The sequence below is a fragment of the Tamandua tetradactyla genome, chromosome X (assembly GCF_023851605.1).
Source record: "Tamandua tetradactyla isolate mTamTet1 chromosome X, mTamTet1.pri, whole genome shotgun sequence".
Taxonomy (NCBI): domain Eukaryota; kingdom Metazoa; phylum Chordata; class Mammalia; order Pilosa; family Myrmecophagidae; genus Tamandua; species Tamandua tetradactyla.
In genome coordinates, this window is record NC_135353.1 from 135153470 (window position 1) to 135441827 (window position 288358).

General features: G+C 38.6%; 2 protein-coding genes, 1 long non-coding RNA gene and 4 pseudogenes across 4 annotated transcripts; 2 read left to right on the forward strand and 5 right to left on the reverse strand.

Annotated features, from left to right (window-relative positions):
- Positions 1-1550: 1550 nt before the first annotated feature.
- Positions 1551-67496, reverse strand: XK (X-linked Kx blood group antigen, Kell and VPS13A binding protein). The gene is made up of 3 exons (XM_077145932.1): positions 67101-67496; positions 58895-59157; positions 1551-6445 (listed from the first exon to the last, which is right to left on the reverse strand). The coding sequence occupies exons 1-3, from the start codon at positions 67343-67345 to the stop codon at positions 5619-5621; spliced, it is 1335 nt and encodes a 444-aa protein (XP_077002047.1). The 5' UTR covers positions 67346-67496; the 3' UTR covers positions 1551-5618.
- Positions 43087-43185, forward strand: LOC143672317 (U6 spliceosomal RNA; annotated as a pseudogene).
- An 8600-nt stretch (positions 67497-76096) lies between the features above and the next one.
- LANCL3 (LanC like family member 3) lies at positions 76097-178237 on the reverse strand. The gene is made up of 5 exons (XM_077144831.1): positions 177665-178237; positions 97333-97456; positions 94051-94248; positions 85771-85978; positions 76097-77529 (listed from the first exon to the last, which is right to left on the reverse strand). Exons 1-5 carry the CDS (start codon positions 178235-178237, stop codon positions 77370-77372), a joined length of 1263 nt encoding a protein of 420 aa, XP_077000946.1. The 3' UTR covers positions 76097-77369.
- On the forward strand, positions 85978-93893 carry LOC143670190 (uncharacterized). 2 transcript variants are annotated; one of them, XR_013169294.1, is made up of 4 exons: positions 85978-86046; positions 86473-86612; positions 88105-88226; positions 93628-93893. It is a non-coding gene; the product is annotated as an uncharacterized LOC143670190 (long non-coding RNA). The 2 variants fall into 2 exon arrangements; XR_013169295.1 differs by lacking the exon at positions 93628-93893 and adding an exon at positions 92001-92127.
- On the reverse strand, positions 134555-135355 carry LOC143671484 (non-structural maintenance of chromosomes element 3 homolog; annotated as a pseudogene).
- A 60663-nt stretch (positions 178238-238900) lies between the features above and the next one.
- Positions 238901-240253, reverse strand: LOC143672093 (ferritin heavy chain pseudogene; annotated as a pseudogene).
- A 25139-nt stretch (positions 240254-265392) lies between these two features.
- LOC143670510 (ferritin heavy chain pseudogene) lies at positions 265393-266206 on the reverse strand (annotated as a pseudogene).
- Positions 266207-288358: the final 22152 nt, after the last annotated feature.

Sequence of the window (288358 nt, forward strand, 5' to 3'; positions counted from 1 at the left end):
GATCCCATAACAAAAATTTACCCTATATAATAACTAATAGCTTTTGAGCACTTATTGTGCAAGGATTGTTCTGAATAGTTAACATATATTAATTTATTAATAATAAATTAGAGTAGTAGGTAGGTACTATTATTATCTCCACTTTACAGATGAGATTAAGGCACAGAAAAATATTGTAATGTGACTAAATTTATACAGCTAATAAGAGGCAGACCTGGGACATGCACCCAACTTCATTCTTTTTTAACACTTAATAATATTTTATTGTGTGTATATACCACATTCTGTTTATTTATTCATTGGTTGATGGACACTTGGGTTGCATCCATCTTCTGGCAGTCATGAATAATGCCACTACAAACATCAATATGCAAATATCTGTTCGAGTCCCTGCTTTCAATTCTTCTGGGTACATACACCTAGAGGTGGGATTACCAGGTCATATGGTAATCTATACTTACTTTCTGAGGACTTGCAATTTATTCATATATTTAAATCAAGATAATCCCATAGAAGAGAATTGAGCTTAATTCACACGGTTGGAGGAAGTTTTGTGAAAACAAATGAAGTTATTGGCATAATTGTTGATATGGAATATAGACTCGATCAGATAATTGTATCAATAATAAATTTCTTGAATTAAACAATTTATGGTGTTATTTAAGAGAATGTCTTTGTTCTTAGGAAAAACATTGAAATATTTAAGAGTAAAGGGGTGTAATGTCTACAACTTAACCTCAAATGGTTCATGAGACAGAAAATGAGAATGGTACAGGAAGGATTACAAAATATTAATAGGTGAATCTGTGTGAAAAGAGATAGGCATTTCTGTGTTATTCTTGTGGGTCTTCTATTAGTTTGAAATTATTTCAAAATAAAATATTTACAAATACAAAGCTAAGTAATTTTATATTGACCTACTTAAACCCTATAATTACTGACATTCAGTTTTCTCAAGGAGTTGATTTAACACCAAGAGATCTTGTTCAAAAGACTTATTCTATAGTTAAATTTTTGCAAATTGCAAGGCCACCTTCAGAAGAAAAGAAATTATTGAAAGATACCACGTCTTTCTCATGTTCCAAAATGATCCCTTTAACGACTGTTATTTTTTCCCCCAACCATGAATGGTCATTGTCATCTGATTATTTGTTTATATCCAGTCAACCATTTGGTGTTTCATATTTCTGAATCATTAAACTGTTTATGTTTATCTAGAAGAGTTTTATACGTCTCTCTTTTTTATATCACACAGTACTTGATGGACAACTGAGCAGTACCCTAGTATCCAGGAGTGCAACTTAAAAAAATAGAATAAATGCCTATGAACAATAAGAGGAGTTCCCAGGGATTGGTGTCTCACAAGACAGAGCTCTAGCCCTCTGAAATTTCTCATTCTACAGAAGAAATTTCCCAGTGGGGTTACAAAACCCTAATTAATAACAATCAAATCATTTTCAAATTTCTGGTTTTAAAATAGTCCCTGAAGTCAAAAAGTAATGTAAGGACCGCATAAGAAATTAAACATAAGGAGAAACTGAAACATTAAGTTACCATATGAAGAAACATAAACAATATTTATTAGAGACAATGATTGCAGAGAACCAGCCAGTAAACCCTCGTATCTACAATTTATTGGCTGAAAGAACTGACACATACGCTCATAACCATAAGTGCTAATACCTTAAAGTGGTTTCCAAGGAAAAGCTGCATTGACAATTAATTTTAATATTTATTTTCCCATTTACAAGGCTGAAAAGATTAAAACCACATTCAATTAAAATCTAGCAGGACCAAGGATTCAAGATGTAAAGCACAATTATCCAAAGATACTGCTGTGTAATTTATACAAGACAATATAAAAATGATAAACTCATTTGCATCAGAAGCACTTTCTCTGATTTCAGTGGGTCTTTTTCCTCCAACTACAATGTGTTTGGGTGTTAGCTTTTGCGAGCAACTGGTAGTACGACACCGAGATAACTGCAGAGTTCTTTCCAAGAGTTAGTTAAAACACAGTTAACTCTTGCTCTTCCATAAGGCCAAAGGTCCAAGTATCCACTCAAGACCTCACGTGGATGACGCTACTTGTTTCTTTTTCAACAGTAAAAAAATAAATAGTGGGTGGGCCACGGTGGCTCAGCAGGCAGGAATGCTTGCCTGTGATGCCAGAGGACCTGGGTTCGATTCCCGGTGCCTACCCATGTTAAAAAAAAAAAATAGTAACCTGCTTCTGAATTTGAAGAACTGTAATAACTCCTTACATATGCATGGCACTTTAAAAATGTCTTCAAAGCATTTTCACACTTATTATTTATCTTTCCAAAACCTTGTAAGGGAGGTTGGGCAAGCATATTCTAAAAATACGTCGGGTGAGGAAGCTGAAGCATAGAGCAATTAAATAATTTGTAGGGCTGGACAAGGAAATATCAATCTCTATACTGGGCTGTCTCCAGTAGTGAAAAAAGTCTAAATATTTTTTATGGTATTTATTTCAATATATTTTGAGGAAATAGTCCACTCCTATCCAGCCAAATGACAGAGATTTAGTTGGAGAGCTGCATTGACAAGTTATGACATGCATTTAATTAAAGTACTGAGATTTTTAAAAATGGGTATTATAATGAAATACACATTTTAACTCCTAATGTACGAGGGAATTTGCTGGTTTGTCTGTCTTTTGGACAACACAGCTTTGCGGTCTGAACTGTAATTTTTGCCATTTCTGAGGTATAATTTATAAGTGATTTTAAAACAAAAATCTTCAATTCACCGTGGCATTTTGCAGAAAAATAACAGTGTTTTTCTCGCCCAAAATCAATGGAGATACATGTCCCCAGAGTTTGGGTAACTCTATATCAAGGGTTAAAACTGACAAAATATCCAATTAAATTATCGAACTTTTCTGTTTTTGTACACGTATAGATTGGGCTTTGAAAGGCTGACAAATCATCACTGTTAGTTTGGTTTGTGGTAACTCAAGATGCTTCTTTATTTTCTGTATTAAAGTGAATTAAAATATACTTGGAGGTTCAGATTTTGTCATGGTTCCTGACACAGGCTTCTAAACTGAGGCTGGGAAGAACCAGTCTCCCATTCCTGTCTAAATCTGACCAACAACTTCTGCCCAAACTCAGCATTTTTAACCTATCCCCTGACAGACTGACTGTCAGAGAATTGGATGGACCAGAAAATTCAGCCATTAGGGGTCCTTAGATGGTCAACCTTGATTGATCTGTAATGTGTAGCCTGGGGGGGGTCCCCACTCCTCACTTCCACAGTATGAGTTGTAGGCATCTCAAGTGGAGAAGTGATGCCTAACATCAGTCATTTTAAAGCTTCAAGGCAAGAATATCTTTCTCACAAAAGAGCTTGAAAACGCCTGGGGTCAAAGAACACAACTAATTGGTCTGACATAAAGAAACACTTGAGATGACTTGGCTGCTCTTCTAATTATTATCAAACCCTTTCGTTAATTAAAAAACAACCAAACAAGGATGATTTAATATCTTAACTTTATTTTACTCATAGCTGTTACATGGTTTCAAAGATGTTTTTGTGCATTACAAGTGTGTCTCTTTGCACATATGTGAATATATATGTGGAGAATATATGTTGTATGAAGTATCCTTTTGATTATGCATGTTCACTAATATTTTAGACCTATTAAAAATAGGGCATGTGGTTGATGAAGTGCTAACAGGGACAACATAACTAATCCTGAGTTTTATTCTTATTTGATGAAAAAAGAAAAAAAAAATCTGTTGCCTGGCTATCCCCACAAAATTACACCACAAATATTGATAGAGGAAGTGAATTTCAAATGAGGAAAAAACATATAAAAATAAAATTCAGGCTTGGGAGCATATAGATACATTTCTATGGAACTGTACAAAAATATTAAGCAATATGTGTGTCCTGGGAAAATATATTTACTGCTTCATTGATCCCTGAATGTAATGGAAACTGATCATCAAATTGCATTTTCATCTATGTGTATGAAATTGCTTATGAATTCAAAACTAACAAGAGCTAAAAGGGAAAATTACCAAAAGTGAGATGGCCAGATAAATATGTTTTATGAGTTAATTACCACTCTGGTAACAACATAGCCCGTAATTACAGCCTCCATGGAAACTTTTCAGATTTTGCTCTAATCCTTATTCCAAATCATAATTTGATAATAGTCAACTGTTTTCAGGTATTTCACTGTCAAGGTTTTACTGGTAGAAATAATGGCTCTCAACCCAGGCATTTTTCCAAGACAACTGAAGATATGGTATACTATTCCCTTTATGAAACAATTAGGATTCCAGATGTGAGGAGAAATTATATGGGTGTTATGAAGGTGTAAGAGGATAAAACTGGAGATTTTGTCCGAAATAACTCACAATCACTTCAAATGAAAATGCATTCAAGGAAACACAAAAATCTTCCCTTTATTTTATCTCTTTCTATGATTTAAAAAAGTTTCTGAAGTCAATCTCTAACGGGGGGGGGGGGGGATACAGCTGGGGTGGGAGGAGCAGACAAACCTTTCTCCTTCAAACAATACAATAAAAGTTAAAATGTCCTATTGTCCTGCAGTGGATGAGAGATTTCTGTAGAGGTTTCCAGAAAAAAAAAAGTTAGTCAAGATAACTCTTTTCTAAAACTTCCAAGAAAGCGGTGGGGGTGGGGGATGAAGTGAAGACTGTAAGTTTTATTTCCTTACTTTTAAGGAAAGCAAATCCTGGACAGCTCCATGAGAAACTTCCCAGAATCGCAGGCCTTCTTGAGAAGGTTTAAGTATTTTTTCTAACAGATTCACATCTTTAACCATTCTGTGAAAGTAAGAATTCTGCTTATAGAAACTTCCAAGGAAAGACTTTAAACATCCCTCTATGAATCACTTTGACATTTTAACAACTTTCCTAATCCAGAATTTTTTTCATCATATCTACTACAACTTTCCAAAAATTTCAGGGCTTACACAACCAAATTTAGAATTCAATTTTGCATCCATATATCCTAGGGAATAAAGTCTCCAAATCGAGGCTCTTCAATCAACTGAATCTCAGACGTGGCATGCCAAAGTGGCTACGGTTTGTTATGTACAAAGGGCCCTGATGAGATGAAAACATCTATCTATCCCAAAACTACACTCAAACAGCCCTCCCTGTAAACTCTGAAAGGAATAATGTTGATGACAAAACCCCAGTAACCTTCTCTGATCATCAGGATAGCTCTTTGGTAAAAATTATGCTCAGGGATACTAACCAGCAGTCTAGAAAACTTGAAAACAAGAAAGCCCCTCTCCTTGTTCTATCTAATGGATCTAATCAGCCCAACTTAAACTTCATGGATTAATGTTCAACAGTGTGAAAACAGTTTATAGTACTTCGTTAGTGAAAAGGTCAATAATGCCTGAAAAAATATGGTAATATGTGAATTGTGGTGACTTGGGCTGCCCCCTACAACACTCAGAAGTTTCCCTGGCTTACAGTTTGCACACACCCAGGAGTTCTATAAAGGCGAGCAGCTCACAAGCTCACCTGTGCAGGGTTCATTACTTGCACGAAGAACAGGGATCAACCTAGAACACAAGATGCCTGTGCCCCAAGAAACCCAAGGTCCTGTTAAGCAGAGCATAACTCACTGGGGTTCAAGCTCTGGCTGGGCATAGAACTAATTTTACTGCTGGATGGTGTCTCATCTCTGTCTTCAGGTGACTTTAGGCCTGATTTTTCTGCCCACTCATGGGATTTATGTCGCCTGCAGGCATGGCAGACACACCTGAGCCATACCCGAAAGCCTTCAGAAACACTGGAGGAAAAGAGCTTTTTGCAAGGGTGGAAGAATTGATAGAACACGAGCATGAAGAGAATGGCTGCGCAATACCCAATAAGCAGCTGCAGAATCAACAAGGGTGCACACACATACATATAGATGTCAGTCTTGAAAAGGTACCACATGAGGAGGAGTAAGGCATTCTCAATGAATCTCAGCATATAGTACACCAGCAGCCGGTACCAGTTCTGGGACTTGCTGATGAGGTCAGGGTTGTTGATTTTCAGCTGTACAGCTGACCAGCAGAACATGTTGATGCCCGCATAGAGTAAAGTGAGGAAGCATAACGCAATGGTGGTGCCCACCCGACTGAGCGCCTTCTCGATGTTCTCGGGGAATGGGGAGCCACTGCACCAGAAGAGGACCCAAGGATACAAGAAGAAACTCAAAAAGTTTATGAGTACGATGACCACCACCCAGACCTTCAGGACAGAGGTGAAGAGTACCAGAACCACGACTCGAGTGGCAATCTCAAAGCTCCTCCAGAGGAAGATGCAGACATAGGCCAGTGGCTTCACTTTGACCTCGTATTCATCATACTTGATCTTGATAGCTAGGATGTTGCAACGCAAAGCTCCGTACACAATGGACAACAAGGATACGGTCATGAAGATGCCTGGGGAGAAAAGAAAAAGAGTACTTTCGAGTCTTACCTCCACCAAGAATCTTCCTATGGAAGACACGCCATCAGTTCCTTGCCCATATTCCTTGGGCCCTTTTTAAAAAAAAAAACATTTTTTTTTTATTGTGAAATGCAACCGAAAAAAAAGCTATACATTTCAAAGTACATTTTAACAATTAGTTTTAGAACAAATTTCAAAGTATTGTATGCGTTACAGTTTCATCATTTCAGGTGTTTCCTTCTCATTGCTCTAGGACACTGCAGACTAAAAAGAAATATCTGTGAATATAATGATTCAGTATTCATATTCATTTGTTAAATCCTAACTTCTCTGTTACAACCCCTCCTCCTTTGATTCTTCTCCTATTCTTTAGGGATATTTGGGCAATGACAAATCTAACTTCCTCATGTTGAAAAAGGTGTCGATATCATGGGGTAAGGGGATGTAACTGCTTGACACTCTTAGAGGGAACGGTTACTTTGGATTCTAGAGCTTATCTAGCTTATCTAGCCTAGGAATCATCTGGAGGTTTTAGGTTTCAGAAAAATAAACTTAGTGAGCGGAACTTTTATACAGTCTCAGATAGAGCCCTGGGTATTCTTTAGGGTTTACAGGAATACTGTTGGTTGAGGCTTGGCGTACCAAGCAAATAGCAATTGGCAATATCTTGCAATCCCCAGAACAGCCTCTTGACTCTATTTGAAATCTCCCAGCCATTGATACTCTAATTTTGTTACATTTGTTTTCCCTCTTTTGGTCAGGTAGGCATTATCGAGCCCATGGTGCCAGGGCCAGGCTCATCCCTGGGAGTCATGTTTCATCTTGCTTGGGATACTTACATTCTTAGATGTCATGTCCCACGTAGGTGGAAGGGTAATGATTTTACTTGCAGAGTTGGGCTTAGAGAGACACCACATCTGAGCAACAAAGAGGTTACCTGGAAGTATCTCTTAGGCATTATTGTAAGTAGACTTAGCTTCTCCAATACAGAAATAAGTTTCGTAAGAGCAAGCCTCAAGATCAAGGGCTTGGCCTATTAATTTGGGAGTCCCTAATGTCTGATATAGTATCAGGGATTTCCCAGGTGGGAAAGTTTAATAGTTCCATATTTTTTCTCTAGTCCCTCAAGGGATTTTGCTAATACTTTTTAATTATCTGCCCAACATACTCTGGGATGCATCCAGGTATTACATTAAGCTGTACAGAATTGTAAGACCTCATTCCCAATTCTGAACTCCAAGTGTTTAGGTTGTTTAACTGAACTGGTCAGACAGGTTAAATTAGAATGTGTGCTACAGAAAATTTAGGTTTTAGACAAAATAAACCTCTCTTCCTTTGGTCTCACACAGTAGATAAGTTCTAAAATACAGACAATATCATCCTTTACCCTGTATTCTGATTGACCTTAGTCCCAACCAGATCAGCTTTGGTCTTATCTCTAATTGAAGCCTGATCTCTTTTTTTTTGCTTCTTTAACAGTTGCTGTATGTAGGAATGCTGACTTTCAGAGTTGCATAACTTCAGCTCTGAGTTTAGGTGTCATACAGGTACCCAAAGTTCCAGGAAAATACCAGGTTATACACAAATAGCACAACATCTCAGAATTTAGAAGTAACACTTAAAGCTCAGGAATAAATGTGACTGATTTAAGAGCTTACAATATAGGACCCAATTTTCTTATAAGTATCTTCTAAAAGAGACCATACAATATTTGCCCTTTTGTTTCTCGCTTATTTTGCTCAACATAATGTCCTCATGGTTCATTCACCTCATTACATGCCTCATGACTTTGCTCCTTTCTGTAGCAGCACAATATTTCATCTTATGCATACACCACAGTTTGCACTTCTGCTTCTCAGTCAATGTACCCTCTGGCCACCTCCATCCATTGGATGTCATGAATAATGTCACCATAAACATCAGAATGCAAATGTCTATTTGAGTCCCTGTTTTCAGTTCTTTGAAGTATATTCCCAGGAATGGAATTGCCTAATTATATGGTGACCCTATATTTAGTCTCCTGTGGATCCACTACATTATCCTTCAGAGGGGCTGCCCCATTTTGCTACTCTACCAACGTAGATATACTTCTCTGCCCACATTTTCTGTTTACTTGTTTGAGTCTGCAGACTTTGTTGACATATTCATATAGCATACATTATATTCAAAACAAAATAAACAATGTTTCACGGTATCCTCACTTAGCTGTACTATCATTACTCCCAATTTTAGAAATTTTCATTGCTCCAAAGAGAAAAATAAGAGATAGACACACCCACACCAAAGAGAAAATCCCCAATTCCCCTTAACTCTTGTCTCATTCTTCAAATTATTTACCCGAATACTGCACTACTAGTGATGTGCTCTTGTTAAATATAGACCATAGCATGCAATAAGTAGTTTCTCCCGTATACTCTTCTACTATTAACTCTTTGTACCTGTGTCATACTTTTGAAGTACTTCATGCAAGAACTTATTTATATTTGTGATAGGTTCAGTTGTCAACTTGGCCAGGTGATGCTGCCCCATTGTTCTGTTGCTGTGGACTCAAGTCATCAGCATGTGACATTCATTTATGGCTGATTACATCTGTAGTCGACTAAGTGAAGTGCCTTCTGCAATGAGTGACATTTAATTTAATTAGCTGGAGGCTTAAAAGAGAGAGGTCAGAAGGAAGCTCAACACAGCACAGCCCAAGCAGCTCAGCATACCTCCTCTCAGCACTTGCAGCTCAGCCCAGATGTGTGGAGATACAGAAAGGAATTATCCCAGGAAAAGCCACTGGAACCCAGAAGCCAGGAGAGAAGGCCAGCAGACGACAACATGTGCCTTCCCATGTGACAGAGAAACTCAGATGAAAGCTAATTGCCTTTCTTCTGAAGAACTATAAAATTTTAACGAAATAAATCCCCTTATTAAAAGCTGATCCATCTCTGGTGTGTTGCATTCTGGCAGCTTTAGTAAACTGAAACAGGTTTGTAACGCTAATCGATGATGTACATGGCTCAAAAACAACCCCTTTCAGTCATATTCACCTTTAATATAGCACTATTACTTATAAACCCACTAATGAACTACCATCACCTTTATCTATTCCCATACTTTTAAGTTCAATCTCGTTAACTAGTCTGTACGTATTAGGTAACCATTCCCCCTTCTCTAGCTCCCGTCTATCTCTAGTTCCTTCTATAGTCTACATTTTAAGACTCTGAGTTTCCATTTCAAGGAGGTTCATAGTAGTGAAATCATACAGTATCTATCCTTTTGTGTCTGGCTTATTTTGCTCAGCATTACGTCCTCAAGGCTCATCCATCTTGTCATGTGCTTCAGGATGTCACTGCTACATAATATTCCATCATATATATATATATATACACACACACCGCTTTGTTTACCCACTCATCTGTTGATGGGCACTTGGGCTGTTTCCATCTTTTGGCAGTTGTGAATAATGCCGTTATGAACATCAGTGTGAAAATGTCTGTTTGTGACACTGCTTTCGGCTCTTCTGGGTATATATGGGGTAGTGATATTGCCGGGTTGTAGTACAACTTGATATTTAGTTTTCTGAGAGGCCGTCAAACTGTCTTCCACAGTCGCTGTACCATTATATATTCCTACCAGCAGTGCATAAGTGTTCCAATTCCTCCACATCCTCTCCACATTTGTGGTTTCCTGTATCCAGAAACTATTATATATACATTTTATAATGGCAGCCATTCTTAAAGGTGTGAGATGATATCTCATTGTGGTTTTGACTTGCATTTCCCTTATAGCTATCGAAGATGACTATCTCATGTGCTTTTTAGCCATTTGTCTTTCCTCTTCAGAAAAATGTCTATTCATATATTTTGCCCATTTAATAATACGGTTGTTTGTTCTTTTGTCATTGAGCTATATGATTTCTTTATATATACTGGATATCAGACCCTTATCAGATACATGGCTTCCAAATAATTTTTCCCATTGAGTTGGTTGCCTTTTCACCTTTTTGACAATATACTTTGAGGCACAGAAGCATTTGATTTTGAGATCCCATTTATCTATTTTTTTCTTTTGTAGCTTGTGCTTTAGGTATAACAGCTGCACCTTCTATTACTAGGTCTTAAAGATGTTTCCCTATATTTTCTTCTAGAAGTTTTATGGTACTGGCTGTTATAGTTATGTCCTTGGTCCACTTCAGGTTAATTTTTGTATAGGGTGTGAGACAGGGGTTCTCTTTCATTCCTTTGGCTATGGATATCCAGTTCTCCCAGCCCCATTTACTGAAAAGACTATTCTGTTGCAGTTCAGTGGACTTGGGGGCCTTGTTAAAGATTGACTGACCATAGATTTGGGGGTCTATTTCTGAACTCTCAGTTCTATTTCACTGATAAATATGTATGTCTTTGTGTCAATAGCATGATTTTTTGTCCACTGTGGTTTTATAATAAGCTTTAAAATCAGGAAGTGTGAGTCCTCCCACTTCATTCTTCTTCTTTTTGTTTTTTTAGTATATTTTTGCCTATTCAGAGCCCCTTTCCCTTCGAAATACATTTGGTCACTAGCTTTTCCAAGTCTTTAAGCAGGTTGTTGGAATTCAGATTGGTACTGCATTGAATCTGTAGATAAATTTCGGTACAACTGACATCCTAATGTTATTTAGCCTTTCTATCCATGAACACAGAATGTCTTTCTACCTATTTAGATCTTTTATTTTTTTAAGCAATGCTTTGTAGTTTTCTATATTTAGGTCCTTTATATCCCTAGGTAAGTTTATTCCTAGATACTCAATTCTATTAGTTGCTACTGTGAATGGAATTTTTTTCTAATTGTCTCCTCAGTGACGTCATTACCTGAGTATAGAAACACTACTGATTTTTGTGCATTAATCTTGTATACTGCCACTTTGGTGAACTTGTTTATTAGCTCAAGTAGCTTTGGCATAGATTTCTCAGGATTTTACAAGTATAGGAACATATAATCTGCAAATGATGAAAGTTTTTCTTTTTCCTTTCTGGTTTGGATGCCTTTTATTTCCTTTACTTGCCTGACTGTTCTAGCTAGAACTTCTAGCACAAAGTTGAATAATAGTGGTGACAGTGGGCATCCTTGTCTCATTCCGATCTAGGGGGAAAGGCTTTCAGTCACTCCCCATTGAGTATGATATTGGCTGTGGGTTTTTCACATTTGCCCTTTATCATGTTGAGGAAGTTTCCTTAGATTCTTGCCTTTTGAATGGTTTTATCAGAAAAGGATGATGAATTTTGTCAAATGCTTTTTCAGTATCAATAGAGATAATCATATGATTTTCCCTTTCACTTTGTTAATATGGTATATTACAGTGATTGATTTTCTTGTGTTGAACCACATTTCTTGCGTTGAACCTTGCTTGCCTGGAGTAAACCCCACTTGTTTGTGGTGCATAATTCTTTCAATATGCCATTGGATTCGATTTGCAAGTAGTTTGTTGAGAATTTTTGCATTCATATTCATTAGGAAAGTTGGCCTGCAGTTTTCCTTTCTGGTAGTATCTCTATAGCAGTTTTGGTATTAAAGTTATGTTAGCTTTATAAAATAAGTTAGTGTTACTTTTTCCTCAGTTTTTTTTGAAGTTTGAGCAAGAATGCTATTAGCTCTTTTTTGAATGTTTTGTAAAATTCCCCTGTGAAGCCATCTGGCCCTGGGCTTTTCTTTGTGGGAAGATTTTTGATGACTGATTGAATCTCTTTATTTGTAGTTGGTTTGGTGAGGTCTTCTATTTCTTCTCGAGTCAGTGTAGGTTGTTTGTGTGTTTCTAGGAATTTGTCCATTTCATCTCAGTTTTCTAGTTTGTTGGCATATAGTTGTTCACTGTATCCTCATGATTTTTAAAAATTCTTTGGGGTCCATGGTAATGTCCCCCCTCTCATTTCTGATTTTATATTTGTATCCTCTCTCTTTTATTCTTTGTCAGCCTAGCTAAGGATCCATCGATTTTATTGATTTTCTCAAAGAACCAACTTTTGGTTTTATTGATTCTTTCCATTGTTTTGTTGTTGCTGATGTTCTCCAGTTCATTTATTTCTGCTGTAATGAGAAATTAAATTGTTACTTCTCTTCTGTATGCTTCGGGGTTAGTTTACTGTTCTTTCTCTATTTCCTCCAGGTGAGCAGTTAAATCCTCAATTTTTGCTCTTTCTTCTTTTTCTTTTTTCTTTTTGTTGTTTCTTGGGGGGGTTGCATGGTCTAGGAAACAAATTCTTTCTTCTTTTTTAATATAGGCACTTAGGGCAATAAATTTCCTTCTCAGTACTGCCTTGCTACATCCCATAAATTCTATGTTGTATTCTCATTTTCATTCATTTCCAGATATTTACCGATTTCTCTAGCAATTCTTCTTTGACCCACTGATTAAGAGTGTGTTATTTAATCTCCACATATTTGTGAAAGCTATGGTTCTTTTGTGGTTATTGATTTCCAGCTTCATTCCATTATGATCAGAGAAAGTGCTTTGAATAATTACAATCTTTTCAAATTTGTTAAGACCCGTTTTCTGCCCCAGCATATAATCCACCCTGGAGAATGTTCCATGTGCACTAGAGAAGAATGTATATCCTTGTGTTTTGGGGTGTAACGATTTATATATGTATTTTTCTCTTTCGGAATCTTAAATATATCATACCACTACCTTCTTACATCAAGGGTGCCTGCTGAGTAGTTTGAACTTAATCTTATGTGGCTTCCCTTGTATGCGGTGAATCGCTTTTCTCTTGCTGCTTTCAGGATTTTCTGCTTCTCTTCAGCATTTGACAGTATGATTTGTATGTTTCTTGGAGTGGATGTATTTGGATTTATTCTATTTGGAGTTCATTGGGTTTCTATGATTTGCATACTTATGTATTTTATAAGGGTTGGGAAGTTCCACCCAATTATGTCTTCAAATAATCTTCCTAGCCCTTTACTCCTCTCTTCTCCTTCTGGGACACCAATGATCCTTATATTCACATGTTTCATGCTGTTCATCATTTCCCTGAGATCCAATTCAAATTTTCCCATCTTTTTCACCATTTGTCCTTTTGCATGCTTGAATTCAGTTGTCCTGACCTCTACTTTGCTTATTCTTTCTTCTGCCTGTTCAAATTTGCTGTTGTGTGTCTCTAGTATGTTTTTAATTTGATCTATAGTAACTTTGATTTCCATAAGATCTCCTATTTTTCTATTTATTCTTTCAAATTTTTCTTTATGCTCTTCTAGTGTCTTCTTCTTACCCTTTATGTCTTTAGCCAACCCACTGAACTAATTTAGGAGATTCATATGGACATCTTTGATTAGGTGGTTCAAATTCTGGGTCTCCTCTGGTGTTTTTGTTTTTGTTTGGCAGAGGCAGGCTCCAGGAATCAAACCCAGGTCTCCAGCATGGCAGGCGAGAACTCTACCACTGAGCCACCGTTGCCTGCCCTCATCTGGTGCTTTAATTCGGTCATTTGACTGAGCCATACTGCCTTGCATCTTCATGTGCTTTGTGGTTTTTTGCTGACTTTGAGGCATTTGATTAACTTGATAAAGTTATTTTAAAAGATGATTTCTCTTGCTCGTCTAAGATTTTGTAGTTGCTTGCGTTTTCATTGAATGTCTCTTTTGCACTTGGTTTGTAGGTAATTCCCTGCTAAACCGAGGCTGGGACCTCATGCAAGAAGTGCAACTCTTAACTGGAGATCTGGTAAAAGCTAGCCAGAAAGGCAGTTTGCCTGGCTGCACTTTCTATATCTTCCCAGCAGATGGTGCTCTTGGACCACCTCGTCTCCGCAGGCCTGACTTTCCCCAATTAAATCAGCTGGCTGGGCTGGGACCCACCCAGGTGCAAAGCCAGTGGAAGCCAAAGGTCTTGGTGCATGCTGAAAGCCGCTAACCCCGGGGCTGGGATTTGGGCTGTGTGCATCTCGGTGGAGAATCCCATTGTGGGCATGATGGGTCTGGTAGTCCCCAGGCTCCTGCATGAAATGCCCTTGGGCTGTGGGACTGAGTATTTCAGCTACCCCTGCCCACAGCCAGCCCGGGAATGCCTGGCAGTGCAGCAGGCCCTTGTTTTAAGTGCCCGGGTTGACTTACAGCTGTCAGTATCTGCACCTGTGTCTGTAATTAGACGGCTGCTCTGCCTAAGTATCTGGCAGACTGAAGTGCAGAATTAATACCCCTGGGAGAGTACTCAAACAATTACTGATGAGAGCTGGAGTATAACTATTCTGGGGTTGAATAACTCTTAAGCCATGAGTTCTATACCATTTCCAATTCTTTCTTCGTAGGATTGATTTCTAGTCATTCACTGTAACAGTTGTCTGAATAATGTACGCTTTATTGATTATCTTTCCATCCCTCTCTCACTTACCCTTTCCCATGCTGGTGTTTCTTATACTCCCTCACATACACACCACAAATTGCACACACTCAAATCCTTGTCTCTGGGTCTGTTTTGATGACAACTCAAGCTAAGATAACTTCCTGATCTGACCTCAGTCTGTCTGAATAGGCGCAGTCCTACACATGATGCATTTGTTTTCTTAATTGGCTTACATTCTTCTGGGGAGTCAAGCCCAGAAAATGGCTCAGTGTGTTCCTCTCTAGCTACAGGATTTTGTTACTTATATATTGATTATAAAATGTCACTTTCTTTACTCATCTTGTTAAGTTCTTTAATTCTGCAAAGGGCTGAAGAAATGAGAAACCTCATTGTTACTGAGAGATGATCTGTCTAGGACTGAAAGGCCTTAGCTTTTCAAGAAGTCTTAACTCTAGCTGTTTATTTCATAAAATAATTCATAGCTAATGTTTTTTTTCCCAGTTTTAAAAAGCAGCAGTTTAGAGAGGAAAGAAGTGGCTCACTGAAATGGATCATGGTACCATGTTTAAGGGTACAATATTGCTGGCCTTGAATTCTATTATGTAAGAAATGTGCTGCCAACTGTGTGGCCAGAACTGAAATATAATCACTTAAAACAGACAGCCACTATCTCCAAATATTGGAGCAAGGAGAGACAGGATGCAGGGCTTTGAGACAGGCACCAAGAGTCTGGTTCTGGTTTTTCTCTTGTCTTGCCAGTTTATGGGGGGAAAATCACAACCTCTCTGGCTTTTGTCACCGATGCAATTGAGATAATGATACCTTCCAAGTCTGCTTCTTAATGTCCATGTAACACTGCCTACATAATATAGTGGTCTCTAACTAATTATACAAATACAGGGAATAGGTAATTTTTCCCCTTAAGTTCTGAAACAATTGAAAAAGATCTATATCGGACAGGTATAAAAACTCTGGAATCTTGGCAATTATTTGCCTGGGAGAAGCTCAATTTTACTCAAAGCATTAACTTTTCTCACAGCTTTTTGATGCTGATTTAAATTACTGTCCTTATTCACTGGAAAGACTAATTAAATTTAGAAGATAGAAATACCATCACAAGAGTGGCCTGAGTGAGAGGTAACGGGTTTTTCCTGAGCTATTAATTTACTCGAGCAATTTAAAGCATACATATTAGGCATATATTTTTATATTTCTGGTCACAAATTTCCACACCAAGTTTTCTCCCTTTTAAGAAAATTACTTTAAATGCAGAAATGAGCTAAGTATAAATTATTAAAATGTACAATTACATACCATAAACATACACTATTTATATTACCCTATTTCTGGTATTTTTACTCTAAATTATTTACTGCTTTTAACAATACAATGACCCAAATAATTTTTCAAAGTATCTATCCACTTTTCTTGTTAGGTTAATTATTTCTAAATTGTATTTTTTTGTTTATCAAGAAAGTTAGCCAATTATTGCCCACTTGGTACTTAGTAGCAATGAACCACTGAAGCCTGAGAATGCAGAGAAATTATCTTGAAATCACTGACTTCAATCATCACTCCCACTGTTGGGTGTTCACTGCAAAATGTCACAGATAGAAAGGCTGCCTGAGAGGGTGATACACTTAGGAGACAAGAAGCTTTTACAAAATGCTCAGAATGTACATTTCTCCACCTAGAATTAAGCTGTTATATAAAGATCGAATAGAATACTGCACATGCAATACCTACTTCAGATTTAAACAAAGAAACGCTCCTGGACACCGTCTCCCAAACTTATCTAACAGTCAACACCAACTGGGATCAATTTGCAGTGCTGCTCAGTTAAGTGGCACTTCACAGAAGTTTAACATCCCCTAATAATCCTTTTCTCATTTCTTTAATGTGTATATGTGTTAGGAGATGGATTGTTTTATTTTCATCTTTTATTACAAGGCAAAACCTTGCTTTATTTAGGTAAAGCTACAAAGAAGGCCTTGGCGATATTTCAAAGTCTTGCCACACTCCTAAAGCTTCCTCTCACCTGATTCCAGCCAAATGAACTCCTTCCAAATGAACAATCTTCCTACTTCATGGAGAAAACAGTTACCAAAGGCATGAATTTTGTCCATTTTCTAACTTGACGCCAAAAACTTAATCTCTATTTAAAATGATAGAGAACAGCTTATTTCTCAGATTTCTTCTGAGGAAGAGAATTCTATTTTTAAGAAAAGGAGATCAGTTTCTCTGTTGCTTTGGAAAGATAAAGGAGGCTGCTCCAAAGACGGAGGATGGTAGGTGTGTTTTCTTTGTAATGTGACTACTCTCCATCGACCCATATCTTCAGTAAAGTAACTGATCTCATGAAATGCTTGGGTAGCATAGACTTTTCATAATAATTAGTGAATGATTTCAAGGGGGAGCTGAGGTAGGCTGAAGGGATTTGGACAGCAGTGGCAGACAGAAACTGGGGGAAATAAGCACAATAAGCTTCTGGAAATTGGAAGCTTTTACAAAAAGCCCCACTGTGACCCTAGTACACACCAAAGCTTTTGGGTGGGAATCTTAAGGGCTAAACACTAGGCATAATGATGAACCATAAATAGACAAGTGAGAAACACTACTTTCTATTTCTATGGATATGCCTATTCTGGACATTTCTTTTGTATGGAATCATACACATATGTGGCCTTTTATGTCTGGCTTTTCTTCATTTAGCATAATGTTTTCTAGGGCCATTCATGATGTATCAGTACTTCATTCCTTTTTATGGCTGAATGTTATTCCATTGCATAAAACACGTCTGTTTACTGGTTGATGGACATTTGGGTTGTCACCATCTTTCGGCTATCACAAATTGTGTTGTTATGAACAGGGACTATTTTAAGAATTTTGCAAGCACTAATCACTTAATTTTAACAATTCTGTAGAGAAGATACTGTTAGTATCAGATGAGAAAACAGAGGCACAGAAATGTTGCATATTCTAGATATCACCTAACTGGCAGAGCTGGGACTTGAACCTAGGCAGTCTTTCTCTAGAGTCTTGATCTTAACCAGTATGCTCTTCTACCTAAATAAGTATAATTATCTGTTTCCCTAGCAGTGGTCTCACCCCCACCTTATTCTTTGTGGGATGCACGAAGCAGGGGTCTGCTACCTTTGTAAGTTATCATGGCTTCAAGGAGTCTGGAGAATCATCCCAGTGTACTTTGTAGAGGTGTTCAGTTCTTACTTGCTTCCACTGAGCCCAAATTTTATATCTGCTTTTTATTACAGAAGTATTTTATTTATAAAGTCCTTCTGAAATCACCCATCTGGGAGTGGGTGAGCTTCACTATGCTAAACTAGTTTTTGAGAATCGCCCCAGAATGATAGAAAAGAAGCAGGGCAGACATTATCTTCCCTACTAACTTGTCCACCTCCTTCCTTATCATCCTGCTTCAGGCAGAGAGAGGGGACATCAGTAAGTTGAGCTAGAGAAAAGAAAACACTTGCCCTTGATAGCCAGATCAAGGAAACAATACCTGGACCTGTGCGTGGATTATCTAACAGCAAAATGGTAGCAGAACCCAAGAGGTTCTTCACTGCAGTGCAGATTCTTAGCTAGGACAAGGAATGGAAGAGTGGAAGACACTTCTAAAATGCAGTTAATCATGTACAGTGAACTTCGTAAATAATCAGGCCTGGCCACTAAGTCTATGCTGTCCTACCAACACCTACTTATTTCACAGAGATGCGGGTTAGGAATCAGAGGGTGCTCCACAGGATTCTCCAACCATAGGCTCTAGAAGGAAACCTGAAAAGCCAAATATGCAGCGTCACCATGGTTCAGTAAACTCAACCCACCCCTGACAGCACACTCTTGTGTGGAGGTGGTAGGAAGTGTGTGACTTCCTTTTGAGTATCACTAAGTAACTTAGGCTGGCTTGTAGCTACAGACTCCAGAAAATATAATCAGAGCCGGCAGCTGGCAAAAGCCAAGCCTGAATGAAATGGTGGTACTAAGGAAGCATGTTTTACCAGTTTACAGATGAGTTCAATTTAGGGGGAATGGATATGGACTCACCCTGAAGTCTTACAAACACCGTATAGACCACTGTTTAGATTGCCATAGTAATTATATATACTGAGTATATATCACTGACAATCTATTTGGTGCATAAAATCACTAAATGGAATTGTCCTTAGGCGTTCAAGTCAATAAAGTAAGAAATGCACCAGGACTTTCATCTAGTGTCATATATACATACAAGCCATTTATTTCTCGAATTTTCAATAGTCAAATAAATCTGTCAGGGTACAAGTTGATGAGAGCAATGTGGGATTCAAACCACAGGCATACTGCAGAAGTTAGAAAACTTCCATACTGGAGCAAAGTCAATACAATACACCTAAACCAATCTTGGAGTAAGAAGAAAACAAATTACTGTAAAATGTTAAGTAACTAGAACTTAAAGCAACCACAAACTTCTATTAACCTAGCATTTAGCCAACTTGCCAATTAACCAAGGTTCCACCAATAGGTAAAAGAGACATATGTCAAATGTATATCCCTTGTAGAATACAAGCTTGACAAAGACAGTGATCTTGTTTTGTTCACTGATACCTGGCACCAAGTACAGCCTAGAACATAGAAAGTGCTCAATAAATATTTATAAATTAATTGATAACAAGGATTATTAAAGAAAAACACTGTATTCAAACTAGTGTTACATATCTACATTTACCAAATCATATACTATAAACATATTTCAAACACTGCACCATTTTCAATTCTTGGGGGAAGTTTCTAATATGTAGGAGATCTTTTCCAAAGAAGGACAGAAAAATAAATGCATTTTTAAAAGGTTTTAATAGTAAGGCTAAAAAATACCCAAGCAAAATAGCATGTCTGATTGACCCATATTTAAATAGAAAATTAAATGACCAGAAATGTGCACTCCTTTTGGACTTTTAACCAAGTTTCATAGCACTTTGTTCCACCAGTCACTTTTATTTTGAAAGAGAAAAAAATCAGTTAACTAACACTCTACTCAATGTATTATCAGCCTTTTTAATAAGCACTAACTAAAATAATTAAACTGACCTTATAAAAGGTTTAAAGATGAATAATTTTTTTTTAAATCAAATAATTAGTGAGTTTTGTGGATTCTTTCTAGATATTCATCACACACACATTTCCTCTAATTAATCTTGGTATCTGGCTCCTGGGCCATGCACACAATTGATAACTTCATAGCCTTAAGTACAACTCAAGAGTAGCCAATTTGAGATGTTCTAAGGTCATGAATTTATGTCTTACTTTCTCCTAAACATTATGAATATCACGGGCCATTATAATAACCCTGTCTTAAGATGCTTTAAATTTATGTTTAATATTATTTTCCCTACAGAAAATTCAACTTTATTCTGTTCATTGAGTCTAAATTACTTATAGGTCTTTTAAGGCACAATTAGAAATACCAGAAATAGCTTCCCATCTGAAGCAAGCATTAAAAACTATACTTATCCCTAGAAACAGAAGATTGTACTCACTAAATCTTCTTTTTCAGCCAGCTACATGCTGAAAAATTGCAGCATCAACCTTAACAAAGAAAGGTCAGCAATACCAATGACTATTATCCACATTAACATAGTTAAGTCAGCTAGTTTAGCCCTTTCCACAGTTTCTCTTCTTGCCCAATGGCAAATCTTTAGCATCAGCCAAACTTTCATTCCCTTCGTTGAACAGCTATGGGAGATCTTTGACTGCAGAAGATGAGGAAGGATTGAGTTTGACACCTGAGAAACAAAATTGGAATTCAATTTCATTTTTTAAAAAATAACCTTCAATATGTCCACATACCTGCCACCAAACTAGGTAGTATTAGATATGTGCTTAAAGAAAATTATTTAAGCACATATGAAGTTTTTCTTTAATAAGGCATTAAAAAAGGTGTGTGTGGTAATGTATGAGGGGTGCTATTATTTCTGCATATTTTTCTCAAATTCAGGTTTCTACCTTGAGACGGTTTAAAATTATTCACACAGAAGTTGGTTCTTTGAAAAAAATCAACAAAATTGAGAAACCCTTAGCCAGATCGATTAAGAAGAAAAGGAGAATATAAATTACCAACAGCAGAAATTAAAGAAGGGATGTCACTATAGTCTTATAGACATTAAATGTATAAAGGAACATTATGAACAACGTTTTGCCGATAAATTCAACAACTTAGGTGAAATGGACAAATTCCTCGAAAAATATAACTTACCAAACTGACACAAGATGAAATTAAAACTTTCAATAGCCATGTGTCATGGATTGAATTGTATCCCCCCAAAAGACATGTTCATGTTCCAACCCATGGTGTCATGAATGTGAACCTATTTGGAAACAGGATTTTTGAAGATATTGTTAATTGAGATGAGGCCAAACTAGATTATGGTGGGACCTAATCTTACATGACTGGTGTCCTTATAAGGGACACTATTGTATATATTAAATAAATTAAACAAAAATGATTCATCACTGGTTTGCATCAAGATCAGAGAAGGAGTGAAAAAGGAATGCAAATCGAAGCTCACTTTAATCTCTTTTTTTTAAGTTTGCAAATTTCATTAAAATACATTAACTTACCAATGTTATCCAAAAAACAAAACAAAATTAAAAAGCAGACACATACCCCTTTCAGACTTGCTAACTTGTCTCAAAGGAAATCCTCCATAAGTAAAGGATAAACAATAGAGTAAATTAACCTCTAGTGAACAACTCAAAACCAATGCTCATGAAGGGTCTAGCCCACATGCCAAAGTTGTCAGCACATTTCAATTTACTTTCCCAATACTCCTGTGAAACCTGTGTTGATATATGCAGCTTATAGTTGAAGAGACAGAATGTCTGCACAAGCAGCTTGGTCACACATCTATTTGGTGGCAGAGCAGGCCACCAGCCCAAGCTCCTGACCCTAGACCCAGAGCCTTTAAACAAAGTAGCACCGCGTTCCAGTTAAGAAGCTGACTAGAATGAAAGCGTGCCTCCCAAATGTCACAGCCAGTGATGCCCCAGAGCTGTGAAGAAACCTCCAGGTCAGAATGTAACACTAGAATCATGGGGGCTCAACAATCCCCAACCACCCAACAGTTTCCTCCCATGTGTCATGACCATCCAGAATTCTCAATGAGTTCCCCTTCTTTTCATGAAAATTCATTCTGCAGCATACTTGAAAAAGTGGAGATAGAGGTGAGGGAAAAGAGAGAAAAGTGAAGTGAGAAGGGAGAGAAAGAATAAAACCTTTTAAATATTCAAGGTGCTTTCATATTCATTATTTGCCTTACCCTAAGGAGTTAAGGAGGGAGGTAAGGAAGTAGGCAAGGAGGTAAGCTAAACAATCGAGGCCACTTCTACTTGATAAAACAGGAACCTGGAACTCAGGAAGCTATACAAATCAAAAGGAGAATGGAAACAGTGTTAGTGTTATAGTTGTACAGTAGAATGGTGGTAGGCAAACTATGTCCTGTTTTTGTATAGCCTGAAAACTAAGAATGCTTTTTACATTTTTAAAGGATTGTAACAATAAATAAACAAACAAATGAAAATGGAGAAGAATATGCAACATGGACCATATACAGCCTGGAAAATTTAAAATAGTTACAATCTGGCCCTTCATAGAATAATGTTGTTCACCTTGCAATTGAACACTCTCCAGCCACAAAAAAAGAATGAATGAGCACTACATTCATCAGCATGCATTGTTTTCAAAAACATAACACTGAGTAAAAAACACAAGTTGCAGAATGAGATTTGCAGTATGACACCGTTTTTGTAAAGTTTAAAGACCTGTAAGTACAACATACAACGTTTATGGATATAGCGAATATTACTGAAGTTATAAATTACACATAAGGATGATAAACTCTGAATTCACGACAAGGAAAATCACAGGGTGCCCCAACTAATACTAGCAAAGTTTTATTTCTTAAAAAGAAAAAAAGAGAATTTTGAAGCAAACATGTCACGTTAAGATTTGGTAAATGGGGTGAGAAGGTACATGAGTGTTTTTATATTATTGTCTACTGCTGTCTAGATTTTAATGTTTTAAAATACTGAGATTTTGAATTAACATAAAAAGAAAAAATATCTGAGGTTAATAAGTATGCAGATACAATAAACATTTGTATGTGGTTTTCAGAAACATCACCAGGAAAAAAAATTAAAAAAAAAAAAACCCAAAGCTCTCACAAAATCTTGTGGACAAGTCAGAGAAATCAAGGCAATATATTGGTGAGATTGTAGTGAGATGGATTTACAACTGAATAATCAATCTGCATTCATACACCTCACCACTCCCTTTCAGGCTTAAATGACATTTCTCCAAGGTTACGCAGGACTGTGGCTTTCTCACATTCTTGTCAGCTACTTGGATGAAGACAAAAGCTAGGACAAAACTGGAAAGACAAATAAAGGAATAAAGATTCAAAATGATCTGAACAGGCTGATACCTTGGGCGTGAACCTAAGAAAAGGAAATACAACAAGAAAAACATTAAGCCTTACATTCAGATCTTTAAAAATATACTGCACAGGCACAGGATGGAAAATTCCTGGCTAAAACACTTCCAGCATGAAGAAGGATTTGAAATAATTTACTGGACTATCCTTCAATATAAATTAACTGTGTGATCTACATGCTCTAAAAGGCACAACCTTCAGGTACACAAATAAATAAAGAGAAAGAAAAACAGTCCTGTGGCTTACTGCGTTTTTCAAATTAAGTCGGCAATATCATATTTGCATTTTTATTGCCATTTCATTGGCATATCTTCACACACCAAATAACCCATCCAAAGTCAATGGCTCACAGTACCATCATATGGTTGTGTATTCATCACCACAATCAATTTTACAACGTTTTCATTGCTTCAAGAAAAAAAAAAAATTGAAAAGGACACCCAAAACATCCCATACCCTTTATCTTCCTCATTATCTATTATTTATTTATTTGTCTTTATTTTATTACTCATCAGCCCATATACTGGATAAAGGGAGGGTCACTCACAAGGTTTTCACAATAACACGGTCACATGATAAAAGTTAGATAGTTATAGGATCATCATCAAGAATCCAATCTACTAGATTACAGGTATTTCCCTCTAGGTATCCGAATACACTAGAAGCTAAAAAGGAATATCTATATAATTAATAAGAATAACCTCCAGAATGACCTATCGACTCTATTTGATATCTCTTAATCACTGAAAGTTCTTTCGTTTCTTTTTATCCTCCTTCTGGTCAAGAAGGCTTTCTCAATCTCAGGATGCCAGGGCCAGGCTCATCCTTTGGAGTCATGTCCCACATAGGGGGAGGTAGTGAGTTTATTTCCAGAGATCACTTAGAGATGCCACATCTGAGCAGCAAAAGAGGTTCTCTGGAGGTGACTTATAAGCATAATGATAAGTAGGCTTAGCTTCTCCTTTGTGGGAGGAAGTTTCATAAGGGCTAGCCGCAAGGTCAAGGGCTTGGCCTATTAAACTGGTAGTCCCCAATGCTTGCAAGAATATCAGGAACTCTCCAGGTGGGGCAGTTTAATGTTTCCACATTTTCCCAAATCCCTCAAGGGGATTTTACAAATACTTTTTAATTTTCTGCCCAAATTACTCAGGGATCACATTTACATTTAAGAAGAAGAAGAAAAAAAGACAAGCCAGATTGTATCTCAAGTACAGTGACTTCGATGGTAAAGCCCACAAAGCATGCCATAAGAGAAATTATTACAGGATCTGGAGAATGGAAAAGAAAAGGAGACAGGATAATTTTGTTATGATTACTTGTGCCATATGGTGAGGGGGAGAAGATGTGTTTGTATCGCTTTGGTGGGGGAAAAATCAGATCTAACCACCAAGCTGAAGATTTAAGGAGGCTGATAGCCATTCAATGCTAGTGAAAAGGCTCTACTTAGCAGTGCCAACTGGATGGGGTATTATCATGAAAAGGTTTCATTTCTTTTCCAATCTCCGCACCACTTCGCTTTGTTGAAATCTTCTTTCCTAAACCTAACATCCGACCCATTGTTTGTCAGCACTTTATACTATAAAAAGTCTAGTCCTAATATACACTTAAAACTGAATGTATATTGGGTGGGCCATGGTGGCTCACTGGCAGAGTTCTCATCTGCCATGCTGGGGAGACCCAGGTTCGAGTTCTGGTGCTTGCCCATGTTAAAATATATATATATATATACACAAATTGAATGTATATTGCACTTCCAGACATGGAAGCAAACAACAAAAAAAGCTGTCAGAGCCCTACAGCTGCCGTGCTGGCCTGACTGGGACGTAGAGGTCACACGGAAGAGAGCCATTCTGGATACAGCCATGCTAGACTAGACAACCCCCGGTTGACCTACAGGCTGACTGTGTACTCATGAATAAGTTCAGCCAAGATCAGCCTAGCCTAGCCTGGCCCAGACCAGAACTGCCCAGATGACACATAGACTATTAATTAATAAATGTTTATTGTTTAAACTGATAAGTCTTAGGTAATGTATTACTCAGTTATAGCTAGCTGATACAGTGAAGACCTCTCATTCCCTTTCCAAGCATATGTCACCAGTCTCTACTCACTCCAGGCTACTTCTTCAAGTTTCTTTCCTATGGAAATCTCCAAATGAGAAGCAGGCCTCAGTTTCTATGCTCATGAATGCTCTGAAACTCCAGAAAATGCACACCAAGCTACCTTGAGGGCAATATGAGTAGGATGGGCCTGTGGGTTCTCAGTTTAGCAAGTCAAGGGGTGAGGTGCTTGGCTAACCTTGTTGCAAGAAGCATCCTACATCTTGAAACCCTACATTACGTGGCTTCTGGAAGGGAGCAAACAACCTCTTACCATACATACTGTATTACAGAAGCTCTTATTCACCCCTATTACTTCCCCCAGGTATTTCCTTACAGAATCTGAGGCTTTAGATGGTTGGGGCTGACTGTGGTAGGGCTGGTTTACCTCTTTTGGAAAATCCTAAAAGAATGAACCTGGTCAATTCTTGGAGACATATTCTCTTAATGTGGTATATTCAGCACCTAGATCTTATGTCATTTCTGGGGGAAAGAGAAAAGTCCCATTTACCTGCTTATTATATAAGAAATAAATTTTTGTATGCTATGTGGAGGGGTCATATTTCATTACTTTTCCATGAATTACAAGGAAGAATTTTTATCAATAAAAGTGCTTTGTCAATGGAACAGTGAGTGCTGAGGGCCCTATCATTGGATATAAGCAGGAAAGGCTAGTGGATCACCTTTCGGGGACACTAAAGAAGGAATTCCAAAGAGTGTGAAGTTAGACATGATGACCTCTTAGATTGTTTCCCACCTAACAGTCAACAACTCCATAAGGAGTGTCAGCTGAAAAACAAACAAAAAAAACTAGCAATGGGTCAAATACTCAAAAACTTGGGTCCTGATTGCGGCTTTGGGACCATAGACTTTCTAAAGCTTAGCGTTGCAGATGCTATGGCCTTCCATTTAATTGGTATTCCTTCTCCCTTCTTCCTTGAAGGCAAAACCCTAATTCTGATTGGATTCTCACCCTCCCACATGTTCTAGGAAGATGAGTTCAGGCTTGGCACTTGGAGTTATCAATATTAGACTAGATCATACTTTCCTAATAATTTTATCACATACAAACAGAAAAATGATATTTTTGTGGCACATTGGATTCAGTGGGTTAAGTGAATGAAGTTGACCTATCCATCCTAGGTTCTGTTAGCTGCCTTGTAGAGTCAAGAGTATCAATACATTAGACACATCTGTAACTCCACTTTCTATTCCTGTAGCTAAGGACTGGTTCAGCATGGGCATGCAATCGAATTCTGACAAATGGAACCAGAGTAGAACTCTGCTGAAGAGAAATGTGTCCCTCTCCAGTGAAAGAAGTACAAAGGAAGGAATCTCGCTCTTCTTCCTGACTTGTTTATGCCTACATACAATGTCCAGGCATATGACAGCCAGTGGACATTTTTAAACATGGCCTCCAAAATTCTCTGGCACTTTTCTTATCAAGAGGAGGAGTCTACGACTCCTCTTTTTGAATCCTAGATCTTGTGACTGCTTGACCAATAAAGTAATGAAAAAAATGAACCTTCTACTTTCTGGCCCAGGGCATTATGTAACAGGAAACTTCTACTTCCCTGTCTCTGGAACACTCACTCTTACTTCTAAGACCTAATCACCATGCTCTGCGTCAGCCAAGGAGAGGCTTATGTAGAGAACTGAGGCCCTTGCTCTCAGTCCCAGTTAAGCAATGAGTACCAAACCCATACCAAATTGTCAGCCACGTGAGTAAGCCACCTTAGAAGTGAGTTCTCCAGCCCCCAATTAAGCTGCCCAAGTTGATGCCATACGGAGCAGAAATGAGCTGACCCTGTCAAGAACTGCCTAAAGTGAAAATTGGGGCAAAAGAAATAACTTTTGTTATTTCAAATCACTATGTTTAGGGGTGGTTTATTATGTAGTCATAAAACAGGATACATACTTCTCTTTGTAATCCTAAGTAGAGACTCCAATAACAAGCCAAGGAAGGCAGACAAAAAGATGGGAAGTGTCTGGGTTCTTGATGACAGTATTATGCCAATAAATTAGACAACCATGGAATCACACTGTCTCTGAACTTATTGCATGAGATAATATAATTTTTCAAATTTAAGCCACTTTTAGTTGGGTCTTCTCTCACTTGCAATTGAAATAGCTTAACCAATACATTCCGTTTCATCATCTATAACCATGAGATTAACATAACTGTTCTAATTCACAGAAATACCTTCTGTGGTAACACTTAGTCTTCTCTTTTCTTTTTACTATCACTGAACGTATACTAAGCACCCACATTTTCCAGAACTGGGCATGGAGAAATGAGCAAGAAAAAGACCCAGAGCTAGCCCCAGTAGCTCAGTGCCTGACCACAAATGCTCATTGTAGAAACATGAAAAACAGAGAAAAATGAAAAGAAGAAAAAAATCACCCATAATCTCACTATCCTGAGACAACTAATTACCATTTCGGAGTATTCCCTTTCAAAGTTTTGTATTTTGTGTATGTGTGTGCATGTTTAAAGATGAGAACAAACATGGAAAAATTCTGATGGTAATTGTGGCAGAAGTTTATCAGCTTATATCATGAAAAGCACTATACACGAAAAAAATATCCATCTACTCCCCCATCCTCATATGTCTCTAAGAATGGATGAATTAAAGTTTTCATCTTTAGATCAGTTCACAAAATGCATTTGATCCTAAGAACAGGTAATAAATAAAATTAAATTTTATTTAGAGGCAAGTCAATGTGTCTGGCCAAAGCAGGTATCTGGGCTGGGAACTGAACGAACAGAATATGACTGTATTATAAAATTATAGCTACGAATTGTAACCTACTAGGCTTTGTACAAATATAACAGAAGTGAAACAATGGGAGTGGATTATTAAGAGTACTTTGCTAGAAATCCAAGAGACAAACATTTCTGAAATTCATACATCCCATACTAATCATCACCTTCTATCCACTCAACTCATGTGCATAAGAACTGCAATAACAGCTTTCTATTCTTATCAAGAACATAAACTGTATTTCCCCCCACCCAGCTAAGAATCTATGGGGCAAAATTCCTGCATTATCTTGTACAAACCTCAAATGTGATCAGGCCTGGGCTTAAAAATGTTTGTAGTAAGAAGTTGGTCATCCTAATGAGAAGGCCACTTTATGACTCTCACTTTCTACTTAACGTTGACATTGTGGAAATAAAACATGTGCTTCAATGGAAAATTTTGTTGTTTTGAGGACACCAATCAAGGTTATCTGATTCAAACGTTGCATTGTCTTTGAGCACTTTTGCAACATGTAAGTTCTAGGTCACTGATAGACACGCAGTGTCCTGTCCCATACAGGTTCAAATGCCTCTATTCTCATGCTATAATAAGACCAGTTTTCCTTCCATTTACACTTCAATATTACTGATCAATATTGTTGCCTCTTCTTTGAATTGTTTTTAACTGACTAAAATATCTGCCCATCCCTTTATGAATTAAAGAGAATCTTTAAAAACCTGCTCATTTCATATCTGTATAAGTGTCATGATTTTACCCTATTTAGATTCCTGGCCCATGCACTTCCCAAAACAAACAAGCAAAAAATTTAACAAATGGTGCAGCATAATGAGATACTCACATGGAAAAGGAGTGAAATGTGACCCTCCCATACAGCATACAATAGATAGATAGATAGATAGATAGATAGATAGATAGATAGATAGATAGACAGACAGACAGATAATTTCACTAGGAGGACTGTGAGAAGATGATAGAGTAGGAAGATCCAGGAATCAGTCCCTCCACCGAAACAAGTATTGAGCTAGCAAGGACTGTCTGAATCAACTATTTTGAAACTCAGGAGTCTAGTGGAACACTGTGCAGCTTCCAAGGAACAACTAGAGGAAGAGTGTGGTAAATTGCAATCAATATCGGTGAATTTCACCATCCCTACAGCAGCTACCATCCCCTATTCCCCAGGCTCCTGGCAGGCAGTAGTGGGGACTGCAACCCACGTTCTGGCGCAGCTTGCTGGTGCCAGGGTGGAATATAAAAACCCGTTCCTGGGCGGTGCAATGGTGGCTCAGTAGCATAATTCTTGCCTGCCCTGCTGGAGACCCGGATTCGATTCCCGGTGCCTGCCCATGCAACAAAACAAAACAAAAAAACCGATTCCCCTAAACTCTGAGGGCATATGGCCTGATTGCTTTTGTGGATGTTTTGTAGAACATCACTGCTTTTGTAGAACTACTTTTGATCACTGGGGGACAGCACTGGGGGACAGCTCTGAGGGCAGCTACTGTTCCAAACCCCCTCAGGCAAAAGCAGCAGAGGAATCTTAAAAACAGTAACCATTCCTCAAAACAGTTAAAGGGCTGCAGTAACTCGGTGAGTGCCAATCAAGAACATACAGCTTCGGAAGCCATAGGACAAGCTCTTGATGCCTTTAATGACCACTACCCTTCCCTCTCCCCAGTGTGGGGTGGGGTCAGCCTATGCTCCCATTGTGAGTCCTTAGCCCTGTTCCAGAGGGAGCAAAGTAAATCCTATGTGCACACTGGTGTGCCTGTATATCAGTGCTAATCTATCTGGAAGCAGTTTGAAATACTGAATCAGGCAATTTGTCTGACTCGCCTTCCTAGAATTTGTACAGAATGCAGAGAAGCAGCATGCAGACAGCTAAAGCATTAAGTTAGGCAACAGATCACCCAAGAGGATGCAAAAGTCTATTTCAAATGGAGTAGAGGAGGCATTCATTCAAACTCCTTTAAACTGTAAGCACATAATTATCAAACTGTACCATGCCAAGGACAAGGAGAAAACTCTGAAAGATGCAAGAGAAAAGCAACAAGTTATGTACAAGAGAATCTCAATAAGATCATGTTGATTTCTCACCAGAAATCATGAAGGCAATAAGGTAGTGGTACAAAACATTTAAAGTTTTGGAAGAAAACTACTGCCAACCAAGAATTTTATGATCAGCAGGATTTTCTTTCAAAAATGAGGGGGAGATGGGTGATTCAGTGGTAGAATGGTCACCTGCCATGCAGGAGACCTGGGATTGATTCTCAGACCATGCACCCCCGTCCCCCCAAAAAATGAAGGGAAAATTAAGATATTCCAAGATAAAAAACTAAGGAGTTCATTACCACTAGAACTATCCTATGAGCAATGCTAAAGGGAATTCTTCATACTGAAAGGAAAGGACACTAGACAGTGGATCAAAGTGGCATAAAGAAATAAGTTTCCAGAAAAGGTAATCACTTGAGTAATTATAAATGGCAGTACTATTGTATTTTATTTTTGGCATATAACTCCACTTCTTTCTCCTTAGAGGTGATAAAATGCAAATGCATAAAAAGTAATGATAAATCTATGGTTTTATAACTTGTAACAATAATAATATATAACTTGTAACAACTACCCAAAAAAGTTAGGGTGGACAGGTATAGAAACAGTATATGTGTATACTGTTGAAGTTAAGTTGGTATCAAATCAAATACGATTGTTATAGATTTTAGGATGTAAATTTCAACCCCATGGTAAACACAAAGGAAATAGATGGAAAGTACATTCCTAAAGTAATGAAAAGGGACTGAAACTAGTACAAACCAAATAATCAAATAAATATAAAAGTAGGCATTAACAATAGAGTTGTGGGTCAAAAAGGTTTAAGACTTACAAAGACAAAATAGCAAAATGACAGAAGAAAGTAGTGTGTTATCAATAGTTACTTTAAATGTAAATGGATTAAACTCTCCGGTCAAGAAGCAGAGCTTGGCAGAATAGATTAAAGAAAAAACATGATCCAACCAAATGCTGTTTATAAATGACTCACCTTAAATTCAAAAACACAAGGAGGTTGAATGTGAGAGGTGACATATATATATGTGTGTGTGTATGAAAGGATGTATAAATACATCCTATACATCCTGTATAAATAGATATATGGTGCAAATAGTAACCAAACAAGAGCTAGGGTAGCTATATCAATATCAGATAATACAGATTTTTAACTCAAAAACTGTTACTCTGGGGTGGACAATAGTAGCTCAGTGGCAGAGTTCTTGCCTGCCATGCCAGAGACCTGGATTTGGTTCCTGGTGCCTGCCCATGCCAAAAAAAAAAAAAAAAAAAAAAAAAAAAACTATAAAAAACTGTTCCTCTGGACAAAGGACACTATGTACTGACAAATGGGTCCAATTCAACAAGAAAACATAACAATTATAATATATATGCACCTAATGGCAAAGCCCCAAAATAAATCAAGCAAATATCGACAGAGTTGAAGGGAGAAATAGACAATAGTAGAAGATTACAATACACTACTTTCAATAATGGATAGAACATCTAGACAGAAGTTCAGTAAGGAAACAGAAGACTTGAATCATGCACATGGATCATTTTCTAAGATAGATGATACATTAGGTCACACAAAGCAAGTCTCAAAAAAACTCAAAAATATTGAAATTATATACTGTATGTTCTCTAACCATAGTGGAAAGAAGTTACAAATCAATAACTGAGAGAGAAATGGAAAACTCACAAATATGTGGATATTAAGCAACAGTCTTAAACAACCAGTGGGTCAAGCAAAAAATCACAAGGGAAATTAGGAAACATCTTGAGTTGAATGAAAATGAAAATACAGTTGATTGTAGATGTAATGAGGCTTAGATGCAGTCAACTTGCTGATTTAAATCCATGATATATCCTCACAGTTACTATGAGCCCAGTGCTTGCTTGGCCAAACAGCTGGATACTACACCCTGGCCAGGTTGACACATGAACAGAAGGAAGTAACAAAGATTAGAGTGGAAATAAATGAAATACAAAATTTTCAAAAACAAAACAATAGTGAGAATCAACTAAACCAAAAATTCGTTCTTTGAAATGATGAATAAAATATACCAATCTTTAGCAAGACTGACAAGTAAAAAATAACTACAATCAGAAATAAAAGTAGGGACATTAGTACCAAACCCACAAGAATAAAAAGAATGATAACAGAATACTACAAGCAACTATATTCCAACAGTTTTATAACCCAGATGAAACAGACAAATTACAAGAAACACATAAACTACCTCTACTGTCTCAAGAAGAACTACAAGATTTCAACAGACCAATGACGAGTAAAGATTGTATCAGTCATCAAACCCTCACAACAGGGTGATGTCATAAACATGGCAACATAAGACATCCCCTAGAAAATTTCCCCTCAAAAACAACTAATGAAAGGACAAATCTTATTAGCTTGGAACTCTGAGGATGACAGAGGCTGAAGAAGGACCCCACAAAAGAAATATTCAAGGAAAAGAAAAAAAAACACCCCCCCAAAAGGTAGGAGATCTATAACCTGGACCCACCAGTAAGGACCCATGCCCCTCACTTGGTCCCATGCAGCTTAAGAGCCACACAAAGGCACCATAGCCTGGGTACCTCCTGCCATGGATGAAGACCATAATGTTACTCACAGCAGCAAGTTAGAACCTAACGCATATCCAGGCACAGGACCCAAGTCCACAGAGGCCCAGGACAGGGCACAAGTGGCTGACTAGTACATACATACAAGAGGGTTTCCAGAAAAGAAAAGAAACCATGGCAGAACTGGTGCACACATTCAGCTCAGTCTCTGATTGCTGGACCACATAAGCAAAAAAACCCAGACTTTTAGGGACTGACCTCTTCTCTCTTGCTAGTTGGGATACCTGAATGGAAAAGTAACTGCAAATAGAAAAGCCTCATGGAAAAGAAAGGAGGGAAAATGAATTGCTTAAGGCAAAAGGAGTCACATAACTGAAAAGTGTAATAAAATGGGAGCACTGAGTGAGGGAGAGAAGTTTAAAAAAATTATACGAGCTGGGGGGAAAAGTTCTGCACAAAAACAAATAGAACATATCAGGGTTTCCAGAGAACAAACAGAGGAAAGGAAGCTTTCTCCTGAAGGTAAAAAAGTTGCACATGAAAGGGCAATCTTAAGAGTTATACTGCATATCCAGGAAAAGAATCAGGTGCAGAAGACCTGAGAAAATTGGAAAATTTACATATGGGCTACCCCAAAGGTCCAGTATAAGTTAAACTAAGCATCATCAAGCGGTTTAACACATAGTCAAGCTACAATAAAACTGGAGGCAAGAGACAGAAATTGATCTTCAGATTTACCACATCAAAACAATTAGATACCCTGTGTGGTAGTTAGATTCAGGTGTCAACTTGGCTAGGTGAAGGTGCCTAGTTTTATTGCTGTGGACATGAGCCAATGGCATGTGAACCTCATCTGTCGCTGATTACATCTGCAGTCAGCTAGGAGGTGTGCCTGCTGCCATGAATGACATTTGATTTAATTAGCTGGTGCTTAAATGAGAGAGATCAACATAGCACAGCAAATGTAGCTCAGCATACCTCATCTCAGCACACGCAGCTCAGCCCAGGCCTTTGGAGATGCAGGAGGGAATCACTCTGGGGAAAGTTATTGGAACCCAGAGGCCTGGAAAGAAGGCCAGCAGAGATCGCCCTGTGCCTTTCCATGTAAGAAAGAACCTCAGCTGAAAGTTAGTTGCCTTTCCTCTGAATAACTATATGTTAACTGAATAAATCCCCTTTTATTGAAAGCCAATCCATCTCTGGTGTGTTGCATTCTGGCAGCTAGCAAACTAGAACACCCTGACACCAGCAAAAAATTGCAAGCCATATTAATAAAAAGGAAGATTTGGTTCAGTCAATGGAACAGCTTAAAACTTCAGAGGAGACACAGATTTTGGAACAACTAATCAAAAAAGTTCAAACAAATCTCCAAAATCAATTCAAGGAAATGACAAAAAATATGGATAAAAATAAACTAATGGGGAATACAGAGCTAAAGAATATAAAGAGGACAATGTGAGCAAAAAAAAGAAGAATTAGGAAGTTTAAAATGAAACACAACAGAAATTATGGGGATGAAAGTCACAATAATGGAGATTAAAATACATTAGAAACACACATCAGCAGAAGATGATAAATAAATAAATAAATAGGCAGAAGTAAGAATCAGTGAAATAGAAGATAGGACAATTGAAATCATACAATCAGAAAAGCAGAGAAAAGAATAGAAAAAACTGAGCACTTCTCAAATTGGAGTGAGAGGATGAAGTGTACCAATATATGCATGATGGGAGTCCCAGAAGGAGAAGAAAAAGGAAAGGGGGTAGAAAGAGGAAATAATGGCCCAAAGTTCCCCAACTCTGATGGAAGGCATAAATATACATGTCCAAGAAGCACAGCTTATAAACCCTAATAGAACTATTCCAAGATACACGCTAATCAGAATGTCAAATGCCAAAAACAGAGAATTCTGAAAGCAGCAAGAGAAAAGTGATTCGTCCACACACAAGGGATCCTCAATAAGAATAAGCACCCATTTGTCATCAGAAACCATGGAGGTGAGAGGGCAGTGGCATGATACATCTAAAGTACTGGAAGAGAGAAACGGCCAGCCAAAAATTTTTATCCAGCAAAAATGTCCTTCAAAAGGGAGGAAGAGTTTAAAACATTCATAAACAAAACAAACACAAACAAAATTTGAGAGAATTAATGAGCAAAATGCTTTCCTATTAGAATGTCTGAAGGGATTCCTTCAGGTTGGAAGGAAAGGAAATGACAGAGAGAGGCTTGGAACAGTGTGAAGAAGTGAAGATTCTTTAGCAAAGCTAACAAAATGGGTAAGTGCAAAACATAGTTCTGTATCCTCAATACACAACTGTACTCTTTAATTCCCCTAAGTATTAGAATACAATTGAATAAGAAATTGCCATATTTCCTAATAATGGACATACAAAATATAAAGAGGTGATGTGGGACAAAACAACATAGAGAGGGGAAACAGAGCAATATGGGATCAGAGAACGTGTATGCTATTGAAGTTAGGTTGGTATCTTATCAAATCAGTAGGTTATAGACATAGGTTACATAATACAAACTTCAGGGTAACCACAAAGAAAATATTTTAAAAATATACAGAGACAGAGATGAGAAAGGGATCAGTCAGATACATGTCAAAAGATCAACTATATAGAAAAGGAGGTTGCAATAAAATAAAAGAGAGACAAAAAAATATGAGACATTTAAAAACAAGGGATGGGCGGGTCACAGTGGCTCGGTGACAGAGTTCTCGCCTGCCATGCCGGAGACCTGAGTTTGATTACCAGTGCCTGCCCATGGAAAAAAAAAATATTAAAAACAAGGGACAGGGGCGGGCCGCGGTGGCTCAGCGGGCAAAGTGCTTGCCTGCCATGCCGGAGGACCTCGGTTCGATTCCCGGCCCCAGCCCATGTAAAAAACAAACAAACAAACAAAATACAATAAAACAAGAAAATGTTTAAAGATGTTTCCTTTCCTTCCTTCTATCCTTCCTTCCTTCTCTCTGTCTTTCCTTCCCTTCCTCCCTCTCTCTTTAAAAAAAAAAAAAAAAAAAAAAAACAAGGGACAAAATGGCTGAAGTAATTACTCCCTTTAAAATAATAAGAATGAATATTAATGGATTAAGCACCCAATCAAAAGAAGATTGGCAGAATGAATAAAAAAGCACAATCCAACTATATGTGGTTTACAAGACACTGTAGACTGAAAGACACACATGAATTGAAAATGAAAGGATGAAAAAAGATAATCCATGCAAATAGTAACCAAAAGAGAATGGGGGTACCTATGCTAATATTGGACAAAACAGACTTTAAGTCAAAAGTTGTAAAGAGAGACAAAGAAGGACATTACATATTAATAAAAGGTCCAATTTATAGCCCTAAATGCTTACATTAAAAAAGAAGAAAGAGCTAAAACCAAAGACCTAACTGCACACCTGGAGGAAAGATAAAAAGAATAGCAAACCAATCCTAAAGCAAGCGGGAGGAAAGAAATAAAGATTACAGCAGAAATAAATAGAGAATTTTAAAAGAATAGAGCATTAGCAAAATAAGAAGCTGATTCTTTGAAAAGATAAATAAAATCGACAAACTTTTAGCTAGACTGACAAATGAAAAAGAGAGAGGACACAAATAAAATGAATGAGAGGGAGGACATTACTATTGACTTCGCAGAAATAAAAAGGATCATAAAAGGATACTATGAACAACAACGTGCCTAAATACTAGACCACCTAGATAAAATGCACAAATTGCTAGAAACACGCAAATGACCTAGACTGACTCTAGAAGAATTAGAAAATCTCAACAGATGAATTACAAATAAAGAGATTAAATCAGTCATCAAAAACCTCCTTACAAAGTAAAGCCCAGGAATAGATGGCTTCACAGGTGAATTATACCAAAGAATCTGAGAAGAATTAATACCAATCCTCCCCAAACTCTTCAAAAAATTGAAGACGGAACTGTACCTAACTCATTCTATGAGGCCAATACTATGAGTAATACCAAAGCTAGATAAATATTTGGCAAGAAAAGAAAATTACAGGCCAATTTCTCTTATGAATACAGATGCAAAAATCCTCAACAAAATTCTAGCAAATCGGGTGCATGGGTGGTTCATGGTAGAATGCTCGCCTTTCATGCGGAAACCCGGGTTTGATTCCTGGACCATGCACCCAAAACAAGCAAACAAACAAAACAACAACAACAACAATTCTAGCAAATCAAATCCAACAGCACATTAAAAGAATTATACAGCATAATCAAGTGGAATTTGTGCCAGAATGCAAGGGTAATTCAACATAAGGAAAACAATATAATACACCACATTAACAGAATGAAGGGGAAAAACCCCACACAATTCTCAACAGACTCAGGAAAGGCATTAGAAAATCCAGCAATCTTTCTTGATAAAAACTTAGAAAAATAGGTATATGAGGTGTGATGGTCAGGTTCATGTGTCAACTTAGTCAGATCATGGTGCCCAGTTGTTTGGTCAAACAAGCACTGGCTGTCTGTTGTTGTAAGGACATTTCATGAACTTAAATCATGAACATGTTCATTGCATGCCTGGCTGATTACATCTGCAGTTGGCTAAGCGGAGTGTCTTCTGTAGTGAGTGGTGCTTAATCTAATCACCTGAAGGTTTTTAAGGAGAATTCAGAAGAGAGAATCTCTCTTTCTGCTTCAGTCAGCTAGCCTCTCTTGGGGAGTTCATCAAAGACCTTCATTGGAACTGCCAGTTCATAGCCTGCCCTAAAGATTTTGGACTCCTCCGTCCCCATGGTTGCATAAGACACTTTTAATACTCTCATATTTACAGATCTCTCCTGTTGGTTCTGTTTCTCTAGAGAACCCTGACTAATACATGAGGAAAATAGTTAAATAAGGAAACTTGATAAAGGGGATGTATGAAAAACCCAAAGCTAACATCATACTCAATGGCAAAAGGCTGAAAGCTTTCCCTTTAAGATCTGGAACAAGACAAAGATGCCCTCTGTCACCACTGTTATACATTTTACTGGAAGTTCTAGCTAGAGAAATTAGGTAAGAAAAGGAAATACAAGGCATTCAAATTGGAAAGGAGGAAGGAAAACATTCACTATTTGCAGGTATCGTGGTCCTATATAGAGAAAGTACCGAAAAATCTACAACAAAGCTAGAACTAATAAAGGATATCAGCAAAGTCGTGGTGTACAAGATGCAAAAATCAGTAGTGTTTCTATACTCTGGCAATGAGCAATCTGAGGGAGAAATCAAGAAAAAAGTTCCATTTACAATGGCAACTAAAAGAATCAATTATCTAGAAATAAATTTAACCAAGGATGTAAAGGGCTAATACATGAAAACTATAGAACTTTGCTAAAAGAAATCAAAGATCTAAGTAAATGGAAGTATATCCCATGCTCATGGATTGGAAGATTAAATATTGGTAAGGTGTCAATTCCACCCAAAATTATTTACACGTACAACACAATCACAATCAAATTTCCAACAGCCTTCTTTGAAGAAATGAAAAGCGCCAAGCTTCAAATCTATTTGCAAAAGTAAGGGTCCCTGTCTTGGGGTTTGTTCATATGAACTTAACCCTGCAAAGGACAGGTTAAGCCTACTTAAAATTAGGCCCAAGAGTTACTCCCAAGAGAACATCTTTTGTTGCTCAGATATGGACTCTCTCTCTTAGCAACATGTCAAGCAAATTCACTGCCCTCCCCCTCTCTATGTGGGACATGATTCCCAGTGGTGTGGACCTTCCTGGCAAGGTGAGACAGAAATCTTAGAATGAGCTGGGACTCAGCACCAAAGGATTGAGAAAATCTTCTCGATCAAAGGAGGGAAGAGCGAAATGAGACAAAATAAAGTGTCAATGGCTGAGAGATTCCAAACAGAGTCGAGAGGTTATCCTGGGGGTTATTCTTACACATTAAATAGATATCACCTTTTTAGTTAAGGTGTAATGGAGAGGCTGGAGAGAACTGCTTGAAAATGTAGAGCTGTGTTCCAGTAGCCAAGTTTCTTGAAGATGACTGTATAATGATACAGCTTTTGCAATGTGACTGTGTGATTGTGAAAACCTTGTGTCTGATGCTCCTTTTATCTACCTTATTGACAGATAAGTAAAACATATGGATTAAAAATAAATAATAGGGGGACAAGTGTTAAAATAAATTTAGTAGACTGAAATAGTAGTGATCAATGAAAGGGAGGGCCATGGTATGAATGAATTTTTTTCTGTTTTCTTTTTATTTCTTTTTCTGAATTGATGCAAATGTTCTAAGAAATGATCATGATGATAAATACACAACTACGTAATGATATTGCAAATTACTGATTATATATGTAGAATAGAATGAGCATATGGTAAGAATGTTTGTGTTTTGTATGTTGGTGTATTTAATAAATATAATTAATTTAAAAAAAAGTAAGGGAGCCTGAAGAGTCAAAACCATCTCAAAAAAGAAGTACAAAGTTGGAGGACTCATACTTCCTCACTTTCAAACTTATTACAAAGCTATAGTGCTGAAACAGCATGGTACTGGCACAAGGATATATATAAAAACGGAATCAAATAGAGTTCAAACATAGACCCTTGTATCTTGAGCCAAGTGATTTTTCAAAGGCTGCCAAGTCTACTCAATTGGGAAAGAATATTCTCTTCAGCAAATATCCAGGTGCTGGGATAACTGGATGTCCATTTGCAAAAGAATGATGGTGGAATCCTACCTCATATCATATACAAAAATCAACTCAAAATGGATCAAGACCTAAATATAAGAAGTAGGACTATATAACTCCTAGAAGAAAATTTGGGAATCAACTTCGGGATCTTGTGTTAGGCAAGTATTTCTTAGATTTTACACCCTAGGCACAGGCAACAAAATAAAAAACAGACAAAAAGGACACATCAAAATTTAAAACTTGTGCATCAAAGGACAAGTGAAACAGCAATATACTCAACAGGAGAAAATATTTGGAAACCACATATCTGGTAAGGGTTTAATATCAAGATTATATAAAGAAATCCTACAAGTCAACAATAAAAAGGCAAACTACCAAACTAAAAATGGACAAAAGACTTGCATAGGCTTTTATCCAAAGAGTATATATAAATGGCCAAAAAGCACATTAGCTATTAGGTTACATAAAGCAAAACCAAAATAAAATACCATTTTACACCCACTCAAATGGCTACAATTAAAAAAAAACCAGAAAATTACAAGGGTTGGAGAAGATGCAGATAAACAGGAACAGTAATTAACTGATGGTGTGAATGTAAAATGGTGCAGTCATTCTAGGAGACAGCTTGGTAGTTCCTCAGAAAGTTAAGCATAGAATTACCATATGACCTGGCAATCCCACCTCTAAGTTCATACATATATACCCCAAAAAAATGAAAGCAGGGACTCGAACAGATATTTGCACACTGATGTTCAAAGGAGTATTATTCACAATTGCCAAAAGATGGAAATAACCCAAGTGCTCATCAACCAATGAATGGATAAATAAATTGTGTTATATACATTCAATGGAATATATTCAGCCATAAAAACGAATGAAGTTTTAATACATGTGACAGCAATGATGAACCCTGAAGACTTCATGTTGCGTGAAATAAAACAGTCAAAACAGGACAACTATTGCTTGATCGCCTTGATATTAAATAATTAGAATAAGCAAAGTCATAGAATCAAAGTCATGGGTTACCAGGGACCAGGCTGGAGAATGGAATGGGAAGTCAATGCTTGAGTTGTACAGAGTTTCTATTTAGGTTGATTTTATTTGGATGATGGGTGATGGTAGCATAAAATTGTGAACGTAATTAGCAGCACTGAATTATATATGTTAATGTAGTTAAAAAGAGAAACTTCATGTCGTGTGTATGTTCCTAGAATAAAAATTTGAGAAAAAACACAGGACTATAAAAGCAAACAGTGAACCCTATTGTAAACAATGGACTATAGTTAATAGTACAGTTATAAAAGTGTTCTTTCATTAATTGTAACAAATGTACCACATTAATGCAAGATATTAACAACAGTGCGGTATATAGGAACTCTGTATTTTATGTAGTCTACACATGACTTTTCTGTAAACCTACAACTTCTCTAATAAAAAAAAATGTAAGCCGGTAAATTCTTTTTAATAACGATCAAGACACTGCTAAAATAGAAAACAGTAGCTAAAAAAAAAAAAAAAAAAACCCTCTTAACAATACATTTCCAGGACCAGATGGCTTCACAGGGGAACTTTTTCAAACATTTCAAGAATTAGCACCAACCTGCTCAATCTCTTCCAAAGAGTTACAGAGGATGGAACATTCCCTAACTCATTCTATGAGGTTAGCATTACTCTCATACCAAATCCAGACAAAGAAACCACAAAAAGAGGAAATTTCAGACCAATATTCCTTATAAATATAATTCCCTTATAAATATAGTTGCAAAAATCCTCAACCAAAATACTAACAAACCAAATCCAATAGCACATTAAAAGAATTATACACTATGATCAAGTAGGATTTATCCCAGGTATGCAAGAGTGGTTCAACTAATGAAAATCAACTAATGGAATACACCACATTAACATAATGAAGGGACAAAACCACATGAAAAATTCATTTAACAAAACCCAACACATGTTCTTTTTCTTTTTTTTTTTTACATGGGCAGGCACCAGGAATCGAACCCGGGTCCTCTGGCATGGCAGGGGAGCATTCTTGCCTGCTGAGCCACCGTGGCCTGCCCCCAACACATGTTCTTAATAAAAAATTCAGAAAACAAGGAATAGAAGGAAACTGCCTCAACATGATATAAAGGGCTTATATGAAAAATTCACCGCTAACATACTCAATAGTGAAAGACAAAGCATTCCCTCTAAGATCAGGAACAAAAAAAGTATGTCCAATGTCACCACTATTATTCAACACTGTTGTGAGGTAAGAGAAGAAAATACAAGGCATCTGTGCTGGTTTGAAAGTATTTCACACCCTAGAAAAGCCGTGCTTTAATCCTGATCCAATCTTGTGGGAGCAGCTGTTTCTTTTAATCCTGATTCAATATTGTAGGTTGGAAACTTTTGATTAGATTATATCCATGGAGATGTGACACACCCAATTGTGGGTGTGATTTTTTTATTAGGTGGAGATGTGACACTGCCCATTCCAGGTGGGTCTTCATTAGTTTACTGGAATCCTTTAAAAGAGGAAACATTCTGGAGAGAGTCAGAAATGACAGTAACGACAGAAGCCTCAGAGCCGACAGAGCGAGCAGATGTAGACACTTGGAGAACAGAAATTTCAGAGAACAGAGACATGGATATCTGGAGATTCTTAGGAGTCCAGCAGACATCATAGTGAAATGTTAAGCAAGCCAGAATCCAGAGAGAGCCAAGGGAAGCCAAGAGATGAAAGCCAGCCCCAGAGAAGCAATGTGAGGGACCCCACAGGAACTGAGGCTCAAAGCAACAAAGCTCGGGAGCAAGGGACCAGCAGATGCCAGCCACGTGACTACTCAGCTGACAGAGATGTTCCTGACACATCAGCCTTTCTTAAGTGAAGGTAACCTCTTGTTGGTGCCTTAATTTGGACACTTTCATTTCCTGAGAACTGTAAACTTGTAACTTAGAGAATTTCCCTTTTTAAAAGCCATTCCAGTATTGGTGCATCGCATTCCAGCAGCTTGCAAACTAACACAGCATCCAATTTGGGAAGAAAGAAGTGATATTTTCCCTATTTGCAGATGATATCACCCTATATACAGAAAATCTGGTAAAACCCACAACAAAGCTACTAGAACTAATATTTTCAGTAAAGTGGCAGTGTACAAGATCAACATGCCATGAATAATCTGAAGAAGAAATCCAGGGAAATAAATCTATTTACCACAGCAACTAAAAGAATCACATATCTAAGAATAAATCTAATCAAGGATGTAAAGGACTTACATACAGAAAATTACAAAACATTGCTAAAATAAACGAAAGAAGACCTAAATAAATGGAAGGACATTCCATGTTCATGGATTGGAAGACTAAATATTAAGATGCCCATTTTACCCCAAGTGATTTACAGATTCAACACCATCCCAATCAGAATTTCAACCGTCTTTTTTGCAGAAATGAAACAGCCAAACATCAAATTCATATAGGAAGGGGCCCTGAGTAGCCAAAGTCATCTTGAAAAAGAACAAAGTTGAAGGGCTCATACTTCCCAATCTTAAAACTTATTTCAAAGCCAATGTAATCAAAACATTATGGTGCTTGCTTTGGCAGCACATATACTAAAGTTGGAATGATACAGGGCGGGCCACGGTGGCTCAGCAAGCAAGAATGCTCGCCTGCCATGCCAGAGGACCCGGGTTTGATTCCCGGTGCCTGCCCATGTAAAATTAAAAAAATAAAAAATAAAGTTGGAACGATACAGAGAAGAGTAGTACGGCCCCCGTGCAAGGATGACATGCAAATTTGTGAAGCGTTTCATAATTTACACAAATAAAGAAAAACATGGTGTTGGTATAAGGACAGACTTATAGACCAATGAAGTCAACTTCGGAATTTAGAATAAATCCTTACAGCTATGGCCAATTGATTTTAACAAGGCTGCTCTATTAGTTTGTTAAGTTGCTGGAATGCAATAGACCAGAAATGGAATGGCTTTTATAAAGGGAATTGAACAAGTTACAAGTTTACAGTTCTAAAGCTGAGAAAATGCCCATATCAGGGCACCAACAAATTACCTTCACTCAAGAAAAGCTGATGCCATCCAGAATACCCCTGTCAGCTGGGAAGGCATGTGGCTGGCATCTGCTGGTCCCTTGCTCCTGGGTTCCATTGTTTTCAGCCTCTTTTCCTGTGGGGGGTTTCTCACTTTGCTTATCCGGGGCTGACTTTCATCTCTTGGCTTCTCTTGGCTCTCTCCAGGTTTTGGCTTGCTTAACATCTCATAGGAAGACACATGGCAATGTCTGCTGGGCTCTCTGCACATGTCTAGGCATCTGCTTTCTTTTTCAGCACTCCAAGCGTCTCCAAACATCCAAACATCCGTGTCAGCTCTGAAGCAACTGTTCTCCAAGCGTCTGCATCTGCTCTGAGACTTCTTCAAAATGTTTCCCCTTTTAAAGGACTCTAGTAAACTAATCAAGACCCATCTTGAACAGGCGGAGTCACATCCATCAAATCAAAAGGCCACACTCACAATTAGGGAGGTCACATCTACATGGAGATAACTAAACAAAAGTTTCTGCCCCACAATATTAAATCAGGATTAAAAGAAATGGCTGGGTCAGTGTGATGGTGTCTCAGTGGCAGAATTCTCGCCTGCCATACCGGGGACCCAGGTTTGATTCCTGGTGCCTGACCATGCAAAAAAGAAAAAAATCTGCTGCCTCCACAAGATTGGATCAGGATTAAAACATGGCTTTTCTGGGGTACATAATAGCTTCAAACCGGCACAGCTGCCAAGTCCATTAAGTCTCCAACAAACAGTATTGGGAAAACTGGATGTCCCCACACAGAAGAATACAGAATTCACAAATACCACCCCATTACTAACATCCTGCATCAGTGTGGGTCATTTGTTACAACTGATGAACTGCTATGAAATTTCACGTACAAATTTTTAAGTAAACAGGTATTCTCATTTTCTTGGGTATATACCTAAGAGTACATTGCCGGTTCATATAGTGGGAATTTGTTCTTATGGTTTCATCATAAAGAGATTAACATGGTTTAGAGGTATTTAAGTCTCTGTTGGGTGAAAGACAACAGAGAATTTGGTTTGTCAGTCTTTTTGCTTGTTTGCCTTTTTTTGAGCCCAATCAATGAAGAATTGCATACCCTCTGGAAGAATAGCTCTTTGATCCTATCTGAGGAGTTTTTCTGTTTCTGTTTAACTTTGACCCATAGCTAAAATTGTAGAATTGAAACTGTAACCTTGATTTCAGTATGCCTATATATATCTATGTGTCTGTAATTCAAAATGCTTTCACTTCTGATCGTATGCGTATGTAATGTGGCCTACCCCAGAGGGTATTAATACATTACATTATAAAATCTCTTACATTAAAGGAGCTTAATGGGACATCTAGATAATTGCTTATATAAATAAAGCATTTCTAATATTCCCTAAACATAATAAAACATATAGTCTCCTAGAAACCAACTTAAAACCATCTTAAGAATTCAAATTCACATATTTATGTAAATATTTGGCAAATGAGACTAGTTTCATATTTGGGGTTAATTAAAATAACCACGTCTTTTCTGATTTATCAGTGTTAAGTGTTGTATTAGTTAGGGTTCTCTAGAGAAACAGAACCAACAGGGAACACTTGCAAATATAAAATTTATGAAAGTGTCTCACGTGACCGTAGGAACGCAGAGTCCAAAATCCACAGGGCAGGCTGCGAAGCTGATGACTCCAATGGATGGCCTGGATGAACTCCACAGGAGAGGCTCACCAGCCAAAGCAGGAATGGAACCTGTCTCCTCTGAGTCCTCCTTAAAAGGCTTCCCATGATTGGATTTAGCATCACTAATTGCAGAAGACACTCCCCTTTGGCTGATTACAAATGGAATCAGCTGTGGATGTAGCTGACGCGATCATGACCTAATCCTATGAAATTTCCTCATTGCAACAGACAGGCCAGCGCTTGCCCAATCAGATGAACAGGTACCACAACTTGGCCAAGTTGACACCTGTCCCTAACCATGACAGTCCACCCCTTGTCAACTTGGCACATATATATATATATATATATCACCTTAGACCATACTTAATTTCCAAATGAAAACAAATAAGCACACATTTTTTCTTTTACCTGACAATACTCAACTGTCCTGCATATAACTGGAAACACATTAAATCTCTCCAGAATAGCGTGCAAATCCTTGGGCAACATTCATTCTTAAACTTGATATCTTACAACTTAAATAGTATAACACAAACAAAACAGCATTACAGTCCTCGTTTCTGTAACTGATCACGTGTTCGAAGTTCATATTTATCACTACCTTCTTCCACTACCCATTCCATGTTCCCTTTCCCCTCAGCAAGCACTTCAGCTGGCCGTGGTTCTTTGCCTGGTGGGGTGACCCAAACCTTCATTCCTGAAGTCTCAGAGCCATTAGTGGTCCTGCCTGGATTGTGTTGTTGCAGTTTTCCATTGATTTTGATCACAGGGCATGGTAGTACTAATAGACGCCCCAGGGGATCTCCTATATTCCAAGAAAACTCTTCTTTACCTCCATTATGTAGTTGCAGTCCTACTTCCTTCTGATAGTCAGGGTCAATTACCCCAGACAATAATGTAATCCCCTTCTTGGTGTGTTGATCCAGAGGCATAAGTAGCCCAAAGTGGCCAGGTGGCAATCTTAACTTCCAGTTCAGTGGTATCACTGTTGTTTCTCCTGGAGAAAGCACACCCCGTTTTGGAACTAAAACCTGTAAACCAGCAGAACTCAGGGTAGCAGGGACAGGAAGCAAAAATTTTCCTAGTGGATCACTAGGAGTAATAGTGAGTGGCACCACACCCATTTCCACCCCTTGGTTCCTGGACCCATGGATCCTGGCTATGGGAGAAACAGCACCATACAGCGGACGCTGATTCAGAGCATACACAGCTTCCTGGAGAACATTACCCCAGCCTTTCAAGTTTTTGCCACCTAGTTGGCACCGTAATTGAGTTTTCAAAAGGCCATTCCACCGTTCTATCAATCCAGCAGCTTCTGGATGATGGGGAACATGGTAAGACCAGAGAATTCCATGAGCATGTGCCCATTCCCGCACTTCATTTGCTGTGAAGTGTGTTCCTGGATCCGAAGCAATGCTATGTGGAATACCATGACGATGGATAAGGCATTCTGTAAGCCCACGGATAGAAGCATTGTGTGCAGGGAAAGCAAACCCATATCCAGAGTATGTGTCTATTCCAGTTAGAACAAACCGCTGCCCCTTCCATGAAGGGAGTGGTCCAATGTAATCAACCTGCCACCATGTAGCTGGCTGGTCACCTCGGGGAATGGTGCCATATCGGGGGCTGAGTGTGGGTCTCTGCTGCTGGCAGATTGGGCACTCAGCAGTGGCTGTAGCCAGGTCAGCCTTGGTGAGTGGAAGTCCATGTTGCTGAGCCCATGCATAACCTCCATCCCTACCACCACTATCCCACACTCTTAAAATCCACTGCCACACATATTCCCCTGATTTCTGTCTATATAAATTGGAAAACTCACACAGTTCTTTTGGAGTATAACGTACCTCCTCATGTGTGATACTTTGTACCTCACCTTTAGGGGCCTGTTGGGACTTTAGTCTAGTTATAGGTCTAGAAGAAATGAGGGGTGGTGGGGGTGGGTCATGAAAAGAATTAGAAATATCTTCCAAGCCATTTGCTTCAGGGCTTTCATTTGCAGTTTCATCTGGTGAAACAGGATTAATAACTCTAGGGCTAATCCCTTCAGGAGGAGGTTGGGTGGCCAATTCCTCAAGGCAGGCTGGAGGTGGGGCGGCTATGTCCTCAGGGCAGACTATTACAGGGTTATCTAAAGAAGGCTCAGCATGGTCTAGGGTTTCAACCTCACCCCCAACATCATTATCAATCCATATGTCACCATCCCATTTTTCAGTGTCCCACTCCTTTCCAATCAATGCCCTCACTTTAACGGCAGACACCATGCAAGACTGAGATTTCAGTTTACGTTGTAAAGTTGCTACTCTAACAATAAGATTCTGAGTCTGATTTTCAGAGATCTCAAGTCTACAGCTACAGGAAATAAAATTTTCCTTCAGGATACTCATAGAAACCTCTGCATCTTTCAGACGGCACTTAAGCTTCTTGTTTGAAGCCTTAAGCCCATCCCTTTCACCCTTTAATGTAGACAGTGTATCTAACAACAACCAACCAACATCTCTATAACTCTTATTCCTACAAAACTCTGTAAAGGTGTCAAAAACATTATCCCCCAGAGTCTGGCTTCGTACAAGCAAAGCATTAGGAGAATCGAATGATGATATTTTGACTATCTCCTTTGCCAACTCAGTCCATGGATTGGGAGTGTCATTCTGATTATGGGAATCAGAGTCCTTAGTGTCTCTGAGCCCAGTCAGAGTAGAAAACCATTCATAAAAACCCATTTTTAAGATTCTGTTCCTTAAGAACCACTCCCGGTACCAAGATGTATTAGTTAGGGTTCTCTAGAGAAACAGAACCAACAGGGAACACTTGCAAATAAAAAATTTATGAAAGTGTCTCACGTGACCGTAGGAACGCAGAGTCCAAAATCCACAGGGCAGGCTGCGAAGCCGATGACTCCAATGGATGGCCTGGATGAACTCCACAGGAGAGGCTCACCAGCCAAAGCAGGAATGCAACCTGTCTCCTCTGAGTCCTCCTTAAAAGGCTTCCCATGATTGGATTTAGCATCACTAATTGCAGAAGACACTCCCCTTTGGCTGATTACAAATGGAATCAGCTGTGGATGTAGCTGACGTGATCATGACCTAATCCTATGAAATGTCCTCATTGCAACAGACAGGCCAGCGCTTGCCCAATCAGATGAACAGGTACCATAACTTGGCCAAGTTGACACCTGTCCCTAACCATGACAAGTGTAATACAAGAGTACATTTTTATGCTACTTAGGAATGTGTTTCCTAAATTTATATGAGTTACTGATGAAATGAGCTAGAATTTCTTCTATTGAATGTTAAAGATTAGGAAAAACATAAATTTTTGTTTAACCAAATTGAATCTTTTTCCTAAAGAACTTGTATTTCCAAGAAATAAGTTTTATGTCAGCATGGGAAAAGCATTTCTCAAATGTGTATATAACCTCAAACCTTAGACCAATATAACATTGGATTAATTAGACATTCTTTGGATGCCTAAATCATTTCTACGAAAGAGAGAATACTGAAACATTGATTACTGCAAATATTTTTAGTTTATATTTTTACTTTTATTTGTACATGCTATGAAGAGTCTATATCTTTGGGTCTCTTGATAAGCATGTTCATTTCTGTATATTGAGAAGCTGCATAAGGGATGTGTGTAGATAAAGAAAGCTGGGTTAGTGTATTCATGTGTTTTGTTAGTCTGATAAAGTGGCAGGAAGTTCACATTATTCATCACCTCACTTTCTCTGTGAAATACATGACTGTGCTTAAGAATTATAAGTAATATATGTAAATAAGATTCTACAAACAGTCTCTGGACAATTACACATTTTTTGGTAAAAGGGTAAAAAATAGAATATTTTTGTCCTGAAGTAAAATGACTTGTTCCAGAATGGAAAAAAAGGATGGTGAAGGACAACACTGAGCAGATGTAGAAATCTGTAGAAGGTTCACAGAAAGAGAATCTGAAAAAGAACATACATTTTTGTCAAAATTTTGCCAAATCTCACTGAATTTTGATGGGTTTCTTCATAAGATTCTCAGAAAAAGCTTGTGGGTCCTGTAGAATGAAACCTTCTGACACAAACCTGGAGTGTGGTTTCCACTTTCATAAAATGACAAAGTGTTTACAGAGTATTCATCTGTTCTTAATAAGAGTTTGTAAACGTTTACTCTTCACCAGCATTAGTTTCCTATGGCTGCTATAAAAAATGACCACAAACTTGATGGCTTAAAACAGCACATATTTATTCTCTTTTAGTTCTGGAGCTCAGAAGTCTGAAATCCATTTCCCTGGGGCAAAGTGAGAGTGTCAGTAAGCTCTAGGGGAGAATCTGCTTCCTGCCTTTTCCAGCTCCTGGAGCTCCATTTATGGCTTTCCTTGGCTCCTGTCCCTTTCCACCATGTTCAGAACCATCAGTGGAGCATCTGGCTTCAGTTGTCACATTGCCTTCTTCTTCTATACTCAAATATGTCCCCTGCCTCCCTGTTATAAGGACATGTGGGATTACATTTAAGGCTAACCAGGTTATTCAGGCTCCACTTCTCAAGAGCCTTAACATAATCACACCACAAAGTCCTTTTGCCACACAAAGTAACATTCACAGACTCTGGGGGTTAGGCCTTGAATATCTTTGGGGGACATTACTCAGCTTTCCACATCACCTGCTACATAATCTGACCAAACAGCAGATTCTACATCTCACCAGAATATCACTCTGTTCTGACTTCATTGTGCCCTTATTATTTTCTTTAAAATAAAAGAAATAACAAAAGTTCTAAATTTCTGACTGTGCTGAGGACTTTTGTATGATTATTTTTTGCTTTTGTTTTTTTGCATGAACAGGCACCGGGAATCGAACCGGATCTCTGGCATGGTAGGTGAGAACTCTGTCACTGAGCCACCTCCGCACTGCCTTGTATGATTATTTAAATATTATCTTGTCACTATTATAATTAATGGAGGTATTTGAAATCTTGACAAACATACATACAAACATATAATTAATAGAGGTAGGCATATTACATCCACTCATGTATTGAAGCACAAATGATCTTATCTTGTAATCAAATTTTGCAATTTGCCCCAGGGAAACGGATTTCAGACTTCTGAAATATCTTGTAAGCAAATTTGGATTTTCGCTCTCCCAAAATGAATCCTCAATGAAAAATGAAATAAAATAAAACTTTTACAATATCCTTTACACTTAAAAAACTCTTTGAGAGTTCCCAAAGAGGCCCTAGAAAGCAAAAAAGGATTTCTTCCTTCATGTTATAGAAAGGAGGTGCTAGGAAAGATTATCTTTGCTTGTTACTTTAGAATAGATGAGTTGCATGGGAAAAACTGTTTAATAAAAAGAGGTGTTCGAAATTCCCTAGGTTAAAATTTGAATAGGGAAAATATTATTAATGTTTTCCGTGCTGTATGCTGTATGGCAAGTTCCTAGAGAAATTTCATTGCCTTTGTTGTCTACAAGCGTTTCCTAATTTTCAGCTATAATTTTAGGGTTTTTAAAAAGGTTTGCTTGCAACCTTGCTAAATTTGAATCTGGCATTTTCTAGGCCAGGACTTTTCAATTTAGGAAACACATGAAACCTACCTATGGAACTTTATTAAAATACATATATTTAGGACCTACTCAAGACTTCACTGAAAATAATATTAATTACTATATACTTATAGGCATTTTGTCCAATTTTAAAATTGGATTTATTATCTTGTTTTGCAAAACACAGAAGAAAAAACAAATTTCTTCTTCATTTGCATTGTTCTCCTTATACACTGCCACCAGACTTTTCACTCATGAAAATTACCATAAGTTACCCACAGCCATTTAAAATCTCTGCCAACTCCAGAGAGTTTTTAGTTTTCCTCTGAAGGCACTTTAGTTTCCCAGAGGGCTCTGCAATCAACTATAGGCCAGAATTCTCATCTTCTGCAAACAAGGAGTGTCTCAGAGTCCCGAGGAAAACAGTATTTCAGGTACTTCAAAGAGTAGACTCTGGGCTCTTTTTTTTTTTTTTAATCAGAGCAGTTGTGAGTTCACAGAAGACTCATTAATAAAATACACGATCCCCACATACCACCCCAGCACCTCGCATTAGTGTGGAATATTTATAATTTATGATGGCACATTTTAATAATTGTACTATTAATTAAAGTCCATGGTTTAATTTAAGGTTCACTGTTTGTGCAGTGTAGTTCCATGGATTTTTTTTTTTAATTTTCTGTTACAATCTAACATTTCTTCTTTCAATCATATTCAGATATATATTTCAGTGCTGTTAACTGCATTCACAGTACTGTACTATTGGGTAATGGTTCTGAGGTCAGCACATAATGACCTTTAGGCCATGCCAGTGGACACAGTGAGAATTTCCGGAACACAGACTCATGACTCAGGTATCCTACTATGCAGAAGAACAAGACCTGGGTTACCAAAGTCCAAGAACCTGCACGATGAAATCAGACCTTTACTCTTGACTTAACTGGCCTTCTCCAAATAAGACAGAAGGAAAAGTTATTGAGAGAGAGTCGTTGGGAGTGCTCTCCAAGATGATGCAAGACCTATAAAGAGTTTAGCCTCTTTTTCCCAGAGGAGAACATTAAACACTTTCTATCTCCAGGTCCTTTTCTTAGGATATAGCAAAGAACCTTGACAACAGGTGAGGAAAGCTGGACCATCTTTCCTGCTGTACCATTCATTGGCTGCCTGACCCTGGGAGAGTTGATTACTACCTTGGGGCCTCAGGGGCCGGCTATAAAATGGAAACCATTAAAAACAATCCCTGTCCCCTATACCCCACTTACCCATTTTCAGTAGAGATTTTTTCTAAGAAAAAGGTCATAGTCAGGCAATTTTATATATCAAGCAGTGCTTTGAAATAATTTAGTCCAACTTCTTCATTTTACAGTCAAGGAAGCTGATATGCCCCCAAGTTAATTACACTTTCTCCCAGAACCATTCATTATTTTGCCCCTTTCTGTCATTGTGCTGGTTTGAAAGAATGTGTGGACCCTAGAAAAGCATGTTTTAATCAAAATCCCATTTCATAAAGGTAGAATAATCCCTATTCAATACTGTATGTTTGACACTGTAATCAGATCATCTCCCTGGAGATGTGATTTAATCAAGAGTGGTTGTTAAGCTGGATTAGGTGACAACATGTCTCCACCCCTTTGGGTGGGTCTTGGTAAATTTCTGAAGTCCTACATAAGAGGAAGCATTTGGAGAATGAAGGAGATTTGGAGAGAACAGAGAATGCTGCAGCATCACAAAGCAGAGAGTCCAAGAGCCAGTTGCCTTTGGAGATGAAAAAGGAAAACACCTCCCGGGGAGCCTCATGAAACCAGAAACCAGGAGAGAGAGCTAGCAGATGACACCGTGTTCACCATGTGCCCTTCCAGCTGAGAGAGAAGCCCTGACTGTGTTCGCCATGTACCTTCTCGCTTGAGAGAAACCCTGAACTTCATTGGCCTTCTTGAACCAAGGTATCTTTCCTTGGATGTCTTTGATTGGACATTTCTATAGACTTGTTTTAATTGGGACATTTTCTCTGCCTTAGAACTGTAAACTAGCAACTTATTAAATTCCCCTTTTTAAAAGCCATTCTGATTCTGGTATATTGCATTCCAGCAGCTAGCGAACTAGAACAATCATGAACTCCCTCTTCCATAAGCAAGTTGGTGAATTCTTTTCTTCCTACTTATTAGAACCCAAATATCTTCCATTGCCAATATCTAATCTGCCTCCCTCCTGCAAATGATTTCCTGTAGGATTTGCATTAACCGAGGAAGTCAAGAGGTATTTTCCTCAGCGTAACTCTAAAATCTTAACTACAAGAAGGACCAATTTTCTGTTTTCATGAGGACGCTGCAGAAAAGACACTAAAACACTACCAAATGCAGGTCCTGTCTCCTGTTTTTCTTCACTATAAAACCATACTTACTCCTAAAAGAATAAAATAAAGTAAAGCAAATCCCTTATGCTCTGGATTCACACTGTAGTTCCTGGACTGGTGCTGGTCCACAAACTATTAATGGCTGGCTACAACAGGTACAGAAATTGAGACCTGGCATTTAGAAGCCTTTATAGCAATTTGGATCAGCCACAATATTTGAGTGAGTCAGGATCTGCTAAATATAGGCATCAGAGGAGCCTGGGGTTCGCAATGCCTCTGCTCCCAAAGATGCTTGCAGTGCAAAGCCAGCCTAGTTCCCGGGCCTTGCGTTCATGCCAACACCAAGCCAACTTGACACTCTAAGTTGCGCTTTATTGCTCTCTTCTTGACCTGTATCTGACACCAAACTGCCTTGAGGCTGTTTCTGCTCACAGACCTGGTTTGGCAGCCACGTGCTCCCCAACATCTGTCCTGCTCAGCCTAGTTTTAGCTTCCCCCCAGGGCTTCAACTGCGCTTGTGGATTTAACAAGAAACATGGGGTATCCTCTCCTCAGGGCCCAAAGATGAAGGAATGCTTCCTCACTGTCTCCCCTCCCATGTTTTATAAATGTGCAGAAAGGTCTAAATTGGATTAAGTTGATGCTTTCCCTAGGGCAGCGATTCTTTCTCTGCCTCCCTTCCTCCCCAGGGTGTAGGATTCCTATGACATATAGAAGGGGGATTTGGGCAGATCCTGGATTGAGACTGGATGTTGTTCAAGTCCTGGTCCCCACGTTTCCTGTGACATCCACAAGCACAATTCTTCAAGGGATGGCAGTATCACTCTGCCTCATTCTCCCCTGCCTGTTGACTTTATAGAGGGCTTATAACACAGGCTTATAAAAGCTCATCCTCCAGCTTCACTCAGAGGTCAGGGATTCTGAGAGAGGCTGGGAAGCCTGTCTCCTTACAGGAGTCATCGTGCCCATTATGTGTCAGCTACTGTGTGGACTGTGAGGTCTGAATCTTGACCACACAGCACTGCTAACCCCCCTACTTTGGCTTCTCAGGCCTGGAATGAAGTCCTCTGAGGTGCTGTCCTAGGAAGTATCCAGGAGACTATGTTTTGTGCTATAAGCCATAGACACAAGCCAAAATAAACAATTCCTAACAATCAGGCTGCTATGTAACCAGTATATCAAAATCTTAGTAATGGTTAATTCCCTGGCATTACCCACCCTAGAGGTATTCACTGTAGGTTGGACACTGGGATATGAGAAACCCACACCCTGGACACGAGGCTACTTCACTCCTGGGATGGGGGTGGTAATGCTGGTGCTATCGTGTGATCAGCTGAAGGTGGATCTCCACGGGCGGTTGTTGGGGAGAGACCTGCTTGTTCCTCAGAGCAACAAAAGAGTAAGAGCTGAGCTTGGCCAATGTGACGTGTGTTCCATGGTCCTCTATAATGAATTTCCAACTTGTGGGGTGAACTCTGTGACAATGAGCATTCTGTAAATACGAAGTTCAATGGGTACTACGTGGTAAGAAAGGTTTCCTGGATTTATACAAACACATATGCCAAAAAGCCTTTATCACAACCTCAACGCTATTTCCTCTAATGTCAGGATACTGCTGTGAGGGAAGCAAAGGCCACGCCAGTTCCTACTGTTTTGACAGATGGTATAGAGAGCAGAGACAGGGTGAGTCACCAGGTCGTAGAGAGCAGAATAAACTCTTCTATTTCTACACAATCTTGAGTAGGGTGTGGTTTGCATAGCCAGAAACCCAAGCCTCGAACAATCACTAGAGAGCCAGGCCTGGCTGTATTTTGGAGAAGCAAGCCTAAGAGCCTGGTATATAAAGAAGAAGATATATATGTAGCTATTTATCAAGGACATGCTGTGTGAAGGAATGAATAAATGAGGTCAGACAAATCTAACTTCAATCCCAGCTCCTCTGATGGAGCATAAGCACAAATTTCCTCTTTAATAAGATGGAGGTAACATTAACTACCTCACAAGGACGCTGTGAAAACTGCATGTCCATAAAGAGTTGAGCACAAAGCAAAGGGTTCATGAACAAGTTGTTAGTTTTATCAATCAACACCACTACCTGGAGTAGCAGAGAGAAGGGCACTGTAAGATCCAAACTGGTCAAAGAGCTGGTTGCAGGAACCTTCACAGAGTGGAATTACCTTGGCGTGTTCACCTGACTCTCAGCCCAAACCATCTTCCAAGTTCCCGAGACTTGATCAAGCCTCAACTGATTGCTGACTGGTCACGGGGAGTCTCAGGATGGCCAAACCCACCCCTCAAGACTGATGCTCACAAACAGAGTCCATTCATTACACACTGACAATGTGAAATAAAACTCTCCAGTGGTATATGTTTCCATTTCTATGAAACATGTACAATAGGTAAAACCATAGAGATGGAAAGTTGATCAGTGATTATCAAAGAATGGTGGAAGGAGGAATGGAGAATGACTATCAATGGGGATGAGTTTTTTTTTTAGTATGGTGAATATGTTCTAAAATCAGATAGTGGTGACGTCTGCACAACTTTGTGAAGATACAAAGGAACAAACACTGAATTGAATACTTTAAAAGGATGAATTTTACGGCATGTGAATTATAGCTTAATTAAAAAATATATATCTCCAGTGGACCTCATGACTAGTTCTCCTTTCTTTCCCTTAGGGCAAGCTCTGCCAAGGCCAAATTCATCAAAGTTTGCTCTGAGAATTAGAATCAGAGTTAGAGGAGATATAGGGTTGGAATGTTTAATGGTGTCAGATTCTGATGGTCTCTATCCAGACAGTGGATATTTCTACTGGTATGGACTGCATTATATGGTGCAACTGACACTAACTACCTACTGTCCCATTGTGGGTGTGTGTTTTTTTTTTACCAGTCACCAAGAAAACCTATTTTATTTTGTATGATTTTTTAATCATGAACTATAACATATATACAAAAAAAGCAATAAATTTCAAAGCACACTGCAGCAATTAGTCATAGACTAGATTTCAGAGTTTGGTATGGGTTACAGTTCCATAATTTCAGGTTTTTCTTTCTAGCTGCTCCAAGACACTAGAGACTAAGAGATATCTATTTCATGAATCGGTAGTCACATTCATTTGTTAAATCCTATCTTCTCTGTTATAACTCTACCTTCTCTTTTGATCTTTCTCCCAATCTTTACGGGTATTTGGGCTATGTCCATTCTAACTTCTTCATGTTGGAAGGGGCTGTCAATAATATGGGGTAGGGAGACGGATCTAGCTGATGTTCTGGAGAGTCTGGCGCCTCTGAGTTTCAGGACTTGTCTGGACGTTGTAGGTTTCTGGAAAGTAATCATAGTGCATGGAACCTTTGTACAATCTCAGATAGAGCCCTAGGTGTTCGTTAGGGTTGGCAGGAATGGTTTTGGTTGGAGTTTGGCAAACCGTGGTAAACAGCAATATCTAGATGAAGTTTGCATAAGAGTAGCCTCCAGAATATCCTCTTGACTCTATTTGAACTCTCTCAACCACTGATACCTGATTCGTTACATTCTTCCTTTTGGCAGAAAAGCATTGTCCATCCCACAGTGCCAGGGCCAGGCTCATCCCTGGGAGTCATATCCCACGTTGCCAGACAGACTTTCATCCCTGGGCCCACGGTCTTAAGAAAACATGATTTTGTTCTGGGTAGCAAGGGCCCATCCACAGACATAAAATATACACAGAAAATATAGACATAAAAAATGTACATAAAATATAGACAGAAAGAGGATAAAATTCAGAGGAGTGAAATTAGTAAAAGCAATTTTTTTAAATTTTCAATTTCTGTACTTTCTTAAAATATGTTTTTACTAGTCTAAGCCAGTGCTTCCCTGATGATAAAAATCACTTGGAGTACTTGTTTATAAAACAAAAGGGACATAGAATAAAAAGACATATCCTGGGCTCCCATCTCAGGCCCAGCAAATGACAATTTCCAGAGAAGAGGAATGGCAATCAGTATATATAACAAGCTCCCAAACAACTCTAATTATCATCAGAGAAGTTTGAGGAATATTGATTTAAACCAATGATGGCAAGCATTCCTATAACCAATATCCTGAACATTCCCTGCAACTAAGTGACCATGTGACTAATTCTTATTAGAGACCTAAAGCAAAGTCTACTAGGTAGGCCTCTGGAAAAACTTTTATTTATTAATAAAAGGAAAAGGACACCTACCCTTCCCCTTTCACCTGTCTTCCTGTCTTGAACGCAGCAAGTGCTGCAGTAACAACCCAAGAGAAAGGCCAATGGAATTGCCATCGTGAGCAGCTGAAATACAACTATTGTTGACCTCTAATTACTTGTTAGATAAGCAAAATAAACCTTAGGTTGTTGAACCATGTAGTCAGGTTTCTGTACCTTGCCCCAAATACACTCCTAACCACCAACGTTTGCCTCTGTTATACACCCTAGTCCATGTTTCATTTATAATTGCCTTTTTATCTATGGGTAACAGATTCTTTCCTCATATATATTAAGGGTTAGTCGAGACCTGCATAAATGTCAGCCATCTCTCTCTTTAGGAGGATCATTTCCACCTCCTTTTTCCATCTAATTCATGTATCCTTTGACTCTCAGAAGACTTTGTATTCTTCCAAGTTCCAGGGAGCATCTCACAGACATCCCATGTAACACTGAAATTTTTCAAGATAGATTTTATTTTCCTGAAAGAAATTCTGTCTGAAAATCTGTAATAAGAATTGGCAAACTTTTCCTATAAAGAGCCAGAGAGTAAATATTTTAGGTTTTTGGGGATATATGGTCTCTCGTGACTACTCAACTCTGTTGTGACATGCAAATACTGTGACCCAGAGATAGATTAAGACCATTTACCACTGTACATAAAATATAGACAGAAAGATGATAAAATTCAGAGGAGTGAAATTAGTAAGAGCAATTTTTTTAAATTTTCAACTTCTGTAATATCTTAAAACATTTTTTTCTTAGGCTTTTAACTTATTTTTGCTGAGCTATAGTAAAATTTATCAAGACATCTGCTTTTCATTCATGCATAACATTAATATTTGGGAGGAGTCATTTTCCCTTTGCATTTTGAAGACTTTTCACATGTCCATTGTGAGTCAGCTCAACCAAAACCTGCCTTCAATTTGACAATGTGAGAATAACCCAGAGATTAGAAGATTCTGTTCATTTAAAAGCTGATCTACCTGCTAAAATTTCCAGAAGACAGGAAAGTGGCTTCATTCACAAGTAAGCTGTCACAACTATTTCAGCTGTTTTAAAAATATCACTGAAAGATAGAGGCAGATTCCAAAGAAGTCCAGAAATAACTTTCAGCCAATACAAGCTGTATTTTATACAAGTATTTTTGGTCGCACATGATATTCCTGAATATATCACTCCCTAACAAGAGGAAGAGTCCATTTCCCTCCCCTTGAACCTGGGCAAACCTTTTGAGTGCTTCAACAAATAGAATGCATGACATTCAAGGCTGGATTACAAAAGATGATACTGCTTTGCCTAGCCCACTCTCACTTTTGAAACACTCACCTTGTAAGTAGCAACCATGCTACGAGGAAGCCCAAATTGGTCCACGTGGAGACATCAAATGGAGAATAACCGAGTTCCCCAGCAAAAGCCAACATCAACCATAAGTCATGTGAGTAAATGAGCTTTCAAGCCCCCCCACCTCTGAACCACATCAGCTGAAATTGAGCAGATCATAGGTAAACCATCCCTTCTGAGCCCTGCCCAAATTGCAGATTGATGAGCAAAATAACTCATTAAGTTTTGGACTTAGTAACTAGAACACAGATTCAAGATTGAATGCACGTGTGAATGAATTTCTCCTGAAGCAGAATGTTCCCATTTTGATGACCAAACCCAGACAGAAATCAAAACCATACATACTTCTTCCGACAGTAACATCCTGCTGCAAGATGCTTATATACAGCTGAAGGGTCAGCTGCGGGGCTGAGCCAAGGAAAGCCTGGATCACCGACGCCCGGCTGAATGCAGATCGGTGGGTGAATAGCTTTCCCTCTGCCTGGCCTACTTCCTTCTCAATCTCCTCTGAGAGGCCATTTTTGGGCATCTGCCGCTTCTTGGTGATGCTGACGTAAGGCTCTTCAGTGTGGCCTGACTGAAAATAGAGGCAGAAGACTTCAAAACACCTGGAAAAAATCAACAAGTCATTCCAATCAGAGTCAGAGTGGATTCTGTCTTTTCTCAGTCATTCCCCTTACACTTAGACTGATTTTCAAAGCTCTGATTTGGCTATTCTGAACTCATCTATTCCTCTAAAACCATATACTCCAGGGACCAGTTTTTAGCAAGCCATCCTCTTGAGATCCTCCAGTAGGCCAGTGGGAACTCAGTGACAAACAAATTGAAAGGTGACAGTCAAGGAAGCCACGTAGAGAAAGGAAAGTGGCATAGGCTCCAGAATCAAAGAAAAATCTGATTCCCCTTTCTTGCTGATTAGCTGTGCAGCCCTGGGCAAGCCACTTAACTCTTGAGCTCTTTCCCTCAGTTACAAAAGAGAATATACCTACCTTGCCACATTGCAGTGAAGGATGGAGATAATAAAATGTTCCATATTCAAAAGATGTCCCCAAATCACCCCAGTTAAAGCAGAAGCTATCTTTAACGGGAAAATCCTCCAGCACAGGGCAGCGTGCCATCTACGTTGCTCTGGAGAGCCACGACACATTACCTATTTCTCTGTTCCCATAAGCCTCATGGGCAAAATCAATCATGTCTGGAGGCTTGCCAGGCATGTCTTACTTATGGAAGTCCAAGCCTTCCCTAAGGACAGAGCCTTAACCAGTGACTTCTGTAGACTGACAAATACCTGGATTTTAAAATTTGTTTTCCTCTCTAGGTAATTATATGAATGCTGAAGGGTAGAAGAGTACTGTTGTGTGCAATTTACTTTGAAGTGCATAAAAAAAAGGTGGTGGGTATTTCTTGGGTGCTCACTGCATGATTACTTCAAGTTTTCTTCTGTAGGTTTGGAAATTTTTTATAATAAAATGCTGGGAAGAATTAGGTTTTTCCTAGTAGTACGAAAAATGTTCACAGCCTTAGGCTCAAAAATTGTTAAAGGACTTTTATCCCCAAACACACACTTTTATAACAACTTCATAATGTTCTGAGAAGGTTTAATGGCTTCATCTATTTTATTGAATGTTGTTAACTTTGTCCTCTCACCTCGAGGCAACTATGGCACTGAGAATGCATCTATAATTTGAAATAATAAAACAAAGCTTGATGTAAGAGAGGAGATACAGGAACCTCTCTGGCAAGGACAAAGTGAGCATATTTTGTGATTATTATCTTTGGTTTATTTGTTCCTGACGGAAAGAAGGCTTAGAGCACTGTGTGTGTGTGTGTGTGTGTGTGTGTGTGTGTGCGCGCGCGCGTGTGCGTGTGTGTACAATAGTGCATATAGCAGGTAGGAAGTTTGTCTGCTACATTTTGCCCAGTGGGGGTCATGGACGTTTTAATTTATTACATGAAAATTGTAAAGCAGCCTGGACCAGTCTGTTCAGTTGAATATAATGTTAATGAAGTTAGGGTCATGAGTTCAAGCCCAGCTCGTTCAACTGAATTCTCTCTGAGGAAAAACTCAGAGCTAGGACTGAAGACTGTATGAGGCCTAGCATTTTCACATTGTTGGGCTGCTAACCAGAACAATGACTAGAAAACAAGTAGACTGACCATCATTTTTATTTCTCAAATATTTGCTGAATGCAGACACACTTTAAGAATTGTGGGGAATGGTGAGAGTGGGGAGAAATTCAACTTCCCCAAGTTGAATTCTTGATATTCTCACAAGCAGTGTGGACAACCAAAGCTATAGGCTGAGCCCCCAGTCTTGGGGTTTGTTCATATGAAACTTAACCCCACAAAGGATAGGTCAAGTCTACTTAAAATTTAGGCCTAAGAGTCACCCCCAAGAGAGCCTCTTTTGTTGCTCAGATGTGGCCTCTCTCTCCAGCCAACATGACGACCAGTCTCACCACCCTCCCCCTCTCTGCATGGGACATGACTCCCAGGGGTGTGGACCTTCCTGGCAACGTGGGACAGAGATCCTGGAATGAGCTGAGACTCAGCATCAAGGGACTGAGAAAAACCCTAGAATGAACTGAGAATTAACATCAAGGGATTGAGAGAACCTTCTCGACCAAAGGGGGAAGAGTGAAATGAGACTAAGTGTCAATGGCTGAGAGATTCCAAACAGAGTTGAGAGGTTATCCTGGAGGTTATTCTTATGCATTAAGTAGATATCACTTTGTTGTTCAAGATGTAGCGGAGAGGCTGGAGGGAACTGCTTGAAAATGTAGAGCTGTGTTCCAGTAGCCATGTTTCTTGATGATGATTGAACAATGATATAGCTTTCACAATGAGACTCTGTGAATGTGAAAACCTTGTGTCTGATGCTCCTTTTAGCTACTATATCAACAGAAGAGTAGAACATATGGAATAAAAATAAATAATAGGGGGAACAAATGTCAAAATAAATTTAGTTTGAAATGCTAGTGGTAAATGAAAGCGAGGGGTAAGGGGTATGGTATGTATAATCTTTTTTTTTCTCTGTTATCATTTTATTTCTTTTTCTGTTGTCTTTTTATTTCTTTTTCTAAATCGATGCAAATGTTCTAAGAAATGATGAATATGTAACTATGTGATGATATTAAGAATTACTGATTGTATATGTAGAATGGAATGGTATCTTAATGTTTTGTTAATTTTTTTTAATTAATAAAAAAGTTAAAAAAAAAAAAGAGTTGTGGGGAATGCAACTGGATATCCCTGCCTTATTCTGAGGTCCTTGCTATCTAAGTGGGAAAATGAGACAGGTACATAATAATGACAATAAATAATGAAAAAAATTGGGTAGGTCACGGTGGCTCAGCAGGCTGAGTTCTCGCTTGCCATGCCAGAGACCCGGGTTTGATTCCTGGTGCCTGCCCATGCAAAAAAAAAAAAATTAATATTTGTATACCACTTGCAGTTTACAAAATATTTTCCCATACATTAACTCACTTTAAAAGAAAAACTACTGCAAAAATTTGTATCATAGTAATACTTATAATAGTAAAACTCTGGAAAAATTCTAAAGGTCCCCAATTTTTTTTAAATGGTTAAATAAACCATTATATATCCATTCCAAGAAATATTATGCAGTCCTAAAAATTCATGGTATAGATATAAATCTACTGATATATAAAGATGTTTACTATATTTGCTAAGTGAAAGAAGTAAATTATAATAGAATATACATATTTATAACTCCATTTTTTGTAAGAAGAAAATTACATATATACACACAGATAAATTACATATATAAAATATATACAAACACTGGAGTACTTAAGCTGACTCTTACTGACTCATGAGAGCCAACTACTAAATAGTCAGGAATTTCGTGAGCCAGTTGTTAAACCATCGGCAGCTTGAAATAAACTATAATGGCAGCATTTACATCACTGAAATCAGCAAATGCTGCAAATGAGGGGACCCCTCCAGTACGAGGGCAAGTTTCCCAGCACGCCACTCAAAAAATACTAGTAAGGACACGCAATAAAAGTTTTAATAATTGTTTTCTTTACATAGGTGAATTAGTGGTTTTACTTTCTTCTTTGTGCTTATCTGTTGTCTGCTAGCTTGTCCTTTCAACAACAAGCATGCTTTAGTTGCAAAATAAAATCAAGCTTAGAGTGTTTAAAGATATAAAAAAAAAGAAGCACCAGCACATGCTAAGAGATGAATGAATGAAATAAGGGCTCACACGTGCAAGCAATTCTATTAGTCCATTTGCTGAGGAGGGGACTGTATGGAAGGAGAAACATCTGCAGAACTGTAGGGGAAAGGAAACTTGGTGATCAACCAGAGGGGCCATACCACTTCGGATGTGGAAATGGAAGGTCCCAGAATGAGTTAATGGGAAAGATGACCCTAAAGTCAGGTACCTTCCTTTCAATCCACTGTTTTTCTCAGCTAATTAACACATTTGTCCTAGCATAGGGTTTACAAATAGTAGATGTTCAATAAATTCTTGAAACTAAGCCCCAAGACCTCCCTCCAGGACTAATTAAGAAAACAGGTAAGAAACAAACTACTATTCTTGGAATTCTGACATCCAATTCCCCCAATTTTTATGTGTTTGCTTGTTGTTTTTGCTTAAGAGGTTGTCTAAATAACACTATAAATTAGACATTTTCAACAAAATGATTCAAGGTGGTTTTCATTATCGTATAGATCAGATTTTTCTATAAAGGGCCAGAGAATAAACACATGAAGTTTTGCAGGTCACAGTCTGCATTGCAACTACTCAACCCTGCCATTTTAAGGCAAAGCAGTCACAGATATTACATAAACGAATGAATACAGCTGTGTTCCAATAAAACTTTATTTACAAAAACAGGTGGTGGGCTGGAATTGGCCTGTGAGGCATAGTTTCCGGATCCCCGATGTACATAATCAGCAAATTGATCCATTTTTTCACTTCACGCCATTTTTCAAGCATTATACAGCTATAGCTGAAGAAATTTAGTATTAGTTGAAACCAGGCAAATTGGTGCCAGCATAAATAGTTTGTAGTACCAGAGGTTCTCTAAGGTGGTTAATAAAAATACTCTTTCTAAGAAATATTCATTATGATTTCCCTATAAGTCCTGTTATCTTCATATAACAGACATGCTCTGCCAGGCTATACAAGAACCAAATTGGTTAAATAGAAAGCACCTTGTAACTTTTGAAAAGCCGCTTAATCTCACTGAGCCTCAATTCCTCAACTGTAAAAAAAGATAATGACACTTAACTCACAGGGTTTTATAGATGAAATTAAACATGTGAAAACACTTTGCAAATGGAACAATGCCCTGCAAATATAGGCAATTATTATTTTTAATTCTCCTGAAAGTTTATTATAGAGAAATGCTATGGTGACTCATTTTGCTATATTCTGTAAAGATTACTGGAACTTCTTAGCCTTTACTTTATAAACCCAGACTTTTCATTGGATCATTTTTCCTCATTATACTAGTTATGAAAAATGGAAGAAACTTCTTGAACTTATAACTTATTTATATTTATTCCTTCTCCCAAGTAATTTATAAAATTAACATAAGTGTAAAAGAATAAGCAGAAACGCTTTCCAAAATACTTTCTTGATAAGAGGTGGGAGTTTTTTTCTGGTTTTCCATACTATCTCTTTTCATTCACAGTACGACGTTCCTTAAAATAGCAAAAAAATAAATACAAGGCATTATCCAATGTTCATACCATTCAAACCCAAGAATGTGGTCCCAGCTTAAATGAGCAAGAAGTCATACAAATTGTAGCTATCATTTTAAATATAAGACTGGCATAAATGAAATATGGTTATCTCCCAATGTCTCTCTAATGGAAAAGAGGAGTGGGGCCTGGTTTGTAGTATTCAGTCCATAATCATTCCAGTAAAATGTATTACAGTTTAACAGAGCCATCATCCAGAGTGAACCCAAAAACAGGACTTCACCTAAAAAGAACATGGCTTTGGCTAGTAGCCACCCAAAAGTAAATAGAGCTAAACTTTCCAAAAACAATTTAGAAATATGACTAAGCCCCAAAGGGTAAGGCGGAAAAAACCACCATGACCCTCCTTTACTTGGGACAAATACTTTTTATCTGGGTGTAAAACTAATGTCTTAGAGTTAAGACAGAATGAGACAGCCAGCAGGAAGTAGTTTCAGTAAGATATTGGGCCATTCTAATGACAACATCAAAATGCTTTTCTTTTCAACTGGAAGTTAAGAGACTTAGAAGTATTATACGATCATGGGTTCAATATCTCCTTGAAATAAATCAGCTGCTTTAGAATGAGATTGTTCCTGTTGATGGAAGGGTTGTTTTTTGCAGTTTTGGTTGATTTTTTTCCCTAAGAAGGCAATGACCCATTCAGAACTTTCTGGAAATACATCTTTTTATAGTGTTGAAACTTCCTACATAACTAAGATATTATCTTTTAAAAGCACCAAACTTTCTCTTTCTTTAATGAAACGAAAATATTTTTTACTGTAAAAACAGAAAAATTATAGGAAAGTACATAACAAAAGAAAAAATTCTCTACTTTTCTATATTTTCAGGAGGTAATTAAGATCACTCATGGAATCCACCTTCCAGAAATAACCACACTTAACATCTTGGTATACGTCCTTTGGGTCAGGTTCACCTTTTTTATTCTGTTTTTATACATCATGTTATATCATTAAGTTTTTGGCTCAGGTTACTCTTAGAATTTGGAAACATTTTAATGGCAGCAATGATAGGATATTATCATTTAGTTGGCCAGCCATTTAGATTGTGTTCAGTTTTTAAATTTTACCAAGACGAAAATTTTTCCTTCAGTTAGACGAAACTATTGATAAAATGTCCAGCACTCTCCTCTGCAGAGGGAACACAGTTAACCCAACTCCATTTCTGAGAAACCACTTGAATATGGTCCTGAGCCGCATTTTCCTCATCTATAAAATGGTGACCATTACCTCTACCTCATGGTGCTGATTCAACAAACTGAACCCGAACCACCTAGCACAAAGAAGCACGTGAGAAATGTGGCTGTTTCTTTTAACATATGAGGAAAGTGACGTTCCGAGGTCATAAGTGTCTTACCCATGGTTAGATCGTGGTTATTTCACAACTTAATACCATCAGGACCACAGGGCCTACCCAGAGAGGGAGGGCTAGCTCTCTTGGCACCAAATGGCTCCAGGTTGTAGGACTTTCTAAACTCCCCTCTTTCCCTCTCCTTTTTTTTTTAACCTGACTCTTCCCTTGCTATCAAGACACCAGTAGCAACTTCTCACTCCTGCCAGTGTACCTATTTCTCTTCCTCTCTAGGAAATTTGTTCAAGTTTCTCGGAGCTGTGTGTAAACTACAGGTCATATTCCTGTCAGCTGGGATGGATGTCTTTAATATTAAGGGCAGAGGTTGTATAATAATGTTTTGTAAAATCTATCTTGCTACTTGACTTTGTACGTGTGTGAGTGGAGACACAGCAGGCATATTTCCTGGTAGGAAAGGATCCCGCCTCGCTGAACTTTCTGGAAGCTGAGGTGTGTCTCTGGCCTTAGTACCTCTTCAACTGTTGTATCACCTATGTCTAAAGTTCGGTATTATAGGCTTATTTCTAATCCAGATACACACCTTTTGTTTTCCTATTCTTATAAAGAAATGAAAGCAACGCATTTTAAACTGTTAAAAGTCCTTAGATAAGAAAAAGTCCATTTCCGTACTACATATTTCTACTTGGTTTGTGTTAACAAAAATGAACTTCTGGAAATGTCGCTAATAATTTTTCTTGATTTAACACCCAGAAAATTTTGCCTTCATGGCTCATTGTGCACAAACTTCAATGACTATGTTTATAAGGTAAGGAGGGCCAGAAGACATTTCGACAATCCCATATGTTTCCACACCCCATAATATTCATTAAAAAAACACACACACCAAGAACAAAGAATGATGTGTGAGATTTCAAGAGTTCTGTATGAGAGTTGACTATTTTAAATATCTGAATATTTGTATATTTGTAAATATTTGGCTATTTGCATACCTGTAAATATCTGTAATATCTGTAAAATGCTTAAAAGGGTGCCTGGCATACAGTAAGCACCATGTGTTTGACAAATAAAATGAAATAATCTGTATACTGCTCTGCTGTCCCTGTGACTTAGAAAACACTTACCAACGGTTTGTGGCTACCCAAGCCAATTCTGTCAGAGCCCGAATGACCAAAAGAGAAAGAACGCTCTTATGAAGTTGCACCACATGAAACTGCCGTTCTGGTTGGTCAAAATAGGTCAAAGATTGGTAATTTCATGTGGTACAACCTAACAGGAAAGCTGTACACACCAGCTTTATTACCATTATCCCTGGATTCTGTCGCATTCCCGTGGCTGCAACAGTGAGGCTGACAAGCAGGGCGGGCCGGCCTCGGGCCCAGCCCCCGTCCAGTCACCTGTCCCTACCGGAAGGCCGTTTCCCTCCATCCCCACCCCCGCAAGGGGTAGGTGGCAGGAAGAGGCCTGGGGTTTTATGGCCTGGGGCTCTGGGGTCCTCACGCACCTGAAGAGTGGCCCGAGTTGCAGCAGGTGCAGCAGCAGCACGAGGGGCCGGTCGCGGCTAAAATCGCGGTGCACGAAGAGGAGCGTGAGCTGCACGAGCGCGCAGGGCAGCAGAGAGAAAAGCAAAGTCAGTGCCTGCCACATGCGGTCCCCGGCCGAGCGGTAGGTGCTACTCAGGTAGAGCGCAATCGTCATCTCGGCCATGAAGAGAAACACGGACACCAGCACCGAGCCCGGGAATTTCATCTCCACGCGTCAGGGGCGCGCACCAGTGGCGGCTGCAGCCGAGGGGTCCCCGGCATGCCCGTCCCCGACCTGCTCTCGCGCTCTGCGCAGCCCGCCGAGGGCACGGGGGCCCGGCCGGCCGGCCGGGACGCTGGAGCTGGGCCCAGGGGCGGCCGATGGGACTGGGGTGGGGCGGGGAGCGCCGCCTCGCCGACACGCCCTCGCGCACCGTGCGCCGCCTGCGCGCCCGAGTGCCCGCCACAGCGCTGTGGCGAAAGTTCCCAGGCGGGCCGCGAACCCGCGTTCCCTGACAGATCTCGCACAGTGCCCGAAATGACACGGCGGGCCCGGCGGGCCCCGCCAGCAGCTTCTGGGTCCTAAAGTCCCTTCCCTGGCGTTTTCTTTGGAAACCATTCACATCCCTTTGTCAGACTGCACCAAAATGGTCCCAGAATTGGAGCCTGGGTGCCTTTCCAGCCTGGGGAAAGCTTGATTCTTCAAAAGGCCAGCTTTTCCAGTCATTAAAAATGACCAGACCACACAGATGGTTTTCAAAGTACTAGTACATTAGCATGTACCCACCACAAAAAAAATGGGAAGGATTTAAGTTTACACTGTGCAATGTAAGCACGCCCTTTCCACTTCTAAATACGGTGGTCTGAAGCGTTGTTTACAGTGGTGAAAGGGCATCAGAGATAATCTCTTGGAGCCAACACCTTCCCTCCCAGGAAAACTGTCCACGAAATGTATTCTCGCATCTAACTGTGACTAATTTAAGTGAGGCAAAGACCGCAGGAAGGAGGCAGGTTTCTAGCACAAGGCATAATACCTCTGCTTGCTGGTGTGTGCCCTGACGGTAAATACAACTCCTTTTCACCCACTGAACTGGCGACCATCTTCTAGGCTCAGCCCACCCTTGCCCTTCAGACTCTGATCAAGTTACTAAATGTTTCAGAAACTCAGCTTCTAACGGGTTCCATAAGGTGATTAGACTTTAATAATTATAAGATCCCTTTCCCTGCTGAAATGAGGTGATTTCATCATTCTTTAGGAAGATGATGTAAACACAAATAGGATGTGAAAGAACTAGGAATCCAAACAAAAAAAATGTAGAGTGAAAGAACATGAAGAACCGTGTTTCTTTGTTCGTATATGGCATGGGAAAATCTGTTTATAAGGGTTTAGGGGAGGATTCAGGCGACAGCTGAGAGGTACCAGGCCCTTTCTCTAAAAGGATTATGTGTGTCTATTTATAGAACCCAGCAAGTCACCATGTCCTGGATCAAGATACACACACGATCACAAGTACAGAATTCGCAGCAACACTCCACAGTGCATTTCTGTAATATTTTATTTGACACTGTAGTAAGCATTAAAGGGAAAATTAATTGATTAGTACCTTGGAATTATTAATTAAAGCACACTCAATATTTAGCATTAAATTTTATTTTAAGGCAGAAGATTATCACAGGTTTTCTATTAATAAGTGGACCATCCTTAAATATGGAGGGGGTCAGAGAAAGCGGGTAAATAACATCACTTTAAACACCGTAAAGTCTAGTTTCTGACGAATTATTTTCTACAGTACAAAACTAATACAGGAAGCACAGTTGGAAAGATCACAGTGTTTAGAACATTTTTAACAGCAGTTTTAAAAACAGTAAGGTGCATCTCTAAGCTTCTGATTCAGTCTTACTTCTAAAAAGATGTTAGTATACCATTCAGTATCTATGAGCAAAATTCCCCACATGAAGTGAAGGGGAAGTAATATTGACTGACTCTAGTACTTCTCCCCTCCAGGAACAGTCAATAGCAAAAGCTAAAATCTAATGGTCATTTATTTGCAGGTTTATCCTTCTCAGTCTGCACACAGCTAACCTGTTGCAATGATCATGTCTTTACGGACTATCATTTGTCATTTTGTCCTAGAGAATATATATGAGTTAGGACTCATGGTTTCTAGTTTCCCTGTCACTTTCTAAATGAATTTTGAGTAAGGATCAATTTAGTGTCATGTATTGCATTATACTTCGTTGTTAGGACTGAAATATCCATTATTTTAAATACTATGTACACAATAATAGACTTACAGAAAGTGATTATTGATATAATAATAGGTAACACCAGAATACTTTAGAATTTAGCTTTATTATAAAATATAATACTACAACATTTTGTAATACAGTAAAATATCTGACAGAATGTTCTGCTCTAAATTTAAACTTAACTGCTACAGATATGTCTTCAAAAGTGCTATGTGTATCCCTAAAGAAATATAATTACCAAGAGGGCAAAGGAACTATTTTGGGGAGAAAAGACATTTTTGAAAAAGCCTCTCATTTTGTGTGCAAGTCTTTCAAAATTTTAGTTACATATTATAGACAGCTGGTGTTAGATTAAATGCTAGTGGACATCAGTAAATTTTAAATAACTATTATTAGGTGTACTGTTTGCTTTTTATGATTTTATATTTTTAGCTCTACACTTATAAATGTACTGTAAGGAGTACAATTTTATTAATAACTAATTCATCGAGCAATTCTTCAAAATGAAACAGTACTTTAAATAATAGTACTTATTCATTCCTAGACACAGTTAGGAATAAGCAGTTATACTATATTGACAGATTATTCCTTTTTACCCCCCGCCCATATAATTAAGGAATTGCACTAATTTACCGCTTATGAAGTATATCATTAGGAAGGTGAACTTTTTTGCTCCAATGATACAAGCATATTTCCATAAATATTGTGAGTAGTGCCAAAATCTTTTTGGTGAACTAAGTTCTATTCACTTGGGAAATGTACATTCTGAAACTAATAGTACTCGCCTATTCCCCAATATATGACTTTGCGAAGTGTTTCCCCTAATAATTGATTCTACAAAATCTAAACTTTAGCTAATTTAGCGCCCTTAAATCCAAGAGATTAAAATTCATACTTCCCTTCGAAGTAGAGCTCCTGCAGATGTTCAAAGGTGGAAAAGCTGTTACCCTTTTTGGGGAATGGGTTCCTTAATCAGACAGATGCTAAAGTCCAACTTTTGTCCTTAGAATGTTCTACACCTATTCCTGGAGAGTTCATATAAAATTGATGTTATACTTTGCTTTTTCGAAAGCAAAGCGATTCTACTGCTGCTACAGTCTTCAGAAAACATCTGTGCTACTGAAATACTGAAGTCTTGAAAAACAGAGACAAACTGATCACTTAAATCAATCTGTGTATTTGAATACATCCACATATAAGGGATTGCTACAGTCAACTTGGATCCAAATTCAGCAATGGAATTTCTTTTCTTGGTAATTGCCACTTGAACACAGATTCAAAATAAAACTTTTAGGGGTAGCATCAAAGGCCCTGGTAGAGCCAAGTTGCAAGATAATTTGCTACAGATTGACAGTGGTTAAACATATTCTATATTTTCTATAAACTGATCTCTATGTCACAGCTACCTTATACACATCGCAAAACGGTACACATTAAAGCACATAAATTAACACCACACTCAAAATATAGAAAGAAAGCATCAGCAGGAACTGTATTACTCTACTTAAGAAACTGTATATATTCTGAGTTTACCCCTATACACATTCAGATGTATTTCTCCCTACCCCCCATCTTTGTAGAGTGCTCATAATTTCCAAAAGAATGAGAGGGAGGTGTGTATTTGGGTACTTTCTGAAGATCTATGTCCATTTTCCAGGCATTAAAGCCATCTGCTGGTTTCAATTTATTAGGTGGTTGTTCTAGAACAGAAAGCATATCTTAGCTCTTAGGTGATTCTGAATACCCAAGAATAAGTGTAGTCAGCCTCCAAAAAGAGTGGAGAAGGGGAAAAGACAGTTTTTCTCATGTAGAGACTCTTGTGACAATTTCTAGAATTTTTGTCCCCAATAACACAGAAACAGTGAATTCAGAATCTTTGTGAAGTCAAGACAATTAGTAAAGAGTAATACTCCGAATCAGACCCATTGTTCTAATATCTTTCATTGGAGTGGGGGTGGGGTGGTGATGTTGAAAACTCCTCTGTAGAGAGCACAAGTATTATAAGTGTACCATAAATGTGCCATGCCACATTAACCATCAATTTTTATAGTGGTTGCTGGGCAACAGTGACAATTAGGAAGCTGCAACTTCACAGAAACAGAGCTCAACAACTTCAAACAGGTTTCTTTACCCAGGAGAGTTTTCTTAAAGTCTTTAATATATTCATGCACCATATGAATCTCCAAAAGGGGGCGACAGAATGGAATTTTCCTAATGTATTTAATCACAGAATTCCCTCCCCCCCCACCCCCACTACCACAGGGCAGCTCCTGGTACAGCATTTGGGAAAACATCACAATACTCTCATAGCATGTGGTGTCATGTTTCCATTTTCCTCTTGTAACAACAACAACAAAAATTGTAAGCTATAGGAAGATCGTAATGATGGCATGTACCCAAAGTGGGATGCTAGAGTAACCAACCCATATATAGTTATTGAGCACTTGAAATGTGATTAGTCTGACTTGAAGTGTGTGCTAAGTGTAAAATGTACACCAGAAAATTCAGCACAGAAAAATGCAAAATATCTCCATATATTTATATTAATTAAGGGCTGAAATGATAATATTTTGCATATATTGGGTTAAATAAAATATATTAAAATTAATTTCACTTTTTCTTCCATTTACTTTTTTAATATGGCTATTAGAAAATTTTAAAATTACCTATGTGGCTCACATTTGATGCTCACATTACATTTTTATTTCACGGCACTAGCAATTTGTGAAACTCACAGCTGTTATCTTCTACAGATGGTGACTAATAGCTTTAACTTGGCAGAAGAAGTTTTAATGAAAACAAATGCTTGAGATAGGCAACTAGAGTTGTAAGTTACTAGCACCCTCATTATTTGCTATTTATTAGGGGGCAGTTAGCACACAATTAAGATTAATTCATTAATCAATTCCTTGTTGCATATATCCTTTCACTCAGATATATCTAATAACAAAATACTGTATTTTTATTTCATATGTGACACTGACTCTCCCTCTCTCAATCTCTCATTCACGTGTGCACACACATACATATATGTATACGAGTTGTTCCCTATAGGGACTAAAATAACCTAAGAGGGAACAAACAGGAAGTCCCTGAAAACTGTTTTCATAGCTTTTGACAATTATACCTCATGTACCTTTTCCTCTCTCTCCCTCTTCTTCCTTGATGTTGTGCTAGGAGGAGAAAAGCAAGAGGGGATAATCTGCTTTTTTTTTTATAATCTGTTTTTTAATCCATACTATTCAACTCACCAGCAACCCCCCAAAGAACAAAATTAGGATGATTTGCTTTTCAGTTTAAATAATCTTTCATATTTACTGCAGGAAGGTTAACTAACAGGTGCACAAAGGTAAAAGAAGATGCAGGAAATTCTGCAGATAAGGAAATTGGCAGTTTGTGGAGGGGACTGGGTGGAAATGACAAAGTCCAATATTTTAAGAAAATAAAAATAAATAAATAAAATGTTAAAACCCTAAAGACATCCATCAGGCCTCAATTCATTAGCACTTTCAGTTACAGAAACAAGGAGAGAAATCACACCCCCAGTATGAGATTTTATGATAATGGTAGAGACCCAGATATTTTCTGTAGTATCAATTTTTGTTTTTTACAGTGGTAAAAATAAAATGCCCGGTTTCCTTTAAGGAGGGGAAGCAAGATAAATGCAGCCGCAATTCTATTCTCATGCATGGCCGCACTCACAGTGGCCTGTCTTGGATGTGTGATCTGACTGCAGAACAGGACTACCTCCGGCTCCAGCTGACCTCCTTGGCGGCCCTTCTGTCCTGAAGGGATTCCAACCTTATTGAGGCTAGAGCTCTCAGCTGGGAACAGACTTTGATAGAAGAGATAAGAGGCAAAAGGAGGTCACATGATTAAGACTCAAGAGTAAACATCAGAATGTAACATTTAAAGAGGAGAAAGAGGACAAGAAGTTGCTGAATCCAGGTGTTTGGAGATTGGAAGTCCTGGGAAGCAATAAAACGTATGGGTAAAACTGAGCTGGTTTCGGCAGCATTTAAGTACATCTATAACTCACAGCCGCATGCTAAGCTTCAGCAAACTCTACCCCACCTCCACCATTTGCCTGTGTTTCCATTTGCTTTCCTTGCTACGTTTATGCTAAGATCACGAGGCCTTGGTGAATCTGAGGCTTAAGCATTTAGCTATCAATTTGGGGCAGTGTTGAATAAATAACCTAGGACACCAAAGGAAGACCTTAAATACAACTGAGAATATTTTTCTATTATTATATGTTACACAGTTCTGAGAGCTGAATTAAACTGAGGACTAAATTCAACCGAAAACTTTCCCAGCTCATTTTTGTTGTGCAGACCTGGTCTGCCTGCTCCTTTTTTTCAGGTTACTGCCACTGTAATCCTTTGTTTCCAACAAGCAAAATAAATATTTGCATTGAAAAGAGCTCGCAAGCTAAACCAGCTTATCCCTATCTAATAAGCTTTGTTGAACCAGACTGAACCTACCGAGGCACAAATGCTATAATCAGGATTGGTGCTAGAATATGAAAACCATACACTTGGCTTTTACCCGTATAGACCCAGACGTCAAATGCTGCATCCACGTAGGGAGATTCCATTTGGCTGAAATGATTATTTGAAGCCATAACAGCATGGTTTTCTATGCACATAATAATTTCTTAAAATGTAGCATCTCTTTTCAATATATAAAGCACCTACATATTATAGAGCCCTTTTATATACATTTTATCCTTAAACCCTATGAGGCAGGAAGGGTGAATATTATTATGGCAGTGGCCCCGGAAAGTGGCAGAACAAGGTTTTGAGATTGCCAATAGGAGTCTCTTTGCATTACTAATGTGTTTCCGTTTATTCACGTGTTTTCTGAACAAGGCTGTACAACACAAACGTGCATTTCTTGCACTGAAATTAAGGAGATTTGCTCTCTGCAGAAATGGAAACAATTTGAGGACCGCCTTGATTAAAATCTTAACATATTAAAGAAAGTTAAAGTAATAACCTGCCAGTAGAAGTGCCCCAGTTTAAGATAGACCAAGAATATGACTCTGTTTCTCAAGTTATCAATAAGTGAGTGCTATTATTTTAATAGTGTAATCAATTACCTGAAGTAATACAGGGGAAATAGATGCTGCCAGACCTCAGTTTTCTTCTGTTATCTGGTTACAAACGGAACAATGAAAAGTAAAAGCTGATGATCCAATAGGATTGAGCAAAATAAAGATGTATAACACTGAAGTTGGGGGTGGGGGTGGGGTATGTACGTATTTGCATTAATGAAACAAAGTGGAACACAGTTCTAATGGTTTCCAAAACTTTCTGTTCAGTGCAGTTACTCCACTGTTGAAAGAGTCTTTCAGTGTGTGTTCAAATCTTTCAGGATTTATAATTGTTCATGCCACGGTAATAATATTAATGTTATACTCATAATTAGGAAAATATTCCCAAAGAGGCAGTACCATGCTTTTCTATAGCAAAACTTAAGACACCCCGGTCCCACCCCACCCTGACCACTGTCGCCCCCAGTTTGGGAAAATAATAATACCTCCCCACATCTATAATTCTATATTCTTTCAGGAAAATGAAAACTTTCAACATGTTTAAATGTGAAACAATCTTATCCTTGTTTCTAATTTACTAAGGTATCATTTCATAAAGACAACACTCAAGCAAGGCCTCTGCTTGGATTTGACAAAAGGACTGCATTTTCACAAAGGTCAGTATAACAACATCAATAGTCACCCTGCGAGACTTTCAAAAAGTATGGGTGGGCAGGAAGGAGGTCCAATTTTTCTGCAGTTCCTAGAAATGAAACTGTGATATAATAACCTATAGTATCACTTCCTACTTTAGTTTATAGGTCTCAAGGGTGAAAGGATCAGCAAACAAACAAAAGTTAGTTTATAAGGAAGGGATATTTTGTTCACTGCTGTAACCCTAGCCTCTAATCTAGAATACCAAATAAATCCACTTAGAAAGTGAAAGCCTGCATCTCGGTTCGGCCCTTTAATAGATGTGAGACTTTGGAGCAATTATCTAATACACCTCAAGGGATTGCTGGACAATGAAAAAGCATGAGTTCCATAAAGCCCTGCATATTGTATGGTTGTTATCTTCAGCCTATAGGGGTCAAATGAAATGAATTTTAAACCAGATGGTGAAAGCAGGTATCACTAGAATTTCAAAAGACTAGTTTGTAGGGAATATTTTGCTTTAAGATTTTCTGGAAGATGCTTGACTATTGATGAAAGAACTTATGGAACCCAATGTTGAGAGTTAACTGAAAGCTACTGTTTATATGGTATTGCCCTAAACTGCGTATTTTTAAAGATAAACAATTGAGGCCATTTTATATGTTTATGTCTGAAGGTATGAAAATTGAACAGTAAGCTGAAAGAGGTGTGCGCTTTTTCAAAGCGATTTTGTCTTAATTTGTTCTTGATGAGTGCAAATATACACAACCATACAATACATAACTTCCTTGGGTCATTAATTCTTTGAGAATCTGATGAATGCTAAAGACCTTCTTCCCAGAAAAATGAGTATATGTACACACATGCATAAATGCGTGCGTACAGACACACACACACACACATTTCAACATTTTCAGGCAACAGAGTATTCCCTAAGTCGTCCCATAGTCCATCTATGGGTCAAGTTAGGAATTATTGAACTAGATAGATATATACCAAATATTTAATAGCTATTTAAATAATTGTAAATCTGTACAGTACACAATTTCCTCGTCATTCTGCTAAGCAAAATTGCCAGGGACCAAATTCTAGGAAAGGGGCAAAGTCATGATTTGAGTCCTGAAGTGACAGATACTCCTACAGTGTTTTGCAAACGCTGTTTACTTGAAGCAATTTTACCATCATCATGTATGTAAAAGAGGTTGGAATTTGATATGGCAGCTAGACTCAACACATGCTGTAGTCAGCTTCCAGTGGACTAGGTCTTGGAAAAGAGCTCACTCATCTCTTAATCTGATAGTGTAAAATTGAGCAATGTTCTTTTAACGATCAATAATCTGTCTCTTAGCCTGAGTCTGCCTGTCCCAGGGGACACAGTATTCCATCAAATGCAGAAATGAAACAACTTTGTAGCGGTTACCCTGTTCTTTCTCAAAAGCATATTATACAGTTCAGCTAATAGTTTCAAAAGGATTACATACATAAAGGCATTTTTTAAATTGCTAACCATAGATATAATGCACAGCTCATGTTTCAAATTTACTTGACAGCAACACTTGTTATAGTATTTGCTAGACTATGAATTTTACTATTCTAATTGAGGTTACGGAAAGTAAAAGGAACCAGGAAAAGAGATGCCTACAGCCTAAGGAATCTTTGAATTTTAAGGTTTAAACTAAGTTGTGATATGATTTCTTTAAAGTGCCCAGGGTAATGACAAAAAAAAAAAATAGAAGTTCATATGCAAATTCCATTTAAAAATCATGATTTTCAATAAATAGAGGCTTAGGACAATCAAGAGTTTTCTTTTATGTCCTTCAGCTACCTGACATTTCATCCCTCCTAGCAGTTTTCAGCTGGGCAAATATTTTAGGTTTTGATTGTCTTTATTTCTGAATTTTGGAGTGGACAGTACTCACAAATGGTCAAATTGTCTGGCCGCTGCAAACGTATTGGCTTTTTATTGCCATAGCCCATATTTCAGTTTTCTCTTCTGTATCATAACTGAAAAAAATAGATCATTTCTCTTTCCCTTTTTTCTCTGACTTCTGGTTGCACATCTATTCCCTGAAATATTAAATCTCTACGGTTTATGGAAGAGTTGTGGTGTTTTTGTTTTGCAGGTTCTCAGACTGTTCTCTCTCAAGTTTGGTATCATGTTGCCTTCACCTGCCTCATCCCTTCCTTCTGGCGGCAATGTTAAGGCTCATGGTTGTGATACCATTGAATGTGGTTTATGTGGAAACTGCCTCAGGAAGGCTCAGGAAATTTCAGGGGCCTTCTGCAGGGCCACAGTGGAAGGTGGAACCTTTTAAACGAAAATGCTGAAGAGAGGGAACTCAGCCTGGTTGGGTTGCAGCAGATCTATCAGAAAACACACCGTTCCGGAGAAGCCTTCATACAAGCTGTATATACTCTCAAGGACCCGAGAACCAGCCTTGAATTCTTCGGTAAATAAGAATTCAGCAAACCTGAGAAGAAAATATGAACAATTTTAACATGAGTGGTGCCATACCGCTGGCCTGGGGTTGTTTCTTCTGCTTTTTCTGTTAAGTTAAAATCTTAGCATCATTTTCATTCCAGAAGTATATAATTAAGTATTTTAAGAAAGCCTTTTTTTCCTGTTGAAATAAAAAGAGGATCTGTTACATAATTGCATATGTTTCACAACAAATTATGTTGGCAAGCAAATCCAACTATTTTCAGAGTTTGCAAAGAAAAGCAGTTTGGTATTTTCTGAAGATTTCATTCATTCTGTCATCTAATAATTAAAAATAACAAGGGCATAGAAAACATACTCTTATTTCTCTTGAATAGACACAAACTGGCATATAATTGTTCCTTTAAAAAATAAATATGTGTGCTTCTATGAGCATATTATTTATGAGCTAGGTTTCATTTGTATGTGACAGACAGCATAAACTGAAAAAAAAATGGACAAGATTTAAAGAATGGGTGCTTTGGGCAAGCAAGGAAGCAAGATGAATGGGAAAAGACAAGCAACGTTTTATAATCATGACATCAAGTAGCAAACAGCTACAAGACAGAGGACTATTTGCCCTGAAATAAATCACTGGTCTCTAAATTCTCTTTGATAGACTTTTTTTTATTTCTCCTATATTTGTCACAAATCTTATTAGAGTATTTATAATGAATAATATTTTTAGAGTAGTTTATAACTTTTAAAGGGCTGTCACCTATGTTATCCCTTTACTAACTTGCTCTATTCATTCTCATCTACATAAAAAATAATCACCAATTCAGAGGTTGGAGCTCATCACTTGGTAAGGCCTGAGAGCTGATACTGCAGTAAATTTAGATGATTGGAGTTTCTATGAAGGATAATTACTTAGTTGATCTTTTAGAGCTCTTGGAATTACAGCAGCTTAAAGAAAATCAGTGGGAAATACATTGGAATTCTGTTTGGGACAATTTTCTATTGATTGTTTTCCTGCACATGCTGCAATTTTTGAATGAAATTATTTATTTTAAACACTGAAATGTTGATGCATCTTAACAGTTAATTCAAAATTTGTAATTATAAAACGAAGGCAGGACTTTGATATAGTTTCAAGGAGTCTTAACACTTACTTGGTGCCATGAATTATTTGGCAGTCTGGACCCCACCTCAGAATAAGGTTTCCAAATGCATAAAATAAAATACACAGCATTCTTAAGGAAATTAATTATATTAAAGCATAGTTATCAAGAATTTTAAAACCAAATTTGTAATATAGTAATATGTGTATTTTTTATTCATGCTCTAAATAACAAGCTCTAGCAGTGGGTCTAATAACTGCTGACATTTCTAAGTAGTAATGAGAGTGAAATATATTTCACAAAATCCGTAGCAAGAGTAATGTGGCATGATAACATATGTCACTTATATTGGTGACAGAGTCCCAGCTACTGCTAATACTCCTGTGGCTTGGAATATGCTATATTTCAGTTTGAGGTTAATGGAAATAATAATGTAATATTTTCCCAAGCAATTTCAAGGACCCTAGATTAGGAACCTGTGGTGTAGTACAAAGAAGAATAGCTTTGGAATTAAAATATCCAACTCTGATAATTTCATGGTAAATGTCCTTGGGCAAATTTTTAATCAGACTCTAAAATGATGGAGTTGTAGAATTCCATAGGGTAACTTGTAAAGATTAAAAATAATTTAAACTAGATTTTGAGTATACAGCAAGCATTTGAAAAATGGTAAATATTATTTTTTCACATAAGCATATGATAGTAGAATATTTGTTAAACAGAGAAAACTATTCCACCATACTTAAAGAAAAACCTCAGTTAATTTTGTTCTCTCTTCTTTTGACCTTTTTATTCCTGTTATGATTTATTTATTACATTGCTGTAATTATAGTATGTATACAATTTGGTAGCCTGTGTTTTTCCACTTAAAAATAATATGGTATGGTACATTAATTGGGAGCAGTCTCAGATCTGTAAAGGTGTGTGACTGAAGAATTTTGCATGCACAAATGACATGATTAAATTTATTTCTCTAATCTTTCTCATAGATCAGTGCATAGTGCATATTTGAGGCTAGTGGCCCAAGTAACCTGGCCCCATTTTCTGCCTGGCTACAGAAAGAGACAGAGAAGTGGGGAAAGTTATTGAAAAATACATGATTGAATACATAGGCCAAATAGTCTCTGAATATATTCTATCATATTTTCTGTTTGACTTTCTCACTTTCTGACAGTTTAGAACTCTTACCCAGGTGGTTACATGACTAATCAAGGCAGCTACATTTAGAAAGCAATTGCTTAGGTAAAATGTGCCTGAGTTTAAACTTGTTTTTTATACTCTGGATATTTCCACTGTGAAATAATTAGACATGTTTCTGTCATTTGGGCGCTATTTATCCTATTGGCAAATGAAAGGTTTTTGTTTTTTCACTTACAAGGAAATAAAATGTAAGTTCTGATTCTTGTTTTATTAAATGAATGAAGTGTTTTAGTAAAAATATAATAATTATAATCCAGCATATGCCTCCAGAAGCCTGGGCTAATGAAATGTAACGACTTAAAGGCATTGATATAATTCTTACTCTTAGTATAAAAAGTGCGCATGTAGATATAGTTATATAATTGTATATATACATATCTACACACATAGTTGTTTTTATATTGTCTCTTTTCATCAATCTGTGCATCTGAAATGTCCACAATAAATTTATTTTAATTAAAAAATATGGTAAACATTTTATTTGTTCAGTATAATTTCTAAACAATATATAGCAATTTACAATAGTATCAGTAATGCAGAAGAACCACAGTTTTGTTGCCTTCTGATTTGCATACTGTTATCATATCTGAAAAATGTTGACTTAAAAAATGAAAATGTTTCAAACATCCATTCAAGTGCACAAAAACCAAAACAATTTGTTGTTCTAAAATATCTTCAGTCAAAATGGAAGCCAGAGTGGCAATTACAAAATTTTTTAAAAATTAAACACACTATGAGCATTATATATAAAAACACATTAGTTATAGCCAAAACCAAGCTCAGAGGAAAATTCATAGATATATGAATTTTTTGTTAATGATACTAAAGGATGAAAGATAGTCTGACTTTTTAAAATTGTAGTAAATAACAACAAACTGAAAGAAGTCAACAGTAGAAAATAAAAAGAAAAGCATAAAATAAGGAATTAGGAAGCAATGGAGAAAAAAAGAAGAATTAAAATTTAGAACCAGTCTCCTAAAAGAATAAACAATATGGACAAGATACTGCTGGTGTGGCTTACACTCACAAGAAGAAAAATCATTAAGAATTAGAAAGGGGGAGGGCCACCATGGCTCAGCAGGCAAGAATGCTTGCCTGTGATGCCAGAGGACCCGGGTTCGATTCCCGGTGCCTGCCCATGTAAAAACAAAAAAAAGAATTAGAAAGGCATACAACCACAGATACAGTGAATTTAGACTATTATAGAACAATACTCTTAGAGCTTTATGTCAAATATTTGAAACCCAAATAATTAGATGCTTCTTTAGGAATATATTCACTACCAAAATTAATTCAAGAAGAGGTAAAAACTCTGAATAATTGGATAATAATAGAAGAAATTGAAAAGGTTGTCAAATATTTATCTGTGGCCATAAATTCCAACTGCATGTTAACGAAGTAATAGGTGATGACCAAATAATGCTTATTCCACCGAGGTACACGTTGTTTGACAGTTATGTTCCAGGAACTTCCAAAATTAGGGATGCCTCCTTTCTTTGGCCTATACCATATTGTAACTTTTGAATTATAATGAAGTGGGAATTTCAGTACTCTAAGCAATCAAATGCAATGCCCAAATAATATTCAGCTATTACCTGCACATTTTACTTTTACCTATAACTGAGAAATATCAGTTGTCTGAAGGACTCTGAATCTTATAGCCAAAACTCTGTGAACTAAGACTGGCCTGACAGAATATAGAGGGGTTATTCTGATCCTTTTAAATAGACTTTTCCAGGTCCTTAGGACCCCTGATGAAATTTATCCCAAAGGTGAAGTCCCATTAGCTTAGATAAGATCCAAAATGATTGTCTTTTCCTAAATTTGAGAGACAGCTGGTCAGATATCAAACTAAGCATATTAGGGAATCAACAAACTAACAGGATTCATAAACAAAGAAGCTTCAAATAAAAGACTTGAGTCAGTATTCCCTTCAGTGCATATATGCAAATATCTTACAGGATATTTTATGTTTATTTAGCATTGGAAGGTTAGATAAGTCAGCCTGGAAAGACCTTTTTGAGAAAATGACTGTTTAGTAAAGATCTGAACAAAATGAAGGAGCTAGAAGATATATGTAGAGGATGAGTATTGTAAATGGAAGGAACCGAAACTTTAAAGGTCTTGAGGTGGAACATACCTGCCTGGCATCGAAATGGAATTGCAAGGAAATCACTGTGGTAGAGAAAACAAGGAGGAAGAAGAGTAGAGGATGAGACTAGAAATGTAATGGGATGGTAGGCTATGAAGGGCCTTTCATTCATAGACAGACTTCGACTTTAACCCTGAGTTATGTGGGAAGCCCTATCTTGAACAGAGGATTCTTATGGTCTGACAAGATGTGCGTTATCAGAAGCCAATTTAAAATATCATGGTGAAACACAGTATCATTCCTAGTAAAATCTGGAAAAAAGGTAAGGATGTCTGCTATCGCTCTTATTATTCAACCTTGTTGTGGAGATTCTGATCTATGCAATAGGAAATGAAAAACAAAAAGTAATTATACATATGAAAAAGGAAGTAAAATTATAATTATTTGTAGTTATACATGTGTTTATTTAGAAAACCCAATGGCATCTAATAAAAAAAACAAATAGAAACATTAAAGGAGTTCAGTAAGATATATTATCATGGTAATTATCAAAACTAAGATAGCTATTGACACAGTCCAGATTTATATGAAAAAACACATCTTAGAATTGGTAAACTACAATAATATATACTTTTTTTTAATATATACTTTTTAAAAATTTTCATATACACCAATAACAAACAACTTGAAAATATAATGGAAGAAAAGATTCCCCCTAATAAATGTGGTAATATAAAATGCCTAGGAATAAAATGAACAAGAATTATACCAGGCCTTCGTCATGAGATCAAAATTTTACCAAATGATATTTTTAAAGATTTAAATAAATGGAAAGGATACCATGTTCCGAATAGAAAACTTAGTATTCTAAACATGTTAATTCTCATTGAAGTAACCTATGTATTTAATGAAATGACAATCAAACTTCCATGGGATTTTTAAAAAATTCGACAAATTGATCCAAACAATTCAACTGGAGTAAATAAATGAATCGCTAAGAAAAAATAGAGATAAATGAAAACCCGAAATATAGAAGTAGATAAATAAAACAGACTAGAATCCAGAAACAAACCCACATACTTATATAAATTAAGTTTACGGTAAATTTGGAATTTCAAATTATTGGAAGAATTGATGAACAAATGCTACTGGAAACATTTGCTTTGCATTGAAATCATGAAGTTAGATCCCAGTCTAATGTCACTAACAAAAGTACATTCTAACTTCGGGTATTTATGTGACACCTGAGACTCAGAGTTAGAGCTCTGAAGCTATGAAAGTCAGTACTACCACATATAGGATCTGTTTAAAAACTTGAAAAAGTGATCAGACTTCAACTAGATATATGAATGAAGATGATCTGGATAGGACTAAGGTATCTCAGAATACAGCGTAAAGGATGATATTGTCCATATTTTAAAACTTCACCTTCTGTGAGAGACTAAAGGGAGAGATGTTTATTGTGCGCAAATTTATATTTTGGGTAGTCCATTTTCTATTTACTTGTATGGTCAGTTTGGTTGAACGCCATAAGTACATGGAATTTTGAACAGGGTGTGTGATTTTGCTGGGTTTTCCAGGTTAGTGTGATGCCCTGATAAGTCCCAGAGTAATTTGGGCAGTGAAGAAAGAAATATTTGCAAAGTCCCCTTGGGGGAATAAGGAGAAAGGAGGAAATATTCAACTTCTCCATTTGGAGTATTTCTGATATTCTCACAAGCAGTGGGGACAACCAAATCAATAGGCCGAGCCCTCGAACTTGGGATTCACCCCTATGAAACTAAATACTGCAAAGAATAAGCTAAGCCTACTTAAAATTAGGCCTAAGAGTCACCCCCACAGAACCTCTTTTGCTGCTCAGATGTGGCCTCTTTCTCTCTAAGCCAACACGGGAGGTGAACTCGCTGCCCTCTCTCCTACGTGGGACATGACTCTCAGGGGTGTAAATCTACCTGGCAATGTGGGACAGAAATCCTGGAATGAGTCAGGACCCGGCATCAAGGGATTGAGAAAGTCTTCTTGACCAAAAGGGGTAAAAGAGAAATGAGATAAAATAGAGTTTCAGTGGCTGAGAGATTTCAAACAGAGTTGAGAGGTTATCTTGGAGGTTATGTTATGGTTTATATAGATATCCCTTTTTAGTTTATGGTGTATTGGAGTGACTGAAGGGAAGTACCTGAAACTGTAGAGCTGTGTTCCAATAGCCTTGATTCTTGAAGATGATTGTATAACGATATAGCTTTTACAGTGTGACTATGTGATTGTCAAAACTTTGTGTCTGATTCTCCTTTTATCCAGGGTATGAACAGATGAGTAAAAAAATGTATAAAAATAAATAAATAATAGGTGGTAAGGGGTAAAATAAATTAGGTAGCTTGAAATACTAGTGGTCGATGAGAGGGAGGAGTAAGCGGTATGGGGTGTATAAGGTTTTTTTTTTTTCCCTTTTATTTCTTTTTTCCAGAGTGATGCAGATGTTCTAAAAATGATCATGGTGATGATTATACAACTGCGTGATGATATTATGAGCCATTGATTGTATGCCATGTATGGACTGTATGTGTGTAAGGACTGGTCAATAAAAATATATTTAAAAATTGTTCATTTAAAATGATAAGCTGCACACACAGTAATATCCTATTACAATTCACATATACACATACATATATACATATATATATGTATATGAGCATACATTTATACTTTGAGAAAAGTCTGTAATGATATAATTCAAATTTATAGTAGTAATAATGGTGAACACTTAAGCTGTGGTTAGTATGCCCCAGGCATTGTGCTAAGTGTTTGGCATATATTAGCTCTTTAAACTATCCAACACCCCAACAAGGTAGGAACCGTTTCTCACATTTTACAGATGAGGAAACCGAGACATGAAGCAAGTTAAATGACTTGCTCAAGTTCACATAGCCAATAAGATAATCACTAGGTGTATACCTCAGTGGGAATCTTCACAATGGTACAGGGACTGTTCTTTAAACTGCTACAAGTCACAGCTCAGGTATATGGGCATAAGGCCACAGCAATGGGTGTAAGAGCCCTACCCCAGTTCCCACACTTAGAATACTAATTGCCTTATAGGAAACCAATACCTTTTGTTACAACCTATGGACATAATTTCCAGGTCCCTTCAAAGTTAATGCCAATTTCATGCCATTCTGCATTCAGGGAAACCTGTGCTTCCCATCAAGTTATTTATGGTTCATTCATATTTACCCAGGTCCAGTCTACCTTGTTAACCAATCAGGGGTTATTTTTATCAAAAGCAATGTTGTATAGTACACAGCTGATGTTCCATTTTTGTCAGTTGTCCAAGGAATAAACTATAGAGGGCAATTTGCCACTATAAAAATTACAAATATTCATATATCCTTTGGCTCAGCAATTCCACTTCTAGGAATTTATCTTATCTTCCAGATATAGCAATTCATGTGCAAAATGACATGTGTACAAGGCTATTCATCACAGCATTATTTGTGATAAAATATTGGGAATAATCCAAATATCCATCAGTATGGGACTGGTTAAATAAATTATGGTTCATGCCCACAAATACTATGGAACGATAAAAATGATTGAAGAAGTCGTTTGTGTACTGAATTAGGATGATCTCTAAGATAGCATAAAAAAGAAAAGGACAGCAGTCTATCTACACTTATTTGCTTGTGTATATAAAGAATATCTCTGGACAGATAACCAAGAAACTAGGTAATATTGATGGGCTCCAGGGAAGTGAATTTAATGGCTAGAGGGCATGGTTGATATATTCCTTTTTGCACTTTTTAAAGCATGTGAATGCCTTACCTATTCAACAAGGTTAATTAGATGAAAAATTTGAAAAAAATACATGTGAAGAATGGCTGACCTTTGGGCTCTGTAGATGTATTTAGAGTTTCCTGTGAGCCGGTAGAGAAGCAAGAAGACGTAGGCACTGCCAGCCACACCATGGCAAATCCCTGGCCCCTTCTTCAGCAGGCCCTTCTGCCACGTGAGTTCCCCACACCGGATACAGGTGTCCAGGTACTGTGGTTTCTTGGAAACCAGATAGGCTTTAGCAAACAAATAGGCAATTCCTGTGAAAACATCAGACATTAAAGGTGACTTTCAGGATATAGTATTGTAAGGCAGAACTTCTCAAACTGTAAGTCTTACAAACCTTCTGGGGCATTGCTAAAATGGAGATTCTGATCCAGTAGGTCTGAGATGGGGTCTGAGATGCCACATTTCTAACACTCACCTTTCTAGGAACCACAATTTGATTGGCAAGGCTATAGAAGCTTCTATAAGGAAGACCTATATTTTCCCTGTGAGATTTGGTTGAAGTTGTTTTTAATTTTATAATAAGATTGGCCCCTGGAGAAAGAACAACATTTTAATTGAAGTACATAGATTGGTAAAATCCATAATTTACAAATGAGTTAATATTTAATGATGCATATTCTGGTAAGTATTATGCATATTTGACTATTTGAGATGGCTCAATGTTTAGACAGCTTGCCCATTCCCCCACAGAGATTCAGAATTTGTAATGTTTAAGTATATATAAACCATACGCCTTTTCTTTAAGGGCAAAACTGGGAGCCTGTCCAAGAACAACAACGCTCCCAAACAACCTTGCCAAGATTCCTGACTCCAGCTGTGAAGTAAGACTTTCCCAACTTGATTGTCCCAAGGAAAGAAATTTGCCTTCAAAACTCATCAACAAAGGTAGTATCAATTACAAAGGCAGGAACTGCAACAACAGCTATTAATAGAAATGATTTCCTTCAAGTTCCAGGTGCTCATATTCAGGGAAGAGGTTATTAATATAAAATTACTCCCTCTCTCCTGCCTAACCTACCCTCTTCCTGTAAGAAAAAACATTGCAAGCCAGAAGTTTGGTGGGTATCCTGACGAGATTATCCAACCAGGTTATCTCTGCCTTTCATTGTTTTTGACTCTGCTCAGCTTTGTAGAAACAGACGCTACCTTGTAGAAAACTGATAGTGATGTAAATAATTCCTGTCCATAGAAATGCACATTCTGTCTGGTAGAGGTTGGACTGACTTCTCTCTGCCTCTGTGGTAAAAGCTGATTTTGCAACTATTAAGCAAATTCATTTCAGTACATTTCTAATGGCCTGTAATTGTGCCTGTTCCTTGAATTATTTTTTGAACCCATGGTAACATCTTTTTGGTTCCCACATTAATTGAGCTAAATAAAACAGTTAATCTGTGCTCTTTTTGAATTTGTATGAGTCATGATTTTGCCTTCTTTTAAAATGCATCCTTTGACACTCCCTATGATGAACACACACATGAGTATGGGCTCTTACTTCAGCCAATGCTTTCCATTGATTGCTCAACCAATGATTTGCCTTTACCCACAGCATTTTCCTTTTACACTTTTAGGAAAAAATATCTCCAATAAACTAAAAGAATTGCCCTTTTTTATGTATACATTCATTCATTCATTGTATTCATTCTCTTAAAAGTGCTCATTGATTATCTACTGTATACATGGCCCTGGCCAGGGCTGGGCACATGGGTGTACGGCTTGTGCCATCCTACTCTCAGATGGGACCTATACTTGGTTTAGGTGCTCTGCTGTTACCATTTTGAAATTCTTAATAATTTTTGAACAAAGGGTCTACATTTCCATGTTGCACTGGGACCTCCAAATTATGTAGCCACTCCTCGTCCTAGGTAACATAAAATTAATGCTAAATATGACTCCTGCCCTTAAGGAAGGCACTGTCTAGAAGGGGAGATAAAAATGTGTACATATGACTGATACATTCATGTTGCTGCTGGGGCATAAAATGAATGATACTGTCAGTAATACTAAAGGGATCAGAAAGGAGAAAGTTCCCTCAAGGAGACAGTCACGGGAGTCTTAGATGGAAATAGGACTTGCTCATGACTTTGTAGGATGGTTAGATAGGGAGGGCACTCTTGGCACCAAAATCAGCAAGTGCAAAGATTTTAAGGCAGGAAGAACAAGCCACATGGAGGCCAGTGGGGTGCTGTTCTAGTCAAGAGGCCAGTGGTGTGGAAAGGTAGACTGGATTCAGATTATGGATGGTTTTACAAGCTCAATTAAGCAATTTGGACCTCATTTTGTGGGCAACAGGGAACCACTGGGAAAATACAGTAGCAGTGTTTTATCTTGTAGGTTGGTTGATTTTTATCTTTGGTTAACAATGTGATTGGTATTATAGACAAAATGTACCACAGTGATGTCACGAGAGAACCCAAGAGGTGCAACAGGGCAGACATGAGCTGATTATGTTGGCAGAAAGACAGAAAAGAAGCTAATGAAAGACACGTTTTGCAGGACTTGGTGAGTATTTAGATATTGCGCACCTACTATATGACGGGTACAGTAGTAGTTGCTAAGGTTTTAGAAGTTCCTGCCTCGAGAGCCCCTAACCAGTATTTCATTGTTGGAAAGGTTTATAAGAGGGAGGTGCACCATTTAACCTGACTGCTGAAGGACGAGGACCAGGTTAGCCTGGTGTAGTACATGCTATTGTTGCTCAGATCCCCTTTGCCTTACCAGGCAGTGCCCAATCTCCCAATCACTGTGAGAGTTGGCTTCTAAAAGCTCACAGCTGCTCCCTTCTTGGGAAACCTGTCCTCAACCAAGTGGGAGGTTAGGGTATGCACCCTCCTAGAAAGGTTTCAGCCAATGACTGGCACAGGGGTACAAGATAGAAGCAGTATTGTAGTGTAATTTGTGCCTCCTTAGCTTCCCCTTGGACTCACAGTGACACTAATCTCTGGGTGAAATATGCTCATCTTTGGCTTTCCATATGACTCTATCCTGCTTCCCTCACTCCCTCACAGGTTCTTCCTGAGAGCATACTCTGCTTCTAGACATAGGGCAAAGAGGTTGGAGAGGGAGGTTTCTAGGTGGAGGGAAGGAAGGACACACAGAAATGTCCTCCTCTCACTATCCTTCCTCGGGAATCATCATTCCTGAGAGACTACATTAGCCTCCAGACCCAGGTTTGCCACACATTAAATTCATCCTGCTGTGCAGTGAGGGACTCATCCAAAACTTTAATCTAACCATGTTACTCTCCTCCACTTAAACCTGCTAAATGGCTCCCAATGACCTAGATGCCTTAGCACATCACAGAAAGCTGTTTGTGATCTACCTTCTACTCTTTTCTCTCACCTTTTCTCCTCCACTATCTGCTTGAAACTTTCCACTTCAGTAAAACCAAATTGCCTCTTGTACCCCTTCCTTCACCATGTGGTTCCATGCCTCTGACTTTACCCATACTGCCCACTCTTCTTGGAACAACCATCTTACCTTTCTTGGCTCAGGTATCACCTTCTACAGGAAGCCCTCCCTGAATCCACAGGCAGCACCAAGAATTCTTCTGCTGGCTTCCCGTCACTCCCTATACAAACCTTAGTACTTATAAAGAATCACATTAAAGTTATCTGCTTAAATGTCCTCCTTCCCTGTATAGTGCAAACTGCCCAAGGGCAGGAATTGTATCTTGCCCATTTTAGCTTCCCTTTTTTGTGGCACAGTATTTGGCACATGGCAAGGGTTCAATAAATTGACTCTATAATGCCTCACTTCTTACCCTAACCCAGGCTGTTCTAGTTTGCTAGCTGCCAGAATGCAACACACCAGAGATGGATTGGCTTTCAATAAAAGGGGATTTATTTTTTTAAAAACATGTAGTTCTTCAGAGGAAAGGCAGCTAACTTTCAACTGAGGTTCTTATGCAGGAAGGCACAGGGTGATCTCTGCTGGCCTTCTCTCCAGGCCTCTGGGTTCCAACGACTTTCCCTGGGGTGATTCCCTTCTGCATCTCCAAAGGCCTGGGCTGAGCTGCAAGTGCTGAGATGAGGTATGCTGAGCTGCCTGGGCAGTGCTACATTGAGCTCTCTCATTTAAGCACCAGCCAATTAAGTCAAACATCATTCGTTACAGCAGGCATGCCTCCTAGCCGACTGCAGATGTAAATCAGCAACAGATGAGGTTCACACACCATTAGCTCATGTCCACAGCAACAGAACTAGGCACCTTCACCTGGCCAAGTTGACACTTGAACCTAAGTACCACAAAGGCCAACATGGACATTGGGATGAGTAATAAGCAAGGAAGGATGAGATGGTGTCGTTACTAAAACAGGCCATTAGTCCCAGGCAGCTTAAGAGGTATTGATCCTGTGGTTCTGGAGAAAAAGGGTCTCTTCCTGCACCCCGGATCATAGAATGATACATGGAAAAGACCTTGTGAAACTTCCAGACCTGCTAAATCCTAATCTAAAATAATGAAATCCACAATTAGACTGCTTAATCTAAAAGGAAAGAATGCTGGATTTATTTGCTTTTTATGGGAACCATATCATTTTGCTTTGGGAACAGTGCTTATTGTGCATTGATAAGAAATTCGATAATGACGTATGTTTGCCAAATACAACTGGGGAAAGAATTCATTATTACTTAATAAATATGGTTTGAGAGACTAAATCTTTCCAAACATGGGCTCTAGCAGAGCCTTGAGATAACCAGACTTAGCACGTGTGGTTTCACTACACTGAAGAATTACCACACGGGTCCATCCTGGGATCTGTAATTTTGCTGAGGCATAAGATTTTACTACAAAGCTAAGTGACCTTGACACCTGCACTCCACAAGCCTTTGAGGTTCTCTGTTAAAGGTACCTACACAAGACTCTTTGTGAAATGATTAAAACACACACTTAGGTTTCTCACAGAGTAAAGGAAATGCACTGTCAGTGTTACCACAGTAATTATATGAGATCACACAGTCTGGGTTTAATTTAGTGATCTTGTTTTAGTGATCTTGCAAAGGACTTGAGCCCTGTGTTTCAGAATCACTGAGGCTATGAAGGGGTCATATGAATCTGCTTGTTATACTTTAGGGCACTTAATGAGAGCAGCTATATGTCACACTGGGTATTTATAAGCCTGGGGGTTGGCAAAGTTTATGGGACATATCCATCTAGGAATGGCAGGGTCCACCGCATAAAAAGAGTCTGCGGTGATAAAAACATGGAGTTCCACCACCCCATCTCAACGTGCTCACTTTACAGATAAAGAGACAAAGGCATCTAAGAAACAAAGTGGTTTTCACAAGGTCACATAACTAGTTAGTGTTGAACCTACAATTAGGATCCAGTATTATTAGTGTCAAGAACTGTTTTTACTCTTCATAAATGATAACTGGTTCTGTCATCTGTAGAGGTAGGTTGAAGGAAAGTCAATAGGAAACAATTATGGGTCGCAATAAGGTATCATTCATGAAGTTCCACCCTGTAGATTATCTATGGCAGGTTTTTAATCATGGAATTGATTTGCTGTCCCAAACCATCTGCACTATTCATAAATCTACTTTCAAAAATATTTTTCTCAAGTGAAAATTATTTTTCTAGGTCATCTCCTGTTTTATAATTTTTGCAAGGAGTTTACTATTGTCAAGTACAGAGAGAGCCTGATAGTCTTTGACCTGCAGTTATCAGACTTATAATCACTCCTGATGCTGCTTTTAGCACATCTCTCATGAGGAAGACCAGTACCTTTGCAGTGGGGGTGGGGTTTGGAAGAAATGATGGGCCCCATTTAGTTCTTTATTCATTTATGAATTGATTTATTTTTGGTAGTCCAGTGAATACATGGATCGAATGGCTTGCTTTGGAACCGATGTTTAATCTTACAAGATATTGAGCATGACTGGTAAAGGAAAATAAATCAAGTTCCCAAAGTGACAAATCCTGTGCTCTACTGTTATGGTACATGATGTACAAAGACAGCTGGTATTTGGTATATAAAAAAAGGATGGAATAACTGCCCTTCAAGATACCCACATCAATTAACTGATCCAGTCACTCATTTTAGTTGATTATCTTCCCACTCGTCAAGGCTTTGATTAGCACATTGAGTCTTTTTAAAATAGCCTGTATTTAGTTTGGGACATCTCCAAAATTCAAGGTTCCTGGGGTGCTTGGAGGCTATCCAAAGACCATCAATGACAATGATTAAAGGGAATGGGAAATGAGATTGTTGAGCATAGCATGAAGAGATATTATTTCCAAAATGGTAAACAAGTGCTGTGTTTCTCCACAAAGGTCAAAGCAAGAAGAAATAAATGGGCTCAAATTATAACTGGCAGGATTTGGCCTGGACGTAATGCATAATGCCCTGGAACTGATACAAGCACACACAGGTGCCTTTGATGTCTCTTCCTTAGGTAAATGTGGCAGACAGAGGAAATATGGCCAATGGACTGAGACTTATATTATCCATCAACTCAAACTTTACTGGGGAACAAAGGAAATTACAGTTGTATTAAAGAATATTAATTAGATAAGGGAGAAAGAAGGTAATAAAAATCAGGCAGCAGATTTAGGAGGAGTCATATATATTTTAAGCCGTGTCATGGCATTGAAACACAGCCTTGAAAATTAAATCTACTCATAATCCAACAATTTTGTGTTATGTGGCCTTTTAAATCTATTCCCTGGCCAATTAACAAAAAATAATTGATTTATTTGAATTTTATTCCTTTCAAAGTACCCCTTCTCAGGTCTAGTCAGCAGTGTAATGGGATTAAAAGAAGAGAAAGATGGTGTCTAACAATCTTCTAAGGTCAATTCCAGAACTCACTAGAGATGGTTTCTCTTTTTTTCTAGACTTTCTATTAAGTTCTAATGGAAATCCACATTTGCAGAATTATATAACAGTACATCTGAAACATATAATGTGCATACGAGTCACCTGGGGATCTTGTTAAAATGAATATAGGGTCAGGTCTGAAATTCTGGATTTGTAACAAGCCGACAGGTTGCCCATATGGCTAGCCCAGGCACCACATTTTGGCTTTCTAAACTCCAGATCTACTGTCCAATGTAACTTGAACACTTGCAATGTGGCTAGTCTGAACTGAGATGTGATGTAAATGCAAAATATACAGTGGATTTTCAAAACTTAGTATGAAAATAATGTGAAATATCCCAGTAATTTTTCAATTAATTCTACATTGAAATGAAAATATTTTGGGTATGTTAGTTATATAACATACATTATTAAAATACATTTCACCTATTTCTTTTTACTTTTCTTAATGGGACTACTACAATGTTTTAAATTGCATATGTGATGTATTATATTTCTATTGGGCAATTCTAGTTTAACTTTATACACAACGAGATGTAGCTCATATATTTAAAAATACAGACTTGTTTCTGGAGTTCCTATGCAGTACAAGACATTTTTGGCTTTGAAAAATGTCATCCTGACCTTTTTTCTCCCACATAGTGTTGTGGGTTGAATTGCGTTCCCCCCCCAAAAGATATGTTTTGCTACAACATGTATAAAATTGAAGACATCATGTTCAGTGAAATAAACCAGAAACGAAAGAATTCATTTCATATGATCTCACTTATATGAAATAAATAATGCAAATTCATAGAGTCAGAAATCAGAATACAGGTTACCAGGGGCAAGTATGGGGATGGGTAATGAGGAGTTAATCCTCCATTAGTACAGAGTTTCTGTTTGAGATGATAGGAAAGTTTGGGTAATGGGTGATAGCACAAAACTGTGAATGAAATTAACATCACTGACGTGTATGCTTGAAGATGGTTGAAATGGGAAATTTTATGTTGCTTATATGCTACCACAATAATAATAATATAAAAGATATGTTCAAGTCCCTAACCCCAGTCCCATGAATGTGATCCTGTTTGGAAACAGGGTCTTTGAAGACATGATTAATTTGAGATGAGGCGAAACTAGATTACGGATACGACTGGCGTCCATTTGGGAGAAGAGCCAGACACGTGGGAGAACACCATGTGACAGTGGAGGCAGACTGAAGTGCTGAAGCACCAAACCAAGAACGGCCAAGGATTGCCAGCCAACAACAGAAACTAAGAAGAGGAAAGGAGGGCTCTGCCGACACCCCGATTTCAGACTTCTGACCTCTAGAACTGCGAGGCAATAAATTTCTTGTATTTTAAGCCACCCAGCTTGTGATATTTGTTATGGCGGCCCTAGGAAGCTAAGACGCATGGTAATGAAATAAGATGAGACATCATTTCACTTCTCAGAAAAGGAATCTCCCTTTGGCTAAGCTAGATGAAAGGCAATATTCTCAGATCATAGTGTGTATGAGACCTGGGGCGCCATGGCACCAATGGACCAGCTCGTTCTCTCTCTCAATGGTCTCGCCGAGCTCAGGTGGCCAGTTGCAGTTCTGTTCCTGTTCCATGAGGAAGTCCACACTCTGCCATACCAGCTCCTGATCTGAGGGCTTGAGGTGCTCGTGGTAAGACAGAAGCATCTGGAGAATGGATGACAGGCCATGAGCTGCCCCTATATGGACACATAAAGCATAATTAATTCATGCAATTGAAAGCAGGGCCAGTTTGATTTAGTGAAAAGAAAATCATAGGATTAAAGAAAATAATGGCAATATTACTCAAAAGCGCATATAGTAATATAATAATTGGGTTACCTAAAATGGCTTCTACTGAACATACTTTAAAGCAGGGGTCAGCAACCTCTAGAGTGCAGGCCAAATTCACCCTAATGCCTGTTTTTATAAATAAAGTTTTATTGGAACACATCCATGCTCATGCGTTTATATATTAGCTATGGCTGTTTTTGTGCTACAACAGTGGGGATAAGTATTTGCGACAGAGACCATATGTCCTGAAAACCAAAGGTATTTACTATTTGGCCCTTTAGAGAAGTCTGCTGACCAACCCCTACTTTAATAGAAGAGACTTAAAAAAAAAAGACTTTAAATTAACATACCAATAGTTTATATGATAATGCTCCAAAAGTGCTTGAAAATAATTTGTTCTAGATATCCTAAGCATCTATTCATTGAACAGATAAAAATTAAGCACCTACTATGTGACAAACACTGCTCTAGGAGCTGAGGATAGAGCAGCGAGCAAAACAGACTAAATACCTTCTTCTGTAGTGCTAAAAACTAGTAATTAGGGGCGGGCCACAGTGGCTCAGTAGGTAAGAGTGCTTGCCTGCCATGCCCGAGGGAGGGCCTGGGTTTGATTCCCAGTGCCTGCCCATGTAACAAAAAAAAAACAACTAGTAATTAGAATTAAGTTAGTTAACCCTTCATATTTAACACCGGTTTGTTGGGCATTGTCTGAGCCCTGGAGATACACAGCTGAATAGGACTACGTCTATAGCCCTAAAGACCTTTTCATTCCGGTGAGAAAGCCAGACTTGTAAAGAAATAATTACGACCTGAGGTGATAAGAGCGCTATGAGAAAGACGCTTTCAAGTTTCATGGAACAAACTTTAAGAAAGCACCAAGAGCTAAAATAGAACCTAGGAAGGAGAGCTGAACTTGGTCTTGGGGTCAGAGGGGGCGCTGAAGATTCCACATAAGTAGTGTCACCTGAGCAATGTCTTGAAGAATTCCTGGGAGTTCCAGAAGAGGGGACTGAACTGGCAACGGAGAAGGAATTAGTTTAACAAAGGGAAAGTCAGCCCAGCCCCTGAAAGAATTTTCATTCATTCCCAATTAGTATAATCCTGATTAGTGGGGAAGCTGGCGTCAGTATATTCTGAGAACTTGCTCTTTAAACCCAACTCCATGTCTTTAAGCTTTCTCTTTGTACTCAGGCACTTTTCACTTTTCCATACTCTTTATTTGAACTTTTGACTTCCCAGAAACAGTGTGTACCCAATCAAAATTTCCATTATTTTTGAATTTTGGTCCATGAAACTTGAAAGCAACTTTCTTTCACTGGATTTGAAATTGTTTGAAAAATGTTTGCTTTCCAGGAAAATATTAATGCATTAGAAAGGAACGTGGCTTGTGTTATATCCATAAATGGATAGAATGTGAATTTCTCTAATAAGCCTGAAAAGTGGAAGAGAGAGCTCTGTTAGGAGCTAGAGCAGAGACTACAGGAACCCTGATCATCATCTCAGCCGCACTCACCATCCCTGTATACATACCCTCCCCACTTCCAACCTCAAAAACCTATGACTATGCTTGAGGCTTTCTCTGGTCATAAGAGTGGATCCAGCTCACAAGGGCAAGGGGGAAGTACTGGGGAATTAACACCTCTGAGGGCATCCCTAGACCATTTAAGCATGGAGTTGGTGGATGAGTACTCCAACTTCTTCACCCCTTGACTGGGTCAATTCTGAGGTATGGTCTATACAGTTTCTCAGAATCCCCAGTGGGATTGTGCCTTAGTTGCCCATAGTTGCTCATGAATACACCCTCTATCCACTTCCTTCTCTTCCCTGCCTCTCTTCCTCACTCCTCTATCAGCCCTTTCTGGGATGACCTTCCCAAGAAACCATTTAGACTAAAATACTTGGCTTAAGTTCTACTTCTACAGAAACTAGAAACAGAAACTTAAAATTCTTTGAGAAAACTCTGAGAGAATTGCTAATCATAAGTTCATTGCTGAAGTTCTTCATTCATTCATTCAGTTGGGTACCTGCAATATGTGCAGGCTTTGTGGTAAAGGTTTCAGGATTCCAAAGAGAAATAAGACAAAGTCTTGATCCTGAAAATTCACAAAGCCTCTTAAGGTGGTCAGACAGGTAAGTCACTAGTTATAGTGTGATGTGATAAGGACTCCATTAGAAGTGTGAGCAATGTGACATGCTGCTATGCAATTTTGCTTCAGGGGCAAACTTGAAATGTGTGAGTATTGCTCCGGAAAGGTTTCAACAAACCCCCTTTCTTAAAGCAAAGAAAGTTCCTCAGAAGACCTGATGACATTTGAGCAGAATCTTAAACTCTGGATATAACTATTACAGATAGATGAAGAAGACAAGAGGAGTGGGGTATTCTAGGCGGAAGGAACATGCACTAAGGTATATAGATATGAGAACACTTCGCTTATAGGGCACTGAACTTGGTGATAACAGGGAAAGGAAAGATGAAGCTTTAGTCTGGAGGAGACAGGGGTCAGGTCACAAAGGACCTTGTAAGCCTTGCTCAGGAGTAATGGGAAGGATTCAAAAGAGTTGCAACTAAGTTATCCTTTACATAACTCATATCTAAAAATGAGCCATCATGATTCAGTAGTCCATTATTACTTCATGAATAGTAAATGCTTTCAAAATGTTAGTGACTGAATCGTTTCCCTGTGAAGAGGCTCTGCTTGCCAGGACTGTGGAAATCGTCCATAATCCTTCAGTAAAATTAGACCAATGAAATCACAACCTAGAAAAAGGACCTATTGGTGAAGTTAATTGTTAAAATGGCTACATTTCTATCAGGTAGATTATGGAAGTGTTTTTATTAAATTGTGATCTCTATCATCAATATTTGTTTTAAATTCCATTTTAAAGTATCTCTAGTTAAAAGAACAGCGATGATCTATGTCAGTCTGTATTCAACATTAATGTTAGAGACTCCCTTCATCCTACAAGTCTTTGCCAACGCCTTCACTCACCCAAGTATTCGGTTCCATAATAAGAATACATCAGGGGGAATGGCTTTCTCTTTTTGATGGCATACTGTTTCCCAGAGTCCAGAATCGCCTGGCAAATTGATTTGATCTGCGCTGGGGTCAGCACCTGAGTAAGGAAATCAAGAAGCAAAAGTCAAAGCAGGATTTTTCTTTTTTTTACATGAGACACTGGATTTGCTTGCTTAAAAAGTCAACATTTCTCCAGAATCCTTTTCTTATGTGACAGCACATTCTGTAAATAAGCTTAGCCAACCATAACATTTTTTTGCTACTGATTCTCCTTCTTGTTAAATTTATCTGTACTCTTCAGAAAATTTGCTGTTTTGATGGAAAACACACACCTTCATTGCTATAGGCTATTACAAAATGCAAGGACAACCTTACAGCTGTTATATCATTAATCCTTGTCACAAGACCAAGAAATTGTTCTGAAAAGAACAAATGGTGTTCCTAACCAATCATGCTTAACAAAGTTATTTTTCATGGTATACGGTTGCAGGTCTGGTCCAGACAATGGACCTTCTATTTGAGTCATTTAGACTTTGCCTATAAAACCACAATTCTTATGACAAGCTGCTGCACAACAGACTCATTTTAGACTTTTGCATTCCCTGAATAAAACCAAAGTCCAACAGGACCCAGGGAAAATAACTTCTAACATTAAAATGGCTCTAAATGGAAGATGGCTAAAATGCAATGATTTGCAGTTTTCCATGTTTTATTCAATTTATCCTCAGTCAGTATTAGGGCTGTACAGATTAATATGTCCTCAAGCCCACAAATCATCTCTGAATTTATTAAGATTCTGCTCAGGTTTGTGACATGTTGTGCTTGCTGCCCTTCTGCAGGAAAGATCTGATGCTCCCTTTGGTACACCATATGTCAGGCAACCCAGTTCTAGATGCTGGAGATACAATGAGAAGAAAATAGACAAGACCCCTGCTCTGATGGAGCTAACCTTCCAAAAGGGCAGAGCTGCACAGGAAAATTACTGGTCAGATTTAAAGGGACAAACAGAAAAAGAAAAAAAATGGTCACCTAGTGTTCCTCCTTGGCCTGGATGAATGAGTATGGAATCAAGGAAAAGTCCATTGGATTTTGGTCTCTCTCCTAAGACTCACATCTAATTTTCCAATTTGATAGCTGCCATTAGATGCACCAATTCCTTTTGAAATAAAATACTAATGATTTATTAAGTCATAACTTGCTCTTCTGATTTATCCAACAATAAAAGAGTAAAATATAATTCTGCCTTTGGCCTCCTCAAATCTCCCAAATCACTTAATTTGGAAAAAGAATTACAGAAAGAGGAAGCCGTTTGTTAATTAAGGTAGCTAATTACCATTTACTGAGCCACTATTCCAGTAAGGCCCTGAACTAGATATTGCGGGGAAATTCTAGAAAACATTGGGCAAATATTTCCCTTAAAAGGAATGTATTATCCAGTGCTAGAGATGAGTAATAGACAGAATTCTACAACAGAGTAATTAAAGTTCACGAGCTGATGGGTGGAGAGAAACAATGTAAGGTATTTAATATGGTCAATGAAACACTGGTCAGCTTCACGAGGACTTGATTTTCTCCTCATTCGCTATCTCTGTGTGCCCAGAACAAATTATGTCATGGCTTATTTACTTAAATTTCCCTTTTTTAGCCCCCTGTCTTTGTCCTTGAGTTTATTTTTCTTTTCTCCTTAAAATTCCTGAAGACCCTGTCTTCTCTTTCATTCCCACAGTCACATCGGGGCCCAGTCTCAGTTCTTTCCTTAGCTTAATGGCAATTTTCTCTTAAATGATTTCCTATTCTGCATCTGTTCAAATTGCTAACAAAAATTGTATTCATTATTGAAAACATTTTACTCATTGAGCCTTTATCAGTTCCACTGATCGTAAATTTAGTTCTACTCTACTTTAAATCTTATACCATTAGTCTTATATCAACCCCTCCATCCTAGCCCACTCTCAGGAATCTACTATGAGTCTTGAAGGACCTGTACTTAATGTGACTCTACCTTGGTTCAGTACCATATTTTTCTGGGAATATATTTGACTTTGACTATATTTAGGTCCTGTCCGCCCAATATGGATCTTGAATCCATATAACAGAGACAGTTTCTGTGGTAGGAAAAGGCCATTGAACTTATCAGGGTTGTATACTTATTTGAATTACTGAAATTCTCCCTATGTGGCTTTGGTGTCTGCAACTGAAAATTAGCTCATTCTTTCCTCAGTTGAACATATATTCATATTTTTATGTGTATATGTGTGTATATGTGTTTGCCTACTTTTTTCTCGTAAGTTTTAATGGTGCTAAGAACTTCTTAAGATTTATTACAAATTGGAAAACAAGTGTCTAGGTCAAACAAGTTCGTTAGTTAATAAAGCATCTCCATTCTCTGCCAATACAGAAATGAAATAAAATTTGAATTCATGTGTGCAATATCCAAGAAAAATTACTGACTATACATACACATCACAAAAATATATCAAATGAACTTGTCACGGAGGCATTATCCACTAAATATAAGTAAACACATATATATTGGGTACCTATTGAGGGTCAAGCACTGTAGTTGCCTACCTGTTTTTAACCCAGAAAAAAGCAACTTATATGTGGTGTCCTCCTTCTTTCTTCCCACCCCTAATCCACAACTTAATATGGAGAATGAGTTTGTAAGATATTTTTTCAAAACCTCCCCTGGTCATGCATCATGTCTGGGTGGTTTCCTCTTATCTCTCAGAAACATTATGAAAAACAAAGAGAAACTTGAACTTGTTTGGCTGGATAGAGACCAGTTGTGCATGCAGTTCTTTATCTCTTGGAACAGACAAGTTTTACCCTCGGGTTTACTGTCAGCAAATAAAAACTGAAAACAGTGCTCATTAAAAATGAGGGAGCAGGAAGGAAGCATTTAGGAAGAGTGTGTTTTCTCCTCCCCAACAGACAACAGAAAGAAGAAAAGAGATGAGATGCAGGGATAAAGGGGCTTGTTTTTCTCTGGTTTGTCATCCTTTTTAAACATTCCTTCATCCCCAGTTCCTAGCACACAGGAACACATGCATAAGCACACACACAACCTCCAAAAAGATGCCAGGGAAAACAAGTGGTCACATCTGGCCATTTGAAATACTCTGGGAAACGAGGAAGTGGCATATCCAGTAAGGAGGTCAGGAGTAACTGGGGCTGGCAGATGGGGAGCTTCATGCCTATTTGGCCTTTACCAAAACATACGCAAATTTGTTCTCCTATATTTGTAGCACCCAAGGCCTATGCATATGCTGATATTCTGGATGGATTAAGTTCTTTAAATAAACTTTTTATGTTAAATTAAAATAAAAGTTTTCTCTAAAAGTACAAACCAAGTCTGTGGTAGTTTGACTTAAAAAAAGTTTTTCCAATTCAATCAGATATATTTGTCATGAAATATTCCTACCAGGCTAGCTTATGAGTATGAGAAGGCATGAGAATAATAAAACATATGCTATGTTTCTTGGCCCTACCTGAAGGTTGTGCATTGACTGAACCAACCTCCACACAGAGGATAGATAACATTCATTAAAAAAATGAATGAAATGGATAAAGTTGCCAAATGCTTGCCTGAAAACATACCCCTTCCTAAACAACTGTACTACCCTGAGACCCTCTGAAATGGCAGTCTTAGGTAGTAATATTTCTTTTTCTAGGCATCAAACACCTTTTGTCCCTACTGCATCAACAATGATTGAATCCACAGACAATGACAGACAAGCTATAGGTTTCCCTGCGTCCTAAGGCATACTATGCCAATCAAATTCCCTTTCTCAAGAATTGGAAATATGCATTCAAAAAAATAAAATACAGCCATCAGCAATAATGGCTGGTGCTAAAGGCAGGTCAGGAGGTAAAGCTAGGGCCCTGTGGTATTTTGAAGCTGTATATACTCCAAAAAAAAAACGTGTTCTTAAATTTAGTCCTTTCCTGTGGTTGTGAACCCATCATAAGTAGGACCCTTTGATGAGGTTACTTCAGTTAAGGTGTGGCCCACCTCAATCAGAATGGGTCTTAATCCTATTACTGAAGTCCTTCATAAGAGAATGAAATTCAGACAAAGAGAGAGAAAACCTCAGGAAGCAAGGAGCTGAAGTGGAACCCAGAAAAGAAGAAAGAGAGGAGGAGACACAACCATATGCTTTGTCATGTGACAAGATAAGGACCAAGGGTCGCCAGTAACTAGCCCCAAAATGCCAGTCTTAGGGAGAAAGCATCACCTTGAATGATGCCTTGATTTGGACATTTTCCTGGTTTCAAACCCGTGAGCGAATAAATTTCCATTGTTCAAGCCAAATCATTTCCTGGTATTTGCTTGAGCAACCAGGAAACTGCAACAGGATCTAACAGGCTGATTTGCAAACTGAGGTTAAGAGGATACAGAAAGTGGAAGTAAGGAGGAATTGTAAGGAAGAAATACAAGAATAAATCACTGTATAGGAAGGCTGAGAGGAGAATGGAGCAGATATGCAAAGAGAAACAATGACACTAAGAGAGAAGGTTAGAAAAAGGTAGCTGGTCTGCACCAGTTTGAAATGATGTATGTACCCTAGAAAAGCCACGTTTTAATCCTAATCCCATTTTGTAAAGGCAGATGTTTCTTCTAATCCCTATTCAGTACTGTATGTCTGAAACTGTAATTAGATCATCTCCCTGGAGATGTAACTCAGTCAAGAGTGATTGTTAAACAGGATTAGGTGGAGACGTGTCTCCACCTATTCAGGTGGGTCTTGATTAGTTTACTGGAATCCTATAAAAGAGGAAATATTCTAGAGATTCAGGGAGATTTGGAGAGAGCAGAACGACATAGATACAAGAAGCAGAGAGTCCACCAGCCAGTGACCTTTGGAAGTGAAGAAGGAAAACGCCTCCCGGGGAGCTTCGTGAAGCGAAGCCAGGAGAGAAAGCAGACGACACTGTGTTTGCCACATGCCTTTCCAGATGAGAGAGAAACCCTGATCCTCTTTGCCATGTGTCTTCTCACTTGAGAGAGAAACCCTGAACTTCATCAGACTTCTTGAACCAAGGTATTTTTCCCTGGACGCATTACATTGGGCATTTCTATAGACTTGTTCTAACTGGTACATTTTCTCAACCTTAGAACTGTAAACTAGTAGCTTATTAAATTCCCCTTTTTAAAAGCCATTTCATTTCTGGTATATTGGATTCTGGCAGCTAGCAAACTAGAACACGGTCCTTACAACTTTCTTAGTTCCTAATGATTTTAGGGCTATTGTTCCAGTTCCTCACAGTTTCCATCTAGCAACCACCCTCATTCCCCTGTCCCCACCCTTTACCTAGTCACTTGAGGAAGTTTCCATTTCTTGTAGCGTTTCTTGTAGAAAGAGTTTAAATACAATAGACAAGAATATAAAGTCAACCCTTTAAATTTTCACCTTCCTTATCCTTCAAATCAACACTTTAGTTTTGTTATTTATCATCCTAAATCATAGGCCTTCCTTTTAACCAATAATAAAGATGCTTGCACCTAAGACACATGATAAGGACCTCAGTCTTGAATTATCTGTCCTCAAACTCCTGTCAAAAGCCCACTTAAGCATCTGATGCTTGAGAAGTATCTGTCCCTATACGTGTAGTCTGTAGGCCAGCAGCGCCACATCACACGGGAGTTTGTTGGAAATGCAGATTTCCAGACCTTATCCAAGAGCCACTGAATCAGAATCTGCATTTTAGCAGCATCACTAGGTGCTATGCATGCACACTGTTTAAGAGGTGCTGATGTAAGAGACATTACCCATGAATTCTTTATTTTTTTTTCTAACTATGACCATATCATGTCTTTGGCTTTCATATGAAAGAAAGATTGAGGAAGAAATAGAAATTTTTGTAAAACAGCTTTTGAGCTGGTGATGTTAGCACAACATTGTCAAGGTAATTAACAGCACTTATATATATATATATATATATATATATATATATATATATATATGAATGTAAGATAGGACATATTACACTATATATATGGTAACGGAATAAAAATGAAAAACTGCTATTGAAGATATTGTTCAGTTTTCCAATGCTTACAAAAAAAAAAAAAAAAAGGCTCAGGAGGTAAGTGCCTCTCATAGTTCACCCAACAAGTTGATAAGCTTTGTTTTATGACACAAGGAGAAGAGAGGGTTTCATCTTGGATTTGGGGTCAGGAAACAGAGTTAATCCTTTAACAGCAGAGTGTAACTTTCTTTAGCCTCAGGGTTTTGCTATAACCAGTTTTCTTCCTTATTCACTGGTTAAGTGATTAATTGTTTAATTGTAGTCAAGCATTTTTATTGTAAACCACTCAAATACTTTTTTATTTGGAAGTAAAGAGCATGAGTAAAGATTTTTAAAATATGGAGAATAGGTGTTTTGAGGGGGCAATTCAGTGAAGATGAATTATTGGGGTGGAGCTACAGTTCTCAAGGTGACCTGACAGCCAATCCTTGGGAAGTCTGAAATAACTGTCAACTCACCACAGGACTGGTTTAGCCACCACCAATATTATCAAGCAATAGTCAAAACGTCCTAAATATGCAACCGCGGTCTTCACGGGGTGCAGAAAGTCACTCCAAGATGACACTTAAACACATATTGAAAAGAGTAAGAAGTTGATATCAATTTAGGTGTTTTCCCTCCAGCAATTCATTTCACACCTATTTCTGCTGAAAGAAAGAAACAAGCCTTTTCACTACCATGAACTTCAACATACCTTTTGATACATAGGGGGAAAATGGCTTTGTGGCTGTTTAAGAGACTGGGTATTTTTGGTGTGTAAGGTTGATATAATAAACAATAGATTTAAAGCATAACAAAGCAGAGATAAAAGCTGTTCAAAGTGAGAAAAAGTTGAGCTGGAACAGAAACCAGGAAGTTGAATGTTGATGTGGAGATCCTGCATACCTACGCACACCTCTTTGTACCAAGACTTAAGAGAGATACTATAGTCCTCTGGATATGTTTGGCATCTGTGGTAGTTAGGATGTGTGCCTGCCTCCTGTCTGGAACTTGGGGAGAGGGCAACTTCAAAGATATGTCTCTTGCTTCAAAGTCTCAGATTAGTAAAAGAGATACGGCAGCATGGCACATTATTACTAAGCTTCCTGTGGGCGTGGTGAAACAAAAAAGCATACCATGCACTAAAGTAAATTTATATTTTAAAAAATTAGTCCGAATTATTTCAAATAAATAGCTTTTTAGGTATGAAGTCAATATTCACAATTTCAATTCGTTAGATTTTCACTTTTGATGTCTGTGCCCGTTTGAAACTATCATATACCCCAGAAAAGTCATGTTTTAATCCTGAGCCAATACTGCGAGGCCAGACCTATTGTTTAGGGTGGAACCCTTTGATTAGATTGTTTCCATGGAGAATGGCCCACTCAATTGTGGGTTTGACCTTTTGGTTAGATGGAGATGTGACTCCACCCATTCGAGGTGTATCCTGATTTATTAGAGTCCTTTAAAAGGGGGAACGTTCTGTAGAAACCTCAAATGCAGATGCTTGGAAAGCAGTTGCTTCAGCACTGACAGAGACACCTAGAGATGGACGTTTGGGGATGCAGAGCCCAGCAGACATTGCCATGTGCCTTCCCATGAGATGCTAAGCAAGCCAGAACCCAGAGTTGTGTCTCAGAGGAGCTAAGTGAAGGCCCACAGATGCTTAGAGAAGAAACCACTAGCATCAGAGGCTAGAAGCAATGGAAGTGGGGATAAGGATCAGCAGATGACAGCCACATACCTTCCCATGTGACAGACATCAGCCTTTTTCAAGTCAAGGTATCTTTATCTGGATGCCTCAGTTTGGACATTTTTATGGCCTTAGAACTGTAAACTTGTAACAATAAATTCCTTTTTTTCTTAAATTTCTTTTTATTTTTGTTGTAAAACTGTCTTATAGATAATACTTTTATTTTTGAAAAGTTTTAAAAATACAGAAAATTGCAAAAATTAACACCCACATACCCACCATGCAAAATATTAACTTCTTAAAATTTAACAAATTAAAATTTATTTCTTCAAATATATATTTAATATAAAAGAACTATGTATATTAAAGTTATCACTTCAAATTCTAAAAGAACGGTGTAAAATTTTATACTTTTCTTGAACATTACTCATCAAAGTAAATTTCCTTTTGTTCGCCCTAGTTTTATCCTCTCCCTCCTTGCTTATCTCCCTACCCAGAGGCAGTCATTATGATAAATTTGATGTGTTTCCAGTTTACCTTTTAATGAAAGTATATATGGACAATATATGTTATACTTTGAGTGCTTTGGAAGAGCATGGACTTTAAAGCAATTCTCCCTTGGTTTGAATCTCACTCTGTTATTTAATAGTTTTGTGACCTTAGGAAAATTAAGAAATGCCCTTTTAAAAAGTCATTCCATTTCTGGTATACTGTATTCCGGCAACTTTTGCAAAACAAAGCAATATCTCTTTAGGGCTGTGATTCAATTGTAAACCACTAGGTTAGAAGGGAGGGCCAAGCCTTTCAGGAAATCTCTGAAGCAGGTGGAGATTACGTAAGATATTTGAAATCACCACTTTGAGGCAGGACATTGTGAGCAGAGAAGGCTAAAAGGAAGCTTAAATAAACAAAGTAGGGCTAAAGGAAAACTTTCAAGTAGGAAACATCTTGCTAAATTGAAGAATTTAGTCAATTAATGTTTTATGAATATTATGTCAATATTAGGCACTTTGAGGGAACATGTAAGCAAGGGAGACTAAGTAAACGTGTGAGCCATTTAAATAAAGAAAAATTCAACATATGCTTACATTCTAACAGTAGTGAACTATAGGAGTAAGGTGGAGAGAGTATATACAGCAGTTTCACAAAGAAAGTAGAATATAGCTGAGCTTTGATGGACAGACACCTAGGAAGTGGATAAATCAAAGTAAGGGGAAGAAAGGCTATTTTAAGCTATGGGACGATGGGAAAAGCCCTGTGCATTCAGGCAATATTTCTCAAATTACCAAATGCACATGAATCACTTGGGGATCTTGTAAAAAATGCAGATTTATGGTTCTGTAAGTCTGAGTGGGGCTGAGATTTTATATTTCTAACAAGCTCTGAGATGGTGCTGATGATGCATGGATGGTACTTGGAGTAGTAAGGGATTATGGGAACAGTTGCAGCAGAATTTTTCTCTTGGGAAGTGTGAGAATTTAGGCTGAATGAATTATAGGACGTTTCCAGAGGCTTTCAAGGAGACAAGAACACTGACACCATGATTTAAATGATCAGATTACCAGAAAAGAGAAACATTGACAATGGGAAATTCTCTTTCAACATGTAGCAGGTAGGAGAAACATATTCAAAGTTACAAACCCTAGCAGGGAGCTCTCTTAGTGAATATGATCAGGTTTGTTATTTTCTCAATTAGTCTCCAAATGAGGCATGTGTACTGGTGTAGAATAAGTAAGACTCTTCCGTCTGGTTTTCCTGATACTCCCTGACTATTATTATGTCTGACTCAAAGGAATGGGAGGTGGATTACTCAAGCTGGTGATTATCCTCCAATCATTAAAGGGATTCAGCAGGGAATTTCAGTTCTAAACATTTGGTACCAAATACCACTTCACAATTGTTTCTTTTCCTTTCTCACGTCAAGAAACACAAGCCAAGAAAACCGTGGAAACCAGAAAAGAAAAACAAGTTTTACCCCATTCTTTCGGACTCACTGTTAGAATTAAAGATTTATTAGAAGTACCCTGGTAACTTTGTCTGCACCAAGCATCACTAGATTTCATTCTTTGTTTTCCTGTAAGACACTAAATGTCTCAGAGCCTGTTTCCTTATCTACAAAATAGGAATCACAAAACTTGCTCCATCTATCTCCTCAAGTGATGGTGAAACTCTTACAAAAACGCAGTTCCCAACTTTTGACTGCACACTGCAATCACCTAGGGAGATTTTAAAAATCCTGATTCTCTGACTGCACCCCAAACCAAATACATGAGACTCTCTGGGCATTGCACCTAAGCATCAGTATTTCTTTAAAGCTTTGGATTGAATCATGTTCCCCTCTATCGTGACTGGTTGAGGTGTTCTTTAATGTATCTTTCAGCTATAAAATTTTGTTATTTTGTGATTTAACACTTTATGACAACTATTTACAAATCTACATAGAAATATTTGGGTTATAATTCTGGGATGTTGATGTGATAGTGTATTTCAATGGCTTCATGTCTTAAAGGGTAGGCAACAAAAGTCTCGTTGCAATGAAATTATAGTACATGTTTAACTTGTCCTCTCTTCTGGGTATTTTATTTCATCCAGATGCATATTTTATTGTGTACTTTCTCCCTAGTAGAATACTTTAAGAACAAGGAAGCCATTTTTAGCTTCTTGGGCTTGGTTAGTTGAGTATCAGTAATCTTTGGTCTCCTAATGCCCCCAAATAAATTATTACATGCTATTAAGGCTGGATGCATGGTTGCCCATTTCCTAACAGGTGCTCCTCTAAGTTACTGTAGAATGAATATGTCATTGGTAGTATTTTCAAGCCACATTTCAACGGGCATTTTTCAAGTGTCTGCTGAGTGTATGGCACTGTGTTGGAGAGTATAGAAATAGAGAGATGAGTGTGATGCAACCCTACCCTTTTGTTCCTCGTAACTAAGTACACAATAAATGACTTTCTTCTTTGGATATGCCAGCTCTGATTAAAAATTTGTAGCTTACACTATTAGTTACCTACTCAAAATCCATTCTCCCCTTATTGCATGCTATCAGAACCCCTATTTTATTAAGGTGACAATTGTGTCTAGTCCTAGGTGATAGTGACTAGCATCAGCCAGTCATGACAACCTAATGCCCCTTACCAGATACTTCCCTGCAACTAGAGCTGGCCATGTGAACTTATTCTGATCAATGGGAAATCTATTGGGGGCAGGGGTTGTTTCTTGGAAAGCTTTCTGTTTCATGATAAAAAGAAACAAAATAGACATACATGGCTGTTGCATCCCTTCCCTTTTTCGCAGCCTTAAATGTAGGCATAAGGCCTGGGAGCTGAGGCAGCCATCTTGAATTCTGAGGTTCTGAACATGTAGATGAAAGGTCAACATTCAAATAATGATCGAGGAGAAAAATACAAGCATACTGGTCTTTGTGAACTTTACTGAGCATCTGTACCATACCCAGAATAACTTATTTCCAGATTCTGTTATGAAAGAAAAAATAAACCCAATTTTTAAAGTCACTGTTAATCGGGTTACTTACAGCCAAACTCACATCAACAGCATAGACCTAAAGTGCTAATGTAACCACATTACATTCATTTCTTTTAAAGCAATTCGGCCCCCCAGCCCCCAACCCCTGCCTCCCCCGCCCCAGACACACACACAGAAATCTCTAGTAAGAAGCTTTTTAAAGTGGAACTGACTGCTTGAGTGGGCACATTCAAATAGTTTCCAGTTCTGACTGCAGTCAGAGTTGTGATTGATTTTTCTAGTTAAGTGCTATCCTATTGCCCAGGGACAAAGCTTGGAAAACACATTGTTACCTTTGCTGCTGTTGCCCTCAGTGACCTCCCTACCCCCTCCACTTGTCCTGCTCCGGGTCAATGACAAATGGACCCTCTCCAATCTGCTGCCATGACAGTGGATCCTCAACTCCTCAAAGTAACTTGTTGAAGACAGAGAGGAGGCTCATGGGAGCTTTGCCAACAAGTTCTATAAAGCAATGATCTTCTCTTCCAGGAACTATTGTCCCCTTAACTTAAGTGACTTTATTATGTACCACCCACTCCAGCGCCTTGGAGAGCTATTCATGAAAATGGTCCAAGAAGAACTATATCTGAACAATTTGTGATATTTTAAGGCTCAATGACTCTTTCACAGAACAGGCAGAAAGGGCCTCTTTTACCATGTTCTTTAACATGGGCCTGTGGGATTGATGGATGCTCTGAAGGCCCTTCTAAAAGAAATCATACGCAGAGGGAAGGCAGAGATTCTTTAAAACCTCTTAGATCTTTTTTTTTCAGTGTCTTAAATTAAATTTTAATAAGTAAATGTGTTTTTTGAGCTAGGAAAGGCTGTGTGGTATAGTGCTGGGTTAGCTATGAATGGCGTCTTCTCTGCAAATACAGAACCTAAAGCTATGGTGGTAGGGCAGGGGGTGGGGGTGGGGTTGGAAACACAGCTTATCCAGGTTTATTGTTATATGGCTTTGGGCAAATGATTTAACCTTTCTGGCATCACTGGCTTCATCTGTAAAACGAAGTGGCTGACCTAGGTAACTTCCCATGTCCTTTCTGGTTTATGATTTATAAGTATCTATTCCTTTTCCATTCCTCCCTTCTTATTAATTTAGGTAATGGAGGGAATCATCTGTGTAATCGTGTTCAAAGCAGTTTTGTTACATTGACACTATGCTTTCGGGTACTTAAAAAGGAAAATGATGAAAATTATTCTGGCTTCCACCTCCTTTTTTGTTGTTGTTTATTTCTTTTAAGAAACGGTTTTAGCCAGGGACCTTTAGGAGTTACATTATAAAATACAGATAGGTTCATTGTCTATATAAATGACACATCAAAAAAGGAGATTCGGGGTCACCGGGGCATGAAGACATGATAAGGGGACTGCCACCATCATCCCTCAACTAGGGACCAGGCGGTCATGGGTAACATCAGTGCTTCTGTGGCTGTTCCAGTTTTTCATTTTACTCACAAGGGCAAGGGAAAGGAGGAAAGACCGTCAGCACTTTGTGGCTGAAGAGGACAGAAGAATGAACTAAATTGATATCTTCATTCTATTAAAGGAAAGATGTTCCCCAAAAAGCTCTTCTTTAGATTTGAGTCTTGACAATTTTCAAGTGGTTGCTTTCAAATGAATGTACCCTAGGAAGGCTTCTGATCCTTAGAGAAGGAGGATGGGGTGAGCAGCTAGGGTATATAACCAGTACTAAACCACACAGGATTTATAACTTTGTAAATTAGTAATGGAGGTCTTTCTCGTGAACAAAGGTTTATTCTGAAAACATTTACTGGGCTCTAGCATGGATGACTAGGGGAACATCAGTGAACAAAAGAGAAAAATCCCTGCATCATGGAGATCACATCCTAGTGTTATTGTCGGAATAAATTCATATCATGCTCCATATTTGCTTTTCCTAAATATGTCTTATTCAGCCACACTCTGGAATTTGTTATTATTTTGATGATGCTGTCTATATAAAGAAATCAATGTATTAAGTGAATTGTGTTCTTCTTTCATGTTGCCTGGGGAAAGTTTAACAATAGGTAAAAGTCATTCACAGGTTCTATTATTGAACTGAGGGCAACCACCAAAATTGTAAGGACGGACGTAGCAAAGAAATAGCCAGCCAGCATCAAACAGAATTGCATGGACAGTGTTAAAAAGACCAAGATGTTATGGGCATAGGACTGGACATGTATTATTTTTAAAAGCTCCATCCTTGATTCTAAGACACAGACACTGCATTTAGGGCTTTGCATTGCAAAATCCAGCACTATTTAGTATCACAAATAGCACAGGTGGTTGGAACAAGTAACTCAGCTTAATCCTATATGGCCCATATAGATTTGCTGTATTATTCCTGGTCACAGACTATAAGCTTAATGCCGGGTACTTTCCTTATAAATTTGCTTCATTCATTGAAACATGAAATAGTACTCACCATTTACCACTTTTTAAATTAACAAAAGAATGCATCTCTATGATACTGAGGAATAGCCTTGCCTTTAATATGTAAAAGGGGTAGGTATATTAAATATGTCCTTTGTTATGAAGAGGAACTTACAAAATAAGGTCACCTAATTACACTATGAAGCAATAACTCAAGGAATAATTTATCTAGGAACATGCATGTGATTAGGAAAATGTATTTTTTCATATATATATATATATATATATATATTTACTATAACAGTTGTATAATTTCAACGTCTACTATATAACATCAGGGACTACGGAAAACAAGTACTTAGGTCCACTTGTACAAAGAATGCTTGTAGAAGACTTATTCATAATAGTTAAAACCTGGAAACATCCTAAATGTCCATCAATAGGCGAATGGATGAATAAATGGTGGTCTATTCACACAATGGAAATATTTTCCAGTAATAAAAAGAGAACAAATTACTGATACACACAACAACGTAGATGGATCTCATAAACGTGCTGAACAAAAGAAGCTAGGCACACAAAAAAATACTTACTGTATGATTTCATTTATATGAAGTTCAAGAACAGGCAAAATCAATCTATGGTGCTAGAGGTCAGAAGAGAGATTACCTCTGGATGTTTATTTGTGTTTCGGGGCAGTGAGTGCCTGATTGGCATACGAGGGACTTTCTGGGATGATGGAAACATTCTGTATCTTCATCTGGGTAGTGGATATATGAATTATACAGTTAAATCATCATGCTATACACTTAAGATTTGTACATTTGCAATTTGTAAATTATACATCAATGAAAATAAAACAAAAAATGAGGGCATTGAACAGCATATCTATCCAATAGTAGATCAAATGCTGTACACTGTTTGTTTCTAAAACATTTTGTTTGAAAGACAAGGTCCTTTTGGTTACAAGTAACAGATACCAACTTTATTAGCTATCCTGAAAAAGGGCCCTCCTACACCTTTGTATGAAAGAGAAAAAGGTGTTTCCTCTGGGGAGACGAATTACACAAAGGCTCACCTTATCTCCAGGCTGATGCAGTGGGCAGAATTTGGAAACCAGAACTTGGAAGGTTGAATATCATTTCCCTCATCCTTTGGCCCTTGTGCTAGATATAACTTCGTCAACCACACCATGCTACTCCACTCTTTGGAAGGAAGCTGGAGTAACTCCTGGAGACTGAGGGCAGCTAGGCCCAAGAAGGGACTACAGCATGATCCAGAAAGCCACCAGATTCCAGGCAGTGTTCTCTCTCTTGGTCACACTACTCTCTGTTTCATTTCCTATGGGCTCATTTTCTCTACTTCACAGTGACTGAAGGTGTTGCCCCCCATCACACCATAACACACACATAGCTTCCAAATTTTAACATGTCCCTCAATTTCAACTACACTGTGGGATTAACCGGAATCAAGGAAACCCAATTTCAAATTCTTAAGAGAGAGAATCTGATTGGTTCTGCATCAGTCAGGTGTATTTATCCCATTTGCATCAAATTCAGCTGAAGGGGCGGGGCCAAGAAGTTAAACATGGCTGCAAAAATCCTCCCAGAGGGTGAGTGGGACAGTATTTCCCAGAGAGTTGTGATCATTTTGAGCTAGTTTAAGGGTCTACTACACCTGTATCAGGAATATGTTTAGCTTCAATTAACAGGAAATCTAATTTCTGGTGGCTTAATCAAACGAAGGTTATTTTTCTCATATAACAAGAAGTCAGGAAGTGGCTGACTGCCGGTATTGTTAAGAGGCTTGTGATATCAGAGCCAGGATCTCTGCAATTCTCTCCTCCTTCCCTCATGTTGGTCCATGGGCACAAAATGGCTGCTGCAACACCAGACACCAGGTTTACATTAAAGACAAGAAGAAATGAGGAAGGACAGCACCAGCCATATTTGTTCTGTTTCATCACAAAAGCAAAAGGTTTCCCAAAAATCCCTCAGCTGATTTACCTTGACATGTCATTAGCCAGTACTGTTTGCCATGGCAACCCTGACAGAAAGAGAGGTTCGAAAATGAAGTAATTATCCAAGAACATTGCTATGCCAAGCAAGATTAGGGTTCCATTAGCAAGAACAAAATGGAAAATGGCTATCTGGTAGGCAACAGACAATGCCTGCCACTACATTGAATTATAGGAATCCATAATCTCTGAAAATTTTATGTTAGCCATTTATGATCTGTGCTCAAACATAGGTGATAGAAGGCAAACTTAATGCCTTTTTTTAATTCATTGCTTCTCACCATGTCCTAACCCATTATATATTCAATTTTGCGCTCCACCACCTACGGCCCTTTGGCTAGGATTTGCATTCTATTTCAAAAGCTGTCATGGAAGTAATTGGTTAAGGCAGGTTTCTCTGCTCCCAGTCTAACTCTCCAACTACTATACAAATCCTTTCTCTATACCAAACAAATAATACAGGATGGTGGGAAACAAGCTTAAATGATGCTCAGTTTTCTTTCAATACACTGCTGTTTTAGAAGTGATCTGAAAGATAATTATTTAAATATATTCAAATAGATAGTGTTCAATTTTAAATACAGTCCACTTTGTGAAACAGGTGCCGGAGATGAAGGGACAAAGTCTTAATAACCAGCTGCAGGCAGTCCTCAGCTTTAAAAGTAATGGGTGGAATTAGGTGGCTTCTGGGTGCCCCCACCGCACCACATACACACACCTGATATTATGCATTCTAAGCAGACTGCAATTACATCTTTCTCCAAATCACAAGGGACTTTTCCAAGAATTGAATCTAGATTGGTGTTGCTTTTCAACCAAGAGTCAATGCCCTCTATGAGGTAAGAAAAATGCCATGGAAAAGGACAGCATGTTCCCACCCACATGCTAAATGGAGAAATTAAAATCTTCTAGCTATTTCCATTATATAAATAAGATTGTGTTTAAAGAAAAATCACAGATGCTTCCTGTTTAACATTTCATTCATCACATACGCTTTTTTTTTTTTTTCATGGGCAGGAACCAGGAATTGAACTAGGCTCTCAAGCATGGCAGGTGAGAACTCTGCCTGCTATGCCACCATGGCCTGCCCTCATCACATACACTTTTAATGGCATAATCTGGAAAGGGGATCATGTTAACCATGTGGGTGGAAATCTTGTTTAGGTGTCTGTGCACAGAATATATACTCATGTACCTGCATATTTATCATTTATGATAACTTTTTCCTTACTTCAACTCATGTTCTAATCTCAAAGTGCAAGGAAAAAGAAAAACAAACTTTAGGGATCTGTTTATAAACAAATATAAAAAGGAATCTTAAATGCTTGCAGCTGGAAACTGCATTAATTATCTGTAAGTCCTTGGGCAAGTCACTTTGGCTGTCTAGAATACAGTTTTCTCATCTATAAAATGGAGATGCTGAGTCCAAGGATAGTAAAAGTCCTTTTCATGCTTTAAAGTTCCAAAGTTCAATTATTCTCTGTCAAGGAAGTTTATTCAGCACAGAAAGAGTTGGCTCTGGTGGCAGCAAACCTTCACTTTCAGTCTTCAAGTTCCCCAAGCTGCCCTGAATCTTATATCTTTTCCTTTAATTCTATGAGGTTCCCCAGTATTCTGTTGATAACTCTCCCTTTTTTATTTAATTTTTTTGGGGTAATTTTTATATATAATTCCAAAGAGCTATAAGAATAGTATAAAAGTTTCCATATACCTTTTACCCATGGTCATCTTTTGTTAACATTTTGTCTTATTTGCTTTATCATACTGTCCCTATTAGGGTAGGGACATTTTAGGGTAAGTTGCAGACATGATGCCCTTTATTCTGAAATACTTCCATATATATATCCTTTAAATAAAGAAATTATCTCGCCTAAGAATAGTAAAATTATCAAAATTAGGAAATCTAACATTGATTCAATACAATAATCTGATCTATAGTCCATATTCAAATTTTTCCCAGTAACATCTCTTAAAGCATTTTTTTCCTGATACAGGAGCCAATCAAACTCCTAACTTAAAGTCCTTCCTAGCTGGGATATAGACAGGCCTAAGTGATGAAACACCTATGGTTGAAGCAGTGTTAACAGAACCTACAGGACTTCAGCAACTAAAATCTTAAATTAGTCGGAAGTTTTTAAATCTTACATCTGTCACCAAATTCTGTTGGTGACGGAAATCAAACTTGAATTAGCTTAATTTTAAAAGAGGATACCAATATTGAGTCAATTATCATGTCTCTTTCAATATGATCTGCAAAGACGCAACATTACTTCTGGGATATTTCCGCTCCAGATGCATAACCCGAATCCAGTCATGAAGAAACATCAGACAAACCCAAATTAAGGATGTCTTATAAAATAAATTGCCTGTATTTTATTTCATTATAAATGTCAAAGTCAAGAAAGACAAAGAAAGGCTTAGGATTTGTTATAGATTAATGAATCCTAAAGAGGCATGATAACTAATTATAATGTGGGATTCTGGAAAATAAGCTGATAAATTAAATCTACTATGGAATTCAGCTAAATCTGTGGAGGGGTAGGTGGGTAGGTCCAGGAAGTTAAACTCCATGAGGTCAAAGGCAGAAAGCACCAGTCAACAAAGATAGTCAGCACTGATTTCAAGACAGAAACTGTGGGCTTATTGCCCAGGATTATAAAGCTAATGGGTGGAGCTGATCCTGGGTTCATGGGCATTAGTCACAGACCTCAGTGGAGTGCAGGAGTAAGATGTTCCTGGCTCTGGCATACTCAGAGATGCCAGCACCATCTCACATACCACAGGTGCAGGCATTATTGTGCCATTGCCCCTTACTCTCGACCAGCACTTCTCAAACTTGAATGCACATGTGAATCTTCTGGGCAACTTGTTAAAATGGGAATCTGATTCGGTGGGTCTGGACTGGGGCCTGTGGTTCTGCTGCTGGTCCACAGGTCACACTTTTGAGTTGCAAAGTTGTAGGAAAATGCTGTTTAGGCCGTGGCAAAAATGGAGGTTCCATCACTACTCACATAAATTGGGGTCAGCGTCGCTGCGAAATTCCTCTCTCCTCTATACCATTACATAGACGTGTCCTTCAATCAATTCATAATTTATTGAATACTTACTAAGTCATTCAAGCCCAGAAAGACTCCAAAAATATGAAGTCATGGGAAAGAAAAAGGAGACTTGCATGGCATGCTGCCAAGCCAGAAATAAACGGAAGGTCCTTAAACATTAAGCAATAAGTAATGGCTGTATAAGCAAAGGTTCATATACAATCTTCTCATTTCAATAGCCCTGCAGAAATGTGTGTCCTGAGAAAAGATGGTTGCCTCAGCAAGGGAAGTATTGGCTTTGCATCAATCCTCATTTTTACATATAAAATTATAGTCTACCTACATAACATAACAAACCTGGTGACTCAGGATAAGTTCCTTTTAGCAAGCACCTCTAAATAAGCCTGTCACAGGCTTCCTATAATACTCCCAGATGTTCTAAAGCTGAGAAGGTTAGAATTCATAGCAAGGGCATTTCTCACAGGAAACAAGAACCTGCTTATTATTAACAACTCACATTTCTGGCAAAATCTTTAAAATCAGTGCCTTTTGTAAGGCTCTGTTTTGAAAAGGCAAAAAGTGCTCCAGTTGGTATTACCGTTCTGTAGCAGGTAAATTTTGGACACAACAGCAGAAACACTATATGAAAAGCCAATCTAGCAATGCAGCAAATTGTTTATTATATTTGCTTTCAATTAAAGGGAAAAGATCTTAATGTCTTGGGAAAGAAGATGCCATTTTACTCCAGTAGAGGGAGCCTTTGAACCAATCAAGATCAACTCAAAATACCAGGTTTTCTATGATCTTGTCAGAGTGAATTAAGGCACATTTGCCAAAAACAGAAAAGAAAAGAAAGAAAGAAAAAAGTTACAGTTTATTGAAACCTTGAAATAATGATTTCAGGTGCTCAATCTTACCCCAGGGAGTTGTCTTGATGACTTCTCACCCACTCATCAACTGCATGGAATGCCATCATAAATCATACACCTCTTTCCTGGGAGGAACTCATTTAGTAAGCAATCAGAGTTGGGTGAGAGGATGGAGAGCTAACTTTTGTTAAAGTTCTCCTATAGCAGATAATTTATGTTCAATCTTCACAGCAACCCAAAGAAGAAGGTTCAGTGCCATCTTAAAGATGAGGGAATCAAGGTTGTGAGAAGTTAAGTGACTTGCCTATGCTCACGTATCTAGAAAGTGTGAGATGTTAGATTATTGTTCCAGCAATTATTTTCATTCTCCTGTAATAGCCATATACATCCATACCTTTGCCATATAACTTTGGAGTGCCTCTCATTGTGGGTGGAGCATATTTCTTATTGATATGTCCTACTGATGGACTTGGCCATATGACTTGTTTGGGCCAAAAGAATATTAGTAACAAAGAGAAGCTTTAAAACAGCTTGTATAGTTTGTCTCATCCTAAAACACATGGAGTTTAGCTCAACACTACCTGTAACCTGGAACAGAGCTACCCCAGATGACCGGAAGATCTATTAGGAGAAAATAAATAAATAAATGTTTGTTTTTGAAAATCACCAAGAGTTTGGACTGCTTGTTACAAAGCAAAAACTGACTAATATAACAGCGCTGTGGATTATAGCTAACCCTGGTTTGCAGATAAGATTGAAGTATTGAGAATTAAGTGGCTTGCTCCAACAGGAAAAATTTTCCCAGAGATAGTCAACAGTGCCCTCTTATGTTTCATTGGCCAGCACTGTGTGACCTGTTACTGCAAGGGAGGCTGGAAAAGTATCTATCATTTTCCACCTCTACTGTAGGATCTAGGGTTCACCACTATGAAATAAAGAGGGACAAAAAGTGGTTTATGAGTAGGTAATTCAACAATCTCTGCCATTCCAGTGTTTTCATGCTTCAAAGTCAATTATCTTTACCAGCATCTTATGTTGTGTTCCATTATAGGTAGGTAGAAGCTACTTGGAGTTCCTGTCAACCTGACCATGGTGAGTTCAGTTTTGCCCTTTCCACCCCCTTCAATATGGTGGCATGGGTTGGCTTGTCCTTTCACACTTCTGCACTTTCCAAGAGAAGAAAATGCTCTGGGTTGCTAATGGTCCAAGAAAAATGAGGATACACAGGGAGCCAACCTGAACCCACACTGAGCTGCCCTACCAGTGAGGAAAAATAAATTTTGTTGTAAGCCACTGAGATTTAGAGGTGTTTATTATGCATTGAAATTAATTGATGGATAACAACAATGCTTTGAAGTTCACCCTACCCTACCTGGCTATCAATACTAGACCTCAAACTAATGGTAGAGGTGAACTTCAATTTGAAACCACCCAAGGATATCTGCACATGGTACTGCTTGGCAGCTACCACAGTCAAATAGTTCTCCAAAGAGCTCTCCCCAATGCCCTCAACCTGACTGCTATGCAATGGTGTGGGCTTTCCTCCATTTTGAAGAAGTTACAAGGTGACCAGATCGCACATGGGGGCATAAGGAAAATAGTGAATGTGAGCTGCTGCACGTGTTGCAGTTACCCAAGGCCCTGGGTATTGTGAGGAGGAAGCAATGGAGGCCAGGGTTGAGACTGCATCCTTGACCATCACCCTCACCATTACCTCCACCACACAACCCAAGCTTCAGGGCAGAGAAAATATTGAGAGAAAGCTAGTAAGAAGAGCAAAGAAAATGCTAGAAACTTGCTGCCCATTTTATTTTGCCCGCAGCCAGTACAAAATACATTTGTCAGACACTAGGTCAACCTATAACGACTGATAAAAGAGACTTGGCCTTTGCTCTTACGGAACGTACAGCAGTTTAGATATATTACTTTTATAATTTAGTATAAAATAATTTCCAGACGGATAAAATAAACATCAAAAAATGTAATCATTTAAACTGTCAAGGAAAATGAAAAACTTTACACACTTGGAGAAGGAAAAGACTTTTGAAGTAAGACACAAATCTAGAAGTAATAAAAAGAAATGATATGTTCAATTATACTAAAACTAAAATTTTTTATATGGCAAAAAAAAAAAGCTGAAAGATCAATGATAAACTGGGGAGAAAAATTAGTGGGGAAATATATAACAAATGATATTAATATTTTAAACTGTATAAAACAATCAGAAAAAGAACAGCAATTCAATGGAAACGGGCATAAACAAAGATTTGCATAAAATGATAAACAAAGGACTAAAAACATGTGCAAAGAAGATCGACTTCACTCATAAAAACATGTGCAAAGGTGATCGACTTCCCTCATAATTAGAGAAATACCAATTAAAATTAGGTATAAATTTTAATCTAGCCGAGTGCCAGAGATGCATACATATAATTTATAGCATAGGCCACTCATAGGAAAAAAGTGACTCCTACACTGTTGAGTAGGTAAAGGACTTGTCTTTTTGGAAAGTAATTTTGCAGCATTGATCAGAAACTGTCATAGCAATTCCAACAAATATTTTTGCATGACTGTACAAGGTTATATATGCAGGGATGTGCATTGCTGTGTTATATACAACATTAAAAGACTAGAAATGATCAGAATGTCTGTGAATAAGGTACTAATTAAATAAACTGTGGTACATCTGTACAATAAAATACTATGCAACCATGAACAGAATAGTTCTATATGTTGACATGGAAAGTTCTCCAATATATGTGTAAAAAAAAGAAAGGAAGATGCATAACAGTATGCATAGCATGCTCCACTCATATATGCACGTGCCTGGATATGCCTAAAATATTCCTGGGAAGATTCATAAGAAACAGGTAAAATTGGTTGCTCCAGGAATGAGGAACAAGGACTAAAATTTGAGGTGAGAGGAAGACTTGCATCTCATTTTATATACCCTTTTGTTCACTTTGACTTTTCTATTGTTACTTTTTAAAAATAAAAATCTAGTTAATAAAGGTAAAAAATATAATAAATAATTGAACAGTCTCTAAAGGTTTACGGGAAAACAAAACAAAACCTAAGAGCCTTCCTGTTATTCTAGAAAAATCAATTCTTTTAAAAGAACTTTTTAAAACAAAGATCTAGCAATTAGACTGTGAAGATTGAATTTTCAAGGACTATTGAATTTCACTCCGTAGAGAATGACCTGAAGAGCTAACTAGTGACAGTTTTTCAGCTAGTAAGGGAGATGGGGTTATTTACATAACTCTGAGGACACCGGAAAGGTAATGTCTGCGTTATCTTCGCGGCTCATCTGCTACTGTAAAGAGGAGGCAGAGATGAAACCCTCAAGTTAACCCTATAATATTTCTGATTTAGGAGAATTATAGTGTTTCTCAGGCACTGAATAAGCCATTGTGAAATTTCAAAGGGGTCACTTCTGTTGACTTAGAGAAAAAAAAACCACAGCATTAGTTCTTTCTTAAAATAAAGTAGAAAGAAGTCTGTTGGGATTTTCTGAGGTGAATGCAGAACTGTTTCTGGTTAAGGAGAAGACGTTCAATGCAGAAAAATTGTCATCAAAAGGTGCCACTTCTACAGTCAGATGAACAGCCTCATTATCCATAAATCAATGAAGAGGTGTTGAGTGAATTTCTATTATCTCAAAGGTGTTAAGGGGAAAGAAATGCAGTTGGGTATGACATAACCCTGCCTTACAGGAATGTGCCATTTGGTTATGGTGGCAAAGTTAGGTCTTAAACAGTGCAGCGCTGAAGCCAAACAGTATAAGCCATCTGAGGAGGAAGAAGCTGGAGAAGACTTCACACATGAGTAGGAACATGAACCATACCTAAAAGTAAAAGTACCCAGGTGGAAAAATGGCATGACCAAAGACCTGGATGGAGGTGGACCACCAGAAAATTGAGAAAATGAACCCCAGTGAAATAGCACATCATGCTGTGGGGGGGGGGGGGGGAGAGAGAGAATGTTCAATTTGTATAGGGAAGCTCAATCCAGTTTGCAGTGGGCTTGGAATACACACTGAAGTGGGCAGTTCAGGTGTTACCTCTGCATTTACAAAGTTCTGTCTTATCACAGGACAATGGATTATGAGTAGAAGAAAAAGGAGGCCTCTTATGGTTAAATATCTGGGAAATATTAAGTTATTTATTTATTTTTTAAATGTGGGGTTTCTCTGTGTAATATAAATCTCTTAAGTCTGGACTAGAGTTTGCAAAAAAAGTGAATTGACAGACATTTCTTATTTTTTCACAACCTCCATTAACATCATAACCCTGCTTGGGAGATGCCAGAGAGTCAACAGGAACCCATTGTGGATTTCAGAGGAAAGGAGTAAAGCAGCAACTTGCACAATGCCCATAAGCTATGGATTGAAAAATGAGTTAAAACAGTGACATGAAAACAGAGGAAACTATAGAGTATACAAGTTTCCCCCAAATTGAGTTCCCCTCCAGCACATATAATTCTGATACCTTATCACCACTATAAGAACTGTGATTCCAGGAAATACCAAATAGAGGGGGGCTCAGTTCTGTGGGGGGCTCTTAAAATAAAGAGGGAGCTGATAATTAGGAGGTAAAACAGATGGCAAACAGGAGCAGACCTGATGGAAGCTGGGTGGAAGAAATTCACTGATTATCCATCTCAGACCTGAATATCTGCCACTTTGTCTTCTTTATCAGGGTTTTTATCCCCCAGCAGCTAAGTGGTACCCAAATATACACGAGTGCCCTTTTGGTTATAGCTGTGCTTCCATGTCTAACAGCCACCTGCTTTCTTGCTTTGGGCCTTCTTTCTCTGGAAACTTCTATTCTCTATGTTTCATCCTGGAGACTGGATTTTAGGAAAGTGAGTTCCAGAAACACCCAAATAGTCAATAATAATAATGAGCATCTCAGATATGGCAGACCTGGAGGGTGTTTTGGTTTGTTAAATGCTGCCGGAATGCAATGTACCAGAAATGGTATTAGGGAGGTAAATATAGTTATTCCCTCATATATCTTAATGAAGTTTTAGCTCAGACCCTGCTTTGTAGTAATTATCATTAGCTTCAATTCTAATGCATTTCATAATTTCTATACATGAAATCTTTTGTAAAATACAAATCCCATCTATAGCTCTATTATAATCTAAATGTGTTGCATAGGCAAATGGAAAAGTTTTGTTTAAAACAAAAGTAGGACAAAGTCAATCCTTTGGATTTGACATCCATTAAAAGGAAAGAAAATAAAGATTAATTACCTCTGTGCTTGGTAATTTTCATATGGTTGCTGTTTTAGTTTGTTAATGCTGCCTGAAATGCAATATACCAGAAATAGGTTGGCTTTTAAAAGGGGAATTTATTAAGTCACAAGTTTACAGTTCTGAAGCCATAAAGACGTCCAAACTAAGGCATCAAAGAAAGATACCTTGACTCAAAGAAGGCCCATATCTGTCACATGAGAAGGCATGTGGCTGGCATCTGCTGGTCATTTTCCTGGTTCCGTTGCTTCCAGCTTCTAATGCCAGTGGTTTCCTCTCTAAGCATCTGTGTGTCTTCACTTAACTCCTCTGAAACACAACTCTGGGTTCTGGCTTGCTTAGCATCTCATGGGAAGGCACATGGAGATGTCTGCTGGGCTCTGCATTTTCAAATGTCCATGTCTAGGCATCTGCTCTCTGTCAGCATGCTAAGCATCTCTGTTCTCTACTTCTCTGTTGGCTCTGAAGCAACTGTGTTTTCTCCAAAATATCTCCCCTTCTGAAGGACTCCAGTAAACTAATCGAGACCCACCTAGAATGAGTGGGGTCACATCTCCATTTTACCTAAAGGCCACACCCGCAATTGGGTGTGCCACATCTCTATGGAGTAATTTAATCAAAATAGCACACTCACAATTGAGTAAGTCAATCTCCATGAAACAATCTAATCAAAGGTTTCTTCCCTACAGTATTTAATCAGGATTAAAGGGCATGACTTTTCTGGGGTACACAGGACTTTCAACCTGGCACAGAGGGCTTCAGAGACAGAGGAAGAAATTAGGCTGCGTCTCCTGAGGATTTTGCTTTTCTTGGGGGTTTCTCCAACTTATTCCTTTGAATCTGTGTGCTAGCACACTCTATTTCGCTAAGTCTTGAAGGAAGAAGAGATACAATTTGGCAAAAAATTATGAGGGAAAAGCATCCTAGGTAAGAGTGACAGTGTGAGCAAAGGCTAAGTGTCATTCTCTTATGAGGATGGGAAGTCCATGATGAGGTATGGCCAAGTGAATTAGAGAACAAAATGCTAAATGATAAATGATCTTAAAGTCCACAAAATTGCATGTACCTGGGAACCACAAGTCTTTAAACAAGAGAAATGTGAATGTGAGCAAAATCTGAAAAGCTGATTATCCTTAGAATAACATTGCTTCTCAAACCTTAACATGCACACAAATCACCAGAAAGAGTCTTGTTAAAATGCAAATTTTGATTTAGTAGGTGTGGGGTATGACCTGAATTTCTCCATTTCTAACAAGCCCCAGTAATGCTGACGCCACTGGGCCAGGGATCATATTTACAAAACTGAAATAAATATGATGCTGAAGATCTGTAAGTCTGACCAGAAGACCACGCCAGCAGCTAAATAGTCAGGGAAGCCAGAGGAGGAAAGTACTCTGCGGAAGGTAAATGAACAGAGTTTGTTGACGGGTTGGGATAGAGAAGAGGGAAGAGTTGATGACACAAATAAGAATCTTTTGAGTGTACGGAGGGCAGAATGGAGGTTCTGTGCAGCTTTTTTCCACTTCCAAGGAAAATGGGATAAGAGGAAATCTCCAGTAAGTAAGAGGAAATGCTCTTAATATCTGACAACAGCACTGAACTCGACAAAGTGGAGAGCTTACAGCCCACAGAGTATCTTCCCCTTTTTGCCTCCTTGATCAAGGGCAGACTTTGTCACTAAGAACTAGTATTTAATGAACAAGTTTAAAGGTTTCATAATAAAGCATGCCACCAAATTAGGACTGTATGATCAGAAAATAACTTGGCTCAACTAAATTATAACCCCTCACCTTAGTCAGTGCTCTTATAAAAAAAAGAATTATGATTTTTAAATTCCATTTTATTTTTCCTCAGTGTCTTATTCACTATCTCTCTCCATCTTCCCTTTCTTGGGTTCCAGCTCAGTGTTGGATGAACTCTGCTAAATTTAGGAAGATTCTGGTTACATCTCTTAGTAAAGGGCTTTCTGCAGACAATCCTGCCAGGAAACATACTCAAGGAGAATTTATTAAGAAGCAAAAGTGGATGCCTTGATCATTGGCTGAAAATAATGCAATTCCAAATGAAGACCTGTGTGAAATTGCTACATAAATGATAATTATTGGTAATAATTGTAGTAATTATTATTCAGGCTTTTGATTCTGCTCTTTTTTATTCAAACTTAAGATCCCATACACAAGACTGAATATAGGTATAAAATTTAATCCCCTTGTTTCCTTTCATACACTGTTCTACACAACTACCTCTTCAAAACAGAACAGTGAGGATGAAACATTCTTTGAAATAATTAGCTTTTCCTGCCAAGTGTCACCGGCATCAGAGTTAAATGGCCAGATTGGAGCCATTAGGATCAAGAGTGGGAGAGGAAGGCCCAGAGAAAAGGGAGTAGAGTTTGGAAATCCTGGATGGTAGGGACAGGAGGTGAAGAGACAAACCACTTCTCTCCAGGACTAAAGTTCACTTCTTCTGGCTGCTTTCCCACAATGCTCTCCTTAATTCCTGTTTCAGCGATTTGATGTCATGAATAGGATTAAGAAGCACAGAGCTATATGTGATTTTTTTTGTATGTGATATTTGCAAACGGCAATATCATAAAACCAACCAAACACAACCAGCCTTGATCATGATACTTTCCATACGTGCCTGTGAAGATCCAGCTTGGACCAAATGAGGAATCTTGTCAAACATCCTGTGGCCTTCTGTCAAGAGAAGGCGCTAGAGAACCTTATGTGTGGTAGGATCAAAGTCTCAGTTTCCGGAGTACTGTTCTTCAGTTTAGCCTTCAAGAAGCCCTTTCAGCTGGGGGCACCAGGAACTGAGTAGGCAGGCTCTGTGCCTCCCACCCTACGTCGGACTTTCCTCACATTTGTAAATTGGGCTTCCACATATGACTGCAAAGGGTCCCATCACTTTTAAAAAGGCTGAAAATTACTTTGTAGGATCCCTATGGTTCAGTGAAACTCATCTAGTAATCATTCTCCAAACACACTTCACCTTCTGGGTCTCTTCTCACACCTCTTCCAGAATGCTCTCACCTTCTATTCCACCTACTGAAACCTTCTTGTGAATGTCCAATGTTTTGACCTAACCAAAGTCTTTGTTACTTGAATGTATGTGTTTCTTGCTAACAGAAGGTCTATTCTATTCAGATACTGAGCTGAGATTCGTAGAACTTATGGAAGGTGGACCAGCTTACGGTCTACTATATGTTCCAGTTTTGATCAATGAGGCATAGGGGAGGTTGTTATGAGGCCTCCAGGAAAGATTTGTCTCCTTGATAAAAAAGCAGAAGGAGAATTTTTTTACCCACTGCCCTTCTGGTTTTTGTACTTGAGTATGGTTGGATGAAGATGTGGTTGTCAATGCTACAGCAGCCATCTTGATATCATAAACGGAAAACAAAGAGGATACAGAGCCCCTGCACCAGAATCTTGACATTCTTGAATGCGTGAATCAGCACTAAAGACTGCCTGCCTACAGCCTACTTCATGTATGAGAAAGGGCAACCCTCCGTCTTCAAGCCACTCCCAATCGTGTTTTCTGTTACTTAGAGCTGAATGCATTCCTAACTGATAAATCTCTCCATCCTCCAAGATCTCCTTCAGGAAATATTCACAGATCTCCCTACCCACCCACAGGCAAAAGTTCTCTCTTTCCCTCCCTCCCTCTTCTTTGTTCCTATAGTCACAGCTGTTAATATTTCATATCACATTTGGTTATTCATATTCAAATTTCATTTTTTCTTTTAATTATAAGCTCTTGAGGACAAGACTTTAAAGTGTTCTTTCTCAGATAGAAGCAATATTTTAAAATAATGCTTCTAAAACCTTAATGTGCATACAAATCACCTTAGGATCTCATTAAAATGCAGATTACTGAGTTCTGTCCCCAGAGCTTTTTTTTTATTTTGGTATGCTGTATGGCGGGGTCACATTTCATTATTTTTCCATGTGAGTATCCTGTTATTGTAGCACCTTTTGTTGAATTTTTTTTGTTTCTTTTTGTTTGTTTGGAAATGCATGGGCCGGGAATTGAACAGGGTCTCCTGCATGTCAAGTGAGAATTCTACCACTGAACTACCTTTGCACTTCCCCCCAGCCAGAGCTTTTCATTTAGTGGGTCTGGGCTGAAACCCAAGAACCTGCATTTCAAACATGCTCCCAAGAGCTGCTGGTGCACGGATCAAAAGACCACTCTTTGAGAGACATTGTTCTAACACACTGTAAAATTCTAATCATCCTCCTCACACACCCATTCTCTTCCTGTTAACGTCTTTCCTGTTTGTGTTGTGTCCCCAGTAATTCTGTGAACTCCATTGAGGGCAGGGACCATTTCTGATACTCCTTGGTACCTCCAGAGTACCTAGCAGAGGGGTCTCAACCACCTTTACGGAGTAACTGAACGAATGAATGAGTGAGGTGAATACAGCTGCTAATCTTTAGGTCTCTTTTCTTATTTCCAGTAGTGATAAATAGAAAACAATTGACATTTTTAGGAGAAAGTAACAGTTTCAGAATAATGTTAAGTCAATACAATCCAGCCAAGAGTCGTTTGATGGTTAGTCTTACATGTTAATTTGGCTAGATTATAGCACCCAGTTATTCAATCAAACACTAATCCAGCTGTGGCTGTGAAGGCACTTTGTAGACGAGGTTAATATCTACAATCACTTGACTAAATAAAAGGGATTACTCACAACAATGTGGAAAGGCCTCATCCAATCAACCTTAGTCCTTAAGAGTAAGAACTGAGGTTTCCTGAGAAGAAAAAAATTCTGCTTCAAGACTCCAGCGTGAAATCCTGGCAGAAGTTCAGCCTGCTGGTTTGTCTTACAGATTTTGGGCCCAAGATGGCAACATCAAGTCTTCCCTGAGTTTCCAGTTCGCTAGCCTGCCCTAAAGATTTTGAACTTGGCAGCCCTCCACAATCATATGAGCTAATACCTAATAAGTTGTTAAGCATAGATATGTATGTGTACTTGTGTATGTGTATTTATGTATGCACACATGCACATATACCCTATTGGCTCTGTTTCTTTGATACAAGTCCTTTTCTTAACGTTGGATCCCATCACAATGTAGAAACACAAAGATTTCACCTCTGATTTCTGCTGTGTAGGGTCATATGTTTTTATGATTCACATATTTTATATTACAAACTTTGTTCCCTCTGGTTCTCTGAACCAAGAAGTGCCTCTTGTAATAATCTAATAATTATTTGCCTATTTTCTTCCAGGCAAAGCCTCTTTGTCACGTATAGGTATTATCTGGTTGGAAACATTATCCAGAGCGGTAAGAGTAGTGGGTAGAGAGTCCTTCCTGGAACGTGTAATAGTTGAATTTAATTCTTGTCTTGTTTTCTGATAGGCCTCGTTCTCAGGAGGGCCTTTACTCCATGAGGGGGATGGGATGGGTGGGGAATGGGATGAGATTCCTGAATCTCATCTACCACATTATTGCATTGAGCGTGGATCAAGACTACTGGTGAAAATATTGGCTTTCATTTGATTAAAATAAAGATGAAAATAATCTATTTGCTGATTGATTTCAAAATCTTAATGGTGGGCAGGCCACAGTGGCTCACTGGCAGAGTTCTTGGCTGCCAAGCTGGCAACCTGGGTTCGCTTTCCAGTACCTGCCCATGGAAAAAAATAAATCAATAAAAACCTTAATGGTGGCATTATTTCTGAACATGTTACCTCTATATCTACTGGTATTGCTGTTCAGACTGCACTACTTTTTCAAAATCAAAGGCAATGTTAGATACCCAGAAGGATATCCCCAACAAAAACTTGCAAAACTGTTTACTTTTTGTTCCATACTACTAACAATAAGGTTGGAACAGCTTGTTTAGGCCATGAGAAGAGAACACAGTGAAGAAAAGGCTATTAGATTCATTTCTAAGGGCTGAAAGTATAGGTGAAAGTTACATATAATTATGTGGGTTCTCATTACATTCTAACCTTTGCCTATGCAACGATGATCTTTTAGATATAACACCTAAATTTCAGTTTACTTATTCATTCAATAGCCATTTTCTAAGCCATTACCCAGGCATACTGGTAAAGCAATCACCTTTGAGATTCCTTGCGTGAGTTCTACTTCCAGCTTCACTATGTATTTGCTGTGAGGAACTTGTCAAATCGCTATCCTCTCGAAGCCTCAGAGTAATCACCTAGAAACAAATATGATAATAGAAGCTATCTCATAGTGTACATCCTTGCTACTCAAAGGGTGGTCTATGAACTTGCAGTATCAACATTGCCTGGGAGCTTGTTAAAAAAAATGCAGGCCCTTGGGCTTCACCTCCAAACTGCTGAATCAGAATTTGCATTTTAACAAGCTCCCTGGGGTGTTCATACACGCAGTGTTCATACGCGCATTGAAGTTTGAGAGGCAGGTAGATAATAAAGTAATAAAGATACAGGTACTGAGGTCAGTCTTTTTGAAGTCTAGCTTCACCAGTTACCATCTGTGAGCTGTGGCATGAAACTTCAGTACCTTAATCCATAAAATGAGAATAATAATAATAATAATAACTCATATGGTTGTCGAGAGGATTAAATAAGTGAATACACATAAAGAACTTAGAACAGGGCATAGTACGTAACAGATTGTTGAGGTTAGAATAAAAAGTAATTGAGCCGTAAGTGCTGATTGCATTAACTGCCAAATAGGAAGGACTCAGTAAATGCCATTTGCAGTGGACAAAATACTGTTAGGTGTTTTGGAAACTTGAACCATGACCTCATGATACTTATAAGCTGGTGGTGCTAATTCTGCTTATATACGACATCTATTTTTAAGAGATAACCATAAATAATAGTAGTCCTTTCGAAGTACCTAGCCCACTCTATTCAACGGGTCCCTGATACAACCTGGATCTTAAATGATGGACCTAAATTGTAATTCATGCACCGAACTTAAACTATTACTGTTCTAGACATTATGAAGTGACTAATATAGAGGAAGCAAAAGCCACGTTCTTTGACTTCCTGATTTACAAGTAGTTCTAATATAAATTTCTCTGTGAGATTAATAAAGCTGATGGCATTTAAAAAAAAATCACCTGGTAAGTTACATGGAAACAAATTGATTCTGCCTGATGGGGGTGGAAAAAGGATGAGTTGATGCTACTCCTCTGCACTATTTCCTAAGGTAAGATGTGTTCGGCAATGGTTCTCAAACTTGATTGCCAACTGGAATCGCCTGGAGAGCCTTAAGAAATCCTATACCGAGTTCCCACCCCCAGAGGCTCTGTTTTAATTGCTTTGGAGTAGAGCCCAGGCATGGGTATATTTTTAAATCCCCAAGTGATTGCAATGCACAGTCATGGCTAAAAACCACTGCTATAAAAACAGGTTTGGACCAAAGATGCCCCCAGTTAATAGAGGAAATTAGCAGAAACCGAAGAAAAACCAAGGACAAAAAAGAAAGAGAAGCAAAGGTTATCAGAAGGGATAGATAATCAATATTCTGTTTCTAGGCCTTGGAATAAAATACCTGGAATGTGTATTCCCACCAGGTCAACTAGGGACTCTGCAAATTTGATGTACTTCCTGAAGTAACAGGAAGAGTGGGAAGAGTTCCAGAAATGTAGGAATGAGAAAATGGGGTCATGAGGTAAGACATCCAAAATAATTGCCATAAAATCCATAGCCTTAATCACAGAGACTTGCAGGGCCTTTCTCAAAACTCACTGCCATAGCAGCCAAAACCTAGAAGCAACCTGCATGTGAGGAGAATGGATAAACACATTGTAGATTATCCACTCAATGAATGTTACAAGCAATGATAAAGCATGAACTGCTGCTACATATAAAAATATGGATGAATTGCACAGACACAAGGTTGAGAAAAAAGACTGACATAAAAGAGCACATACTAGATAATTCCCTTTATATGAAATGCAAGAATAAACTAAAATCAATGGTGACAGAAGTCAGAAGAGTGGTACCTTTTGGAAGAGGTACTGGCTGAGAGTAGGCCTACTGGGTGAATACTGAAAATGCTCAATGTCTTGGTGTAGGTGCACAGATGAAAATTATTCATTGACATGAGCACTTAAGATGGGGTGCATTTTACTGTGTATGCAAATTATACCTCAATAAAAAATAAAGAAAAAGAACTGTATTTTCTATTATCATCACCCATTCATTAAATATTTATTAAAATACTACATTGAACCAGGCCCCGTTCTAGGTACTGGATACAGAGATGAACTAAACTAACAGAGTCCCTGCTGTGTTGGCACTTATTATGTTCTAATGAAGAAGGCAGACTATAAAACATAAAAAAAAAATTTATATAGCAGTTGATATCAGGTAGTGAGTGATAGGCGCCATGAAGAAAAATCAAGCAGGGTAAGGAGCCGCAGAGTGTGAGTATGCATGCTGTGGAAGGGGGTGGAGGGTATGCTATTTTAGACAGCAAGGTCAGAGAAGGCTTTTCTGAATGGGCAGTATTCCAGCAAGTTCAAGATATATCTGGTTTCCAGCCCATAACAGATTGGAGGCAGGGCATTACATGGTGATGGGCATATTATTTCAAGAGGGACAAACTGACAAAAGCAAGGAGTGTGAGTTGACCGCGAGGGAGAGACATAAGAACTATAAACTAGCAAGTCCAAACCTTCAGAAGGCCCTGCATGAGGGTGAGCTACCCTCCCACTTGGCCTCTAGCACATCCCTGTGATAAAGCTAAAAACACCCAACTGTTCTGCCACTTCTCTCACTGTTTCATCACCATTTCCTGGCTTCTCTACCACTAGACAGTGAACCACTTGAAGGCAGAGATTTGGCCCTGTTCATTATTGTATCCCCAGCACCTACTACAATGAGGGAAAGAGAGCAAGTAAATATTTACTACGTGCTTGGTTGTCTGAACATGCTGTGGCACCCCCAAAATATTGCTCTGACACTGCTGTTTCCAGAACACTCTGTGTAAGATAGAATTTTAAATTTTAAGATTGGGTGATTAAAAAAAGAAAGTCTCAGCCATCTGGAGAACTCATTATGGGAAACTTCTCATTTCCCAAAGTTGCAGGGGAAATGAGATGTTACAGTGTTAATCAATTTTGTCTTGATATCACCTGATCTGTCTCCTTGCATCTCAGCTTGGAGCAGTGGTGTTCAAAGTTCAAGGTGTCTATGAATCACATGAGGGGGCTAAGGAAAAATGCAGATTTCAAGGCCTCATCCTCAGAAATTATGATTCACAATCTCTGGGAGGTAGACTAGGAATAATAATAAAAAATACTACTGACATTATTGAATGCTTACTGTGTGCCAGGCAACATTCTAAGTGCATTTCATGTTCTATCTTTACCACCAAACAATCATGTATAATTTAGGTGCATTTTATAGATGAAGAAAATGAGGCACACAAGGCTCAGGTAACTTAGCAAAGGTCACACCTGGGATTGAAACCCAGGTACTCTAGCTCCAAATGCTACGCTCTGATGCCCCTCTGTCTGGTGCCTCCTGGTGTGTATTTACATCAAGCAGTCCAGTTATGCTGGTGGTCTCAGAGCTTCACTTTAAAAACACTGGCAAATGTAGTCCTTTCCTTTACCTCCTACATCCCCTATCTATAACTACTCTTACCTTGAACCTTGCCACTCAGGAAGCACTTACACTTTCCATGTCAGAAAGGTTGTCACAGGACTTATCTTTCTCATTCAAACTGAGTGTATGAGTACAAGCCTACATCCATGGAAACGATGGATTATGTATAGATTATGGTAAGATAGGCAAGCGAAGGCACCTCAAACTATGGGGACATGGGTTGGAAAACAAAGAAACCATCACAACCAAGGAGCAGAGGAAACGGATAAGGAATAGTAGTGCCCATGAGAGAAGAGGAGAGAAAGATCAGTGTTCTGCTTCTCTGTCTTGGGTGGAACTAGCAGCAATGCGGTTCATTTGATCATGCAAAAGATTGGGTCCCTCTGCCTTTCTCTGGCTGCATGAATGTGCTTCGTATGGACATGAGACAGGCTGAAAGTGTCAGAGTTAATGCTCTCAAACAATGAGGGATAGAAACTGGTGGATAATGCCCTTATTTCTAAACTTCTCCTAGAGGAAAACTTGGAGGTGTGTTTTATACTCTCTATCAAAGGTTCCCAGTAGGATGGATCCCCAGTTGCCCACAGATGTAGCCCATTCATTTATATACCTTTTATTGACTTTTCTCCCTTCCCTGTCTGACTTCTTCACCCTATCACTGTGTTTCGTGGGATCACTTCCCAGAAAAACTACTTGCTCCCAAATCCTTGTTTCAGGCTGTAGTTGGGAGGAACTCAAAATAAAGCAAGGCGTATATGTAGCAAATACAGTAAGTACTAGGTGAAGTTCTAAAATTGCTGAATTTCCAGGTGTGTCAGGGAGGGCTACCAAAGGTTGGAAAGGCCTCTGACTAATACTTGCAACTTCTCTTTCTCTTATCTAAGTCTTCTTGACTTCTTCGCAGCTCTGAGATTGAAATGTTTAAAAATTGTCAAAGTTGGCCTATTATACAATGATGAGGGGGAAACTACAGTTGTTTCTGGGATTGGACTTTTAGTAAGGGCCAAGCATTCTGTCTGTAGGGATAAAAGAAGGCAAAGAAGCAAGGTGAGAAACACGGAGGCATCTATTATAAACATTTATTTAAAACCTAGGACACAGCCTAGGTTCCCTGTGTGGAAGACTGTAGTTTCCAAAAATGGCCACAACAGTCCATCACACATGTTTTTCTAGAACCTTGCCACTCTCCCTCCTCTTGAATCTGAAAGACCATGTGATCACTTTGACCAATAGAGTACAGAAGAAGTGATACGTGGCAAAGTCATGAAATGCCATGCATTTTGCTAAAGATGCTCACTTTATCCCACGATCATACTGTAAGAATGCCCGAGCAGTCCTTGGGAAGGTCAATGTGGAAAGGAACCAAGGCCCCCAGTGTTGGCTGTGTTCCAAATGAACAGCCAGCACCAACTTGCTAGCCATGTGAGTAATCGATCTTGAAAGTGCTTCCAGCTGACACTAGAAAGAGCAGAGAAAACTGTCCCTGCCAAATTCTCTTCACATTGCAGATTTGTGAGCAAAATGAAGGATTGTTGTTATTGTTTAAGCTACTAGGTTTCAGGGTGGTTATGCAGCAATGGATAACAGACTCCGTTTTCCAAGGATAGAAAGATGACAGAGTTTTTACCTTTTTGTTGTTGTTGTTATTGTTAGTCACTGTTTATTTTCCCTTTTATGATGCCTGCAATTTCAAATTCTCCCCTGGACTTCTATGCCCTTACCTCTTCCATTAGTTCTACTGTAACAGTAGGGAAATTTTCCCATCTCACCATCTGCCAGAGCTTCAGTGTGTCTATAAATATTGATTAATTGATAGATAGATATGTGTAGTGTTCCTTTTATCCTATCCACCCCATTCCCTTGTAAAACAAGTTTCCATAGCGTCTCTTGATTCCCTCTGGCAAACAAATTTTATTAGAGCAGAGACTGAGTCTTAGATACTTTGGGTAAACTTAATAAATTGAAGGACTCATGTGGTCTAATCTTGGAGCAATACCTCCTTCAGCAGCTACAGATAATAAAAAATCAGTTCCTTTCTTTGCTCAAGTCTCTCAAAGTACAATAATAGAAATGTATTCATGAGGAAAATAATACTTCTCAAACCCCTTCCCCATTTTCCAATTCCTTTATCTTTCACAGCTGCTTCAGAACGTTTTATGCACCAACATTCTCTCAAGCCCAGAATCCATCCATTTTTCCTTTTCTTAAAAAATATAATAGCAAAAAAAGAAAAAGAAAAAGATAAAAACTAAATGGTCAGCAATAGAGCTGAGTAATAATTATAAACATTACATAAAAAGATAAAAATTGCCCAGAGGAAACACAATAATGTATATTGTTTGAAACCATGTAAAACAGTTATACAAATAGAAAATATATACAAATAAAATTGTTGCATTAAGATAATAAGGATGTAGGCAAGTATATTTTTAATTTATAAAGACTTTTATTTTTCCCTACAGAGTACCTGAGAAGGCAGATGATGTTTTGCTTTTAATTTCTTGACACCAAAGCAATTTACTGTTGTGTTCTTTCTTACATATCTGTTTCAGATCACACCACAAAGTTTTCCAATTAGTTTTTAAAAGTTAGCAAAATTGTTATACCACAAAATACAGACAGTAAAACAAATGAAGACAATTTTTAAAATCCTTTTCTAATCTTCTGTAAATGTAAACCTGTAACCAAGTAATTTAACAGACTATTAAAAGAATAGAACTTTGCAAGCATATTCTAAGTTTCACACATTTAAGTGTTTCTGAAATATACTTCATCCCTTCAGCATTTTACCTCTAAGCTCCAGATCCTTCCACCAGGAACCCCTCTGAATCTGCTGCAGATTTCAAAAGAAGTCTGGGCTAATGGTCCAGCCCTGGTCTCCTCATCAGCCAAAGCCTCATGGTACAGTGATAGCCAGTCCCTGGGGTCTCGGTTATGGACTTTGGTCACAAACTTAAGAACTTTCATCTTGCTGGTTTCCAGGTTGCTGTGTGGGCCCCACTGAAATTCATAATCAGTGTCGGATATCTTCCTGTACACCAAATAACTCTGTTGCACAAACTTTTCAGTAATGAGTTTCTTGAGGTTCCCCCAAATTAAATGCTTCTTACTGGGGTACACTCCTAACCGAGGCAGAAATTCCCAGACTTCCGTCTCTGATGGTGCTGCCCTTCATAAAGATGAGCCCTAAAATGATCATTACAAGACCGGTGGAGGCCGGGCCCTGGAGGCCCCGCATGTGGGCATCCTCTTCCACGAGCTTCAGAGTTGTTGCTCAGGATATAGGTTTTCTGGGGTTCAGGTTCCAGCAGCCTGTACCCAAAGACCTACTGCAGGCTCTCGGAGGCGCACTTGAGAGGGGCAAGGTAGATGTCCTTGCAGTCTCCGATGACACGCTTCATGACATCGGCTTGCTTGCTTGAAATCTTCTTCTGGTCCTTTATCAGCAAGAACTGGACCAGCTCAGCTACCTTCAGGTCCAGATTCTTCTCCGGCCAGAGGACATTGTTTCTGCCAGCGGCCTGCCCCACGGGAGGTGCTCGGAGCCTCGTCGTCATCGAGGCTGCCTTTCCGGGCGGCCCGAGTTCCTCTTCCTGTCGACCTGGGACCTACCGCGGCCCCGGATTCTGGGTTTTTGCGACATGCACCGGGCCCCGGCTCCCACCCTGACTAGCGGAGAGTTCGCTGTCACAGTGGTTGGCTGGACCGCCAGGATTGTCGGATGCGCCGCGGGGATTGCGCGTCGTCGGCGAGAGCCACCCTTCTGGGATCTTTTCCCTTCCCCCACCCCATCCTTTTTCTCCCCGCTTTCCCCCAAACCTTAATTTAGTCCCTAGACCACTGAGGAATAATTATTCTTTTTCTATGAAAGTGAAAGGGACAACAAGAAAAAGGGATTCTGGGTAGGCAAATTATGTTTCTTTCTAGCCATGGGAGGCCACTGGAGGAGGAGACAGAAGGCTGCTGCCGCTAATTTACCTGCAGATTTTGTCTCAATTCATTGCAAAGCATACATTTTAATGTAACTACTTAAAAAATGCTGGCAAAAGGATAAAAAGACGTAAGAGAAGATGAACTGAATGTTAAGGAAATGGGCTTAGAATCTAGCTATGAGAATTAAGTTTTTAGATTTTATCTTAATATCAAGGAATCCTCCCGTTCCGTACTACCAAGGAAACCTTAAGGCACATTCCTGACAACAAATTTGTTCATTTATTAATTGACCCAAGCAAAAGACAAAGAAACAAACAGAAACACACAAAGAATTAAAATCCTATTTTAAGTTCAGATCCCTTTGTCAATTCAATTATTTGAATTTTTTGTATGTTTTCACTCATCATTTCTGGTGCTCTTTTTTTTTTTCTATGGTGCAGTGAAATTGAAGATGACTAAAAGTAATTTGATGACTTCTTGCTGAGGATTTGGACTCTGAAGAGATATTTATAATTAACCATTATTCTAAAATACTTGTAGGGATTTGTTTTTGCTTATCACTAGTTTGCTATGGTCCCTTTCACCCATTCTCCAAGCCCCCAATGGGTCATAACTCTCAGTCAAGCAAGAAATTAATGAGCCATTTGTGTTGAACTATGCGATAGTAGAAACTTTAGTAAAAATTGCTAGTGCATTAGGAAAAGTAAAATTACTAATAGACCGTTCCATTCCCTGAGTACAAATATATTCAGGACTAGCTCCTATGAATCAATCAATCAATCGATAAACTCTTGCAGAAAATTCCACATTTATTCTTAGTTTCCTGACTATCCCCTTTACCCCTTAAACCAGTGTTTCTAAAAGAGTGGTCCCTGGTCCACCAGTACTATCAGCATCCCCTGGGAACTTATTAGATATGCAAATTCTCAGGTCCCACCCCAGCCCTATGCAACCAGAAACTTCACCATGGGGTCCCATCATCTGTGTGTTAATAAGCCCTTCAGGGGATTCTGATGCCTACTGGAGTGTGAGAACCACTGTCGTAGAACAAAAAATTGGACTAGCATGGTACAGTGACCTGAAAGTCAAAACACCTGAATTCTCTTCTGTGGTCTGCCATTAGTTTACTTTGAGACCTTCATTGGATCACCACACTTCTCTAAGTCTTAGGTTTCTCATGTGCAAAATGAAGGACTTGGGACAGACATTCTTTAAGGTTCTTACAAGTTTTAAAAAATAATAAAGTCACTGCCCTCAAGAGCACTAGCTGAGTGCATCAATATCTTGGCATATGATTCTATCTTTTTCATGTCAGATTTTTTAAAGTTTCAGGAAAGGCTAACCCAATCCTGTCAAAATGACTAAAATACTTTAAAACAGGTAGAAGCAGTATTTAAAACATTTGTGTCAAAACCAATTCATTTGTTAAAGATGCTGGTGAATGTTGCCTGACAGTTTCTCTCTCTCAGAACTTATCATTTCTTAGCCAAAATATTAATTCATTTGATTAGTCCAGGAATCTTGATGTGCAATTATTTTTTGTTTGCCCTAAGAATAGATCCTTAATTCCCCTTACATTCAGAAAAACATCCTCCTCATACAAAAATAACCCAGCATTAGTTAAAATTGTTATTAAGATGCCAGCCTAGCATATTCTATCGGTAGGAAAGATATTTTACGTTCTTGCAATGATATGAAAACTTAATTTTGATGATGAATGTTATGTAAGATTTATATTCTAAGATGATATTGTGATATTCATTTTGAAAACCTTTCATTTTTTTCCTGATGGTAAATTCAATTCAGTATTTTTGAGCTGGGGACAGTTTAAAAAAGAGACACAAAACCTGGGCAGGGTACACTTTATTGACTCTTAGTACAAGATTCCATCCATTTGTCAATCTTCAGAATATGACAAGTGGACCTCTGATAAAATAGATAGACTGTCCAGATGGGATGAAATCCTGACACAAGTAGTTTTGAAGTTAGCTTCATCTTTCTATTATTGAAGGAGAAGGGAGTGAAAAATGAGGTTTCTACATAAAGAGTCACTGATAAAAAGTAAACTCAAGAGTTTACACAGTCATAAAGAAAAATGATTCACGATCTGGAAACAGAGAAAAAGGAGGAAATGCACCTGGTTCTGGAAGAAGACCCTTTAACGTGGCACTTTTCCCTTTTACAATAAACATTAAAAGAAGAAACTAAGACACTGTTGGCATAAATGTCACAACAAGCCACGCTGATAAAAGCAAATGATCTACTCAGGCTCGTTTTCAGTCTTAGCCAGCTAACAAATGTTTAAAGGCAATATAACATTTACTTAGGACTGTGCTAGGTACTCTGGGAGGGTGAAAAACACATGTGGTGATGAGGGAAAGCTGGCTCAAGAGACCTGTACCCTCACCAAGCAAATAACTAGGTTAATCTGGACATGTTGCTCCTGGTCAAAAGGCCTCTAGAGGCAGAAGTTCTTTCCTAGGTGCTACACTGCATGACGTGTTGAAGAGATAGACTTTCATGTGAAATGATCACAGATTCAGACTAGGGTATGGAAGCCAGGCTTGTTTACACCTCTGGGTAGGAGTATATGGGCTTACTGATTTGGGTAACCTCGTGAGTGTAAGTTAGAAAATTGGTCCTGACGGCAGAAGTGTACCCTTTATGCCATAGAGAAAAATCCATCCAAGAGCCAGGGTTTTGACTACTCATTTAACAAGTATTTATTGAGCATCTACTATGTACCAGGCACTGTTATAGGTGCTGGCGTGTATCGTGGTGCAGGGCTAACATAGCAAAAATGTTTTGCAAGTTTGGCTGGCATTTGAGAACTTGAATTTCAAGAGGACTTCCACCACTTGTAATTAAGAGTGGCTCACTGTGCCTAAATTGGTACAAACAAAGCTGTTTATGCTGAACACATTCTTCCTTGCTAGGATTCTGGCATTTTGTATGTGATAGAAGATGCCTATGAGTCCAGCCGCCAGAAAAACTTGAGGCACTGAATCTTTCATGGGCTTCCCTGGTAGGCAACATTTCATATGTGTTGTCACAATTCGTTGCTGGAGGAATTAAACGTGTCTTACACTGGGAGAGAGGACCCTTGGAAGCTCGGGTTTGGTTTCTTCCAGACTTTGCCTCATGCCCTTCAGCACTTTGATGATTTTCCTTGCTTTTCATCCTTTTACTGTAATAAATCATAGTCCTAAGCATATCTATATGCTGGGTCCTCCTAGCAAATTATCAAATGTGGGGTAATCTTGGGAACCCCCAGAGGGAGGAGGTCCAGATAATACGCAATTAATGTCATAAGTGGGTAAATATCTAGCATATTAGAAAGTGATCAGTATTAAAGGAAAAAAAGCAAATGTAGAGCTGGGAAGGGGGATAGGGATGCTGGGGGGGAGGAGTGCAGTGTGCCATACTAAATAGGAAGGTCAGTGCAGGCCTTGTTGAGAAGGTACCATCTGAACAAAGACCTGAAAGGGAGATGAAGATGTTAGCCAAAGTGATGTGTAGGGGAAGAGTTTTCCAGGCAGAGGACACAGCTCCCGGAAAGGCCCTAATATGGGAGTGTGCTTGTGTGTTTGAGGAACAGCAGGGAGGCCAGTGTGCCTGGGGCAGTGGGAGTGATGGGGAGAGAGGTAGGAGATGAAGTCAGAGAGGTGAGGCCAGGAAGGGCAGGTGCACATCATATAGAGCCCACAATAAGAATAACAGGAAATAAAAATAAGAGTACGATAACTAAGATGAAGTCAGGGTGAATTGAATAAACAAAATACATGCACTACGGACCTTTGCTAAGCGGATTGCATATTTGTATGGGTCAGAGGGGGAAATCTCAGGTGTTGAGTCATGGTATTTCAATCTTAAGACAGAAACTATATCCAAAGCAAAACTGTCATAGCTTAATAATTGGGTTGAATAATCTCTATCCATTTTTTGCTTTTCTCATGAACAGTAAATAGTAAAAGTACATAGCAAATGGTACCACGTCCATCTTGTCCTCAATTTGCAGTTGCATACATTTAATACCTAGATATATAGCACTGGTCTTATGGAGGGGCAGGGCTAAGTAGTTCATGATACCTGTGAGGTGAAGAAAGCTGTTTGTGACTATTCATGGCAGCCCTAGTGAGAGATGTTAAAAGCAAATGGTATGCACAAGTGTGGAAAACTCCTCCGTACCTGCTCTGTACTTCTCTTGTACACACATCTTCCCACTTTCCAAAAGTCTGGAACCCTGAATACATACATTCATACATCCATATACAATACACTACTTCATGCTGCTTGTGATGTCACACACAGTGACAGGTTGCAAAGTCCACCACAAAGTCTTTTTCTCTCTGCATGCATCCATGCCCTTGCAATTTTACTATGCAGTTTCTCCCCTCAAGACGTGGAGTCTAGTTCTTTACCCTTTGGAACTGGACTGGCCATTGACTCTTTTAGTCAACAGAATACAGTGGAAGTGATGGTGTGTCTGAACCTAAGCCTCAAGAGACTTGCATGTTTCCATTCCCACTCTTGGAATCCAGTCATCCCCAGCAATCCAGCTGACAAATGGCCAACTTCAAGACATATTAGTGACATGATCCCAGATTAGCCAGTTTCAGCCAACCTTTCAGGTAACTGTGGACACATGTGCAAGCCCAGACAAGATCAGTCAAGTTTGGCCAAGATCAACCAAACACCAAATGACCTGTAGACTTGTGAACAATAATAGTAAACAAAACCACTAAGTTTTGAGGTAGTTTATTATGCAACGATAGATAACATGTAATCAATCTAAGTGTCTCTGGTAGAAAGTTCTTCAGATGACTCATAACAGGAGCTCCAAAGCTAAAATCATTGTAGAATCTCCTACAGCATCTCTCAGGACAAAGGCAGATCTGACTACCACTTCAAAGCAAGAAGGACTTGGAGGGAAGCCCACTTATTTCAAAGATGAGATGCTGAACTTTAGAACAGCTCTTACATTTTGGCTTGAATGGCCCACAGTTGTCACATTGCTTTTCTCTCTTGTTCCAGCTCACCAGGAAAAGAGCAATTGAAATGTTGGAAATATTCTCTGCCCAAGTACAACAAAGGCCAGATTCTCGCATGGCTTGGGGAGGCTGAACCTTTGACAAAACGGGAACAGCAGGAAGGGCACAGATGCCAGAGCAGCTGGGAAAGAACTCAGTGCCTGGGTGAAATGTCGGCAGGCTGCCCAGCAGGGAAGCTGGCATCGTTTCAGTATTAGAGCTTCATTTTATAGGGCTGAGAAAATATTTTCATCTCCCAAGAATAGCAGAGCTTCCCATTTTATTGTCTGTTTCTTAGGTAGCAATGTGTAAAGTTAATTTAAAACCTGAATGTGTCCATGCTTGCCAACCTCAACACTTTTTTTCTTTCTCCCCAACCCCCACTTTTTTTCTTTGCTTTACTGCTGCACAAACCATCCCCTCTAATAATTGTGCTCTGAAAAGAAAAGGTCAAGATATTTCAAGTACCTTACAAAGCCATACTACACAGTCTCTTAATACAAGTTGAAAAATATAATGAAAACCAGGCACAAACTTTTCAATAAGATCTTCTAATTTAGAGGATTGTGGATCTTAAAATGAGATGTAAACTTAAATATAAGAATTACAGTGGGGTGGTTCATTCATTCACAATATAATGGGCACCAAGTACGGTGCTGAACAAGAGGAGACACACTCCTTGCCCTCTGGAGTTTGAGGTCTTGGGTCTGCCCTCAAAGAGCTTTCAACCCTGGTAGAGCGCAGGAATCAATGTGCCAAGTGCTATGGGTGAAAGCAGGTTCCAAGTTCTGTGCAAATATAGAGGAGGGAGCAGCACTTACAAGTACGTCAGTAAGAGCAGGTTAAGCAATGTGATGTTAGAACACAGCACTCCATGTCAATGGACACATCTCCCAAGGTCTGTGACTTCACCTCTGTCACTCTGAGGTAAACATAAAACCTCTGAAATACTAGTTTACAATATGTCTGCCACACAATTCACTAAGACTCTGTATTATCCATCCTTTACATCCTAGTACCAGTTACTTTACACTTTCAATTGGAAGCAAGAAAAGGAATTCTCTAGTAAGAACTAATCTTCTGATTCAAGAAAAATCAAAAGAAGCCTGTCTCATATCTTTTCAAGATCACCATCTCCTACTAAACTTTCTATGGGAATCTAGGAAACACTTATATTTCCTTTAGACAAAAGAAAAAAAAATAAAATTTGTCTTTTATCTCATTTTTCTCTTCCAAATTCTAAAATCCTCAAAACAGAAATCATCATTCCCTTTCATCTGGTGACTAGATAAAAATGTAAAAAGAAAAAAATATAAAATTTGTCTTTTATACCATTTTTCTTCCAAATTCTAAAATCCTCAAAACAAAAATCATCATTCCCTTTCACCTGGTGACTAGATAAAAATGTATGAGCTATTCATAGCCAGAAAGTACAGAGAAAGAGGATTAAATGAGGCATTCACCTTCAAAATGCTACAAAGCCAAGCCAAAAAACCTGATTTTGATTGTACATAATATTTTTTTATTTGAGAAAGAGAAATATATCACACACATGCAATTTTATTTTCCTTCTATTTCAAAGGAAGTGTTAACTCCTAGTGTACTGGTCAGGGTTTTCTAGGTAAACAGAACTAACAGGAGATACCTGTAAACATGAGATTTTATAAAAGTGTCTCATGTATGTGTGGATGCATGAGTCCAAATTCTTTAGGCCAGGCTGACAGCTCTGATGAAGGTCTTCACTGAATTCCCTAGGAGAGACTGACTAGCTGAAATGAAGAGAGAGATTCTCTCTTCTGACTTTTCCTTTAAAGTCTTTAACTGATTAAATGTCACTAACTGTGGGGGACACTTCCCTTGGAGGACTGCTGATGTAATCAGCAATGGATGCAAACAGTGTGCTGATGATTTAATAAACCAGCTTTCTGGTTTATTAACTGACCACAAAATGTCCTTGTACTAACATTTAAGTCAGTGCTTGCTTGACCAGACAACTGGGCACCATCACTTGGCCAAGTTGACAAATGAGCTTAACCATAATACCTAGTAAGTAAATTGTTTTAATGAGGCTAAATGAGAAAAACAACAACAACAACAACAACAACAACAGACAACTAGGCACAATGGTGTGCAAAATTTTAAAGGCAAATACAGGTCTAGTTAATTCTAGTTGATGCAGAAACTCACCTAAAAATGTAAAGCAAATCTATAGTCGCATCTATAGAAAGATACTTATTTAAACATTCAATGACCAGTAAAGGACTTATAGACAGAAAACTACAAAACACTGCTAAAGGAAATCAAAGAAGACCTCAATAAATGGGGAAGGCATTCCATGTTCATGGATGGGAAGACTAAATATTGTTAAGATGTCAATTCTATCCAAAGTAATTTACAGATCCAGTACAGTCCTATATAAATTCCACCAACTTTCTTTGCAGAAATAGAAAAGCTATCATCAAATTTATATGGAAGGTTAAGGGTCTGTGAACAGCCAAAGCCACCTTGAAAAAGAAGAATGAAGTTGAAGGACTTATACTTTCTGATCTTAAAACTCATTACAAAGCCATAGTAATCAAAACAGCATGATACTGGCTCAAGGAGAGACATACAGACCAAAGCAATCAAATTGAGAGTTCAGAAATCAACCCCCACATAATAGCCATCTGCTTCTTGACCAGGGTGTCAAAAATCCACTTAATTAAGAAAGAATAGTCTCTTGAGCAAACGGTGCCAGGAACACTGGATGTCCTTTAACAAAAGAATGAAAGTAGACCACTACCTCACACAATATACAAAAATCAACTCAAAATGGATGAAAGAACTAAATATAAAACCAGAACTGTAAAACTCCTAGAAGAAAACATAAGGAAGCCCCTTTGGAACCTGGTTTAGGCAATGGTTTCTTAGATTTTACACCCAAAGCACAAGAAAAAAATAGATAAATGGGACCTCATTAACATTAAAAAGTTTTATGCCTCAAAGAACATTATCATGAAAGTAAAATGACAACTTACACAATGGGAAAAAGTATTTGTAAATGATATTCCAATAAAGGTTTAATATCCAGAATATATAAAGAAATACAACTCAACAACAAAAAGACAATGCAAATTTAAAAAATTGGTAAAGGCCTTGAATAGACATTTCTCCAAAGAAGAAATACAAATGGACAAAAGCACATGAAAAGATGTTCAACATTATTATTAATTAGGGAAATGCAAATTAAAACCATGGTGAGATACCATTTCTCACCCACTAGAATGACTACTATTAAAAATGAAAAATTACAAATGTTGGAGAGGATGTAGAGAAATAGGACCACTCCTTCATTGTTGGTGATAGTTTAAACTGGTGCAGCCACTGTGGAAGACAGTTTGGCAGTACCTCAGAAAGTTGACTGTAGAATTACCATATGATCTGGCAATCCCACTTCTAGGTATATACCCACAATAATTCAAAGTAGGGACTTGAATAGATCTATGTATGCTGATGATCATAGCAGCAGTATTCACAATTGCCAAAAGATGGAAGAAACACAAGTATCCATCAACCAATTAATGGCTAAACAAAATGTGGAATAGACACGCAATGGAATATTACTCAGCAATGAAAAGGAATGAAGTTCTCTGATACATGGAAGAACATGCTTGAACCTTGAAGGCGTCACGTTGAGTGAAATAAGTCAGACACCACAGGACAAATATTGTATGACCTCACTAATAGGGAATAATTAGAATAATCAAACCCATAGAGTCAGAATCTAAAATATAATTTACCAGGGGATGGCATAGGGCTAGGGCTTAGAATGTATAGAGTTTCTATTTGGGATGGTGGAAACATTTTGGCAATGGTAGTGATGGTAACACAACATTGTGAATGTAATTAACAGCATTGAATTATATATTTTAATGTGGTTTAAAGGGGAAATTTTAGGTTGTATATATATTACTAGAATAAATTTAAAAAACGCAAAGAACTGCACAACACAAACAGTGCATCCTAAGTTAAACCATAGACTATAGTCAATAGTACAATTATAAAAATGTGCTTTCATAAATTGTAATGAATATACCACACTAACATAAGATGTTGATAACAGGGTGGTATATTGAAACCTTGCATTTTATATAAGACTTTTTCTGTAAACCCACACAAATTTTTAAATAAATTTAATTTTTATCTAATTAGAATAGCATCGATGACCAAAAAATATATTTTTTTAATTAATAAAAAAAATATTTTTTAAATGAATATACTTTCTATTTTCAAGTTCCATGCGCTTCATTCTTCATCGTTATTGACTATACCTCATGAAGACCTGAATCTTAAAGTGACCCAAGAGACATCTTAATTATATTTAATAGCAAAGGGTTTTCTTTCAAAATCATTAGGAATTCATTAAGCTGACAACACAAGCTGTTTAGTATTTATATTTTCTAATGATCTACAGAATAAGGGTCTCCATATTTAAAATTTTGGAAATTCTTTTGGTGAATTTACAAAATGTTTTACGTGCAAATGTGATCTATTTTAGGTGAAATTAGGTCATTTAGATAATTATATCTTCAAAACCCAGCATATATAGTTATCGCTCAGGGGGAGTGAAGTTTTGATGTTAAACAGCTGTTTGACTTTTGCTTTTATTCGCTACCAGCCCTCCTTCACTCACACACACCATTGCGTAGTAACAAAGAGTAAATTCTGCTAAGAAAAGAAAAACAGTTTAATCGTAACAGGCAGGGAAATTTTACTTCTAGTTACTTTTAGTGTGGCACACAGCTGTCTATCCAATGCACATTTCTCCCTTCTTTCTTCCTAACAGAGTGCCAATATTTTCCAAGGTGGACCAGATGACTGCAAGCTTTCTAAGACTCCTTTGTGGCATGTGACAGTAGTGGTCAATAAATGTAAGGAGAAATTTTCTCGAGATTCCTTGGACAGCTTTTCCTCCCTTGATAAGTTCAGAAATGCCTTGTGCAGCATTCCCTCTTCTTCCTGTCTTCAACACAGACATGACGTCTGGAGCTTCCACAGCCATTCTGTAACCATGAGATGAAAGGCTGGCAGGAAAAGCAAAAGAGTACAAAGACACTGGCTCCAGACATCACCAAATCATTGAATAAATACTATCAGTCACCTAACTCCTGACTTCTTGATATGTTAGAACAACTCCTATCTATTTAAGCCTCTGCAAATCAAGTTTTCTACCACTTGCAGCTAAAAGCATTGTTCACTGATACACTTGGCCAAAAAAGGAATCAAGCCTTCACCATCAGGCCTAAATAGATTACTTATAATCCCTATCATTTTCTGTTATTTGTCTGCTCCTTAAGAATATGAGCGTACTACGACTTCACGGTGAGTGATGGCTGCACTTAAGTCTGATAAGATCCCTCCTCATTCCTGCTTCACCTAAGACCAGAATCAGTCAATGAAATTATCATTTACTAAAGCAGTAATCATCTCATGCAGAAGTTGAAGTTTACAATTGAAAACCGTGACCTACTGAAGACCTCTTTTAATGGTATATCACAGAATCTGTATCATATGTCTCTCCTTGGATTTGGAGGTTTTATGCTGCTATAATGATATGTGATTACCTCCAATATGAATTCCCTGAAAATGCTTTCTCCAAGTTGCATTTTCTGATGGAAATAAATTTGACATTTTTAATGACGAGGATAAAAAAAACTGTAAGGACATAGGCATAAAAGGAGTGGTTTCCAATGTAAATACTGCCCACAGAGCAAGCATGATTTTACTGAGTGAACCAGAATGATGCAAGCAATGATCTCCTTAGATGGCCATGCTTGACTCCTAGGCGAAGGATTACACCACTGTCCCACTTTCTAGTTTGCAAGGGAGAATACCCTAGGAGAGCAGGAGGTTCAAAAGCATCTTGCCAGCTCACCAGGCAGAGTTCTTGCCTGCCATGTTGGAGACCTGGGTTCAATTCCCAGTGCCTGCCCATGCAAGAAAAAAAAAAGCAAGCATCTTCCCACTCAAAGTGTGGTCCTCAGACCAAGAACACAGACATCCTTATTAGAAATGCAGAATCTCAGGCTCCATCCCAGATTTTCAATAGGATCTCCAGATGATTCAGAGGCACTGAAGTTTGGGAAGCACTGGTTTAGAACTCTAATAGCATTCCTAGCACGTCACAACACCAAGGATCAGGAGATGTTAATTATCCTCACTTCAGCAAATGGCAGGTGTACTCTGATATTCAGAGCGCTGTAGGTGATGCCTGTGGATATAGCAAGAATTTGTAGTGTTTGCCTGTGGCCTCCATAATTAATATATTTGCCTCCTTCAAATATCTTAATTTCCAATAAGGGTCATTTATCAAGGTCTCCACGGTCAATATATATTCTTCAAGATGACAGTGATAACAATAGTTGATGCTGGGAAGCATTCTGTGGACATGCAATACAGATTTTTCATAATGAAGCTTCTTATCTTCTCAAGAAGGCTGTGCAAAAATCTCAGAATTCTAGTATTTTTAATGGTTTATACCACTGGAAAGGGTTATCATGGGTATTGGGGCCACTTGAGAAACTGAACTCAGAAGGCTGCCAACAGATTGTCTGCAGCATTGTCAGAACTGGGAGCTTATTTACACCCAATCATGGCACCACTTCACTAGAAAAATAGGATGTGCATCTTGGTCTGTTAAGAAGAGTGTGAACATCTAATCAACACAATCACTTATACTCTGAAGACAACACTGTGACAGTTTTGAAAGTCAATGGTTTTCTGAACAGTGGACTAAGGAAAGGAAATTAAACAAACTGAAGTTTAGAGAAGTTATTCTAACTTCATGAAAAATAAGAGTGATGATTGAAAGAAGGGAATTTCCAAAAGAGCATCTGAACGTCTTGTCCTACAAACTAAGATGGAAATCCCCGGCAATGAGTTTTCTGCTTCCAGCAGTATGGTGATCTAAAGCAGTGGTGCAAACATGAACTGGCAGAATCAGCATCACCTGGGAGCTTCTTTGAAATGCAAATTCTTACTCCTTCCCCAAATCTTCTAAAGGCCCAGCAACATATGGTTTACCAAGCCCTCCATGTGATTCTGATAAATGCCAAAACTTGAGAGCCACTTAGATCAATGCTATTCAAATTGTCACTGGTGAGGGACTAGGTATTTAACTTTTATTTTATTTTACTTTTTATTTTTAAGCCATCACAGGCTGATACTTTCGTAAAGATAAGAAACCAATAAATTATCAGAAAAATAAAAGACATACAGAATACAAGCCCCAATCTTCTGTCATTAGATTCAACTAAGAAAAAATGACTCGGGCTAATTGCTAAAAGAATTTCTAAATGCTGTCTCTCAATTTCTGTACTCATGTCTCTGTGCCCAGGAACATATTTGCAGACTGGGAGCCGCACTTTGAGTAGCACTGGACTGGATACTCAGAAGGACCTTTTCCTGCAGCTTTAACAATCAAATATACACTTTTTTTTGACATTCTGACATCTCTGAAATTGTAATGCATCTCAAAATCACCAACAGCTAGGACGCAGTAGGGCACAGCTCACATGGTCTCTGCATGTACATTCAAACCTCCAAAATGAGTGTCAGCTGCTTGGAAGAAAATGCCAGAGACAAACTGGAGCACTCTATTAAGAAATGCTGCATCACTAGTCCTTTTGATGGCACAAAGATTAATACTGTGTGGAAATTCACATACATCAGGGATCCTAAGGAGAAAATGATGAAGGCCTATAGAAGTCTGAATGTTATAGTTTTACAAACATCTAAATCAATTTATTTTGCTTACATTTCACTTTTAGATATACACGAGTGATATGTGATAAAAATCAATTTCTAAAGGTCTAAAAGAATTCTTTCAATATGCACAAAATTCTAAGTGATAAAAAGTATTATCAGGGCACGTCACAGTGGCTCAGAATACCCAGGTTCGATTCCCAGTGCCCGTCATGCAAAAATAATAATAATAATAATAATAAATAAGTGTTGCCAGTTTGACAGTTTTTCTCTTTCTTGTTGGTACAAAAAAAGGATCTCTCAATTGACAGAATCTTATAATTGATGAAATATTGCATGTCATCTATGAAGTTTATAAAAATTAAGGAAGATAAGTTTGAAGAAGTTACCTAGAATGTCATACACAGAAACAAGTAAATAGAAAACATGAAAAGATAAGAAATATGAAATAAAAAGATGTGACATATATCTGTTTTGAATCCCAGAGGGATATAAAGCAGTGATTCTCAACCTTGGTTGAATATTGGTATCACCCACAGTACTTTAAAAGTATTGATTCTTGAGTCTAACCTCAGGAGATTCCGAATTAATTGATCTGGAACATGGCCTGGGCTTCAGGAATTTCAAAAGCTCCACACGTGATTCAAATGTACACACAGTGTAGAGAAGCACTGATGTAAAATAATGGAGAAGATCATGGACTTAGGTTAGGCAAAACCTTATTACATATGGCAGCAGCAGCAACAACAACAAAAGAAAAAGTACATGAACTGGGCTTCATCAAATATAAAACTTTTGAGCTTCATGGACACCAAGTGAAAAGATAACCCATGGAATGGGAGAAAATATTTACAAGTGATATATCTGATAAGGGACTTGTATCCAGAACATGTAAATAACTCTTAGAACTCAATAATAAAAAGACAAATGACCTGTTTTTTAAAATGGACAAAGGAACTGAACAGACATTTCTCTATAGATGTACAAATGGCTATTAAGTACGTGAAAAGATGCTCATCATCATTAGTCATCAGGGAAATGCATGTCAAAACCAAAATTTGGTATCATGTCACACCCACTTAAGATGGCTATAATCAAAAAAGTCAGATAATAACAAGTATTAGTGAGGATGTGGGAAAACTGGAGCCCTCATACATTGCTGATTAGAATATAAAATGGTGCAGCAACTTTTGAAAAAAAGATGATAGTACCTCAAAGTGTTAAACATAGATTTACTATATAACCTGGTATTTTAGTTTCCTAGACTGCTCAAGCAAATACCATGAAATGGATCAGCTTATACAATGGGAATTTATTCACTCACAGTTTTGAGGCCAAGAAAATGTCCAAATCAAGGTGATATTTTCTCCCTGAAGACTGTGATATGCGGGGGTTGGCTGCTGACGATCCTTAGTTCCTCTATCACATGGCAAGGCACGCTGCAGTGTCTCCTGGTCTCTGCTCTTCTGGGTTCCATTTCACCTTCTTGTTTCCTGTGGCTTTCTCTCTCCTTGTCTGAATTTCACTCTCTTATAAAGGACTCCGGTAATAAGATCAAGATGCATTCTGATTAAGGTGAGTCACACCTTAACTGAAGTAGGCTCATTCAAAAGTCTTACTTACAATGACTTCACACTCACAGGAATGAATTAGATTTCAGAATATGTTTTTCTGGGATAAATACAACTTCAAACCACCAAACCTGGCAATGTGATTCCCAGGAATACATCCAAGAGAAATGAAAACATATATCTACACAGAAACTTATATATGAAGGTTTAAGCAACTTTGTTCACAATAGCCAAAAGCTGAAAATAATTCAAATGACCATCATTGATGAATGGGTAAATAAAATGTGGTATATCTATATAATGGAATATTATTCAGCCATAAAAAGAGTTGAAACACTGATACATGCTGTAGCGTTGATGGACCTTGAAAACACTTTGCTAAGTGAAAGAAGCCATTAACAAAAGGAGAAATATTGTATTATACCATTTGAATAAAATTCCCAGACTAGGCAAAACCTTAGAGACAGCAAATAGATTAGTGGTTGTCTAGGGCAGCAGAAGGAAAGGACTGGAAGGATATGGGCTTCTATTGGCTGTAGAGGCAATAAAAATGTTCTAAAATTTATTGTGGTAATGGTTGCATAACCATGTGAACATATTAAAATCAATGAAATGTACCCTTTAAATGGGTGAATTGCATAGTACGTGAATTATATTCTAATAAAGCTATTAAAAATGAAGAGACAATATTTGAAGGGATAATGGTTAATTTTGCAGGACTGATGAAAGATAGGAATCCACAAACATAAGAAGCACAGATTATACAAAGTAGGATATTGAAAGTAAAATCTATACTAAACACGCTGTAGTGAGGAACTGCAGAGTGACAAGACAAAGAAACCTCTGACAATTGAAATTCAACAGGCAGTACAAACACACTGAAATCAGTAATCTTACTTTCAGAGAACAGAATTTCAGAGCAAAGGACTATTCGAAGGAATCACTTTTGTCCTGAACTCTCTAGGATAAACACTAGACAGCAAAAAGAAATCAAAGTAGTATTATTCCGCCTTTGATTCATATTTGGTCCATCAAGACAAGAACACAGCCTGCTTAATGGAAAACATAAACTGCCTCAAGCTTGAAAATTAAATGTTGAAAGCTATTTGACCTACACTTTCAGATAGAACCTTTAAGAGTTCACCTGCACTAGAGGAGACAATTGGGAATCTCTTCTGACTTCTAGAGCTACTGAAAGCTAGTTACCTGTTGAACAATGCTCAGCATACAAATTAGAAACAGCTGTGCCATGCAGTGTACTACTTAGTTAATTAAAAACTCATTTATGTAAGATGAGGAGAAGTATTATATGGCCATAGTGTGCTGTAGAAAAAAAAATTCGAGGTTCCAATCTTTCTTCTAACTTCTGATTTACTTTTCTCTTTAAGTATCTGTTTATTTATTATGTGAAGGGCAACATAATTAGGTATTCATTTCTTATCAGTAGTAAAAGCATATTTACTGGCAACTCGCCTTTTCTCTCCTTCTGTACATACGTGATTCATAGGTATTTAATAAAACAACTCTTTGGGGAACAGTATTTTAACATGCAACTGAAGTAACAGTTTTCTACTTTACAGTTAAATTCTTCCTTCTTTACAACTAAAACTGAAAAAAAAAGGTAATAAGTCCTTCAAAACAAACAAAAGAAACCCTAGTAGCTAAGAGTCTAAGCTTGTCAATTTTCAGTGTACCAAGAACAATTACAAGCTTAAAACAGAAGGATAAAAAGGTTGAGGAACATATAGAAGATTTTTCACCCACATGAATATAAAAGTAATGGGAATTAATTCAAAAAGCAAAATACAAACCTTTTTAGATGTCAGATATAGTACAAGTCCAAAATTATAGTTTCCCAAAAGATATCTTTATTGTTAAAAGTCAGAGTTCTATTTATCAGCACAAAAATGCATAAGTGGATTGTTTTGGCCTGTCACAAGTTGAATGCATTTTCTATTTTGAAATCTAAAAGTGGTAGAATTTTGCCATCTTTGGGCTGTCAAAAGGCTGACTGAGAATGAAAACACAACATTATTCATGACCAACTGAACATCCTGTCCATCAAATATCTGATCCTAAGTGGTTCATCTGTCAGATCCATAATAGCTAAAACACATTTAGGCAGGAACTCCTAAAGAGCTCAGTTTAAAATGTGAGTTGTCCCTCCTTGAGAGTTTATATCTGAGCCTCAAATAAAAGGAGTTATTTTTATTTAAAAAAATTAAAATCAGTTTAGCTGCAATAATTCCTTCACTCAATAAATAAGTATTGAGATTTTTCTGTTTCCCAAAAAAGGTGCTTGCCATTCAGTGCAATGGTAGTTAAAAGTACTGAAAATTGTGCTCAGAATCACTCCAGTTATGTCACAGGAAAGGTTTCCTTGGAAATATGTAGGATAAAAACAAATATTATATGTGTAGTGAACAGTACACACAAAAGGGCAACCAGAAATGTCAGGGAAAAACTCAAGAAAGAAAAAAAAAGCTGGCAAGAAACTCAAAACACAGGATTGGGAGATGACAGAGTAGGAAACCCCAAGAACCAATCCTTCCATCAGAACAACATTTAAACAGGCAAAGCTGTCTTAACCAGCTATTTTAAAACTTCAGAGTCCAGTAAAATACTGTACAGCATCCGGGGAAGAGTGGAAAGAAAAGGATGGTAAATTAGGGTAAATTACAGTAAATTGTTCTCTCTGTAGGCAGTTACTGGCACCCAACACCTACTCCCAAGGCAGGCAGTAGTGGGGTCCAGCTCCTGGTATAACTTCATGGACCAGGAAGGGACATAAATATCCACTTCCCAAAGATCCAGAGAGGGCACGGGTCAATTGCTGATCACAGATTCTGATCAGCTACTTCAAAACACTAGGGAGAAGGCAATGGTGGCGCAATGGCAGAGTTCTTGTCTGTCGTGCCAGAGACCTGGGTTCAATTCCCGGTGCCTGCTCATGTAAAAAACAAAACAAAACACTAAGGCCCTAGCTCTGAGGGTCACCATCATTCTAACCTGCCCCAAACAACAGTGGTGGAAGAGACTTAAAGACAGTACGCTTCCTCAGAGCTGCAGAACACAGTGGAAGGGCTGCAATTTCTGGGCAGGTCAAGATAGTGCAGATTTGGGAAGCTGTGGAAGAAACTCTTAGTACCCTTCTTGACCCCTCCATTGTCCATTTTCCAGGGCAGTTTGGAACCAGCCAGTAATCCCACTGTGAGTGGGAAAGACTTACTTGGGAAATGTGCCCCCTCATCCAGAATTTGCCCTTCAGGCAAAAGCAGCTTGAGACAAGCAAAGAAATGTAAGAAACCATTGAAGAAGACATCCTGGAGCAAAGGCTTACCTGCTTTAAGTTCAGCAGTAGAGCACCAGGAAGAGGGAGAAGGTCTGTCTCCAGGGAAATAGAGGGATATTCAAACATCTGATAACAAGAGAATTCCTAAGACCACTAGCAAGCAGAAGCCCAGGACAAGACACAGACCAAGAAAAGATAGGAAGGATCCTGCAATTTGCATTTGCCTTGGGCATACTCTCCTGACAGGAGGCCTTTCACTCAAGAAAATCTCTGTCATATCACCAGCTGGCTATATACTCAAGAAACAAAAATTTGGGGAAATAAATTACAGAGTTAACATTTTAAAATATTAAAATGCACAGTGTACAATGAAAGATTACAAGACAAGCAAAGAAAGAAAAAATGATGACCCATCCAAAGAAAGAGGATAAAAAATCCAGAAAATATCAATAAAGAACAGATGGTCAACATGCCAGACAAAGACTTTAAAAAATGATTTTCAATATGCTCATCAAAAATACAGATTAAAACACTCGGGTATATTAGGAAAACAATGAATGAACAGCATGAGTATCTCAATTAAGAGGTAGAAATTTTAAAAAGAACTACTGGAGTTGAAGATCACAATAACTGAAGTGAAAAATTCCCAGGAGGGCTTCAAAAGCAGATTAGAGCTGTCAGAAGAAAGAACCAGCAAACTTGAAGAAATACCAATGAAATAAATCAGGCTGAGAAGCAGAAAGCAAAAAGAATAATGAAAAGTGAAAATAGCCTAAAAGAACTCTGTGACACCATCAAGCAAAGCAATATAAGCATGAGGGGAGGCACAGAAGGAGAAGAGGAAAAGGGCAGAAAGAATACCCAAAGAAATAATGACACTAAGCTTCCCAAACTTAACAAAAGATGTGAATATGCACATCCAAGAAACCCAGAGAACACCAAACAGGATACACTTGAAGAAAAACGTTCCTCATTATCTACAGATCAAATTTTCAAATGCATAGGAAGATAAAATACTGAAATCTACAAGACAAAAGCAACATGCTATGTTCAAGGGAATCCCAATTAGATTAAATGTCAATTTCTCATCAGAAACCATGAATGTTGATAAAATAATTGCCAACCAAGAAGTTTATAACTGGTGAGACTTTCTTTCAAAACTGAGGGAGTGATTAAGAAGTTCCCAGATAAACAAAAGCTGAAGGAGTTCATCACCACTAGACCTGCCCTACAAGTAATACTAAAGGGAATTCTTCAGACTGAAAGGAAAGGACACCAGATAGTGGTTCAAAAGGGCATAAAGAAGTAAAGACCTCCAGTAAATGTAAAACAATTGGGTGATAATAAATGCCAGTACCATCGTATAGTATTTTTTGGTATGTAACTCCACTTCTTACTCTACAGGTACTAAAATACAAATGACCAAAAAGTAATGATGAACCTATGGTTTTGGATATACAATACACAAATATATAATTTATAGCAAGTACAAAAAAGGTAAGGTAAAGGAGATGTATAGGAACAGTGTCTGTGTATGCTATTGACATCAAGTTGGAATTAGATAAAATATTACATATATATAGGATGTTAAATTTTAACCCCATGATAATCACAAGAAAAATATATGAAAAATATATCCAGATAGGAATGAAAAGAGACTCAATATGGTACAAAAGAAAAAAATCAAATAAATATTAAAATAGGCATTAGTGGAATAATGGGGGGCAAAAAAGGTATAAGAAATACAAAAACTAAATACAAAAATACTAGAATAAAGTCCTGTATTATAAGTAAAGATTATAAACTCTGCAGTCAAAATGCAGAGATTGGCAGAATGGATAAAACCATGACCCAACTATATGATGTCTACAAGAGACTCACCTTAAAGTCAAAGAAATAAGTAGATTGAAAATTAAAAAATGGAAAAAATGTACCATGCAAGTAGCAACCAAAAAAGGGCAGGGGTAGTTATACTAAATGATATAAAATAAGCTTTAAGTCAAACTTTGATAAAGAAGGTCACTATATACTGATAAAGCAGTCAATTATAAGTTTATATGTACCTAACAGCAGAGCCCCAAAACATATGAAGCAAATACTAATAGATTTAAAGGGAGAAATTTGATGATTCTGTAATAATAGTAAGAAACATAATGCACTACTTTCAACAATGGACAGAACAGTGAGACAGAAGATCAATAAGGAAATAGAAGACTTAAACAATACTCTAAACCAACTAGCCCTAACAGATCTATATAGAACACAACAAAAATATACATTATTCTCAAGCACCCATAGATCATTCTTCAGGATAAACCGTATTTTCGGTCATGAAAAGTCTCAATAAACACAAAATTATTGAAATTGTACAATGCATCTTCTCTGACTACAATGGCATGAAGCAAGAAATCAATAACTGAGGGAGAAATGGAAAATTCACAAGTATGTGGAAATTAAACAGCATTCTCTAAACAACCAATGGGTTAAAGAGGAAATCACAAGAGAATTTCAGAAATATCTCATGGAAAATGAAAATGGAAATAAAACATACCAAAACTAATGAGATGTAGGAAAGGCAATACTGATAGAGAGATTTATAGCTTTACATGCTTACATTTAAAAATAAGAAAGATTTCAAATAAGAGACTGTTTTAGTTTGCTAAAGCTGCCAGAATGCAATATACCAGAAATGGGTTGATTTTTTTCCATGGGAATTTATGAGTTTACAAATTTATAGTTCTAAGACCACTAAAATGACCAAATTAAGGCTTCAAGAGGAAGATACCTTCTCTGAGGAAAGGCTGCTTGTATCCAGGGTTCCTCTTTCACATGGGAGGGCATATGGTGACATCTACTGGTTCTCCTCTCATGGGTTTTGGTTTCAATGGCTTTCTCTCTCAGCTCCTGTGGGTTCATGCTTGTTTCTCCCCGGTCATTTCTCTCTAAGCTTTCTGGGCTTTTACTGTCTTTTATCCTTTTCACAAAGGACTCCAGTAAAGGATTATGACCACCTTGAATGGGCTGGGCCACAGGTCAATTGAAATAGCCCAACCAAAAGATCTGTCCTCACAAGAATGGATTTAAAGAACATGGTCTTTCTTTTCTTGGGTACATAACTGATTCAAACCAGCACAGAGACTTAACTTCAAAAATGGAAAGACTACCAGGATGAGCCAGGATCTGGCACCATGGGATTGAGAAAGCCTTCTTGACCAAAAGGGGGAAGAGAGAAATGAGACAAAACAAAATTTCACTGGCTGAGAGATTTCAAACAAAGTCAAGAGGTTATCCTGGAGGTTATTCTTATGCATTGTATTAATATCCCTTTTTAGTTTATGGTGCACTGGAGTGGCTGGAGGGAAGTAACTAAAACTGCTGAATTGTGTTCCAGTAGCCTTGATTCTTGAAGACAATTGTATAATGATATAGCTTTTACAACGTGACTGTGTAACTGTGAAAACCTTGTGTCTGATGCTCCTTTTATCCAGGGTATGGACAGATGAGTAAAAATATATAGATAAAAGATAAATAAATAATAGGGGGTAAGGGGTAAAATAAATTGGGTAGATTGAAATACTAGTGACCAATGACAGGGAGGGAAGGGTAAAGGGTATGGGATATATGAGTTTTTTCTTTTTATTTCTTTTCCAGGAGTGATGCAAATGTTCCAAAAATGATTATGGTGACGAATACACAACTACGTGATGATACTGTGAGCCATTGATTGTACACCCCATATGGACTGCATGTGTGTGAAGACTTGTCAATAAAAACATTTTTTAAAAAGTGGAGGGACTAGGAAAAAATGAACCAAGTAAACCCAAACTGAGCAAAAGGAAGGAAATAACAAAGAATTTAGCAGAAGCAAATGAAATAGAGAAAATCACCAAAACCAAAAGTTGGATGACATGGACAAATTCCTAGAAATACACACACTATATACACCAACTCAAGAAGAAATAGAATAACTAGTAAACAGACTGAGTCAGTAATCAAAAACTCCCAACAAAGAAAATCCCAAGACTAGATGGTTTCACAGGGGAATTTTACCAAACATTCCAAGAAGAATAAATACCAATACAGCTCAAATTCTTTCAAAACACTGAAGAATTTGTGAACATGCCCTAATTCATTCTACAAGGCCAACATCACTACCATTCCAGAGCCAGATAAATGTATCACAAAGAAAGAAAATTATGGACCATATCTCTTGTGAACATACATACAAAAATCCTCAATAAAATTTTAGCAAACTGAATCCAATAACACATTAAAAGAATTATACAACATGGTCAAGTGGGACTGATCAAGTATGGTTCAGAAAAAGAAAATCAATTAATGTAATATGCCACATTAACAGAATGAAGGAGGAAACCCACATAATCACCTCAATTGAGACAGAAAAGACATTTGACACAATTTCTTCTTGACATAAACAGTAGAAAAAAGGGAATATAAGTAAACTTCCTCAAAATGCTAAATGGCATATATGAAAAACTCAAAGCTAGCATCATATTTAATGGTGAAAGACAAAGTTTTTCCTTTAAGATCAGGAACAAGACAAGGATGCCCACTGTCACCGTTTTTCAACATAGTACTGGAAGTTCTAATCAGAGCAATAGGGCAAGAAAAAGAAATAAAAGGCATCCAAATTGAAAAGGAAGGAGTGAAATGTCCCATTTGGGTGCATGGGTGGTTCAGTGGTAGAATGCTTGCCTTCTATGCGGGAGACCCGGATTCGATTCCTGGACTATGCACCCCCCCAAAAAAAGTCCCCCATTTGCAGATGATATGATGTTATATACAGAATATCCTGACCAATCAACAACAAAGCTCCTAGAGCTAATAAATGAGTTCAGCAAAATGGCAGGGTGCAAGATCAACGCCTCAAAATCAGTAGTATTTCTATACACCGATAACAATAATAAATAATCTGAAGAAGAAATCAAGGAAAAAATTCTATTTCTAATAGAAAATAAAAGAATCAAATATCTGAAAACCAATGTAACCAAGGATGTAAAGGGCTTCTACACAGCAAACCTACAAAACATTGCTAATTGTGCTGATTTGAAACTGTTATGTACCCCAGAAAAGGCCATGTTCTTTTTTTTTTTTAACTTTTGTTATTGTATAGTATACATACAAAGCAAAGGAATTAAAAAGCAGTAGTTTTCAAAGCACTCTTCAACAGGACAGATCCCAGAGTTTGTCACAGGCTACCATACAATCCTCTCATATTTTTCCTTCTAGCTGCTCCAGAGTATAAGAGGCTAGAGGGCTTAAATACTTTTTTATCATCACAATCAACTTTTTTTCCTTCTTTTTTTGTGAACAATAACATATATACAAGAAAGCTATAAGTTTCAAAGCACAGTACCACAATTAGTTGTAGAACATATTTCAGACTTTGACATGAGTTACAATTTCACAATATTAGGTTTTTACTCCTAGCTGCTCTAAAATACTGGAGACTAAAAGAGATATCAATTTAATGATTCAGCATTCATATTCATTTGTTAAGTCCTATCTTCTATGCAGAATTCCTCCATCACCTTTGATTTTTCCATACCTCTCTTTGGGATTGTTTGGGCTATGGCAATTCTAAATTTTTAATATTGGAAGGGTTTGTCACTAATATGGGGTAGGGCAATGTAATTATCTGATGCTCTGGAGAGGCTAGGTTAGGTTTCAGGATTTATCTGGACCAGGGACCCATCTGGAGGTTGTAAGTTTCTGTAAAGTTATTCTGGTGCCTGGAATCCGGGTGGAATCTTATATATTGCTCTAGGTGTTCGTTAGGATTGGCTGGAATGGTCCTGGTTGGGGGTTGGCAGGTTATGATAGGTAACAAGGTCTACCTGAAACTTGCATATGAGCAATCTCCAGAGTAGTCTAGGCCATGTTCTTTTAATCCATTCTTGTGGGGGCAGACCTATTGTGGGTGGGACCTTTTGATTAGATTGTTTCGATGGAGAAACTTGATGGCATCACATTGAGTGAAAAAGCCAGAAACAAAAGGACAAATATTGTGTGATCTCAGTGATATGAAACAATTAGAATAATCAAACAAAATTTCAGAATCTAGAATATAGGTTACCAGGAGACAGGGTACAGGTAAGGATTAGGGAATTAAGGCTTAGGATGTACAGAGTTTCTATTTGGGACGATGGAAAAGTCCTGGTAATGGATATTGACTATGGTAGCTCAACATTGTAACCTAATAAACAGCACTGGATTATGTATTTGAATGTGGTTTGAGGGGAGAATTTTAGTTTGGATATGTCACTAGAATAAAAATTTTTTAAATATCCATGGAAATGCACACACAAACAGTGAATCCTAAATTAAATGATAGACTGTAGTTAATAGTTCAGCCATAAAAATGTGCTCTCATCAATTGTAACACGTGTACCACACCAATGCCAAGTATAAATAATAGGGTAGTATATAGGAATCCTGTATTTTATACTCGACTTTTCTGTAAACCCGCAATTTCTCATTAAAAAAAAGAAACTCAAGGAATAAATGTGTCATGAGAAACTTTCTGCTTAACTTCTTATCTCACAATTTCCCATCTACTCAGAAATCCTTGCACTTACCCATCCATGCTTGTCTCCAATATCTCACTACCAGTTCTCTTACCATGTTCTATTCAGGAACTGTGCACCTGTACCTGAATGCCTTCTAGACACCTTCCCTCTTGGAGATTTCAAGCTACTATGTTGAGTCTCAGGTGAGCGTCAGAATGAATACAGTTCTGAATTCCCAGGACTGATTTTAAAGCTCTACCTACCCCCTTGAGGGTTCTCTCAACAAACAGAAACTATCATTTGCCATTCAACCAAAAAATTTATTGGTATATTTAGAGAATGGGGAATTTTGTTGAACACTTATGGTGCTAAAAGTCCAAAGCAGCAGGGCTTTCCAAAAGGATTTGGCCTCTAGGTTAAGTTCAGTCCCTTATCAATTGGGATTCATAGATAAATAAATTCATAAGTCAAGTGACTTTCCCAAGATCACAGACAGCAGCCAAGCTGGAATGGAGCCCCAGATAGGCCCTTGGTTCACCCTGGCTCCATGCAGCAAGTGCTGGACAAGTGGATGTCTCCAATGAGACTCCCAGTTAGGTGTTGCCTTTCAAAAGTATCCTTGTTTTGGTAATAAATATTATCATTATCCTACTTATCAACCATATAACCTTGGGAAAGTTACTTAACTTTTCTGCAATGTTTGCTATTTTCTATACTGAAAAGTGGTAGTAGTAATAATATCTAACTTGAAGAGATATTGTTAGAATGAAATAGGACAGCTTATGTAAAAAGTACTTAGCAGACTTAATGTTCTATGTAATTATTAGTTACTATCGATTGCAAGGACTTGGACACATTTTAGGATCTTGGAGCATCTCAGAGCCACCGCGATGCGAAACTGTTTTTCTTGTTCTGTTTTACATAAACGCTTCAAAGAATCTTTATTGTATTTTAAGTAGGCCTGTTCCCCCTCTTCCCAGGGTAGAAGCTAAATAAATGCAGTTCTGATCCTAATTATTTTACTCAATACTTTATTAAGGAAGGCACATCTATTTAAATTAAACCACATGAAGATTCAAATTGGCACAGTTATTTGACCATTCAAACTAATAAAGCATCATTAAATCTTAATTTATTATGACTTAGAAGGATATAAAGGATATAATAAACTGTCTTTATATTTATTTTTTTTAATATAAAAACTGTCTGTCTTTCTGGTGGGAATATTTCTTGACAAAATTTATCTACAGATGGCCACATGATTTGTTATTAGCTTGCATTCTAGAAATATTACCCAAGAACATTTTTCATTGTTGGGCAGGAATACAATAAATGTGAAGAAGATAATATTGAAAACTAACAGCCAAAAAGTACAGGTAAGGTTAGATAAAAAGAGTTTGTATGTATTTTATCAATGTTTATATTTCTCAAAAAATATATAGGTGTATAGTTTAAAAAGTCAAGAGTTCCTTAAAATAATAGGCTCCTACTTCACCTCTCCCCACCCATCTTCCACCTTCTCTGAGGCAAAAACTGAAAACACTTTTACTTGTGTTTTTCTAGCTACTTATGTCCATATTTCTAAATAACATCCTTACACAACTAATTCTTGATTTTTTTTTCCATTTTAGATATTAGCTATTAATCTAACCTAGAAGATGTGGGTTTTGTTCCCTTATACCCTCTCCAAACTTGCTCCTTCTTTCTCATTCATCCAAAATAATATTTATTTGGCTGAATCAAAATTTGGCCAACAATATCATGTGCAATGATAATCGTTTCCTTTGTGCTTCTACATATTACCTCTTCAGAGTTCATTGAATTTTTTTTTGACTGTCATTTTGTTTTCCATGAACCTTTAACAAATTCATCCACAAACTCTCTGACAGACCTCTAAGACTCTTTTAGGTACAGCCAAACCATAATAATAGCTAAATCGAAGAGATATCAAAAGACAAGTAATCGATTTACTTCCCCTGGCAACATCCTGACTGTAGGTTAGCTTCAATACTGACTGGTTGCTTTCGAGACATGTCATCCTGGGATTTCCTACACCACCACTCTGGAAGTTTTCTGTGACTCTCCCTGTATTAGAGCTCCAGGTTCGGAGATCCCATCTTTTCCTATCTCTTGGTTCATTCCTTCTTTTTGAGGAACCAACAAAGGGGTTTTAAAAGTTTTTTGACACATGCATATCTAAAGATATTTGTTTCTACTCTCTACACTTGACTGATAATTTTGGCTGCTATAGAATTCTAGTTTAGAAATAATTTTCTATGTGAATTTTGGAGGTCTTGTTCCATTGTCTTGTAGCCTCCTAAATGGCTATGAAAAGTCCACTGATAATCCATGTGAGGAATCTGTTTTGTTTTGCTTTATTGCCTGGAAGGTTTTAGAATCTCTTCTTTATTCTTTTTGCATCCAACATGCTGGTGGGTCCCTTCAATCTGGCAACTCATGTTTTTCACTTGAGAAAAATACTCTCATTTATTTTTTTTCCCCTAACTTGTTCCATTTCATTTAGTTTGTTCTCTTTTGTTGGGACTCTGACTATTAAAGAGAGGTTGGAGTCCTCTAATTATCTTAGTCTTTTCTCTTTCTATGAGTCTCATTAATATTCTTTCTATTAAATGTTTTATTTCTGTTATCATATCTTTAATTTCCAAGAGCTCTTTTTTTGTTCTCTGAATGTTTCTTCAAACAATATCCTGCTTTTATTTCATGCATGTGATTGCTTTCCTCTCTGACAATATTAATTACAGATTTGGGCATTTAGGAAGTTTTCTTTGTCTCCCAGTATTATGTTTCCTCCAAGTTCCATTTTTTTATTGGCTTATTTTGTTATGATCAGCTGCTTTTCACATCAGATGCTTTCTTCAAGTCTTTTGACTAACAGTTCCTATTCAAGAGTCTCACCCTAAAAAACACACTGGGAAGTCTGGGTATTGGAGAGGGCTATCCAATTGGTGGGCTTTCACTTGTAGAGTGACAAAGCAGTGTAATCATCTTTACATTGAGGCGTGAGGCCACAGATGTCAACATCTGTGGTTCTTTTCTCTTGAGTCCACCTGACAACCATGGATCCTCCTTTGGTCTGCTTGGGGACCTCCTTTGGTTGCCAATGTTCTGGGAGTTGGGGTGAGGAAGAGACTGGGCAGGGAAGGCATGTATTCAGCATAAAACACTTTCATGAAATCCTGCTGCTTTCAGTAAGATACTTCATCTCTGGCCTTGACTGTGCCTTGGTACTCAGAGCCCAGAGCTTCTCTGATTCAGCCTGTCAAGAAATCGGACCTTGACACTTTTGCTAAGTTCTGGAGGGCCCATGGAGGGAAATGGCGGGTGTTCCCACCACATGCCTTTGGGTGCTTCTTATTAGTTCAGTAAATCCATCCCTCAGTGTCCATGTGCTTTACTTCTAACAACTTTCACCTGTGACTTCTGCAGAGGCTGACTTTTGGGCTACTAGAGCCACTTTGACAGGATGCCAAGAGAGCCTGGAAGTACTTGGAAGGTTATACATTTCTCCCCAGCTGTAAACAAACTCTAAGATGTAATTTACTCTCCAGAGTTCCCCTGCAGGATAAGACAGAAGACTTCGCCTAAAACTGCACCTTTGCCTGACTTCATCTCTTTTGCTGTTTCCTCCATTACCTTTTACTGGCATGTTCCCATCAAATCAATTACACATGAATCCCCATTTTAGGGTCAGCTTTTGAAGAACCTGGACGAGGATCATCATCTATCTGCTTGAGTTTGGAAAAGGAACTTGAAACTAGTACTTCTGTTTTCACCCCTGACCCACAGACCCCGCTACCACCAGTGGTATTTGAAACTTTCAATTCCTATGTCTTTCTAATGATCTAGGAAGCTGAGACTCACAGGCTTTCGAAAGTTTGAAACAAATGTACAGCACCTTCTTATGTTGTCATTTTAATTTAGTTTTAAGTGAGTTTTCAGAAACATCTTGAGCTTGATAAGGTGACGTTCATTCTTCTAAAATACTTGGAGATACAAGTGCATTCTCTCGGCAGTGTGCACTTTAGTACAAAAGCATGCAGAGGGATTACCTGACTTAAATTTATAGATGTTAAGAAGCTCTGTACAGTCAGACAAATGTGGATTCAATTACTTTACAAGCTGTTCGATGACAAGTAAATTGCTAAACCCCTCTGTGCTAGTTTGAAAGGATGTATGTCCCCTAGAAAAGCGATGTTTTAATCAAAATTCCATTTCGTAAAGGCAGAATAATTCTTATTCAATACTGCATGTTTGAAATTGCAATCAGATCATCTCCCTGGAGATGTGATTTAATCAAGAGTGGTTGTTAAACTGGATTAGGTGACGACATATCTCCACCCATTTGGGTGGGACTTGATAAGTTTCTGGAGTCCTATGAAAGAGGAAACATTTTAGAGAATGAAGGAGACTCGGAGAGTGCCGAGAATGCAGCACCCCAAAGCAGAGAGTCCATGAGCCAGCGACCTTTGGAGATGAAGAAGGAAAACTCCTTCCTGGGGAGCTTCATGAAACCGGAAGCCAGGAGAGAAAGCTAGCAGATGATGCCATGTTCACCATGTGCCCTTCCAGCTGAGAGAGAAGCCCTGACTGTGTTCGCCATGTGCCTTGCCAGCTGAGAGAGAAACCCTGAACTTCATCGGCCTTCTTGAACCAAGGTATCTTTCCCTGGATGGATGCCTTTGATTGGACATTTCTATAGACTGGCTTTAATTGGGACATTTTCTCGGCCTTAGAGTGATAAACTAGCAACTTATTAAATTCCCCTTTTTAAACATCATTCTGTTTCTGGTATATTGCATTCCGGCAGCTAGCAAACTAGGACACCCTCTAAGTCACAATTTTCTCACCTGTAAAATGGAGATAATATGCTTATCACAGTGCCTGCCCCACTGTATGTCCTATATTACAATGGTACTGTCTTTTAGCAATAATCACACCTCAGATAAACCTCACTGGTTACATACTGTCACTGTGCAAAGCTGGTGATGGTATAATCTAAGGGAATGTTTTTCAAAGTATAATCCTCTGACCAGAAACATCAGCATCATCTGAGAGATGCCCAATCTCTCTGGGCATCTCGCTTAATCTCCTGCAGGGAGAACAGCACCTATTTCCCTCATGCCCTTTATGGACTCTGTGTAAAGATCTCAAAGCTTTGCTGTTGCAATCAGGAAAAAAGCAACTCTGAATACCATCACAGAAAACATAAGTCAGAATGATATACTAATATTATTGAATATTGAACGTCCAAAAACATATCTTATTTAACCTATGGAGAGTGTCACTTTAAATTAATAATAATAATACTCAAAATATTAATAAAACAACAGCTGACTTATACAGAGGACTTACTCTGTGCCTAGTGGACCCTTTGCTAAGCACATTACATGCATGCTCTCAGTTGATCTTCATAGAAACCCTATGAAGTAAATTATTCTTGTATTGCATTATATATATATATATGGACATTCAGGCTCTGAGATGTTAAATAATTTGCCCAAGGTCACTCAGATATTGCGATAGAGCCAAGATTCAATCCTAGGGCTACCTGACTCTGAAAGCTCTGCTTTAAAAAAAAAATTTATTAGAGAAATTGTGAGTTTATAGAAAAATCATGCATAAAATATAGAATTCCTATAAACCATCCTATTATTAACACCTTGCATTGGTGTGGCACATTTGTTACAACTGATGAAAGCACATTTTTTAAATTGTACTATTAACTATAGTCCATGGTTTAACTTAGGGTTCTCTGTTTGTATAGTGCAGTTCCATGGGCTTTTAAAAATTTTTGTCCTATTACCATATATTCAATATAACATTTCCCCTTTGAACCATATTCATATATATATTTCAGTGCTGATAATTACATTCACAATGTCATGCTATCATCATCACCATCCATTACCAAAACATTTCCAAAATCCCAAATAAGAGCTCTGTAAATTTTTTTAAAAAAGAAAATAAAAACAAAAGTAAAAAATCACCCCAAACATCCCATCCCCCCATCTCCCCTATTATTTTGTTTTTGCTTTGTTTTTGTCTTATTTTTCTTACTCATCTGTCCATACACTGGACAAAGGGAATGCAGTCACAAAATCACACAGTCACACCTTAAAAGCTCTATAGTTATTCCGTCATCTTCAAGAATCAAGACTATTGAATTATAGTTAAACAGTTTCAGGTATTTCTCTCTAGCTGCTCCAGTACACCAAAAATCAAGAAGAGATATCTATATATTGCATAAGAATAACTTCCAGAATGACTTCAACTCTATTTGAACTCTCTGAAGAGTTCAAAGCCACTGAAACTTTGTTTTCGTTTCATTTCTGTTCCCCCTTTTGGTCAAGAAGGCTCTCACTCCCATGTTGCCAGGGTCAGGCTCATCCCTCGGAGTCATGTCCCACGTTGCCAGGGAGATTTACACCCCTGGGACTCATGTCCCACATGGCAGGGGGCAGTGAGTTCACCTGCAGAGGTGGATTAGAGAGAAGCCACATTTGAGAAACAAAAGAGGTTCTCTGTGGTGACTCTTGGGCATAATCATAAGCAGGCTTAGCTTCTCCTCTGCAGGAATACATTTCATAAGAAGCCCTAAGATCGAGGGTCTGGTTCATCAAATTGGTAGTCCCCAGTGCTTGCAAGAATATCTGGTCTTCCTCAGGTGGGGAAGTTTAAATATTTCCATCCCTTTCCCCAGTCCCTCAAGAGGATTATGTAAATACTTTTTAATCTTTTGCCCAGGTTACTCTGGGATGTATCAGGGCATCATGTCATCCTGTACAAACCAACAAGATCTCACTTGTTATTGAAGGTTCCATGTAATTACGGTGTTCAAATAAGCTGACCACAAAAGTTAAATTAGATAGTGTGCTACTGAAAATATACATTTTGCACCAAATAAACATCTCTTCCTTTGGTCTCCCACAGAAAATGAAGCTTTAAAATGCAGTTGATACTATCCTTTAACCTTTAGTCTAATTTACCTTAGTCCTACCCAGATCAGTTTCATTCATATCTCTAATTGAAGTTTGATCACTTTTTCAGTGTTTGTGACAGTTGCTGTAAAGGGAAATGTTGACTTTCATAGCTGCAGAGTTCTAGCTCTGAGTCTCAGCTGTCACACAAAATACTTAAAGTTCCAGGGAATGACCAGGTTATATCCAAATAATTCAGCGTCTCAGACTTTAGTAATCACAGTTACAACTCCAAAATAGTTGTAAGAACTGCTACTTTAAAATAGGCCTTCACCTGATAACCTATGGTCTCAAATTCAATTCTCAGAGTTTGTACACTATAGTTAGTCCATATTAATGAAGCCTTATAACATTTTTCTTTTCATTTCTACCTTGTTTCATTCAACATACTGTCCTCAAGGTTCAATCACCTTGTTGCATATCTCACACCTTCACTCCTTGCAGCCACTCAGTAGTCCATTATATGTATATACCACAGTTTCTCCTTCCATTCCTCAGTTATGTACCTTTAGGCCACCTCCATTCATTGCAAATCAAGAACACTGCTGCCATAAACACCATTGTGCAACTGTCCATTCCTGTTCCCACTCTCAGTTCCTCCAAGTATATGTCTAACACAGCGTTGCAGGATCGAATGGCAATTCCACCCCCAGCCTCTGTGGAGGCACCACACTGCCCTCAAGAAGGGCTGCACCTCTCTACTTCCCTGCTAACAGTGATCAGGTACATCTCTCTCTCTCCACATTTACTCTAGCACTTGTATCTCTCTGTTCATTTTCGAACTGTGAAGCCTCTGTTTTTAACAGCCATATTTTAATTCCTTCATTGAGAGTCCAACCTATTTCAACAGTTCAATGTGTAATACATGTGTAATTCTTTTTCCCTCATAAGGAAAGGTGAAAGCATTTTAAAAAGCAAAAGATGATGTTACTGAAACATGCATGTGGACAAAAGTTCCATTTCTAGTTGTTAGGTCCGAAAGTCCTCGTATGAGTAGAGATTCAGCTAGACCTCACAGTACTTGCTTTGAGACTGGTGATGCTTTAGTTGCCATGGACACAAGATTTCAACACACCACTGAGCACAGGGAATCTATCCCATGCTAAGCAATGGAGTCAGCAGATGGCCACAGTAACAGCTAACTGCACATAATGCTATGACCAGTATTTGTTTTTGCCACCTCTCATTTAGATGATATTCTCACCAATGAAGTCTCTAAGACTTTCCTACTTACCTGGGGAAACAGTTTCCTTATGGTCCAGGTAACAATACTCACACTTCAACATGTCAAAGTCACTTATTTGTCTGGGATGTTAAAAGGAGAAAAGCTATTCAGAAAGGGAAATCCGATCTTACACAAACCACTGCTTTGTTGAGCTTGCTAAAAGAAAGAATGTATCAACTGACATCTTGAAAATTTAGTTTATCTAAGTGGCTAGCACCAGAATAATGGGTGTGTTAAATTGGTGGGTTTCCCTAGTAACAAAATCCATTAAGAAAATAATTAGGAAAAGATAAGTGGTACTCAGGTGCACATAAATAATGCATGAGAACAACATCGTTTTTATGAAACAAACCAAACATCCAAAGCATTGTATTTAGTTAATGAATGTAGGTCAGAGATCAAGTTTATAAAATTGATTCATGAAGAGAAACACTTACTTCGACACATTATGGACTGTAGGCTCGTTTACCAAGAGACCATCATCACACCATGGTGATATTAAGGGACCTCCCTGCCACAAGGCAGAAATCCATTATGGATTGTATAGGAGCCAGTCACAAGGTAAACATAATTCATTAAATTCACAGGCAGAGATGAAATTATCCAAGTAAATGACAAATTAATACAATTGATCATTTTCACCTTCAAAGGCCAACAAATAGAGCAAAATGCTGTTAAAGCATCCTCTTTATAGAACACCAGGATTTTACGCTATTAGAAAATTAAGTAATTCAGTACGATTTAAGGAATCTTTATTGCAAACATTGAATCAGTAACAAGTAGTTTATGAACCATCCTCTCCTGAAAGAATTGCAATACAATACGTAACATACAGTAAGTTTGTTTTTTAGTAGGAGGTATATTAATAGGATATTGATGGAAGAAAAAGTAGAAATAAATTACATCTGAGTATCTGGATTACTTTGGATAGTCTGTCAAACCACTGTGCCAGAAAAAAATTAAAAAGAGAAAATAAAATATCTGAGCATTTTCAATTTGAATTAGTCTGGAGTTGAGGAGGCAACTCTACTTTATGCCATACAGGTAAAAGGAATTACATGAATTCTAAAATAGGAGGTACCTTTGACTATCAAGGTCATATTTTCTATCTAATCTGGGAAACTTGTAATAAAATATCTCTCTTGTATTATTATGAAAAAAACTGCTGAAATATGGTCCATCTGGGTCTTTGAGGAAATTCTCAAAAAACTTTCCTTGTACAATATAGAATTACACTTATTTGGAAAAAAAGAAAATCATCCATTCATTCAGTCAACAGATTTTAATGGAATCCTTAAATCTGTAAGGCAATGTGCTGGGCAATGAATCTTTCCTTTAACGTCAACTATGAACTGGCATTTGTGGAAGAAGCAGTTTCCAGTACAAGGGACAAATTGATGAAAATCAGAAAGTGTGGGGGATCTGTTCAATTTGTTGATAAACCATCCCATAAAGTTAGGAAAAATAGTGGTTTAGAGCTATGTACTCAAGTCTGGTCAGTGGATCAGCATCATCAGCGTCAAGTAGGAGCTTGTTAGAAATGCAGAATCTTGGGCCTCACCAAGGACCACTGAATCAAACCCTGTTTTTTAAACAAGATTCCCAGGGAAGTCTTGCGCATGTTACAGTGTGAGGAGCACTAGTTGAAAGTACAAAGTTGGCCAATTTGCCGCTGAGGAGCTGTGTGACCTGGTACAAGTTCCTCAACCTCTCTGTGCTTCAGTTTCTTCACTGGGTATGATGCAGATAGTTATGGCGCCTATGTCATAAGGTTGCTTGGTAGTATTAAATGATGTAATACATGTAAAGTGCTTGCAACAGTATGTGGCAATGAGTGATTGATCACTATTAGCTGTTATCATGTCCTTCTAGCAGTCATGGGGTTCTGGGTCATAGGTAACAAAGGATCTAAGCTGTAGCCCACAGAAGTGCCCTGCTTTTGGTGGTTTTATAATCAGGCAATTAGGAACTGGATCACGCCTACAAAAATGCTCTGTGTCATTTCAAACCAAACTACAGGGTTTACTTAAGCAGTACACAACACTTACCTGCTTAAAACAGGGACCATGGAAATCCAAAGACTGAGAGAAATCTACATATGCATTTTATTCAATGTGTGTTGGATGGAACAATAAGGGAACTCATTTAAAAAGGGCAATTATCATCATTTTCTACCCATCAGTTTGGTATATATTGAAAAGTCTGATGAAACCCAGTGTTCATAAGAATGTGAGAACACAGGCGCTCCCAAAAGTTGGTGGAGGGAATGGACATGGATGGAACCTTTTGGAAAGCATTTGACAGTCTCTATCAAATGAAAAAAAAATCTGTAACCTTTAACCCAGCAATTGTGTTTAAAGAAAATTGATCCTACATATATGCTTGCAAAAGTAGGCAAATCTAAACATAAAGAGACATATGCAAGCCAGTATATTATATGCATACATATGTAAATGTATATATTATACATATATGTGTGTCATTTTATAGCATTGTTTGTGATGGCAAAAACAAGCAAACAGGGCAGGTCACAATGGCTCACCAGGCAAAGTTCTCATGCCACGCTGGAGAGCCCGGTTTGATTCCCGGTGTCTGCCCATGTGAAAAAACAAAAAAACGAAACAAAAAATCAACAAGCAAACAACCTTGAATCAACCAAAATATCCACCTACAAGGGTTAAATTAGGGTATATTGATTAACTGGAACCAATGAAAAGAATGCAGCATCTCTCTATGCAGTAATGTATAAAGATGCCCAAGGTACATTAAGCAAGAAAGAAAGCAGCAGAACACTATGTATAATATGTTCATTTGTGTAAATGGATAAACGTATAATATTCCACTTTGTGAAACAGAACATTCTTCAGAAATAAAAACAAAACTTTGATAACAATTACATGTCACTTTATTTTATATCTCTCTGTATTCTTTGATTGTTTGATTTTACCTTGTTAGTATGATGACAATAATCATTTTTTTAAGAAAAACCTAGGTAAAGTGCAAACAGTTACTGCTGTAAAATATATTCCCTAAACCTTACTAGTTAACATTTTAATTAACAGTTAGTATTTTGACTTGTATTTGATTGATAGCTAGCTGACAGCAAAAACAAAATACCTTACAGGTGCCGTGGGACATGGCTGTGACTTGGAAAAGGGAAGTGACACACCAAAGGAAGGAAAAAGGAAAAGGTAAAGGAAATGGAAGTTCATAAGACAGAGTTTGCTAAGGAATGTCAAAGAGCAGACACTTTGGTAACCACCCAGCATTCATCCTCCTCCTCCCTTTTCTTTTTTGTCAGCACCCGTGACCAACAGAAGAGGTTAGAAATAAAAGACACTAGCCATCTCATCCTCCCCTGAAACTAGAAGTGGCCAATGAGAGACCTGGGCAAGGCATCAGAAGGGCAATTATTCAGGATAGATCATCTCCATGATAGAGATGCAAAAAAAAAAAAAAAAAAAAAAGAGCTTATAACCTCCCTCTCTCTTTCGGTTCTAAGAGAACATGATGCTTGAAATGGCAGCAGCCATCTTGCAACCTCAAAGTGTGATACAGCTCACATAATAGCAGAGAAAAAATATTCAGAGTTGTGGAACCAATCCTGGAATGGCCTAGCTCTGACTCCTTGTTAAGTGAGGTAATAAATGTTCCCATTACTTAATCACTTTTGATTAGTTATTCTGTTATTTGCAGCTAAAAGCATCCTCACTAATACAGATGCCAACTACTTGCTGTAAAAAATGATCAGAAGATACAATTAACAACCTTGTAATCATTTTTAAACCGTGGCAGGAAGAGAGATACCTTATATTAGGTATAATTTTCTATATGATATTATGAATCACCTTTGACTGTCTTACTAGGAGCAAAAAGGACTAACCTTGAAATGGCATTAAGCCGCTAGTATATGCCAAGCACTACGCTAGGCACTTTATCTTGAGTGTGTCGTCATAATTTTCAAACCAGTCCCTTCATCCCCACAAGTCTTCCACATCTTATTAAAGAACATCACTATCTGTCCAGTAGAAGTTGCAAATCTTGGAGTCATCCTTGATTCTTCCCTTTCCCTCAGCCCCAAAACTAGTCTATCACTAAGGACAGTTCTACCTCCAAAACAGAACTTGACTCTGTCCCCTTCTTTTTATTTCCACTTCCACCAGCAAAGTCCAAGCTGCCACAATTGCTTGCTTAGAGTTCTGCACATCTCCCAATTCAGTGGTTTTAACTCTGGGGTCCCTTGGGGGTACCTATGGATAGAATTCAGGGGGTCTATGAACTGATTGGGAGAATAAAATCACATGTATATTTTCCCCAACTCACGTAAACAATTTAGCACTCTTTTAATTATGAATGTAGACCAAAAACCACAGTATTAACAGTACATGTGATTTCACCACCTATAGAAATCAGATATCTTGGCCAACTGTACCATAATATGAATATATCTCAACATATTATTTACCCTCATCACTATTTCAAAATTACCATAATTATTAGGTCCAGTTCAAAATCTTCTTATTTAATATGTCAATAAAGAAGTATATATGCTACTATATCACCCAAAAACCATTTTGATAATTGAATTTCAATGTAATTGGTTTATTTTGTAATCCTATGTAACCCTGTAACCAGTCCCGCTTGTGTCCATTTTTAATGCTATTCAATCCACTCTCCACACAGCAAACTAGAATGATCTTTTAAAAAGTAAGTAAGATCAAGATATTTCCCTGTTTAAACATGACCAAATTAGCCTTGCATGATCTAATTTTATCCTGCTTGTCTTCCTTACCTCGTCTGGAACCCATCTACCCCTCACTTACCTTTGAAATCTCCAAGATGTTTCCTGCCTTGGGGGGGTTGCCCTTGATGTCTCCTCTGCCTGGAATGCCTGCTCTTAATGCAAGCACCTCATTCTCTCATGCTTCAGTGATGAAACCAGACATTGCCGCCACAGAGAAACCTTCCTTACCATCCTATCCCAAGCAGCACCCTTCCCCTCCTTGCCTGCCCTAATTATTCCCTGTTTACTCCCTTCAGAGCCCTTATCCCATCATAATTATACTGATTTTGTTCACTACTAAATGCCTGGCATCTAGCTGAGGTGTCTGGTACAAAGCAGAAACTTGAAATTCATTGAAAGAATGAATAAAGGACAGAATAAATGAGGAAACTATCACCAATCAATTTTACAAGTAAGGAAATTGAGGTTCAGTGATGTTCAATCATTTGCCCAAGGTCACCCAGTGGCCAAGTTGTTATTTTAGCTGAAGTCTTAGGCCTCCCCTTAATCCCTCTAGCTTCATTTTCCTGCTACATGCCCAGCAATTTGTGGAAAACAGAACAGTCCCAATACATGTTCTTATGGTATGTTTTTTGGGGGACTATAGTGCCCCATTCCTCAAGGATATCTGCCCAACAAACCTCTTAAGTACTTCCAGGAGTACCAAATTAAAGGAAAATATATTACCTGGATAGAGTGATTCTGTGTGTGTATGTATGTGCCCTTCTCTTTCTACATAAGCACACATTTTTTTATCCCTAAAAATTTACAAACATAAATACAATCAGTTTCGGTTTGCTAAAGCAGCTGGAATACAATATACCAGGAATGGATTGGTTTTTCTAAAGGGGATTTATTAAGTTACAAGTTACAATTCTAAGGCTGTGAAAATGTACAAATTAAGGCACCAACAAGAGGATACCTTCACTCAAGAAAGGCTGATCAAGTCCAGGGTTTCTCTGTACACATGGGAAGGCACATGGTGATGTCTGTTGTCCTTCTCTCCGGGCTTCCTGTTTCAAATGGCTTTCTTAGCATCTCCAAGTATCTGTGTTTGAGATTTCTCCAAAGTGTTCTCCTTTTAAAAGATTCCAGTATGCTAATTAAGACCCACCTTGAATGGGCAGAGTCACATCTCCATGGAAACAACCTAATCAAAAGGTTTCACCCAACAATAGGTTGACCCTCACAAGACTGGATTAAAAGAATATGGCTTTTCTGGAGTACATAATAGTTTCAAACTAGCACACAATCAATACATTCAAATAGAAGGAAAAAATCCAGAACAGGGTAAACCAAGGAAAGAACAAATCAGATAAAGTCAAAGGTAAACTTTGGCATACAAAGATACATGTGATAAGGTACTGTGCACTAGCCTATATGGACCGTGAGTCTGGCCATAAGTTCCTAGGAGCCAAAGAAAAATGGGAAACACAATCTGTTACTGACACATTCAGAATTTTTTTAAAGTCAATCAATTGCTGGGAGGAGCAGAATTATTCCTGTTTCTAAGTACTGAGGGAAATTCCTCTTATGGTTCCCTATAATGAAAGTATGGCAGGATGTAGTAATCGGCACTCTAGACTACAGCCTTATAAATAAATAGATCACGCTTCATAGAATGCTGTCTTATAGTATACCATAATAGATATGGCTGGTACAATGCCAAAACCTATGCAGCACTATATTGCCTTGGTAATCAAAGCATGGTCCCTGGACCAGAAGCATTAACTTCACTGGGGAGCTTGTTAGAAAAGCAGACTCTTGGGCGCCACCCCAGACCTGCTGATTCAGAATCTGTATTTTATTAACAAGATCCCCAGGTGATTCTTTTGCTCATTAATCTTTAAGAAACACTGATCTAATGGTTAAGCCTGAATTGAGGAAAAAATTAAAATAAACTAGAATCTATTCCGTCATTTATTTGACAAATATTTACCAAGACTTTTGTGGCAGGAAAGGATTCTTTAAACATGATTCCAAAAGCACCACCATAAAGAAAAAGTCTGTTAAATTGGACACCATTAAAATTGAGTGGTAAAGCAAGCCATAAGGCAAGATTTGCAACACCAACAAAAAGCAGAAAGCAAACAAACAAACACAAAAGTTGGGTACCTAAGCATCTGCCAGTCACTGTTTTGATGCTGGGGATTCAATAGTGGAAAAATCAAAACAAAACAAAAAAACCTCTCTTCCTTATGGAGCGCACATTCTAGTTGGTGGAGACATAAATAAACAAAATAAATAAATAAAGCAAAACAGGAAAGGGTAATAAGTCAAGGAAGTGGGGTTGCAATTTAAAGTACGGTGGACAGGGAAGGCCTCACTGAGGAGCTAAACACCTGAACAAGTTCAGGGAGATAACTATGAAAATATCTAGGGGAAGAGCATTTCAAGCAGAGGGAATAGTGAGTACTAACACCCTAAGACAGGAGAGTGCCTGAAGCAGCAAGAAGGCCAGTGTGGCTGAATCAGAAACAGGAAGGAGAAGTGGAGAAAGTGAACAGGGGGCCGGATCACATACGACTTCATCGGCCATTTTCTTAATTTTAGCTCTGAGTGAGACAAGAAGTCACTGGAGAGAAGGTAATAGGGAGCTATAGCAGGTTATTGAGCAAGGAAATGACATAATGAAAGGTGCTTTTAAGAAGACTGATTTCTTAGAGGTAGATGGAATAGTTTGAATGGTAAAATTCAGCTCAGAGTATATTGCACTAATTGTAATATGCAGTCATTCATTCATTCAACTATTTATTATGTGCCAAAAGGTACGGCAAGTAGTGATGAGGATCTAAACTAGAGTGAAAAACTGGGGGAAGTGCCAAGTGAATATAAATGACATTGGAGGGAAAGAAACCCAGGACATAATGAGATTATTTATAGAGAAATGACACAAGTTTGCAATTCAATTTAATCAAAGTTTATGGTGCATCTAGTAAGAGCAAAGCCAAATGCTAGCTAGGACTTGGGGGTGAGAAAAGCTGTACTTTCCCTTCAAGGGGCTTCCAGCCTGGTGTGCTTAGACCCTGCACTGCACCTTTCAAATCTGAACTTCTTGGACTGCTGCAGCTGTGGCTGGCATTGAACCTGGCTGAATTGCTAAATTTAAGAACTATCTCTTGGTTTGTTTTTTAATCCTCAGAGTTTGATCCCTCTCCTGGGAGCAGGGGCCAAAACACCTCAACTTGATTAGTGCATAAAGGCAGATCTGGCTTGGCAGGAGGGCAGAAAAGAGGTCTTAATAAATGTCATTGTAGATTAGCGTTGCAGACTGGCTCTGGGCCACCAGCTTGGGGACAAGGAGTCCTTCTGGTCTCTGCATGACCTGGTGGGTCTCCTACTCTCTTAGCCTTTCCCTTCTGTAGAAAAGGCCCCAAGGCATGGAAGGGGATGCAGCAAGCTTAAGGCAAACAACTGAGGGGGGGCAGTGAGGGGGTTAGATTTTGAAAATTGCCTACAGTCAGAAGGCAAGGTCTGGGGAGCAGATGCAAATGAAATGCAAATGATATGCAAATAGCTCTGTGGCCTTCTAAATGGTTTTATACAACTGGAAGGGCCCTTGGGAAACTGCTAGCAGATAACAGTGACTCAGAGGCAGAGTGAACTATTTCAAGACAACTTTGTCACATAGACCTTTGCTGCTCTGCTAGCACAGTGCATATTCTTTAGTAACCCTTTTTCCTCACTTGAATCAACCTCACCTGCTGAAAATCAAGAAAATATAAAGTGCACTTCTGAAGAGGTGATGTAAGTTAATTACACTTTTAAAATACTCTGTGTACCTTTGAATTTTCTACAAATGCCTCTCTCACCCAAACAGAGCCAAGTTATATGTGTCATTTCCTCCCCAGAACAATTTTTGGCTCTAGTGGGTTATGAATGAAAGTGCCTCACTTTCAGTTCTAGTTACTACGATCCTCTGGGGGATTTTTTTCCCCTTACGCCACAGAAACTGGCACATTCTCTTCTAATATCCAAAAGCTGTATTCAAAGTGACTCCAGAAAAAGTTGTGAGATGCATTTCACTTCAAGGGTCACGGGAAAGCCATTCATCAAGGAAAGCTGCCCTGCCCAAAATGCTGTGGTCTTGACAATCATAGCTACATAATATAAAATGAAAAGTGCACATTAGACCACAGCAGGATACAATTATTTGTGCTTGTCTTTCTTGTGTCTACATTTGTGGATTAAAAGGGGATACCCCCATCAGATATACATTTAATAAGAACCTTGAGCTGAACTGAAGAGTAAGCAAAATAGGAAGCACATCGGGCTTACAACTGGGTAGTTATTCTTGGTTACAAACCCAGGGGTCTCAGAGGCAACTTACCTCCACATCAGTGCATGGAAACAATAGTGGCGCAATCAGCCTCCCAAAGTTCCTCTATTTTTCCTAGCACTCCAACATGAGAGGGTGCTTCAGCTTTTGACATTTTCACAGGAGGGTCAAAGGAAGGGAAACCCTTTCATTTTTTTGAGGTTTTAAAATTTCACTTGAAAGGGTCATGCAGTCAGGCTTCGGAAAGCTATTTGGCAACGAGGCATCTGGGGAGATGCGTAAAACAAAGCTTAAAGACACGGAATCCGAATAAACGAGAGACTGAAAAAGAGGGGGAAAGACGGGCAAAAGCAAGAGAGAGACCTAAAGAGACTGGAAAAATTACAGCGCCAGACAAGAGAGTAACAAAAAGAGATGGAGAGAAAAAGCAAGGGGCGGTACTCCCGGAGTCGGGGAGTCCCGGGAGAGGAGGACAGGCAAGATAGGGCAGGGCAGGGCAGGGCAGGGCAGGGCAGGGCAGGACAAGACGGGAGAGGAGCGTCCCCCCGCGGCCGGGACTGCATCTTACCTCCTGGGCGAGTTTCTGCTTGAGCACCAGCGCTGCGCACAGGTAGCCAGCGCGGCCCACGAAGAGCTCGTCCGAGCCACACTCTAGGAAGGAGACGGGTGCGCAGACGGCGGACAAAGCACGGAACTTGCCTAGTGGCTGCACATAATCTGACCGGCCCAGGGCGTGGTACACGAGCGTGGCCACGGCGTACACACCGGCGCCTCCGAGCAGGAAGGCGGCACGGGTGTCCGCGTCCGGCTCGCCCCACTCCTCGGCGCGGGCGCACGCGTCGATGAGGCGCTTGGCAGAGCGCAGGTAGCGCTCCCGGGCGGAGGCGAAGAACGGGCTCTGCGAGACGTGGTAAAGCATATAGGCCACTCCGGCCACACCACCGTACAGACCACCCTGACAGCCGCTGCCCCCGGCCGCCGCTCCCCGGGCCTCGGCGCCGCCCCCGAGTGGGGGCAGCTCCTGCAGGATGCGCTCTATGGTGGCGGTGACCAAGGGCGCCACTGCCTCTTCACACTGGCCTGCCAGCAGGCTGCCTTGGTAGTCATCGAAGCGGTTGGCGAAGCAGCGCTTAGTGTCCATGCTGCCGCCTGTGGCCCCAATGCTGAGCTGGGGACCTCACGGAAGCGAGGAAGCGTCCTGCAGCCCCGCGCACCACCTCCCGCTCTCAGAGGCGCTCGGATGGCGGTGGATGAGGAGGGGAAGGAGCGAGGAGAGTGAGACGGGAGGTGACAAGAGGAGGCAGGTGCGGGGAGGATGCACGGAGCGGATGGCCAAGTGGGGCACCGGGCTGCCGCAAGGCTCCCGAGTGGCCCCGGCGAAAGTGGGAAATGCGCGTCGCGCGCCCGCCTCCCTGAGGCCGCGCCCTCGCCGAACCCGCCCCCTTCTGCGCCGCTGCAGCTCGGCTGTTTCTCCAAGGGGCCGAGGTGATCTCCAGCAAGACCCACGCGGGGCTCGAGCCACTCCTCCCGCTCCGCCCTCGGCTCCTCCCCTCCAGGCAGAAGGCCCGGGACGCGGGGCACACCGAGTGGGAATGCTGAGGCTGGGCACGCACACATACCCTGCGATAGAGGGTTCTGTCTCAAAGTGTGTTCCTCTGGTCAGCAGTCAGCATCACCTGGGAGCATGTTAAAAATGCAGAATCTCAAGCCTCTTCCCAGACCAACCCAATAGAAAAGCTGCATATTTAACAAAATCCCAATGTGTTTCCCACGCACCTTAAAGTTTGAGAAGCCACCTAACTAGGCTAGAGTACCAGGAGAAAACTCGGCATCCTCCTCAGAGCTTGTTTCTTATCTTGGTCAATTTGGTATTCTCATTCTGAATGTTTCCTTCCCCAAGCTGAGAAGTTTGAGGCGTTTCATGTAATCAAACAGTGGAATACCCCATATTGAAACTTTTGCTTGGCATTTGGTGTTTACTTGGTAGTATTTTTCTTATGCAGGAGTAAAAACTCGAAGAACCACACCTGGTTAAGACAAGGGGGTGGGGATTTCATTTTTCTTATACTCTAGACTCCTCTCCACTTGAGCATAGTAATAGCTGGATAAATATCTTGAAATTATTAACTAGATAGAATAAGGGTTTTATCCATGAGAATTGAATTAGGCTTTTTGACCCCTTTTTGCCTCTTTAGTTTCCTCCTCCTTTCGCTCTCTTGCTTCCCACATATTTTCCCTCTTGCCTTCCTTCCTCAGGTATTGCTGATGGTCTCCTACATATACTGAGCCCTGGGGTAGATGGATGAACAAAATAGACATGGTCCTAGACCCTTTGGAGGTTATAAGTCCATTGGGAAAGACTAAAAAGGAACAATTACACAACTAGTTGCATTTCTTGTGCACAGTTGTATTAAAATAATTCATCTTTTCCCGAAGCAATTGACCGGTGAAGACTAAAGAACTAACCTCTCCTGGGCGTATTTGCATTTTGATGGGGGCTGTGCAAGACATAAAAGAACAAATGAGTCATGGAAGAGTTAATGAGACTTTGGGGGCAGAGCAACTACTCCACTTATTTGAAAGGCCAGTTTTGTTTGGAGGCATTTTTTTTTCTGTAAAGTGTTCATTGTCACCATAATTGCAAGCAGAAATTAAATAACTTGCTCCTCTGTCCTTGCTTGATGTGTTCTAGGAAAGGAGTGCATTTTGCCAAGATTATTGCCAGGACTGACAAATCTATATAGGTGCAAGGATGGTATGGCCCACCACCTTCCTGTAACACTGCCAAAACAGGTGTATTTTTAATGAAAAATAAAGAATCAAGTCAACTTTTAGACAGGGGGCTTGATGGGTTAAAGGAGGGAAGGGCATCAAGGGAACAACTGGAGTCTTTAGCTTCTCCTTAAGGCCTCTTTCTGCATCCTTCAATCATAATATGCATTTGGAGTGACTTTTCTCACCACAGACAAGGAGGGGACAAATACAAGCCATCATAAGCAGAAATAAAATTTTATTCCACCTCATTCTTCCACACCTCAAGTCCTTGTCATGAGTCTAGAGGCACTTCTGTTAATTTTTACTCTGATTATCCTTGCACATACCCCAGACTGGAGGTAGTACCAATAGTAATGAGAGGGAGCTATGCAAGATAACTTCAAAATAGAGGTGTAAATAGGTCTCAAAAAGAAGATGCTCTGCCTTTTCCTACTTGTGTTGCTTCTCTATTGCCCAATAATGCAGCATAAAAAGCAACCACAAAATCTTAGCAGCATATAGCAATAAGTGATTGCTCATGCATTTGGAATCTTGGCTGGGCTTGTTCATATGTCTGGGTGTGGGCTGGCTACTGCTTGGGGAGACTAGAATAACTGGGCTCTGGTGAGCATGTATCAACCTCCAGCAAGCCAACACCAGCATGCTTGCATGGCAATGCAAGAGCACAAGTAAAAACATGCAAGACCAGTTATGGTATAGTCTTAGAATTGGCATGCTGCCATTTCTGCCTTATTCAATTGGGGAGTCACAGAATGAAATATAAGCTGCCTTTATGGAACTCCAAAGTTACGTGACAAAGGGTGTGGATATAGGGATAAGTAAAGTATTGAGGTTCCAAGGGTTTTCTTTTGGACAGTGATGTCAAGAAGAACAAATGTCACAAGATGGATAAAAACACATGATTTATAATGGGAAAGGTAAGAAGTTAGGGGTATCCAGAAGCCCTCTTCAACTTACATAAAATTAGCTCTTTACCCATAAAATTCTTTCTCAAAGATGTCATTACTTTGTTGCACAATCACCTGGCTAAACTCCAGTCCTGTACTTCTTCCAGGACGGAGCTAGCTAGTTTGACTACATGAGGCCCCACTTCTAATTGTTAGTTTCTTAATTTGTAAGCAGTGTTATTTATTTTAATAACATTATTCCACTAGAATGCACACCCCAATAGGGCAGGGGTTTTGTTACATTTATTTACTGTTAATACACCAAGATCCTAGAATAATTTCAATCTCTAGCACATATAGTGGGCACTCACTAAAACTTTGCAAAGTGAATGAGTGAATTATTATAAGAGGTGTCATTATTAAGGTAATCTGGAGCGTAGAATACCAAGTGAAGCTTTTATTGAAACTAACCTGATTTGGTCAAACTCCCAAGGGATTCTTGGATACTTTTGCTTTTGTTGGTGCAAGAATGTAAATAACTTGCAGCTTCTGCCTCCTTACTTTGCCTGTTTCTCCAGAAGGTCTAGTGACCTCTATACCTTCCCTTGAATTCAGTGGCTTCATACATTCTATTTTTACTAACTGTGTGATAGATTACATTTTCCAAAGGTGGTTCCAGCAATATCTCCACATGCTCCTCCATAATGTGACCTTGACATTCCTCTCATCAGGAGGTAGTGTCCATGTACTAGGTGAGCTTGTAACTCATTGTAACCAATAGAATGTGATAGAAATGATGTTGCATGAATTCCAAGGCTAGATCATCAAAAGTCATGCAACTTCTGCCTTATATGCTGGAATACTCACATTTGGAAACTCGAGTCACCTTGTAAGAATCTGACTACCTTGAGGCTACCATGTTATGGGGAAGCCCAGACCACGTGAAGAGACCACTTTTAGGTGCATGGGTCAACAACCCAGCTGTCACCATCAGTTGACAACCATGTGAATGAGCCACTTTGGATGTCCTGTCCAATAGAGCCTTCAAATGACTGCAATTCCTTGAGAGATCTCAAGTGAGACTCACCCACCTAAGACTTTCCAAGATCCCTGACCTGCAAAATTATGAGTGAAATAAAATGGTTGTTTTAAGTTTTAGGGGAATTTTTAAGCAGCAGTAGTAACCAGCATATCCTGTTAGCTACCCATCATCCATTGCCATAGAAGTTCCCTCTAACCAATATTTTCCACTTAACAGGACAACAAGCACAGGGGGCAAATTTTTGTGGAATCAGTAAAAGTGAGAAGTATAGTTTAGAAAGTTTAGTTTCCAAAAATCTAGCTGCATCTTTAGAAGTAGTGATGATCCCACAAGAAATATGCAGGATACACAAAGTCTTGTCTAAAGCCACTTATTTTACCCATATCTGCAAGATTTGCCCTGATATTTACAAAATTTCCAGCAGTATTTGCTGACAGGCAACTCCTGACGCATGGTTTCTGGGATCTTGCTGACTTGCCCAGTTCCTAGTTCTTCCTCAGTATTTCCTTATAATGCAGACTATGCAGAACTATGGATGGAAACTATCCATGAAAAATGCATTAAAATCAAAAGATTACTTTTATGCGAATCATTGCTATCTTAAGGTGAGTATTTTTTAAAGATCAGTAATTGTATAACTGTCAAGCCTCTATGCTTAGAATTAAGTGCATGTTATGGAATAAACCATCTTAAAATCACTTTCAGAAAGTTTTACAATGTTTTTCTCAAAGGGTGCATCCTGGAATGTTTGAGATAACTAAATCAATGTTATGTTCAGTCCTTATATATATCCTTATATAGCCTCTGTGAGATGCATTATTAGATTAGTACCTTACCTGGAAACTTCTCCCTGCTTTTGATCGTCTGTCCCCTATAGAATTTCCTCAAAACAGCAGCCAGAATGATCCTGCTAAATATAACTTCTATATTCTGACATATGTCAATATTTTGCATGTCCTTCAGAGTAAAATCCAATAAGGAATGATAAGAAAATCCTGGGTCTCAATCCATAATCCAAAAAGCAGAAAATCTATTTCCAGATGACCAAACAAGTTAATTGCTCTAGGTTGGGAAGAATGAACAGAATCATGGAGCTGGAAGGAACCAAGAGATCATCGATTTATGCATTTCCTTTAACAACGAGAAAACTGAGGTCCTAGCTGTTATATAAGAGGGAGTTACTGAAAGCTTGGGAGTTACTGAAGGCTTGTAAAAAAGGGGAGTTGTAGGATTATATCTATGCTTCAGAAAGTTCAGTTTTGTGGGCAATTGGAGGATGTATTTGAAGGGTGAAGGATGGGTCAAAGATGATAAGAAGAATAAACAAGAAATGAGGAAATCTGAAGTAGGGTAATAGCAAGAAGGATAAAGAGACTTGGGAGGAGTCAAGGGTTATTGAGAGAGTAAGAGTGACAAGGTTTGATGACCAACTGGCTGTGGGAGTAAGAAAGGAGAAGAGTCAAAGGTCATAGATGATGTGCTGGTTTGAAACTGTTATGTACCTCCAGAAAAGGCATGTTCTTTATCCTAATCCAGTCTTGTGGGGGCAAGCCTATTGTTTAGGATGGGACCTTTTGATTAAGTTATTTCCATGGAGATATGACCCACCCAGCTGGGAGTGAGGCCTTTTGACTAAGTGGTTCCAGGGAAATGTGTTTACACTCATTCAAGGTAGGTCTTATTCCACTCACTGGAGTCCTTTAAGAGGAAACCATTTTTGGAGAAAGCTCAGAGCCAACACAGACAGATCTTTGGAGATGCAGAAAGAAAACGCCCCTGGGTAAGCTGTTTGAAACCAGAAGCCAAAGGAGGAGCAAATGCCAGCCATGTGCCTTCCCAGCTAACAAAGGTGTTCCGGATGTCACCAACCTTTCTTGAGTCAAGGTATCTTTTTCCGAATGCCTTAGTTTGGACATTTTTGAGGCCTTAGAACTGTAAACTTGTAATTTAATAAATTCTCTTTATAGAAGCCAACCCATTTCTGGTATATTGCATTCCAGCAGCATTAGCAAACTAAAACAGATGATTTCTGCTCTAGACATTTGGTAGATAGAGGTGCTTTCCACCAAGCAAGACAATACAGTATTGTTTAGGGCATAAGGGGAGGGATGATGACTAATTCTGTTTTAAAATTATAAACCTCAGTTCTCTCACATGAAAAATTGGTAATGATAATGAAATCTAGCTCAGAGAATGGTTAGGATAATGCCTATAAAGTGTTTAACTTGATGTCTAGCTCTGCATAAATAATACTAGTATTTGTTCAAAATCATTATTATTGTGTATGTAGTTACTTTAAGACATGGATTCCTCTAGGGTGTGTATCACCTAACCTCTTGTATCTTCCTCTTTTCCAAGTCGGTTCTCCTTAGAAAAGGGTCTTTTTTTTCCCTTATTCTTTTTCAATGATTCCTAAATTAAATGTGTTCCACTTACAAACCTAAAGATTTTTTTTTTAGCATAACAAATTCAACTTCTAAGGTGAAAAAAGAAATCATGCTGTGTTTTTCAGCTTTTATGAGAGTGCCAGTAATAAAAATTGAAGTTGAGAAATTTTGTTGCTGATGCATGAGACAGAATAAAATTGATCTCTTTCAAGGCTATCTGATTCTGCAGTGGTAACAGTGGGCAGGAAAGTAAGGCATGACAGAAAGCTCATCTCATGTGGATGAGCAGAGCTGCAAAGAGAGGATAAGCTGGCACTACATGAGGGGGACTCTCAACTCAATGGTTTTTCAATCTTTTAAGTGCTATGGAAGCTTATCACAGTTTCCCCCTTACTTTCCCAAACTCTCACAACTTTGCCAAGAGAAAAAAGAAAAAAAAAAAGCAAGCTGCCTTTGCATTTTCAGTTATTTGAACCACTTCTGAACAGACTGAAAGAAAATCTTGGTTTATTATTGGTTAAAACTTGGGCAAGCCAAATTTAGTTTTTTAAAAACTCACTATCTTGAATCTTTATATTTTCTCTTTCGATTAAGATGTTCCAGAAAGTCATTAATACATCTACTTGATATGCTGCAGAGTGGCTTACATGTATTTACTTAAAATTTATAATTATAACCTCCATAGCTGAATCTTCAGGCCACCACTACTGAGTAAAATTCAGATGGTGACAACTGGACTTCTTTTGACATTAGCCTAGTCAGGGACACTATATATTTGGATTCTGAATTTTGCCTCAAGCATATGAAATTGGAATTTGAGCATAAAGGAATAGCAGACACAAAGGAGATAACCAGGTAAGTATATATAAGTGATGAGTGTTGAAGCGTTCAAAAGATTGGCTCTCTAAAAAAGGGAGTCTGGAGATAAGTCAATGGGATAGAACATCATGACAGTCTAATAGGTCTCACTGTCTCACATGTCCAGACAAAGCACAGTGGAGAGGAGAAATAACTGTTGAAGAGACGATTTTGGAAAATGGAAGGACTACCACTTCTCATTGAAATATACCACTTAACAAATTTAAACAAAAATTACCAAGACATGCAAATGAAGTTTCATATTATAAAAGTTGATCACTCGGGTTTTCTATTAATAACTCAGCAATTAGGATTGAATGTATGTTCTTTGAACATTTACATAACATTATAATACTGAAATTTTAATAAAAATATTTTTCCATTTAGAAAAGCAGTATGTGCTCATTGTAGAAATTTTAAAAAATTATTCCATTATCCCAACATCTAGAGAAATGTAACATTTTTAAATATTTCCTTTCATAATATGTTTACACATTTACAGTGTTTCGATTTTTACAAAACTATGAACATGCTGTATATACTCTTTGTAATTATGCTTTCTTCAATTTCTTTATTGATCAGTTCCCATTTTATTAAAAGTACCCCCCTAGAAGTATAATCTTTTAATGGCTAATTCCCCTGCTGCTGGTTATCTGTTATTTTCTCTTTCAATTAAGATGTTCCAGAAAGTCATTAATATATCTATTTGACACGCAGCAGAATTACTTGAAATTTGAATCTCCAGGCCACCACTACCCAGTAGAATGGGTAACTATTCAGATGGTGACATTTTGCCTTCTTTTTGACATCAGCTTAGTCAAGAACACTTTGCATTTGGGTTTTGAATTTTGCCTCAAGCATATGACATTGGAATTGGAACACAGAGCAACAGCAGACACGGAGGAGATAAGTAGGTAAGTACATATAAGTGACAAGTGTTAAAGCATTGAAAAGATTGGCTCTCTAAAAAAAGGAGCCTGGAGATAAGTCAAGGGATAGAACATCATGACAGTCTAATAGGTCTCACTGTCAGGTAAATGTCACCGAGAAGCAGAGATATTTATCTCGCTTCAACATTTATTTTTAAATCTGAGGTCTATTATCTCTTCTAAAGGCTTTGTTTCATTTACCAAATAATTAAGTATAAATAAAATGAGACCACTTTTTGGTACAAGCTGACTCTGGTTTCTGATGCAGTCAGAAGTATGAGACTGCCTAAGGAGTTGGTATTTTTAAACATCTATTCTATTCATCTTAATTAACCAAAACAGCATGAGTGACATTACTTTCCTGTGTTAAAGATAAAACTAAGTCAAAGAGGAAAATTTACATTTATGGGAACCATATTTTTATATATTCTCATTGTTTTATTTTTGCATGGGCAGGCAGCGGGGATCGAACCAGGGTCTCTAGCATGGCAGGCAAGAGCTCTGCCTGCTGAGCCACCATGGCCCATCCTCTCATTGGTTTTTTAACTTAATCTTTCTCCTAAAATATTTGGTTGAAGGACACTATTTTGAATCTTACATTTACATAGTATTAGATTTGAAAATTTCTAAGGCCTAATCTAATATTATCTACCATTCAAAGCAGGCAGACCTCTGTGTCTGCTAGGATGAGATCTGGCTATAAGTAAAAGAAAAATAAAAAATATTTCTAAATGTAATAGAAGTTTATTTCTGTTAAAAGAGTCCACGGTATGGAGGCATGGCTGATCTGACACCACTGTGTCGTGAAGGACCTGGGCTCCTTCTTTCTGCTCTACTATCATTAACGTATGACTTCCATTTCTAATTCAACTCATGGCTAAAAATGGCTACTGGAACTTCAGCCACAAAGGTCGTATTTTAGATTTGAAGTAAAGGAATAGATTGGAAGAGGACAAGGGTGTTCTTCCAAGCTGAGTCAACCCTTTTAAGCTGAATTCCTTGAAGTCCCACAGAATATTTCTGCTTCCATCTAACTGACCACAATTCAGTCATATTTAACTCAAGGGTGGCTGGAAAATAGTCTTTTAGTTAGGTGACACTCTTCTGATTTGACCTACGGAGGATATTTGCTAGTTGTTTTGGCTTCTCACTAATTGAAACTCATCCTTGGTTTAAGGAATTCCCACTTTCTGAGTTGTAGTGGGAAGCAGAGTCTACCTCCCACTATAGAATCTGAACATGCCAAATTTAGATTTTTCCCAACATCCCTTGAAGCTGGGGTATGAGTGCATGATTAGATTTCTGCCAAACAAAGGCACTTGTCAGCACAATCAGAATTGAGTTGGGCCAACCATACACAAAATCTGTTGTAGAGATTCTTTTTCAGTGGAGAATATGGCTGTTTCAAGATTAAGTTCCCAGGGCAGCAGAGACAGGGTTCTAGTGTCAGCATACAATGCCCAGTGGTAGTTGTGGCACAAACTGCAGCATCTACTGCCTAGCGGTGGTGACAGCAGGGTCCTCATTATGCTAGTCTCTAAGGTGAGTTAGGCCCTTAGTCTCTGAGCCCGTCTTTCTAGCCCTCCCAGAATTTCTCTGAGTTACCCACTTTCCTTTACTCCTTTACTTTGGGGAGGAAGGCTGGGGGAGGTGTGCATGGGCCAGGAACCAAACCTGGGTCTCCTGCATGGTAGGCGAGCATTCTACCACTGAACCACCAACCCAATTTCCTTTTAATAAATTCCTCTTCTGTTCAAACCATCTAAAGTTGTTTTCTGACTAACATAACCTCTAAATCTCCATAAAAATTTAGGATTATTATTTTATCCTGATTTCTTTTGTTCTAACCTTTTCAATTTGAAAGTAACTTTCCTCAATGGAAAAAATAGAAACATAACAGAAGGTGGAATAGTTTTGCTTTCCTTCAATCATCGTTTGTGCCTCCACCTATAATGTCCTGTATCAGAAAGTAGCAAAATAACAAAAAAGCAAGTATTTCTTATTTTTGCTTGCTTGCTCAGGGAGTCTAAATGCTCTCCATGCCTTCCTGAATCAATTCTTAAGGCTTTGTGCTACACTTTCCTATTCATATTTGGTCAGTTGCTCCCATCTTATCTTTATTATTTTTTTTAATCTTAGCTGCTCAGCAAATCAGTTGGAACCCAACTTAACCTGAGTTTCTCCAAAAGGAAACTTATAGTCTCACAACCAAAAGATCCCAGCATGGTTGGGACCAAGTAGTTATATGATGTTAAGAATATTCTTTCTCTCTCTCTCTCTCTCTCTCTCTCTCCCCTGCCTCCAGACTGGGACTCATTCTCAGGCAGGCCCTTTCCTTGTAGTGGCAAAATGGCCACTAGCAGACAGTGGTGACAGGCTTATATTCTGCAGCTTAACAACCCTAATAGAAAAAGAGTGCTTCCTTCAAGATTTTGACTGTCATTGCCCTGGTTTAGGTTAAATGCCCATCCTAGAACCAATCTAATTGTCACATTTTGGTTACATGCTCATATCTGGGATCAAACAAAATATTCTGAGAGTAAGAGAGAAGTGGCTCCCCAATGAAAATCAGGGTATTACCAAAACAAAGGGTAAGGGATGCTGGGCAAGAAAACATCACAAACTTCTCTTAGAGTCGCTCACCTCCGCATTTATAACATGCATATATAAAGGTTTATTCCTGTATTTTCCTTTGAGGCTTTTGAAATTTCTGCTTTCCAAATACATGTGCAGACATATCCAAGGTCTAAATCTAAGTTTAATATTTTTTCTTTATTATTACAATATCTAAAACAATAAGAACTATGTTCACACTCCTAACACTTCTACATCACCCCCATCACCATCTAGTTCTCCTTGTGGCTAGAATTAAGTCAAAAGCAATAATTCCCCTTGTTACCTTCACTCTCCATGGACAGATGACACCTTCAAAGGGGATGGGTGAGAATTTATCAGCGATTCTGTCTTTAGTAGAAGGAAATTTCTGCAAGTGTCTGATAGGGGAGACTGCCTCTTATCTCTGAGCCAGTTTTTCTGTAATGCTAAACTGATTGGATAGCATTCGAGGTAAAAACTACTCGACGCCTTCAATCTCTCCCAAGTTTTATCTGTCTACTCTATTCTACAGGAGGGAAGCATAACATGCGTTTTAGTCCTGGTTTCACCACACACTAGCATGTGACCTCCGCCAAGTCTTCTCTGAAATTTTATCTATTTCAGAGGTTAGTTGTAGGCTAAAGTGAGGTAAACAAACAAACAAACAAACATAATAAAATAATTTGCAAATGCGAGACTATAAGATCCTGTCTAGTTTTAGACTGTTTTTGTTAATAAGTAACAGAAGCCTTAATCAAGCAAATTTGGACCAAAAAATCAGACAATTTATTGGCTCTTAAAACCAAGGGAAGGGCAGGGAGTAGCCAGGCCTCTGCTACAAATGGAATTAGGGACTTGAGTGGCTGTTAGGACAACCTCATTTTGCCTCTACCTTTCTTCCACACAATGGGGAACATGCTGCCAATAGCTCCACAGCCTCGCAGTTTACGCAGTTTACGATGCTCACCATCAAAAGGAAGCTCAGACTTACTCTTTCAATTGAACCTGATAAACTCCTACTATGTAACCAATACTATTTGGGGAGTCGGAGATATTCAGAGAACAAAACAAGTTTCCTGCTCTTCATAAAGCTTCCAGTCCAGGGGTTGCAAATTTAAAATTCGGACAGAGAGCTCTGACTTGGTGTGTTGAGCTGTGGGCTCACTCCTGGGCCAATCAGTGATGGCCACGTGGGTAGGATCTGTAAGAAAATAGTAAACAGTCTGGTGAATGTAGAATTTGTCATGTAGAATTTGATGGTCTTGTAACAAAAGCACACTTTTCCTCCCACCAAAGTGCGTTGAACATCGAATGCAGCAGGCTTCAAACTGCTGTATGCATACAAAGAACCTGGGGAGTTTGAGAAAAGGGAGGACACTATCTCCAAAGACTGGGATTTGACAGGTGGATACTGGAAATTCACATTTTTAACAAGCTCTCCCAAGTGATTCCAATTCAGGTGCTTCTTGAAAGAAACTTTAAGAATCACTTCTTTTCTGGCACAGAAGAACCATCATTTTTTGGCATTGACTTCGAAAGTGACTACTCTATTCATGTGCCCTAATGCTAGCAGATATGTTCTCTTCCAGCAATACTTTCTGATACTCAGGCAATAAGGGCCCACCATGACAGTGAAGGAAGAGCTCTAGAATTGAAAAAGCAATTGCCACACTGAAACAATTGAGGATTTTTGTAAGGAGCTGGCATGAGGCAGTAAATCTGAGACATGGGCAAGCTCATGGAAAAATGAGTTATCTTTACCACATATGACAAGTGATAAAAAATGTTTTAGGTTTTTGAAATTAATGTAACAGCTTGTTTTTTCAGGTTACGTGTTCAGCCAGGAATAAATAGCATGAAAGTTGCTTGAAGGTGGAGATTAACTTCATCTCTGATAGCATGGCTTCTGAAACTCAACCTACAAATGCCTGATGGGAAGAATGTTTCAAGGCATTGAAGGTGACTCAGTTAAAGCAAGCAGACCCAGTAAGGGCCACTTCCTTTGTTTTGGAGGTTATACCTACTGGAAAAGTGGTAAGAAAGGGTATTTTGCAGGGCAGCCCCGAAGCCAAGCCCTTTTGCCTCCTGTGAGAGTTTTGCATGTGAATATACCAGGTGAGGCTGAGCTGAAGGGATTTTGGAGAAACAGAAGTATGTAAAGGACTTGAGTTGGACTGGGTTTGAAGGCAAAGGAAAGACACTTGATGAAACCTTTCATTTCCACTTTCATTTCCAATTATGGCTTTTTGAAAAATCTGTGTCAGATATGTTTGAGTGATTTTAGGAGTCATTAATCATAAAACAGTCCAAAGACAAATTTTGTAGTGGTGCAATTATTTTCACCATTTCTTACTTTAAAATCCTTTTAATGATGGATTTATTTTAAAGAAAAATCACTTTGTTATTTTTAAGTCATAAGACTTTCATGTTTTGCCTGCTCAGAAAAATAATCCTTTAATAGTACACGGTTTAAGTTCTTTAAATATTACATTTGATTGTTCTTAATTAAGAAGTTTTACCAAAATTCATGTGTGTGTCTATAAAATGCATGTATTCTCTATCCGCTTTGAAAAAACACAAACATTATTGAACGCTAACTCTGTAACTATGAGGTTTTGCAGCGGAAGGGGAGGGAAGAGAACAGGGGATGCAAAGGAAATCAAAGTTCCCATTCTTTAGGACCATTTAACCCAGTGGGAAATACACATGCATAAATAATACAAATGACTAAAGACAGAATAAAACATGGGCTAAAGAGTGCTAGGTGTGAACATCTAAAGTGGGCCTTTCTTTATATATTTATACAGAAACACGGCATAAACAAATGTCTTGCGCCATGATCCCAGATGCAGACACTGAAAAGATTTGTGTGTAGGTGATTTCCTAAGGATGTGCTCCCAGGGATGACCAGTAAGGGGAGTAGAAGAAGCAGAAAAAAAAAAAGAGAAAAAGCCAAGTAAGGGTTTTATCTTCGGCCAAGTCTCACAGAAGGTAGCTTCAACCTGATCCCAAGAGAAACTCTGGAGTGTAAGTTACACCGCAGAGTTGTCCCAACCTGGGGCAAGGGAGCTGTACACTCATACTTCCACATCCACAATCATTGCAAAGCAGTTCCAGAAGTCTGAGAGAAGTCCCCCCCCTGAAGAAGGGCTGCAGATGCTGGTCTGGCTGTTGAAAGCACACCAGAGTTGGGACAAGGGCATATGAAAACCCATAAAAAGATATCTTTATGGCTGCTGTAGCAAGTGTGGGATGTTTTGCATAATTGCAAAATATACATTATCTCCTACACTAAGGAATAATGATATGATGATGCTATCATCCCTTAGTCATGCTAACACCTGATGATTTCACATTGTTATGCCCTACCGAGGGTACTTAAAACATACCATGCCTTAGAGTAGATATTTTAAATGACTTACATTAAACAAAACGAATGCACAAGGAACAGCTGAAAGTCCACTTCTCATAATATAACATTTTCCTTAGAAGCCATATAGAGGGAATAAGAGACTCTGTAGTTCAGAGATTTAAAAAATGCATTATTTTAAAAATATCCCTTAAAAAGCAAATGCCTCATGAAAAATGCATAATATAACATTATCATTTTCAAAATTAGAGGCTTTTTGGTGGTTTTCTATTCTGCCTGAGTAAAATCTATGCCAAGTACCTGGCAAATCTCCACGAGGGTAGACGGTTCTCTTTTTTTTTTGATTGTTGATTCTTTATATAGTTATTTATGGATTCTAGAAGTTCAACGAGGTCTGGAAGTGTGTACAGAGTAGAAGGGACTGCAGTCCCCCACCATGTGAATTCCAATCACAGGGTGAATCCCTCATCTGAGCTGGACCCTGAGGGTGAGGCTACTCAAGGAGACAGGGATTGAATGCTAGGCTTGCATTTTCCAAATGAGGAAGGAGGAAAAATGACATTCGAGCAAGGGAAAAAGAATGTCCATTCAAAGGCAGGTATAATAATAACAGCTGACAGTTACTGAGGGCTTCCTCTATTTTCAGCACTGTGCCATTTGACTCAGAGATGCATGAAATTCTTTGTGGTCCAGCTGAAGGAGAAGTAGGTGGGATCTGATTATGAAGAGCCCTGTGTAATGAGGTTAATAATTAGTGTCAGGAATTAATATCACTAACTGAATGATTGCCTGGGGTCATAAGGAACTCCTAACAACATCCGTTGTCTTTGGGAGGTCATTGCAAACACGCATCTACCCATGGCAACAAAAGACTATTCACACTCATGACCTTAAAATCAGAAAACTGTAAACATAACTTCTAGTTGAATTTAGTAAGTCTCCAAACATGGCCAAGCCACTTAGAACATGGAGATCACACTCATGACCTTGGTTTTATTAACCTCAACCACTCAGTTGAACACTTCAGGACAATGTTTCTGAACCTTTAACATACATATGAGTCACATATTATGAAGGAAATAAAAAATGTTACTTACCTCTAGATGTGGGGATAATGGAATAAAGTTTTTAAAATTTCTACAATGAGCACATATTGCTTTTCTAAATGGAAAAATATTTTTACTAAGATTTCAGTATTATGATATTAAAACGTATGTAAATGTTCAAAGAACACACATTCAACCCTAATTACTGAGTTATTAATAGAAAGTTAATATGCAGATCCTGATTTAGAAGGTTTAGGGTGGGGCTTAAGATTCTGCATTTCTAATAAATTCCCAGGTGATGTCTCTGGTTTATAGAACTGGCTTCGAGCAGTGAGACTCTAGTTCACTTGCTCTCAGCATTGACTATACGTTGGAATCACCTGGAGAGATTTACAAAATATTGGTGCCTGGACCCCACCCACACAAATCTTGATTTAATGTATCGGGGGTATGGCCTGGGCAATGGAAGGTTTTAAACTCCCCAAGTGGTTTTAATAAACAGCAGAGATTGAGAGCCACCATAGTTATAAATGCACAGGCAAATGATTAAGGGATATCCCTCACAGGTCGAGACAAAGCGCAGTTGAGAGGAGAAATAACTGTTGAAGGGATGATTTTGGAAAATGGAAGGACTACCACTTCTCATTGGAATAGGCTACTTAACAAATTTAAACAAAATTTACCAAGACATGCAAATGATGTTTCATATTATAACAGTCAATCATTCAGGCTTTCTGTTAATAACTCAGCAAGTAGGATTGAATGTGTGTTCTTTGAACATTTACATCCATTTTTATATTATAATACTGAAATTTTAGTAAAAATATTTTTCCATTTAGAAAAGCAATATGTGCTCATTGTAGAAATTTTAAAAACTTTATTCCATTATCCCAACATCTAGAGATATGTAACATTTTTAATTTACTTTCATAACATGTTTATACATTTATAGTGTCTTGATTTTTACAAAACTGTGAACATGCTGTATATACTCTTTGTAATTAGGCTTTCTTCAATTTCTTTATTGATCAGTTCCCATTTTATTAAAAATATCCTAAAAGTATAATTTTTAATGGCTAATTCCCCTCCTGCTGGTTATCTGTTACTTATTTTTCTTAAGTCAATATGCAACAGAGTATCCTTTCCCCTTCTTTGGCATAATTGTTCATCAGAGTATATGTCACAACTGACTTTATTAAAATCAATTAAATTATTTTTACTACACTGGCATTCTCTCTCATTTCTAAAAGTAAACACTTATAGTGAGACCTCAATATGAAAAGTATATAACTCTATAAATGACAGCAACTATAAAAATTGTTAGTAGGTTGAGTTTTACTTTTCCTTTGTACAAATGGGGCTTAGCTTAAAAGCACACATAGCAATTCCTTATCCTCATTGGTTATTCATACATATAATTGCTAATTCGGATGTTGGGGCTGCTGCCAAAGAGATATATAGAAATTGCTCAAGACCTGACATATACTTAAAATAGCTCAAGCCACGGGATAGAAATAGCCTTCGGCACAGAAGGTGCAATCAGCTTTGCTCTAAGTTGTCTCAAGGAAGAGTCATCATCTTACTGCTAGCAACAATTGAACACTGACTCTCATTATTTAGTTCAATAGATGCTAGTGATGGCTTTTTAAAATTTGCCCGCACTAGCTATTGGTGGTTTTAGCAATTCAGGAAAATCTCCTAAATACTTCATATACATAAAGTAATTAGTGGTGAAACTTTGAAAATTGTATATAATCACTCCCTTGCTATTATTTTACTGCAATCCTAAATTTGTTTACTGCAATCCTAAATTTGGTGTATATTGTTTCCATTCATGCCTTTATACTTTTATGCACAGGTAAATGATTAAGGGATATCCCTCACAGGTCGAGATAAAGCACAGTTGAGAGGAGAAATAACTGTTGAAGAGATGATTTTGGAAAATGGAAGGACTGGGGTCCATATATATATGTAATTTATATATATTTATATATATTATAATTTATTCCTTTTATATATAATTACATATATAATTCATTATATTTACTTATTTATTTTGCGTCATGATAAACTGTATATTACCTGTGTCATACTATGCATACCCTCTGTAACTTGCTTTTTTGATCAATGTAGGTCTTTTTTCGGGGTGAGGGGGTGGTTGTGGTAGTGCACAGTCTGGGAAGATCAGTGTAGGTTTCTGAGATCTATCCCTGTCGATACATGTAACTCCAGCTCATTAATTTACATTGCTGTGTAGTATTAAATTATATGACCTTACTATACCATAATATAATTATCCATATTCCATTGATGACTATAAGGGCTGTTTTAGTTATTTTTCCTATTAACATAATGCTGTAAACATCTCCTCATTTCCATGTATGAGAGTTTCTTCAGGGAGTATACCTTATTTCAGAATTGCTGGGTCATAGTATAGGAACATCAGAAATTTTACTAGATACTACCAATTTTTAAAGCAGAATGGTTTTCCATATTACTAAACAACTGCATCACACCATTTGCTGCGTTGTTCATCCTTTCACTGCTGAATTGCAATACCTTCTCTACCAGGTCATTTCCATCTACACATGGGCCTGTTTCTTAACTTTCTATTCAGTTCCATTTCTCTATTTTATCTATTTCTAAACCAATATTACTACTTACGAAATACTATAGCTTTCTAATAAGTCTTGGTGTATGGTAAGACAGAGCCTCCCATCTAGTTTTATTTCTCCAAGATAACTCTAGCCATTCTCAATCCTTTGTTCTTACATATTAATTTTAGAATAAGCTTGTAAAATTGAGATACTGACTGGAATTTCGTGGCATTTGTTCATTCATATATGAAGTGGATATCTTTAAAATATTTTACCTATTTTAAATACTGAATGCTCTTATCCATTGGCATGATTTATCTCTCAATTTACTTCTTCAATATCTTTCATTACAGTCTTGTAATTTTCTACATAAAAGGTTTGCAAATCTTTTGTTAGACCTGCCCCTTCCAAAATATTTTCTGTTTTTACTGGTAATACAGATAGTTATTTTTGGAAATTATATTTCCTAGCTCTTTCTTACTGGAATATAAGAATGCAGTTGATTTCTGTATTTTGCCCATATGTCCAGAAACCTTGCTGAAGTCTCTTTTTTTATTCAAATAATTTGTCAGCCTAGTAAAGGTTTTATAGCATGAATCAATTTTAGTAGTTTTTCTTTTAATCTGATAGCACCCAGAGAAAATCTTCATTAAGATTTTGCTTTATTTATTTTATTTCCTTTGGATTGTCTTCTGACCTTTATTCTTTCCACAATTTTAAAAACTTTTATTATAGAAAATGTCTAACATTTAGAGATCAAAACACAATGCACATCCTGTTTTAATCTTCCAGGTTCCACAATTACCAACTCATAATTAAACTTTTTAAATGTATTCCCCCCTTCTCACTCCCCTCTCTCCCCTCCCAGAATATTTTGAAACAAATCCCAAATATCATACAATTACAGCTGTAAATATTTACAATGTATCTCTGAAACAGTGGTTCTCATTGTGTGGTCCCTATGTTAACAGCTTCAGCACCACCTGGGAACTTGTTAAAAATGCGAATCTTCAGTCTCTCCAGGAGGTCTACTGAATCCTTAACTCTGAGGATGGGGCCCGACAATCTGTGTTTTATTGAGCCTTCTGTTGATTCTGATATATATTCAAGTTGGGAACCACTGCACTAAGCTATGAGAACACACAGAAAAATAACCATAATATCATTAACATGCTTAAAACTTAACCATATTGCATAATATCATTAAATGTCCAGTCGGTGTTCAAATTACTCTAGAGGTTTGATTTGCTCGATTTGAATTTTTGGCAAGAGTACTTTATTGTTGGGTTGTATACTACCATCATGAAGCTCATAATGTCTGGTTGTCTAATTGTTTGTGAAGTTAGCAAACACTGATGATCACTGCTTAGAGCCACTATACCATTAAGGATCACAAAATCATAATATTCCAATTCTATCATTTCTTCTTCATTAATTGCTGGAACATTTCTAAACACATGACTCTTAGGTCAAGTCAATTATTTTGTTAGCTTGAGGTGCAGCGCATATAGGAAAGGCAAATAAATGCATGATTTTTTTCTCTTTGTCTACCAATTTTCAAAGCAAAAAATTGTCTCCTTGGTGAAGATTTAAATACATTTGATGTGTTTTACTTATTGTTATTATTTTGTTGCTGTCCTCTTTCTTATAATTGAGTTTTTATTTATATCAAAGCTATATTTGCAAGGAGTGTACAGAATCAAATCACTTTCCTATTTCCTGTTTCCCAAAGGCAACCATTTAAATTATTTTAGCTAATTAGTTTAATTATCTTTAGATAACCTGCTTATCACTATTCCTTTGTTTTCAAAGCATTACCTGTTGACTTTCCATTATGGAAGATGAGGACTTAGCTCACTTTCACTCTCTAGCACCCCCTCCCACATAAACCCCATCATCTTATTCTTTCCTCATCCCCCTAGTTTTACCATAATTTTGGTTAGTTCAACATTGTTTTCACTTACTTTGTAAATACTATGTACAACTGAACCACATACATGCTGCGATCATTTTTCCTTTTCTGCACAACTTTCTATTTTCATTTTACCTGAAGTTAATGACTGCATTGTTTGTTTGCTTGCTTAATTTTCTATGTACTTATTACCAACTCAACCCCTGACTCTCCATTAATTGTCTAAATCGCCTCTTAATATATTGATCAAGTATTCTCTCCATTTTGAAATCTTGAATAATGTCTTTGAAGTTTCTGACTGCCCCCAACTTATATTGCTGGAGCTCCATTCCTGGATTTCATCCTGTGATCCCTCACCCATCAGCCTGTGAATTTCTGTGGCCTCTTTAGTTGGATCTACAGTTCCTTGGCTTCCTTAGCTCCCTTCTACTTGGTTTAGTCACTCACTTTGAAGAAGTTCATCCTCTAGTAGGTTCCTGGGAAAGGGCCCATGGGAAGTAAAATTTTTGAGGTTTTGCTTGTACAGTAATATTTTCATTTTACTGTTACACTTAACAGTTTTGTCATAGTATATAATTCTAACATAGAAGTCATTTTCCCTTAAAACTTTGAGGGCATCATTTCATTGCCTTTTACCAACTGGGCTGTTGTTGAGAGGACTAAAATCATTCTCATTCCTGATCTTTGGAATATGAGCAGTTTTTTTTTTTTCCCTTTCTCTTCAAACAGGTAGAATCATCTCTTTGTCCCTAGGGTTCTGAATATTAATAATGATATACCTTGGTTCTATTTTTATTCGTTTTTCTGGGTACCTGAAAATTCCTACCTTTAAATTATGGGACATTTTCTTACTAGTTCTTTAATAATCTCTTTTTTTCTCCATTTTCTTTGTTTTCTCTTTTTGTAATTCTTACTGGTTGGATGTCAGACCATCTTCATTGATCCTTTAACTTTCTGTTATTGTCTGTGCTTTCTTTTTGCTTTCTTGTTCCACTTTCTGGAAAATTTCCTTAACTTTATATACCAAACTTTTAATTTCCGTATCATAATTTTAATCTTCAAAATACATTTTTTGGTTCTTTGAATATTTCTCTTGTTAGCCTACTCTTCTTATATCATGGAGGCCATAGTCTCTTTTCCCTCTGAGGATATTAATGAAATTCTCATTTTGTAAAAGCTGTCTTCTCCTTGCAAAGTCAGTTTCTCAGCACACCTTTTGTTTGTTTTTGTTTGTAGTTTTGGTCTTTGTCTCTCAGATTAGAAGCTTTCCTCAGAAGATTGTTCTCTGGTTGCCTGTGCACATACTTAAGAATGAAGTACAAAAAAGCTGACTGGAAACTCTATGAGAGTAGGTGGTTTTTATTGAATGTGGGTGACATGGTGATGTGACTGGGCTAGTCGCTTTGACAACCTCTGATTCTGATCAGACAGTACAAGTCTGGCTGCCACTGCTAAGGAGTTGAGTGGAAGAAGAGGACTGGGAGAAGTGGCAGCTGAATTCAGTATATAAATGTTCACTCAGTCCCCTATTTTTCAAATAGTACTCCTGATCTCAAGTGTACCTGGTGTCCCAGTTCAGAAGTCCTTTGTTTTATCCTTTCCAATGACCAACTTCCAGTTGCTTCCAGAGTGTAAGCAGACAGACAAATGTTGCATATAGTGAAGCTGGGAAGCTGGGCTCTAAATCTTTCATAGACAAAATTTTACCCAATCTTCCTGCTTTCAGTCTAACCCTAACTCTCACTCTCAGTCTTAACTATTACCAACAACTCTTAGCCTCTTACCATTTTTTTTACACCATTTACTTCCTTCCAGCTTCCAAATTTTTTTTATTGTTATCTTATATTCCATTGCCTTATCCTTTCAGGTTTTTATCTTTTAAAAAAATTCCTTTCCTGTCATTTCAGTGTGGCTTTCAGAAAAAGCAAAATGTATGTTATACATTTCCAAATTCACAATTCCTTCCAAAGTTTGGAACTCTTTGTTCTCCTAAGACATTGGTTTAGACATTGACCTTCAAGAAATGAAACCATATCCCCATTTTATGGACAGAATATTTTAGGGACAGAGAAACCAACTTATTTTTCCAAAGTGACAGAAGTGGGGAGTGCAGTAGTTCATTGCATTTGTGTTGAAGATAAAATGAATGTTGTAACACTATGCAGTTATCACATTCCTGACATGTTATTCTATCCTGCCTGCCCATTGTTTACAGCTGACCTCTATCAATGCCACAGCCAAGTAATAAGAGCTATAGCTAGTTTCTGAATTAAAAAAAAATGACCTGGCTACACATTCATGCATTACTCTCTTTTTCAAAAAAATGGAACTCATGTGACCTAAAGCGTGGTATTTTTCATGATAATGACTATAATTAACTAACCAAGCTGAACGAGCCTTGGGATTCATCTAAGACAAAACTACCAGCGCCAGCTTAAACTAGAGGCATGACAAATTTGTGAGTTGTATCTTTTAGACATAGGAAAAAAGCCTAGGCCATCGAAAACTTAATTTAGTACCTAAAAGTAGGTCTTAAGATGAAAATGATGTTTTACTTTTAGAAGCAGAGTTTTTTTGAAACTTATGCTTCCTGAAGTGATTTACTGTGTGGATTTCCCTTAGATCATCAAGATGGTTACTCTGGGTTTAAGCCAAGAACATTTCACAATCATTTTCTGCTCAGATATATTACTCTTGCAGCTAGCTGTCGGCCTTTATTGCATCACTAGGAGTCAGACTAATATTGCCAGTAGATAATGTCATAATCTATTGATGAAAGAATTCATCACTATTCTTTGCCCGTTTCTTTTTTTATTCTGGATATAAATCATATCTCCCCTATTAAAATGTGTCAGATGTGCCGAGGGTCTATATCCTCTAGTTGTATTCTCTTGACTCTGTGGGCAAAATGAATTTATAACAAAAACCTGGAATTACTCTATAAGAATGGCTATGGACTCATTATACTACCTATTAATGCATTTCTATATTTTCCCAAAATGCATTAAATTTCATTTCTGGACATTTATATAAAAGAGGTTATTGTTGCTGATTTGTGGCTTGTTCTCAGGAAGAAAGCTGCTATATTTAAATTAATCAATAGAGATTTTTAAAAGAGTTTATAGCTTAAGTGTTCCTAGAGTGAAGATGTGCAAATAGAAGTTACACAGATTATGAGAACTAGAAGTCATCTTAAATATTATCCAGATCCATCCTTTTATTTTATAGAAAACTGAGTCTCAGAGTGATTTAGTGACTTACCCATATCACTACGCTCTTTCTTTGTCTTTCATGACATATATATTCTTGAAGGATACAGGCTAGCTGTTTTGGAGAATGTCTCTTAGTTTGGGTTTGTCTGGTGTTTCCTCATAATTAGCTTTGGTTTAGGTACTCTTCTGGCAGAAACACTGCATAAAAAAATGTATTTCCTTCTCAGAGTATTGCATCAGGAGATACATGATGGCAGCCTGTCCATTATTTGTGATAACAGCTTTGATGTTTGGTTAGATGGGGCTTTTCTCAGCAGGATATTTCAGTATAGTATGAGGAACAAAAAATCTTCATGGCAGGAAGTACCTAAAATCCCTCTGTGCCTTGTGTTAGATAAAATCTTGGCATAACCAGGGATGAGCCTGGCCCTGGCTCTGTGGGATCAACAATGCCAACCTGACCAAAAAGGGGGAAAGAACTATAACAACATAAGGTATCAGTGGATAAGAGATTTCAAATAGAGTCGAGAGGCTATTCTGGAGGCTACTCTTATGCAAGCTTCAGCTAGATACTGTTAATTGCCAGGTTATGCCAAGCCCCAACCAACAGTATTCCTGTAAACCCTAAAGAATACCCAGATCTCTATCTGAGACTCTATAAAATTTCACTCACTAAGTTTACTTTTCAGAAACCTATAACCTCCAGATGGTTTCTAGGCCGGATAAACCCTGAAACCCAGAATTGCCAGTCTCTTCAAAAGCGTCAATCAGTTGCATTACCCCTACCCCAGAATCTTGACACACCTTTTCAACATTGAAATTAGAATGGTCAGTGCCCAAATATCCCTAAGAATTGAGAGAAGAATCAAAGGATAAGAATGAGGATTTAAAAACTGAATATGACTACTGAATCATATTTATATTTCTTTTTAGTCTCCAGTGTCTTAGACCAGCTGGAAGGAAACACCTGAAATGGTGGAACTGTAACCCATACCATATTTGGAATTTGTTCTAAAACTACTTGTTAAAAAATACTTTGAAATGTATTGTTTTTTTGAATATATGTTACATATTCAAACTTTTAAAATGTTAAAAAAAGAAGATAACTAAAATATCTCTGGGCCACTTTAGGTCAAATCTGAAACCTCTCAAGACTGCTGAAATAGTCTCATACATAAGTTTAAGAAATACTTTGTGGTAAAGATAAGTTCTGGAAACTAGATATTTTTGAAGTATTAAAATTATTCATTCATGGAGGAATTGTACTCCTCTTTGAAGATTGATAGTATTTTTGCCAGGACATTGTGTCATTCAACTTGTCAATAAAATGCTGTCGTAAAAAAAAAATCTTGGCACGAACTAGAGTTAGGTATGGTTCATTGTAGCACTGGCCCTTGTGTTTCAGCCCTGCCAAACAGATAGTCTGTACCTAGGCTCTCAGTATGAGTTTCTCAAACCTCCTTCTCCTGCAAAACCCTACAATCTGTAGTTGTCACACGGTCCTCAATAGGACCTGCTGAGTCTTTTACCTGGGAAGCCAATGCTGTATAGATATTCTGTCCTCTTTGGGAACTCATATAACAGTATCTCAAAATCTAGAAACCAATGAGCCGTATTAAACCATGGTCTTCATAAACTGAGCCATTTATTGACTGGTGGCGGAGATGTTTGGTCAACATACCTGAATTTATCTATTTGAGCTTACTTATAAAATAGACAATAATCGCTGCAAGGAATCTGGAGTCCTACATTTTGAGAGTAACAGCAGGGAACTAGGTCTAGAGCTGTTACAATCCTGGGACAGCTGGAGTATGCCTCCCCAAATTCCCCCACTCACTTCTGTACTTAAATAATTAGTTCAATAGACGTGATCTTAAGAGACAGGGTTGGCTTTCTCAAGGGAAGCCATCTCACCAGGATGGAAGCCCAGCCTTACTACCTATCCCCATCCTCTGCTCCATCCCCTGGCATTCCTTTTACTAAGCTGGAATGATGTTTAAAATTTTTGACTTGACTATCTAAAAAAGATAAAAGTTACATGCACATTCAAAACTAATATCTTTCAGAAACTAAAATCCAAAAAAAAAAAAATGAACAAAGTAGTTCTCTGAAGATATGGTTCCAGGCCTGCCTTCCAAATTTCAATGTGAGTTATTAATGAGCTGCTTTTGGGACCCGAGCTTCTTCCACATTTTAGAATGTTAGAGTTAAAAAAATGACTGAAACCCCATCACTATAGGAGTTCCTGAGTCTTCACTCTAAAGCTCCATCATGTCTGGGACACAGCTGCCCTCCACATGTCTACTTCTTTCTGTTTTCTTACTAACTTAGTCATTCTTGCAATTTCCTGAAGAAAGTGTGATTGAACCAGGGTTGGTGTTTTAGTTTGAGTTCTCCCAAAAGCAGATCCTGAGAAAAAGATTTGATGGCAAGTAGTTCATTTGAGAGGTTATTCCAAGAAAGACAGAGGGGAAAGGAAGCAGAAAAGGAGAAAATTCAATAAAAGGTATATTAATGCTGGGTGTGCTCCATCCCACTGGGGTACCTCTGAGACACTGCATGGAACATGCTTCATAATTTTCCCTCCAAAAAAGTGAGAAAACTGAAGGTGTACCCATCAACTTCTATTCTTCACTGGTTCAGAGTCACTCCCAGAGCATTAAACCCTCAGACTCCTATAAACAGAGGATGATTTTATCAGGGAAATATAAGTGCTCCGGTTAAGAAATCTCCAGTGAGTATGGAAACAAGCATATGTCCACCAAAGTTGCAGATGACATCCTAGGTGAGCTGAGGGGCTAAATGGAACCCCAACAGTGACTGCTGCAGGTAGACACCTGATGTAAGCCAGACCTGGAATCTGGGATGGAAGGTGGCCATGCCATGTCACAAACTTGGCTGTCTAGATCAATACTTCAGCAGAAGCTGTATGCAGGGCCGTTTCCAAAGACAGGTGCTTTGGAAGACTAGAATTCTAAAACATGTCTGCTAGAGCCTCTTTCTGAGCAACCTGTATAGTACCAACACAATTTTCCAACTGAGCATACATACACACACAGACATACACACACACACACACACACACACATATTATTCTAGGAAAACCTCATGCTCTTGGTCAAGGTACTTTATCTTTACCTACATAGATCTTCAAGGAGGCAATAGGTCCATATCTGGAAGTAAATATTGCAATGTTTCTTTATTAATCAAAATCTGTCACTGTTAAATTTCATCACTTCTTAAGATCATGCCTTTGATGATTAAAAAATGGATTTGTCACAAAAGAGCAGAAGGAGTGCCTTGTGTGGCATCTGGAAAATCATTCAAGTATTCCAAATTACATGTAAGAAATCCTTTTTCTATTCATGCTGGGATTGAGGCAATAAATATGCCAGCTCTTTATATTTCCCTTCTGAGCCACAAAGAAACTGAGATATAAGATTCAGGAATCAAGCAGGTAGAGACAAAAATATCAGCTTGTTGCTCTTAGACTGCACTGTAGAATGAAACTGGATATCTAGCTGTAATGCACCACCCTAAAACCTCCTTCACTAATAATCCATCCAAGAATTCAGCCTACTACTTGCAGGGGAAAATAATTCCCTGAGAAACTCGCTATATGGAGTTCGTAAGAATGCACGTATCCTTTGGACAAATAGAGAGAGAGAGGAGCAGGGCCAAGCAATGTTAGCTGGGTCTTTTGGGAAGCAGCTCAGAGAATTAGATAAGCAAAAGTCTTATTGGTGTGGGGGTGAGGGATAAAACCTGCGAAATACAAAAGGGGCAGGAAGCAGAATTAGACAGGGAAAGTCTTCAGATCATGATGCAGATCTGACACCTATGAAAGGCAAGGGGCAGGGAGGGAAGCAGAATTTGACAGGATTCTCAGTGTAGATCTGACAAAATCTTTGCCAACCCATTGGGGGAGCTCCAGATCAAAGGTTACTATGAGAGGTGTTCCACATTGGGCAGAAATGGCCAGGCCTTAGCAGTCATACTATGCTTAGTCATTGGTTGAGGCCTCCCAAGAAGAATGTGGCTTTGAAAAGCTGGTGTCTGACAGCTAACTGCTCCTTGCAGCTGAATGGCATGTCCTTTCTTGAAACAAGATCCAAGTGATGCACTCCTCTGTTCCTTTTTCAAGGACGAGGGATCAGAGAGAAGCTGGGAGTGTTATTGCCGTGTGTTTGATTCTCAGGGAATGAAGTGGAGATACAAAAACAAAATACAAATTAAGGAAAAGTCCTTTATGGAAAGATGAGACATGATAACTACCACACCTCCTGCAATGAATAGTATATAATTCCATTTGCCTTTTAAAGAGAATGGGTCCTGTTAACTGGAGAACCATTTATGTTGCTGACTTGAAAAGCTATAGGGAGCTCAACTGCATAGCAACATGGAAGGGAAAATAAGTGGGGTGAAGGTTAGGAGAATGGAGCAATTGTATGGAGGAACGGCAAAGAGAGAACCCTCCTATCAGGACGGCTAAGAAGGAACTTGGGGGAATATAAATGTCAAACATAAATTTTAAAGTTGATTGATTTGGGGAGTATAATGCAAAATCCTTTGTTTCCATTGTGGAAACTTAAAAAAGGTACATTGCCCTAAAATGCTTTTGTAAGAGTGCATTCTTCATAAGAAACTCAATGAAGTAGTGATATTTATGTCTGGATGAATATACAGTGCAGCAGAGTTAAGTAACTGAGATAGGACTCTTACCTACCTCAGGTCAGCATGACACCAAAGCTCATACTCTAAACTGCTATATTTATACCCCCGTGGACTGGCTTCAAAGAAAGGGCAGTGGTTCACAAAGACAATGGAACAGCTTAAGAATCTTGTCCTGAACATGCCAGCATTGTGTTATTTTCTTCCTTAACATGCTGTGTTCCCAAACTGGGGTGTGGATCCAGAGAGTACATACCTCCTGTTGTTTTCTCTATTTGCTCCCAGAGTAACTCTGCCTTGTTAGTCAACCCCCATGAGTCCACATGACCTAACAAAGGAGAGAGTTGTAATCCTCCCTGCTATTTAATTCAGCTATGATCATGTTATTTATCCTGGGTCCTTTCGGAATAGGTTTGCAGGTGTCCAGGAGCTGTCGATCCTTGTAGGTGGAAATATAAGCCCTAGCAGCCAAGCCAAAAGAAAGAAAACAGTCTGGTGAAGAGCGATAGAGAGAACTCAAAAGCCCAAACCCTGAATACATACAATGAATGCCCTGAAATTGTCCCATCACCATAACTACTGTTATTAGTAATAACTAGGAAAAAAATTTAGATTTTGGGAGTAAGAAAAGGACTGCTCCTAGCTCCACCTTTTTTCATAGGCTGCAATAATTGCTCCTCACTCCCACTGCTTCTGCTTCTCCTGGGTATGCATGCCCTTGTCTCATTGCCTACCTTTCTTCTTCCACTGCTAATAATTTCTCCTTCTTCAGAGGCCAACCTTTGGTCTCTTTCAACAATAAAAATAACAGCACAGAGTGCACAGTGCATTGAACCATCATAGACCAAGACCAAATAAGAGTGGGGCAAATGTTGGTACACTTCCAGTCAGAAAGCCTCATGCTTTCTAGATTGCTTTCTAAATCTCAAAAACAAGCAAACATAAAACTATAAAACAAAATATAAGCCAATAGAAATAAGCTATAATTATGACATTTTAATATGTTACATGTTCAGATTGTATAAATTATGATTGACTAATGAGGAATATTTCAGGAAAGAGGATAGATGTTCAAAAAACATGTTAGTGCCTCTCCAAGACCAAGGAGAAGAAGGTTGGTTGGCCTTTATGAGACCAGTTCCTCCTAGTCAAAAAACAAATTCCTATAACAAACAGTTCACTCATTAGGTTGTATTACCTTATTATGAGCATCAATTGAGAGAAAACAAATATAGCATATGTTGTCAGTACTCTGAGAATTCCCACTTACCCTTTGCCATTTCATGCACACTGCCTAAATTCCAGCTGCCAGCACCTGCAACTCTGCCTGAATACTTTCTCTAGACATTGGAGCTTTCTCTGCTCCCATAAGCAATCGTCAACCAATGACTATGTAGTTATTGAATAAATACACCAGCTACCTTGCCTTTCAAGTGGGACAAATCTGAAACATTTTCTACCAGGAAAATTAGGCTCTGGTGTCCCTTAATGATCTTGCTTGATAATGCAACTTTTATTGGCTTCCTTCCTTTCCCTATTTCACTTTTCTACTTCCTTCAAACTATTTCCTGGGATTGTATGACAAGTAAATACCTGCACTCAAACTTTTGTCTTGGGGTTACTTCTGGGAGAACACAAACCAAGAAGACAACAATTCATCTGCCTGACCCATTGCTAATTAAGCAACTTTCTGGTTTGTAGTTTAGCCTCTTTAGTAGCTAATTTCAGATGAATTGCTCTGTACAGATAATTCATCTTGGATATTATGAATCCTGCCTGTGGTTAATTAATGTCTATTGGAAATTTCATTGGTGTGTTAATCTTCTAGAATAGGGTTTGCCAAACTATGGCTTAAGGGTCATATCTCATTCGCCACCTGATTTATAAATAAAGTTTTACTGGAATATGCCACACTTATACTTTTATGTATTCTCTGTGTATGTTTTCACACTAGTGGCAGAGTTGAATAATTACAATAAATACCAAAAAGTCTGTAAAGCCTAAAACATTTATTCTTTACAAAAAAAAGATTGTTGATTCCTAAAGTAAAACTTTTTCACACTTGGGTTAACTGAGAAAAAGAAATCCATGAATTATCAAATATGAGTGCTGGAACTTGGCCAGTAGCTTCTCATTAGTGGCAGCAGCCCAGTGAGACTCTCAGCCTAGACTACAAGGTAGTCATCACCTACTCAATTCCTTCCAGTGTCTGGTTGTGACATGTTCAAGGTCAGGGTGTGGAAATTTTAGAATAGAAATAAGAAAGAGTTCATGGGCTAGACAGGAATATTGAGAAAGTGTCTTTTAAATTGAGGTTCACTAGCACACTTAAAGAACACTTCTCTCAAAAATACTTCCTTTCTTTATTGATCTGGTGCCTGCAGATAAACCCATCATACTGTATCTTCTTGGCCCTTGCAGGCTCAGCTTTAATTAATTATTAATTAATTTGTAATTGGCTGATGTGGTATTCTGTAAGTAAACGTAAAATGTGCCATAATTTTAGCTAGATTGAGCTCCTTGAGCATGGAAAGTGTGTACTTTTTTCTTATCAGTCTCCTAGCTCTGTATAATTGATAGCATAGTAGTCTGCATATGGTAAATGTTCAGCAAATGCTTTGACTGTCCCATTTCCATCACATAGAGATGCTTTCACACGAGGCAAAATGGAAATTTAAAAAACTGGAATCGTCTACAAAAGATGAAATAAGTTTGCTTAATGGGTCTCTTGCATAACTCATAGGTTTCCAAATGCCGAAACGGTGTTTAAGTCCTTAGCCCTGGCCATGCAGTCTTTATTTTTCATACATTCAAGTGGAATGGATTGCCAAGTCATAAAGTTTTAAGCGGAATCCTTCCTAAGTAGATAATAATGAAACTAGCAAAGAAGAAAATACTACATCTGACCCATGTGAGGGATTAATCAGATTGCATGAACTTTATGTCTTGTAGAAAATCCTTCTGCGGAAGATGCTAATTACAAAAAGCTTGATTTTGCTCTGTGACTCACAACCTTGTAGGGAGATAAAATAGGCAAGCTAATAATGACATTCCAAGGTACATTTAGACATTGGAAAGTATAGCCTACCACATTTATTGTCTCCACTGTTTCACTTTTATTTATTCTTTAACCCATTGTGATCCAACTCTTATTTTCAATTAAGTTCAGTTTACCATGTTTTTAAGCTCCTATTGCATATATGCAGGGCGTAAGTAAAGAATAAGATGTACACATTCCCTTCACTCAAAGATTCTATTGTCCATTAAAAGATAAAGGCAAATGAAGAAAAACTTGTTATACAGAGTATAAGTACCATTTACAAGGAATGCAGTAGGAACTGTAGTAACACAGAAAAGAGTTTTCAGCTCTGTTTGAGTTTGGATATTAGGTCAGGTTCCCTGGAGGCAAAGCTCTAGACAGGGATTTATCGAAGGAATGCTCTCAAGAGAAACCTGTACAAGAGTAAGGGAAAACGGGTAGGGAAGGTAAATTTGATCTAAGACAAACTCTGGAGCATAAATCTTACTGTTGAGATAGTCCAAATGGGGCTGGGCTTAGGACCTCTGTGCCACTCAATCATTGGCCACCCCAGTTAGCCAAAAGTAATCCTCCCAAGGTCACAAGCTTAAGTTGTCAGCTGTGGTACCCACAGAAGCTGAGTATAGGTGTCCTGACTTGTCAAGTAGGATCTGGGAAGGGCACCAACATCTACTAAAAGGGGGTGAGAAGAACTAAATTATATGTTTATCATTCTGGGTAGCTCATCTTCTTTTTTTAAAATGCAACTTTATTGAGACATGTTATATACTCACATACCATATAATCATCCAAATTGTACAACCAGTGGTTCACAGTATCATTGTAGAGTGGCGCCTTCATCATCACAGTAGAGTTTTGAACATTTTCATTACTTTAAACAAATAAAAACAAGAATAAGAATAAAAATAAAAGCACAAATGAACACCCAAAACATCCCATATCCCCCTCCGCCTATTATTTATTTATTGTCTTTTTTTTCCCTTACTGGTCTGTCCATATACTGCATAAAGGGTTTGTCAGTCACAAGGTTTTCACAGTCACGCAACCACACTTTAAAAGCTCTATATTTATTCTATTCTCTTCAAGAATCTGCAGCCCATCTTCTGAGGTCCCTTCCTGTGGTAGTGGTGGTGGTGGGGGTAAATGTCAAGACAGATGGGAAATAAGACTCTACTTCCTAAGAGTCTTCCCATTTTGTGAGTCTGATTCTCCAGCATTCTCAGTATTTTATCAGAGAGCTTTCTAATAAATTCATTTATTGCTTTGAATAACCAGAGTCAATCTTGTTGTTTGACAAAAGGGACTCTGATGGCTACAGAGATTATGGAAATTGTTAGGTCAGCTATGATCAGACCCCTAAAATGATGGGGGCTGTCAGGTAGGAGAGGAACACATGGAGAGGAGGGATATTAAACATAATCAGGCTGGGTAAGAGCCAGACATCAGTTATGACCCTGAAGTATATTACTGGTATGGCTGGGGGGAGTTATGTCATATCTAGGGAGGGCCCGGAGAAAGGACAATGAGTTCAGTATGGGATCTGTAGTGCCTGAGTTTTCTGAGGACATCCAGAAGGAGAGGTTTTGTAGGTGTAAGTCTTATGGTCCAGAGATGCATCTGGGAGTCATTAGACAGAGAGAGAAAGAGAGATACAGAGAAAAAGACAGAGACAGAGACAGAGATGGTCCATGGGAGTAGCTGAGCTCACTCATACTTGTATAGACAAGAGTTGAAGAGGCCAAAGGCAGAATCTTGGAGGATAGAAACGTATGTACAGTTCTCTACAGAGAAATCTCAGGCAAACCAAGAAAGGATAGAGAAGACAAGGAGGGAAGAAGTAAGCAACAAGATTAAGTGTCATAGAATAATCAAGCAGGGCAAATGCTGAAAAAAGACCAATGGTCATTAATAAATCAGTGACATCCTTTGCAGGAATAATTTTTGTAGAGTTCTGCAAAAAGCAAAGCTATTCATTTCCCTCATCCTGTGTAAAACAAATCCACCACTTTTCCCAGAAGATGATTCTGTGATATTTTTCCATCAACTATATCCCTTTACACTCCTATTTTTATAATCTGTCCCTGTCTATTGGTTTACCTTAAATAAATAAACATACTTAAATACGCTTTCCTCTCTTGTCTAATTGTGGACTCTGAACTCATCCTTCAAAGCTCAATGTCCTCTCCAGAATGGATGTTTCCTAACTCCTCAATTAAGAGCAGGAACCCCTTTTTCTTCTGAACTCACATAGCACTTTGTGATTTCTTATCTTTTGGGACTTACCAGAGTGGATTGGAGGAACTATTTATGTGTCTTTCTTTTCCACTAGTTTGCAAGAAGGAACTGTTCGCTAGTTACCTTGTATTCTTAGTACCAAGCATAATGCAAAATACATCACAGAACCCAATATGTTTTGCTGAATGAATGGCTCTTTTTTTTTTGCTGGGAAATTCAAAACTGCATGAATCCTCCATTCAGATAATGTTTTAATTGAGGTTTATTTCTTGACTTATAGTTCTAAAATAGATATAAATTTTGAACTTTTAGTCAATAAATTAACTTCAGAAAAAATTTAGGCCTTTCAGAGAGAAAAAGTTATGAACACAGGATTATTCAACAGAAAAAAAGAGAACAAATCTCTGTTGCGTATGGCATGGCTAATATATTCAATAAATTGTAAAATTGTAAACCAAAAGCAATATTGCAAAAAATAAACTTTGAAATATAGTTCAAATGGAAGGACTCTACTATTCCTTATGCAAGACAGTAGCTTTGCATATTAATGAAATTTAAATGCCCCATAGCAAGAAAAATGATTGAAATAGATTGTAATAACTTAAAAATGAATAAACTTTAAAAAGCCTCTGTGATGAATATGTGATTAGGGACAATTAGTCAAAAAAGCTAGTCAGCCATTGTTCCATCATAATGCTTCAGGATGACTGATGGCCCTCAACTAATGAGTTCATGTTGAAGGATGGGCTAAACTTAATATGCAAAGAAACTCAACAGGTTGACTTGTTGGAATGCACAATGATATTGGTCCTGAAGGTGGGAATTGCAGCTTTGGTAGGCGTGGGTGTTAAGGTTGTCTATAAAAGATTACAGCTGTCTGGACCATAGATTAATTCTTGAGAGTAAGAGAAAATCAAAGTAAAAAGGAAAATACAAATAGATGCATAAAAACACTTGGAAAGGTATAAGTATTGGTGGCTTTAGGTAAATTCAGAGTCTGTTGGTATAAAACAAGGGTTGGCAAACATTTCAGTAAAGGAATAGATAGTAAATACTTAAGGCTTTGCAAGCCATATAGTCTCTCTTTCAACTACTAATTCTATTGTTGTAATGCAAAAGCAGCCATAGACAATATGTAATAAGATGGACATGGCAGTGTTACAATAAAACTTATTTACAAGAGCAGATGTTAGGGGGAGCGACATCAGTGAAAATGGCAGAGTAGAGAACTCCAAAATCCCATCCATTCACAAAAGCAGTGATTAAACTGGCAAAAACTGTCAGAATCAACTTTATCAGAACTCTGGATATGAATCAAAAGTTTACAGCAACCAGGTGAATACTTAAACGATGCATAAAACACCTGAATTTCAATAAGAAAGCATTGTATTATTTTAAGTTAGTCTGGACCCCTCCTCCACTCCCCAGCTCTGTGATGCCTGCATACCTCATATAGCTTCCCAATACTGGAGTGAGGAGAACAGACCTTATTCTCAAAGAAATTTGGCTGTTGTTTTGACCTACCTGGTAGCACCTTGAAGGATCAGTTCAAAAGGCTTGCTTTTATTTCACTTATCTGATAATTCTCTCAGGGCTGAGATAGCTGTCTGGGGAGGGTTTGTCCAAAACATTTTAAAGCAAATGTATTAGGTGCTTCCAGCCACGACATGGGATAGCAGTTGGAGAAAACAATAGACAAATTGTAAACCTTGGCTGGAAAGGTTGAAGTGGAGCATTTGGAGGAGGAGTGTAGAATAAGAGCTTTAAAGAGCTTCCACATATTCCAGCAAATGTGGAAGGCCACATGCATGCCCAGAGCTAGAAGCATACTCATAAAAGACCTTAAAAGACACTAAACTCCCAACTCTGGTTGAACCTCAGGCTCTATGAAAGCAGAAAGTGAAGGCAAAGGCAGAGTTGTAAAATGTCTGTTTGAGAGTTGAAAGCATGGCCCAACACACATACACAGCCTATCTACAAAGACTAGGAGAATTGTGTATATGTGTGTGTGTGTGCTCATGCACTTTGGTTCCCGGTTTTTAAGGATGATCCTTTCCACTAAGCTAATGGAAGGGATCGTCGGTGGCCACAAATGATAAAGAATAGACACTTCAAAAAATTCGTTCCGAAAAGTCACTAAACAAACAAACAGCACCAATTAAATAGAAGCAGCCACAAATTTAGGGTAGAAGGAAGAATCTGATTTCCAGAGTCATCATATTATAATATCCAACTTGTTTGGTTAAACAAAACAAAACAAAACCACAAGGCAGACTGAGAAACAAGAAAGTTGGGTCCTGTTCTGGTTTGAAACAGTTATGCACCCCCCAAAAAGCCATATTCTTTTCTCTAATCCAATCTTGTGGGGGCAGACCTATTGTTCAGAGTGGGACCTTTTGATTAAGTGGTTTCTATAGAGATGTATCTCCATCCATTCAAGGTGGGTCTTAATCCACTTACTGGAGTCCTTTAAGAGAGAACCATTTTGGAAAAAGGTCAGAGCTGACACAGAGACCTTTGAAGATGCAGAAAGAAATGCTCCCAGGGAAAGTGTTTGAAACCAGAAGCCAAAAGACCAGCAGATGGGGCAGACACATGCCTTCCCAGCTGATAGAGATGCTTTAGATGACATCGGCCTTTCTTGAGTTAATGTATCTTTTTCTGGATGCCTTATTTGGGTATTTTATGGCCTTAGAAATGTAAACCTGTAACTTTAAAAATATTCCCTTTATAAAAGCCAACCCAAGTTCCAGGAGGATGGCAGAATCAGTCGAGTTCACCCATGTCCCACGGAACAGCTAGAGAAATGACAGAAAAATGACTAGTACAGCAATTACAGGGTGAAGTGAACTGCGAAGGTCTTCTACACAACACAAGAAGGGGCTGGTTGAAAAAGCAGAAGAAATGAGATGCAGAAAACCAGAGACCGTCCAGCTAGTACAAACAGCCTAACGTGCCCCTTTCCAAAAGGAGGTTCAGAGCCCTCAAGAGTACACAGACATGGAGACAGGGAAAGGAAATAAGCCAAGCTGTGTACCTTGAACATGCAACCCTCTTGTGTGTCGCCCTCATCCTGGGACCTGCGACTCCCCACACACCCCACACACCTGAACTCCATCACCAGACCCCCACCAAGCTCCAAGCACCTCCACCCCGACCCCACTTCCCATGGATTCCTGCCCCCCACCCCCACCCAGAACTTGCATGCAAGCCTGTCCCAGCCCAACCCACCTTCTCACCCGGCCCCTCCCAAGACCCATGCACCCGAATCAAGCCCCTTGCCCTCCAGCTCCCTGTCCTTGCCCCCTGCAGGCACTCACCTGTGCATCTAGGCTGCTGGCACTCACCTTCATACCTGGGCCACACCTGCAGTCGGCCTATATAGTCTTGCAATTCCACCCTGACCCTCTAAGCTCTACACACATGCATATACGCATCCAGCACCCCCAGAACCAGACATGCACTCAATCACACCACACCCTCTCAGCTCTGGGCAAGCACTGACCTGTGCATCTGGGCCACACATGTCCCCAGCCCATGCAGACTCAATCCAGCCCCACTTCCCCTAAGCTATGTGCATGTGCACATCAGGGCCCTGCCCTGCAGACTTGCACACACAAAGACCCCACCCCCAGACCCACGCACACACGCAGCCACATCCTTCTTGCTGGGCACCCATGCATCCATGCACTGACCTCTCAACCCTTGCACCCCATGTCCCCTGCTCTGCACAGATGTACACTCTTGCCCTATCCCCCAGCACAAGTGCCTTTCTCCCACACCTAGCAGGTGTTCTCATATGCATCTGTGCTACATAGTCCTTACCCTGCACATGCGTGCACCACTGCCCCATCCCACACCTGCACTGGCACACCTCTACAACCCTACAACCTGCACTCCTCACTGACAGGCACCAGCGTACTGTCCCTGACCTGTGCACATACCTGCACTACAACCCATCACTGCACCGTTGTGCCCCTACCCATGCCCGCCATCCTGTTCCACACCCATCCCACAAATACAAAGTTTTAGGCTATTGAAGGAAATCAACTTTCAAAGTACCCCTATCAAGATATTTACATACAAACAACAGGGCCCTGGCCATCAAACATCACCCACCCCTGACACATGTCCCACAACCTCTGCGACCTGTATCCCACCCCTTCACATTCACGCATCCATGTCCTGGCCCCACTGGACCCTTTCCCTTGTGCAAGGACACATCTGCACCCTGCCCTTCCTGTGTCCCAACTTCTATGCCCTGTACTCCACACCCTGAAACCCACGACCCACGTGCTCCAAGTGCCCACCCACATCCTGCCCATGTACCAGCCCCAGCACATCCATACAACTCTCCCATCTGCTTCCCACCATGCCTTACTTTTGTGTCCCCCATGCTGCACCATGCTTCTGCACTCCAAGGACTGCCTGAGCTGCACTGTGCCTCCACAGCCCCCATACCACATGTCCACAACCCTACAACCTGCATCTTCACTCACAGGCACCAGCATAGTGTCCCCGACCTGTGCACATACCTGTACTACAACCCATCACTGCACCGTTATGCCCCTACCCATGCCCTGCATCCTGCTCCACACCCATCCCACAAATACAAAGCTTTAGACTATTGAAGGAAATCAACTTCCAAAGCACCCCTATCAAGATATTTACATGCCACAAAGACAACAGAAAATCACTAACCATATCAAGGTGCAGAGAGACATAGCCCAGTCTAATGACCAAATTGAAACACCAGTGGAGACACGGACTTTGGAACAACTAAACAAAGATGTTCATATAACTCTACTAAATAAATCAATGGGATGGCTAATGACATAAAGGAGATCAGGAAAACACTAGGAGAGCATAAAGAGAAATTTGAAAGAATAAATAAAAAATAGCAGGTATCACAGAGATTAAAGATGCTGTAGACCAAATTAAAAATGTACTAGAGATATACAACAGCAGATTTGAAGAGGCAGAAGAAAGAATAAGTGAACTAGATGTCAGGACAACTGATTTTGAACACACAAAAGAGCAAATGAAAGAAAGACAGAAAAATTTGAATTAGATCTGAGAAATGATGGACAAAACAAAGCACACAAATATAAGAATCATTAGTGTCCCAGAAAAAGAAGAGAAGAGTAAAGGGCTAGGAAGATTAGTTGAGGGGATAATGGTGGAAAACTTCCCAACCTTTACAAAAGCCATAAATATGCAAATCAGAGAAGCCCAAAGAATTTCAAATAGAATCAATTCAAATAGACCTTCCCCAAGACACATACCAATCAGTCTGTCAAATGTTGAAGGCAAGCAGAAAATCCTGGAAGTGGTAAGAGAAAAAGAATCTACTACATTCAAAGGAAACCACATAAGACTGAGTTCGGACTACTCATCTGGCACTGCGGAGGTGAGAAAGCAGTGGTATGATATATTTAAGATCCTGAAAGAGAAAGACTTCCAGCCAAGAATTCGGTACTCAGCCAAATTGTCCTTCAAAACTGAGGGAGAGATTTAAAATTTTCACGGACAAACAAAAAAAACTATGTCAACAAGAGACCAGCCCTACCAACCAAAGGGAGCTCTACCAACTGAGTAAACAAAAGACATGAGAGAGAGGTCTGGAGGAGGGCACAGAATTGAAGAGTACCACTACGGGTAACTTAAAGGAGAAAAACAGAAATAAAGAAATGAGTATATGGATCTGACAAAATCCAGAAAGTAAGATGTTAGATTCAAGAAATGCCTTTACAATGATAACTTTGAATGTTAACAGACTAAAAACTTATCAATTAAAAGATGCAGATTGGCAGAATGGATTAAGAAATATAATCCAGCTGTATGCTGTTTGCAAGAGACTCATCTTAGACATAAGGATTCAAATAGATTGAGGGTGAAAGGATGGAAAAAAGATTTTCCACACAAGTTGTAGCCAAAACAAAGCAGAAGTAGCTATACTAATATTAGACAAAATAGACTTTAAATGTAAAAAAATCATAAGAGACAAAGAAGGACACTATATATTGTAAAAGGGACAATAAACTAAGAAGAAATAGCAATCATAAATGTCTATCCTCCAAACAAAGAGCTCCAAAGTACATGAGACAGACATTGGCAAAACTGAAGGGAGGGCGGGCCACGATGGCTCAGCAGGAAGAGTTCTCGCCTGCCATGCCGGAGACCAAGGTTCGATTCTCGGTGCCTGCTCATGCAAAAAAAAAAAAAAAAAAAAAGAGCTGAAGGGAGCAATAGATGCTTCAACAATAGTAGTAGGAGACTTCAATATACCACTCTCCTCTATAAACAGAACAACCAGACAGACGATCAACAAGGAAATAGAGAAATTAAACAATTTGATAATTAAATTAGACTTAACACACACATATGTAGGTCATTATACCCCAAAACACCAGGATGTACATTCTTCTTTAGTGCTCATGGAACACTCTCCAGAATAGATCATATGCTGGGGCACAAAATAGGTCTTTATAAATTTAAAAGATTGAATTTATTCAGAGCACTTTCTCTGATCACAATGGAGTGAAGTTGGAAATCAATAACCACCAAAGAACTAGAACTTTCACAAATATGTGGAGATTACATAACACATTCTTAAACAAACAGTGGGTCAAAGAAGAAATTGCTAGAAAAATCAGTTGCTATCTGGAGACAACTCAAAACAAGAATACAAACTGTCAGAACTTATGAGATGCAGCAAAAGCTGCACTGAGAGGGAAATGTATTTTCCTAAATGCCTATTTTTAAAAAGTAAGAGCAAAAATCAAGACCTTAACTGCTCACCTGGAGGAACTTGAGAAAGAACAGCAAATTAATCCCAAATCAAATAAAAGAAGAGAAATAGCAAAGATTAAAGCAGAGTTAAATGAATGGGGGAACAAAAGAACAATTGAAAGAATCAATAAAACCAAAAGTTGGTTCTTTGAGAAAATCAATAAAATTGATGGACCAGTAGTGAGTCTGACAGAGAAAAACAAAGAAGGAATGCAAATAAAGAAAATCAGAAATGGGGGGGGGGTCATTTCTACAGACCCTGAAGAAAAAAATCTTAAGAGAATACTATGAACAACTATATGCCAACAAACTAGACAACTTAGATGAAATGGAGAAATTCCTGGAAATGCACAAATAAGCTACACTGACTCAAGAAGAAATTGAAGATCTCAACAAAACAATCACAAGTAAAGAGATTCAATCAGTTATCATAAATCTTCCTATAAAGAAAAGCCCAGGGCCAGATGGCTTCACAGGTGATTTTTATCAAACATTCCAAAAAGAACTAAAACCAATCCTGCTCAAACTCTTCCCAAAAACTGAGGGAAAAAGGACACTACCTAACTCATTTTATGAAGGTAACATCATTGTCATACCAAAACCAGGTAAAAAGATGCTACAAGAAAGGAAAACTACAGATTAACCTCCTTGATGAATATAGATGCAAAAATTCTCAACAAAACATTAGCAAATCAAATCCAACAGCACATTAAATAAATTATACACCACAACCAAGTGGGGTTTATACCAGGGATGCAAGGATGGCTCAATATAAAAAATTCATTAACTGTAATACGGCACATTAACAAATCAAAAGGGAAAAAAATCACATGATCATTTCAATTGATGCTGAAAAGCATTTGACAAAATTTGACATCCTTTTCTGATAAAAACACTTAAAAAGATAGGCATCAAAGGTAACTTCCTCAATATGATAAAGGGCATATATGTAAAACTCACAGCCAGCATCATACTCAATGGCGAAAGACTGAAAACTTTCCCCTATGATTGGAAATGAAACAAGGATAACCTCTGTCTTCATTATTATTCAACATTGTACTAGAAGTTCTAGCTAGAGCAATCAGGCAGGACAAAGAAATAAAAGATATCCAAATTGGAAAGAAAGAAGTAAAACTTTATTTGCAAATGATGTGATACTATACTTGCAAAATCCTGAGAAATCTATGACAGAGTTACTCAAGCTAATAAACACATACAGCAAGTTGGCAGGTCATAAAATTAATGTGCATAAATCAGTAATGCTTCTATATACAAGAAATGACCTAACTGAAGAGTCAGTTAAGGAAAAAATTCTATTCAAAAGAGCAACTGAAAGAATAAAGTATCTAGGAATGAACTTAACTAGGGATGTAAAGGACTTGTACACAAAGAACTACATAATATTGCTAAAACAAATCAAAGAAGATCCTAATAAGTGGAAAGACATTCCTTGTTCATGGATCGGAAGGTTAAATGTAGTTAAGATGTCAGTTCCAACCAAACTGATCTACAGATTCACACAGTACCAATCAAAATCCCAACAACCTACTTTGATGACTTGGAAAAGCTAGTCATCAAATTAATCATGAAGGGAAAGAGACTCCGAATAGCTAACAGCATCCTAAAAAAGAAGAACTAAGTGGGAGAATTAACATTCCCCAATTTTAAAACTTATCGTAAAGCCACAGTAGTCAAAACACTGAGGTGCTGGCACAAAGATATAAGTATGGACCCAGGGAATCAAATCGAGAGTGCAGATATAGACCACCAAGTCCGTGGTAAATTAATCTTCAGCAAGGCCCCCAAATCCACTGAACTGGGACAAAATAGTCTTTTCAATAAATGGGCATGGGAGAACTGGACATCCATAGCCAACAGAATGAAAGAGGACCCTTACCTTACACCCTATACAAAAATTAATGCAAAGTGGATCAAACACTTTCATATAAGAACTAGCACCATAAAGCTTCTAGAATAAAATGTAGAGAAACATCTTCAAGAACTAGTAATAGGAGGTAGCTCCCTAAACTTTACACCCAAAGCACAAGCAACAACAATGACAATAGAAATAGATACATAGGAACTCTTCAAAATCAAATGCTTTAGTTTCTCAAAAGATGTTGCCTTTTGAGTTGAAAGGGTAGCCAATTCAATGGGAGAAAATATTTGAAAATCACACATCAGACAAAGTTTTTATATCCTGTATACATAAAGAAATCATGCAACTCAACAACAAAAGAACAAACAACCAAATTATAAAATGAGTTAAAGATATGAATAGACATTTTTTTCTGAAGAGCAAATACAGACGGTTCAAAAGCACATGAGAGATGTTCATTTTCATTAGCTATAAGGGAATTGCAGATCAAGATTACAATGAAATACCACCTCACACCTATAAGAATGGCTGCTACTAAACAAACAGAAAACTACAGATGGTGGAGAGGATGTGGAGAAATTAGGAAATTTATACATGCTGGTGGGAATGTATAATGGTACAGTCACCATAGAAGACAGTCTGGTGGCTCCTCAGAAAACTAAATATAGAGTGGCCCTCTGGCCTGGCAATACCACTACTTGGTATATACCCAGAAGAGCTGAAAGCAGTGTCACAGAGATTTGCACACTGATGTTCATAACAACATTATTCACAATCACCAAAAGATGAAAACAATCCTAGTGTCCATTAACAGATGAGTGGATTAACAAAATGTGGTATATACGTACAAGGGAATATTATACAGCAGTTAAGACAAAATGATGTCCTGAAGCACATGACAAGAAGGATAAGCCTTGAGGACATAATACTGAGTGAAATAAGTCAGATGCAAAAGGACAGATACTGTATAATTCCACTTTTATGACTATGGCAAAGGTAAAATCAGAGGCTTATAATTCAGAATATAGGGGACCTAGAGACACAAAGAGGTTTGAGATAGGTGAATAGTTAGCTAATGAGGTTGAACTTAATCATAAGGGAATAGATAGGCATGATGGCAGTTCACTGGTGGGTCTATAAGTAATATTACCATATTGAAGCTGAACATGACTGAGGTCTATGCAAAATTCTTTTGTGCCTTAAAACTTTGCCTAAAAGGTGAAGAGGCAACCAACTCAGTGGGAGAAAATGAGTCTATACGACTCATGGGGGTTCCACTGATTAGCACTACAAATATATATAAGTTCCTATATGAACCACTGCAAAGGTGTGAATCCTGTACAATAAGTGTATAACTTGGGGGTACATGGGGAAACTGCTATCGCATGCTATGGACTATATTTATTGATGGCCACTTCCAACATGAAAAATTTAGAATGGGCTTAGCCCAAATACCCCTAAAGAATGGGAGAAAGATTAAAGGTGATAGTAGAGTTATACAAAGAAGGTCAGATATAGCAAATGAGTATGATTGCTGAATAATTATATTGATATTTCTTTTAGTTCCCAGTATCTTAGAACAGCTAGAAGTAAAAACCTAAAATTGTGGAGTTGTAACCTATACCAAACTCTGAAATCTGTTCTACAACTAATTGTTGTGATGTTCTTTGAAATTTATTGCTTTTTTTGTATATATGGTATTTATCACAAAAAAGAGGAGGAAAAGTAAAGCAGAGAATATAGGATTTAACAAATGATATGAGTGCTGAATCATTATATTGATATTTCTTTTGGCCTCCAGCGTCTTGGAGCAGCTAGAAGAAAAAATGAGAAATCGTGGAACTGTAACCTATATCAAACTTTAAAATCTATTCTATAACTACTTGTTAAAATGTACTTGGAAATTATTGCTTTTTGTATATATATTTGACAATTAAAAAAATTTAAAAAGGAATATGCAAACTATGACCTAATAAATTCCCATTGTTTATCCCCCCAAAAGAGGGAAAAAAGCCAACCAATTTCTGCTATATTGCATTCTGGCAGTGTTAACAAACTAAAATAGGCCCATGCACCAAGGAAAAGAAATTACTAGAAACTGTGTCTTAGGAAGCCTAGACATTAGAACTAATTAGGTAAAGAATTTAAATGAACTATTTTATACATGCCCAAAGGGTAAAACAAACAAACAAACAAAAAACCATGGACAAATAACTAAACTAAAGAAACCATGGGAACAACATCTCAACAAATAAAGAAAATCAATAAAGGGATACAAATTACAAAAAGTAGCCATTTGGACAGACTGGAATTGAGAAGCACAATAACTGAAAGGAAAAATTCACTAGGAGGTCAACAAAAGATTTGAGTAGGTAGAAGAAGGATCAGTGAACATGAAGATAATTCAATTGAAATTATATCTACCTAGCTTTTTATCTTATTTAGCTGACAGAACCTCCCCAGAATATCCATCTCAATGCTATAAATATTGATAGTAATACAACGTTATCTTTAGCCAATAATACTTCACTGAATTGCTATCAATCCAATGTAAATGTTAGATTGGAACCAGACATTGTTTCAAAAAATTGTTGTTCTGTGAATACACAAGGTTCCCAAAGTCTTCATTCCTGTTATGGCTCTAAGGTGACATTGGACACAAAAATCTCTATGGAGAATGTATCTAGCAATACTGGCCCAATCTATCAAGACAGATTGGCAGAGGAACTTATAGCAGATGGGAATTTCTTAAATTTCTTTTTAGAGAAATTGTAGATTTACAGAAAAATCATGCAGAAAGTACAGAGTTCCCATATAGCCCCTGTTTTATTTTATTAAGGCTGCTGGAAATGCAATATACCAGAAATAGGTTAGCTTTTATAAAGAGAATTTATTAAGTTACAACTTTACAATTCTAAGGCCATAAAAATGTCCAACTAAGGCATGCAGAGAAAGAGACCTTCACTCAAGAAAGGCCAATGACGTCTGAAACACCTCTGTCAGCTGGGAAGGCATGTGGCTGGTGTGCCTTTGGTTGCTGGTTCTAAATAGTTTTCCCATGGGCATTTTCGTTTCATCTTCAAAATCTCCAAATGTCTTTGTGTCAACTCTGTGCTTTGTCCAAATGGTTCTCTCTTAAAAGACTCCAGTGGGTGACTTGAGACCCACCTTGAATAGTGGAGATACATCTCCATGGAAACCACCTAATCAAAAGGTCCCAAACACAATTGGGTGAGTTACATTTCAATGAAAAAAATTTAATCAAAAGTTCCTCCCTACCATACTGAATCAGGATTTAAGAAACATGGCTTTTCTGAGGTACCTAACAGCTTCATACCAGCACAGTCCTCTGTTTCAACAACTTGCATTGGTATAGTACCTTTATTACAACTGATGAGAGAATATTATTATATTTGTACTATTAACTATAGTCCATAGTTTAAATTAGTAAAATTGTTTGTGTTATATAGTCTTGATCTTTTAAAATTTATTCTAGTAACATATATACAACCTTAAATTGCACTGTTTAACCACATTTAAATGTATAATCCAGTGCTATAATTACATTAATAATGGTGTGCTACCATCATCACTACTCATTACCAACATTTTCCATCATCCCAAACTAAATTCTGCATCAATTAAACATTAACTCCCCATTTCCTAACCCCACTATGCCCCCTGGAATCTGTTTTCTAATTTCTGACTCTATGAATGTGCTTATTCTAATTATTTCATATCAGTGGAATCACATAATATTTGTCATTTTATGTATGGCTTATTTCAATCTACATAATTATTTTCAAGGTTCATCCATATTGTCACATATATCAGAACTTCATTGCTTTTTATATCTGAGCAATATTCCATTGTGTGTATATATCACATTTTGTTTGTCCATTCATGACTTGATGCACACTTGGGCTGCTTCCATCTTTTGGGCAATTGTGAATAATGCAGCTGTAAGCATTGGTAAGCAAATATCTGAATCCCTGCTTTTGATTCTGAGTACAGGCCTAGAAGTGGGCTTGCCACACCATTTGGTAATTCTATACTTAATTCTCTGAGGAAATGCCATCCTCTTTTCCATAGTGGCTGCACCATCACATTTTGCCACATTCCATCCAAAAACATTGCTATTTTCTATTTTGCTTAAATAATAGTGAAAGGTATCTCATTATAGTTTTGATTTTCATTTCCCTAATGGCTAATGATGTCAAGCGTCTTTTCATGTGATTTTTGGTCATTTTTATATCTTCTTTGGGGAAATGTCACTCAAGTCTTGTGCCAATTTTTTAATTGGGTTGTTTGTCTCTTTGTTGTCAAGTTGTAGGATTCCTTTATATATTCTGTATATTAAACCCTTATCAGATATGTGGTTTCCAAATATTGGATCCTATTCGGTAGGTTGTCCCTTAACTTTCATGATAAAATCATTTGATGCACAAAAGTTTTTAAATTTTGATAAGATCCCATATATCTATTTTTCTTTTGTTGCTTGAGCTTTTGGTGTAAAGGCTAAAAAATCTTTGCCTAACACAAGGTCCTTAAGAAGTTTCCCTATGTTTTCTTCTAGGAATTGTGTAATTTCGGTTCTTATACTTAGGTTTTTGATCCATTTTGAGTTGATGTTTGCATATGGTGTGCAGTTTGCATTCTTTTTGCATATGGACATCCAGTTATTCCAGCACCATTTGTTGAAGAGACTATTCTTTTCCCAATGAATGAACTTGGCACCCTTGTCAAAAGTTAATTCAGCATAGATAAGAGATTTATTTCTGTACTCTCAATTGGATTCCATTTTTCTATATGTCTGTCGTTGTACCAGTACCATGTTGTATTTGAGTCATGCAGTTTTGTAATGAGTTTTAAGATCAGGAAGTGTGAGCCTTCCAGTTTCATTCTTCCTTTTCAAGATGTCTTTGGCTATTCAGGCCCTCTTACTTTTCCTCATAAAGTTGGTGATTGGCTTTTCCATTTCTTCAAAGGAAGCTTTGTAATTTTGATTGGAATTATGTTAAATCTGTAGATTGCTTTGCATAGAATTGACATTTTAACAATATTTGGTCTTACAATCCATTAACATGTAATATCATTGCATTTATTTAGATCTTCTTGATTTCCTTTGGCAATGTTTTGTAGATTTCCATATATATGTCCTCTACATCCTTGATTAGATATATTGCTTGATAGTTGATTCTTTTAGTTGCTATCCTAAATGGAATTTTTCTTAATTAACTCTTCAGATTGTTCATTACTCATGTATAGAAACAATATTGATGTTTGTGTGTTGATCTTGTATCCCACCACATTGCTAAATTTGTATTTTGTTTCTAGTTGCTTTGTTATGGATTTTTCAGGATTTCCTATATACAGGACCATGTTATTTGCAAATAAGGTAAGTTTTAATTTTCCCTTTCCAATCTGGAGGTCCTTTATTTCTTTTTCTCGTCTAACTGCTCTGGCAGAAACTTAGTACAATTTGGAATAACAGTGGTGACAATGGGCATTCTTGTATTCTTCCTGATACTGCAGGAAAATTTTTCAGTCTTTTACCATTGCTTATGATGTGAGCTATGGGTCTTTCCTCTATCATGTTCAGGACATTTTCCTCTAGTCCTATCTTTCTATGTATTTTTATCAGGAAGGGGTGCTAGAATTCATCAAATGCCTTTTTTTGCATCAATGGAGATTATCATCTTTTTTTCCCTTTGTTCTATTGACGTAGTATATTACTTTTTGTAAACTTCATCAGCCTTTTCTTTGGAGCTAAGGTATCTTTCTCTGGATGCTTTAGTTTGGACATTTTTATCACCTCAGACCTGTAAACTTGCAACTTAAATTCTCCTTTTAAAAGCCATTCCATTTATGGTATATTGTATTAAAGCAGCTTTAAGAAACTAAAACACTACCCCAGCTCACTTTTGGTTACTGCTCACATGTTATATTTTTTCCATCCTTTCACTTTCAAACTTGTGTCTTTGAAATTAGTGTGAGTCTCTTATAAACAGTGTATAGTTGGGTGATACTATTTTATCCATTCTGCCTCCTTTGCCTTTTAACTGGAGGGTTTAATCCATTTACATTTAAAGTAATAGCTGATAAGAAAGGACTTTCTTCCTCATTTTTTCTATTTGATATTTGTAAGTCATAATTATTTGACCCTCAATTCTTCTGTCAATGACTAATTTCACATTTATTTTATTTTTTGTATTGTACCATTTTGAACCCCCTCTAATTTCTTTCTGGATATATTTTTCATATATTTTCTTCATGGTTAAAATGGGGCTAAAATTAGCATCCTAAGTATACAACAATCATGTTTTATTTGATACCAGCAACTTCAATAAAATACACATGCACTTTTCCTATACCTCTGTCCCCCCCACCTCTTTACTGTTCTTATTACAAACCATATCTTTTATGTTGCATGTTCCAAACAATAGATTTATCATTACTCTTTATGAATTTGCATTTTAGAGACTGTAAGAAGTAAAAAGTGGAGTTACATATCAAAAAATATAATGCAATAGTACCGGTGTTTATATATCCATATGGTTACCTTTGCTGGAAGTTTATTTCTTTATGCCTCCTCAATCTACTGTTCAGTGTCCTCTCTTTTCAGTCTGAAAAGCTCCATTTAGATTTACTTGTACAGCGGGTCTGGATGTGATGGACTGCCTCAGTCTTTGTTTATCTAGGAATGTCTTCATCTCTCCTTCATTTTGGGGGGCGAGGTACATGTTCCGGGAATCAAACCTGTATCTCCCACATGGAAGACAAGCATTCTACCACTGAACTGCCCATGCACCCCTTCTCCTTCATTTTTGAAAGACATTTTCACAGGATATAGAATTCTTGGTTGACATTATGGTTAGGTTCAGGTGTCAACTTGGTCAGTTGATTGTGTCTGGTTGTCTGATCAAGCAAGCACTGGCCTATCTGTTGCTATGAGGACATTTCATGGACTTAAATCATGAGCATGTTTGTTGCATTCAGGGCTGATTACACATACAGTCAGCTAAGGGGAGTGTTTTCTGCAATGAATAACACATAATCTAATCACCTAAAGGCTTTTAAGGAGAATTCAGAAGAAAGAATCTTTTTCTCCATTTCAGGGGAGTTCATTGAGGACCTTCATTGGAACTGCCAGCTCGCAGCCTACCCTGCAGATTTTGGACTCCTGCATCCTCACAGTTGCATGAGACACTTTTATAAATCTCATATTTATAGATATCTCCTGTTGGTTCTGTTTCTCTAGAGACCCTGACTAATACACCTTGGTACCAAGAGTAGGGTGGTTCTTGAGAAACAAAATCTTAAAAATGGCCTTTTTCTATTGTTTTTCTACTCTAATTGGATTCAGAGACACTGATGACTCTATTTCCAATAATCAAGATGGCACTGACAGTCCATGGCATGAATTGACAATAAAGATACACAAAATAATACCATTTGGGATGGTGCCATGGTGGCTCAGTGGCAGAATTCTTGTCTGCCATGCTGGAGACCTGGGTTCAATTTCTGGAGCCTTCCCATGCCAAAAAAAGTAATAATAAATAACACCATTTATTCTGCTAATTGTATGCTTATACAAGGCAAGACTCTGTGTAACAGTATTTTGACACTTTAACAGAGTTTTGTGGAATTAAAAGGTATAATGATGTTATCTGGTGGTTCCTAGATATACTGGATACAGTTACAAAAGAAAGGAATGAACTGAAGGCTTCAAATTTGCAGCTTAAGTGCTGTATGAATATGTAAAAGTTTCTATGTGTGCCCTGAAGAAAAATCTTATTTCCTGTGGCTACAGACTTGAGATGTCTGAAAACCAGACTTAGAGTATCATTGTTTGAGCATCATATTTGCAATGTAAATTGAAATCTCAACCTTGCAGGGTGTCTGCTGTTAAAATGAGGGCATTAATTAGAAAGGAGTGGGATCCAGAAAATTGGGATAGAAATGTATGGATTGATAATGATGGCAGTGGGGACATTGACCTTAGATTCTGCTGAGTCTTTTCCAGATAAACCTGCCATGGTTTTCCCTAAGGAAATAGCTGTGCCATCTCAAGCCTGACCTGAGGAAGCAGCCACCCAATCTCCAGCCAGCCCTGAGGAGACAGCTACCCGACTATGTCCAGCCTGCCCTTAGGATTTTGTTTACCAATATCCAACCTGCCCTGAGGAAAGAGCTACCCAATGTCTAGCCTGCCTTAAGAAAATAGCTTCCAGTCCACCCTGAGTAGTTTGCCATCCAATCTCCACCTAAAGAGATGAACACTTCAGTGTCTGCTAGACATGTAACCACCTTCTCTGGGGAAACAGCCCTCGCTCCTCTGTCTGGAGAGACAATCCTGTTTCACCAGATGAAACTGCAAGGGAATGCCTTGAGGTAACTGACCTGAAAGACATTTCTGATTCTTATCTTATTCTGTTCTGAATGACCAGAAAAAGTTTACTTTTGTCTGGTAAGGCCAGCAGTATACCTTGACCATCCTACTTCAGGGGTATATCAACTCTCCAGCTCTAGGCCGTAATCTTGTCTGCAGAGACCTCGATCATTTCTCCCTCCCACAAGACATCACACTGGTCCATTATATTGATAATGTATTGATTGGACCTAGTGAACAACAAGTAGCAACTGCTCTAGACTTATTTGTAAGACATTTGTGTGTGAGGTGATGGGAGACAAATCCAACAAAAATACAGGGGCCTTCCACCTCAGTGAAATTTATAGATGTTCAGTGGTGTGGGGTACCTTCCCTTCTAAGGTGAAGGATAAGCTGTTGTATCTGGTCCCTCCCATGTCCAAAACAAAGGCAGAATGACTAGTTGGCCATTCTGGATTTTGGATACAACATAGTCTTCATTTGGGTGTGCTACTTAAGCCCATTTACCAAGTGATACCCAGAAAAGCTGCTAGTTTTGAGTGGAGACCTGAAAAAGAGGAGGCTCCATGGCAGGTCCAGGCTGCTGTTTAAACTGTTCTGCCACATGGGCCATATGAACCAGAAGATCCAATGGTGCTGGAAGTATCAGTGGCAAAGAGAGATGCTGTCTAGAGTCTTTGGCAAGCACCTATAGGAGAATCACAATGCAGACCTTTAGAATTTTGAAGTAAAGCCTTACCATCCACTCAGATAACAACTCTCCTTTTGAGAAACAGCTTTTGTCTTGCTCCTGGGCCTTAGCAGAGATTGGATGGTTAATCATGGGCCACCGAGTTACCATGAGACCTGAGTTGCCTATCATGAGTTGGGTGTTGTCTCATTCACCAAGCCATAAATTTGGGCAAGCACAGCAGCACTCCATCATAAAATAAAAATGGTGTGTAAGAGATAAGACTCAGGCAGATCCTGGAGGCATAAGTTACATGAGGAAGCAGCTCAAATTTCCATGGCCCACACTCCTACCACATAACTTTCTCTTTCCCAGACCAGAGCTATGGCCTCTTGAGGAGTTCCTTACAGTGAATTGACTGAGGAAGAGAAAACTCAGGCCTGGTTTACAGATAGTTCTGCATGGTATGTAGGTACCATCCTGAAGTGGACAGCTGCAGCACTATAGTCCCTTTCTGGGATATCCTTGAAGGACAGTGGTGAGGGAAAATCCTCCCAGTAGGTGGAACTTCGAACAGTGCAGCTGGATGTTCATTTTTCTTGGAAGGAGAACTTGCCAGAGGTGTATTTGTATAGTGACTCATGGGCTGTTGCTAATGGTTTGGCTGGAAGGTCAAGGACTTGGAAGGAGCATGACTGGAAAATTGGTGACAAAGATGTCTGGGGAAGAGGTATATGGATAGACCTTTCTGAGTAGACAAAAAACATGAAAATATTTCTTTCCCATGTGAATACACATCAGAGGGTGACTTCAGCAAAGGAAGGTTTTAATAATCAATTGTATACAGTGGCCCATTCTGTGGATACAAGTCATCCTCTTTCCCCAGCCACTCCTGCCATTGCCCAATGGGCTCATGAACAAAATGGGTGTGCTGGTAGGGATGGAGTTTATGCATGTGCTCAGCAACATGGACTTCCACTCACCAAGGCTGATCTGGCTACAGCCCCTGTTGAGTGCCTAATCTGCCAGCAGCAGAGACCCTCAGTTCCTGATATGGCACCATTCCCCGAGGTGATCAGCCTGCTACCTAGTGACAAGTTGACTACTTTGTATCATTTCCATCATGGAAAGGGTAGTGATTTGTTCTAACTGGAATAGACACATACTCTGCATATGGGTTTTTCTTCCCTGCATGCATCTGCCAAAACTACCATTCGTGGACTTACAGAACACCTTATCCACTGTCATGGTATTCCACACAGCATTGCTTCTTTTTAAAAATTTTTTATTGAGAAAAATATTCACGCATATACTTTCTATACATGGTACACAATCAATGGCTCACAATATCAGCACATAGCTGTACAGCATTGCTTCTGATCGAGGAACCAACTTCACAGCAAATGAAGTGTGGGAACAGGCACATGCTCATGGAATTCTCTGGTCTTACTATGTTCCCCATCATCTAGAGGCAGCTGGATTGATAGAACAATAGAATAGCCCTTTGAAGATGCAATTATGGTGTCAACCAGGAGAAAATACCTTGCAGGGCTGAGGCAATGTTCTCCAGGAGGCTGTGTATGCTCTGAATCAGTGTACACTCTATGATGTTTCTCCTATAGCCAGGATTCATGGGTCCAGGAATCAAGGAGTGGAAATGGGCATGGTACCACTCACTATCACCCTAGGATTCCAATAGGAAAAATTTCTCTTCCTGTCCCTGAAATCTTAAGCTCTGCTGGTCTACATGTGTTAGTTCCAAAAGGAAGAGTGCTCCTACTAGCAGACACAACAATGATTCCATTGAACAGGAAGTTAAAATTGCCACTTGGCCACTTTGGTCTTCTCATGCCTCTGATTCAACAGGCAAAGAAGAATATTACTATAACAGCTCATGTGCTGGTTTGAAAGGATGTATGTCCCCTAGAAAAGACATGTTTTAATCTAAATCTCATTTCATAAAGGTAGAATAATCCCTATTCAATACTATATATTTGAAACTGTAATCAGATCATCTCCCTGGAGATGTGATTTAATCAAGAGTGGTTGTTAAACTGGATTAGGTGATGACATGTCTCCACCCATTTGGGTGGGTCTTGATAAGTTTCTGGAGTCCTATAAAAGAGGAAACATTTTGGAGAATGCAAGAGATTTCTGAGAGAGCAGAGAATGACAGAGTCATGAGAATCAGAGAGTCTTCCAGCCAGCGACTTTTGGAGATGAAGAAGGAAAATGCCTCCCAGGGAGCTTCATGAAACAGGAAACCAGGAGAGAAAGCTAGCAGGTGATGCCATGTTTGCCACATGCCTTTCCAGATGAACAAGAAATCCTGACCATGCTCGCCATGTGCTTTCTCAGTTGAGAGAGAAACCCTGAACTTCATCGCCCTTCTTGAACCAACATATCTTTCCCTGGATGGCTTAGATTGGACATTTCTGTAGACTTGCTTTAATTGGGACATTTTGTCAGCCTCAGAACTGTTTAAGTTTGCAACTTATTACATTCCCCATTTGAAAAGCCACTGAATTTCTGGTATACTGCATTCTAGCAGCTAGCAAACCAGAGCAGCTGGTGTGATTAATCCTATCAAGAGGAAATAGGACAGCAACTATACAATAGAAGTAAAGAAGAGTGTTCCTTTAATACAGGAGATCCCCTAGGGCATCTCTTAGTTCAACCATGCCCTGTGATTAAAGTCAATGGAAAACTGCAACTACCCAATGCAGGTAGAACTACCAATGCCCCTGAAACTTCAAGAATGAAGGTTTGGGTCATCTCACCAGGCAAAGAACCATGACCAGCTGAAGTGCTTGCTGAGGGTAAAGGGAACATGGAATGGGTGGTGGAAGAAGGTAGTGATAAATATGAACTATGACCATGTGACCAGTTACAGAAACAAAGACTGTGGTGGTATGAATATTCCTTCCCTGTTCTTTTATGTGTATGTTTGTATTTGCACACAAAGAAAACATTTTGTTTTCTTCTTATCATATGACATAAGTTGTATTGTTCGTGTCATGATATTTAAGTTATAGGATGTCAAGTTTAAGAGTGGATGTTACCTAAGTTGCACCCTACTTTGGAGAGATTTACTGCATTTCCGGTTGTATACAGGAAGGTTGAGTATCGTTAGGTGAAACATATGTCTGTTATTGTTTTTTAAAAATTAAGCATGCTTCAGGTTAGTTTCTGGTGTCAACTTGGCCAGATGATGGTGCCCAGTTGTCTGGTCAGGCAAGCACTGGCCTAACCATTACAGCAAGGATATTTTGTGACTGTTTGATAAATCAGAAGGCTGGTTTATTAAATCATCAAACAGTTGATTATAGCTCTGTCTGATTGCGTCTACAATCAACTAAGGGCACTGTGCCAGTTTGAACCTGTGGTAGACCCCAGAAAAACCATGTCCTTTAATCCTCATTCAATATTGCTGGCTGGGAGCTTTTTGATTGCTCCCATGGAGATGTGACTCACCCAACTGTGTGTGGTAACTTTTGATTAGATGGCTTCCATGGAGTTGTGACTCGACCCATTCTAGATGGGTCTTGATTAGATTGCTGGATTCGTTTCAAAGAGGAAGCATTTTGGAGAGAGCCATGAAACAGAGAGCCCAAGCAGCCCGAGACCTTTGGAGATGCAGAAGGAAAACGCTCCTGGGGGGGAACTTCTTGAAACAAGAAGCCAGGAGAGAAAGCTAGCAGAAGCCGCCATGTTTGCCATGTGCCTTTCCAGTTGATAGAGAAACCCTGAATGTCGTTGGAGTTCTTAAACCAAGGTATGTTTCCTTGGATGCCTTAAATTGTGCATTTCTATAGCCTTTCTTTAGTTGGGACAGTTTCATGGCCTTAGAACTATGTACTTGCAACTTAATAAATTTCCCCTTTTAAAAGCCATTCTGTTTATGGTATATCGCATTCCAGCAGCTAGCAAACTAGAATGGGCATGTATTGCAGAAATGAGATAATCCAATCAGGTAGATACGGTCGGTTGAAGGAACAAGAGAGAGTTTTCACTGCTTCTTTAGCTAGCAAGCCTCTCCTGTGCAGTTTGTTGAAACCCTTTATTGGAGTTGCCAGCCTCAAAGACTGCCCTACAGATTTGTGACTCTTGCATTCCTGTAGTTGCGAGGGAGACTTTTATAAATCTCATATTTACATATATCTCCTGTTGGTTGTTTCTCTAGAAAACCCTAAGACATCTATATTCTAGTATATAACTCTATGAGTTTATTTTTTATAATTATTTCATATAAATGAGTTATACAGTATTTAATAATTTTAATTTCTTTGATCTATTCTGTTGGGTACCTTCAGGAACAGGGTCATGATTACAAACTCTTCTAACTGGGCTTGTAATTTTTCTTCTCATTATATATATTCTTGTTCTTATTAAATGCCTCTCATCTCTATGTATTCGAATTGTAACTCAAGCATGTATGAAACCCTTTCCATCTTCCTGAATCCTGCCAAGGACAATCCATTTTCTCTCCAAATAATGGACAAAATCTGCAAGTTATGAGTCAGAAATTTCACCAGAGTGTAACTGAGGAATCAGAATTGAATGGATGATTTTTTTCTTTACTTTTCTTTTCTTTCTTTTTTTTTTTTTTTGCATAGGCTGGCACTGGAAACTGAACCCAGGACTTCAGCATGGCAGGCGAGAACTGTGCTACTGAGCCACTGTGGCCCGCCCTGAATGGATGATTTTGATTACTGAATTATTGTATAGCTGTTCCCTTTTGCTTTCTGGTATATTAGAGTAGACAGAAGGAAATACTTGAAGTCTTTGAATTGCAATCCAGCTGCCTTGATCTCTGATAATGAGTGTATAGCCTGTATCTTATGCTGTTGTGATTGTAAAAACCTTGTGAATAACCTTTATTTGCACCCATTTATCCAATTTTTCGACTCTAGAGTTTGTGATCATTAAAGACAGCCCCTTAAGTTTATTAATGAAGGGTCCTAGGTTAGCCCAGAACTAACCCACTCCACATCTAAAGTTATCTTGATAGCCGAAAGTGGATCTAACCAAAATAGGCCCACCTGACATGCACAATAGCTTACACTTTAACCCATAAGTCATCTATATCTCATAATAATACTGAAAATCACACCCATCATTATATTAAGATTGTTTTTCTTTGTCTCAAACATGTATAAAAACCAAGCAAAAAATCACTCTGGGGGGCAGATTTAGAAAGTTTCCCCCTGCCCTCCTGCTGGTGTAAATAAATCTTCCTTTTTTTCACAGCCAGTTTGGTGTTGTCTATGCATTAAGCCACGTTGAGTGATGAACCCAGATTTGCAGGGTGGGGGTGGGGGGTAGGAAGCATCTTCAAATGATAATGCAAACATTTTGTTGATTCTTATGACATCCTCCTGAATTAGGGAAGCATAAAGTAGTAATGTCTGTACTTTACAGATAACTTAGACCAATAACATTTAAGGTATTTCACAAGATTTCACAAATGGAGAGTTAATTATGGGAGTAAACCAGTAAAAAACAAACAAAACAAAACAAAAAAAACCACTATTGTACTCGTGCAAGGATAGAATGATGCAATAGAATTCAGAATTCAGCAATGAACCAATACAACTATGGTCAGTTGATTTTAACCAGGATTCAAAGATCAATCAGTGGGTATGGAAACAGTTTTTTCAACAAAGAGTGCTGAGACAACTGGATATCCACAGGTAAAAGAATGAATATGGACCCTTACCTCATACCATATACTAAATAAGAGCAAAATAGATCAAACAACTAAATGTAAGAGCCAAAACTATAACTCTTAGATGAAAATACAAGGTAAATGTGGAAGCAGCTGTCACATGACCTGCTGCCCATCCCCAGGCTTGCCCAAAATGAGTCCTTGGCCTGAAACATTCCCTTTTTGGAAGCTGGGCAGTAAGCCCATGCTCAGTCCAGATTCTTATTCCATTAGGGTAATCCTCCCCTGTTCTGGATTCACACAGTGAACTTCTTTGCACCTGGCCAAATCCACCAGTATATCTGTTCCCAGTGGGGAGGGAATGGGCTCTTCCTACTGCAGTATGTGTGCCTGTGTGCCTTGTGTCAGCTGCCAGAAGGGACACCCTGGCCATGGAGAACTGACATCCACTACTGATGCTGACTCAATTCTGCCTCTTCTTTGTGTGAGTAAAAGCATTGTTCCAACCAGTGCTGTCTGTTGGGTGTTCCTTGACAACTATCATACCATGGTACCATGGAGTAGGCAGAAGTGTTTGGATTCCTATTCTTGGTGGCCAGCATATCTTTTCCACTCTCCATGTGGTGGACTTTCTCCCGATGAACCTTTGCTCATCAGTATATCTTCATGACCTTAAGCTTGGCAATGGTTTGTTAGATGTGACATAAAAGCACAAGCAACAACAGCAAAAACTGTTGGACTTCATCAAAATTATAAACACTTATCCATCTATGGACACTATTAAGAAAGTGAAAAGACAACCCATATAATGGGAGTAAATATTTGCAAATCATATACCATATAAAGCTCTGGAATACAGAGTATATAAAAACTGCTGCAACTCAACAACTAACAAAATGAACGACCTAATTAAAAAGCAGATAAAGGATTTCAATAGACATTTCTCCAAAGAAAATGTACGAATCACCAACAAGCATGTGAAAAGATGTTTGACATTATTAGTCATTAGGGAAATGCAAATCAAAACCACAAGATACCACTACACACCCACTAAGATGGCTATAATAAAAAAATTCAAACAACAAGTGTTAGCAAGGATATAGAGAAATCGGAATCCTCATACACTGCTAGTGGGAATATTAAATGGTACAGCTGCTCTGGAAAGCAAATTGCCATATGACCCAACAATTTAACTCCTAGGTATATAGATAAGAAAATTGAAAACAGGTGTTCAAACAAATAAAAATGTTCGAAACAACATCATTCATAATAGCTAAAAAAAAAAAATGAAATATCCCAAATGTCCATCAACTTAAAAATGGATGTACAAAATGTGGTATAACCATACAATGAAATATTATTTGACAAGAAAATTAAGTACTGATACATGCTACAACATCGATAAAGCTTGAAAGCATTATGCGAAGTGATAGAAACCAGACACAAAAGGCCATATGTTATATGAGCCCATTTATATGAAATATCCACAATAGGCAAATCCATATTGCCACATATAGGAAGGGGAAAAGTTGGTAAGTGACCATTAAATGGATATGGGCTTTCTTTTTGGCATGAGGAATATGTTCTGGAATTATGTAGTTGTGATTGTTGCACAGCACTATGAATATACTAAAAGCCACTTTAAAATGGTTAAAATGACAAATTTTACGTTACGTAAATTATTTCAGTAAAAAAACAGATGGTGGTCTGGCTTTGGCTTGCTGATCATAGTTTGCCAACCCATACAATAAAACAAACCAATTTGTGATAAAACAGAATGGGCAAAATCATATGTGTGTGTGCGACACCAGTGGAAATGAGAGAAAGTTTCCAAATCCATTTGGATATGTGTCTGTTCAATAAGGCAATATTTGCTGCATTTACAGCAAGTTTTAATGTGTTTGGGCTACTACTTGCATGAGGGTATGACTGAGTGAGCTAGTTAAATCTAGGCATCCATAAAATTTTGCAGCTCCCTAGGTGATCCCAAGGTGCAGCTATGCTTGAGAACTACAGAGATAAAGCAGTGCTTTTCAAATTTGTGTGTGCATTATTGATCATCTGGGGTCTTGATAAAATGTAGATTTTTATTCAGTAGGTCTTAGGTGGAGCTTGAGATGTTGCCCTTCTAACAAGCTCTCAGCTGAAGCTGATGCTGCTGGTCCACAGCCTGCATTTTGAGTAGCAAGGTGCTAGCACTAGTTTTCAATGCCAGAGATGCCTACCTAATGCCCCAAGCATATGATGTAATTGGTGTGGGATGTGGCCGGAAGCACTGGAGTTTTAAAAGCTCTGCAGGTGATTTTAATGTGAGCAAAGCACATTCAGTTCTTATATTATCAATAGATAATTCAGGATGGAAGGAGGAGACTCAGGCAACCTGGGCTTAGGAAAGAATAAGAAAATGTGTTCTAGGGAGCGATTTCAAAGGAAACCTGGTTGAGAAAGAGTACGAGCGATTGTTATGGAAATGTATTATGGTAAATCTCGCCTCCAGTCTTGGGCCTGAGTTTTGAGCAGCCAAAACAATCTCCCTCCCGAATCCAGACAGAGCCTGAAAACCAAAGCAGCTACTGAAAGATATTGCCTTCTAAATATGGAGGATGACAAGGTGGGTCGAAATGCAAGAGAGACCCTCTGTGGCAATATAGAGAAGTGCAAGTTCTTCCCCAAATTTATGAAAAATAGGAAGATGTGAGAAAAGTCAGAGAGAGAAGAGGCCCTCAAAAACAGGCAGAGAAATAAAAATATTTAGGAAACCAATTTTGAGCAAGAGAAGTGAAAAAGGCAAAAGCATTTTCAGAAAATTGAACTCAAAGGACCATAATCCTAATTGAAAAAGTGTTAAAGTGCAGTGATGGAGAAATGTGGAACATAATTACTTCTTAGGTAAATGCTTTCATAGTTTAATAAATAGATTAATCTGCTAAATTTTAAAAATTCAAATTACCGATGTATCTTTTATTGCTATATGTAAGGTATGTAATTGCTTAGCTTTTAACATTGTAAACTGCACATAGGACATAAACAAAATGTTTTGAGTATTTTTTTCCCCAACGTGGGCAACTTTAGGGTTTACCTAGGCGCTGATTTCACATGGTCAAATAGGTGGTGGACTGTGGGAGAAGATGGAGTTTGAAGGGGCAAAGAAAAAAAAGAATGAAAATCACAGAAAAGCAGGTCTATATTTTCCTCAGGAAAATGCTTACAGGGAAATAATTCCTTTCCACCCATATACACGATGACAAGGCAAATAACTAATCTTCTCACATGCTGAAAGGAGAAACCAGAGACCCCACTGAGGACTGGAAGAGGTTGGTTGGGGATAAACTTGGAGCAAACACTGGGAGCCATTCAGTCTAGAATGAGGTGATGGTCAATGGGGAGCTGGCAGCTCTCTGGGTGGTCAAACCCTTCAAACCAACTTCCAAATATTAGTTGCCCTGAGGTTGGGGTTGGACTTCCCACATTCTCTCCTTACACTCTTTTTCTGGGTGAGTTTATCCAGTTACATGACTTTAATGTCATCTATATGCTCATGTCTACCCTATGTATATTTCCAGTCCAGACTGCCCTCCCCAGTTCCAGATTCATTTTTCCAGTTAGATGGATATTTCCACTGCGTCATTTAATAAACATCTCAGATTTTACAAGACATGGCTTCCCCACCCTCCCACCTCAAGTATACCCTCTGCAAAAGTTTCCAGGTTAATAAAGACCACCACCATTAACTCAGGTGCTCAAGTCCAACCCCAGAACCTAGATTATTTTCGCGATCTCCCATTGCTCATGTTTGGTCTATGAGCAAATCCTGTGGACTCATCCAAAGTTCATCCGGAATTTGTCTGTCTCTTCATTTCCTTAGCCACCACCATAGACAGCGCCACCATCCACTCTCTCCTGGATCTCTGCAATGCCTCCTGACTGGCCACGGTGCTGCCACTCATCCTTCACTGTGCGTTCTTCAGAGAAGCCAGAGTAAATGGCTTTATATTCAGGAAGATTTATTCTACTTTATATTCGAAATCACTAATTCGAACTTCAGCCATTACATTTTCACCCCCTCTAATCACATTTTTTTCTTTTTCTGGATTCAAATTACTTTTAATGGAAGAAATGGTAAATTGAAGGAAAACATAAGTGGAAGTTTTGTGATAGAAACATTCAAGCCCTGCTCTGCTGACCCCTGGAAGTCACCCCATGGCTGTGGGGAAGCCAGCCTAAGGCTCACCTCTCCTTGTCACTGTCCCCAGGGAGTGCCCCCATCTTCCTACCCAGAATCAACAAGTGTTCCCATGCAAACAAACTGAAAGTTTTCAGATAAAATTCAGACCCCTTTTAATTGCTTCCCAATCTCATTTCCTTCACTTCTTCCCGGAGGCAAACACTACCACTAATTCCAAGCCATGTTTTTATCGTATATGTGCACACAAAGACACCCAGGCCCCAGACCACCCACCTCACCTGATTTATTCACAGTTTTATGAGGGAAAGATTAACTGCATGTTTTCTGGAGTTTCCCTGGGATCCTTGTCCCTCTGTCCTTGAAGAATCTGAACTGCATAAAGTTGGGGCATGGATGGAAGGAGACACTCCAGTGCTAAATCTGCAGATCGCAGTTTTAAATCAGCATGGGGATTTGCCTGGTTCCTAAAAGCTGAGCGTTTTGCACACATGAATTACCTGAACACCTCTATTTGTTTCATTTTGGTACCGAATCACTTTATTGGAAGAAATGGTACAATGGAAAGAAAAAACTTAAGTGGAGGATCTGTCAAGGCACTGTGCATCTGGGGCACTGGTGACCCCGGGGAGTGGCCCCTGGCTGTGGGAAGGCAGCCTAAGGTTCAGTTCTCCTTGTCACTGTAGCCCAGGGTGAGCTTGTCAAAGAGGTACTCGGCCAAGCTGTCTTGGGGGGCCCCCATCCTGTGCAAGTTGGTCATATAGTCGCCCAGCTCCTCGATGGACTTGACCTGCTCGTTCGGGCAGTGAGCCTCCAGGAAGTCGCACAGGTGGGCGTCGCACTTGTCGGTGGCCAGCTGGTGCTGCTCCAGGAGGAAGGCGCAATCCAGGGCCTGCAGGCCACTCTCCCAGTCGTCGCGCTCGGGCTTTTCGATGTCGGGCTTTTCGATGTCACGGAACAGGATGTGGCCCCCCGCGCTGTTTCTGCGGCTTCAGGCTTTATCAGCTTCTGGGCGTGCACTGTCTCCTCGTGGGACAGGCGCAGCAAGTAGTCAGAGAAGTGACTTAGGGCCACGTCGTCGCGGCGGTCTAAGTAGTAGGCCATGGACAGGTGGACGTAGGAGGTGTGAAGCTCCATGTTGACCTGGCGGTTGATGGCGGCCTCGCAGTCTGGGTGGTAGTTCTGGCGCAGCTGCCAGGGCGCCGCCACCGTCGCGGCTCCCAGCCCGGGCGCAGCCGCAGTGCTGGCTCTGCAGCGGAGCGGGCGGGCGGCAGCGGCAGCGGCTGTGGGGGCCGCGGAGCGAGACCAGGGCGGGGTTCGGAGTGCAGAGAACCGGCGGAAGACGAGCAGGGGGTTCCGAGCTCGAGCTCGAGCTGGAGGAGGAGGAAGGGGAGGGATGGATGGGGGAGGGGAGGGGGAGGGGGAGGGGGAGAGGGAGGGGGAGACTTGGGGCCTGGACAGCTGGATCCATTACCCAGAGGGCGGCTCAGAAGGGCAGCCCGGGTGTCAGCGCCGCGTTCCCTCTGAGCCTGAGTTAACTGGAGATCAGATGACTCTGAGCTGACAGTCTCTGGCCTCTATTGGAGTTTTGATTTGGGCATAAATATGTCTAATTTCTAAGAACTTACTCCTGTCATTTAATTACTTCTTTTTTATAGCAACCTGCATATATATATATATGTATATATATAATTATTTTAGACGTGTGTCTTTATTACTCATCTACCCATACATTTGCATAAAGGGGGTGTCAGGCGCAAGGTTTTTGCAATCACGTAGTCACAAGATAAAAGCTATGCAGTTATGCAATCATTACAAAGATCAAGGGTACGTATTACAGTTCAACAATTTCAGGTATTTCCTTCTGGCTTTTCTAATACACTAATAACTAAGATGAAGTATTTATATAGTGATTCAGGAGTTATAACAATTTGTTAAATCCTAACTTCTCCATTACAATTCTTCCCTCTTACCTGATCTTTGACTCAGTCTTCAGGCATAACTGGGCAATGACCATCCTAACTTCATGCTGGAAAGGGTTGTTGATCTTACGGGATTGAGGTTGGAGAGATTTGTACCTCTGGGTTTCAGGATTTATCTGCCAGAGGAACAATTTGGAGGCTTTAGGTTTCTGAAAAAATAAACTTAATAAATTAAACTCTTATAGAGTCTTAGAGCCTAGGATATTCTTTAAGGTTTTCAGAAATACTGTTGGTTGTGGCTTGGCATACACTGGCAATTTGCAATATCTGTCTGAAGCATAAGTGTAACCCCCAGGATGACCTCTTGACTCTATTTGAAATCTCTCAGTCACTGAAACTTTATTTCATTTCATTTCATTTCCGCTTTTTGGTCAAGAAGGCATTCTCAATCCCACAATACCAGTGCCAGGCTCATTGCTGGTAGTCATGTCCCAGGTTGCTAAGGAGACTTACACCCTTGGAAGTCATGTCCCACCTAGGGGGGAGGCTTGTGAGTTTATTTGCAGAGTTTGGCTTAGAGAGAGAGGCCACCTATGTTGCTCTTATTTTTAAAGCCCATTATCTTCTTTAAATGTCTGAGAATATGAGTTTAAATTTGTTGGTGAATTGCTCTTCTGTTTTCTGGTTTATATTTCTGTTGTTGTTTTTTTTTCATAATTAGTGCTATTTTTTCAGCATGATTTTTAGATTTTCCTCAAATATCTGGCAAACCATTGTCCATTCGTATTTGGGGTTTTAAACTTGTTTGGTTAGAGTAGGTAATTAGCAGGATTTAATCTGCAGTTTTGATGTCTTTTTCATCAACAGGCTTCTCCTTTGAATGGGAGGCAAGCTGTGTCAATTAGGGAGTGGTCTTCTCCCTTTGGGATACACGGTAGGCAGCATGCCGGTAATACAAGGACTCATCCTTATTGCTGACATAAGCATGACGTTTCTCTGGCTTGGGAAAATTTTAGTGTTTTTCCCTTCTAAGCAGTTGTGGCTTCAGTTTGGATGCCCTTTGAAGTCTGCAGTTGTTTCAAACCCTGCTCTAATTTTGAACCCCTTCCTGGTTAGGTAATACCCTGTCTTTAAAGTATAGATTTAGTGGTTTAACATGGAATCCAGTGTCAGTAGGGTTTTCTGCCCAGTGTAAACAGAGGTGGGGAAAGGTCTGTGGAGGGCAGGAACAAATAGGTCTACTGTTTAGAGTAGCTCTGTAAACTCACAGTTGACTCACTGACCCCTCTTCAGTGCTTGGATTTTGTTGATTCTGTGCTTTGTTTTCTACTGCAGAAGTTTTTAAATCTCTGAATTTTCCAATCTGATAATATCTGCTTTTTGTGTCTTCCAAAAATTTCTCATAATTTGTGGTTTACTAATGGCTCCCTTTCATGTATGTGTGTTTGTATAGATAGTTTTTGTGTTTAGTCTACCAGCATGATTCAGTCATCTTTTTTAACTTCTGAAAATGCAGATACTTAACTTCTTAATACTTAATATATTCACATGGTTCAAAAGCTTTACTGTTCTTCTCTGTGGGCAACCAGTAGGTATTACTTGGTATAATCAGGAGGAGAAAGAGAAAAGAAAGTAAGAAATAATAAATAATAAAGTAAGAAAAATCATACAGACAGAAGGGAAGAAACTTTAGAAGCATACCCTGAAAAGCACATTCTTTTCAAGTGCACATGTTAACATTTACCAAGATAGACCATGTTTTGGGCCATACAATAAATCTTAATACATTTAAAAGGGTTAAAATCATGCAAAATATAGTTTCTGACCACAGTGGAATTAAATTAAAGACAATTAAGAGAAAGACATCTGAAAAATAATAAAATATTTAGAAACTAATAACACCCTTCAAAACAATATGAGTTTAAGAAGAGATCAAAGGGAGTTAGAAATTATTTGGACCTGAATGAAAATAAAAACAGAATATCAACATGTGGGGGGATGCAGATAAAGCAGTGTTTAGATGGACATTTATAGCACTAAATGCTTATATTAGAAATGAAGATAGGTCTCAAATAAAAAAATCTAACTTTCTACATTAAGGAACTAGAAAAATAAAAGCAAAATAAACCCAAAACCAGCAGAAGGGAGTATTATGACCTGGGACATAGGTAAAGAATTGAGAACCCTGAATAAAGTGGGGGGTGCAGGAAGCCCATTGTTATGGGAACTGACCTTAGGGAGAAGCCAGCAGGACATCTTTAAAGTCCGTGACTGGGCCAGTCATTAAGATTAGAGGTTTAGAAAGGAATTCTGTTCCTACTCTGTTAGGACAAAGGACATCAGATCAAAGACCTTGGATCAAATGAGGGTTCCTAGTAGGCTCTAGGCCAAAGCAAATTGAGAGGACTACCCAAGGCCTGGTCTTTTGAGAGGTTTGTCCCTGCATGGTTGTAACTATGTGACTGAAAAAGTAGAGACTAAAATCACAACTACTATTCTTGAAAAACAGTTTCTCCTTTCTGGCTGTTCCTTGATGTTTCTTTTAATTTGGTGTGATCTGTGCCAGAATGCTCAGAGTGAGAGGAGACTATCAGCATGATTTTATTAGACTCTGCCCTTGTCTTTTCACTATTGAGGGGCTACATTTTTATACTACAAACTGAAAAAAGAATAGACATATCCTACTGCTCTCTACAGGCAGCATATTGGTATCTCCTTTGGCCAAATTCTGCATAAAGTGTGAATTTAAAAGTGGTGGTGGGTGACCATCACTGGTTTTGGTGAGAGAGAGGGTAGGGGGAGGGACAGAAAGAAAGTGAGTGTAAACTATAGTCATCCTGCTCTCTTTTGAAGATGTAGAATCAAGAGAGCTCCAGAAAATTCAAATCAACTGTTATAAGACCTGTTCATAAGGCCACAGAATTTAAGTCTAAATTACTCATCCTGCTTAGCAGAGATAATATGTTAGCCTTTCTTTCCTTCTGTTTCACTCTCTCTTTCCATCTTCTTAGTTTTGTTCTATCTCTCTTTCCTTCAGTTCAGTATCTAAATATCCAGAAAGGGAGTGATATTGGCAGAGATGAAAAATAACATATATTTAGCAACAGAACAACCTAGATAAAATGGAAGATTTTAAATGATATGGTACCAAAACCAGACAAAGTTTCACAAGAAAAGAAAACTAAAGATCAATTCTGCTTAAGAATGTAGATGCAAAAGCCTTCAATAAAATATGAGCAAACCACATTCAGCAACATTTAAAAAGTATTATACACCATGAAAAAGTGGGTTTTATTTAAGTAATGCAAGACTTATTTATCATGTGAAAATCTTTCAATAGACTATGCCATATTAGTAAGGAAAAGGACAAAAAACATGGTTGTTTCAATAGATGCAGAAAAAGAATTTAATAAATCCACCACCATTCCAGTTAATAAATTAGGGATAGAAGGAAACTTCTTCAACCTGTAAAATGTATTTATGAAATGCTTGTGTGCTGGTTTGAAATGATGTATGTCCCCTAGAAAAGCCATGTTTTAATCAAAATCCCATTTCCTAAAGGTAGAATAATCCCTATTCAATACTGTATGTTTGAAACTGTAATCAGATCATCTCCCTGGATGATGTGATTTAGTCAAGAGTGGTTGTTAAACTGGATTAGGTGATGACATCTCCACCCATTGGGTGGGTCTTGAGAAGTTTCTGGAGTCCTATAAAAGAGGAAACACTTTGAAGAATGGGAGATTCAGAGAGAGCAGAGCAGAACGACATAGCCACGAGAAGCAGAGTCTGCCAGCCAGAGACCTTTGGAGATGAAGAAGGAAAACGCCTCCCGGGGAGCTTCATGAAACCGGAAGCCAGGAGAGAAAGCTAGCAGATGACACTGTGTTCGCCATGTGCCCTTCAAGCTGAGAGAGAAGCCCTGACTGTGTTCACCATGTGTCTTCTCATTTGAGAGAGAAAGACCCTGAACTTTATCGGCCTTCTTGAACCAAGGTATCACTCCCTGGATGCCTTAGATTGGACATTTCTATAGACTTGTTTTAATTGGGACATTTTCTCAGCCTTAGAACTGTAAACTAGCAATTTATTAATTTCCCCTTTTTAAAAAGCCATTCTATTTCTGGTATATTGCATTCTGGCAGCTAGCAAACTAGAACAGCCTATAATTACCATCTTAACTTAAAGATAAAAATCTAAAAGCTTTTCCCCAAAGATCAAGTGAGCAAGCGAGTTGTCCACTCTATGTACTTTCATTCAACATTGTACTGGAGGTTCTAACCAGAGAAGTTAGGAAGAAAAAGAAATAAAAGCATCTAAATTGGAAAGGAAGAAATAAAACTACATATATATATCTGCAGATTACATAATCTAATATATAGAAAAACATAAAGATTCCACACAAACAAAACAAAATGACACTATAAGAACAAATAAAAAGTTCAGCAAAGCTTTAGGATACAATATCAATATACAAAAAATCAATTATATTTCTACATGCTAGCAAAGAAAAATCTGAAAATGAAATTAAGAAAATAATTGTATTCATAAAAGCATCAAAAAGAATAAAATAATTAAGAATAAATGAAACCAAGGAACTGAAAGATTTACATATCAAAAACTGAAAAATGCTGAGATAAATTAAAGAAGACCTAAATAAATGAAAGGCATTCCAAGTTCATGGATCAGAAAAGTTACATTGTTAAGATGGCAATACTCCCTGCTTTAGTTTTCTAGGCTGCTACAAGGGAATACTATGAAATGGGTTGTGTTAAACAATGGGAACTTATTTGCACATGATTTTAGGTCAGGAAAACGTCCAAATCAAGGCATCATCAAGCTAATGCTTTCTTCCCAGAAACCTGCTGCTGGCGATCCTTGGCTCCTCCACCACATGGCAAAGCACATGGCGATGTCTTCTGGTCTCTCCATTCTCTTCCAGGTTTCGTTGACTTCAGCTTCTTGTTTCCATGGCTTCCTTCTTTCTTTGTCTGACTTTCTCTTATAAAGGACTCTAGTTAGAAGATTAAGACCCATCCTTAATGAAGTGGATTATACCTTAACTGAAGTAGCCTTTTCAAAACTTCTACTTACAATGGGTCCACACCCACAGAAACAGATGACATTTAAAAACATGCTTTTCTGGGTAAAGATAGTTCCGAACCTCCACACCCCCCAAACCGATCTACAGATTCATTGTGTTTCTATCAAAATCCCAGCTTGTTTTATGCAAAAATTGACAAGCGGATACTAAAATTCTTGGAAATGCAAGAGACCCAGGATAGACAAAACAGTCTTAGAAAAGGAAAAAGTTGAATGACCACACTTCACAATTTCAAAACATACTACAAAGCTACATTAGTCAAGAGTCTGTGGTATTAGCATTAAGATAGAAATATAGATCAATGGAATATAAATGAGGTTCCAGAAATGAACCTGTTTATTTAGGATCAATTGATCTTTGACAAAGGTGCCAAGAACATTCAGTGGAGAAACTGTAATCTTTTTAACAAATGATGCTGGGACAACTGAATACCAACATGCAAAAAGTGAATTTTGACACCTTACCTCACATCATATAAAAATATTAACTCAATATATAAACAAGACTACATGGAAAAGTTAAACTATAAAGTTCTTAGAAGACAACCTAAGAGTAAATCTTTATGACCTTGGACTTGGCACTTCTTTCTTAGATATGACACCAAAAGCTCAAGTGAGAAAAGAAATAGTAAATTGAACTTCATCACAATTTAAGACTTTTTTACTTTCAAGGACACCATCAAAAAAGAGAGAAGAGAGGGCCACAGTGGCTCAGCAGGCAGAGTTCTTGCCTGCCATTCCAGAGACCCAGGTTCAATTCCTGGTGCCTGCCCATGCAAAAAAAAAAAGAGAGAATCCATGAAATGGCAGAAAATATTTTCAAATCATATAACTGATAAGTTTCCAAAGTATATGAAGGACACTTATAACTCAATGATAAAAAGAAAAATAATCCAATTTAAAAATAAACAGAGGAGTTCAATAGTCATCTCTCTAAAGAAGATATAAAATGCCAAAAGCACCCGAAAAGACATTTAAAATCATTAGTCATCAGGAAAATGAAAAACAAAACCATGATAAGATACAATCCATGTATACTAGGGTGGCTATAAAGTTAAAAGAAAAAAACCAGACAATAATATGTGCTAGTGAAGATAAGAAGAAATTTGAGCACTCATGTGTTGCCAGTAGGACTATAAAATGGTGCAGCCACTTTGGAAAACCGGCAGTTCCTCAAAATGTCAAATGTAGAGTTACCATATGACCCAGAAATTCCACTTATAGGTATATTCCAAAAACAGGAATTCAAACAGATATTTTACACCAATATTTATAGCACCATTATTCATACTAGCGAAAAGGAGGAAGCAACCCAAGTATCCATCAACAGATGAATGGATAAATATGATATATCTATACAATGTAATATTACTTGGCAATATAAACAAATGAGATACTGATACATGATACAAATGGGTGAACCTTGAAAATGTGCTGGAATGAAAGAAGCCTGATACAAAAGATCATATATTTTATGGTTCCATTCCATATTACACAAATCCATATATGCAGAAAGTATATTAACGGTTACTGAGGGCTGGGGGAGAGAGGGATGGGGAGTGATGGCTAATGAGTACAAATGGGGATGTTTCTTTTTGGAATGATGAAAATGTTCTGAAATTAGATACTGTATTATAGGCCTAAATGGAAGAACTAAGACTGTACACTTTTTGGAAGAAAACTTAGGAGTAAATCTTCATGACCATGGACTAAGAACTGGTTTCTTAGATACAACCAGGAACTGATTTCACACCTCTCTGAATATACTAAAATAACTGAATGTACATTCTAAAAGGGTAAATTTTACAATATCTGAATTACATCTTAATCAGGATATTTTCTTCTTTAAAAAGAGACAGTGTGTCAGACAAAGAAACAGATTATACCATGGAGATGACATTCAGAGTAGCAGCTATGCAGCTGCTATCATGAAAAGCTGAGTTATTACTTTCATGATTAGGTAATATTAAGGGAAATTAATATTTCTTATGATGAACTCTCATCCACCACCCTGAATTGTAATAAAATGAAAAGAAAACATTTACAAAAAGGAGTTTTACAGCATGGTATTGGCACAAAGATGGACATATGGATCAATGGAATCAAATTGAGAGTTAGAGATAGACTCCCAGATCTATGGTCAATTGATCTTGGACGAGGCCCCCAAAACTACTGAACTGGGACAGAATAGTTTCTTCAATAAATGAGCCTGGGATAACTGGATATCAATAGCCAAAGGAATGAAAAAGGACCCCTACCTTACACTCTATACAAAAATTAACTCAAAGTGGATCAAAGACCTAAATATAAGAGTCAGTACCATAAAATTTCTAGAAGAAAATATAGGGAAACCTCTTCAACACCTAGTAATAAGAGGTAGCTTCTTAGACTTTATAACCAAAGCACAAGCAACGAAAGAAAAAATAGATAAATGAGAACTCCTCAAAATCAGATGCTTCTGTTCCTCAAATGGCTTTGTCAAAAAGGTGAAGAAGAAGCCAACCCAATGGGAGAAAGTATTTGGAAACCATATATCTGATAAAGACTGGATATCCAGTATATTATAAAGAAATCATAGAACTCAAAAACAAAAGAACAAACAGCCCAATTATAAAATGGACAAAAGATATGAATAGGCGTTTTTCTGAAAAGGAAATACAAATGGCTAAAAAGCACATGAAAAGATGTACGTCTTCGTTAGCTATAAGGGAAGCAAATAAAAAGCACAATGAGATATCATCTCACACCTATAAGAATGGCTACCATTAAACAAACAGGAAACTACAGATGTCGGAGAAGATGTGGAGAAATTCGAACGTTTGTCCACTGCTGGTGGGAATACATAATGGTACTACCACTGTGGAGGACAGTTTGGCATTTCCTCAGAAAACTAAATATCGAGTTGCCCTATGACCTGGCAATATCACTATTCAGTATATACCTAGAAGATCTGAAAGCAGTGACACGAACAGACATTTGCACACCTGTGTTCATAGTAGCATTATTCACAATTGTCAAAAGACGGAAACAGCCCAAATGTCCATCAACAGACGAGTGGATAAATAAAATGTGCTGTATGCATATTGTTGCTTCCTGTTGAAATGGAGCTCGAAGGATATTAAGGAATGATGAGAAAAAAAGAAAGGAAGAAAGAAAGAAAGACACAGACGGGCTCAGGGGGTCTGAAGCTTGAGTTTACTTCAGACAGACTTCAGACAATTTTATTCTTAACCAGATCCTAGTTATATACCACAGGATGTCAACAGATATGCAGGCATTTCCTGAGGGAGCAAGATTCTTATCTTACAGTGTTCTTCATACTTAACATAACTGTTTGGGGTAAACATTCTCTTCCTCCCAGACTGCTCTACATAACAATCTCCACAGTTTACCGCCGCCATCCTGAGGCCAGCAGCTTGCAACAAATTCTGTAGGTCTTGCTTTAAACTCTTGGCTTCTACAACATATGATGGAATATTATGCAGCAGTAAGAAGAAATGAGGTCCTGAAGCATATGAGAACATAGATAAACCTTAAGGACATAATGCTGGGTGAAATAAGCCAGACACAAAAGGAGAGCTACTGTATGATTTCACTTATATGAACCCCTTGGGAAAAATAAACTCGGAGTTTTAAAGTGTGGAATATGAGGGACCTAGTGAGAAACAGAAGGTAGAGAAGGGGGAGTGGTTACCTAATATATACAGACTTGTTAAAGAGGTTGAACTTAAATGTATGGGAATGAATAGAGATGATGGTAGTTCATTAGTGGGATTGTAAGTAATAGTGCCGTATTGAAGGTGAATATGCTTGAAAGTAGTTGTTCAAAGCCACTGATACAAATATAAATATGTTTTTTTGTGTGGGCAGGCTATAAATATGTTTTTACATGAATGTATTTATTGTCAAAAGGTATGACAGTTGTACAAAGAGTTAGTAATAGAGTGGTATATTGGAAAAACTACCTATTGCATGCTATGGATTATAGGCAACAGGAATGCCTCACTAGTACCTCAACAATGCTAGGGGTAAATAATTGGGAGGGGGGCTTTCTCTTTGGTGAGGGTGTGTCTATCTGTTATTTTTCTCTTTGGAGCAATGAAAATTGTCTAAAATTGAGATTGATGATGATTGTATAACTAAGTGAGGATACTGTGAGGCATTGATTGTTTATTTTGGGTAGATAATTTGTTATGTGAATATACCTCAACAAAATCTGCAGATTCAAAATAAATAAATACTTTTTTTAAAAAAGAGGGTGTTTTAAGCTCTTTAGGGGAAAAGGAAACTGGTTAACTTAAATCCCTCAACAAATATTCATTGCTTTCTGTGTGAGGCACTGTTCTAAGTATACCACAGATGGCCGAAACCCATATGCACTTAATTCTTGAACTATAAACAACTAAAATAAAATAGCATGTACTATACTTAAAGATGTATCTACTCTGTCCTTAAAATAGGTTGAATTTGACCTGCAGGCCCAGCTGTTCTAGATGTACAGGTTTTCTTGCCTTTAATATGATACTTAACATCTTGGTGACTCTTGATGGCCATTAGATGGAGGCCTAATGTTATTCTCATTTCTGAGTACTTCTTTGAAAGTCACTTGAATCATTCAAATTAGATTTTCTGGTATAAACAAAAGCTGTAATTGGCTTTTAAAGTCTGAATTGTCATCTGCATTTATTGCATAATTGCCAGTGTGCATGATTTCATGATGATGCTGTCAATCATTGCAATCATCTGAGGTCTGAGTCGTTCTGGGCCTACCACCTGTTGGAAAACCCAAGATGAAATGAGACTCAGCTCTTACCATTCATCTCTTCCTTGCCACTCCAAGAACTCTGTTGTAATTTCTGTATCTTTGTGGTGGATTGTATTATTTTCTCACAACTCTTTCTTCCCTCCCTATCCTAGCCATGAGTTCATTTTAGGTGGTAAATATTTCTCTGTTCCATTGATTTTGGGTGATCTACATCACTTCCTTTGGTCAATGGCACACAAGAAGATGTAAGATTTGCCAAATATCACCAAAAGCTTTAAATATGCTTGCATGGTTTGTCTTAGGGTCTTGTGCTTCTGGTACCCACTATTTGAAGAATGTGATCTATGTGGTGGCTGGTTGCAAAATGTGGAGACATGTAGAGCAGGCATGAATCCAACCCAGCCAAACTTAATTCAGAGCCAAGCCTAGCAGATCCCAGCTGAAACCTGTAAAAGTTATTCTATGGGTCCCTGAGTAAGATTTGGGGTTGTTTTTAATACCCTTTATTGCAGCAAACTGTTTAAGACAACTCCCAAAACACAAAATATGTGTAGGTTTTTGTTTTGTTTTATTTCTGACTAATGTGGCTCTCCTGCCTGGAATGAGGCCAGCCAGACTTTAGTTACTCTCAGTTATGAATAGATAATGGCTATTACCTATTGCAAATTGGTGCTGGCAAGGTCAGTTTTCATGTTCCAGTTCACTTTAGTAATTTCTTCATATTAAATTTTTCCATAAAAAAATTCCCGTAGAGGAAAATTTTACCTTTAAGTGGTTTCTAAGGCTCAATTTACATAAAATCCAGCAAGGTTCAGGAAACAACATGGCCCTGTATTATAACACGTAAAGAAAAAAGAGTTCCTAGATGCAAGTTATTTGGCTCCATTTCTTAACAGGGTATATGAAGTTAGTTTCATTAAAAAGTTCCATGTGTTAGGTGGGTATAATCCCACCCAAAGATGTAGACACATTAAACCCTAGAACCTGTGAATATGTTATATTACATGGCAAATGGAAATTTTCAGGTATGATTAAATGAAGAACCTTGAGATAGGGAGATTACCCTGGATTATCTAGGACAAGTGTCCTTAACAATGGGGATGGGAAGCAGGAGCAATTTTTTTTTTTACTTTCGGAAAAGAATAAAGAGAGCAAAGGGCAACAAAAATGGATTTAGAGAGCAAAGAAGCATATTTTGAGGTGCCTGTGGGAAAAGGAAAATGGTTTCAACTCCCACAAGAAATGGCTCTGGACAGAGATTTCTGAGCTTGAAGCCAAACATTGAGGAGCCTGGCCACACTGAGCATCAGTTAATAAGGAGAACAGGAAGTCAGCCCCAGCTCTGTCACCAGATAATACATGAATGGTTTTATGAGTCCTTGCCAGGATAGATGATTTCCTGCATTCATGCCAATCCTCACAATTCTGTGAAGTAAGAATTGCTTTACCCATTTTTACAGATGAGAAAACTGAGGTCCAGGATATAAATTAATTGCCACAAATGATATGGAAACTGGATTCAAAGTCAGGTCTGAATTTCAACCATACCCCTGGAAACCTCAGATGCCACTCCATCAAAATGGGGTCTGAGCAGGACACAGGATCAGATAATTTCTTAAGGCCTCTCCCACTCTAAACAATGTGAGAACAAAGAGGTGTAGACACAAGCAGCAACTAAGATGATTCTATAGTAGCACAACCAATGTCTCCCAACTTCGTTCTTTGGCAAGACCATGTTTCCACCTACCAACTGTGCAGAATAGGCTCTCTGTCTTGGTTTCTATTTTGGAATGTGTTTAAGTAGATATTAAAATACAGGAAAGGCCATGGAGTGAGACTGAACAAAACTCTTCCTAATCCAACTGCCAAGCCTCTTCTGATGGTTGGGATGAGGGAGATTAGGTTCTGCATCACTCCCCTGATGTGCTGGCAAAAAACACCACCCTGTTGGGTGTTCTTGATTGCAGCATTGGTGACATTTCCCTATAAGGAAGTGGTCTTCTGTTCTTCATGGGATGATCAATATTTCATCCTATGAGTAGAGCTGAGATTTGGATTGTCTTTCTTTGAAGGAATAAAATATGTCTTCTAAGAAAGCTATTTAGACCCCCTCTCCCAAATATTTGTTTCTTGGTCAATTATTCTAATATCATTACTGTTATGTATGGTATTCATACCTAGACTATAATTTTGTGAGATATCCACAATATCTTCTTCCTTCCTTCCTCTCTCAACCATTTGGTGTATGTAATAAGTTACAAATAATTGTTATTGGGTGTATGTACCTCTTTGGCATCACTGAATCAACATTCCCAAATATGGATCACAACTCCTTCTCCCATTTTGAGGCTTAGGGTGAGGGGTTGGAACTGTGTGGTAGACAATTTTCTGGGTCCACATCAGCGGACTTGGTCTCAATTTTTGCAGAAATCAGCACACTGACTAATGGGGAATATTGAAGATCCTTAATGCTCTCCCAAGAATTGTACAAATGAGCACTTGTGGTTCAAAAACCCAATTACTCAGTTGCACTTTACAGTCTAAAAGAAGTTTAAATTGATTCCTCTGTCAAATGTGGTAGGAGACAGTGACTCTCTTGTCAACTGTTTATCATAATAATCAATTTCACTAAGGATGATTAGGGAAGAAGAACCACATAAGGAAGGTCAATTGCAAAGGTCTAGTGGTTGGGGCTGCTGTCCATAAAGACATTTACAGACCATTGCCTCAGGATGGTGCCACATCTTATTTATATACTGTAAGGCAGGGATTGTTCACAAAGTGATTGATGAGAATAAGGGTGTCCTCCAAAACTTAAAGTATACAATTTGATTTTTAATAAGAAAAATATTGTGAATTTCTTTAAACATTTGGCTCTTAAATTATCTTTGGCCATTGTCCCAACCTTTGGACTTTGGTAGGGAGAATGTTTGGGGAGCAGGGCCGAGAGAAGTTTCAGAGTTATTGCAAGTGGCCTGCAAATCCATTTGTCCTGTGAGCATAGTCTGAAGGCTGAATAATGCCTCAAAATGGACCAAGTATACATCTACATACTTCGAAACTATGTAGATGCTATTTTAATTAAGAAAATAAAGTTAATTTAACAATTTGTTGCAGGCAGACACCCATATCCCATTTGCTTACCCTGGGGTCACCTGCAGATAACTTTATTTGATGGATGAGAGCCATCTTTGACTGAAGGAATGATCTCAGCCTATGCATGGTGGGACAGAAGTTCTAGAGAGTTGAACCCTCAGCCAACAAGGAAAAGAGTTCATATGTGAATACTTCAGCTTCGTTTCCCTTGGAGGGACAATTCTTAGGTGTGTTCTCCACAGCCTCTCTGAGGGCCACCAGTAGGATTGAGCCCCAGTGTCCACAGTAGTAACCTGTTCATTAATTTATTCTTTATTAGCTTTCTTCCATTGCTTGCTTCATTTTCTCATGTAAATATTGGTGTTTCCTGGGATCACCTCCTGTTCTAGTTTGCTAGCTGCTGGAATGCGGTGTAACAGAAACGGAATGTCTTTTACAAAAGGAATTCAATAAGTTGCTAGTTTACAGTTCTAAGACCGAGAAAATGTCCCAATTGCAACAAGTCTATAGAAATGTCCAATCAAAGGCATCTAGGGAAAGATACCTTCATTCAAGAAGGCTCATGAAGTTCAGGGTTTCTCTCTCAAGTGAGAAGGCACATGGCAAAGACAGTCACAGTTTCTCTCTCGGCTAGAAGGGCACATGACAAAAACGGCATCATCTGCTAGCTTTTTCTTGGCTTCCTGTTTCATAAAGCTCCCCAGGAGGCATTTTCCTTCTTTATCTCCAAAGGTCACTGGCTGGTGGACTCTGCTTCCCGTGGCTATGTCATTCTGCTCTGCTCTCTCTGAATCTCCCATTCTCCAAAATGTTTTCTCCTTTATTGGACTTTAGAAACTAATCAAGATCCACCCAAATGGGTGGAGACACGCCTCTACCTAATCCAGTTTAACAACCACTCTTGATTAAATCACATCTCTGGGGGGATGATCTGATTACAGTTACAAACATACAATACTGAATAGGGATTAGAAGAAATGGCTGCCTTTACATAATGGGATTAGGATTAAAACATGGCTTTTCTAGGGTACATACATCATTTCAAACCAGCACACCTAAACAAACTGCTTGCATCCTAATCCTTGTCTCAAGGGCCTGCTTTGAAGGAAGTCCATCCAAAACAAAGCCCTACTTATTTCTGGTAATGTTTTATTATTATAAATTTTTAGAATTATATATCAGAAATATTACTAGACAATTGCATGTTGTGGGGTTGGGTGTCTATAAATTCTATTTTTACCTTCAAAAGTAGTCCTTATGGGGTGGGCCACGGTGGCTCAGCAGGCAAGAATGCTCGCCTGCCATGCTAGAGGACTTGGTTTGATTCCTGGTGCCTGCCCATGTAAAAAAAAAAAAGAAAATGTTAAAAAGTAGTCCTTATGCACAAAACTGTTGGGAATATGGACTCAAGAAGGAGGAACTATTTGGCGCTCATAATTGTCTTCACACCAAAAACTTGTCTTGGATATTCACTTAAAGAATATCTGAATATCTCTGCTACTAATACTTAGTAAACCTTCCTCCTCCTTTTCTTCTTCCTCATGATTTGACTTGAATTTTTATTTTATCAACCCTATAGTAATGTTATTTTCAGTGTTAACCAATTAAATTTCCTTTTGGAAAGGGTCAGTTATTTATCAACCTCGACCACATAAAAATTTTGAGGGCAATCTTCATCGTTGTATCACCAGCACCCAGAATAGGAGATGGCATGCAGTGACAGCTCAATAAATATTTCTTTGGTGAAAAAAAAAGAATTAAAAAAAAAACAAATCAATAAGTAAAAGAAACAAATCACACACTTTGGACTTGGGCAAGGCAATTTCTGTCTCAAAATGTCATGGCACCCAGCAGAAGGTCACACTGATTTTTTCCATCTTGACATCTTTGTTTAGTTCTAGTCACAAACTTCAGCAAGGATATGAACAGTGCAGGAAACATCTCCAGTAACATTAATGCACATGATTGAGGGGCTGAAGAACTTAGATGGGAGAGGAGATTTTTTTAAACGAGAGCTCTTTGGTCTTCAAAGGCAGAGATTGACAAGAGAATGAGATTGAGGCTTATAAAATCTGAACATGCAGAAAGAAATTTAACTTACACTTGTTTTCAAATTGCAGACTGAGTCACCCCTTGGAGGATGCAAAAGATAGTTCAAATCTAAGGCAGGAAGGCATAAATTACAGAGCAGACAGCAAATATGAGCTATTTATTTCCCCAGGAATGTGTATGGCATGAAAATGTATAGGAATTCAATAAAGAGTTAAATGAAATCATGGAAGTTAGCATATTATTAAGGTAATTAAGGGAAAATTGAGGCCTGGACTTAGCTGTTAAGTCAATAAAAAGAAAATTACCGAAGAGGGGAAAACAAATCTGGTGCCACTAAAGCCATCAGACCACTGGTTGGACACTGGTTTTCATGTTATATTGCGTGTTCTGGTGAATGTGCATAATAATAAATATGATTTGGCAATGGCAATGAAAGGCTATGAACAGTGTGCAAAGGAGGAGATAATTCAGGGCATGTGTGAAGGTAGCTATATTAGAAGTCTGTGGGCCTGCAAGCAGGAAGTGAGCCACATTACTGGTTAATATACCAAACCCCTGATGTCAACTGCCCCCACTCCCTTCAATCAGCACCATAAAACTCTGCCATCGACATCAAACTTCTTGTCTGAGGCTGGCACAGCAAAATGTCACAGGAGTGCATCTGTGTGGGGAGGGAAATGGAGGGAGATAGTGGTGGTAGTTGTGTTCAGAGTATTGTTTTCCCTGGTGGAGAGAAGGCTGTTTAGGGTCTGGAGTAGTGGTCCATATTTTATCAGTTGAGCCCCTTAAATATGTTTGCAATTTAGAAACAAGACCCATTTTCTAGATTCTTCCATGTTAGGGAAAAAAATCACATTTATTTACTTGCAAATTCAATTGTAAATCTATTAGTCATTCATGCTGGGAGAGGTTGTTGCTTTGTATAACTGGGCAAGGCCTAAATAATAGATAGGTTGGTTAAGGAAATGGCTTGAAAAGCTTAGGTTCCCTAACTGGGATCTGAAATCATTGCCTCTCATCTGCTTTTTATTTTTTAAGTTTTATTAATAAAACCAATGAACACACAATATGAACATTATTTTTTTCATCACATAGTTGTATATTCATCATCATGATCATTTCTTAGAACATTTGCATCAATTCAGAAAAAGAAATAAAAAGAAAACAGAAAAAAATTCATACATACCATACCCCTTAACACTCCCTTTCATTGATCACTAGCATTTAAATCTACTAAATTTGTTTTAACATTTGTTTCCCCTTTTATTTATTTATTTTTAATCCATATATTTTACTCATCTGCCCATAAGGTAGATAAAAGAAGCATCAGACACAAGGTTTTCACAATCACACAGTCACACTGTGAAAGCTATATCATTATACAATCATCTTCAAGAAACATGGCTACTGGAACACAGCTCTACATTTTCAGGCAGTTCCCTCCAGCCTCTCCATTACATTTTTACTAAAAAGGTGATATCTATTTAATGCATAAGAACAATCTCCAGGATAACCTCTTGACTCTGTTTGGAATCTCCCAGCCATTGACACCTTATTTTGTCTCATTTCTCTCTTCCCCCTTTCGGTCGAGACAGTTTTCTCAATCCCTTGATGCTGAGTCTCAGCTCATTCCAGGACCTCTGTCCCATGTTGCCAGGAAGGTCCACACCCCTGGGAGTTATGTTCCATGTAGAGAGGGGGAGGGCAGGGAGTTTGCTTGTCGTGTTGGCTGAGAGAGAGAGGCCACATCTGAGTAGCAGAAGAGGTTCTCTTGGGGGTGACTCTTGGGCCTAAACCAGATAATTTTTTTACTCTTCACTTCTCTCTGGAGGTGTCAGCCCTGAGTCACTCCTTGATCTACTCTCCTAATGGGTAAGACTGAACTTGCCAAGGAAAATTTCCTTTTTAAAAAATGTATTTTTAATGTTAAATATAACATATATACAAAGAAATGAAGGAAAAAGCAATGATTTTCAAAGTACACTTCAACAAATACTTACAGAACAGATTTCAGAGTTTGGTATAGGTTATCATTCCACAATTTCAGATTTTTCCTTCTAGCTGCTCCAAAACTCTGGAGACTAGAATAATTTTTTTTCCTTTCTGTGAAAAAATAGCATATATACAAAAAAGCAATAAATTTCAAGGCACACTGCAACAATTAGTTGTAGAACAGATTTCAGAGTTGGTTATGGGTTACAATTTCACCATTTTTGGTTTTTACTTTCAGCTGCTCTAAGATACTGGAGACTAAAAGAAATATCAATATAATGATTCAGCAATCATACTCATTTGTTAAACCCTAACTTCTCTGTATAAGGCCACCATCACCTTTGATCCTTCTCCCACTCTTTAGGGTATTTGAGCTACGTCCATTCTAACTTTTTCATGCTGGAAGGGCTGTCGATAATATGGGATAAGGGGATGGAACTAGTTGATATTCTAGAGAGGCTGGCCCCTTTGCATTTCAGTACTTGCCTGGTACAGGGACCCATCTTGAGGTTGTAGGTTTCTGGAAAATTACTTTAGTGCATGGAACCTTTGTATAATTTTATGTAATGCCCTAGGTGTTCTGTAGGATTAGCAGGAATGGTTTTGGTTGGGTTTGACAAATTATTGTAGGTAGCAATGTCTAAGTGAAGCTTGCCTAAGGGTGACCTCCAGAGTAGCCTCTCAGCTCTATCTGAACTCTCTCAGCCATTGATACTTCATTTGTTACACTTCCTTTCCCCCTTCTGGTCAGGATGACATTGTTGATCCCATTGCGCCAGGGCCAGACTCATCCCTGGGAGTTACCTCCCATGCCGTTAGGGAGACTTTCACCCCTGGATATCTTGTCCCATGGAGGGGGAGGGCAAGGATTTCACTTGCAGAGTTGGGCTTAGAGAGATTGAGGCCCCATCTGAGCAACAAAAGAGATCCTCTTGATGGGACTCTTAGGCATACCTATAGGTAGGCCAAGCTTCTCCACTACATACATAAGCTTCACAAGAGTTAGGCTCAAGATCAAGCACTTGGCCTATTGATTTGGGTGTCCCCAATAGTGTTTGACATAGGATCAAGGGTTTCCCTGGTGGTAAAATTGAATAGTTCCATATTTTTTCTCTCATCCCTCAAGGGACTTTGCCAATACTTTTTGATTATCTGCTTATATACTCTGGGGTGTATCCAGGCATTGCATTAAGCAATACAAGGTTAAAGACCCTCATTCTTATTCTGAGCTCCCTGTGTTTGGATTATTTAAATGATCTATCCAGACAGGTTGAGTTAGATTATGTACTACAGAAAATTTAGGTTCTGGACAAAATAAACCTTTCTTCCTTTGATCTCAAAGAGACAGGAAAACTTAATTTTTAATGACTGCTTAATATTGCATTTCCAAGTGAGTACCACACTTAACCATTCCCATGCTACTTCCTTTTATCTCGGTCAAAGAGCTCTTCAGTGAACTTCCTTGACACTTCTTAACAATTCTTCTCAACACACTCTACATCCTGTAGACATAACTTCACTTATTATTTCCTTTCTTTTACTGAATCAACCCCCTGCTCCTATCTTTCTTCCTTCAAGAGCCTCCTGAATCTAGTCCACTGCAGGGTGGGGCAACTAGTCAGGGATGCAGTTTAGGGAGAATACATTCCCCCCTACCCCCACCCCTGAAGTGAGTGATTTCCTTGGGACTCTAGGGGTTACAGAATCAATATCCTTAAATAAAGCAGGGTCACGATCCCCCATCGTTATGAACAGGATACACTTCTCAGAGGTCTTCCAGGGGATCATCGAGGTGGGTAACAAAAGTTCCAGCCAACAGAAAGCCAGGAACCACCCTAAAATACTCTGCAAGAGATTCATGACACCCCTCTGGGCCAATTCATCTCTGAAGAACAGATTAGAAGACTAGGGCGATGTTTGTTTGCTGTGTTATTTAAGAATACTCAATTCTGAGATCAAGAAGAAGAAAAACAAACAAAGAAAGAGGATAAATGAAACTAAGTATAGATAATGTTTGTGAAACATGTTAGGCTTGGACAAAGTAGGGCTGAACATAGAAAGAAAGGGACAGAAGGACCAAGAATACACAACTAATATTCATGATAGTCACAACATCTTTAAATCAGCCACCCACCAGTGTTAGCCTTTCTGGTCCCACGTGCCCTGTGCCCCATACACAAGTTAAAGACAGCGGCTGTTCAGCAGGTGATCAGCAAGTAACAGCTGGGCCCAGGAATTCTGGCCTTTGGTACTTGCCTCTCTGATAAGGCAGGCATATGTTGGGTTCCATTGTCTCCATCTCTGGTCCTCATAACCACTGTCAGTGGGGAACACTGAAGCAGCAGAGAGGGAATAAACAAGTGAACATTGCATGATATGGGATTCAGACTGCATGGTCCTTCCTTTCTGTTAGCATCCACTCTCTCTCTCTCCTTTCTTCACACTGTTTTCAGTCATTCAGTAAACAGTGTGATTCGAGCATCTTAGTGTGATCTGTGAGCCTTCTCTTGACTTCTAGGATATCTTGCCTGATAATGCACTTGAAGTCTACAAAAGCATCCAGGTAGTTTCCCATTATGACATAGAGTGAAAAGAATATATTTGTGAGTTGACCTCAGGAAAATTGGTGGGGGAGTGTTACAAACGGTAGAAGAAGGTGAGTACATTAGCTGGCAACAACACTGTGTACTACTTACACTCAAATTCTTGCCTCAAAGTCTGCTTTTGAGGGAACACAAACCAATACAACAACTCTTCTCCATTGTCACTGCTACAGCTTGGCTCAGGCCCTTGTCTCCTAATGCAGTAGCCTCCTAATAGGTCCCCCCGCCTCAATTTCTCCTCCGTACAGGCTGTTCTCCAGATCGCCAATCTGAACCACTGTTTGGAGGTACAGATTTGAATTTGTCATTCAGTGGCTTAAAAATCCATGCCACGGTTCATTTACAACTCCTTGGTTTGGCAATCTTTTTGTAGTGCGGTTCCATCTTTGTTTTTTAGACTCAACACCCACCACTTTTTCACACATATCTTTCTGTGAGGTTCTTTCAAACAGTCTGTGCCTTTTTTACTTGCTGTTTTCTGTACCTGGCATGCCTTTGAACTTTCACTACTTTTACAAGGCCCAGTTCACATTTTGTCTTTCCCGTTAAATCTTCTTCGGTCAAAAATTGACCAATTCTTCCCTATACAACCAACGTCCTTTGTACACACTCTGACTGTTGTATTTATATTTACCATAATTATCATCATTATTGTAGGCCGTATGCTTTTTTGCCTTCTTGTTGCCTAGCAATATGCATAATCTCAATGCTTTCTTAAATGAATATCTTTGATTCCTTCTTTCTCTCCCCCCTCCAGTTTTTTTTCCTCCTGTAACAGATGGCTTTTTAGGAAAAAAAATGAAAAGATTCAGACCATCCTATAAGAGAATGGTCATTTCTCATATATATATATATATATATGTATATATATGTATATATATATATATATATATGTATATATATATGTATATATATATATGTATATATATATATATATGTATATATATATATATATATATATATATTTTACAGTTTTCTCTTCTTTTTTCTCTTATTGTGACATGTCAAACTATCCTAGTTGGCTCTTCAAATCCTTTCTCCCCTTATTTCTCAGGAAACAAACCCTGACAGTTCAGTTAGGCAACTTGCTGTCTACAGAAAAACTGTTTCCCAAACCCCTTTACAGGTAGGTGAGCCACGCGACTAATTCTAGCCAATGACAAGTAGGTGGAAGTTTTGTATTAAAGTTCCAAGAAGTCCCCTTAAAGGAGAAGCAATGCCTTTTCCTCTTCTTCCCTCTTCGTCCTTCCTCGCAAGTCAATGTGATGGCTGCAATTCTGGCAGCATATTGCATCATGAGACAACCTTAGGACTGTTTAATGGAACAGCAAAATGATATATTTGATCAAATCAAGCATGTCAATTTTAAGATGCGCCATCATTTTATGTACTGCAAAGAAAGAAAAGAACGCTATCAATTAAAATTGGATCTATTGTTTTTTTAGTCCTTAGGTTTTTGTTAGACTTTTTCATTTTATACTTATCAAAAGATCTCTTTTACATTTAATTAGACGTAGAAAAAAAATTGGGGGCATTAAATCACTCATGTGCATGCATCCAAAAAGGAAACTATGCATTAAATAAATTAAGGTATTGCTAAAACTCCTTCAGATTCAGATTTCCATGCTTCTAAATCACTTTTGAACTCAGAATAGTTGATATCTCTTTATATTGTCCTCTGTGCCATCCAGAGTGTTGGCTATTGCAGCATTTCTTAAGGGTACTCCTCTATTGTCTCTCAGATTTCCAAGCCAGTGACAAAAACAAAAACAGAAAAATCAACCAAACAGAGAAAAACCAAAAATCTCTGCTGAATTTTGATATGCATGCTCAAGCAATGACAGCTATGGCCAACAGCAAATGTAAGATATGTTAAAATGTGAAAAAAACACATGCCTCCTAAAATCAGTGAACTGTGATAGAAGGCGCTTCCCCAACAGCTTGAACTGTTCTCCTCCATACTTTTTATTACATGAGGGCGAGAAAACTTCCTCTCTTTTTATAGTCACTGCTTTTTTGGTCTTTGCTACTTTTAACCAAACCCAATCCAAACTGAAGCATAAGTCTTAAAAATATCCTACCCATTATTACAGTCCTTTCTCACCGTACCTTACTCTACATCTATGGCTCTGTCACTAGTGGATCAAAGTGGAAATTTCTTCTTTACTTTGGAGGTGTCCCAATACTTTTCCAATATAATTACTCTTACGTCACCCTTCACTTCATCTTTCTTTTATTTTTTGGGTGCATGGTCTGGGAATTGAACCCAGATCTACCACATGGAAGGCGTGTATTCTACCACTGAACATTTCAGCTTTCTTAAGCAAATTCTCCATCGATAGCCCTCTGAAACTAAAATCAAGGCTGGAAAAAAATGGTTTGTAATAATCTTTTTTTTTAATCTTAAAACTTGAATCCTAATATCACTTCCACAACAACTGATAGTGCATTTCTCAGCCAAATACTTCATTAGTCTCTTAGGCTTGTGAGAAGAAACTGGAATTGCTGGTGAATGAAAAACAATTAAAGGAGAATTTAAAAATCAGAAATGTAGAACAAATTTCAAGAGTAGAAAAGATTCAGGAGAAATTAATGGGGGCTTGGTACTGCTTGTCACACATTTCTGATGAAAAAAAAACCATACTATTCCTTTTTCTGGAAAATGAAGTACAAGTTGTCAGTGACAACCATCTATTAAGAAATTTCCCTTTGTGATAGAGTGAGGATCTTTTTTTTCCCCAGAGGTAAATTCTTCAAAAGAGTTAATTTGAATCCGTGCTTGAGCCTGAGATGAAGTTATCTCTCAATTTTGCCAGTTTCTCTTAGACTGTCCTGATATTATCGTTGCCTGAGACTCTGTTACCCATAGCAACAGCCACTGTGTCAGACGTTATTCCCCCAAGCAACAGAGCACGGTCAATGGCTGACAATTATCAAGCCGTGCATCTTGGGTTGGTGTTTTCCAGTGTTGGAAGACCAAGTCATAGCTCACTCCCAAGTACCGAAGGTCAGGTTATCAAGGAGTTGGGAAGCCTGTGAAGATAAGGACACAAACGAAGGCTGAGGACACCTATAAGAAGTCTGCTCACCCCTTTTGAAGGGTTTGTGGAGGGGAATGGTGGGAAAATGAGGAGACTGGGAATGATGAGCAAAGTCAAGACATTGGAAAGTGCAAGTGGGGCAAATTTTATCCATCTAAATATTTGGTTTTACCTCCTTCTATCCCTGCCTCCCAAATTGGAAAGCCTGTTCTTGAACCCCTAATATGAATCAAAAGAAGGAGATTTAGAATATTTTCTTGTAGAAGAACAAGAAAGAAGAAAACAAAAGAGCTGCCACTGTTCCTAGGCTTCCCTGGCAGGGGTTCTTTTTTTTTTTTTTCCTATATTCATCATCATGATCATTTCTTAGAACATTTGCATCAATTGAGAAAAAGAAATAAAAAGAAAACAGAAAAAATTCATGCATACCATACCCCTCAACCCTCCCTTTCATTGATCACTTAGCATTTCAATCTACTAAATTTATTTTAACATTTGTTCCCCCATTATTTATTTATTTTTAATCCATATGTTTTACTCGTCTGTCAATAAGGTAGATAAAAGGAGCATCCGACACAAGGTTTTCACAATCACACAGTCACATTGCGAAAGCTGTATCATTATATAATCATCTTCAAGAAACATGGCTACTGGAACACAGCTCTACATTTTCAGGCACTTCCCTCCATCCTCTCCATTATACCTTGACTAGAAAGGTGATATCTATTTAATGCATAAGAATAACCTCCAGGATAACCTCTCGACTCTGTTTGGAATCTCTCAGTATTGACACTCTATTTCTTCTCATTTCTCTTTTTCCCTTTTGGTTGAGAAGGTTTTCTCAATCCCTTGGCACTAAGTCCCAGCTCATTCTGGGATTTCTGTCCCACGTTGCCAGGAAGGTCCACACCCCTGGGCGTCATGTCCCAGGTAGACAGGGGGAGGGCAGTGAGTTTGCTTGTTGTGTTGGCTGAGAGAGAGAGCCTGCCAGGGGTTCTTAAAGAAAAGCTGTGAAATGTGACACTACAAGGAAGTGCTCTTAGAGACTCGCAGGTGAGGAAAGTCCTTCTCCAGGCAAAATAAAAGGATGTCAGTCTAAGTAGACATCTTTTTTGGCAGTATCCTGGGAAATCCCTGTGAATCACAGGAAAAGGGAAGATGGGATTAAGAGGGGACCCAGCGGCCAAGATAGAACCGGATTGGAGTCAGCTTGAGATCCCAGGGAAGAAAGTACAACAGGCAGTGCTTCAGTAGATACATTACAGTGCGCTGTGCATGGTTGTAACTCAGGGGTTCTCTGTTCTCTGGCCTTGGGATGAGCTAGATTTGCAGACAGAGAGCATGTGTTCTGCAGCTACCCGCTTCACCCATTGTACCTGAAGAGAAGTCCCAGTGAAGACACCTGGTGGATGGTGTAGTCTCTGGAGCACCCTGGGAATTTTCAGCCCTGTGATCTAACTAGGTGTATAGTGCCAACTCAGAGTATGGCATTGCTGCCTGGAGGTGGGGTGTGTGGGGTGGGAAGAGGTGTTGCAGGGAGAGGGGGAGAGCCTAAATAGAGATGCAGGTGTTACAGGGGGCGACTGCCTTCCTGTGAGGTGCCCTGCTTCCACTTATACAGTTGGTTGCTAATTCCAAAGGCTTCTTTCAAATGGGAAGGATTTGGGCTGAGGATTAGAAGCCACCCCCTGCCTAGGCTGGGAGACACACTTGTAATTAGAACCGAGCCTACAGTGATCTGGGCTGTCTTTAAGGGTGTTGGGGATTTCCCTCCCTTCTGGAGCTGGTTATCTGGCTAGGGTCCCAGTCTGCCCACATAGTCATGCTTAACGCATTGCTATCCCAGTGGGATCACACTAAGAGAATGGAATGTGGCATCAGAAGATCCACGTCCGTGGATCTACAACTTCTTACCGGTGTGGCCTCCCTTTTGCTCACTGCTAAAGACCTGGTCCTAATGCTTGCCCTTTGGGCCACCTGAGATGCCTGTAAAAATAAACACAATGATGTGAATCAAAGGAGTTGGACTTGCAAAGCACCACTGTTATTTCAGTTTGTCATCCCCCGCGGCTGTTGGGAAACCAGCCTATGGCTCTCAGTTCTCCTTGTCACTGCCGCCAAGGGTGAGCTTATCACAGAGGCACTCTGCTGTGCTGCTTTCTAGGGCCCCACCTTGCTCCTCAGAATCAACATTAGCACTTGCATATGTAAATAAACTGAAAGTTTTCAGATACAATTTGGACCCCCCCTTTATTTGAATCCGTGCCTAGACCCATTCCCTTCACTTCTTCCCAGAGGTAACCACCACCACGAATTCCAGGCCATGCTTTTATCCTTTTACCCAGGCCCCACCCCACCCATATATAAAGGAAAGATTAATTGTGAGTTTCCCGGGGTCCCCTGGGATAAATTATTCCTGTGTCATTGAGGAAACTGAGATGCATAAGATTGTGGCACATATGGGTGGAGACTCCAGTTTTCATCTGCATGGGAATTTGCCCCGTTCTTAAAAGCTAAGCCTTTTGCACACAGAAATCACCTGGAGACCTTTATTTTATTTTGGTACCAAATCACTTTATTGGAAGAAATGGTACAGTGGAAAGAGAAAGACTTAAAGCGTACGATCAGGCCAGGCACTTTGCATGTGGGGTGCTGCAGCTGTGGGAAGGCGTCCTAAGGCTCAGTTCTCCTCGTCACTGTGGCCCAGGGTGAGCTTGTCAAAGAGGTGCTCCACCACGCCATCTTGGGGGGCCCCCATTCTGCGCAAGTTGGTCCCATAGTCGCCCAGCTCCTCGATGGACTTGACCTGCTCGTTCAGGGGGTGAGCCTCCAGGAAGTCGCACAGGTGGGCGTCGCTCTTGTCGGTGGCCAGGTGGTGCAGCTCCAGGAGCGCCTGGTTCACGCTCTGCTCCAGGTGGAAGGCGTACTCCAGGGCCTGCAGGCCGCTCTCCCAGTTGCGCTCGGGCGTCTCGATGTCGTGAAGCAGGATGTGGCCCCCACGCTCCTTCTGCAGCCTCATCAGCTTGTGGGCATGCCCCATCTCCTCGTGGGACAGGCGCAGGAAGTGCTCAGCGTAGTGGCGCAGGGACACGTCGTCGTGGACGAAGTAGTAGGCCACGGTCATGTGGACGTAGGAGGCGTGGCGCTCCATGTTGACCTGGCGGTTGATGGCCGCCTCGCAGTCGGGGTGGTAGCTCTGGTGCACCTCCATGGGCGATGCCATCGTCATGACCCGGGACCCAGCGGCGGCGGCGGTGTTGGGTCTGCGGCGGAGCCGGTGGTTACAGCGGCGTTGGGTGCGGGGGCCTCGGAGCGGGTCCAGGGTGGTAGGTGCAGAGGGCTGGCCGAAGACGAGCTGCGGTGGGGAGGTGGAGGGGCGCTGGAGGACGAGGGTGTTTGCGGACTGGCAGTTACCGGGAGGGCGGACTCAGAACAGCCGGCACGGGGGCGCGAGCGCCGCATTCCAACAGAGCCTGGTTATGCTGGAGACCCTGCGACTCTGCGCTGAGCATCTCGAAACTTTTTTTTTTTTAAACGACTCCATTGAGTTATAATTCTTATACTGTACAATTCGCCCATTTAACATAGACATTGCACTGGTTTATAGTATATTCAGGGAGTTGAATGGCCATCACCATGGTCTAATTTCATCATACCCAAAAGAAACGCGTACCCATTAGCAGTCACTCCCCATTCACACCCCCTCCACTCCTCCCCCAAATTACCCTAACCACTGACAACGCTAAATCTACTTTCTATTCCTATGCATTTTCCTGTTCTTGACATTTCATATATATGGAATCATTTAATATGTAGCCTTTGAGTCCAGCTTCTTTCCCTTAGCAATGTTTTTAAGGTTCAGCCTTTTTATTGCTGAATAATATTCCATCGTATGGATAGACCACATTTTAGTTATCCATCATTAGTTGATGGGCATTTGGATTATTTCCACTTTGTGGCTATGATAAAAGATGCTGCTACCAACATTATGTATATGTTTTTGTGTACATTTGTTTTCAGTTCTCATGTTCATGTACCTAGGAATGGAATTGCTGGGCCATATGCTAACTCTGTGTTTCACTCTTAGAGGAATTCTCATACTGTTTTCCAAAGTGGCCGCACCATTTTACATTCCCACCAACAATCTATGAGGGTTCCAACATTTGTTGCTGTCTTTTTCATTTTAGCCATCCTAGTGGATGTAAAGTGGGATCTTGTGGTTTGAGTTTGCATTTCCCTAATGACTAGTGTTGTTGAGCATCTTTTCATGTGTTTATTGACCGTTGGTATAACTTCTTTGGATGAATGTCCATTCAAGCCCTTTGCCTGTTTTTCAAGTTGCTTGTCTTTTTATTGTTAAGTTGTCAGAGTTCTGTATATATTGTAGATACAAGTTCCTATATCAGATATATGATTTGGGGAAATGTACTCCCATTCTTTGAGCTGTCTTTTCACTTTCTTGATAGCATCCTTTGAAGCATAAAACATTTTTAACTTTGATGGAGTCTGATTTGTGGATTTTGTTTCTTTTGTTGTTTGTGCTGTTGGTGTCATATCTAAGAAACCATCGCCTAATCCATGGTCATAAAGATTTATGCCTATAGCTCTAACACTTAGGACTCCCATCTATTTTAAGTTAACTTTTGTATAATATGTGAGGTAAGGGTCCAACTTCATTCTTATGCATGTGGCTATCCAGTTTCTTTGCACCATTTATCAAAGAGACTGCTCTTTCTCCATTGAATGCTCTTGGCACCCTTATTGACAAACTGATTGAACATAAATGTTTATGTTTATTTTTGGACCCTCAATTCGATTCCATTGAGCCATATGTCTAGATTATGCTAGTAACACACTGTCTTGATTATCATACTTTATAGTAAGTTTTGAAATAGGGAAGTGAGAGTCCTCCAACTTTGTTCTTTTTCAAGGTTCTTTTGGCAATTTGGGGTCCATTGTACTTCTGTATGAATTTTAGGATCAGTTTATCAATTTCTGAAAAAAAGCCAGCTAGAATTTTGATAAGGATTGTGTTGAATCTCTGTAGATCATTTGGGAATGTATTGACATCTTAAAAATATTAAGTATTCCAGACTGTGAGGATGGGATGGATTTCCATCCGTCTGATACCAAGGTTTGAATTATATTTTGGCCTACTACAATCAGAAATGCCTGTTCTCACCCCCAAACAGTGCTTGAGCTAGCTACACTAGATTGAGCTCCCACACAGGATAGAGGAGAAGCATTCCTCCTATCAGGAAAAATTGTGAAAGACTTTAAAATTGGCAAGAAAAAAAAAAGTTCATTGAGTGTCCTTTCTAAAGCACCCTTCTGGGTTATCTCTACCTTTCATTGTCTTTGAGCTATTTTACAACTTCGTAAATTGTAGAAAACTAATAATGATGCAATTGAGTGCTGTCTGCAGAAATGCAAATGGATCGAGTCTGGTAGCATTACATTCATTTCACCATGGGTGTGGTTCTTTCAATTCTCCTTTGAATCGATTAACGTCTTACTGGTTTCCTCATATATTAATGAGTTAAATAAATCTTTGACGCATATTCATTTTGTATTTCTATGAGAGTCGATATTTCACTTTATTCCTTTAATTATCCTTTTATACTCCACATTCCTCTCCCCACTGTACCAGGAACAGAACTAAATCCCGCAGGCTAAGTAAATTAAGCCTTTTAATGGGATGCTCACCAGAGATATGATTTCAGAAAATTACTTGATACATGTTTTAGTTTCCTAGGCCTGCCATAGCAAAGTGCCACAAACCGGATGACTTAAAACAACAGAAATGTATTGTTGCCCAATTGTGGAGGCTAGAAGTTGGAAAGCAAGGTTTCAGCAGGGCCATATTTCCTCTGAAGTCTGCAGGGGAAATCTGTTTTATGTCTCTCTCCTGGCTTCTGGTGGTGACTTGCTGGCATCCACGGAGTTCTCTGTCTCATCTGTCACATGAAATTATCCCTGTCGATCTACTTGTGTCCAACTTTCCCTTTCTTATAAGGACACCAGTCATATTGGATTAGGGCCCTCCCTCATCCAGTTTGGCCATATCTTAACTAATAACATCTTCAAAGATTCTATTTCCAAATAAAGTCAGATTTATAGGAGCAGGAGTTAGGACTTGAACATGTCTTTTTGGGGGACACAATTCAACCCTTAACAGTACCTAAAGGCATAGAATTTGCTAACTTGGAGATGTACTGTGAATAACAGCATCTCTGAGGAGAAGGAGGCAGGGAGACTCTGGGGAAGCAGGGGACCAATGATAACCAAAGACAAGGCCACAGGAGGAACCTCAGTGGCTGAACCCTGCAGCCAGTGTGGAGCTGGGGCTGGCCAGGTGCACCCTGGGGAGGACAGAGAGGCAGGGGTGACCAATAAGGACGCTTAGGGAACCATACCCAGCTGAGAACCAGAGGACTGATGAGAGTTTCCAGGCAGGGAAGGTAGTCTGCAGAGATTTGAGGGGTGGGGATTTAATTGACCCACATGGGAAGTTGACAGGCTACGATGCATGATTTGAGTAAAATTAAACCCAAGAAGAAGGAAGAAATCTGAGCTTTTAAAGCCAAGACGAAGGATTCCCTTATCAGTACTTTTGTGCTCCATGATTCCCGGTAAGGAGTGTTGGAACCCACAGACACTCAGGGGGTGGAGTATCCAGGACTGGGCCATGGATTGTACCTTCCAGAGAAAGTTCCTTCTAGCCAGTGATCAGAGGATCAGAGGTAGAGAAGCTCTAATGCATTCTGGCTGGCTCCAGTCGAGGGCAGGGTTTCAAAACAATTTTTTTTAGGATTGAAATTTTTTATTGTGGTAACATACATACACAAAATTTCCCATTGTAATCATTTTCAAGTATAAAATTCAGTAGTATTATTTAAAATCAAAATATGCTATCATTACTACCATTCATCGCCAAAACTTTTCCATCACCCCAAATAGAACTCTTGACCCATTAAGCATGAACTCCCCAGCAGAGTTGGGATTTGAATCCAGATTTTTAACCAAAATTTATGAGGGATTTTTGGTTTGTTTTACTACTCCAGCACTTTTCTGTTGTATTACACCCTGACAGAAAACATTCCCATTAATTATCTACTCCCTTGAATTAACACATGTTTTGATTCAATCTCCTAAAAGTTGCCTGGTAAGTTAAGCAAATAAACCAAACGCTACTGGGAAATGGGGCACGATATTAATAAAAACATATTATGAGCAAGTGAGTAAGTAAAGTGCCCACTTAATGATATAGATATGCATGTTTTCTTCATTTTTATTTGCTCTCCTTTTAAAACTAAAATGCAATCATTGACACAAATAAGAAGAAAGTAGAAGTAGATATAAAATTATAAACAAACACTACAATATTTTAATCTCTACTGATATTAGAAGTTCTATCAGGTGCTAGGGAAGCCTTTTAGCACCAAGGCTATTTTTTTTTTCTGGGCTGAGATAATCTAATACAAACTCATATTTTCCTCTAGGTCCCAAGACCAACATTCAGCTAAATGCAGATCAGAGTCTTCCCAGGTCAGTGTTTTCTAAATATAATAGACTATTCCATATTTGAGCCTTGGCCCATGTTGTACAGTATGACTCCTATTTATTGCTCTTTGCCAAATCAAATTTACCCATTCTTTGCAATATAAATACTTATTTCTCTAAAAGTACTCCTCACATATTGCTATCTTTTCTCAATTCTTTCTCCCCTAAATCCCTATAGCACTTAGTACCACTGCCACTTATTGTTTTATTTAATTGCATGCAGTCTTATTTTATAATTGACTAATTCAATAGCTCAATATAATTGACTAATTTAACTGTGTCATGTCAGGGAGACAGTAAAATCCAAGAGGTTAGAGATTATTTTATACACACACACACTCACAAACACACCTTTCTGTTCCTAGGCCTAAATAATACCCTACATAGTCCTATGAACATGGTGGAAACTCAATAATGGTTAGTTGATTAAGTTTTATAGACAGTGATAATGAAATAAAATCCATGTTAATTCCTTTATCTTCCTGATGGAACTTGTAATGCATTCCCCAAGTATATGCTCCTCAGCCCATTTTTTTTTATTAATTAACGGAAAAAAAGAAATTAACCCAACATTTAGAAATCATACCATTCTACATATGCAATCAGTAATTCTTAGCATCATCACACAGATGCATGATCATCTTTTCTTAGTACATTTGCATCGGTTTAGAAGAACTAGCAACACAACCGAAAAAGATATAGAATGTTAATATAGAGAAAAAAAATAAAAATAATAATAGTAAGAACAAAACAAAACAAAACAAAAACCTATAGCTCGGATGCAGCTTCATTCAGTGTTTTAACATGATTACTTTACAATTAGGTATTATTGTGCTGTCCATTTTTGAGTTTTTGTATCTAGTCCTGTTGCACAGTCTGTATCCCATCAGCTCCAATTACCCATTATCTTACCCTGTTTCTAACTCCTGCTGAACTCTGTTACCAATGACATATTCCAAGTTTATTCTCGAATGTCGATTCACATCATTGGGACCATACAGTATTTGTCTTTTAGTTTTTGGCTAGACTCACTCAGCATAATGTTGTCTAGGTCCATCCATGTTATTACATGCTTCATAAGTTTATCCTGTCTTAAAGCTGCATAATATTCCATTGTATGTATATACCACAGTTTGTTTAGCCACTCGTCTGTTGATGGACATTTTGGCTGTTTCCATCTCTTTGCAATTGTAAATAATGCTGCTATAAACATTGGTGTGCAAATGTCCGTTTGTGTCTTTGCCCTTAAGTCCTTTGAGTACATACCTAGCAATGGTATTGCTGGGTCCTATGGCAATTCTATATTCAGTTTTTTGAGGAACCTGCCTTCCACAGTGGTTGCAACATTTGACATTCCCACCAACAGTGGATAAGTGTGCCTGTTTCTCCACATCCTCTCCAGCACTTGTCATTTTCTGTTTTGTTGATAATGGCCATTCTGGTGGGTGTGAGATGATATCTCATTGTGGTTTTGATTTGCATTTCTCTAATGGCCAGGGACATTGAGCATCTCTTCATGTGCCTTTTGGCCATTTGTATTTCCTCCTCTGAGAGGTGTCTATTCAAGTCTTTTTCCCATTTTGTAATTGGGTTGGCTGTCTTTTTGTTGTTGAGTTGAACAATCTCTTTATAAATTCTGGATACTAGACCTTTATCTGATATGTCGTTTCCAAATATTGTTTCCCATTGTGTAGGCTGTCTTTCTACTTTCTTGATGAAGTTCTTTGATGCACAAAAGTGTTTAATTTTGAGGAGTTCCCATTTATTTATTTCCTTCTTCAGTGCTCTTGCTTTAGGTTTAAGGTCCATAAAACTGCCTCCAATTGTAAGATTCATAAGATATCTCCCTACATTTTCCTCTAACTGTTTTATGGTCTTAGACCTAATGTTTAGATCTTTGATCCATTTTGAGTTAACTTTTGTGTAGGGTGTGAGATATGGGTCTTCTTTCATTCTTTTGCATATGGATATCCAGTTTTCTAGGCACCATTTATTGAAGAGACTGTTCTGTCCCAGGTGAGTTGGCTTGACTGCCTTATCAAAGATCAAATGTCCATAGATGAGAGGGTCTATATCTGAGCACTCTATTCGATTCCATTGGTTGATATATCTATCTTTCTGCCAATACCATGCTGTTTTGACCACTGTGGCTTCATAATATGCCCTAAAGTCAGGCAGTGCAAGACCTCCAGCTTCGTTTTTTTTCCTCAAGATGTTTTTAGCAATTCGGGGCACCCTGCCCTTCCAGATAAATTTGCTTATTGGTTTTTCTATTTCTGAAAAATAAGTTGTTGGGATTTTGATTGGTATTGCATTGAATCTGTAGATCAATTTAGGTAGGATTGACATCTTAACTATATTTAGTCTTCCAATCCATGAACACGGTATGCCCTTCCATCTATTTAGGTCTTCTGTGATTTCTTTTAGCAGTTTTTTGTAGTTTTCTTTATATAGGTTTTTTGTCTCTTTAGTTATATTTATTCCTAGGTATTTTATTCTTTTAGTTGCAATTGTAAATGGGATTCGTTTCTTGATTTCCCCCTCCGCTTGTTCATTGCTAGTGTATAGAAATGCTACAGATTTTTGAATGTTGATCTTGTAACCTGCTACTTTGCTGTACTCATTTATTAGCTCTAGTAGTTTTGTTGTGGATTTTTCCGGGTTTTCGACGTATAGTATCATATTGTCTGCAAACAGTGATAGTTTTACTTCTTCCTTTCCAATTTTGATGCCTTGTATTTCTTTTTCTTGTCTAATTGCTCTGGCTAGAACCTCCAACACAATGTTGAATAATAGTGGTGATAGTGGACATCCTTGTCTTATTCCTGATCTTAGGGGGAAAGTTTTCAATTTTTCCCCATTGAGGATGATATTAGCTGTGGGTTTTTCATATATTCCCTCTATCATTTTAAGGAAGTTCCCTTGTATTCCTATCCTTTGAAGTGTTTTCAACAGGAAAGGATGTTGAATCTTGTCAAATGCCTTCTCTGCATCAATTGAGATGATCATGTGATTTTTCTGCTTGGATTTGTTGATATGGTGTATTACATTAATTGATTTTCTTATGTTGAACCATCCTTGCATACCTGGGATGAATCCTACTTGGTCATGATGTATAATTCTTTTAATGTGTTGTTGGATACGATTTGCTAGAATTTTATTGAGGATTTTTACATCTATATTCATTAGAGAGATTGGCCTGTAGTTTTCTGTTTTTGTAATATCTTTGCCTGGTTTTGGTATGAGGGTGATGTTGGCTTCATAGAATGAATTAGGTAGTTTTGCCTCCGCTTCGATTTTTTTGAAGAGTTTGAGGAGAGTTGGTACTAATTCTTTCTGGAATGTTTGATAGAATTCAGATGTGAAGCCGTCTGGTCCTGGGCTTTTCTTTTTAGGAAGCTTTTTAATGACTAATTCAATTTCTTTACTTGTGATTGGTTTGTTGAGGTCATCTATGTCTTCTTGAGTCAAAGTTGGTTGTTCATGTCTTTCCAGGAACCCGTCCAATTCCTCTAAATTGTTGTATTTATTAGCGTAAAGTTGTTCATAGTATCCTGTTATTACCTCCTTTATTTCTGTGAGGTCAGTAGTTATGTCTCCTCTTCCATTTCTGATCTTATTTATTTGCATCCTCTCTCTTCTTCTTTTTGTCAATCTTGCTAAGGGCCCATCAATCTTATTGATTTTCTCATAGAACCAACTTCTGGCCTTATTGATTTTCTCTATTGTTTTCATGTTTTCAATTTCATTTATTTCTGCTCTAATCTTTGTTATTTCTTTCCTTTTGCTTGCTTTGGGATTAGTTTGCTGTTCTTTCTCCAGTTCTTCCAAGTGGACAGTTAATTCCTGCATTTTTGCCTTTTCTTCTTTTCTGATATAGGCATTTAGGGCAATAAATTTCCCTCTTAGCACTGCCTTTGCTGCATCCCATAAGTTTTGATATGTTGTGTTTTCATTTTCATTCGCCTCGAGGTATTTGTTAATTTCTCTAGCAATTTCTTCTTTGACCCACTCGTTGTTTAGGAGTGTGTTGTTGAGCCTCCACGTATTTGTGAATTTTCTGGCACTCCGCCTATTATTGATTTCCAACTTCATTCCTTTATGATCCGAGAAAGTGTTGTGTGTGATTTCAATCTTTTTAAATTTGTTAAGACTTGCTTTGTGACCCAGCATATGGTCTATCTTTAAGAACGATCCATGAGCACTTGAGAAAAAGGTGTATCCTGCTGTTCTGGGATGTAATGTCCTATAAATATCTGTTAAGTCTAGCTCATTTATAGTAATATTCAGATTCTCTATTTCTTTTTTGATCCTCTGTCTAGATGTTCTGTCCATTGATGAGAGTGGTGAATTGAAGTCTCCAACTATTATGGTATATGAGTCTATTTCCCTTTTCAGTGTTTGCAGTTTATTCCTCACGTATTTTGGGGCATTCTGGTTCGGTGCGTAAATAGTTATGATTGTTATGTCTTCTTGTTTAATTGTTCCTTTTATTAGTATATAGTGTCCTTCTTTGTCTCTTTTAACTGTTTTACATTTGAAGTCTAATTTGTTGGATATTAGTGTAGCCACTCCTGCTCTTTTCTGGTTGTTATTTGCATGAAATATCTTTTCCCAACCTTTCACTTTCAACCTATGTTTATCTTTGGGTCTAAGATGTGTTTCCTGTAGACAGCATATAGAAGGATCCTGTTTTTTAATCCATTCTGCCAATCTATGTCTTTTGATTGGGGAATTCAGTCCATTGACATTTAGTGTTATTACTGTTTGGATAATATTTTCCTCTAACATTTTACCTTTTGTATTATATATATCATATCTGATTTTCCTTCTTTCTACACTCTTCTCCATACCTCTCTCTTCTGTCTTTTTGTATCTGACTCTAGTGCTGCCTTTAGTATTTCTTGCAGAGCTGGTCTCTTGGTCACAAATTCTCTCAGTGACTTTTTGTCTGAGAATGTTTTAGTTTCTCCCTCATTTTTGAAGGATAATTTTGCTGGATATAGGAGTCTTGGTTGGCAGTTTTTCTCTTTTAGTAATTTAAATATATCATCCCACTGTCTTCTAGCTTCCATGGTTTCTGCTGAGAAATCTACACATAGTCTTATTGGGTTTCCCTTGTATGTGATGGATTGTTTTTCTCTCGCTGCTTTCAAGATCCTCTCTTTCTCTTTGACCTCTGACATTCTAACTAGTAAGTGTCTTGGAGAACGCCTATTTGGGTCTAATCTCTTTGGGGTGCGCTGCACTTCTTGGATCTGTAATTTTAGGTCTTTCATAAGAGTTGGGAAATTTTCAGTGATAATTTCTTCCATTAGTTTTTCTCCTCCTTTTCCCTTCTCTTCTCCTTCTGGGACACCCACAACACGTATATTTGTGCGCTTCATATTGTCCTTGAGTTCCCTGATACCCTGTTCAAAATTTTCCATTCTTTTCCCGATAGTTTCTGTTTCTTTTTGGAATTCAGATGTTCCATCCTCCAAATCACTAATTCTATCTTCTGTCTCTTTAAATCTATCATTGTAGGTATCCATTGTTTTTTCCATCTTTTCTACTTTATCCTTCACTTTCATAAGTTCTGTGATTTGTTTTTTCAGTTTTTCTATTTCTTCTTTATGTTCAGCCCATGTCTTCTTCATGTCCTCCCTCAATTTATCGATTTCATTTTTGAAGAGGTTTTCCATTTCTGTTTGTATATTCAGCATTAGTTGTCTCAGCTCTTGTATCTCATTTGAACTATTGGTTTGTTCCTTTGACTGGGCCATATTCTCAGTCTTCTGAGCATGGACCATTATCTTCTGCTGCTGGCGTCTGGGCATTTAGACAGATTTCCCTGGGTGTCGGACCCAACAAGGTTGTAAGATTTTTCTGCGAAATCTCTGGGTTCTGTTTTTCTTATCCTGCCCAGTAGGTGGCACTTGTGGCACACGTTTGTCTCACGTGTTTGGAAGGGATCCCCCCGGTCACCGATCTCCGCGGCTTGGGGATTTCCGATCCAATTCTCTCCGTTGGTTTGGGGGGCCGCGCGTGGTGGGGGCATCAGCCGCCGCGGCTTGAGGGGACCCTGTGGCTGGTCGCCGGCTGCAGCGGGCCCGGGCAATTCGCCACCGGACCAGGAAGTCACCCGCGGGGGAGGGGCGTTGGTCACCGGCCGACAGGGCCTGGGGAATTCCCCACCGGACCAGGAAGCCGTCCACGGGGGAGGGCCACCGCGGCTTGGGTAGCCCTCTAATCTGAGACTCGTAGCCGGACCAGGAAGCCGCCCGCAAAAGAGGTGCATCAGCCGCCTCGGCTTGGGAATCTTGCCTCTCCGAGACTCTCAGCCGGCCCGGGGCACCAAGGCTATTTTATTGCATAGCAAGCACTTGCCCTTATTAGGATTTGCCCAACACCCATTCCCATTGTGTTCTTAAGAGGAGAAAGCTCTTTCCAGTCTCCACTTCCTCACTGTTCTCACTTGGGGATGAAATGGAGAATTGCTGTCTTGAAGGGCAGAAGAAGGACCTCTGCCCTTTGTATTTATTTGTTGTGTTTAAGTTTGCTAAAGCTGCTGGAATGCAATATACCAGAAGTGGAATGGCTTTTAAAAATGGAATTTATTAAGTTTTAAAGCCATGAAAACCTACAAATTAAGGCACCAACAAGAGGTTACCTTCATTCAAGAAAGGCTGATGCCATCTGGGACACCTCTGTCAGCTGGGAAGGCATGTGGCTGGTGTCTGCTGGGGTTTTTGGCTTCTAGATACCTCTGTCAGCTGAGAAGGCAAATGGCAACATCTGCTAGCTTTGTCTTCTCATTCCATAAGGCTTTCCTAGTGGCAGTTTCCTTCTGCATCTCCAGAAGTCTCTGGCTTTGTGGGCTCTGAAGCTTTTTCCAAAATGGTTTCCCTCTAAGGAACTCCAGTAAGTGACCCAACCTTGAATGCATGGAGACACATCTCCATGGAAACCAACTAATCAACAGGTCCCACCCATAATTGGGTGGGTCACATTTCCATGAAAACCACCTAATCAAAAAGATCCCACCCAGTGATATTGAAACAGGATTAAAGACCATGGCTTTTCCGGGGTACACAACAGTTTCAAACCAGCACTGGTTGTGTGTAAGTTGGTGGCTGATTTTTGTTCAGTTAAATATGAATTTTCTATAAAGTTGTAGCCTTTATGATTTATCCATGTGCTGGATATTTCTCCATTTGCCTGTCCAAGTCTACTCTCTGTCCTTCTCCATCTTACTCTGAGCCCTGGGAGGATGAGCTGTATGAACTACATCAATGGGCTTCTGTACCCTCTGGCTTCTGGTTGGATTCAGTCAGTGAGAGACCCCAACAGGAGATGGGAAGGCAGGAAAGTAAGGGTGGGCTATTTATTCTCTTGGCTCCCTCTCTTCAGGACAGATCATTAAGAGATGTCTCAATTCCTTTTTTATAGACTTTGCTTCCTGAGTAAAGCAGGACCATTCACAGGATAGGTCTTCTGTAAACCTTGCTTACTTCAGAAGTTACTGCAGAGATCAGGCATTCTTTGGCTCAGGTTTAATGCACAGCCTAAGTAATTCATGGAACCCCAGAAGCCAGAATGAGACCAGACATTTCTTCAGACCCAAGAATAAATGAAGCTGATAGAAGAAATAAAGTGCCTTATTTAGGACAGAGACAGGCAACAAAATAATGGCCTAGATGGAGCTGCTGCCCAAGATTCAGGCCCAAGTTTTCTGGCCCATGATACCCTTCTTTCCTTAAGTGACTGACAATTTGATTACTTCTCATCTAACCAGTAGGCCTATCAGAAAGAGGAGCAGTATAAAGGAATCAGGGAAAGTCATTTTATACTTGTTAGTAGCTGTGTTGTAAAGTCTGGTTGAGGAAGATGTTGACTTAATGACGTTTGAGAATTATCTGTTTATTTCAATTGAACCTTTATCCTTCCCTGCCTACCTTCTATTGCCCATGATCAGAGCTATTGCAGAGTGTTCTATAAAACACTATACAAATGAGTCCAATCAATGTAGACAAAAGATTATAGATGTGGACTATTTAATTAGACCCCTCTTAGGCATGAAGGTATGATCCTTAATTGTGGGTGGCCAGAATGGACTTTAGAAGTGTTTTTGTTGTTGTTGTTGTTTTTGCATCCTCTGTCTTTTCTAAACAGAGGACGAATAATTTCTATAATGTGAAATTCAACTCTTTGATGGAGAACACTAAGTATAATAGTCAGGATGGGATAAGCTGCAATAACAAATAAACCTTAAAGTCTCAATGATTGAAGACAAATATCTATTTCTTGCTCACAATCTGAGGCAGGCAAAGTGACTCTCTTTCGTGGCTCTCCACCAAGGTTAACTCACAGACCGAGGTTAAACTCCATCCTGCAACTCCACCATCTCAGGTTTCTTCATTCTCAACTGCACAGAAGGGAACAAGGAAGCGCAGGGGCCTCCCACTTGCTCTCAACTGCCTTGGGCCAGAAGTCATTCACACTTCAGCCAAAACCAATTTCAAGGGGGGTGGGATATTGTAGAGGAAAACATGTTTTATTTATTGAACAATATAATATCTGCCATTCATGTTTTATCCATTTCTCCTAGTTAAATTTTTTCTTTCAGATTTCTAGATTTTTATTTTTGGAACTGTATACCAGGTATTAAAGTACAACAAATGTAAAATAATCCTCAAAAGATCAGTGTTTAGGTACACATATTAAAATCAATGCAACAATAGCAACTTCCTCTTGAACATTTAATACTAAAACTTGTTCTGATTTGTCAGTAATTTATCTCAAACTCACAGCATATTTATTTCGAACCAGAACAATTAGAATCACTGGTCAGCCAAGAGGACTATTAAGATCTACCATATTGAACTATAAAACTAATAATTTCTTCCTTTTAGTGAAAAAATTGGGTTCTCCTAGTTAATTTTTTTCCTTAATGCAGATATTTATTTAACTAATTTAGCAGATTCCTCGGTAATGTCATCTTTCCTGAAATGGAGGGGTGTTTGAGTAACAAAGATACCACAGCACCTTCAGTCCTAGCTTTTTAGTTTCAACCTGAGAAGGAATCTGAGTGGGTGCATCAGTAGGAACTGGGGAGATTCCTGACTACTGACTGTCACAAAGAGACACGTAACTGCCTGCTCCCTTCTACCAGCCTGCAGTTTTGGTCCCTCTGGCTGCTCTTTCCAGGTGGCTCTGGAATAAAGCTTGCTTTTCCATGAACAAAAAAAGTGGAAGAGGAAGGCAGAAAAGAAGGTCAGAGGAATGTGACATGAGAAGGACTCAACCCCTGTTGCTGGCTTTGAAGATTCTCCTAGTTAATTTTACAACAGTTATTTATAACTCACATTTTGTCCACACTTTATTTATTTACTTATACAGCATGCTTATAGCAAGGCTTCTTTTGAAAAAAAATATTACAAGTTATTTTTTGTGTTCAAGCATACTAAGTAATGCAACTTGTGTGGTCCCATCATCAGGTAACTGCTTTTTCCCCCCCCTGCCATATTTCTTTCCCAAACTAGATCCTGACTTGTCATTCAGACTCAGGTCCAACCCCATCTCCTACATAACACCTCTCTGGGCTGAAATGAACACATCCTCCTCTGAAGATCTATAAGGATTAATATCCACACAATTAGCATGGCAATCAAACATGGCCTGCCCAGTGACAGCTTGTCTATGGTTGCCTTAAACTATTCATCATTTCTTTTTCTGTCCTGTTCCTTTGGTGTACTGTGGTCCCTGATGCATATGCCTCCAAGGGAAGACACCCTTTCTTCAACTCCATGACACCCAACAAGATATATAGCACATGATAGATACTCAGAAACTATACGCTAAGAGAAAAAAAAATAAAATTAAAACAAAGAAAAAACCATGGATCTATTTGATCTTATTTAATTTGATTGGCAGAGCCAGCAAATACATATTAAGCATCTAAACGCCTTCTTTCAGGTGCATGCTAAGAATTGTGGGTAAAGAGATGATTAAAACATAGTATCTATCCTCAAGGGACTTTTGTAATTTTAGGGGTAGAATGAGTACAAACCAACAGGTGTGATAGTTGGCCTCCAAAAATTGTCCCCAACAATTCCTCCCCTCCCTGTTTGAACATGTTGATCCTCACTTTAAAACTTGATGCTGAAGATGGCGGCTTAACAACATGCGTGTTTTAGTTAGTCCTCCAGAACAACTACTAAATAACCAGAAACAGTACAGAACAGCTCCTGGGGCCACGTCAGTGACCAGAAACACAGCATACCCCAGTCTGGACCAGCTGGACTGGCTGCAAGCACCCCCCCAAACCATGAGTTCCCAAAGCTGCAGTGGCCAGTGCCCCTCCCCCACAGGCCGCTTCCCAGAGGGGAAAGGAAAGGACTTTACCAGCAGCAGGGACTGGGCACAATCAAACACCAATTGTGGAACTAATTAACAAATTCTGACTACTAAAAATAGACCCCCAGCTTAGGTGAACCTGATCAAAGCAGAGGTTGCTCATTTTTGCCCTGGTGCCAAGGGGGCAGGACTGACAGAAAAAGGGGGAAAAAAAAAGAAGGAAACAGAGGTTTTTGTGACTGTGTATCTACAAAGGCTTGACTGCTTCTGGATACAGTGGCAGGACTTTTCAGGCTGCAACTGCCCCAGGCATAGGCAGAAGTGAGCTCTTTTGGGGGCTTGTCTGGAGCCTGTGCCTTCCCCAGGGGAGGGGTGAAGCCCAACTCAGGTGGAATCCCTCCATCAAGAAATTCAGACACCAGGCCTTGATAATTTGAAGCCATTAAAACCAGCCTACAACCTCTCCTCTGTCTCCACACACCCCCAGCAGGGAGAGTCTGCCAAAGTTAAAGGTACCACATCATCTTATGCTGGTGGGAACTGCAGTCAGACAAGCACCACACACAGGGCAGGATAAGAAAAACAGAGTCCAGAGACTTCAAGGAAAGTCTTTCAACCTGCTGGGTCTCACCCTCAGGGAAAACTGACACAGGTGACTCTTTCCTCCTGATAGGAGGCCAGTTTGGTCTGGGAAAATCTGGCTGGGGTCTATAATACCTAAGTAGATCCTCCTAAGTGTGTGTGGGGGAAAGGCACCACACAAGCAGGGCAAGAAACAAGAAAACAAGAACTGAAAAATTATCCTCTGTTAAACAAAACTTAAGCTAAAGGTCCAGATAAAGCTGAACGGAATGTCAAAGAACAGATAGACAACAAATTCATCCAGCAAGAAAACCCTAGATAAAAGAAGTGAAAGCAATCTCCAGAATAAACTAATTAAGGTAATTAAATGTCTAGACACCAGCAAAAAATAACAACTCACACTAGGAAAATTGAAGATATGGCCCAGTCAAAGGAACAAACTAAAAATTCAAATGACATACAGGAGCTGAAACAATTAATTCAGAATGTACGAACAGACATGGAAAACTTCATCAAAAACCAAATCAATGAATTGAGGGAGGATGTAAAGAAGGCAAGGAAAGGACAAAAAGAAGAAACTGAAAGTCTGAAAAAACAAATCACAGAACTTATGGGAATGAAAGACACAGTAGAAGAGATGAAAAAACAATGGAAACCTACAATGATAGATTTCAAGAGGCAGAACATAGGATTTCAAAACTGGAGGATGGAACATCTGAAATCCGACAAGAAACAGAAACTATAGGAAAAAATGGAAAAATATGAGCAGGGACTCAGGGAATTGAAAGACAATATGAAGCGCATGAATATACGTGTTGTGGGTGTCCCAGAAGGAGAAGAGAAGAGAAAAGGAGGAGAAAAACTAATGGAGGAAATTATCACTGAAAATTTCCCAACTCTTATGAAAGACTTAAAATTACAGATCCAAGAAGTGCAGCCTACCCCAAAGAGAATATATCCAAATAGACATACTACAAGACATTTAATAATCAGAATGTCAGAGGTCAAAGAGAAAGAGAGGATCTTGAAAGCAGCAAGAGAAAAGCAACCCATCACATACAAGGAAAGCCAATAAGACTATGCGCAGATCTCTCAGCAGAAACCATGGAGGTGAGAAGACAGTGGGATAATATATTTAAATTATTAAAAGAGAAAAGCTGCCAACCAAGAATTCTATATCCAGCAAAACTGTCCTTCAAAAATGAGGGAGAAATTAAAACATTTTCAGACAAAAAATCACTGAGAGAATTTGTGACCAAGAGACCAGCTCTGCAAGAAATACTAAAGGGAACACTAGAGACAGATACGAAGACAGAAAAGAGAGGTGTAGAGAAGAGTGTAGAAAGGAAGGCTATGAGTAAAGGTAAAAAGAAGGAAAACTAGATATGACATATAAAATCCAGAAGGCAAAATAGTAGAAGAAAGTACTACCCATGCAGTAATAACATTGAATGTTAATGGATTAAACTCTCCAATCAAAAGACATAGTCTAGCAGAATGGATTAAAAAACAGGACCCATCTATATGCTGTCTCTACTCAAAGGACACGAGGCCAAGGACACAAATGGACATTTACACACCAATGTTTATAGCAGCATTATTAACAATTACCAAGAGATGGAAACAGCCAAAATGTCCATCAACAGACAGTTGACTAAACAAACTGTGACATCTACATAAGATGGAATATTATGCAGCTGTAAGACAGAATAAAGTTATGAAGTATGTAACAACATGAATGGACCTTAAGGACATTATTCTGAGTGTGATTAGCCAGAAACAAAAGGACAAATACTGTATGGTCTCACTGATATGAACTGACATTAGTGAATAAACTTGGAATATTTCCTTGGTAACAGAGACCATCAGGAGATAGAAATAGGGTGAGATATTGGGTAATTGGAGCTGAAGGGATACAGATTGTGCAACAGGACTGAATATAAAAACTCAGAAATGGACAGCACAATACTACCTAACTGTAATGTAATTATGTTAAAACACTGAATGAAGCTGCATGTGAGAATGATAGAGGGAGGAGGGCTGGGGACATAAATGAAATCAGAAAGAAAGATAGATGGTAAAGATCGAGATGGTATAATCTAGGAATGCCTAGAGTGTATAATACTAGTGAAATGTACAATGTACAAATTTTAAAAATGTTTTTGCATGAGGAAGAACAAAGGAATGTCATTATTGCAGGGTGCTGAAAATAGATGATAATTAATACTTTAAAATGTCACCTTATGTGTGAGACTAAAGCAAAAAATGTTTATTTGTTACAAAATTTATATTTTGACTAGAGCATTTCCTAATATAACTCATGTAGATAGTTTGATTGAATGTCATAAGTACTTGGAATCTCAGGTAGGACATGAGATTTTGTTGGTTTGTCCAGAGTGATGCCCCGATGAATCCCAGAGTGATTTGATCAGTGACTGGAAAAGTATTTGCAAGCCCCCTTCGGGGAATGGTGAGAACGGGGAGAAATTCAACTTCCCCAAGTGGAATTCTTGATATTCTCACAAACAGTGTGGACAACCAAAGCTATAGGCTGAGCCCCCAGTCTCGGGGTTTGTTCATATGAAACTTAACCCCACAAAGGATAGGTCAAGTCTACTTAAAATTTAGGCCTAAGAGTTACCCCCAAGAGAGCCTCTTTTGTTGCTCAGATGTGGCCTCTCTCTCCAGCCAACATGATGACCAGTCTCACCACCCTCCCCCTCTCTGCATGGGACATGACTCCCAGGGGCGTGGACCTTCCTGGCAACGTGGGACAGAGATCCTGGAATGAGCTGAGACTCAGCATCAAGGGACTGAGAAAAACCCTAGAATGAGCTGAGAATTAACATCAAGGGATTGAGAGAACCTTCTCAACCAAAGGGGGAAGAGTGAAATGAGACTAAGTGTCAATGGCTGAGAGATTCCCAACAGAGTTGAGAGGTTATCCTGGAGGTTATTCTTATGCATTAAGTAGATATCACCTTGTTGTTCAAGATGTAGTGGAGAGGTTGGAGGGAACTGCCTGAAAGTGTAGAGCTGTGTTCCAGTAGCCATGTTTCTTGATGATGATTGAACAATGATATAGCTTTCACAATGAGACTCTGTGAATGTGAAAACCTTGTGTCTGATGCTCCTTTTAGCTACTGTATCAACAGAAGAGTAGAACATATGGAATAAAAATAAATAATAGGGGGAAAAATGTTAAAATAAATTTAGTTTGAAATGCTAGTGGTAAATGAAAGCGAGGGGTAAGGGGTATGGTATGTATAATCTTTTTTTTCTCTGTTATCGTTTTATTTCTTTTTCTGTTGTCTTTTTATTTCTTTTTCTAAATCGATGCAAATGTTCTAAGAAATGATGAATATGCAACTATGTGATGATATTAAGAATTACTGATTGTATATGTAGAATGGAACGATATCTTAATGTTTTGTTTGTTAATTTTTTTAATTAATAAAAAAGGTTAAAAAAAAAGGTGACTTCGTGGCTTTTGTCCTGTACAACTGGAAACTTCCACTAATTTGAGATGAGGAAGACTCGGTGGAGCAGGTTGGGGGGAAATATCAGGAATCTATGTGGCACATCACGTTTAAGACATCTATTAATCATTTGAGAAGGTAGTTGTATATATGGGTCTGGAATTCAGGGAAGAGAATTAGACTGGCGATATCACACATAAGGTCATTTTAAAGCTATGAGATTGATGAGATCACCAATTGATGTGCATATACACAGATAGTGGAAAGAAAAGCCTCAAGAACTGAGGACGTTTCAACATTAAGTGGTCAGGGAGATGAGGAGGAATTGAGGAACATCAAAAGGTAGGACAAAAACCAGGAGAGTGCAATATCCTAAAGACCAGTCAAGAAGATATTTTAGTAAGATGGTCAAGTAAAATGAGGAGTAAGAATTAATGCTTGGATTTACCAGTATGGAGATCATGGTCAAGGTCTTGACAAGTTTCAGTCTTTATGGAGTTATGGGTGACAGTCTGATAGGCATGGGTTTCAGAGAAGTTAGGAAGACTAGAGTAGGGAGAACACTTTTAAGGAGTCCTGCTTGGAAGAAGAACCAGAGAAACATCAGTAACCAGAGGTAAAGTGTGGTTATTAGAAGGAGTTTTAAATTAGAAGGATGAAAGATATTACATTTTTTTCTGAAGAGAGTGTTCCAATAAAGAGAGAGAAAATTATAATGCAGAAAAAAGTGTGGCCATCTTAGACCCATGCAACCCCATTCAAGCCACCAGATGACCTCAGCAGTGTGACTCAGGTGAAAAACAGAAGCAAGGTCCTTGGGTACACAAGAAGGGATGGGCTCTAGAGCAAAATAGAGGGGTTGGCCTTACATAGAGGCATGGAGGATTCATCTAGTAACAAGAGAGGAGGTGGAGTGAATGTGCCCAGGTGCTGGTGGGTGGCTAGGTGGGGTAGAAAGTGGAAGTTCTCATTGTTTCCTTTTTTTTTCAGTGAAAAAGGAAGCAAGGTCATTAGCTGAGAGTAAGGGTCAAGAGGAGGTACAAGTGGTTAGAGGTTAAAGGAAGAAGTCTATTGTTACAGTAAGAACCACAAGTGATTCAGACCCTTTCTATTCCCCTCCTCACTGATTCTGGGCTTGGCCATGTGATTTGATTTAGCCAGTAAGACATTGGCAAATATGATGCAAACAGAGGCTTAAAGAATGCTTGTTTCAGGAATCTTTCCTACCACCATGTGAAGAAACCAAGTGCTGGAGACATGTGACCAAGCCAACAGCCAGCACCAACTGCCATCTTAGACCAACCAGCCTGATTTGAGTCATCAGAAGATCACAGCTGCATGAGTGACACCAGGCAAGTCCAATAGAAACCCCACTCAAATTGCTGACCCACTGAATCAGGAGCAGATAAAACAATGACTTCTTTAAGCCACTGCATATTAGGATGGCTTATTATGTGGGCTGACAGATATTGAGGAAATGGTATTAATGATGGGCTGACAGAGTAGGAAAGGGAGTAAATAAATGAAATATGGAAATATGGTATGGTCATTGTTGGCACTAAAGTAGCATTTAAGAGTCACAGTCATTAATTTCAAATGTGTTTAGTCAGTATAGTTGTTGTTGTTGTTTTCTCCAGCCATGTTCAGTTGCATGGGTGCAGGTGCAGAATCGGGGAGAATTGGATTTAACCTGGTTAGGCATTTTGCCAAGCAAGTACAAGATAAGAGGGCCTCAGGTAAGGTGGACATGTATGTATGAATATGACTATTGTGATTTACCATGGGATTTAAGCTGGGAAAATAGAGGAGATCAAGGGGATGAGGGACAGTGAAAATGTTGTGGGACCAATTGATTAGATTTCCCAGAAGGTTTAAAGGATTATTGGCATCAGGGCACTAGAGGAAATGAACTACAAAGAGAGGAGTTGGTGGTCAGAAAGTGGGATGCACGAAGTAGAGATTATTGAAGGTGTTGGATTATCATGGATTACAAGGTCTATGATATGACTATAGCAGTGAGTGACTGAGTAGGCTGGAGAAAAAGATCCTGGAAGGAAAAGAGATCAAGGCACAAAGAGGAAAGGTTGTAGAACGATCATTTATGTGGTTATTGAAATTGCTAAGAGTTAAGACAGGGGTAATATTGGAGACGATGACAATCAGCCAGGAACTAAGATCATCAAGAAGTGTGGGGTGAGGGAGTCTCAAGAGAACTCCAACAAGAAGGTGTAGTGGGGGAGGGCATAATAGGTTAATATTAGATTCTAAATTGGGGAGTTTAAGGGACAGGAGGAAGAATGGTCCGGAAGTGTCAATGAAGAGCAAGAACACCTACCCTACCTTTAGGTCCAGTGTGTGTGGGGAAAATCATCCACCACTTGAGAGGGCTGCAGGGGAAGCAATGTCCTTAGTGGAATTCCAGATTGTGGTTAGACTGAGAAAGCAAAGGTAATGTTCAGAAAAGAGGCCGAGGGTGGTGCATAAGCTCTAAAGAGCACAGCTGAATGGTTTCAAAAGTGAAGAAAGGTGTGAGAAGGGGACAGAATGGGGGAGGTACACAGCCTTATGGGAAGTAGGGTGTGGAGGATGAGGGGTGCGTTGGGAGTCTGGAGGGAGTGGGGAGCAGTTCTTGCGGTTTCTGTCTTAGTTTGCCAGCCTGCTATGACAAATACCACACATGGCTTGACCTAAACAACAAGCATTTATTGTTTGATGGTTTTGAAGATTAAGGCATTGGAGAGGCCATGCTTTCTTCCCAAAGTCTGTAGAATTTTGCTCCTAATTTTCCATAATCTTGAGGTTCCTTAGCTTCCATCTCTCTCCCCCATCACATGGTGATTCTTTCTCCTTCTCTCTGCTCTTCTGGTCTCTGCTGACCTCCCAGTTCTTCCTGTGGCCATCTCTTTATAAGGCTTCCAGGAGTATGCATTAAGGCCCATACTGATTTAGTTTGGCTACACCTAAGTAGGATCTTAGAACAACCTATTCACAAATGAGTCCACACCTTAATTGATACTACATCTTCAACAGGTCCTATTTACAAATGGTTCACACACATAGGAACACAGAGTAAGTCAAGAGCTCGCCTTCTGTTAGGGTACATAATTCAGTTGAGCACAATGACCAACACAAGCAGAGACCATTTGAGATTAGACTTTGGGGCTGCAAGGCAGACAGTGATGGTGAGGCTGTCAGTTTGGGGGCCAGGAATTGTCCAGGAGACACACTCCATCTACCTATGGAGACCTGGAGGTCTCGGAAAGGGGTGGCCATGTTTTGTTAGTTGAAAAGCCCAGTGGGTAAATGCCAGGCTGGCATCAGTCTTTGATTCTGTTCTGACTCACAAGCATTCCCTGGGAATGACTGACTGGCTGAGGTACATGGGCATCCTTCAAACTTCAGGGGTTGCTAATAAACTTCGTTCTTCCAAGTGCCTGACAAAAATGGTGAACCATTTTTGAAGGGAAATAAGAACTGTCAGAGCTGAGTCTGATCTTTCTGAGAGGACAGGTGCAAGCCCTGCATTTCTTTTTTTCTTTCTTTTTTTTTTCACATGGGCAGGCACCGGGAATCGAACCCGGGTCCT

Bases quoted from the DNA above. Each gene is read 5' to 3' on its own strand.
- LANCL3 (XM_077144831.1), bottom strand. From the start codon at position 178,237: ATGGACACTAAGCGCTGCTTCGCCAACCGCTTCGATGACTACCAAGGC. The intron at 94,249-97,332 runs GTGAGTGAAGGC...GTGTCCATATAG, and splicing joins TTATGGAACCGAATACTTGG to GGGCAGCTCATGGCCTGTCA. The intron at 77,530-85,770 runs GTCAGCCATTCT...TTTTCTTCTCAG, and splicing joins TACATCTACAGAGCCCAAAG to GTTTGCTGAATTCTTATTTA.
- XK (XM_077145932.1), bottom strand. From the start codon at position 67,345: ATGAAATTCCCGGGCTCGGTGCTGGTGTCCGTGTTTCTCTTCATGGCC. The intron at 59,158-67,100 runs GTGCGTGAGGAC...GATTTTTTCCAG, and splicing joins CAACTCGGGCCACTCTTCAG to GTGTTTTGAAGTCTTCTGCC. The intron at 6,446-58,894 runs GTATGTATGGTT...TTTTCTCCCCAG, and splicing joins GGATGTTACTGTCGGAAGAA to GCATCTTCATGACCGTATCC.